This window comes from Oreochromis aureus, linkage group 23, assembly GCF_013358895.1.
Source record: "Oreochromis aureus strain Israel breed Guangdong linkage group 23, ZZ_aureus, whole genome shotgun sequence".
Taxonomy (NCBI): domain Eukaryota; kingdom Metazoa; phylum Chordata; class Actinopteri; order Cichliformes; family Cichlidae; genus Oreochromis; species Oreochromis aureus.
In genome coordinates, this window is record NC_052963.1 from 11,918,857 (window position 1) to 12,200,256 (window position 281,400).

At 41.9% G+C, this 281,400-nt stretch overlaps 19 protein-coding genes and 1 long non-coding RNA gene across 44 annotated transcripts in view; 15 read left to right on the top strand and 5 right to left on the bottom strand.

Annotated features, from left to right (window-relative positions):
- The first annotated feature begins 829 nt into the window (after positions 1–829).
- Positions 830–9,877, top strand: LOC116319189 (ATP-binding cassette sub-family B member 6, mitochondrial-like). Its single transcript, XM_031738440.2, has 21 exons — positions 830–1,018; positions 1,099–1,237; positions 1,598–2,121; positions 2,949–3,089; positions 3,194–3,383; positions 3,561–3,653; positions 3,761–3,953; positions 4,097–4,218; positions 4,372–4,481; positions 4,589–4,654; positions 5,252–5,377; positions 5,505–5,581; positions 5,681–5,744; positions 5,842–5,927; positions 6,020–6,077; positions 6,169–6,273; positions 6,493–6,667; positions 6,899–7,011; positions 7,089–7,183; positions 7,287–7,355; positions 8,196–9,877. Exons 3-21 carry the CDS (start codon positions 1,606–1,608, stop codon positions 8,353–8,355), a joined length of 2,559 nt encoding a protein of 852 aa, XP_031594300.2. The 5' UTR covers positions 830–1,018; positions 1,099–1,237; positions 1,598–1,605; the 3' UTR covers positions 8,356–9,877.
- Positions 9,878–11,902: 2,025 nt separating this feature from the next.
- Positions 11,903–22,196, top strand: LOC116319217 (ATP-binding cassette sub-family B member 6, mitochondrial-like). Its single transcript, XM_039606365.1, has 20 exons — positions 11,903–12,125; positions 12,440–12,963; positions 13,834–13,974; positions 14,087–14,276; positions 14,452–14,544; positions 15,487–15,679; positions 15,897–16,018; positions 16,193–16,302; positions 16,425–16,490; positions 17,414–17,539; positions 17,890–17,966; positions 18,142–18,205; positions 18,302–18,387; positions 18,482–18,539; positions 18,615–18,719; positions 19,223–19,397; positions 20,141–20,253; positions 20,330–20,424; positions 20,526–20,594; positions 20,813–22,196. The coding sequence occupies exons 2-20, from the start codon at positions 12,448–12,450 to the stop codon at positions 20,964–20,966; spliced, it is 2,553 nt and encodes an 850-aa protein (XP_039462299.1). The 5' UTR covers positions 11,903–12,125; positions 12,440–12,447; the 3' UTR covers positions 20,967–22,196.
- Positions 22,197–22,614: 418 nt separating this feature from the next.
- On the top strand, positions 22,615–28,736 carry cnppd1 (cyclin Pas1/PHO80 domain containing 1). Its single transcript, XM_031738437.2, has 8 exons — positions 22,615–22,839; positions 23,355–23,457; positions 23,712–23,793; positions 23,898–24,018; positions 24,142–24,270; positions 24,346–24,407; positions 24,531–24,648; positions 25,512–28,736. Exons 1-8 carry the CDS (start codon positions 22,777–22,779, stop codon positions 26,154–26,156), a joined length of 1,323 nt encoding a protein of 440 aa, XP_031594297.1. The 5' UTR covers positions 22,615–22,776; the 3' UTR covers positions 26,157–28,736.
- A 1,181-nt stretch (positions 28,737–29,917) lies between these two features.
- On the top strand, positions 29,918–34,057 carry prkag3a (protein kinase, AMP-activated, gamma 3a non-catalytic subunit). Of its 5 annotated transcripts, XM_039606436.1 has the most exons (13): positions 29,959–30,099; positions 30,203–30,242; positions 30,445–30,543; positions 30,661–30,742; positions 30,829–30,887; positions 31,210–31,270; positions 31,359–31,413; positions 31,497–31,623; positions 31,714–31,879; positions 33,080–33,117; positions 33,228–33,374; positions 33,462–33,654; positions 33,801–34,052. In XM_039606436.1, the coding sequence occupies exons 3-12, from the start codon at positions 30,463–30,465 to the stop codon at positions 33,576–33,578; spliced, it is 933 nt and encodes a 310-aa protein (XP_039462370.1). In that variant the 5' UTR covers positions 29,959–30,099; positions 30,203–30,242; positions 30,445–30,462; the 3' UTR covers positions 33,579–33,654; positions 33,801–34,052. The 5 variants fall into 5 exon arrangements, with proteins under 5 accessions (XP_039462371.1, XP_039462370.1, XP_039462367.1 ...); XM_039606433.1 differs by having other exon boundaries at positions 29,962–30,242; positions 33,801–34,057; XM_039606434.1 differs by having other exon boundaries at positions 29,962–30,242; positions 31,210–31,255; positions 33,801–34,057.
- Positions 34,058–34,947: 890 nt separating this feature from the next.
- Positions 34,948–43,960, top strand: retreg2 (reticulophagy regulator family member 2). Its single transcript, XM_031738436.2, has 9 exons — positions 34,948–35,277; positions 35,711–35,814; positions 36,424–36,454; positions 36,826–36,955; positions 38,488–38,572; positions 38,677–38,814; positions 39,110–39,198; positions 39,726–39,861; positions 41,138–43,960. Exons 1-9 carry the CDS (start codon positions 35,024–35,026, stop codon positions 41,902–41,904), a joined length of 1,734 nt encoding a protein of 577 aa, XP_031594296.1. The 5' UTR covers positions 34,948–35,023; the 3' UTR covers positions 41,905–43,960.
- Positions 43,961–45,326: 1,366 nt separating this feature from the next.
- Positions 45,327–48,052, bottom strand: mdh1b (malate dehydrogenase 1B, NAD (soluble)). Its single transcript, XM_031738491.2, has 10 exons — positions 47,840–48,052; positions 47,633–47,745; positions 47,416–47,550; positions 47,187–47,329; positions 46,937–47,105; positions 46,520–46,862; positions 46,284–46,425; positions 45,793–45,965; positions 45,542–45,681; positions 45,327–45,420 (listed from the first exon to the last, which is right to left on the bottom strand). Exons 1-10 carry the CDS (start codon positions 47,859–47,861, stop codon positions 45,385–45,387), a joined length of 1,416 nt encoding a protein of 471 aa, XP_031594351.1. The 5' UTR covers positions 47,862–48,052; the 3' UTR covers positions 45,327–45,384.
- Positions 48,053–48,282: 230 nt separating this feature from the next.
- On the top strand, positions 48,283–58,387 carry fastkd2 (FAST kinase domains 2). Of its 2 annotated transcripts, none has more exons than XM_039606334.1 (12): positions 48,283–48,457; positions 48,679–49,331; positions 49,429–49,532; positions 49,615–49,723; positions 49,942–50,065; positions 51,502–51,641; positions 51,762–51,934; positions 52,215–52,372; positions 52,447–52,683; positions 55,838–55,934; positions 57,432–57,546; positions 57,939–58,387. In XM_039606334.1, the coding sequence occupies exons 2-12, from the start codon at positions 48,711–48,713 to the stop codon at positions 58,062–58,064; spliced, it is 2,004 nt and encodes a 667-aa protein (XP_039462268.1). In that variant the 5' UTR covers positions 48,283–48,457; positions 48,679–48,710; the 3' UTR covers positions 58,065–58,387. The 2 variants fall into 2 exon arrangements, with proteins under 2 accessions (XP_039462268.1, XP_039462269.1); XM_039606335.1 differs by lacking the exon at positions 48,283–48,457 and having other exon boundaries at positions 48,693–48,831; positions 48,921–49,331.
- Positions 58,388–59,223: 836 nt separating this feature from the next.
- On the bottom strand, positions 59,224–62,154 carry LOC116319209. The gene is made up of 4 exons (XM_031738472.2): positions 61,854–62,154; positions 60,669–60,974; positions 60,436–60,584; positions 59,224–59,573 (listed from the first exon to the last, which is right to left on the bottom strand). Exons 1-4 carry the CDS (start codon positions 61,942–61,944, stop codon positions 59,463–59,465), a joined length of 657 nt encoding a protein of 218 aa, XP_031594332.1. The 5' UTR covers positions 61,945–62,154; the 3' UTR covers positions 59,224–59,462.
- A 1,547-nt stretch (positions 62,155–63,701) lies between these two features.
- On the top strand, positions 63,702–106,183 carry raph1b (Ras association (RalGDS/AF-6) and pleckstrin homology domains 1b). Of its 4 annotated transcripts, none has more exons than XM_039606895.1 (18): positions 63,702–63,980; positions 75,914–75,982; positions 89,032–89,151; positions 89,457–89,562; positions 89,667–89,861; positions 90,968–91,392; positions 91,886–91,972; positions 92,411–92,485; positions 96,409–96,486; positions 98,235–98,394; positions 98,601–98,722; positions 99,051–99,116; positions 99,223–99,366; positions 99,938–100,048; positions 100,671–100,769; positions 100,870–100,990; positions 101,498–101,634; positions 101,723–106,183. In XM_039606895.1, the coding sequence occupies exons 3-18, from the start codon at positions 89,032–89,034 to the stop codon at positions 104,321–104,323; spliced, it is 4,647 nt and encodes a 1,548-aa protein (XP_039462829.1). In that variant the 5' UTR covers positions 63,702–63,980; positions 75,914–75,982; the 3' UTR covers positions 104,324–106,183. The 4 variants fall into 4 exon arrangements, with proteins under 4 accessions (XP_039462829.1, XP_039462831.1, XP_039462832.1 ...); XM_039606896.1 differs by lacking the exon at positions 63,702–63,980 and adding an exon at positions 64,182–64,494; XM_039606897.1 differs by lacking the exon at positions 91,886–91,972.
- A 3,715-nt stretch (positions 106,184–109,898) lies between these two features.
- On the bottom strand, positions 109,899–111,311 carry spp2 (secreted phosphoprotein 2). The gene is made up of 6 exons (XM_031738484.2): positions 111,151–111,311; positions 110,941–111,068; positions 110,742–110,864; positions 110,326–110,439; positions 110,183–110,231; positions 109,899–110,068 (listed from the first exon to the last, which is right to left on the bottom strand). Exons 1-6 carry the CDS (start codon positions 111,200–111,202, stop codon positions 109,965–109,967), a joined length of 570 nt encoding a protein of 189 aa, XP_031594344.1. The 5' UTR covers positions 111,203–111,311; the 3' UTR covers positions 109,899–109,964.
- Positions 111,312–114,267: 2,956 nt separating this feature from the next.
- Positions 114,268–119,735, bottom strand: alg11 (ALG11 alpha-1,2-mannosyltransferase). The gene is made up of 5 exons (XM_031738427.2): positions 119,595–119,735; positions 116,521–116,742; positions 116,066–116,437; positions 115,401–115,966; positions 114,268–115,314 (listed from the first exon to the last, which is right to left on the bottom strand). Exons 1-5 carry the CDS (start codon positions 119,639–119,641, stop codon positions 115,031–115,033), a joined length of 1,491 nt encoding a protein of 496 aa, XP_031594287.1. The 5' UTR covers positions 119,642–119,735; the 3' UTR covers positions 114,268–115,030.
- A 262-nt stretch (positions 119,736–119,997) lies between these two features.
- Positions 119,998–124,626, top strand: cpb2 (carboxypeptidase B2 (plasma)). The gene is made up of 11 exons (XM_031738474.2): positions 119,998–120,132; positions 120,359–120,434; positions 120,519–120,643; positions 120,734–120,842; positions 121,994–122,095; positions 122,552–122,656; positions 123,280–123,390; positions 123,473–123,569; positions 123,673–123,875; positions 123,974–124,058; positions 124,143–124,626. Exons 1-11 carry the CDS (start codon positions 120,056–120,058, stop codon positions 124,352–124,354), a joined length of 1,302 nt encoding a protein of 433 aa, XP_031594334.1. The 5' UTR covers positions 119,998–120,055; the 3' UTR covers positions 124,355–124,626.
- Positions 124,627–128,854: 4,228 nt separating this feature from the next.
- Positions 128,855–131,971, top strand: LOC120436024. Its single transcript, XR_005610059.1, has 3 exons — positions 128,855–129,003; positions 130,241–130,357; positions 131,788–131,971. It is a non-coding gene; the product is annotated as an uncharacterized LOC120436024 (long non-coding RNA).
- A 621-nt stretch (positions 131,972–132,592) lies between these two features.
- Positions 132,593–143,829, top strand: zc3h13 (zinc finger CCCH-type containing 13). 5 transcript variants are annotated; one of them, XM_039606889.1, is made up of 21 exons: positions 132,600–132,777; positions 133,406–133,582; positions 133,718–133,821; positions 133,922–134,036; positions 134,166–134,277; positions 134,421–134,587; positions 134,735–134,883; positions 134,962–135,162; positions 135,310–135,477; positions 135,608–135,951; positions 136,089–136,547; positions 137,026–137,274; positions 137,356–137,851; positions 138,039–138,235; positions 138,561–139,796; positions 139,913–140,590; positions 140,688–140,831; positions 141,012–141,212; positions 141,815–141,978; positions 142,092–142,316; positions 142,786–143,829. In XM_039606889.1, exons 2-20 carry the CDS (start codon positions 133,415–133,417, stop codon positions 142,296–142,298), a joined length of 5,559 nt encoding a protein of 1,852 aa, XP_039462823.1. In that variant the 5' UTR covers positions 132,600–132,777; positions 133,406–133,414; the 3' UTR covers positions 142,299–142,316; positions 142,786–143,829. The 5 variants fall into 5 exon arrangements, with proteins under 5 accessions (XP_039462822.1, XP_039462825.1, XP_039462824.1 ...); XM_039606888.1 differs by having other exon boundaries at positions 132,593–132,748; positions 142,092–142,940; XM_039606891.1 differs by having other exon boundaries at positions 132,599–132,777; positions 135,316–135,477; positions 142,092–142,940.
- Positions 143,830–146,043: 2,214 nt separating this feature from the next.
- On the top strand, positions 146,044–149,002 carry rpl31 (ribosomal protein L31). Its single transcript, XM_031738492.2, has 5 exons — positions 146,044–146,099; positions 146,550–146,653; positions 147,875–148,000; positions 148,718–148,830; positions 148,915–149,002. The coding sequence occupies exons 2-5, from the start codon at positions 146,550–146,552 to the stop codon at positions 148,944–148,946; spliced, it is 375 nt and encodes a 124-aa protein (XP_031594352.1). The 5' UTR covers positions 146,044–146,099; the 3' UTR covers positions 148,947–149,002.
- A 1,060-nt stretch (positions 149,003–150,062) lies between these two features.
- On the top strand, positions 150,063–153,342 carry chst10 (carbohydrate sulfotransferase 10). The gene is made up of 6 exons (XM_031738425.2): positions 150,063–150,181; positions 150,553–150,696; positions 150,790–150,902; positions 150,993–151,218; positions 151,425–151,530; positions 151,744–153,342. The coding sequence occupies exons 2-6, from the start codon at positions 150,591–150,593 to the stop codon at positions 152,294–152,296; spliced, it is 1,104 nt and encodes a 367-aa protein (XP_031594285.1). The 5' UTR covers positions 150,063–150,181; positions 150,553–150,590; the 3' UTR covers positions 152,297–153,342.
- A 3,552-nt stretch (positions 153,343–156,894) lies between these two features.
- Positions 156,895–195,341, top strand: LOC116319199 (mitogen-activated protein kinase kinase kinase kinase 4-like). 4 transcript variants are annotated; one of them, XM_039606916.1, is made up of 32 exons: positions 156,895–157,169; positions 157,525–157,590; positions 172,161–172,217; positions 175,338–175,463; positions 175,623–175,733; positions 175,841–175,931; positions 176,512–176,642; positions 176,750–176,804; positions 176,893–176,971; positions 177,737–177,912; positions 178,001–178,073; positions 178,182–178,392; positions 178,494–178,649; positions 178,890–178,976; positions 180,161–180,370; positions 181,444–181,596; positions 183,249–183,518; positions 184,084–184,184; positions 184,559–184,686; positions 184,922–185,016; positions 186,504–186,682; positions 186,884–187,013; positions 187,297–187,608; positions 188,582–188,699; positions 188,803–188,973; positions 189,077–189,220; positions 189,318–189,452; positions 189,709–189,809; positions 189,895–190,044; positions 190,373–190,532; positions 191,493–191,632; positions 192,710–195,341. In XM_039606916.1, exons 1-32 carry the CDS (start codon positions 157,113–157,115, stop codon positions 192,791–192,793), a joined length of 4,257 nt encoding a protein of 1,418 aa, XP_039462850.1. In that variant the 5' UTR covers positions 156,895–157,112; the 3' UTR covers positions 192,794–195,341. The 4 variants fall into 4 exon arrangements, with proteins under 4 accessions (XP_039462850.1, XP_031594319.2, XP_031594320.2 ...); XM_031738459.2 differs by lacking the exon at positions 180,161–180,370; XM_031738460.2 differs by lacking the exon at positions 180,161–180,370 and having other exon boundaries at positions 186,905–187,013.
- A 1,233-nt stretch (positions 195,342–196,574) lies between these two features.
- LOC116319215 (probable ribonuclease ZC3H12C) lies at positions 196,575–216,125 on the top strand. Of its 4 annotated transcripts, XM_039607101.1 has the most exons (7): positions 196,575–196,632; positions 196,759–196,951; positions 208,707–209,578; positions 209,696–209,835; positions 210,021–210,255; positions 210,534–210,640; positions 211,077–216,125. In XM_039607101.1, exons 3-7 carry the CDS (start codon positions 208,776–208,778, stop codon positions 212,687–212,689), a joined length of 2,898 nt encoding a protein of 965 aa, XP_039463035.1. In that variant the 5' UTR covers positions 196,575–196,632; positions 196,759–196,951; positions 208,707–208,775; the 3' UTR covers positions 212,690–216,125. The 4 variants fall into 4 exon arrangements, with proteins under 4 accessions (XP_039463035.1, XP_039463036.1, XP_031594341.2 ...); XM_039607102.1 differs by having other exon boundaries at positions 196,592–197,007; XM_031738481.2 differs by having other exon boundaries at positions 196,592–196,951.
- Positions 216,126–216,397: 272 nt separating this feature from the next.
- LOC116319183 (radixin) lies at positions 216,398–241,741 on the bottom strand. The gene is made up of 15 exons (XM_031738431.2): positions 241,546–241,741; positions 238,978–239,070; positions 227,987–228,070; positions 227,512–227,607; positions 226,483–226,605; positions 226,154–226,305; positions 225,848–225,931; positions 225,256–225,402; positions 223,753–223,849; positions 223,493–223,656; positions 222,903–223,033; positions 222,322–222,482; positions 222,061–222,153; positions 220,270–220,506; positions 216,398–219,245 (listed from the first exon to the last, which is right to left on the bottom strand). Exons 2-15 carry the CDS (start codon positions 238,987–238,989, stop codon positions 219,081–219,083), a joined length of 1,746 nt encoding a protein of 581 aa, XP_031594291.1. The 5' UTR covers positions 238,990–239,070; positions 241,546–241,741; the 3' UTR covers positions 216,398–219,080.
- A 2,476-nt stretch (positions 241,742–244,217) lies between these two features.
- mcf2la (mcf.2 cell line derived transforming sequence-like a) overlaps positions 244,218–281,400 on the top strand; it is a 56,744-nt gene continuing 19,561 nt past the window's right edge. For 2 of the 7 annotated variants that reach the window (XM_039607094.1, XM_039607100.1), the window contains exons 1-4: positions 249,756–249,964; positions 273,491–273,574; positions 276,330–276,444; positions 278,654–278,744. In XM_039607094.1, coding sequence (XP_039463028.1) covers positions 249,832–249,964; positions 273,491–273,574; positions 276,330–276,444; positions 278,654–278,744 — 423 coding nt within the window. In that variant the 5' untranslated portion in view covers positions 249,756–249,831. The other 5 variants (XM_039607098.1, XM_039607097.1, XM_039607099.1 and 2 more) reach the window with 5 other exon arrangements.

Sequence of the window (281,400 nt, forward strand, 5' to 3'; positions counted from 1 at the left end):
TGCCTCCTGCTGTAACAGTACGTAAGCATTACAGAAATAAAAACAACTGAGATACAGTCATTCATATGTAGGGAAATATATGGTACAATTTGACTGCATTTCTTGTCAATTTTGATTTTATTTTAGTTCATAAGTCTTATACACAGTTTTTTTAATGTGGTTTATTTTTATTTCAGGTTACGTTTTGTTTAGTTTTGGTTAAAAATTGCATAATAGCTTTCTTTATTACATACATGTTGTGCATTTTGAAGAAGTACAACTGTACTGAAAAAAGGTTGTTCATTTTATTTTCACATTTTTAGACAGAACTTAGATTAGGGATCAAACTCATCTTAAATTGTGGATATGAGCCACATACAGTCCACTTTAATCTTAAATGGGCCAGACCCTGAGAAATTCCCCTATGTCACTGTACAGAAGATAAAAAATTAAAAAAAAAATGTAATTTAAAAAAATCAATCAATCAAAATAAAGAAAAAGTTCTAGTGGCTCACTGTCCAGACTGTCCTGTAATATTAAAACTGAAAGGTTTTTTTAATTAAAAGGAAATGTCCTTTTTTAAATTATTACTATTATTATGATTGACTCATTACACAGTGAAAAAACACTTTCATTTTTTTAGCATTTATTTGCTTATCTGTAACTTAATTGCGTTGATGTAGTATGAATGGTAGGAGAAGGCTGTATCAGTGGTAAATGTGTGAAACCTATGAAAATACTGGGCACAGTGCAAAATGTATGCCCTTCACATTTTACAGAGCAATCCAGTGTGACGTTTGACACACCTGCTGTACCCATTTAATACTTGCTAATTACTTGAATATCTCAAAATATCATTTTAAGCTACTTGATACGGGTTAAGCCTGTCGTTCTCCTGTTGGTCTACATGTTCCGTGGACGTCCTCTGGGGGGCGCTGAGGTTCCGGTAGAGCGAGCAGGTGCTGTTGTGTAACGTAATGCTGCCGAGTCATGGTAGCGGTTGTTTAACATGTGAACATATTACAAGGACAACCGCTTTGTAAGTATGACTACACACAGCTGGTGGTAGTAATGACAGACAGACTATGATTTATTGTGCACTGGGTGTCATTACTAAAGGTCGTTTGGACTACAGTTAGAGACGATAAGCAAGCTAATAACAGCTCGGAGGACTCGCTCGTCTCCCTGGAGTAGCCTCGGTTACTAACAAGTGGACTGTGTACAGTGTTTGGACTTGACAGCTGCCTGCCTGGGAAAGGTAATGTTAAAAACTAACAACAACTGCCTACTATTTTATGTCTAGACCCTCTGAAATGTAGTCTAATACTTATAAGTTTCCTTTTCTTGTAGCCACATTAGCTTCTTGTGCCACTGAGCTGGTACGCTAACCATGTACTTTGTTTTCCCGTGTGTTTGCGCACTTCTCTGCCTACAATATTTAGCGCAATAACAGGTACCGCGGTGATTTTTTTTTTTACTACTATCGGCTAAGTCAGTGCCTAATGTAGCAGATCCAAAGCAGTTCCTCTTTCTAAGTATACTATAAAATACCTCGTAAAGATGGGATGTCTTTGTTAGGATTTGCTGCTATGATTTTAAAATGATTTCTCTCTCCTAGCTGCAGTCATGGTGTTTGTGCAGAGCTACTGCGAAGCAAATTCCTCCATCTCCATAACCTGGGTGGATGAAGGCATCGCCCCCTGCTTCTACTTCACACTGGTCCCCACCATCCTGCTCTCCCTCTCCTTCCTCCTTGGCACCATCCACTGCATATGCTACCAAAAGTATGGCACGCAAATGGAACGCAAGTTCATTCCTCGCTCCTGCCTCTATGGTTTTCAGCAGGTCCTCCACGTCTTTCTGATCATCCAGTTTCTGGGTGGAATGATTTGGAGAGCCACGAGTGCAGATGAGCTTCCAGGGTATGTGGTACTGTATGGCTGCTTTTCCATCCTGGGATGGGCCTGGGCTATGGCTCTACTCAGGGTGGAGAGGCGCAGGGTCCTGGTGTCGGATCGGACAAGAGGACACAGTGCCGTCCTGCTGCTGTTCTGGGCTGTAGCTTTCTGTGCTGAGAACCTGGCTTTTATCTCCTGGTACAGCCCTCAGTGGTGGTGGGGCCTGGAGAACAAACCACAACAGGTGAACGCTCACATAAGATATTCTTTTTTTTAACCGTTGTGTTTCAGGAACCTAACAAAGAAGTGAAGACTACTTTCAAAATATGTGTGCTTACACTTGTATTTACCTTGTATTATGCAGTTTATTTCCATTCATACCCATTTAGGGTTAGGTTGATCTTAGATTGTAGGTAGAGTGCATTCCTGTATACAGCATTTTAACTGTTTAAACTTCAGTGTGTGTTTAAACAGTCTTTATGAGCCAAAGGTTAAAGATAAGTCTGCCTTTGGAGCCACTCCTCAGAGCAGTGCAGTCTGACTCATGTATCAAGTTTCCGCCCAGTAAACAAAGCAAAACAAATGGGCATTAAGCACGCTACAACCTTTTTTGCTAAGTCACTGCTCAGTCTGACTTTCAGTTCCTAAACCCTGCACTCTTAACCAATCAAATCAGAAGACAGGATCTTGCTCCTCCCACATGGGGAGGAGTTGAGTTAAAGTTTTTTGACTACATAATTGTTAAGCATGACTTGTAGTTTTTGTCCTTTGCAAAGTTTCTTTTTAATATAGTTGTTGATTTTTTCCTAAACTTAAAGTGCTTTTACTTTTACTTGCTTTGCAAAATGTTATTGTATTGCATCCTTCATCCCATAAAGTCAACATTATGAAAGTGCTATTTTAATAGTAAATTATATTGTAATAGTAAACTACCTAGATATATGGTAACTGTCCAATAAAACAGTCTTCAGCATATTCACATTACTGTGTTATTAGCATTTTGTTACCAATGTGTTAAACGCTGTTTTGTATCCATGCTGATGTGTGTTTAAATGTCTATGAAAACTTCAGGTGCAGTTGTTCCTGTGGATGATGCGCTACATTAGCACTGGGCTGCTCTTCTTCATTGGTCTCAAAGCTCCAGGCTTGCCAAGAAGACCTTACATGCTACTGATAAATGAAGATGAGCGTGACGTAGAAAATGGTAGACAGGTAGTGACAGAGCACTTCCACTATATATTGAAACACATGCGCAGCTTTGCTTTTATACTCGTATTAACGCTGTTTTAATGGTTTCATATCTTTTTCTGGGTCAGAGCCTGTTGGGAAGATCAGAACAGAACCAGTCCACCTGGAAGGATTTTTGGAAGAAGATCCGTCTGCTTGTTCCCTACATGTGGCCGCAAGGCAACAAGTTTCTCCAGCTGCTGGTCCTCTTCTGTTTGGGGCTGCTGGGAGTGGAGAGGGCTATTAACGTCTTTGTACCGATTTACTACAAGAATATTGGTGAGTGATGGGTCTTCTTCATCATGCACTATAGACTCAAATGTTCAGTCATTCACACTCATGGTTGCAGTCAGATTAAAATCTCATAATGCTTTTTATTTATTCATTGATTTTTTCATCACAGCTTGAAAGCCTCATTTTGTCTCATTCTCCTTGATGTCTGTGTCCTTTTTTCAGTGAATCAACTGACTGATGGCAGCAGCTGGCACACTGTAGCCATTACAGTGTGTATTTATGTCCTGCTTAAGTTCATGCAGGGCGGAGGAGCAGGTAGGACTTCATGAATGTCCAGTATAGACAATGAGCATCAGCCTCACATGCCACACTAGCATTAAGGCTACTCCATTATTTTGACCACCAACCTCTCTTCTTTTCAGGTTCCTCTGGATTTGTCAGTAACATGCGTTCTTTCTTCTGGATCCGCGTGCAGCAGTACACCAATCGACTGGTTCAAGTCAATCTGTTTGGCCACCTGCACTCCCTCTCTCTGCGCTGGCATCTGGGTCGCAAAACTGGTGAAGTACTGAGAAGTATTGATCGTGGCACAGCTTCCATTAATAGCTTGCTCAGGTAAGATGGCATCAAACAGGATCAAAATAATTATTAACAACTCAAAGAATGATTCTGTTAGGCCATTTTTTTTATCCTTAAATGTTACTCTCCTGTTAGAATCTGAAGAAAAATTAAACTCCGTTATCTGTGTTTTTCCACAGCTACATAGTGTTCAGCATCTTTCCAACCATTGCTGATATTGTCATTGCCATCATCTACTTCAGCACTCTTTTCAATGCCTGGTTTGGCCTTATTGTCTTCATCTGCATGACCCTCTACCTCAGTAAGTTATGCCTGTTGAACTTCACTTTGACCCAGTTTAATAATGAAAAATAAACTTCAAGTGTGCAAAACATTTATGTACTTCAGCATTGGCTAAGATAGATTTCAGATCCTCTTTGACTGTGTAGTAATTCCTTATTAAAATGTTTGCCAGCCTTGACGATCATCATCACTGAATGGAGAACCAAGTACAGACGAGAAATGAATCAGATGGATAACACTGCCAAGTCCAGGGCTGTGGACTCCTTGTTAAACTTTGAGACGGTACATTAAATAAGTTTGTGGTTCATAAAGAAGTTTACTTTTCTTTTTATTATTCTTTCATCTTAAAATACACTTTAAAATTCAATTTGTTTTTTCTGGTTCCATAGGTAAAATACTACAATGCAGAGAACTATGAGGTTGGCCGGTTTGAGGGTGCAATCTTAAAATATCAGGTAAGTGCATTTATCAGCTGGTTTTGGCATTCCACGGCTTGCCACACCTTCCCCTGCTGTTTTTTTTTCTTAAGCTTGTTTTTGTTTACTTTAACAGGAGTCAGAACAAACCTGCTCTGCTACTGTCTTTCTAGTTATTGCTACCTTTGAGATAGCTTTTAGCATTAAGATGCTGAGTGGAAGCAAATTTAGTAGGTTGCCTCACACCAGGTGGCCAACCCAGAAAATATGAGTATTTATGTCAGGTTTGATTTTGAAACAAAGACAAAATGGAATAACTGGATGTTGGAATTCAGTGTTTTTTGTGTGATTTTGCTGTTTTGATTTTCCTGGGACAATATTTACACAATCCATAATATTCTGCTGCTGAGGACTACCTCTAAATTCTTGGACAGAGTTGGGTGTTATGTCACTAAATCATGGCTCCAAAATAAGCAAAATAACTTGCTAAGAGACATTTAACCAAATATTATTGGGTTTGCATGTAGATATTTGTTCCTGTATTTCACCAAAACTAAAACTGAGACAACATTTTTAATTTAGTAGTCTCAGGAATGGAGTCATATATTTAATTGTTGTTTCCTTCTCCATTTGTAGGAATCAGAGTATAAAACCCAGGCATCTCTGGCCTTACTCAATCAAACACAGAACGCCATCATTGGAGCAGGACTGCTGGCTGGTTCCTTGCTCTGTGCATACTTTGTCACAGACGGAACGTTTCTGGTATTGACTTTGTAATAATGGTTTGCATTATGCCTCTCCACATTTCCAAAACTATGCAATTATGTTGTTAGATGTCTATAATAAATATAAATATATATAAGTTTCATAAAAACAACTCTAACCTCAGGTTGGAGATTATGTTCTCTTTGGTACCTACATCATCCAGCTGTACACCCCACTCAACTGGTTTGGGACATACTACAGGTAAATAAAATTAGGAGATTATGTATTGCTTTTAACCAAACCTCTGTTTGACTCCTGTTCCTTTTACCAACTGTTGGTTTCTCTCTTCTTTCCCTGCAGGATGATCCAGACTTCCTTTATTGACATGGAAAACATGTTCCAACTTTTCGAAGAAGATCAAGAGGTATGTTTATAAATGGGTAAATATTTGGAGCTTTGATATCAGTGTTTTTTTTATGTGTTTTGAGTTTTTTGTGGTCTTTATATGTTGCTTTATGCAGGTGAAGGATGAAGTAAATGCAGGAAGCCTTCTCTTTAAACTGGGGAAAGTGGAGTTTGAAAACGTTTACTTCAGCTACACAAATGGGTTGGCTTATTTTTGCGTTGATTTCTTTTATTAAATCTTCAGTCTCGATGTGTTCTTGCATAGCTCTTATAAATTTCTTTACTGTTTTACAGCAAGGAGATTCTCAGGGATGTGTCCTTCACAGTTCTTCCAGGACAGACGGTTGCACTGGTGAGTCTGAGACAAGATGTTTCCTGCTTTCCAGCATTGCATTGAGCCGTTATGGTGTTACTAACATTACGGACTATTAACATACTTTCAGGTTGGGCCGTCGGGATCTGGGAAAAGCACAATCATTCGACTGCTTTTCCGTTTCTATAATGTTCAGGGAGGCTGCATTCGCATTGATGGCCAGGATATATCAAAGGTAAGAAGTTTGGCATCAGAGCTACTGTGTGAGGAATATTTGAAACTTCCAGGCAACTTGTCGACAGCTGTATATGAAATCTACATTATAATGAAGTCATTAATCCAGTAAAACACAAATCAGCCAATTCTCTTATTGCAGAAGTCATAAAGTCTTTGTTATTACTATAATCGCACAGACTAGACTTCTTATTACTTTCTCTTCATCATCTTTCCTCAGGTGAAACAAACATCTCTGCGATCTCATATCGGCGTGGTTCCCCAGGATACCGTGCTGTTCAACGACACCATCCGGGATAACATTCGCTACGGTCGCACCACTGCTAGTGACCAGGAGGTGGAGGAGGCTGCTGTCGCTGCTGATATCCATGATAAAATCATGACCTTCCCTGATGGTAATGTGCACATTAATCCCTCAGTTTATTCAGCATTGTGACTTCAAGTTTTTTTTCCATACTTTTAATAAAATCGTGGGCATTTAAACTGAATATAAATTTAGATCTTTTAAATTTATATTTCTGAAGTTATCCATATTTTTAAAATCCTGTTAAGTGTAGTTGGTTGTGATCTCTATGTAACTGCAGTCTCTTCTATATTCAGCCTCTTCCTGTGTTTCTGTCGGGCAGGTTATGATACCCAGGTGGGGGAAAGAGGACTGAAGCTGAGTGGAGGAGAGAAGCAGAGGGTGGCTATCGCCAGAACTATCCTCAAAGCACCACAAATCATCCTGCTGGATGAGGTATCCGACTGAACTGTCATCTCAAGTGTAAACTTATTGTAAACTCGTTGCAGTTTTCTAATATTATCTCTCTGTAGGCCACATCTGCCCTGGACACACAGACAGAGCGCAACATCCAGGCCTCTCTGGCCAAAGTCTGTGCCAATCGTACTACAGTGGTTGTAGCTCACAGGTAAATAAATTCATGTACTGTCAGTATTTTTTTTTTTAAGTGAATTTATCTATCTTCATTTTTTTCACTGATGAGTTGTGGGTCCGTTATTGCACTGTAATAGGCTGTCCACCATCATCGGAGCAGACCAGATCCTGGTTGTCAATGAAGGGCGGATTGCTGAGCGAGGACGGTAAGTGTGCCTTATTGTTTTGAATGAAACTCCTGCCATAACACATACAGTTGTGAAAAATAAAGGGTTCATAGGAATCGGTGAAAAGTTTACGTAGGGTCATCATGAGCATTAGTGTCATGATAATTTGGGGGTAGCCATCAACAAGCTTCTGGCATTATTCTGGCTTGATTTTGGTACTGTTGGAACTGTTTAGTTTTGTTACAACTCTTAAGCATAGTCAGGGCTCTAGAGTGCGACCAATTCGGTTGCAACTACGACCAAATGTTTCAATGGTGCGACTAAATAAAATCCTTGGTTGCACCGGGAAAAAAAAATCCTTGGTCGCAATGGTGCGACCAGCTGTTCCAGTAAAAAAAACAAAAACAAAGTCCCAGCAACTGTGAAAGTCTCCGTGTGGTCAACAGCTGACACACATCATGCCCGTGTGTCCCAATCAGAGATAGTCAGGGGCGGGACCTCTATGATTGGCCGTGGTCCTGTAGTTGTCCCGTGGTCCTTTGTGTGTACATTTGAAAGTGCAAGTGGAAGAGGGAGGTGAGTAGCTTGAATAAAGCGATATCGATTCATTAAGTCCTGAATCGACTTTTAAATACAAATGTATTTTGCCAGAATCTCAGGTTAAAGCTCTCAAAACTATTTCAACAACCACCAAACAGCTAAAACAGTAAATGAGAGCAGGTAAACAGATTCCACACAAAGACGTAAACACAGAGCGGACCCGACGCATCAGATTTCTCTCTCGGCTTTCTCACCCGACGGCACGTACACGCCGTTGGGGCTGAAAGCCGACAGCTCACTGATTCTGATGCTTAAATATCAATCTTTTCTCCATCCTAGACACGATGAATTGCTACAAAAAGGAGGTTTGTATGCAGACATGTGGTTGAAGCAACAACAGGCTCAGGACTCAGATTCATCATCAGACACTGAAACCAAAGATCGCCAGTCTGAGAAACTGCAGCCACCATCGACGTCCTCAGGACACCACGGGCACTGAATTTATTTGCTTTAAGAAAAATCTTTTTGTATTCTTTGTTATGGTTGTAAAAAGGCAATGTGTGATTTTAAATGTTTTGAACACTCAGCAAGGGGAAAGTGTTATTTATTGCTAGATTTTCTAAAAGTGAATGTGCAATGACAGGTCAGGGCAAGGTGCCTAATGAAACTGAAGAGGTATTCACACCTTTTAGACTTTATATCCAATAGTTGAGATTCTAGCCAAGGTTTTGATGCCAGGAGTTAGCAAATGATCTAAAACTAAAAACAATTAGCACAGGAGAAGAGACAGATGATACTATGTGCCCACAAACTAAACATAATGGGGACCTGCTGTGCTTTTTCTCTCATAGATGTACTGTTACATTTGCTCATTTAAAGACCGCCAAAGATGCAAAAAGATCAGTTTATGTATAATTATTCCTGTGAGCCAGATGTTCAGGTTGCAGACTGCTCAAATTTGTGACTCTCTATGATGTCGAAGAGAGGGGATATCCCTAATTATCTCAGTCACACAACTCTCACAGTCAGCACTGAAACCCCACCCACCTGCTCCACCTGCTGGGCAGCCAGTCAGAGGAAAGTTAGACTAAAGAGTTGGACTATTGGAGCTATTAGAGTCTAAGAATACAAATATGGAGGTGCAAGAAAAGCATAATGGGTCCCCTTTGAATAAAATGTGGTGGTGGGGGGGTTTCCCGTCTTTCCTCCACCTCTCTACCAAGTTTCATGAAAAACCAGCTTATTCAGTTTTAATGTTAATGTCAAAGAAGCTATGGAGACTGTATATTTCTGCTTCTGCTGTGGAGCAATAATATGACCTGAGACACATGAAAAGTGAAATCAGTCTTGACACTGTATCTCTGTGACTGTTGATTCTGAATCCTGCTGAATACTATATGCTTAAGAATAGAATGGTGTTAATGTCATCAGGGATTTTGTTTTGTTATTTAAAGTTTTGTTAGCTGAATTTTGAGCTGTATGTATGTGTACATTCTTAAAGCAGGAGAGAGGAGCTGGTAGTGCATTAATGTATATCTCCATGTTTATGGTAGTAAAACAAAGGGCATTCATCATCGTTTTCTGTGTGACACTGACAAAAATATTTTATTTTTTTTTTCATTTTCTTTGATAATAGCATTGTTGTGTCAGGGTTTGTTGATTGTTTTTGATCATTCAGTTATCTTTAGACATACTGATTCATGCCTAAAGTTGTACAGTCCAGCCTTCCATTGGCAGAAAGACCACAGACATTTCTCATGGCGGATGTTTCCACTCGGTACGTGGATGTAATGGGGCCAAGTTATCGATCTGCGCTTGTGCTCAGTTAACAAGTCAAAATATCTGCATGAAAAAGAATGTCTAGAAATTAAACGTCCATAGATCTAAGTACAGCCATACAATTTTAAATAAGTTATTTGCTGTCTTATGTCTACCTCACGAAAGGTATTGTTCATAGTTACAGGTTTTGGAAATTCTGTTTTATCATGTAATCATGAGCAATAAATGACATTATTTCCATCCTTTTTCTGTCTTTACATTAAAACAACATCCTGTCCAGTTTAGACTTGTAGAAATGTTAATGTGACGGTATCTCACATGACTGATGCATTTAACAAACTATTATTTTACTTTGTTCAGCCCATGGATGCAAAACTGCATCATAATGAGTTTACAATCTGAATTGTTATATCTGTAGTAAGTCGTGTAATACCACATGAGTTTTTTTGGTAATAGGGATGGTCTGATGCTAATTAATTCTGTGCATGTTTCACTTACGGGACATTAAAGTGCCGACAGCTGAAGCCACGCAGCAGTAAAACTTTAGACCTGTTGTGTAATAGCAGCAGTCTGTGTCTGTAGATTGGACTAAAATATTCTTTGTTTTGAAAAGATTTGCTGAGACAGGAGATGATCATTTCACAACTCGGACCTGGATACACTGGATTTATTTAAAATAGTAAGACACCATACTGGAAACTGTGTCTGTGGTGGACATTGGTGAGTTTAGACCCTTTTCAGAGGTGCTCAAGCATCCCTAAATTTGATCTTAACACCCCTAAAAATAACTTTACTAATAGTCGTAACAATAACGTATTTTTGTAGTATTTTTCATGTTCCTCTAATGTTACATATTCAGGGAAACTGGCTATTGGAGATGATGTGCCAAAAACTGTCTTTTATATGTAATTTCTTTGCTTGTATTTGTAAAATTAATTATTATTATTATTATTATTAAGGGTTATATATAAAATAAAGAAAATACTTTGCAAGTATCTTCATGACTAAAGTTTTGCACCTACATTATAATCAACCCAGTCTTTTATGGCTACTTAAAATACCTTGATAAACCTGTGATGTTATATGTTGCAATTTCAGCTGCCTTCGTGGCCAGATCTCTCTTCAAAAAGACATAAATAATAATAAAAATGAATTTAAAAAGGTGAGAAAAAGTCAAAAGGACTGCTTATGTCGACCACCATCAGTAGAAGCCTGATACTCAGCTCGAATAATGCAATTGATATGGGTGGATAGGTGATATAGATAACTGAACCCTGCTTCAGTGTTACACTGACCTGTTGGATGACAGCACAAAGACTGAGAGAAGAGCCCAGCGAGAAAGAGAGACATCGGTGTGAAGATAGCAAAAAGAGAGAGGAAAAAGAAACCTGTAAGTGTGGATGTGTGACCAATGTCAAGCCGTTTGTTATAATACCAAGGTAGTTTCTGTTTTGCCAGCATTCACTGATGATGATTTCACATAAGTAAGCAGTGTTACGCTCATATCAAATGTGGATTCTCCCCAGCCTGCTTTTATAGTAACCTATGTCACAAATACTCATTTGCCTTATTTACTGATAGTGTAAATGAAAAATAATGACATGCATTTCATAGATGCTTCGTGTCCTTTTATAGCAGCACTCTTGAACTGGAATGCCTCTGTGTCTGTGCTGAGTTTTTACAATAAAATAAAGGTTTGTATGCATAAGCTTTAATGTAAAAAGGCAGCTTTGTTAGCGGTTTGTTCAGGTGTTTGGAGAAGCGGTGTGATTTCTTTTTCCGAGTGTCTGCACTGAATAATGCTGCCTCAGTTGCTTGATGCTGTGTTTAAGACTGGCCGTGTCCTTGTTTCTGCTCTTATGTCCTTGGCTGCACCTTAAAACAGGTGCGCTAATTGAAAGTAATATATTAACTATTCTTGCTTTTTAATGTATGAATTGCAGTGCACTGCAATGGCAAAGGTGTGAGGCTAAATTTGCTCCAGGCAGTGGAGAAGAAGAAACTACTGATCCTTATTAAGATGAAAATGATACTGGACCTGATTTAAAAGCTAGCGGCCCGTGTGCAATTTCTAATAAATTGTTTTTAAGACAAATTAATTTGATTTAAAAGGGTTTTTTTTTTGTTTGTTTTGCTTGTTTTTGTGTGTCTGTGTGTGTTCAGTGGCATGACCGTCCACACTCCGTGCCAGCTGGTAGCGTTACTCCACAGTTTCGCCAGGAAAAATTAACAAGAAGAAGAAGAACTGGGAGGACTCCGAACACCGGCTTCATCAGTGTGACACACAGCTGGCGGTAGTAATGACAGACACATAGCTGTGAGTTATTGTGCTCTCAGTGTCATGACTAAATGTCGTTTGGACTACAGTTAGAGACGATAAGCAAGCTAATAACAGCTCGGAGGACTCGCTCGTCTCCCTGGAGTAGCCTCGGTTACTAACAAGTGGACTGTGTACAGTGTTTGGACTTGACAGCTGCCTGCCTGGGGAAGGTAATGTTAAAAACTAACAACAACAGCCGACTATTTTATCTCTAGACCCTCTGAAATGTAGTCTAATAGTTATAAGTTTATAAGGTAATAATTATAACTGCTTACACTATTTGTTCTTTGTCTGCCTACAGTATTTATCACACATTTTAGCTGTATGTCGGTATTTTTTTTTACTACTATTGCCTGAATCAGTGCCTAATGTAGCAGATCCAAAGCAATTCCTCTTTCTAAGTATACTATAAAATACCTCGTAAAGATGGGATGTCTTTGTTAGGATTTGCTGCTATAATTTTAAAATGATTTCTCTCTCCTAGCTGCAGTCATGGTGTTTATGCAGAGCTACTGTGATGCAAATTCCTCCATCTCCATAACCTGGGTGGATGAAGGCATCGCCCCCTGCTTCTACTTCACACTGGTCCCCACCATCCTGCTCTCCCTCTCCTTCCTCCTTGGCACCATCCACTGCATATGCTACCAAAAGTATGGCACGCAAATGGAACGCAAGTTCATTCCTCGCGCCCGCCTCTATGGTTTTCAGCAGGTCCTCCACGTCTTTCTGATCATCCAGTTTCTGGGTGGAATCATTTGGAGAGCCGCGAGTGCAGATGAGCTTCCAGGGTATGTGGTGCTGTATGGCTGCTTTTCCATCCTGGGATGGGCCTGGGCTATGGCTCTACTCAGGGTGGAGAGGCGCAGGGTCCTGGTGTCGGATCGGACAAGAGGACACAGTGCCGTCCTGCTGCTGTTCTGGGCTGTAGCTTTCTGTGCTGAGAACCTGGCTTTTATCTCCTGGTACAGCCCTCAGTGGTGGTGGGGCCTGGAGAACAAACCACAACAGGTGAACGCTCACATAAGATATTCTTTTAACTATCGTGTTGCAGGAACCTAACAAAGAGTTGAAGACTACTTTCAAAATGTGCGTGCTTACACTTGTATTTACCTTGTATTATGCAGTTTGTCTCCATTCCTACCCATTTAGGGTTAACGGTACAGTGATTTAATACTATTTAATAGAAAAAAAATTGTATTTATAAATATACATTGATTATTGTGTAATTGAATTTTTTATTTAGCGTTAAGATAAGTTGATGGGACAGTGTGTTTGCAGCATATTAATAAAGCTCTTTGGTGTGTGATTAAATAGTCTTTATGAGCCAAAGGTTAGTTATATATTAAAAATGAGTCTGCTTTTAGCGCCACTCCTCAGAACAGTACAGTCAGGCTCATGTATCAAGTATCCGCTCAGTAAACAAAGGAAAACAAAGTGCCATGGAAGATAAGCATGCCTGAGCCTTTTCTGCTGAGTCACTGTTCAGTCTGACTTTCAGGTCCTAAGCCCTGAGCTGTTAACCAATCAAATCAGAAGACACTACTCCCACACTGAGTCACAAGTTTTAAGTGTAGCTTTAAGGTTGCGTAATTGTAAGCATGATTTAAATTAGTTTTTAATTTAAAGTGCTTTCACTGTCCCATATTGCTTTGCAAAATGTTATTGTATTGCATCCTTCATCCCATAAAGTCAACATTATGAAAGTGTAATTTTAATAGTAAATGATATTATAATAGTAAACTACCTAGATGTGTGGTAACTGTTCAATAAAACACTTAACAGTCTTCAGCATATTCACATTACTGTGTTATGAGCATTGTGTTAAACACTGTTTTGTATCCATGCTGATGTGTGTTTAAATGTCTATGAAAACTTCAGGTGCAGTTGTTCCTGTGGATGATGCGCTACATTAGCACTGGGCTGCTCTTCTTCATTGGTCTCAAAGCTCCAGGCTTGCCGAGAAGACCTTACATGCTACTGATAAATGAAGATGAGCGTGACGTAGAAAATGGTGGACAGGTAGTGACAGGGCACTTCCAGCACTTCCACTGTATATTGAAACGCATGCGCAGCTTTACTTATATACTCTATTAACGCTGTTTTAATGGTTTTGTATCATTTTCTGGGTCAGAGCCTGTTGGGAAGATCAGAGGAGAACCAGTCCACCTGGAAGGGTTTTTGGAAGAAGATCCGTCTGCTTGTTCCCTACATGTGGCCGCAAGGCAACAAGTTTCTCCAGCTGCTGGTCCTCTTCTGTTTGGGGCTGCTGGGAGTGGAGAGGGCTGTTAATATCTTTGTACCTATTTACTCCAAGTATATTGGTGAGTGATGTGTCTTCTTCATCGTGCACTATAGACTCAAATGTTCAGTCATACACACTGATGGTACTGCAGTGACATTGCTGCAGTCAGATTAAAATCTCATAATGCTTTTTATTTATTCATTGATTTTTTTCATCACAGCTTGAAAGCCTCATTTTTTCTCATCTGTTTTCAGTGGATGAACTGACTGATGGCAGCAGCTGGCACATTTTAGCCGTTACAGTGTGTATTTATGTCCTGCTCAAGCTCCTGCAGGGCGGCGGAGCAGGTAGGACTTCCTGGATGCACAGTATAGACAGTGAACATTGTAGTCCCACAGAGAGCTGCACAATGAATTTCTGCCTCACATGCCACATCAACTACAGTTAAGGTTAAAAAATTCAAGGAATTACAAGTAACCCAGCACTTCTGTACTGATACTGTACTATGAGGACTTAAAGATAAGATCAAATGAGGCCTGATAATTCAAGACCTTGTTTTTAAGGAGAAGGGTTTTAAATCTAATTCCTGATTTAGCAGGGAGCCAGTTAAGAGAAGCTAATATGGTAGAAATCTGCTCTCTCTTTCTAGTCCCTGTCACTTGTCTTGCTGCAGCATTTTGGATCAACTGAAGGCTTTTCAGGGAGTTTTAAGAACAACCAGCCTAGAAGTAATAAATGCACAAACTAGTTTTTCAGCATCACTGTGAGACAGGTTGTGTCTAATGTTAGAGATATTGTGCAAATGCAAGAAAGCAGTTCTACATATTTGCTGAATATGTGCATTGAGGGAAGTATCCTGGACAAAAATGATTCCAAGATTCCTCACAGTGGTTAGACACCATGTTTCTAAGGTTTTTTAGGGCCAAGTATAATAACGCCAGTTTTATCTGAATTTACAAACAGAAAAAATTGAGGTCATCCAGGTCTTTATGTCTTTTAGACATTCCTTTAGTATAACTAATTTGTGTGTCATCAGGCTTCATTAATAGATAAATCTGGGTGTTATCTGCATAGCAGTGAAAATGCATGTTATGTCTTCTAATAAAATAACCTAAGGGAAGCAAGTATAATGTAAACAGATTTGGTCCTAGCAAATAACCCTGTGGAGCGCCATAATTAACCTTAGTTTGTGAAGAAGACTTCCCCTTAACGTGAACAAATTGTAGTCTGTTAGGCAGATATGATTCAAATCCCTGCAGTACAATGCCGTCATCTTCTCTTCTTCTCAGGTTCCTCTGGATTTGTCAGTAACATACGCACTTTCGTCTGGATCCGCGTGCAGCAGTACACCAATCGACTGGTTCAAGTCAATCTGTTTGGCCACCTGCACTCCCTCTCTCTGCGCTGGCATCTGAGCCGCAAAACTGGTGAAGTACTGAGAAGTATCAACCGTGGCACGTCTTCCGTTAACAACTTGGTCAGGTGAGATAGTAACGGTCAGGATCATAATAGTTATAAACAAATGAGAAACTCATAAACAAACCTGCTGACAAAATATACCAACCAACATGGTTTTTAACATAAATGCCCAAAACATTTATTGCCAACATAAATGGGGTTTTTTTTTTTATCATGCAATGTTATCCTCATGTTAGAATCTGAAGAAAAATTAAACTCCGTTATCTGTGTTTTTCCACAGCTACATAGTGTTCAGCATCTTTCCAACCATTGCTGATATTGTCATCGCCATCATCTACTTCATCACTTATTTCAATGCCTGGCTTGGCCTTATTATCTTCATCTGCATGACCTTCTACCTCAGTAAGTTATGCCTGTTGAACCTTTTAAACCTCAGCTAGCTTCACTTTGACCCAGTTTAATAATGAAAAATAAACTTCAAGTGTGCAAATCTTCTGTGTAGTTCCGCATGGCCTGAGGTAGATTTTTCAGATCCTCTTTGACTGTGTAGTAATTTCACATTAATGTGTTTGCCAGCTATGACGATCATCATCACTGAATGGAGAACCAAGTACAGACGAGAAATGAATCGGATGGATAACGCTGCCAAGGCCAAGGCTGTGGACTCCTTGTTAAACTTTGAGACGGTACATTAAATAATTTTGTGGTTCATAAAGTTTTGTTGTTGTTGTTTTTTTTATTCTTTCATCCTAAAATGCACCTAAATTACAGTTCGTCACTGTTTGTGCTTTTTATTCCCGTTGAAAAGGTAAAATACTACAATGCAGAGAACTATGAGGTCGGCCGGTTTGAGGGTGCAATCTTAAATTATCAGGTAAGTCAGGTCAGGCAGGTAAAGCACTACAAGCTTGCCACGCCTCCCCCTGCAGTTTTTTCTTTAGCTGAACCACTAGAAAATGTCTTTGTTTACTTTAACAGGAGTCAGAACAAACCTGCTCTGCTACTGTCTTTCTAGTTATTGCTACCTTTGAGATAGCTTTTAGCGTTAAGATGCTGAGTGGAAGCAAATTTAGTAGGTTGCCTCACACCAGGTGGCCAACCTAGAAAATATGAGTATTTATGTCAGGTTTGATTTTGAAACAAAGACAAAATGGAATAACTGGATGTTGGAATTCAGTGTTTTTTGTGTGATTTTGCTGTTTTGATTTTCCTGGGACAATATTTACACAATCCATAATATTCTGCTGCTGTTTCGCCAGTAGAGCAAACTGTTAGCTCACTGGGAAATTCTGGGCCCATAAAGCTCAGTGTACATGGACAACAGCCTGTATGTGTGTGCATGTCTACACAAAAGCAGATAAACATGGACTTTCCTTTTGTCATATTCATAAAGCTGTGCATACACATGGGCCTTTCTTTATGGATCCCAGTCATTGTGAAATTGTATGCATGTGCAAAAGCCTGATATCCATATCATCCGTCTCTTACCACAGTTTATATACAATTTAATCCTTTGCATGTAATGTGCTGACATCAGGGGTCCTTGAACATACTGATAAAAATCAGCAAAGCAGCAGCATAATTTCACCAAAACCTAAACTGACACTTGTTGCCTGATGTGGACAAGAGTGTTTTATTTAGTGGTCTCAGTTCTGGAGTCGTGTATTTAATGGTTCTCGACTTTTGTTAGCATCAGAGAATAAGACATTTTTGCAAAGATACCAGTAGTTGTATATTGAAAGGGTATGTACTGTGCCCATTTTTGAAGTCTTGACTCATGTTTGTGATTGTTTGTAGGCTTCAGAGTGGAGGGCGCAGGCATCTCTGGCCTTGCTCAATCAAACCCAGAATGTCGTCATTGGATTAGGACTTCTAGCAGGCTCCTTGCTCTGTGCATACTTTGTCACAGAGGGAAAGTTTCAGGTATTGACTTTGTAATAATAACACTATGCTTTTCCACATTTCCATAAGCCATTAGGTTGTTAGACGTTCATAATGAACATGCCCAAACTTTCAAATACTAGGATCATCATCTGTGCAAGTAAATCCTTAATATATCACTAATATGGTTATCTCAGACAGCCCCATCCACTTATTTGGGAGGGGCAGCCAATTAAAAGAAAGTTGTTTTAAAAGGCGGGGCAGAGAGCTGATTTGCTTATTTCAGAAAGTGGATGAACTTTATGTTTAACTGATACTCAGAACATTAAGAAATACAATGCTAGTTGGAATTGTCCAATTCAGTTTGACCATAAAAACAACTCTAACCTCAGGTTGGAGATTATGTTCTCTTCGGTACCTACATCATCCAAATGTACATCCCACTCAACTGGTTTGGAACATACTACAGGTAAGAAAATACAGTTAAGTCATTAGATTATAAATAGTTTGCTTTTTTAAAGATATTGCTTTTTTATGTATTTTAAGGAGGATAACACATAATATACTGTAAGCTATTTAACCAAACCTCTGTTTGACTCCTGTTCCTTTTGCCAACTGTTGGTTTCTCTCTTCTTTCCCTGCAGGATGATCCAGACTTCCTTTATTGACATGGAAAACATGTTCCAACTTTTCGAAGAAGATCAAGAGGTATGTTTATAAATGGGTAAATATTTGGAGCTGTGATATCAGTGTTTTTTTATGTGTTTTGAGTTTTTTGTGGTCTTTATATGTTGCCTGATGCAGGTGAAGGATGAAGTAAATGCAGGAAATCTTCTCTTTAAACTGGGGAAAGTGGAGTTTGAAAACGTTTACTTTAGCTACATAAATGGGTTGGTTTATTTTTGCGTTGATTTCTTTTGATAAAACTTCAGTCTCGATGTGTTCTTGCATAGCTCATTCTTAGATTTCTTTACTGCTTTGCAGCATGGAGATTCTCAGGGCTGTGTCCTTCACAGTTCTTCCAGGACAGACGGTTGCACTGGTGAGTCTGAGACAAGATTTTTACATTGAGCTGTTAAGGTGTTACTAACATTACGGACTATTAACATACCTTCAGGTTGGGCCGTCGGGATCTGGGAAAAGCACAATCATTCGACTGCTTTTCCGTTTCTATGATGTTCAGGGAGGCTGCATTCGCATTGATGGCCAGGATGTATCAAAGGTAAGAAGTTTGGCATCAGAGCTACTGTGTGAGGAATATTTGGAACTTCAAGACATTAACAAACAACCAGTAAAAGTAATAAACAGTAAAAGTCAAAAAAAGTCTTCTTGGCACAGTTTTGTATTTGTTCCAACATGTGTACACGAAGCAGAAGACTGATGCATTAAGTTTGCGGTTAATTCCACCCTTATAAAGGTCATGGTGTTTGTAATTAGTCTCATCTGTATGTGAAATGATGTCACCAACCATTGTAAAGACATCTTACAATGCTCTTACTAAGCAATATAAGCAGAAGTCATAAAGTCTTGTCTTTAATATTACTGTAACTGCATGCTTATATATACATATGTATATGTGTGTATATATATATATATATATATATATATATATATATATATATATATATATATATATATATATATATATATATATATATATATATATATATACACATACACAGAGTCTAAACTGCTTATTACTTTCTCTTCATCATCTTTCCTCAGGTGAAACAGGCATCTCTGCGATCTCATATCGGCGTGGTTCCCCAGGATACCGTGCTGTTCAACGACACCATCCGGGATAACATTCGCTATGGTTGCACCACTGCTAGTGACCAGGAGGTGGAGGAGGCTGCTGTCGCTGCTGATATCCATGATAAAATCATGACCTTCCCTGATGGTAATGGGCACATTAATCCCTCAGTTTATTCAGCATTGTGACTTCAAAGATTTGTTTCATACTGTTGAAAACATTGTGGGTGTTTCTATGTATCTATGTTTATACCATTTACATGCATGTTTCTGAACAAAGCTGTATTTTTACAATGCCCTGAAGTTTAGTTGGGAAATGAAACAAAAATTATGACAATGATTATCACAGAGTACCAGCAGTGTCTTCTATATTGGAGTTCCTCAGAGTTCTGTGCTGAGACCATTTATATTTACATTATACATACATTATTCTCTCAAATACAAGGTCTTGAATAATCAGGCCCCATCTTATCTGAAAGTCCTCATAGTACCACATGTCCTCAGTAGAGCGCTTCACTCTCAGACTGCGGGCTTACTTGTGATTCTTATAGTAGTGGAAAGTAGAATGGGAGGCAGAGCCTTCAATTTTCAGGCCCCTCTTATGCTTCTTCTTTACTCACCTATTTTAACAGTGTGTCTTTTGTTCTGTCTCCCTCTCCTCACCCCCAACGGATTGCGGCCAATCCTGCCAGAAGTTTCTTATTTTTGAATAAGAAACTTCTGGCAGTTGCTAAGTCCATGCTTGTAGGGGATTTGATGTGATTGTTGGGGTTTTCTCACTGTCATTGTATGGTCTTTAGCCTACAATATAAAGTGCCTTTGAGGCGACTGTTGTGTTTTAATATATTGCAAGAAGTTTTTTCAGCCTCTTCCTGTGTTTCTGTCGGGCAGGTTATGATACCCAGGTGGGGGAAAGAGGACTGAAGCTGAGTGGAGGAGAGAAGCAGAGGGTGGCTATCGCCAGAACTATCCTCAAAGCACCACAAATCATCCTGCTGGATGAGGTATCCGACTGAACTGTCATCTCACGTGTAAACTTATTGCTGTTAGTTGCAGTTTTCTAATATTATCTCTCTGTAGGCCACATCTGCCCTGGACACACAGACAGAGCGCAACATCCAGGCCTCTCTGGCCAAAGTCTGTGCCAATCGTACTACAGTGGTTGTAGCTCACAGGTAAATAAATTCATGTACCTTCAGTTTTTTTTTTTCAATTCAGTTATCTCTTCTCATTTTTTTCACTGGTGAGTTGTGGGTCCGTTATTGCACTGTAATAGGCTGTCTACCATCATCGGAGCAGACCAGATCCTGGTTGTCAATGAAGGGCGGATTGCTGAGCGGGGACGGTAAGTGTGCCTTATTGTTTTGAATGAAACTCCTGTCAACAACATCCAGTAACATACAATCTTTCTCATAATGGACTTTACTTCCTGTTCAAACAGTCAAGGTGTGCTAGTTTTTCACAGGACTTAACACTGAGTCCTGAGTAATCTTTGTGTTTCACATTAGCACATCCCCATGTTCACTGAACAGTTAGTAAATAACAACATTTTCTCCATCCCAGACATGAAGAATTGCTACAAAAAGGAGGTTTATATGCAAACATGTGGACGAAGCAACAACAGGCTCAGGACTCAGATTCATCATCAGACACCGAAATCAAATATCGCAAGTCTGAGAAACTGCAGCCACCATCCTCAGGACACCACGGGCACTGAATGAATTTGCTTTAAGAAAAAAAACTGTTAGCACTTTTATTCTTTGTTGTGATTGTGAAAAGGTTATGTTTGATTTAAACATTCAGCAAGGTGGAAGTGATATTTTTGATAGATTTTGCAAAGTGAGGGACAAATGATTTGACATTTTAAAAACCAAATCAAACTGCTAAACAGGAGCTTGAATCATTCCTTGCTTTGAGATTGTTTTCTATTTAGTTTTTGTTTTGTTTTTTTAGTTTAATCCTCCTAAGCCTACAAATCACCTCCAATTACTTGACATTCCTCATATTTATTTTTATACTTACCTTCATTTATTTTATTTTATTTTACTTTACTTCGTATTTTCTTTTTTCTTTTTCACAGTTTTAAAAGAGGACCTATTGTGCTTTTTCTTTCATGGATATACTATTTGTGGATGCTCATGTAAAGACAGCCAAAGATTAACGTATACAGGAGACCAAAAGCACAGGCTTCAGACTGCTCAGCTCAGTTTGAGACTTTTTTTTTTACTCATGGCTCTATGATGCCAGTTTCATGAAAATCACCTTACTAATTTTTATTTATTTTTAATGAAAAACTACAGTGATCATATAGATCTGCCTCAACTCTGGAGCAACAATATGACCTGAGGCATAAGAAAGGGAACTCAGCCTTGACACTACATCTTAGTGCACTGAGATACTAATGAAACCTTGTGAATGATTTGTGGGTAAGAATAGATTTGTATGCATGCCATCAGGGATTTAGTTTTTTTTGTTATTTAAGTTTTTGTTTGCTGAATTTGTGTTGTTCTTTAAAGTGACACTAGTCTTTTAGAAAAGCGTATTTGCACATTGAGGCTTTAGGTCATCAGCTATGCAGAAGATAAAGCAGGATAGAAGAGCTGGTAATGCATTGATGTACATCTCCATTTATTAAGGAAATAAAACATCGGGCATTTATCGCCAGTGTTTCCTGTGACACTGATTAAAAATAAATATTTTATTTTCTTTAATGATGACATAGCAATAGCATTATTTATATGTGCCCGTGCTGAATTAACGAGTGAAAATATCTGAATGAAGACGTCTTAAAATCAAATGTCTATGCAGTAACAGATGTTTAATTATTAAGTAAGAACAGCCATACACTTCTAAGTAAGTTAATGTGCTGTCTTGTAGCTACCTCACGAAGTATGTTGTTCATAGTTATAGTTTTGTGGAAATATTTCATATTCATATTACATTTGTGTACACATGAGCAATAAATGATATGTTTTCCACTTTTTTGCTTTTCAATTAAAACAATTTCCTGTCCAGTTTAGATTCTTTAAAAAAAAAAAATTAAGGTGGTAGGATATCACATGACTGATAGATTCAGGAAATTATTATTTTACTTAGTTATGCTCTTGTGGACTGGACTGTGTGTTATAATGAATTAACTGAGTTTTATATCCTTGGTAAGTCATGCCATACCATGTGAATGTATTGCTATTAGTGATGGCTTGATGTCAGTGAATTCTGCTCAGTTACAACAACAACAATTCAGGTTTCTGAGGCTGTGGTTTCATCGAAGGGTTAAATAGGCCATATATACTAAAAAAAATACTTTTTGACCTGAATTTAACTTTCGTGTAACAGCGGCAGACTGCGCCCCCTGGAGTCCCAGCATCTGTATGTGCCCGGAAAGAGAGGGAAACAGCTGGAGGTTTCAGCTGTCACCGTCTGTGTCCCTCCGTCAGGGCGTCGCAAGCTTTACCAAACAGGAGGGAGCCAGGCCAAGTTGTCATTTTCTCATTATTTGGCGGACTAATGTTTAATCTGTCGTAGATATGGATTTCGACGCTTTATTTAACGAGAATACATTTCAGTTCTCGGATTTCCAAGAGTTCACGGTAAGTTGTTGAGCTAACACCACGCTAGCTAAGACTAGGCAATTTAGCTAGCATTAGCTGACTTATGCGAGTAAACTTTGAAGCTCCTGTCCCAAAATATTGGCCGAGTTGGTGGAGACAGATGCTTTACTCTCCTGTGTGATACGTGTTCATCTTTACAAATAGTCTTACCATGTGTAAATCTTAAAAACCTTAAGGTATGCAAACGTCCGTGGATAGCATAATGCTAGTGGTAGCTGTTATTTTAGACTTCCGCCGACGAGCTACGGGCCAGCCCAAGCCTAGCAGCAGTTGTGGTAAACAGGAGCTACTCTCTGCTGTTAGCATGTTAGCATTGGTTTAAATATGCTAAGCTTGTTTTTTGTTTTTTGCATTATTTTTAATTGTTTTGTGTTTTTGTTGGTATCGCCTACCTTAAGAAAAAAAATCGACTTTCAGCCCAACTTAAGTTCACCCAACAGTTTCCATAATAGTCAAACTAATATAGCTAATTTGGGATTTTGTGTTTCGTATAGTTTCTTCCTGGACACCAGAAATTGACCGAAAGAGTGAGAAAGCGATTATATTATGGCCTGGACAATGATGTTGCTTTAGATGCCCTTTCCTGCCCTGTTACAGGTAAGCAAAGCGTCAACTGTCACTTAAAGCTTTATATGTATAATTAATTTGGCTAAAGTTTTTGGCTCTGCTTCAGAAGTAATCTGCTCCGGATGAACTCTTCTTTCTGACTTGTTATAAGACAGTTTAATGTTGTTGTTAATAGAATTTTGTTTGTATATTGAGCAATGGCTTTTTTTTAATGATCAGAGCCACTGATAAAAGAGGGTTCGAAAAATCACACTTGGAGCCCACTTTCTTTTTTCTGCTTTCAGATATTGCTGTTGAAATCTTCCAAAAGTCTGCCCCAAGCCCAATACGAAAGCTTCAGAAGAAGTATGCTGCCCATGTTGCCAGGTTTGTGCTGTACTAAGTAAACGTAGACAGATATTATTCATTCTTACGGAGATGGGTTATTGCACTTTGAATCATGTGCCTAAAACAATTTGTTTTTGTTTCAGGGAGGCCTGCATTTCTCCGTGTGCCATGATGCTGGCTCTTGTTTACATAGAAAGGCTTAGACATAGAAACCCTGAATACCTCCAAAAGATCTCCTCCTCTGACCTCTTCCTGATCTCCATGGTATGTTTTTAGGGTTCAGACGTCATTCTAAGTGAGATTTTGTTATGATTTATTATTTGTTTTAAGCCAGCATAATGTCGAGATAGTGCCATGAAATACTGTAAATTTTTATTCATGATTTAGATGGTAGCCAGCAAGTACCTGTATGATGAAGGTGAAGAAGAGGAGGTTTTCAATGATGAATGGGGAGCAGCTGGGAAGTTGGATGTCAAGACTGTCAACAACCTGGAGATGAACTTCTTGAACGCCATTGTAAGTAATTGTGTGTGTGTAAATAAGGTGTACCTGCGTGAGCATTTGCTTCAAATGATGTGTCATATCTTCAAGGAGTGGAGCCTCTTCGCTGACCCGAATGACTTCTTTGATTTACTAAGTCAACTGGAGACCAGGTTTGTTGTAACTCAACACTAAAATGCAGCATTTACAAGAATTTACATTTAGCCCACAAAACACAACAGAATTGATTAAAGCCTTTCATTTCAAATATATCTGTGTGTGATGTGTATTTCCAGCATTGCGGAGCGGCAGGGGATGAAACGCGGCTGGTTCACCTACACTGACCTCTGCGTGCTGCTTGAGCACTCTGTGTGGAGTCAAGCCCTCACAGCCATCTACCAGCACTTTACTAAGGTAGGAAGAGGACACATATTTTTAGAACGTTAATATTTAGCCTTTATATTTAAACCTTTTTTTATTGATCCATTTTATACTTTTACAACCAACCAAAGTGCACAAAGTATTAAAGGAGACCTTTTATGCCCATTTCCAGTTCCATATTTTCTCCTCCTCGAAGGGAAGGAAGTACGTAATAGGATCAGTTTGTTTGTTTGTTTGTTTGTCTGTCCTAGTTGTTTTTTTCCCCCCAAGGTCAACTTTGATTTGGGGGAAAAAACAGCTCAGAGAAACCATATTGAGTAATGCATCATATTAAAGGGCATGGAGAGAGCTCTTTAACACACATTTTATTTTTTCAATACAACGCCCTGCGATGTCAAAATGATCCCATAACAGGCTGACGTATTACAATAAAAATGTCATAAAACATCAGCGTTTTAGTATAGCCCTTGCTCTTTAGAGGGCAAAAGCTATTCGGATATTTTTTACCTTCTTATGGGCCATCATGTGGGCACTCAGTCAATTTCCTGGTTGAAATAAGCCATCAGTTTGCTGTCCCTTAAATCCACCTTTTGTCTGATTGGCTGCGCCTCTCAAACATATGGTTTGAAGAAAAGGTTGGTGGGGCTTCGTTGAGCTGTGTGTCTGAGCTGACAAATATCTTTCTTTGCCATCGTAGACATCCAAGAGTACCGTCTCTTTTGGTTCATAGTGATTATTATACATAGGTTGACCTCATTATTTAAACTTTGAGCCTATATAATATCAGCGTTCTTCATTGTAGTAGTGTATATGTGACAGAAAACATAATGGGTTTCCCTTTAAGCCAATAATGCAGTTCTTCGTTTCATCATAAGACTTTTTCAATTCCTTTTCAGGTATCCTGTATGCTTGGCCTGGTCTATCTAACCAGTGTGGCTGGCCTTATTGCCACCAGTGCTGTGATTCACCAGCTCAGTCTCTCTAGAGGAGGCCAGTCTCTTCTTCCACCAGATGAGATCAGCCTGACCCACTTTTTGGCTTCCAACCTGAGTCCAGAAACCTCTTCCTCAGCCCGCCGCCTCCCTTGTTGTGTTCTGGCCAACAAGAGTGTTAACCGTCAGACTGGCTCACCTGGAAGCAGGCAACACCACAGTCAAAGGCCTCGATCGTCTTCCGCACAAACATCTGTATTGTGTCTCTGGGGTTCCCTGCTTGCCTCGATGGGTCATATACATCCTGAAACGAAACCTGATGTGGAAGCCTCCCAGACCTGGTCTCCTGTGTCCTTCATCTGTCCTGGCTGTCTCGCAACACTCCCTCCTCTTGCTTGCGGGCTTCGAAACACCTCATCAGTCCTCCCTCACGGCCCCTTTGAAAACCATCAGCCTCATTCATCGTGGTTCTCCTCCAGCCTCCTCGGTCCTGCCAAGCCAAGTGTGGACTCTCATCTAGATATTTTTCCTCCTGCACAGCTGAGACCTTGCCACCCAGAGTCTATGCTGCCAGTTGACAAAGTCCAAGCTTTGCTCATGCCTGGCTAGAAATGGCAGAGCTTTTCATCCTGTAGTAATGGAGTCTGGAAATGAAACCTGCATTGTTGCTGTCACTCATCTACTCTTTGTTTACATTTCCAGATCTAGAATACAGGAGAAAAGACGAGAGGAGTTGGGCACTTTTCCAAGAGGTTCACAGGGAGGAAATTTCTATATAGTTAAATACTGCAGAGGAAATTTGATTCAATTCAAATACCACAATGCTTGATTAATCACAAGCATTGTAAAGTTTAGTTCATTTAATTCTCTGCAGCAACTAAATTCACATTATCACCCTTCTGTTTTAAGAGTTCGCCACTGTCGCTTGCTGTTGTAGGGCTTTTGAATTGAATGTGTTCCGAGGTGCTGCGTCACAGCGGTAATTTTTAAAGTTGACATGAACCACTATATGTATAAAGGCTAATTTACACGATGGAGTCCTGCTCTCAAAAACCGACATAGATGTAATCCTGTCTGTTAAGCTGGATTTAAGAATTAAGTGAAGTTAAAAGTTTATAAAACATGTTTAGCACCATCTTGTGTCAATAAAGACCGTGACATCGCTGGGTTGGTTGGTTGGTTGGTTGGTTGCAGTAAAAAAGACTTAAATTAGTTTATGTTAGTTGACTAATAACTGAAGCAATAACTCAGGGGAAAACAGGGTCACTAAAACTAAAAATCAGTCTAGGGGGTTGCTTTTGTGCTGCCACTGGCTGCAACAATGAATTTTATGCTAACAAATCGACTTCTCTGTCACTCTCTGTCTCTTAAGCAGTAAGTGGTTTTAGGTAGTTTGGCTAGCTGCACTCAAACAGGAAACTCCACCTGTTAGCCGTTATGTTTCAGTTTCTGATGCATTTTATAAATGAGAACAGTGTGGAGGAGAGCCTGTTTGAATCACCAGACCGACAAGCTGGAGTCCAACACTACAGCTTTTTCTCACTATGCCGCCCAATCAGCTGACAAAGCAGATGTTTGCAAGATGTGATCAGCGCTGTTTTATCTAATAAAATATCCTGTCTTTTCCCAAGCACAACTAAACAGTTTATATCACAGGATACATCCACATTACAATCTCACTTACTTTTCCTCACTTGTAAGATTTTAAAAAATGTATAGAATAACGCTGATCACATCAGCTGATTGTGCCGCTCGGTACACACGACCAGACGAGGAAAAATCAGAGTTTCTGACTTCAGGTCGTCGGTCTGCTGAAACACCCTCCAACTGACTCAAACAGTCTGTCCACCACACAATTCTCGTTTATAAAGAGCTTTAAAAACCTGCCCTTACAGCTAACGGGTGGATTTTCCCATTCGGTGCAGCTAGCCAAACAACAAAGACCCATTTACTTCTTAAGAGATGGCGAGTTAAGTAGACAGTATATCCTCATTTCTAACATAAATCTCATTGTTGCAGCCAGGGGCAGCACAAAAGTGATCCCCTTAAACTGATTTTTAGTCTAAGTGTCCTTATTTTCCCCTGAGTTACTGTTTCTGTTACCAGTCAGCTTACATGAACTACAGTGACATAACGTTCTGTACTCACACAAGATGGCGCTAAACATATTCTAAAAACTTTAAATTTAGCCACTTTTTTTTTAAAGCCAGTTTCACAGACAGAGTCACATCTACATCAGTTTTTGAGAACAGGACTTAATGGTGTAAATTAGCCTTTATACATGTAGTGTTTCATGTCCACGTTAAGCTGTTCACATTTGGCAGGTTAATGAATGTGTGTGGTGGTTACCAAGCATATATGAAAGTTGAAAGTTTCACGGTAAGTTGTTTTATTTTTTTAATGAAGAAGGGACTTAAACCAGGCTAAATTTTCTTATTCATATTCGTTTTGTGTAACCATGTACCTTTCTTTGATGCAGCTTGAGGATTGCAATAGACATTGGTCATTCACATACACAATACTGTTGGCACTGATAGCTAGTTATAAAATCCAATTGTCTTCTAGGCTTGAGAGGGTTCCACATCATGGAAGAGAAATGGTTGGACACAGGAGACCAGACAGTTGAAACTGTCTTTATGTCTTGGCGTTATTGTCACATGCCACACCGTTTCCACATATTCTGGTAATGGTGGCTGATTTTTGTCGTTTTTTCTGTTTTACCAGATGTGATGTGGCAACAAAATATAATCCTTACGTCACTTTCCTATAACAGGGTCTTAGCCAGATGTTCCCCAGGTGGAACACCTGTGTAAAGGATGCGTTCCTGTGATTTCATGCAGTCTTTTTTTGTTGTTGTTTTTGCATGTAATGTCTTAAAGGAAAACATCAACCTTCCTTTGTTGCGGGAGATTTGCACTTTTTGGCTCCATTTTCATTGATGTAGAACATCATCTTGCATTGTTACTGCATTATTGTCATGTTTTCAGCACCAGAAGGGGAAATGGTTATTTTTATCTACACCGCTACAAATCTATATTTACTTTGTAATTGAACCTTTAACAAATTGATCTGAATTTTGAATTTGATACACTTTGGATCGTGAACCCCTTAAATTTTGTACATGGTATAAAATGCAAATATTGTAAAATGTGTAGCAAAAAAAAGAATAAAGACCGCATTTGTTTGAGATACTTTGTATATAATTCTGTGTCAACATACAATGAAGCCAAGCTGAATTTCAGTAAATGTGAAACAGTATGTTTGTTGTATGTTTGAATTTTTAACCTTTAAATGAGAGAAAACAGACTAAACCACTTCTGACTAATGTCCCAAGCATTAAATAAGGGCACCAAACTCAAGGATTTAACAAATGTTGTATCTAGACATAACAGACAACTTGAGGCACTTTGTTAGTAGCAGCCTACTGCAAAAACACATTATTTATTCCCATTTCTTCTTACAGGTATTAAATGGTATTTTGGGGTAATTCCCAAAGAGCTGTTACCGGAGATATCTTGGCATTGGGTGCAGTGTATCCTTAAAAACTTGAGGAAACTTGACAAGTGAAAGGGAACAAATTACCAAATTTGATTTTTCAATTATTTATTTAGTTATTTTTTGTTCAAATCATCCTCAGTATGTATGGAGGAGGTCAGGAAAGAGGTATAACAGTATCTATAGCTATGTGCAAAACACTCTGTCATGATTTGGGGCTGCGTTACAGCCAGTGGTGTTGGATATCTGGTCAAAATTGATGGATCATATTTTAATCCACCGTGCAATACCATCTGAAAAGTGTCTGATTGGCAGTGGGTTCATTTATCACAAACACACTGCCAATGCTGTAAAAGCGTGCCTCAGTAGGAAAACACACATGGATAAATTCGCCTACCCAGACCTCGGACCTCAACATTATTGAAGCAGTGTGGGATCATGTTGCCAGAGAAAAGGCAGAAACATCCAAAGAAGAGCTTTGAATGTCCTTCAAGAAGCCTGGTGAACTATTCCTGAAGAATACATAAAGACATGACAAGAAAGCTGCCTAAGAGAGTTCAGACTGTGATGAAGAATAAAGATGGTCAAAATATTGACCAAATATTGACTTTCAAGCTTGTTAGAATTGTACAAACTATTTTTGCCTTATATTCTGTATTTCCATATATATATGTATGTTTGTATATCACATTTTCCTGGCAAAATATGAAGAAATGAGGGAGAAATTATGGGATTGCACTAAGTGATCCCATAAGACTTGAAAAGCTAATGCATGTTTTTAAGGGCCATGACAAGCCTTATGTTTTGGATGAGCATTTTTACAGAGGGGGAAAACAGATGTCTGGTTTTGGTAGAATATGGGATGTCCCTCCCCCCTGACTCTATGCCAAGCTTCTCTTACCCCTCCCCTACACTCCTGGCTTGACACATACCATTTGAGAACTCCTAATATAGACCCAGCTGCTTTGTAGAAAAGGCTAACAAACGGTCTGAGTTTGCTGCTTTGAAAACCACTTTTTCATGGACACAAGACAGAGTTATGGAGCCTCGTTCACAGGTGAAATGTATATGATTGGGGGTGTCTGGGAGGTTGATAATATTGTTGAAACCAAGGAAATAAGTAGCCATGGGGATTTTGTTGACAGTGATATATGTTATAGGTGTCATTCCCAGAAAAGAAGCAGGAAATACAGAGTCAAGGTACAATGCCTGGCAGATGTCTGCATTTGGATCTGTGCCTGGAAATGTGCATATGTGTATTTGCATTTGTTGGCTTTGTGCTGTTAGCACTTTCCTTCGTTTTGTTGCTGTGTGTGTGTGTGCATGAATATGTCTTCGTCTATAACTGCTGAACCCTGTTCAAACAGTGTGTTGTGACCAGCTGGTGTATTTTCTCCTAGAGGCTGATGCCACAGTCTACATGAAATTCATGAAAAGTCACCGCTGTTATGATGCCATTCCAACCAGCTGTAAACTGGTCATATTTGATACCACACTACAAGTGAGCCTGAAGCTTTTCCATGAGTTGTTGCACATCTAGACTTTCATATTGAATTGTCACAGAGTAGTGTTATTTACCTGTAAAACATCACTGACTGAAAAATCTTTAACCCCTAAGGTGAAAAAAGCCTTTTATGCACTGGTGGCAAATGGCTTGAGGGCTGCACCACTATGGGACAGCAAGCTGCAGAGATTTGTGGGTAAGATGACGAATTAATGGGACAGATATGGTAGACTGGGCTCGCTTACTTGTAATAATGGGAATGCGAATCCTCCTCTACCACAGGTATGCTGACTATTACAGATTTCATCAACATCCTTCACTGCTATTACAAGTCCCCCATGGTGAGCACTAAATTCCCGCAGTTTGAAGCCACTCAGGTTGGACACCCCTACTGTAGAGTTAAACAAAGGACTGGGGGCCACAATCAGCCCAGGAAAAACCCCAATCCGGCCCACTCGACGTTTTAGAAACATGTGAAAGAAGGCATACATTTCTGACTTTTAACTTTCGTAAATTTTACAACTTGTCCTACTGATAAAGACCTCCCGCACAGCCATTCATACTACACCCATGTAACAGATAAACTATTAAATGACAGAAAAGTTCCTATTTTCTTGCTAGCAACTATAAAAATACCTGTCTTTTATTTTTTGTTTTTTTAAGGTTCAGATGTATGAGCTTGAGAGCCACAAGATAGAAACATGGAGAGGTGATTCCCTTCGAAGTAAATATGCAAGCAGGAATTAATGGCATTATCTGTGCCCAGAGGTCTATGAAATTCATCTGAGCCGTTTCTCTCCTCTTCTGTTTAGATGTTTATTTGCAGTATTCCAATAACTTCCTCATTAGTATCTCTCCAGAGGCCAGGTGAGTGGACACAACGCTCTGAGGCACCTCTGTTTCAAATTCCAGTTGGCACACATTCCTCTTCTTATCTCTTCTCCATCCAGCCTCTTCGAAGCCATCTATTCCTTACTCAGATACAAAATCCACAGGCTGCCCGTAATCGATCCAGAGTCTGGGAATGTCCTGCACATTCTGACCCACAAAAGAATCCTCAAGTTCCTCCATATATTTGTGAGCAAAAGCTTTAGTTATGATGTTTTTTGTAGCCTTGAGTACCATGATGCTCTTGTTTTTCAAATATGGGTGTTTGGATTCTTTTAGGGGAAAAAACTTCCCAAGCCTGCATTCACAAAGAGGCCGATCCAGGAACTTGGGATAGGAACTTTCAGGAACATCGCCACTGTCCAGCAAACAGCATCGCTTTATGATGCCCTCTCTATATTTGTGGAGAGGCGGGTGTCTGCGCTGCCAGTGGTGGATGAACAAGGTACATTATACGAGTAGCTCTGCACGATTCACTGGTCACAATAATGCTTATCTGCCTTATATTGAGATGGCGCCATTGTCATCAGTGCTGCCTCACAGCCAGAAGGTCTTGGGTTTGAAGTGAGCAGTCAGCCAGGGGCATTTCTGTGTGGAGTTTGCATGCTTTCCCTGTGCTTCCCACAATCCAAAGATAGATTGATGCTTCTGATTGCCTGCCCCTTGTAAACAATAGCTTGAACAGCAGGTGGGTAGGTCCTCAGGGATATCCACTGTATACAATGTCATACAGAGCCAAGTGAAGAAAAACCTACCGGAAAGAATAATTTACGCCAGTCTGAAGCCTGAGCTTTTGGCTCACAATGATCACTTGTATATATACTTGTCAAGGCTGGCTGTGTGTTGGACCCAAATGGAGGACTTGGAAACTAAGTTTACTCTAAGAGACAGCTTTATTGCAGAACTTAAATTGAGTACAAAATAATCCAGATCAAAACCAACCACTACAAACCTTCAAGGAAGTCTGCAAGGGAGGAGACAACGAACAGCAGCAGGAAACAGAGGACTTAAATACACACCAGGTAATTAGGGAGATGGGGAAACACCAGGGAAGACAGCCGCAACAAACCAGGATAACAAAGCAGGGGAATTAAAACAATACGAAGCACACAAAACACTATCAAAATAAACGCGCGCACACACACAGAGACCCATAGGAACTTGACAAAGAGACAGAAGATAAACAAACATGGAGATAAGGTAGAAGGAACAAAATGGAAATACAAAAGAGGAAATCCGAAAGCCAGGGAGACAGAACACAGAGTGACAAGGCAGACCCGGGGACATGCCGGAGAAACAGGAAGGGAGCACAAAGCATGATAACGAAACATTATGTAACCTAGAAGAACAAGAATATAAACAGAGACTAAATAGATGGTATAATAATTTCCAAAGGAAAATATTGACTATACCAATATACAAAACAGCTCAATTAAAACATAAGTGATCACAAGAACACAAAGCCCTGGATCCAAGACCCAGGGACCATGACACCTCACCTCTCACCTCCTCATCTGACACTTTGGCCATGCTTTAATGTGTATCCACCACTGAAACAGTATACACATGACAGAAAAAACATAAAAATAAAGACTGTTAGACCTGTAACACGGTTATTACATTGTCAAACTATTTGTTTTCCCAGGCAAAGTTGTGGCACTCTACTCAAGATTTGATGTCATTGTAAGTACAAATCGAACATGACTATATTTAATACTCAGCTTATTTTCCTTAAGTATCAAAGCACTGTTCACACACACACTTTCCCAGATACCGTCTTTGATCCATTGCAGAACCTGGCAGCCCAGAAGACCTACAACAATCTGGACATGACAATGCAGGAGGCTGTTGAAAAGCGGATATGTTGCGTTGAGGGAGTTATTAAGTGCTATCCATACGAAACCTTGGAAATCATTTTAGACCGTATAGTTAAAGCTGAGGTAGACTTTTTTCAGCCTCTTTAAGATTTATCATGAAATTATGAGGTCAAAGGATAATAAAAGATAAGTCCTTTGTGCTTATCCCAGGTCCATCGGCTGGTCCTGGTGGACAGAGCTGATGTGGTGAAAGGCATCATCTCTCTGTCTGACCTGCTGCAGGCAATGGTCTTAACCCCTGCAGGTATTGATGCCCTCTTGTCCTAGCACCAGGGGAAAGAGGGTCCCCCTCCCCTCCTTTAGCACCTGTGTAGGCTTGAGTCCTGGCAGTGCACCCAGGCAGGTAGGCTCATGACCCTCTTTTGTGTTTGTGCTGTTTGACTGATGCTTTGTTTCATTTTCTTGAAACAAAGCATCAGTCACCACCATAAAGACTCCCAAGTTCATTTCTAAGTAGTGTGATTGCAAATTTTCTTTTTTGTTTTTCAGAAATTGATATGTGACTGAAATGAGCGCTCATACCAGGAAGAAATAATCCCCAACGCTACTGCTGTTTATATGCTTTCTGAACCCTAATGCCCCAATGCATCTGCGCAGCTCCACAACACAAAGCAGCATTTGATCAGCTTGATTAGTAAATGTTTACTGATTTTGATAACATTTCTCAATTAAATTTGTATTTAAGCTTGTTGTGTTGTCTTTTCAGTGCTTTGCCTCATAAAAACGTAATTATTTGGCCTTCAGTTTACTTCACAGATTTTCAGTGGCATTCAAGTCATTCCAGTTCTTGATACTTGAAAAAGCTTTGATAACTTTGTATATCCATCTCCTGCTTTGTGAGCATCAAAAGCTCTTTTTCTCAAGTCTAATGTCCTTTGTTTTTTTCACAAGTGACAGCACTTATTTAGTGCAAATACAATTCATTTGTTTTCTAAAGAAAACTAATATTAAACGAAAAAAAGCACGTGCGTGAGGAAATCTTGATTTAAAAAAAAAAAAACCCGTTAAATTTAATAGTTTCAAGTTGTATAAAATGTTGCACACCCATCAGTATCTCTAACCACACGGTGGTACTCTTTGGCTTTCTTTAACCCCGTCTTTTCTACACAGTAAACAAGGAAACACGTGACTCTATTTTTTTCTGTTCTATGACGGGCCGTATGATCCGCCCGCCCATCTGTGCACCCGTCTTTGCGACAGACTGGGATCGGAAGGGGAGCTACCTTCAAAATAAAATACACTCGCAGGTCACAGCCTGCACAGTCTGTACCCATACACACACACACACATACACACACACACAACATAATCAAGTTTTTTCTGTAATCGTTATAGAAAATAGAAATGTATCTGTATAACTTCAGGTATAAGTTGGCGTTTATTTATGTATTTATTTTTGCAGTTTTGCATTTTTCTATTCCGTTTAGATTAATTTAGCTATCAGAGTTTCACGGCATGTTTCAGTATCAGCTTTATTTTAATTATGTTATTATTATTAAAATATCTTATGGAGGTCTTCTCAGAAGCAAGGTCACTTTTGCTTTTACCATAAACTTAACAGAAAGACGTGACTGTGCTCGCTGCGCTTTATCGACCTACTTTATTTTGAACGTTTCAACCGGAAGCTTCATCGGTTTCACTCTGTCCTGCTTGACCCTCATCTTTCCATATACCCCGTGATCTCCAAAACAACATAACAAAGTGGGGGAAACATGGCGAGCGGAGAGGAGGCCAGAAGACGCCCCTCGGTTACCTCCTCTTCGGTCGGCCTAGAGGCCCTGTTCCCTGCGGGGACGTCGGAGCAGGTGTGCGGGGACGGAAACCCGGAGCTCGTTCGCCTGCGGGAGCGTCTTCAGGGTTGGCTATCGCAGTATGAACTCCTGCTGCTGTGGGTGCAGAGGCTGCTGGTCTGGGAGAGGCCGTTGTACAGCATCTTTGTCGCCCTGACACTGAACACATTATTCTGGTAAACGTCGAGTCTGCGTTTAATCACGCTTGTCTCTCACACTGATAAGGCTGCTTTGGAGTGTATTGTTAGCTAGCTGGCTAACGTCAGCAAGGGTATTACGAGTGAATGTCAAGATAAGTTAGCTAATCCCACGTCTTTAGCCTAATGCTAACGAAGGTTGCAAGCCAGTTTAAACTTCCTTTTCGGCACGGCATATGTTCCCTGCTGACTATAAGGAATTATATTATATAGATAAAATTTATTTTAAGGTGTCACACCTGTTAATACCGCAATTTAAGAGAAGACGTAAAGATGAGTGGCTCAGGCCTGGTTGACAAGCTGTTAGTCTGCTGTCTGATTACTTTCCCTTGGCTCATATTCAACCAGAGCAATAAAGCTTTAATAGATTCCCCGTATTTCAGTTTATATACGTCTGTGTGTGTTTCTGCAGGATCCTGTCCTCCACCTCCTTGCGGCCTCTGTTTCTGATAAGCGTGTCCCTGCTGGGGCTCATGCTGCTGGAGAGATGGAAGCCTAAGTTGCCCATCATTACTGGTAAGGTCTCAAAGTAATCACAATGATGCCTTCCTCTAATAGTTCGCGTAATGTTGTCTATCAGGTATTGCTGACAAAGCTAAAATTTTGTTCAAGTTGAGGTTGTTCCTCCACTCACACACATCGTGCGATTTCTGGTATTATATTAACTGAGTAGTCAAACATCCACAAAATATGTTACAAGGCTGAAAAAAAAGCACTTTTCCGTTAATATTCAATGTGCGAATCATAAAAATCTGAAAAAGTTATGATGCTGTTTGAAAGTGCAAACCAAAACTGCATGCAGTGATTTGCAAATCTGATAAAGTCAAATTTAATTCACAGTAGAACGTAGAAAAAATATGTTTAAGAAAAATATGAGCTCCTTTTGAGTTTGATGGCAGCGACGCGTCTCACAACTGTTGGGACGGGAAGGAAAAGGCTTTAAAAGGAAGCGGTCCTTAAAAAGAAACAGCTGGAGGAACTTTTTGCAACTTGCTGCATTCTGTTTATATTTTACACAGCGGCCCAACTTTTTGTGGAACTGGGGTCATAGGAGAAAAAAAAAGATGTTTCGACAAATTCTGTGCTAATTGTGGATTGTTTTTTTTTTTTTTGTCTCTTCTACAGTTCAACATGTAGACGCTCCTCCTGCACAAAGGTTTGTAGTGTAATAAGTTGATTTTGTTTTCTTAAGCAGTGCTTTTTCCTGCGTTAAATTATTGTAAAAGTCATCCATTAAAGTCTGTCCATGTCGGCTGTTATGACCCGTTTGTCACACAACACTCTGTCATTATAATTAATTTCAGGCTCCCTGCCTCATTTAGTGTGTTGTGTTTGTGTTCACTTGTGTGCATCTGTCTCCCTAAATCGTCATTATGCAAACATGAAATCCTAACCTGCACCTTTGCTAACATAAGTACAGCCTGAACTGCTTCAAATACAGATCTGTGTCCGTCACAGGTGTTGAATTTTTTTTTTTCTTCCTGTGTGTGTGTGTGTGTGTGTGTGTGTGTTCTTGTTTGATCATAGTGAGACAATGAGCGTGGAGCAGCGTCTGCTCAGCATCCCCGAGCTCAGCCACCACCTGGCTGAGAGTTATCTGACCTGTTGCATGTATCTGCAGGAGATGCTGCAGTACAAACGACAGAACCATGGCAAGGTACAGTGCTTTGGTGTGACCATGGAAATGCATATGCACACATGTTATTGGGGTAACTCTCTAACAGTGCAAGTATAAGTGTTTATGTGACTGATGTCAGGTTGTGGTTTTTCTTTCTTTCTTTTTTTTTTTCTTTTTTTTTTTAAAAGAAGATAGCCAATTCTTCTAACGTCTAACGTCCCTCTGGGTTCTTGGCTAGCTTTGTGTTAACATGCTGTATGTGCAGACCTTGCAAAGAGACAATGTTGCATTAGCAGCATAATGCAATTGTTTCTGTCCTGGAGACAGTTTCCACTTCACCATCATGTTCTTTTGCTTTTGTGCATTAAAAATAAAAGTAACGTCCACATCTCCACTCCTCCCCTTCACCATTTTCCTCTCGCTAAATGAGTCTGATTGTAGTGCAAGACTACAGCAAGAAAAAAAAAACACATTACTTGGACTTGGGTATTGGACTTTGGGAATCTCAAACAAGTAATGTAGCCTTAACAACACATTAAACAACTCCTTAAATGTCCTTTTAAAGTGTTTTTGATAATATGACAGAATTAGAATATGTCTGCTTTATGTCTGAAAGTGCACCTTGGTTACTTTTTGGAAAACTCACAATGGCGGTCTTCCAAGGTAAATCTAGTCACATTTACACATCACTGTCAACATGGCACAATTCTTAAAGAATGCCATTGTGTCAGTTAATAGACACGCACTAGATTAGACTGTGATTGTTCCCCCTTCTTGAGCGAGTTCCTCAGCTAACTGAAAAACTGGATCCTTCTGGAGAAATAACTGAAAAAGCTTTCAGTTTCTTTCTCATTCTACTCTGCCCAGACCTGTCTCGTAGAATCAGTCCTTTGGGATAAACGGCTTTTTCCCCCCTGCAATGAGCATGACATCTGCAATATTAGGCTTTGGCCACATTTCACCCAGAACTTTACATGTATTAATGATGGAGGTCAGATTACAGAGAGATGTCTCTAATGAAAATGAGACCGTTACCCTGTGGTGAAGTTGGTTTGTTGCTTCCAGCTGTTTACAGAAGTCTTTCTCTTGAGTTTTGCGTTGTAGGTATTTGCACACGTGGCACAAAGTCGATAACCTCATTAATTACAGTGAATTATCTTCAGTTGTTACGACTTAATATCCACCATAAAGACTGAATTATAAATGGGATTGTGGGCGTTGTGTGAGGCGAGTGAAGTGACACACAGAGCCAGTGTTTTTGAGCTGCAGTTTAATAATCACCTGATTCTTTGCACAGCTTTACTAGTGTTTGGATGCATTTCCATAACTACATGTCGGATGCAGGACCTTTTAATCATCGGTTTAAAAAAACAAAACTTAGGAGTAGTGCTGTTATTCCTTTCAGCAGTGTTTTGGGGAAAAAGTCAACAGTACGAATAGCATCACACTAACCGTTTGGTGATGCCAGTGATATTAACTATCCCACTTTTAGAAAGGGCTATAGTAAAGTGTTCTCTATGACATAAATACAGCACACACTGATGATATCTCTCGCTTTCTCTTTTTTCCAGTTCTGTGTGATGATGTGCAGTGGCTGTTTTGTTCTGGCTGTGGTTGGACATTACGTACCAGGAATCATGATCTCCTATATTATAGGTGAGTCATAACAGAGGGTGTCTGGCAGTGAGTAATAATAGGAGTCAGTGCAGTAATTAAAACAACAAAAGAAACCCATGTGCTTTATTCATGCTGCTTTTCAGTGCTGAGCGTTCTGTTGTGGCCACTGGTGGTGTACCATGAGCTGATCCAGAGGATGTACACCGGTCTGGAACCGATCCTGATGAAACTGGACTACAGCATGAAGGGAGACACGGAGCACCGCAAACACGACAAGAGGAGTGAGTGAGAGAGCCACTTTCAGCCGCAACGTGCTTTCAAGTGAAGTCGGCGTTGTTGCGCAAGAATCGATGTAGCTCACCTTTCTTTGTCCTCTCAGCGATACCCAACATCTCGGGCTCTGCACACACAAACAAAAGGAGCCACTGTAAAGCCGCAGTTTCCTTTGGTTACCTAATTCTCATACCGCAGTCTTTGTCTTTGAAGCACTTCCTTTAGTGGTTTGTTGTTGTTGTTGTGGTGTCCTTCATGGCATGTTGAAAACACGTGTTTGTGTGTGTGGGGGGTTTTAAACAGAGATAAAGAAGGAGGTGGAGGAGGGGGACGAGCCCAGAGCTGAAACGGAGAGCGAGAGCGAGGAGGAGCTGTCCTGCTTTGCTCCAACGGTAAGGACACACACCTGCAACACAACCCACAATGCACAGAGAGTACGTATATGTAAGGGTGCCGCTTTAAAGTGTAAGACTAGCAGAGGAAGCTGCAGCAGCAGCACAGTGTGCTGAAGTCAGCACCGACCTTTATGAATGTGGTGACGTGTTGATGGGAATGGAGCTCTGCGCTGTGCCAAATGACCTGAAGGATTATCTTTCCAGTACAGCCGCATTCCATTAGCGCAACAGCAGAAAGTACACGGTTCAGTTCAGTAACTGACAGAGTCGGTGTCATGTCAGGTATTCAGTCGCTATGCTGTGAATGAACACCTGCAGGGCATGGTGCAAACGTAATAAAATAAACAAACTAGTATAACCTGGATTACTGCTACGAGCTATGAAGGTTATAGTCCTTGTAATAAATTCAAACTTGTTGCATGTGGAGTAACCAGAGGAGTCTGGTTTACCCTTATCTTTTTCAGGTTTTGAAACGTGGAAAATAATGCGTCATTATTTTATTTTATTTCGTTTTCTTCGGTCAGGTGGATGTGAAAACTACGGCTCTGGCTATGGCCATCACAGACTCTGAGCTGTCAGATGAAGAGGCATCCATCTTGGAGAGTGGAGGCTTCTCGGTGTCCAGAGCCACTACTCCTCAACTCACCGACGTCTCTGAAGGTAGTTGTCATGTGTCAGTGTTGAACTTTGATTAAAGTTGTTTAAAAAAATATTTTGTTTTTGATCCAAGTTGACAAGACAGCATCACACAGCTGCTACATCCATGATCTGAACTGAGTCTGATATGATTTCAACTTTGTGGCACTGGGTGTTATCGTGCTGGAAATGGCCATCAGAAGACGGGTACAGTGTCACACAGCAATGGACATTGCCAGCAACAGTACTCACATGTGGACGTGGTGTGTAAATGATGATCAGTTGATACTAAGGGGCACAAAGCGTGCTAATAAAATATTACCCACATCGTTACACCACCATCTTTGACCTGAACCACTGATAAAAGGCATGTGGGATCCATGCTTTCACATGAATTATGACCCTACCATTCGATTTGTGGCACTAGAAATCAAAACTAATTAGACTAGGGAACATTTTTCTAATCTTCTATATTCCAGTCAACCTGCCGAGGCACCTGACGAGGTCTTCTGCTGCTGTATCCCATCTGCTTCAAGGCTAAACGTGTTTGCTTTCAGAGATGCACTTCTGCATATCTTAGTTGTAATGAGAGGTCATTTGAGTTGCTGTTGCCTTACTTATCAGCTCAAAGGAATCTGTCCTCTGTATCTGGCATCAACAAGTTTCTTTTTTCACTCAGAACTGCCACTCACTGGATATTTTTTTTCATTTTCAGCCCACTCTCTGATTGTTTGGGAAAATCCCAGTAAATCAACAGTTTCTGAAATAGACCAGCCCGTCCGGCACCAACAGCCATGTTCAAAGTCACTTAAATCACCTTCTTTCCCCATTCTGCTTGGTTTGAACTCTAAGAGATCGTCTTGATCATGTCTGTACGCTTAAATTCATTGAGTTGATACTGTTGGACAGGCTGATTAGATAATTAGGTCAACAAGCAATTGAAGAGGTCTATATAAGAAAGAAATTTGGATAGTGAGTGTGTGCAGAGGTGTGTGTGCTGCTCTGTGCAATGTCATTCACCAGTATCAAATTTTTAGAGATGCAGACAAACTAAATTAGCAAAATAAAACAATAAAACTCTCTCTTGGCCAGACCTAGTGTCTTTCCTTTGCTCTTTTCAAAGAAAGTATGACAGTATGTGGGCAAGTGTTCCTTTTAGTTTGTCGTGCTTCTGTGCATCAGATTGTTATCATAAGTGGAATGTCACCTCATCCTCTCGTTGTTAAGATATCATTGTGAAAATTATATGTGCATGACTTGCATTTATTTATGGTTTTATACCGTCTCTTGCCTACTGCAGATTTGGACCAGCAGAGTTTACAAAGTGACCCAGAGGAGTCCTACCTGCGGGATCTCCCTGAGTTCCCCTCAGTGGAGGAGTTCCCCTCCATTGAGCACAGTCTGCTTCACTTTCCTCTGCGAGGCTCAGGCCAGGGAGAGGGAGCCCAGGCTGACACTCAGTCCGAAGGGGAACCGTTGAGCCCCGCCAGCCTCCTTATCCAGCACCTAGCATCCCCCCTCCATTTTGTGAACACACATTTCAACGGACACGGTCGACCACCTGGGGGTGAAGAGGGCACGCTGCCTGTGGCAGGTGTAGATGGGGGAGGAGAGAAGACGGAGCCTGCAGTCACCCAGGGTGCACAGCGTTCCTTGGAGGCCCTGAGCGAGGAGATAGTGAGCACTGCTATCTCCACTGTCGTGCAGAACACTCTGTCAGCCCTGCTGCGTTCCAGCGAGGCCAGCGAGGAGCCCTCTCTGGCTGAGTTTCTTCCCAGTGAAACCCCACCGGGCGCTCTGGAGACACCCACTGACACCACTGCTAACACTACAGTTACCACGGCAGAGGCGCTCGGTCCTGACGAGGAACCAGATGAGGCGATCACAACGGAAAGTGGCACCGGCGAGGAGTTCCCCGACGACACACTAGTTCCGACCGAGGAAGAGGACTTTGAGCTTTTGGACCAAAGTGAACTGGATGAGGGGCTGGACATCAGCCCTGAAGGACAGGTGGCGGGAGAAACTCCAGACACACCTCCATCCCCTCAGCATCAACCACAGTCATAGCTGCCCTGCTGCGCCCCTCCCCCAATGTTTTGCTTTTATTTGTATGTTAAAACTACATTATATTCATGCATACGGCTATACAAAATCCATTTATCAATGAGTTTGGAGTTAAAGAGTGTTGGTCGGTGATTGTGTGGCAGATGGTTGAGATACTTGGTGCGTTCTGCTTTTATAGCCTCACGTCAGAAGAGTCTGTTAAAGTCTCAGGAGTCGTGTCTACACCAGGACCATCATTAGCTTCTATTGGGCAGCGTTCATAATTACACAGCTTTACTTTACTATAAATGCACCATTTCATATTGCATTTATAGTAAAGGGGTTTTCTGTTATGCTGAATGCTGCCCTGACAGGAGTGTATTCAATGAAAAGCAGGTTCATGGCTTTAATTAAAAGTTTGGAAACTTTTTTTTTTTTTAAAGAACCTGTTTGATTTCAGTCTCTTTAGTACAACAGTGATGCCTTTATTTTGTACCACGGCTAAAAGCATCCACCTTGTTTTTTCATTCAGAGGCAGATGTCTATATCTATATAGGTGGCGTTAGGAAGAGTTGGAATGATGGATTAACTGTTAATATATGCTATAAATTATTTAATTTAATGGTCAGTTGATGAAACTTTATAACTAAAGCAGAGGGGGAATTTAAGAGTCTATTTTATCCCTTTGGTTACCCATATAAAGATTGTATGTAAATGTTTTAACGACAACACCAGGTTTGAATCGTAGTTGCACATTCCCACAGTTAGATGAGTAATACGACGCCAATCCGCACCCGCACCTTTAGGGTTCAAAGTTAGAAATTCCCATTCAGTCGTTGTTGGTTTTTTCACTCGTTGCCTGAAAACGGATTCTCTGACTTCAATGGATGTTGACGGCTAGTAGATCTTTACCCACACGCGAGTGACTTTAACGTGACACGATAAGAGAAGTGTTCCCAAGTTTCCTCTGTGTGATCAATGCCTCATTTTTATTTACATTTGTAAGTAGGATTTAATTTCGTACATCCACGTGTAATTGAATTTGTTATTTATCTACAGACCTGTTAGATATGCCCGTGTACTATTTGTACAGTGATTACTGGGATCTGTATATTTACCAAATAACCTCCTTTGTGCCATGACAAGTTCATGCATGCCATGCATCACGCATGTATTTAACATCAATATTTGAGGTTGATTTTCAAGAGTTTTACTAGAGCAGAATTTTTTCTGTTCTTGTAGGGAATAATACTGTCATTCTGCATCATATATCTGGGCCAATGTTTGGGATCTGTATTCAAAAACAAGATAAAAAAAAAAAGATCATCAAGAAATTTAGCACCTTGCTCGACTGTATGGAAAAGCCGATTTTGCTCTTGTGAACCACTCAGCATCCAAGTCTCAGGGTTGGGTTGTACAAAGTGAACATAACATTGCGCAAAATGTGTCTGTTTCCCCCAACTTGTCGTAGTGCACTGCATTTGTACTAACCTCCTCTTTTTCAGTCAGCGCCTCCTTGTGCATAGTGTAGAAATGCAAAAAGTGTACATTCTGCATGTAAAAACGGCACCCTGTTCAAGTTCTCCTTGTCGGCTGACAAAGTACTGCACAATTTGTGAAGAAAAAAAAAAATCAGTTTGAATGTTTCAGGTTTAAAGAGTGCATTAAATTCAGCTTGTTTAATATTTCATTATCAGTGAGGAGAGTAAACGTTTTGATGTGTCCTTACTTTTAAAAGGCCAACCATCTGTATGTGGAGATGGACGGCGAGCGGTGACATCGGCTTTAGAGAACGATATTAACTGACTAGTTTGTGTACGGTAGTACTGTGATTTATGTTTAAAATCCTGCTTAAACGTTTAAAAAAAAGTAACTTACCGAACTGTAAAAATTGAAAAAAAGGAATATATTTTCTAATTTCTCCTTTTTCCATAAAGTACTCAGTTTGATCTTTTATGTCTAAACATATAACCTCTCTGGACGAGTTTCACAAAGCGGAACAGGTTTAATGTCATCAGACTGTGATATAAAACTGCAACTGCACATGTGAAAATAAAAGAACAAACTGAAACAAACTTAATATGTTGCAATGACCTGTATCTGGATTACTACCTTTAATCATTAACCGGTCTTCAAATTCTGTTTTTAAGAGTGTCTGTTACAGTACTGTGCAAACATAAATGGAAATGCAGTATATAACAAGCCTGAATGTCAATATTTGGTATGACCACCATTATTCTTCTACACATCCTGAACTCTCTTAGGCAGCTTTCTTGTTATTTCTTTAAGTAGTCTTCATAAATAGTTCTCCAGGCTTGTTCCATTTGTCACCAAGATGATCCCATCCTGCTTCAGTAATGTTGAAGTCATTGCTCTGGGGAGGCCGATCCACGTTTGGGATCATGGTCACGCTGAAAAATGAAGTTGTTTTTGCTAATCGGATGCTTTCCAGATGGTATTGCATGGTGGATCAAAATCTCATGATAGTTTTCTGCGTTCATAACTCCAGAAATTTTAACCAGCTCTCCAACACCACTGGCTGAAATGCAGCCCAAACCATGACAGAGCCTCCACTGTGTTTTACAGATGAGTGTAAACACTCATTGTTGTGACCTTAAGTATATATTAATGACCATTTTTACCAAAATTCCACATTTGGATTCATCACTTTATCAGACCTGTTGCCACTGATTTTCAGTCCAGTTCTTGTGTAATGTTGCATACCTCATCCTTTTCCCCGGTTTCTCATTATTAAGAATGGCTTAATGAGGCCAGCCTTCCACTGAGACATTTCTGATGAGGCTTCAGTGAACAGTAGATGGCTTGGACTGAAGAGCCAGATGTATTTCTGCAGGTCATTGCTTGATTTCTCCTGTTTCTTAAGGTTATGGTACTGTTCATCTCCTGTAGATATTTTTTTTATGCCTGTCACTTCTTTTTGTCATTCACTTGTCCAGTTTCCTCAAATATTTTAAAGAAATTTTAAAATTTCCTCAAGTTATAGTGCTTTGGGAATCACATTGTTGGTGCAAAAATACTAGTGCTGAAGATACTCTGGCCCCTTTGGGGAAATAAATAATACATACATATATATTTTATAAAGAAATTTGGGTTGGCTCAAGACTTTTGCACAGTACTGTATATATGCAAGAGCTTGTTTTATGATTACATGAGAATCATATTCATATTAAACAACATAGTCAAAGCATATGTAAAAGGAGTTGCTTGAAGCCAAAGGCTGGGCTTCAGACTGAATTCATTTACTGTTGTGCCAAGATGATGTAAGCAGATTTCCCTATTTGGTGGTCAAAGTGGGCGGGGCTTACTAGCTAACTGATTTGCCAGAATATTTGAAGAAAATCAGCTTGTTTCAAAGAAAGAACCAAGGGCCAAGATCATGTAAACATGGATTTTAAAAAACATTTGAATCATGAAAAGTCCCGAGATAAAAAAACTAAAATATAGACATGGAAATGAGCATGCTTGCTTTAAACAACAGCTTTATTAGGTTGTGCCGCTGTCTGATCCAAACTGCTTTTCCTGAGAAAGAAAAGATAGTATGAATACATTTTTCTTAAATTACCTAAATTATGTCAAAATGTTAGCAACATTTTTAAGCAACAAGAATGTGCTACATCTAATATTAATGGTTTAAGTTTACCTGCTGCAGTTCACTTACTGAGAGCTCAAGCCTGTGCTTGAGCTCATTTTCAACGATCAACTCAGACACTACTGACCACTTGCCATCTGTGAAGGTAACTGGAACTGAGAAGACAATGCCATCTGGGAGACTGTAATGCCCTAAAATAACCCAAAAACAATCACATTTTGAAATAAGCTAGATCACACTGAATCAGAGAATCTGAATCGCATTTAAAAATCGTTCTGTCACACTGAAAATCAGTTCTCAACCTGGGCAAGCTACACCCGAAGACAGAACATCTGGACCACTAGCACCATTCCAAGCTTTCAAGACAGTGAGGATCCCATTGGCAGCTGATGGGGCGGCTACTTGGCCTGTCTTTGAAGTCACAGCTAGACGCCGCCTGCGTACCAAGTGGTGAAAGTCTGTTTCCAACCATTTCCTGGAAAGGAGAAGAAGATTATGTTGTGTGCCAACACAGGATGTTTTTTTCCATCAGAGCAAGCAGCTTTCTGGACAGATGTATTGTGCAATCAATATTTGCACAGACTGAAAGCACGCCAGTGGCTGGCCAGTGTCAGACCTTATCATATTATATTTGTTTACCCTGCCAAAGCCCCAGCTGGGTTGAGCTTACCAATGCGGTAAATCTAGGGCACCAGGAAATAACCACCTTCACGTTTGAACAAGGAGTCTGGAGAATTAAAAGTGCACTGAAAAAAATACAAATTAAGGTCTTTATGTTTCCGTGGTTACAGACCTGTCAGGAAAAATGCTTAGAAGTGGCTGGGAAAAGAAAGCTGGTCCTGTGATTGGCCCATTATGGTTGAAAACTTTTGCCCTCTGCAGGTCAATGTAGAAAGTACCGCTGATATTTCCCCACACTATTACATCTGTAATATCTGCAGAAGGAGAAGACATAAGAATTGATTCATCTTTTATTTCAGGGGCTGGTGCTAAAACGTGAACATGAGTCAACCGATTCACAGGAGATACCTGACGGCCTCATTCTCATCTTCTTCCCAAGTACAGCCTTGGCTTCGTTCTCCAGTTGAGCTGCAGCAGCCATAAACTGGTGGCTGTCGATGGAGCGCGCACTGTCCACAAGAAGCGAGCACCTCAGGTTGAGAAACGAGTCGCCGGACACGATCACCTTCACCGTCTCCTTGGCTGTTGCATCGATCAGTTGCCCGTATTCTTTGTAGCGCTCTGAGATCACATTTACCTTCTTCTTCTTTACTTCCTCACCCTCATTTTCTCCATCGTGCCCCCCATCATCTAAAAGGAGGATGACATCCGCCTTCCTGAAGGCTCGCTCCAGATCTGTGTCAGTAGTTACCTGTAAATAAATTTAATGACAAGGTTTTGCTTTCCTCTCGATGCGATCAAACAAATAATCGAGTCTTAGTGCACCTGGTGGAGCATGCTGATTGCCAGCTCCTCGATCTCCAACCTCAGGCTCTGTAACTGCTCCTCGTTTCCCTCCAGGTCCAGTAGGTGGAGGCTGATTGCAGAAACTTTGGGAAACACCTCGGGGGAGAGCAGACTGGGGATCAGGACTTGGCATGTTGGGTTGAGAGCACTATAAAGACACGCTAAAGTCCTTAAAAGTTTCCTAAAAGAGGAAATAGATTTTTCTCTTTAGCTTTTACGACAGACCCACCCAGTTATCCAAACATGAAGCGGTTGAATAAGACTGGCGCGATGCTGCTCTTCTTTGATGAGATTCATTTTGGCCTCCAGATTCTCTGCTGCAACACTCAGCATGACGTCTGTGGTCATGTCTGACGTGATGCCGTAGTAATCCTACGCAACCATTGTTCAATTGATGACATTTCCAGTTTTAAAAGTTTAAAAGTTATTGTAGTTGAGCAAATCTATTTTTTGCTTACCTGGCAGTGCTCTAGGAAGTCATTGAAGCCCCCCAAGAGCATCCCTTTGCCCCCTTGCTCCACCAGTTCCCTCCAAACCAAAGGGGAGCCCTCATGTTTCCATTTATTTTTTTCACACGTGGCCCCCAGCCATTCCTGCCCAGAGAGAGCTCATGCTGAGGTGACAATACATCCTTAAATTTATATGGCTAAAAACGATCACCTGAAAATATGATACCTTCCATTCATCTGGGAGGATGGAGATCTTATGGATCTTGAAGTCTGGCAAACACTGCTGGAGGGTGTCTGCTAAAAGCTCTGCTTTGGCATAATAAGGGCAGTCTGTTTTTCCTGTTCGAGTTCAAAATGCACAGATTAATGCACGTGTATGTACCGGAAATACAGGCAAATATTAGAGAGATTAAAATGAAATTTAAAGCTCTACCGGCGAGTACAAATTTTGCCATGCTGTGCGTCTGGGTGAAAAAGGTCTGTTGCTAGGAGACGGATGGATGGCGTTGCACTTATTTGAGTCCGTGTATGGCAAACCAAAGCCACTTTTTGTTACTCCTTTGTCATTAGAGATCACCACAGCGGGTTAAGTTTTACTTTGGATTACCTTCCCGATGCAAGCCCTAAGGGATTTGTGTCTTCAGATGGAATCGGACCAGCGACCTTTTGCTTGTCAAACGAATGTGAATACCGCCACACAAAATGCCATGACAATAAATAAATACATAAATAAAAGTGTTATATTTTTCGTTAAACCTATTTCAACTCCGCTCGTTTAAAATAGAAATAAATTAAAATTTGTATATTTGCGTTTTTATTTTTTTTTTCCTACTATCTTGACAGTACATGTTGACGGGGGGACGAATTATGGCGGTGCACACGGCGCCTACTAGCATGTGTGAGAAAACTTCAATGGACTGGCCTAGCACTGATGAACTCTATGGTGTCATGTAGCTGTTTATCTTTTTGCTGAACTACGTTTCTCTCCGATTTTTCCCGGTCTGGAAACTACAATGCGTCGCTTCGGTATACCTGTTTGTATGCGTCCAAGGTTAGCATCACTTAGCTAAAAGCAGCTAGTCAATGTTTTTATAACTTGAAGGAGGCAGTTTATTGACCTTGCTGACTATGTAATTAAGCAACATTGGTAGCCACGCATAATTTAAGAGAATTTGTGGCTATGAATGTAAAGTGTCAGGTCATTTAAACTGTAAGAGCAGTGGTATTATTTCTAATTTATTTGGCTCTGTCTCTATTTATTTTTTTCAATAGTTTTTAGCGCTTCTCTGTGTTATTAAAGAACCATGTCTGTATGGGTGTCAGAGGTGGTCATGAGACGGGGCCTGCGCTTTTGCAGCCGTAGGTCTCTTTGGCAACAGCGCAACTTCCTGTTGTCTGCGCCAATCAAGGACTCGTGTTCTCCAGGTAAACAGTTCTTCCACCTTTGGAGCTCAAGACAGAGTCAGACGTGGCTTTCTAGAAGTCCTGTCAGTTCAGTGAGGTTCTATTCACAGGGAGCCAATCATGGGGATGATCTGGAATATGGGGAGCATCTTCCCTCTCAACCTGCTGACTCAGCATCAGCTGAGAGAGAGAGGAAGCCTCCTTTCTTGGAGCTCCTGGAGAGCTGCGGCTCCCCGTCAGATGTGTTAGACCTCACCGGCAAGTACTCGCCCACAGCCCGACAGGTCAGCCACTGCCTGACCCACATGTGGGCCACCACTAAGAAGATGACAGATGAGCAGAGACGCTATGAGCTGCAGCTGATGTTTGAGCATCCCGCTTTTGACCAGCTGCTGCAGAGGGCCATGAAGACTGTGGTGCACATTCGCAATGAGGACGTGACTTACTCTCTCCTGAGTATGGTCAACCTGGGTGTTCCCCAACGTAGCCGAGTGGTCCAGACTTTTCTCCGAACCTGCCAGGTAGGCGGTCCACGAGCATGTGCACAAATTATTCTTCATCTTGGTGGTGTTTTTGTTTTTTCTGTGCACTCAAATGTGTCTTCTTGTTCATCAACAGGAGAAACTGAATGACTTTGATGAGAAGAGTCTGTCCATCTTGGCATCCAGCCTGGAGCAAATGGAGGACGGAGCCAATGTTCGTGCACTCAAGGAGGGCATGAGGTATGAGATCATGGAGAAAAAAAAAAAAGTCTAGCCTTAAAGTCACATGTTACATTGATTTTTATTTTTTTGTGCATCTTAGGCTGGTGGTGGAGGCCCGTCTTCCAGGCATAAAGAATGTAATGGCTCTCCAGACCATGATGCGTCTGCTGGGAAAAGATGCCCCAAAGGACCTCAAATGGAAACTAGAGGTTAGTTTTAATCTCATTTGAAATTCTGTCTCGCTGTTTTTAAATATTCTCCACATTTATGACTGAGCGCTTGTGTGCAGCTGCCCTCAGCTGTGCTTTTTGCATGGTATTTGCTTACCTGTGTAATGCATGGCTGAATTAACAGACAATCGTTCAAAAGTAGTTAATGTTTAAAAACTGCTGTTGCTGAATCTTTTCCGTGTCTGTGCTTCCTCCAGAAAAAGGCCTTATCTATGACAGACCACTTCAGCCTGCCCAACGCCCAATACATGATTTCCACAATGGCCACAATGGGCTTCTTCTCTAAGCCACTGCTGGATGTCTGCAGTAAAAAAATCACAGGTAAATCCTTCTCCACAAGAAAATAGTGTCCAGACAGTGTCACCCTGCCCCAGCGTCTAGATGTTGGTGGTGGGGATGAAGCAGATGGGGGCTTGGATGAGGTGTAGGTTACATTAGTGAGAGCCTGAAAGGTGAAGTGACAGAGGAGAGCAAACAATTAAAGCACAGGAAACAGGGCGACTGGCTTGCAGAAGGTGGACAAGAAAAACTGATGGACCAGAACGAAGGATAAAGAATAGATTAGACCGCCTAGGAAAGCAGGCAGATAATTGAATACAGATCTTCTTTATTCAACTTAGGTTTTAATTTTTATTTACCTGTAACCAAATTTTCATACATGTTCGAGTGAGACTGAGGCAGGTGGAAAGGTGAAAATGCAAGGAGCTGAGCTAGTGAAGGTAGATGAGTTTAAATAACTGGGGTAAGCCGTCTAAAACAACGGACAGCACATAAGAGAGGTGAAGAAGAGAGTGCAGTTAGGGTGGTGTGGGTGTAGCTGAGTGTCAGGGGTGTTTTGTGACAGAAGGATAGCAACAAGGGTGGAAAGGGGAGATTTATAAGACGGCAGTGAGACCTGCTATGATGTGTGGCTCGGACAAAAAGACAGAAAGCTGACCTGAAAATGCTAGTATTTTCATTTGGAGTGATCAGAATGGACAGGGTTAGAAGTGAGTACATCACAGGGACAGCTCAGGCTGAGCAGTTTGGAGACAAAGCTAGAGAGACAAGACTGCAGAGGAGAAACAAAGGATGTTGACGATGGAGCTGCCAGACAGGAGACCATTGGGAAGATTCATGTATGCAGTGAAGGAGGACACGCAGAGGGTTGGTGTGAGGGAGGAGGATGGTAGGGATAGGGTGAGATGGAGGCAGATTATCTGCTGCGGTGGACTCTAAAAGGAGCTGATGTGAAAAAAGAAGAGCTGTGATCTACAATAAGATACGCTGCTGTAGGTCACTTAAAAATAAAATGCTTAAATATGAGAGAAAGAAACCTGCACCAGTCCCTGGGCCAACTTTACAATACAGAAGATGACGATGATGGATAAACCATCCTGCTGGTTTAAAGAAACATCATAAGATAAATTTCTACTCTTGGCCATTAAAGTCAGTGTTTGGAAATGCTTATTAAACAAAACACAGCATACACTGTGAGGCGTTTCAGATTTTCGACACTGTGTTGTAATTTAGCACAAGAGTACTTCCGATACATGGGCAAAATTCTTGAAGTCAATATGTTTAAATAAAAAAATATATACCTTCACTTTCATTAAGTGATGTCAAATCGGTCTCCATTTGAACCTGCTAATAACCAGAAATAGCCTGTAAATAGGTGATGACTGTAGAAATTACAAGAATTATATTTATTGTGGATTAATTAAAATTAAAATTTAATTTAATGATTTTCCTTTTCCTACTCCTGACTTCTGTGTTAGAGAACATCCATGGTATCCCCTTCAACAGATTATTTAAATTGCTGCAGTCCTGTAGGGAGCTCCTCTACAGAGACGTTCATCTGCTCACCAGCATTTCGGACTATGTCGCTTCCTCACTGGACATTTGGACCAACAAACAGGTGACAACTATCTTCTGACCTGCTTTCTTGTCAAAATAGTAAATATGAGGTTTCAAGAGGAGGAACTTAAAATATCACACATGACATTTACTAATGCTCCACTTCTTTCTTTCTGTTTAGTTGCTTCTCTTTCTGTCTGTGTTCGAGAACCTCGTCTTCTGCCCCGCGGCCCTGATGGATGCTTATGCTGACAAAGTGATCGCCAACCCTGACGTCCTAACACTTAAAGACCTGCTCTGTGTCCTCAAGGTGTACTCCTCTCTGAGCTACGATCTGCAGGACAGAAGACAACAGTATGTAAACCATGTGACTCATCCAAACGTGTCCCTGTGGTTGTAGACATGGAGTAGAGGTTCAGGGAGAACAGTGTGCATGTTTATCCCACATCTGTCAACACCGAGGCCGATCGGCGAACACAGACAGCAGCAGAAGTAGAACGCTAATAGGCCGATCACAGTTGAAAACAGGCACAGCTGTTAGTTTGCTGGTTTTTGAACTGTAAAATAAACACATCTTCCTCGTCCGTGACTAAATTACTGTTGCTTGTCTTTGTTGGGTTTCTTGCTGCTGCAGGTTTCTCGATAGTCTGAGCCACGTCCTGAGCTCCTATTTGCCTAAAATAGCTGCGTTTGAGTTGTTGAAGGCCATTTACTGCCTCTGTCTGTTGGGCCACTTCCCTTACGCACCACTGGAGCAGCTTCTGCAGAGCAGTGTGCTGGAAAAGCTTGCAGGTAAAACAGTTCACTTTGACTGCTCTTGTCTTACACCTGGGTTTATGGTCTTCACCTGCTCCTTTTCTCCTCAGGTTTGAAGTTTCCGAAGAGCCAGGAGAGAATGTTTCAGATGGTGGACGTGTGCCTGCGTGTTGACCGTCCTCCTCTTCCTCAGCCCCTAACTGTCCCTGCATCAGTCCTGGGAGACACCACCCCCAGCACTCCATCGGTCAACCCTAGGCTCTTGCTGGACTTGCAGAGTCTGCTGGAGGATCAGGCGCATACGATGCTACAGGAGGGCGTGATGGTGGAGAATTTCTACTTCATAGGTAAGAAAAATTTGAGAAAAGGATAAAAAAATTAACATTTCAGCAGCATACTGGATACTTGAACTGTCTTGCTATAGAAAAGCTTTTCAAGTGAAGGCAATTTTATTATTATAACATATTGTATACATAAAGGAAACTCAAAGTATTTGACATACTGTATTAAAATGTTGCGAAACAGGTGGCAAGAAAAAGGCGAATGGAATTTGATGGTGCAAAAAAAATAAAACCAAAAAAAAAAAATTATAGGTAAGTCTAAAGTGGCAGTTTAATCTAAATGCAGACTTGCTTATTTTTCTTCTATACAGTTTAATCCTTCTAGAGCGGGATGTTAAACTCATTTTTCCATGTGGCATGTGGCCCACATGCCACATGGACTACTTTGATCTTTAGTAGTCCAGATGAGTGAAACTCGCCTTTTTGTTGTTTGAATGAAGTGTAACTACATTTAATCCCTAAAGAAGAAGTGCAATTTCAAATATACATGTCAGTTGTTATAAACAATAAAAAAGTGCTGCTGTAAAGAAAATCAGGCTTGAATTGTAATAAATAAATGTGTTTAAAAAATTATGAAAGTTTTTGTGAATTCAAGGCAGAGGGCATTTCAGGCCTGAGTGTTTTGGTATGAAGTGGTCACTTTTGGAGATATCCACTGTAGAAAAATCAGTTTTTTCTTGAATATAATGGAACTGATGGGCTCAAAGTGCCATTATAATAAAAGAAGGCCTAGTGTAATGGCTTGTACCCAGTTTGCTGTTCACTACATAAATTGGTTCCCATTTAAATTTAGATTCTGAATTAAGGCAACAATGTGTCTTTCCAGACAACATGACCCAATAATGCAAATAATTCTACAGCGCTAATTGTGAGCACTTTACATAGAAAATAGTTCTAACGTCTTCATCTGCCAGCCAGAAGAAACTTGCAGCTCAGCCAAGGAGGATGCTGTTAAAGCTGTTGTCTCGAACATTCTCCTGTTCGGCCAGCACATTTCTTGTTGCGCTTTTTTCAAGTTTCATTGTTTTTGGGGGTTTTTTCCCCTGTTTTCTGTAGTTTTTTTCCATACTTCCATTATTGTTTTTCACTATTTCCATTGTGTCTTTTTAACTTTTGTTCTGTTCTTTCTACTTATGTTGGGTTTTATTCAACCTCTTTTAGTTTTATTCAACGTATTTCTTCTTTATTTCAAATTATTTAGTCAATTTCTATTCTGTTTTTCTTACTTCCATTCTATTTTATTCTACTGTTTTTTATTGGTTTTTTTTATTTCTATTGTGTTTTTTTTCCCCCCAATTCCTTCATTTTATTCAACTTCCGTTTGATTTTTTTTTTTTAACTTCCATTGTGTTTTATTCAACTTCTGTTGTTTTGTTTTTTTATTGCCATAGTTTTTTTTTTTTTCTATTTCTGTCATGCCTTTTATACTTTTGCTGTTTCATTAAGCTTTAACTGTTTTGTTTTGTCTTTCTATGTCCATTAAATCCTGTTCTGTTTTTCTTATTTATACTTTGTTTTATTCAACTTTCATTGTATTTTTCTACTTACGTTAGGATTCCATTGTGGGGGTTTTCCCCCTATTTTCATTGTTTTTGTCAACTTGAGTTATATTGTTTTGGTATTTTGTGTTTCATTTAACTTCTGTTGTGTTTTTCTAATTGACATTCTGAATTTTTCAAATTCGCTTGTTTTTTCTTATTTATGTAGGTTTTTTTTCCATTTGTATTTGACTTATGTTTTTTTTCTTAATTCTGTTGTTTGTTTGTATGTTTTTCTATTTCTGTAGTGTTTTCTTGTTTCCAATCTGTTTTATTCAATTTTTCTTTGATTTTTTTTCTACATTTTTTTCTACTGTGTTATATTCAAAATCCATTGTTTTGTTTTTTTTGTTGTGTTTTTTTTGGGGGGGGGGCTTGTCACATTCCATTGTGTGGGTTTTTTTTTAGTTTTTTTTTTTAACTTCTGTTGTTTTTATTTCTGTTTCTGTTATGTGTTATTGAACTTTTGCTTTTTCCTGTTTCCATTGTGTTTTGTTCAACATTGTTTTTCAAGTTTTGTTTAAAGGAGGTTTGACCTCTCAGGGCCACCGCAGAGCTCAGCCGTGAACTATGTTAACATCTTATCAGAGAATAGAGTTTTGTTTTAAGACAAATTTTGACCTGAGCCATGTTTTTTCAATTTCTGTTGTGTTTTTTCTCCTTATGCTGTGTTTTATTAGTCTTTTACTGTTTTGTTTTTTACTTCAGTCAACTTTTTTTTATTGTTTTCAACCTCCATTCTTTTTTTCTTATTTCTTTGTAACTTCTATTGTTTTTATTTCTATTTCTGTTATGTTCTTTCATTGTTATGTTGAGCCATGATGGTTTCTCAGAAAGCTAAATGTTCAGAATGAGAGAGATCATACAGAAAAGAATTGCAACTTGAAAATGCTCGCAACAAGGTTAGGAGACATTTCTTCTTGAGGCATTACTGCTGTCACTTTAAATCAGATTTTACAGAGTAAGTGGCAGAAAGAAACGAGAACAGTCATAAAATCTTGAGTTTAAATGGGAGCTGATTTCAGTAGATGGCAGCATAATGGCAAAATCCCATTAGATCATGTCAAGTTTGATGTCAGGGCACCACCAGCTGAGCATTTCCTGCTGATCTAAGAGCCTCCGTAGGCTTTCATTTCATAAATGAGACATTTATAGACGAACAGAAGGCCTTAAATTAACTTCTATGTGTAAGTGGAAGCCAGTGAAACAAAAGAACTGGAGTAAGATTTGACAGAAAAAGGATCCAAACCTTTGAGCAGATGAAATTAAGCAAGACTGACAAAAACACTGGCTCTTAAAAACAACAGTATGTGGTCTCCTCAGGGCCCAAATTCTTGCAGGTTGTCATTAAAGAAGTGGTTGAAGCAAAACAGTGAGAAACATAGTTCTGTCCCAGACTTTGTAAATATGTGGCAGAATTCACAAAAATTCTCTTGAATTTAAAAAACAAAAATAAGAAAACTATACAATTTGAAAATTTCAGTATCTGACATGTTGGGTTTTTTTTCCATCAGACATAAAACCCTGACTTTTTTTTGTCACAAACAGCTACTCTATATTCTCGGTTTAACCTGCTTTTGAAACTGTGATGCCAGCAAACGTCTGTCTGTGCTGTCTCCCAGACGCTGCTGTAACCAAACCTACGCCAAACCAAACCTCTGTGTGTGAAGCAAGCATCGGTGGAGGGGAAGGGTGTTCTCCAGCAGAGAGCAGTGAGCGGTAAGATATCAGCATGAGCTTGCTGCTGACAGCATCAATGCATTCATGTCTCGAACACACGTAAAGTCGTGTTTAAGTTCCTCATATTGTTCTTGATTTAATTGTGCTTATGCAACATTTTTTGAAATGAAGGTAGGTGAAGAGGATGTTGGGACTTTTCTTTTCCTCCAGTGTCGGGCACTGACGTAATATGTTGCGTGATTGGTAATATCTGACTGAGCATGCAGCAAAGCACCATGAATCTCATTTTCAAACTAAGACAAGCATGTAAAGACCTCGTTCAGGCACAAAAGCAGTCTTTGAAAGCAAATACATCAAGCAGGAGTGCATGCTTTGTTTGCTCTCTTTGAACTCTGTTATGTATTACAGGCGATACTTTACCGCCTCTTTTAAACATATTTCTATTCTTGGCTTTCAGGCACTTCTTTGCAATAAGCAGCAGGATTGTAAACAGCTGAAACTGAAAAATATGTGTCCAGTTCTTAAATTGGACACATTATTGTTGGAAAAATGTGTGCAACTACTGTATTCAACATTTTTTACATGGAATACAGACTTTCCTAAAGTTGCATGTGTTTAATCATGTAGGATACATGTAGATTAATATTAATAATATATTTTTTTAACTTGAAGTTTAGCTTTGCATTGACATTTTTTGTGTTTTTGATATTTTTATGCCCATCTGAACTTGTTTTTTTAATGTCCACTTTCTTTATGGTGATGCATTTTTTTAATGTCTATTTTTGTTTAGCCCTAAAGGGAGGGGGGGGGGGGGTCTCCTGAGCTGTACTTTATATTCTACATATTATAGTAAAATAATGTGCAGAATAAGTTTTTTATCATTTTTTTTCACTGTGTTGCAGCAGCCAAAACCTAATCTGGTAAAACAGCACAGCTAAAAATAAATTTGTCAAAAGACAGACAAGCTCAATATTGTACAAAAATAGATAAATAGAAATAAATATAAAAATAAATATAATGAGGGGCTTTACAGGGAGAAGTCTAAAGAATGCATATAGGTCTTTTGGTACAAAGTAAAGGTTATGTGTGATCTGTTTCTGCTGACATAATCGATGTTACTGAAAGTATCAGAGCGTAATCAGAACTATCCATCTGTCATTTATTTCCATACAGCACAGGCGCGTTCATTTATTGGAACTGATTCAAACTATTGATTAAAACGGAATCAGCTCTTTTAAATTCTGCTTCGTTGAAATTTCTTGTCTCGACTTTACAGATGGTTTATTTAGTCAATAAAGTAATTAAAGGAAAAAATAGATGCCAGCGTCAATGAAAAGTAAAATCCTAATATCAGATTCATGCTGAGTAAAGCAGATAAAGTCAGAAAGAACACATTGATTTTCATCAGTGACAATAAACCCACAATCTTCTCCATCTGTCAGTTTTCAGATTTTTGTCTCCCAGTGATTTTATTCAAATTTTGACCTTTTTTTTTCTTTTTGGTAAAGCTGACAAATCATTCTCTTTATTTCCCAGAATTGCAGTAATTTATGCACCGCAAACTCGTTTTTGTTACGGCACGTCCAATCCCCGTGGTCCGCTGGCTGTGAAGATTCGCCATCTGAAGATCCTGGGATATAACTCTGTCCTGGTGAGACTTTGGCACCTTCAGAAAATAATGTCGCACTAACATTTTTGCACTATCTCTGCTTATTTTGCTTCTAAACCTTTTTGCAGCTCATGACTAACGCCTAAGTTTACATATCCAAATTTAACGTATCCGTTAGATTTGGGTTAAAAAGCAGAACATTGCTAATGTATGGCTGCACTACATTACCTGTTTATTAGAATTCAGGTCTCTTATTTCCTACACTTGTATCATATGTTTAAACTACTAAAATTAAGAAGAGAAACTCAAATATTATGTCTTCAGATTTGCTCCCTGTAGATTTTAATGGTAGGTTATTCTCTCTCGATTTTAGTGCAAGTAATGGAAGAAGTATCAGAGTGGATGATTTACATGATCCTAATCCTATTTTCCAGGTAACGGAGCAGGACCTGCAGTCTGTATCCAAGGAAACAAGGATAGATTTCCTCAGGGAACGGATTTTTCCACAACACCACAGACCCGAAACGCAGCCTGATGAAAAGGAGCACCTGCGATCTTAGTGCCAGATGTCAGCGTTAAATGGAAGGAAAGAGGCTAATCATCATGATGACTGACAGGTTTTGTGGTAGTATTTAAGAAGGAGAAAATATATGAAAGGTTTTAAAATGACTGTTTAGCTTTGGATGCATTTAGCTAAAGAAAGATGAGGGACACGTGAAGAGCAAATACACACTTTTCTCAAAGTACTGACAGAAAACAACTTTGAACGGCTCTTCGAAATTAAGAGTAATACTCTTTTGTTTCCATTAGTAGATTGTTTCATCTGTGCACACATAGTAGGACATCATTTTGTATATTTTTTTTAATTAAAAAGATGCTGAAAAGAGTTGAAAGTGATTCTCTGGTTGCATGAAAGTAACTTTGCAGATTTCAGATAAGTTTTTACTGAAAACCTGAACTTTTCTTTGCTTACGCCTCCAGTTTTTTTTTTTTTTTTTTTAAAGGGTGCCCTTCTTCATAGAAGAATTGAGTGTGTGGGAGGTAAAAAACAATCTTTTATAGTCAGCATTCGTTTTTAATCATTGCTTAAAGCCCCAGAAATTGTTTCGAGGCCTAGCAGAAACTATGTCTACCTCGCTCATGCTTGCGGTAGCTGTTGAGTAAAACCCTGCTACTGAATAAAACCAGTGAAACCCGGTGCGAGTGCCTGCAGTGACTGCACAGAAAGTGCAAGGTGAGCAAGGTAAAGGTGGCGTCCCTTTGAAGCTGCTACATCTGCAGAGTGCACGACGGGTAAAAAAAAAAAAAAAAAAGGAAAAACTAAGAGCGAGGAAGGCAGGAAACTGTGCGTGTTGTTATTGTTTCAAGTATCTGGCTCCCATCAGCCTCGGCGATATCAGCTCTTTGAGAAAGATGTTCTGCTTTTTTAAAAGTAAGAGCTCGCTGAAGTGAAAGAGAAGTCAAACACTTTGATAGCAGCTCGCATGACATTTAGATTCTTGATGCTGCGGTTTTGTGAGTTCTCTTTAACAGATTGAGCGTCCATAGTGTAGCACATTGATTTATGCTTCAAATGTGGTTAAGTCCCCTCTATCAGACACCACCTTCTGTTTCGACCACAAAGATAGGGGTTCCCAATTACATGTGTGTGTGTGTGTGTGAGAAAAAGAGAGAGACAGGCAGACTTAGTAAGTGAAACAGGAAGTGAGCAAAACCAGAAACCCAGGGTGTGTGTGTTTTTTTTTTTTTTTTTTTTTAAGTTTTAATACAGCCATTGCTTTAAAGAAAAATGCTACTTTTGCTGTGTAGGTACAGATTTACTACAGTGTTGACAACGAAATATGAAAACACAAAAAACAAACCTCACAATTATGTGTTTGACAAAAATAAGCTACAGCGAGGACAGCCTGAATGTTTAGGTCTAAACTAAAGCTGTGCAAAATGATCCGATGAAGTCATTAGAAGTGTCTTTGTATATTCTGAAGACCTTTTTTCTTCTTGCGGTCCCTCGGCGCTCTGGGTTTGGTGTTCATGTAGTCACTCTGGTTTTCTGTGTTCTTCAACTTGAGCTGCAAGACACGTGAAGACAGATGAGCAACCGTCTCGGAGAGGGAAAGGGAAACTAATGTCATACCATGTTAGTGGAGAACACCTTCAATTTGAAAATTTTAAACGAAAAACAAAAAAAAATCTTCGTACTATGCAGGGGGGGAGGGTTATGCCTTTTTTCCTAAAATCTGACAAACAATAGTAAATTCTAAAATGTACAAAAGGCTTAGGATTTGTCTATTGGCTGTATAGAAATGTGTAAAACTAACAAGAAAGCAACAAAATGTTTCTCTTACAGTTGATAAAAGATGATAAATGTTGAACATTAAATAAATATGCCAAGGTTAGCAGACAGTATCGGCCCTAACAAGGCGTTGCCACAGTGCAAAGCTCTGCGTATTTGATTTGGCAGAATTTTATGATTGATGTCCTTCCTGACCCAAATACCGAGGGATTTGGTTCTCCTCACAGTCTTTTGTATGTTAGGTGAATATAACACACATGTATTTTTTTTCTCTGACACAAAAAAATCTACTGGGTTTTGTCTCTTTAAAACAAACACTTATGAAATAGTCATTTAGAAATACTGTCACATGATAGTTCATCCACTGCAACACTTGCAGCGCTGTCTGCAGCACATGTAGCAGAGTAGCATCGGAGCAGATTCAAATGGGTCGTCAGTGTTTGTGCGTAGCAGACTGTAAACCTCAATGTTTCCTTGTTTTAGCGTTGCTGTTGTGTATATTTGCATGTAAAGAAAGTAAATTTTCGCTCATAAAATTGCAGTATTGGCCAGGGTTCAGTAAAAATTAAGATAATTTGCTACAAACGACCGTTTCGAGCTCTATTTTTTCTCTTCCGTGTGGATCAAGGATATCTTACCCAGTTAAACAGTGCAATGATGGTGACTGTTACACCGTAGATACTGACAATTGCAATCACCATTATCCAAATCCATAGAAATTCTTGGCATGTGTTTGGTGCGACTCCTGTGGGATTGCGTGTGGGGTTCAGGGGCGCGTGAGGGCATTCTGCAAGAAGCATATTCAGGAAGTGTTTAGTGTACTGCACTGTGAATTACAGACCGTTTAAAACCCTTTTTAGGACCCTTTTACCTTTTACAAGCAGAAACTTGCCACATCTTTTCATAAGTGGAGGAGGGTACGTCTTTGTGATGTTGCATCTGTACAGTCCTCTGATATTGTGTCCTGATTTGAGTGTGAAAAACCAATGTGATCCATTTGTGTGCAGTTCCACAGCATCCCATTTCATCCCAGTGCAATTCGTTTTCTGTTTGCATGTATGGTTGTGAATCACGTCTTCATCTTTAAGAAAGTAAAACGAAATTTCTTCGTCGTTGGGCTGTGTCAACGGGCACGTTACAGTCACGTTGTTATTTGCAGAGTCGTGAATCGTCAAACCTGGAGAGAGAGATGTGAGAATTTGCGTGATCATAAATGCCTGTTACACATGTGGCATGTTATACTTTTTTTTTTTTTTTTTTAATTTGTTTGTTTGCTTTTTTTTTGCTTTTTTTTCCCCCCCCCCCAAAAGTTAACTTGATGTAAGGCTTGGAAAAGGACCGCCATTAACCAGCACCAAACACTTGGCAGAGGAAACGGCTTCATAGAGCCAGAGCTCCTGCAAAGATTCAGACATTTGCATTTAATTCCCCTTACTGAAATTCAGGCTTTGAAACCAGTCATTTCAGAGCAGCTCCTCCCCCGCATGGAATTTGTTTGATATCAGCACATTTACCTCTTTCAGCCAAACTCACATTTCACATGAAAAACAAGATGTGTGATACAAATGGCAGACTTGAGTCAGACGCACATTTAGCACTGTAACACATGAACCACATGCAGTTTTGGTGACGTATCTATCTGTTGCATGGATATATGTTGAAACGCGCTTTCTGAACTACGGTATTTGTCGATTTAAGGACGATCTCGGGCGCCACGCGGATAAATGTGTGTGTTGTTTTTAAATTTAACCCCTACGTGTTTTATGTGTCTTAACCATAAAACAAAACAAACTCGAGAGCGGCTGAAATATCAAGCCAGGATATGTACTTACGCAACTGATGTAGTTCGTAATCTAAAGGCATTAAATACTCAAGTACTACTGCAGTACTCATTAGAATTTGAACCTCAGTGTTTACAAATGAAAACGAGCAGTTTTGTTGTCCCCACATATGCACGGATCTCTTGGATTATCAGGCACTGAAGTACCAAGCTAGAGTCTAGCCTGCAGTAATTCATAATAATGCTCATAGTGTAATCATAATAAAGTCTGCTTACCGCTCCAGTCACACTTGGAATCACTTTGATCCTGAGCACCATGAGATGACTTGCAAACCAGAAGGCACATGAACATCCATGAAATCCTCATTTTCTGCAGAAAGAGCGGGAATTTGCCTCCAGTAGAATGATGCCCCCAAGGCTTCCCCTCATCACCTAAAACCTCCGAGCTCCTCCAAGCGAACCTGCACAAAAAAAATCTGATCCGTTACTCCGATAACATCACGCACGTGTTCTTTTGACTGTAATGCCGTCTATCCTTGCTCTGCTTCTGACTAAAAACACTCCCACACAGTGCAGCAGTGACTGAGGCTCACAAACACACCCTCTCTTGACAGAAAACATCCTGTGGCGAAAAAAAAGAAAAAAACGCCTCCTCTACTGAAGTTTCATGCTGTTTCCCAGAGTTTGTGACCTTTTATGCCATCAGCGTGCTTAACGTTAGTGTTGTTGGTCGTGTAGAGCGAGCTAAACTCAGGTTTTGTGTTTTAAACAATAATATGGAACGGGTGTAAACATTAGTGTCTGATCTGTAGTAGGGTAATAAGACTTGTGCTGCTCCTCTTATAAAGGTGGAGCGTTCAATAGTGCGATGACCTTGTGTGTCACCTGAGAAAGTTTACGGAACACAATAAAAAAAAAAAAACATGCACTGGCAGGTACTGAAGTGTTTTGTGTGAGAGCCAAAGTGTGATTACAGGAAAGGCTGACTGGCAGAGAAGAAGGCACTTAGGAGAAGTCTGTACACTGTATGAGTCACAGTCGGTGTATGGCACAGTCAGTGACACAGTTACTGTATTAAGGAGGGAAAAAACATGTGTGAATGTGCTGTGTCCATACAGGTTTCTTGTCAGTACATTGTAACTGTTTCCCAAGAGGGATTACCAAGACCTGAGATTAAAATTTTTAAAAAGCTGCACATCCACAGAAACTGTAATTTAGGTGCAATGTATTTTCTTGTCCACTAGATGGCCACATAACATTTAAATCCGACCGCAGTCTTCTTGGAGCGTAACAGGTTATGGGAAATAGTTATTAAGTTGCTTTTCTTTTTGTATATGCAGATAAGCATAGCTTCTAGGCATTAATGGGCGTTAATGGCACGATGGTAACTATTTATTTTGTTTGCTGACACATTCACATGGGACTATATTCACATGAATTAGGAATTTTAACTCAGAAGATGGCTGAGAGGCTGGAAGGGTGGGCGGATTGGGAATGTAATACATCCATATGGATAAAAAATAATCCCCTAATCTGGAACATGCCCTCTATGTCTGATGGTGGTGGTCGTGGCGGCTTTGGGTGGGTACAATTAAATCGGTGCATTGTGGCCGCCTCAGACTTTTAGATGTTTCACCTGAATTTCTCTTCAGACACACTGAAAAGCGTAATTATCATTATTATTATTATTGTTATTATTATTATTGTTGTTGTTGTTGTTGTTGTTGTTGTTGTTATTATTTAATAGCTCTTGAATGCTGATGTTGCCTTTACAATCTGTAAACGCTATTGTGTACTTCACACACATGGAGAGATGCCAAACTGCCTTTCACTGTTCTTGTAACAGTGACAATAAAAAGCTATTCTATTCTATTCTATTCTAAATAATAATACTTTAGTGACCGACCCTGGAAAAGCAAAATTGTGTAGGCTGTCATTTTTATTTATTTATTTTTAATTTAGGGGCAAAGAATAACTTTACATTGAAGAATTAAGCATAAAACCGTGCTTATTGGCCAAACAGGGGATCTTATCGCTTCTCCTTTCATCTGCCTTTTAGCTATGTCATTCCTCGTCATCTCTAATCCACAATATTCCCGGCAGATCCTGAAGGCAACGCTGGATCCTGGGCTGGACAGGAAACGACGGAGACGCGCAGCGTGTCTCCAGCTCCGGGAGAGAAGAATGGAAAAAGGGGATAGGGTGGTGGACTCTGTGTGTGCGTGTAGACGAGGGCAACGCGTGGAAAAAAAGATGAGGATAATGGGCAGAATTTAAATAGATTTTATTTTAAATAGATAAATACACATATCAGGAGTTTCCCCTCTCGCTGTGGACGTTTTCTCCCATTGGAGCGCAGACCAGAGGAGAGGAGCGGAGCCTCTTTGTGAATCCTGTTTCACTGTAAGTGGATTTTTTTCCCACCTCACTACTCTGGCATTTTTAAAATTATATTCCCTCCCCTTCCTTCAATTCTAACTTATTAACTTATACAGAGAGAATGTCAACCATGGTAGGGACTAAAAAAGCTAAATGTCAGTTAATGTTTCCAGCCCATCCTAGACTGTATCCTCGGGGAAAGGGAACGGACACACTTCTTTAAAAGCTGAACCGCTAGATATTGGGAAAGAAGGCATTCAGTTGTGAATGCGTCGTTAGCTGTTTGTTAAAGTGTTTGTTGTGGTAGGGCGTTTGTTTGAATGGGAGGGGGGAGGTTTGTGTGCCCCCCCTTTATGCGGCCATTGAACGCTGCTTTTCTTGGGGAGGAAGGGTGTGTGGCGTTTGTGCCGACTGGGAAAAGAGCCGCATTTTTTTTTTTTTTTTTTTAATGGGAGTGCCAACTGAACACGAGCCCGTTACTGATGTGATGTTTTGTTGCCAAAACTGAACCCTGCGCCTCTGTCGTGGACGTCTACAGGTATTTCCAGCCCCATTTTCCTCCTCTGCCTTCAGCTGAACAGAAAGATGTATGGCTAGTCTCCACCCTGTTTAGCAGGGAGGAGGCTACAATGGCCGATGGTATTGTCGCGCTAATGTTTTTATCTTATTTTTTCCCTAATGAAATACGATAGTTTATATCCCTAAAACCAGGTAAAATGAGGGGGAGATGTGTGTTATTGTTGCTGGTTTCAGCCCATTGTCGCCTGCCTCCCCAACTGCAGCTCACGGGCACAGCTTTAATTCCCTTTGTTGGGTGACGCCGCCGGCAGCAGATTGGATAAAACATGCAGCCAGTTTGACCAGTGGCTATTGCCAGTTTTATGCTAGCATCCACCTTAGCTAGTGGACACCCTGGTGTGGGGGGGAGAGAAAAAAAAGCTAGCCAGTGTTCGTGGAGGCTTAGTGAAGTCTGTGGGAAAAGTTAAAGCTCAGACACATGTTGTGCTTACACTAATTTAGCTTCATAACAAGCCTTTTCGCATGGCTTTAAAATTTTACTCTTACAATTAGCTTGCAGCCAGATGCTAATAGTGCAAAGATAATGAACCGGCGTTGACTGGGTAGGTTCAAAGGTCATTGGCAGAGGCTGGCTGGCAGACGTATGCCTTTTTTTATTTCTTTTTTTTAAAAAGCCTGTTATTTATGCTACCAAGGCCAATTGAGGACAGCTTTTTTTCCCTTTCTTTTTTTCTGAACACACAACAAAAACAAGCAGCATTTTTGTTTTCCAAAATGAGCCACTGAAGCAGCCCCCCCCCCAAAAAAAACACAGTCTTTATTCCCCACAGTGGCCTTATAATAGACCGTTTGTGTCCTTAAGGCACGCCTGATTTGCATCCACAAAGCACTAGACTGGAAGTACTATTATTCCAGGCATTGAGACGGTGCAGCAACAGTGCAGGCCGTTTGCTTACAGTGCAGTCAATGAGTTGAAAATAAGTACTGGACTTCTGGTTTCTCGCTGTCAGGCACATGCCTTTAAGGATGGGGATTTTTGGCAGCAGACCAGAGTCAAATTTCACTCCCTTGTCATGTCAGTGAGACAAAAGCAGTCCTGAAATGAATGATGTCCAAAACACATCTGGAAAACCCAGCATATTCCTTTGGGCAGTTTAACTGAGGCAGTGTTTCCTGTTATGAATGTGCTTCTGGAGAACTTAATTATCAGCTGGTTATGTTAAATGGATGGCCCAAAAGATATTTGTTCTGTTGTTTTGGATGTTTTGCGTGGCCAGCCACATTTTTTATATACATATAGCTGCAGCAAAAACATACACAACCTGTTTAATTCAGTGTCATTATTCATGTCAAAGTCATAACTAAAAGCAAAAGGAAGTATTCTAACACAATGGCTTGTGTCAAGAGAAGAATAATGCAGACTTTCATGTTGTACTATGAGATGGTAAACTTGCTTCCAAAGCCACAGCGTATTGGCAGCATGGCATACTGCTTAGTAATAAAAAAAATAAAATAAAAAAAAACACCAGTTGTGGATTAAATTTCCAGCCATGTTTGAAGGTACTGTGTCATTTTACTATCCTTGTTTTAAAGCATTTTTTTTCTTTAACTGCAGTGCAGGCTTTCTTTTTGGAGAAAAACAGGACATAGTGAGAGAAGGTTATATTTTAGAAAAACCATCAGCTTCCAACAAAAATATAGAACATAAAACACGTTTTCTTATTGGTCCATGCTGTCTTGTTTTGCCAAAGATGAAGGGGAAAAAAACCCCTCTTATGTCTTCCCCTCCTGTCCCTCTGCTGCTTTCCAGCCTTTTTTTATGCTTGATTTCCCCAGGATATAGTTGATTAGATGGGAATAACAGTTGTCAAAGAAAATTCAGGCTTGAGGATTGATCTCCAGAGACGGGAAAGTTTTGAAAGCTATTCTTGGCGTGTGTGTGTGTGTTACCATCTCTTGGATGCTGGTCCATCTGTCTGTCAGCACTTTTCTGGCTCTGTCGTGCAAGCTGCGACTCATCCATCCATCCACCCGTGTCCCCGAGCAGGAAACTTCCCTGCACGAAAGCTCAAAGATGGTGTAAGTTTACCCAGGTTGTGTTACAGCCGCAGGTGTAAGTGGGTAATGGAGGGTCGGGCGGGGGGGATGCCACTTCAAACGTAGCTTTCAGCTGACCCTGATGGAGAGCTGGAGGGGAAGACTGTAACCCGATGAAACCACGCCAGTAAGAGGCACCACTGCTCGGGTTGGACAGCCCAGAGTAAACTTGAAAAGGCCACCAGCTGCATCGGAGACTTGCCCGATGATGCCAGCAGGATGCCTTGTTGTGGGTGTGTTGCGTTTGAGTGAATACGCAGAAGGAGAAAGTGTGTAGGTCTCATTCCACTTGGGTGTGTCCCCCCTCCTTGTTGCAGGCACGTGGGCTTAGCCTCTATAGGGCCTTGTTCTGGTAACATTTTGCTGACCTTTGGTGACAGCTGCCCCTTCCATTTGCAGACAAAGACAAATGGCTAGCCAGCCTGTCTGCAGCCTGCAAACACTCTGCTGTTCCAGATAGGAAGAGGCTGTGCCTGTTAGCCTTTATATAAATGCAGAGACTTGTGTCAGTGCTTTCTATGGCTGGAAATCAACTGAGATTCTGATCATCTTTTCTTTTGTGACGATTGTTTTTTATTCTCTTACATGGAAATTGATTACAAGGCTTTGCATGCTTTAAAACAAACATAGACTCTTACTACCTCAAACCTCAGCACTCAGCTGTTGTAACCTACCTGTGCTAAAGCAGCACATAGACAATGCAGCCTGCTCCCTGTATGCTGTACTACTGATTGGAGTAGGCAGAAGGAGGGCATCAGCCTCTCCTCCTGATCTCCTCTCGGGCTGTGCGTGGTCTTGGTCCTCGTTCGGCAGCTCAAGTGCACAGAAAAAATACACAGCTATAATTGACCTACAATCGTATCTCTTTGCCATGTTAGGTCTTATCTGTGCTAATGGGTGAGTGCAGTATCACGAGTATGCATTTTTAGTACGGGTCAGTTCTGGTGGGATTTCAGCTCTTAAAGGAAAAGCCCACTCTGAGGCGCTGAAACTCATGCCATATTCCATCAAAACAAAGCAACAGCTTGATTTATCTAAACCAAACTTGGTATTTGAACTGACAATGCCTTTTCTGAGGAAACACTTAGACCCCTTCACTTATTGAAGTGGGAGGGGGGCTTCAGTAAGTCATGATGTGTTTTGCTTTGTAACTGTCGATGTGTTTGGCAAGACTGTGGCTGTTGCTGAGGCCAAAGCATGTCAGCGTGTGATGTTGATGAGTTTGTTGTAAATCCTGCATCAGATCTTTTTTCTCAAATGTTTTTTTTAATCTATGTGGCAGATTTTAGATTTTTGAAACCATTGTTATTTATAGCCAAGCGGGCAAAAAGGGTAAGTTTCCTGGGTTTGTTAAAAACAAAAATTGCATTATTCGATAAGCGGGCAGATGCTTAATAATCAGATCAGGTTGCCACCTTTTGTTGTTTCAAAGGGCAAGTCACTGAGACCATGCTACTCTGGTTAGTCTATATAACTACTTAGTCTTTAAGGTCACAGAGCCTCTTTCCTGACCTATTTCCGATATTTCATCTGCTCTGCTATGATACATGTTTAGCCTTTTGTATCCTTCAGTCATTAATTGACTCTTTGTTGTTGCCTCTTTTACTGTACAATTTGTTTAAGCAGCTTATGCAGCTATTAATCACTATGACTTTGACAATGGCAGGTGGCTGATTCTCACAGCTGGGTGGCTGGTGACGACCCCCCCTCCCCTCTTAACTGTACTGCAGATGGTTTATTTTGCTGCTTTGTTAACTTTACATTGCATTGTGTAATGGAGGGGGAGGGGGAGGGGGTCATTTGGGGTGGAGATTGTTTGATATTTTTCACATTCTGCAACCGATTGCAACTTTTGGTGATTAAATGGTCGTCCAGAGCTTGAGGGTGTTGTACACATGTATTGCTGTATTATCAGAAACAAATTGCTTGTAATTGCCAACTTGACACCATTCAATGACAGACTGATATCAGATCCATCTTATGGCAACATTTATGGCAGGTTTTAGTGAGAGAAATTAATCTTATTGATTTAAACAGATATTGACAAAGTTTAACTTTGAGCACATGACTTGCAGTTTAAAAAAGATAATAAATCACAATATATCTTGCTGCAATACTCTATGCAAAATGCTATCACAAATATATTGTATCGGGAGTGAAGTAGTGGGATAATATCGTGTCGTATGGTGATTCCCACGGCCACAACAGTCACGGGACTGTTTGATAGATGAGATGGCTGGTCTGTGTGGATGGACGGCCTTTAGAAGTTCATAATGCCTCTTAGACAAGAAGCAACAACAAAGCGGGAGTAGTATGAATACTGAGCAAAGTGCAGACTTGGAGTGACGTATGATCTGTCTGCCCTAAAAATTACGTATGGAAGGAGAAGGTGGATTTATTTCCTACTCCGTGAATTGCTTTCACATGCACTATTTTGCAAGTGAATTAAATTAAACGGTCAAATCTTTTAGCAGCAGCCCCCGGCCATGATTTCTAGCCTGGGATAAACATCAGCAGAGCCATTCAGTGTTTCCTCTCTGCTCCCCATCTGATCAGAGTTCACTCGGTTCTCATGAAGCCGTGACAGCAGCGTGCGTGTCCTCGTGGTCACGTGCATGCAGGCTTGATGTGTTTGTTTGCATTCTGGCTGATAACTGTTCAGCATAGATGTGGTTTGAGAGGTTTGAAGCGTCGCACGCAAATGCAAACAAATTTCAGCTGCACTGTGTCCCTTCACCCAGCTGTGAAATGCCTTCCTTTTGGGCCTGAAATGTTTAGATTACCTCTGTTTGGAGGAGCGCATGCCTGCTTGTACAGTTGCTTTCTAAGCATCGACCTCCCGGTTACATACCAGGGAAATCCACTGAGGATCTGGGTTTATTTACCACTTGGAAAACACTAACAATAGTGGCATTATAAGACTGTCAGAGAAAACCAAGGATGTAGTTACAGCAGATACAGTGTTCTTTCTTGGAGTCTCCTTTGGGAGGTAAAGGATGGCATCGCATTGTGATGGAGTGTCAGATTTGTGTGTATGATTACAGTGGCAGTTGTGGTATGTCTGAAGCATTGGAATAAAACAAAGTCTTGCTGCAAATAGAAAATATATTCCAAACCCAGGCATGCACGCGATTTAATTTGTCATCCACTTGAGCTCCAAATAGTATTCTGCTTCAAACACACACTGTTAAAATCTGATAAGCTGGTTTCATATTAAAAGAACATGCAAACTCGTTGCCTCAAAATTATTAAATAACAGCAACACCGCACACACAAGGGAGAAGGGAGACAGACAGGCGGACAGTCGAGATCTTGTTGATAATGATATTTTAGCATAAAAGAATGTACTTTGCATTTACCAGGGGGCATGCACCAAATAACATTTAACTTTATTTAAATACAGCCCTGAATCCTTTAAATATCTTAATTGAATTGAAGTTTATTTATAGACCACTTTTCACAGACATGTACTCACAGAGTGCTGTAGAATTAAAATAATAATTTAGGAATAATAACATTAAAATGTAACAGAAAATCAGAATACAGTTGATAACAATAAAAAAAACTTAAACGCATATGGATTGATATCAGATGAGCAAGTAAAACAGTATCTGAGCTTTGTGACACTGCGTGTTATCCTGCTAGAAGCAGCTGTTAGAAGATGAATGCACTGTGGTAATAAAGGGATGGACTTGGTCAGCAGCAACACTCAGATAGGTTATGATGCTTAAATGATGGTCAGCTGCTATAGGCCCCCAAAATGTGTGAAAAAAATATCCCCTACACCAATATACTGTCACCTTCAGCCTGAACTGTTGATACAAGGCAGGATGGATCCGTTGTTTATGCCAAATTGTGACCCTATCGTCCAAGTGTCTCTGTAGAAATCAACTCATCATACCAGGCGACGTTTTATTTCATTGTCCAGTTTTGGTGAGCCTGTGTAAACTGTAGTCTCAGTTTCCTGCTCTTAGCTGACAGGAGTGGCACCCAGTGTGCTCTTCTGTTGCTCTTCTGCTTACCTTGGTTCTAGCAACTGGTTTTTTGGACCTCTGACATAAATTTTCAGCCAGAGAACTGGCACTCACTGGGTATTTGTTTTTGGTTTTTTTCTGACCATCCTTTGTGAATGCTAGAGATAGCTGTGTGGGGAAATTCCCAGTAGATCAGCAGCTTATGAAATATTCAGACTAGCCTGTCTGGCATCAACTACTATGGTCAAACCCAGTTAAATTACCTTTCTTCCTCATTCTGTTGCAGAGTTTTAACTTCAGCAGGCCATCTTCACCATGTCCACATGCCTAAATGCATTCAGCTGCTACCATGTGATTGGCTAATTAGCTATTTGCATTAACAAGCAGTTGAACAGGTTTACCTGACAAAGTGGCTGCGTAGACTTGGAAAGTATCACTATGAATAGCTTAATTAGTTTTTAGAAAGTTTTGCAATATTTACATTTGGTGTTAAGAGACCATGAACTCAGGTTTTCTTCTGTTCCTGTGAGCCATACACCGCACGAGTACAAGAACAATGGGTTTATAATAATTGTGAACATTTGGTGGCCTGTTGCTAAGCTGAACTCTCACAAACACTAAAACCGCAGTACAAATCCTGAGAAATCAAAGTCTAAACACAACATAAATAACATCATGATTACAACACTGCTAAATTATAATATTAAAGTTAAACATTAACAGACTCGCAACTCTCTGCCCTTGCAGAAGAGTTCTGTACAGTCAGGCAAAAGTTATTAAACAAAACATGTAGTTACAGCTAAGCTGCTCAGTTTGTGGGTAAAAAGTTCACATAGGCATAAGTTAAGTGGAACCCACTAGTTTATATTAAGTAAGGATATTGTTTGCATTTAGAGTGTACATACAGTAAAAGCAGAAACAGATGCACCCCTACATTATTGAAATGCTCCAACTCTTTCAAGTGTTTCTGTTCAAGCCGCAAACGAGCAGCGCAGCAAAAACTGGGGCTAAAAAGTCCTGCTTTACCATTAAATATGCACTGTAGCCTACTTTCCCTTCTCAGATGTTGTAGCTACACCCTCCTCCGTAATCATGAAAGTTACCCCAGCTCATGTCTTTTTAGAAAGTAACTACTTTCTGCAAGTGGTACTTACAAAAGGACTGGAAAGCAGCCTGTCCTTGTCTCATTGCCACAGGGCTCACCACACATCCCCGTGACACTTACTTCACAATTATACAGGCTGCCAAAAAGACTTTGGGAAGTCAAAGAAACACCTGCGAGGAAGAGAGTTGAAGGAGAGAAGTAGCATATGGAGGAAGAAGACAGATGAGAGGGGTTCATGAGAACCTATAAAATATTGTTCAGTGGAGCTGATGTCATATGAAATACAACAGCCTGGAAACACTGAGGTCAGTCTTCCTATCCTCGCGTCCTTTGCCAATGTCTGGAAGTCACTTTTTCACAACGCTTGGCTTCAGTTTCTGCATTACTGTACCGACTGATCTTGGCAGGCTGCTCCATTTTTTCCCCTCTTTTTTTGTGCGTGTTAACATCAGGGTTCATGTAGGACACTGAAGGAATCTAGAGTTTCAGTCAGTAACTGCAGTGACCTACAACTACAGCGCAGTGAGTGAAAACAGCCGTGCTCTGTGCGGCAGAAGTGGATTGACACATTTTTCTGAGAGAATCCCCGGACAGTTAGTCAAACCTACAGGCTTAATCTCACAAAATAACGTGTGTGTGTGTGGGTGCTTGTGTGACTGCCTCTTGCCAAATCTCATTGACTAATACCCCGGCAGCTCAGCAAGGGAGCGCAAGCTGCATCTCTGGGTTAAGTTTGTGGCTGAGTAGCTTGCTAATCTCTCTCTGCTTCGTTGATCTTCACTCTCTAGAGAGTCCTGATTATTTTGACCCACGTGCCACACAGTCAACCATACTCGGTGTATGAGTCGAGAGCTGCCCCTGAGATTGTCACCGCGACATGCATTTGGGGTGACAGGGAGGGTCACTGTCATGTTTGATTTGTCAGCTTCACCCCTCACTGCTTTTTGGTGATCCCCATCAAGAGATTATTCAGATGAAATGGTGTAAATAAGAAGTGAGATTTCAGGCTTTAAGCTGATCAGCTGTGATCAAGCTGTGCTAATGATGAAGTCTGAGAGCTCGACACACGGATTTGTTTGCACTTAAATGACAAGTGTGCAAAAACGCTTTGAAACAAAGGACTATTTTGATCCAGCTGTGCGCTAACACAAGAGGCATTTCATCATGTAATTCTGTATGTGTGTGTGTGTGTTACATTACATTTGCCAATAAACCCTGTCGGCAGCTAGCCAGCCGGTGGGACCTCCATCAGATCCCAGTGGCCATCGTGGGAACATTCCTGACGCAGCGTTATTCCATAATTCCCACCATGTGTGGTTTTTCCAGAGCCCAGTGCTCACTGCATGGGCCGTGGAGAATCCCACAGAGGAGAGGAGATCAGCTCCTTGTAATTGCAACCAGACTTGGCTGTGTGTGAGTGGGTATTGCTGAAGAAGCCTGTGAGTGATAGTAACCACTGGGAAACCTGCTAAGCAGGGCAGGTTGTGTTTCTAGCTTCAGTAGAGTCTTGGTGCCATAATTTGAATAAGGATTTAGCTGTTTAAATAGAAAAGGTAAAATTAGGGACCCACATGGGTAGTATTTTAATATTAGAAAGCAGTCTTCCCAGCGCCCTGTACTGAGAGTAAAAGGGTGATATGAATAGAGTTTTGAAGGTAGTAAGAAGGTAATTTGAGGGGTTTTTTTTTCTTTCCCAGCCTCAGCTGACATAAAAGTAGTAATTTTAGTCCTGACCCACTGAAGAGGTCATGCAAGAAGGAAAGCAGCTACTTCTCAGAATTGCACTTGACTTGGTATAAATGCAATGCATTGATCATTACTAATGCCTTCCCGGTGAGAATCAGCATTGGATCGAACCATAAAGGCAGCTGATTGATTGTTCATCTCCCTTACAAAAACACTCGGTGTCCTTATCTTGTTTTGAGAGCAGATGAAGGTGTGTATCTGTTCTGTGTCGCAACAGTTACATTTTATACAGTAAATCCATTTTCCAGAAAATAGCTTGTCATCCAACCCACACGAATGAGTCTAATGCTTTTTAAAAAAACAAAAAAAACCCCAATTAATTTCTAGTTTGTATTGTGTCACCTTGACATTTTGTTTGTGAAGCTGAGATTAGGTGAGCTGATAGGTCAGCGTGTGATTATATACCACTACAACCAGAGCAAGTGGGGCCTGACTAGTGAGACACGCAGCAAATTCTGGATACCAGTGCCATGTATTAATCTTATGTTAAAGTTATTGTTTGTAATGTTTTTACACTGGATAGGTTGCTGCTGTCAGTGTAATAGTGTTATTTTGTCAACACCATTCGGCTGTTTAAATATGACACAAGTTTGGATATAGTCCTCCAAAACTTTGAACAGCCTGCTTCAGTTGTCTTTGTGCGTCAAAGTTTGTGTGTCAGAGTCAGATTGTTGCTCATGCTGGAGTCACAGATTGTGGATTTGATATAGTTACCAAGAAGCGTAGTGCACATGTGTCATGCATTTACCCCTGCCCTCTAACTCATTCGCCCGCTTGCTCATTTCACCTACAACAATCCGAGTCTTTATTTCCTGCTGTGACATCATCACTCCATGCTCTCCAACTGCCCTGCCCTTCTTCCCACTTCCTGGCCCAACAGGAAATGAGCCGCCCCAGAGGAGTGCTGCTAATCGGGGAAGTGTGGGTGGACAAGGACACACCTGTGTCCACTACACTGGACTCTGTTTCCCCCCTCAGTCTGTTGTTGAATGGGGCACCAAAGTAAAGCACATAAAAAATAATGAAAGAAAAAAAATCTGCTGATGTTGTTGACAGCGAGACACAGAGCACCTTTTTTGGGGCAGTTGTGTGTTTTTGTAGTGCCTGGTTAACAACTTGAGTTTCCAGTCAAAGGAAGACAGTGTTGCTTGGTAGTTACTAGTATGTTTGTTAGGGGTTTCTTCGTTTGCTTTTTTTAATACACTGGCTCCATAAACGCACACTTAACTGACCATTTTATACCTCTCATAGCAACATCTGTTTAAATGCGTGGTTCAACTCTACTACAACACTGTCTGTTCACATCCAAAAGACCCTCCTCTTCCTCCTCCATACAGTGCCTCTCCATCATAACTCGGTCATGTTTGTCTGTGCATGTGACGCAGGCCTGCCTTTGTTTTCAGCCGTGGAGCAGCTGCCCCACCGGCCGCTGCGCTGTTGTGACTGAAACAACTGTGTGTCCCCCTGCAGCTGCACAGGCCCGTGTGTCACTGCTGCACCTGTTCAACAACAGTTGGTGCGTAGAAAAACGAAGGAACAGCTGAGACCAGCAAGAATAGCCATAACATCAGCTGCCAGCCTCTCTCTCTCTCTCTCTCACACACTCACACACTCTCACACACACACACACACACACACACACACACACACACACACACACACACACACACACACACACACACACACACACACACACACACACACACACACACACACACAGAGTAAATGCACACCAATATATAGCATTTATATTTCCTGTCTTGCTCAGCATGTTCTAACCTGATACTTCCATTATTTTTCATTGTCAGATTATGATTCAACATCTAGATTGATTTTTAGATCTTAAAAAAGCGGAAAAAATGGGCTGGTGTGACTCAGCGGTGTTGCGAATGAAATGGTTAAAGCCTAGTCAGCGTTATCGCCGGTGACTGGTGAGTCACAGTCGGTGCACACCTAAGAGTTTTGACAAGGTTTCTACTCTGACTCATGCTGTGAAATGATTAGCCTGTGGCGGTTAGACATGCTTATTAGGTTTTAGCTGCACGCGTGCGTTCATGCGTGTGCTGGCGGGAAATGCTTTGTAGTAAAATGAAGAAGGCCTCCACAGCTCAAATGTCACATTGTTAATCTCGCTGTAATGATGGAGAGAGTTTATAATGGAGAGCGAACCGGACTTGATTGCTTTCAGAGCTTTATGATAAGTGTCTCTCTGGCCACGCGCGTCGTTTAAGTCTGTGCTTGGTTAAATCGCTCTCTCTCGAGCACCCTCCGTAGTTAATCCCCTGCATTCTTGTGACAGTGAAATCAGCCTGCTCGCCTCCAGCTGCTGGCAGCCTTGCCTCTCGATCCTCCTGCAGCGCAGTGAGAGCAATAGGAGGCGATCCACAATTTGGGGTTTCACTGACTAATAGCTTTCGATGAGGTGACCAAAAGCGGGGATTGTATTTTGCCATCGCAACTTAAAATAGGCACTAAATCATATCTAATGGATTTTCTTCTTCTCTTTGTTTCCACAGCCCCAGAGTGAAGTGGCAGTGTCATCTGACCTTTAACCTCAATAGAAAGAAGGAAAAGCCACTTCAGAGGTAAGACTTCCTGTAAAGCAGAGTGACTACTTTTTGTGGGTTATAAACTCTTGAGTGTAGGAAAAAGGAAAAACTGTTATTGACGCTGCTGCCAGTAAGCTTTGCAAAACCTCTTTGCACACATCACACATGCAGATTGTTGTTTTTTGTGTTGGTGTAGCAGGCTCAAAGAGAAGTTCTATTTAAGGTGGTTTCAAATGCCTGTTTTATTGCAGAGCCCCTGACATGCATGTCTGGTGCACCATGTGCTCAAACCATCATATCGCCTGTCGTGTCACTGGTTTACAGTTTTTTCTAAGTTAACAGTGTGGATCCATGTTTATTTCGCAAAGCTGGAGCAAGTGGGGGTGCCCCTCCTCGAAGCCTTGATTCAGAGGACCTTGAAAATCAAAGCCAAATCAAAGAGAAGTAAAGCCTCGGAGGATCTTGTCAGGGGAGAGTCTTCCTCGCCGAAGGAGATAATTCCCGATTTAAGTGGAACCATGTGAGTCGAGCCGCGGCTGGGGTCTGTAGTAAGAGATGCTCCTCACAGTGAGCCTTTATTTCTCTCACTGTCGCAGAACTGTGTTGAATTTGCAATCTGTGGTCTCAAAAGTTTCCACTTTAATTTACACTGAGGATGTTGACTTTACTCTCCCACCCCCTACCCCCACAGATCAAGTACTGTACTTATTTTCTGAAAAGTTGCACGTATGCAAACTAATCTATTTTTAGCTATTGTGTTAGCCACACAGATGTTAGTAAATGCACAGATGACTACAGACATTCACACCTCTGATTTTTTTTTTCCATAACACACTGGAATAAAACAACAAGATCCAGGAAGTTTAAGAGCAGCTTTGTGAGGGGAAAAAAAAAGCCGCTCTGCAAATATTACGGCTTGCTGGCTGCTATTTTCCAGACTGGTTTTTATTATTTTTGTTTATTGAAGTGATTCACAAAAACAAGCTAATTCAAATCTTCTGGTCCCAGTCTGGTTGGGTTATTGTTGGTTGCGGATGATTTTTGCTAGAGTGGGACGCAGGACAGAAACAATCTCCTCTTTGTTGATGCTGTTATTTGTACAGTAATGCCCTTTATCCACTCATGGCACTGTCTATTACCTGAAGCCCTTCCAAATTTGGTACCTAATGTGTTTTCCATTTGTCCAAACGATTGCATACAGTGTTCCTATTCATGTTTTTTTTTTTAAGTCAGACCTGGCCTTGTAAGTTTGAAAAGAGAGGTCTGGTCAATGTATTTAAAAAATGAAAAAATGTCTAAACAAAAAAAGGGAGGAAAATGTGAAGAGAGAAAGAGCCAGACACACAAATGTATGTGTGTGTGTGAGGGAGCTGGAGCTGGATATTTAAGAGGGGCCCTTGCAGAGATGCAGCCTGGGGCCTAAAGAAGGAAGCGTCCTCGCCCTGGAATTAAACTGTTCCAGGAAGTAGGGATGCTTGTGTGTCTGTCAGGGAGTGGTGACACAGTGTGTGTCACTGTCTTGTGTTTAGAGTGGGGCTGCCTCTAAAGTTGACACTCAACTGTCAGTTTCCTTCCAACATGTCCATCACGCGCTTTGGGGGCACGGTTAACGAGTGATTGTTCTGGGTCACGGTTGTCTTGGCAACGCCTTCATGGAAGCACCGGATGTTCTTAAAAAGAAATGTCCTTGAAACAGTCTCTCCGACTTGTCCCAAAGACATGCAAGCTGCAGCCGCGGAGACCTCTGGGAAATGAAGAAAATACTTAAGCGTGTGCGCGTTAATGACACAGCAGGAATGCTGGAGCTGGCGTGCCAGGAAAAGGGGTCTGTCTCATGAGAGGCAAACGCACACCAGCTGCAGGGGTTATGGACAGAAGCAAAGACCAAGAAGCAAAGACCAAGGGAGACATGGGAAATGTAGTAACGGAGGAAGTCATTCCCAGCTGCCAGTGGAGTGTGGGCATGCATATGTAGTTTTTTCTCAGCCTTCGTGCAGGGTGCATCACACATGGCTGGTTTGTGTGTCTGTGTGTGTTTTAGCATGTGGTGTTCGTGCAATATGTTGCACCCACTGTGGGCTTTTTTTTTAATTTATTTTTTATTCCCTAACAGGTGGCAGATGTAAACATACTGTTCAGCTTGACTGAGTAACCAAATGATAATGAAGAGGGAAAAATGATTGGCACTATAATGATTTCATTTGTCTAAAGTGGATGATTTAATTATGGAAATATACTTAAATGAGGCTTTTGCATATATCCATTTTCATTTTGGAGCCTGGGGTTCTTTGGGGGGCATCTGCATCTATTTTCATCAAAAATGGTCTGTTGTAGACAGCAGGCAATATGTTTGGGTATTTTTTTCCCTTTACTTCACCATAATGCTAATTTCTGGCTTTGTATTTTTGTTTTTTCACTCTACTTGAATAGTAGAAGAGTAGAAGAAGCATCAGAAACCAAGTGTTTAGAGCATTTTGAAAGCTGACATTCTGGCATTGGCGGATAATCGGCCCATAATTAATTACATAAGTAAGAATTATTGATATATTCTGCTGGAAGGGCCTTAAAGAATACCTCTAGGATATAGTGTGGCATTAAAAAGTCCTAAATGTAACTGTGAGGAGCCCTCAGAAAGTTTGAAACGGTGCTACTCTTTATGAGTTCATGATGCAAACACACCCCTTTTTATTGAAATGACTTGCAGTAGGTTCATATTTGTGTCTGAGCACGCACAAAATAAGACTTTGCATGCAATGCCACACAGCAAGCATCAATTCAACCAAAAGAAAACAAGAGAAGGTAATCGGTGGCGTGTTTACGCCATGGCTTTGCTACCAGATCAATGGGTCTCATCTATTTTTTAAGCACTGCCTGTTTGTTTTTTGTTTTTTAATGTCTGGCTTATACTTCTCGACTCGTTGGCCTCTGCTGTCTGCTGCTGCAGTGCTGCATCATGTTTTACAAAGTTTGTGTGGGTGTGTATGAGCCCACTGCAGCAGACCACCTGAGCCCCTTCATCTGTGTGTGTGTGTGTGTGTGTGGTTGGAAGTGTTGGACGTAACCTGATCTCTTGAGGGAATGGACAAGACTATTGATTTCGCATTTGGGCCGATGCCCTGAAGGAAGCAGGGACGCTGACACATCCTTGCTGTGTTTCTGTGTAAGGGAGGGTGACACAGACAAATAAGAAGAGACTTGCCCATGTGCGTGCTCGCTGCTTCAAAGTGACGTCAGATTTTTCACCGAGCGCATAAATGACTATATTATGAAGTGCTGATAGACTGTATGCTTTGTGGTCATGGCTACAAACAGATGTTCAAACACTGTACTAACAATGTAGGTTGTTACAGTGTATGTGATGCCTGTCAGCACAGAGATGTGCGTGTGTGCTTGTGTGTTGCCATGGCAGTTTCTCTTTGAATAGATGCAGGGCAGCTGAAATTTGGCTTGCTCTGATGCTGGTGAGCTGTTGAGTCCTCGCACCTTACCGCCCACCAGTGTGACCGTGCATTTTCACACTCCCTCTCTTTTCTAGTCTCACTTTCTCCTGCTCTTCCTCTCTCCATCTGTCTGCTTCTGACATCCTCCCCATCATTCTCCTCTCTCTGTCCCCCATCTCTTTCTCTGCCCCTCCTTCCTAACTGGCTGCATAAGCCGGAGTGGTTGAGTGATCCTGAATGCACTCAAGTGTGTGTGTGTGTGTGTGTGTGTGTGTGTGTGTGTGTGTGTGTGTGTGTGTGTGTGTGTGTGTGTGTGTGTGTGTGTGTGTGTGTGTGTGTGTGTGTGTGTGTGTGTGTGTGTGTGTGTGTGTGTGTGTGTGTGTGTGTGTGTGTGTGTGTGTTTGTGTTTCTCCCCTGCTTACAAGCTGTTGTTCGTGCTTGACTAATGACATGGGAGCTGTTGTTTCGGCCAGCCCCCCCTCCACAATCTAATAGCTGGCTCCGTTCCTCCATTATTATTGTACCCATCCATCATTCCTTCTCTGCTCTCTCTGTAGCCTGTTAACTATCTCATATCAACCCCCCCGCAACCAAGTAGTCCGTCCTCTTGATGTGCTCGCTTTCATGTGACACATGCCACTTCTTATTCGTGTTCTGTTTTTGACTTATGTTTACAGGACTGTCTCAACATTTGAGACAATCCTGAGATTTCGGTGCACATTTCCATCAACGCTATCTTGTGTTTAGTGCAGCCATAGTCGTGTGTGAAAGAAGGCTGTAGCTACTATGATGCCACACCAGTTTTAAAGCCTAAAATTTACCATTATGTACACAGGCCATAGGTTTAACATACAAGCACAAGTTTCCTTTTTTTTTTTACATTTATTTTAGGAATTTACAGCTTGAATACAGGCGTTAGGATGTAAAATGACTCAGGGCAAACTATGAAAAAAATACTTCATTAAAAACAACAATATAGAACGTAATGATGTGGTAGTCTAACTTTACACATCTGGCAGTGCTGACGAATCAATCGACAGCAGGTGGTGGCAGTGTTAGTTTCATTTTCACGTGTTACTGTTGCTGCTGGTCATGACATCAGTATGTAAACACTCCTTGTGTAGCATAAAACAGAAACTATCACAAGTGAAGCTTATTTCTATTTTGGCATGGCTCTTACTTTAATGTATCTTCCTTGTGTAGTGTACAGCTTTGAGTGTTCCCCATGCCACAAATAAGGAATGAGCTCCACCCATACTGTATGTCCCCCGCCCCCTCTTAAATTAAACCTGTAATCATCTTGTCACAAGCTTTCTTCATTAACCTTTAGGGCTGCAGCCACCCTAAATTTTCCCATTCATCATGGGCAAACAAGCACAGTGTGTTATGTCGTTTTCTGAGTCAGACATCACAGGCTACTACAGGTCAGCCAAGGCTGACAAACCAGCCACACCTAGTTGGACTTTTGGTCCAACCACTCCCTTGTTCAAAGAGTTCTTTTACTGGCACTTAGAAGTTTCCTCTTTTCCTTCTTTTTACTTGCATAATGCCCACATGTTGACGTAGGGATGGCAGCTTCTGGCTTTCATTTCTTGTCTCCTGGTGTGACTTTGTATATAAAGGGAGGGGACCGGGGGGAAAAAAAGGCAAGGCAGGGACAGAAAGCCGGGATGGGAGTGGAAATGAGCAAATAATCACCATCTGCACGGCAAATGCAAGCCTGGAAATGACACGCGGTCGCACATTTACAAAGAGATCGTATCTATTTTTTTATATCTTAAAGGTAGTGAAACCAAGCATTTGTCTGCTCCAGGCTTTGTTCTTTGACAGAAGACCTTATTTTGACTGTCAAGCCACAAACAAGATTACAAGACGCGCTCGAAAGCGCCTATTGCCTTCAAACGGCTACAGGATGTCATTATATTTTGACACTTGGCTTTTCAGTGTGGTGTTTTTACTGTGATGACACAAACACATGCATGTGTGAAAGGTGAATCATAGTCTGACAGGCTAGAAGTGCAGCTTGCACCAGATGATGGTCTGACATGAGAAAAAGAAGAGATGAGGGTGAGAAGATCAGAGATGAATGCATTTGAGGTCACCGACTTTAGTGCATTAAAGCTGTTGTTTATTTTAAAGGAGTGGGTGATGTTCAGAAACATTCACTTAACGTGTAGTTTCCCTTTGTAAGTACCAAGAGTTTTCAAATGAGCTGTATTACACGGAACAGACAGGCCTTACAACTGCTGGGTTTTTAACAAGGAAGGCGATCACCAGAAAACCTGCATGAGGCTGTTTTTGTGTTTATAGATTTGCATGTTTTTATACACTACAGTGCTAGAATATACAGCACTTATTTTATAAATACATTGCTCAAAAAAAGGAACTTTTTTTTTTTTATCAGAGTGCAGCATCAAGTCAAACTTGTGGGACATTGATCTGGTCAGTTAAGTAGCAGAGAGGATTTGCTCCTCCGTTTCAGCTGCTTTGGTGTTAATGAAACTAACAGCAGGTGCACTAAAGGGACAACAATGGCACAACCCCTAAAACAGGAATGGTTTTACAGGTGGAGGTCACTGACATTTTTCCCCCTTCATCTTTTCTGACTGTTTTTTCACTAGCTTTACATTTGGCTACGGTCAGTGCCACTACAGGTAGCATGAGGCGATACCTGGACCCTACAGAGGCTGTACAGGTAGGCCAACTCCTCCAGGATGGTGCATCAATTTGTGCCATTGCCTGAAGGCTTGCAGTCTCTCCCAGCACAGGAGACAGAGATTCCAGGAGACAGGCATTTACTTTAGGAGAGCCTGACAGGGCCGTAGAAGACCCTTAACCGATCATCAGGACCGCTGTCTGCTCCTTAGTGCCAGGGGCGGATCTAGAAGAGTGGAATGGGGTGGCAAGTGCCACCCTAAAATGATCCCTTGCCACCCCAAGTGCCACCCTAGTTTTGCATATGACAGTGTTGTTTATTAAAATAAGATAGCATTAACACTTTGAGGCCAGCTACAGTGAACACTGAATATAAATGCTAAAACTGAATATACTGCATAGTGTTCCCCCCCTCCACCATTAACAAATGGTTCAGCCCATGGCAGGATCGGCTTTTTTCTTGTTTTCAGTAACAAGCAATGCCTATGATTGTGCCAGAGCACATTTTGAACAACACCATGGGAATTTCGGATTTTACACAGGTGGGTGGATGTTACACTCTGGAAATTGAAGGAAGGTGAGTATTATTAACCCTCCGTGGTCCACGGACACGCTGCACCTCCAAATCACATGACTATGTTAAGCTGACATAGCAACAAGCTGCAGCCACACTGAGTTTCTATTTCAGCACACATTGAAAGTTCGGACTTCAAAGTATTTAAATTTTAATTACAGGCCAGTAAATCCAGAGTTATTATAATATATATAAGCCACGCTTTTTTCTAAATACTGTCGTCACGTTTGTGTGTGTGTTTTAAGTGTTTTCTAAGGACAGCGCGAAAACGGTAAAGAAAGAAAAAAAAAAAAAAAAAGCCACCGCTTTCCTATCGGTGGAAAAAATGTACCATGTCGGCCAATTTAAAAAAAAAAAAAAAAAAAAGTCAACACGTGGGATTTGGTTGTTTAGGAAGAGGGGAGAGTTTTGTGAGTGACCAGTAACGAGTGAGAGAGAGTTTTTAGATGTGGGGGATTTGTGACGTTTAGTGTGGAGTGTATACTTAGTGTGTTGTGTTGTCTTGTGTAGTCGTTTTGTTTTGTGTGTCAGTGAGGGCACTAATGAATGTCACAAAAGCACATTTGCAATGTAAACACTGTCACTAAGTAGAAAACCAGCGGAGTGATACACCTGCTGTTGTCAGGCCTGCAGGTTTATCCCTGTGCTGTTCTCCTCTGTCTTTTGGTGGACAAACTTATTTTTTACTGTGACACATAATTTGTGGGGCATCTTATTGCGACACCTGATTGTTCTCTCATTTTAGTTTTAGTAATATTTTTAAATGGTTGTACAAAATGAAAAAAGGTGTATTGGCTGTATTTTTAGATAAATAGTTGTATATATTTACAAAAGTACAATTTATATTTGCATTTCAAGTTATAAAAATTTACTCAACATGTCTGTGGGTTTTTTTACAGTAAAAAAGTACTACTAGGATTTGAAGTTCTTTGTGTGATTTCAGATCAGTAACACTAATGCAGTATGTCAGTGAAAAAAAACCTAAATTCAGTTGAGCTGTAAAGAATGATACCAAACAAGGCAAGGGGGAAAAATAAAATGAAACAATTTGAGGGTGAAATACAAACGTAAACTCAAAAGGAGTCAAAAATTGCCGGTTGTATTTCAGACCTCAGTGGGTTAATCCAACAAATCATGAAAAGTTAGGTTTAAATTTTTGTTCATGACAGTGCAGATTTCTGACATTTCGTGTAATTTAAGCTGTAACAATGTGATTGTTTTCTAACAAAAAACAGTGTGAAACTTAAGTTAGACGTGTGTTTGTAAATGAACCGCCCCATGTTGTGTAGCTTTCTGGATTTTATACTTATTGGGCTCCATATTTATTTATTATACAGGCTATACAGTACATAAAATCAAAACTCACATGCTTTATGTAACTAAAGTATGTAATTATGTGGGCTACAGACAATAATTAAGTTATAGACTATATTCATATGAAAAACGTGTATACTTACGGCATTTGAATTATTTTAACCATATGTAACCACCTGCATATGTGTTTGAAAAAAAAAGGCTTTGATTTTGCCACCCCATTTGATTTCTTTGCCACCCTAAGAAAATTTCTCTAGATCAGCCCCTGCTTAGTGCAAGGAGGAACAGGATGAGCACTGCAAGAGCTACAAAATGACCTCCAGCAGGATGCTGGTGTGAATGTGTCTGACCAAACAATTAGTAGCAGGGCGGTCTGAGGGCCTGACTTTCTCTTATGGGCCCTGTGCTCACTGCCTGGCACCATGGGGCCCAATTGGTATTTGCCATACAATATCAAAATTAGCAGGTCCACATATGGCCTGCTTGGGCCATATTTTTTCAGTTTGATTTTTAGGATGTCTCTGAATTCAGCCCTTTGTAGGTTAATAATTTTAATTTCCATTAACTGATGTGGTATCCTTCCATTTCTAAGACATTACCCAATCCATATCATTGTAAATAAGGTGGATTTAAAAATGGCCTTTCACAGATGCACAATCACATGGTTTTGGGTTTTTTGTTTGTTTGTTTGTTTTTCCCTCTAGATTCCCTCACTTTTTTTCCAAACACTACATTCCCCAGAGGTAATCAGCAGCATTTACAGCACTGGGACATGCATTAATATTCCCAGTCCTGATGACCGACTGTGTTTGGCGCTATTCCTGTCTATGGGTGTTGTAGATGCTTTGCCTGCTTCCTCTGTTTCAGCTTTGTGTGCATCTGCCCTCAGAGACCTTTATCGGCATGAGCATTTTGTGTCCCATTAAACTCTCAAGAATTCCCACTCTCCATTTAGAGCCAAGAACCACAACAGTGTGGGCATCGCAGAAATTCAGAGTTTGGTATTGCCACGCTGTTTCTGGTTTTATTGCCTCATGTTTCTCATTTTAACGTATTTTGAAATGGTGATATAATGTGTTGAGAATATTTTTAGATGAGAGGTGTCAGACACTGACGTTAAGTTATTTTTGCAAAGATCCTTTGAGAGCAGAGAAAAATAGCTGTGAGGAATAGGTGGCTTTGGAAGTTTTCCGAGGTGGAGATGACCCCTACACTCCTCACTGCAACATTTCAGCACACATACAGTTGAGGCTTGGTGGAGTTTTTTGTCCAAAAATAGCATATTTAGAAGTACTTGGGGAAACATGCAGTCAGTGGAGTATCTGGTCACAACAATGTTTACACAGCTCGAGTCATTTTCCACCTCCCAGCCCTCTGACTTCCTGTGCGATGGAAATATGAAAGGATTTATTTGTAACTCAAATATTGAGAGTAGTTGATCATTTGAATGTCGACTGCAGGCAGAACAGGTGCTGCTGAAGCTGTCGGTGCATTACAGTCGGCACTTGTTTTCCCCTTCTCTCGTACTTTGAGATCATATGAATTCATAACTTTCACAAAATAACTCTTGTTCTTTATGTTGTAAATTCTCATCTGAATATTAAGAGAGTAAAGACCCAGGACAGACTGCAGCTATTCCTGCATATTTGTGCTTCCCTACAGGGTTTAATATTGGATCCCTTAACTTTTAGTAACAAAACATGCCTCTGTCACCTAGCCAAAGGCTTGTTTGAAGCCTGACATGTCATATTTGGTGTGAAAACAGGCCTTGGGCAGCATTAGTCACTCCAGTCAACGTGACTTAAAAACAAGAGATCAGCAAGTTCACGTTTTAGCCAGTCCAGCTTTGTTTTCTCACCTTAAGAGAGAGCTACTCTTTCTGAATTGTCACCCTATTTTCTGTATTGCGGTGAGGGTAGACTTGACACATCTGCAGCCAGTTGGATTAATAAAAAGTCCCAGTTAATCAGTTGCATACAAGGATGTTTTATTAAGAGTTGTATGTACGGAAACTTATTCGAGACACAATAATTAAACAACAGTTTAACATCGAGTCTTCATATTGCTCCCTTTCTAATCCTCTCGATACGCTCTGATCTGGATGACTTGGTCTAAAGATAGACACGTCTTTCTCTTCCTCCTCCTCCCACATACGCAACCTCCTCAGCACCGGATGCTTACTGCGCTTTCTTTAACAGTTTGAGATTTTTGTTCTTAGAAAACACCCTGCATAAAGAGATGAGCAGCTACTGCGAGTTTACATGAAAACAAAAAAAACAAAAAAGAGACTCCAGAAGGAGACTCCATGGGAAAAGGCCTTTGACCTTTATTCTTTCACCCCAGACCTCTGAGCTGCCCAGCAGTCACAGGAGACAGATGAATGGCGGTCATGCTCAGACAAAACAGACGGGACCATGCAGCATCAGCAGGGAAAAGGCCACGGCTGGTGTTTAGTTTGCGATGATGCCTGTAGGAGTGCATTTGCAGACTGCATACACACACATATATACACAAACACTACCTCCTATCCCCGTGTCTCTCTCAGGTCATGCTCCATAAGCTTAAAAGCAGGGCCTCAGGTGGTAATTCACTTAAACCTGCAGCAGCATCTGCTGTTAAGGCCGTGATTCCATTAGAATGACAGCAGCTATTTCCAAAGTGCTCTTTGTTTTCGGCTCTGCATCATTTTTGCTCTATTTTTACTCTTTCTGCATCTGGACTGAATACACACCTACAGCATATCTATATATATTTGTACTTGTTTGTAGACCTGACCACAAATCTGTGTGTGTGCGTGTGTGTGGGAGAGACTCTTATAAAGGACTCCAGGCCGTTTACACACAGCTGTTAAGTGTCCTGCAGTGCGACTCATTTCCTGTATGTGTATTTACATATGGAATAATGACAGTGCAGGCTCATTTGATTTTTAGTCATTTCCTCTCGCGCTCGTCTTGATGCCATAGCTTGAGATACTCACCTGATTTTACAAATCATGGCTGTGACCTAAGGGGTCCCATATGGAGCCACATTTCATGGTAGCCAAGGAGACAAACGATTCAAATTGTGTTACCATGTAACATGTGTGGGTATAAGGGTGGTGATGTCTGGATCTCACTTTCAACACCTCAAGTTTCTTCCCCCCCATTCCTACAAGTGCCACCCCCACTACCGCCACTATAAGTGGTATGGATAAGCTGGACGACAGCTGGAGCTTCCTGCCAAGAAACAAGCCATGGGGGAAATTAGGAATTTTGCACATCCTGGCTATTTCCTGTTCTGACTGCCACACACGTTCATGAGTGCATGGATGTAATTTTAAGCGCACACATACACACTGGGTTGTTTTTGTTTACATACTCATAGACTCCATTCTTTCCTCCACAAGATGACAAGTTCATGTTTCTCATGTGTTTTAATGAGTGCCAGAAGAAGGAAGCTATCCATCATCAACAGTATAATAAACACTCTGCAGTGACAGCTTTGGTCTGTAATACAAGCTTGTAGCACCAGCTTTGGGGTACGTTTTCTACATGCACCACATACAGTGATTTCTAGTAGTAAGCATGCTGGAATTTGTCTGAAATAAGCACCCCATAGCTGCTTAGCTTTTCATCTTTTATCTGGTTTGCTACCGACCTTCATCACATTCTCACAACAAAGCATAGCTTTCAGATCATCAGGTGTTCATTTTAGCCATAAAGGCAATGGCACAAAAATACTCACACATACAAGCAGACGTTTTGCTAGATCAAAAGAACAGGGGTCATCAGCGGGGTTAATCCCAGTTTGGTACAGTCCCCTCTAGTGACTGACACCACATAGCTGGGATAACATGGAATGACATCCTCTGAAAACATCAATGGGATTACTCTGGAATATTCCATCTGACTGGCCTGTTTTGGGGGCTCCGGACTATACCAAGACAGGGGTGCACACCAAGGGAAAAACAGGTTGAGCGTTCTGCTTTAGTTTGTTTAATATCCAGTGTTGAATATACAGTGGTGTAATATTTTTCTTTGTGTGTGCCGAGCTGAAAGTGTGCAGTAAGAAAATGTGTTTCTGCACTCGGCACTTCCTCTGGCATCTGACCTGGTATCAGAGCCATGACCCTCCCTGTGCTCAACTGTACTTTGCTTCCACTTTACAGGTCTATCACCAGATTAGTTCTTCCTCGGTGCACATCGGCATTTGGGTGAAGATATTTTTTTCACATGGACCGGAGACCATCGCATTAGAATAAGAAAGAAATGAGGATGAATGTAGGCACACATCAAGGCTGCAGATTGTTTTGCGTTGTCAGTTGGAGCCATTTTCTGTTGTGTTTGCCTCCTTTATATCATTCATTCAGTGTTTTGACTACTGTGGCGTCCTTGTGTGTATGAAAAGGATTGGGTTAGCTGGCTTTTGGAACTTGTATTAAGGACATTTCAGCTTTGACTCTAGAGCTTCAGATTTCCTCCTGATTTTATTCTGATTCTGTTTAATTGTTAGATATATGAGCTGTGAGACTCGAGTCGGCCTGGCAAACAGATGCATGCTGGTGTTGCACCACTTTCCATTTAACCCACTAGAGGGAGCTCTGCCATCACCTTTGACTAAAAACTGCTGGGCATTCTCACCAGCCAGATATGCTTTCCATCCTATTATCCTCCGGCCTTTAATAGCACATGCTATTGCTCCGTGTGGTCTGATTAATATCTTAATTCAACAGTGATCTGTGGGTCTCCAAAGAAAAGAGTTTTTTTTTCCACAGACATGAGGAAGATGCTCTGCTTCTCCCTTTGTGTTGGCTCTTGAACTGGTAGTAGAGGTGCTGGGCGTGTCAGTGATGCACAGCACACAAGACACCACAGGGTGATCGCACAGCACAGGGTGCCCGCTAGGGGTCTGTGAACGGTTGTCATGGTAACAGGCAGTGAGGTTGGCATGAGATTAAGTTGTTTTTGCGTTTTGTTTTTTGTTTTTTCCCTCTTTCCTCATTTAGATCATCCCTGCTATGTGGGTGTGACTTGTAATCATGTGAAATTGTCTATGTCTTATTTTTTTCCTTTCTGTTTCTTTTGCATTTTTGTGTGTGTGTGTGTGTGTGTGTGTGTGTGTAGATGGAGCAGGTATCTGATGATGAGTTGGACCATGGAGCAGAGGAAGACAGTGACAAGGAGGACCAGGACCTGGACAAGATGTTTGGAGCCTGGCTGGGAGAGCTGGACAAGCTCACACAGGTTAAAACACAAATACACTCACACACACTAAGAGGGTGGTTTGTTACACAGACGTAGACAGAGCACCGAGAAAGGATGGGGCTGTATCCATAGCAACCTTAACACTGCTAATCCTGTCTCCCTTTACTGTATCCTAGCAACTCCACTCCCACCACCACCACATTGTATTTGTGCAGGTCTGTGGGTAACTGAAGAGTCTGGCAGGCAGACGTGGTTGTTACGATGCGCTTTGACTGTAGTGTCAGAGTGGGAATGTGTGTTTTGCAAATGTGCATCTTTTTCGTGTGTGTGTGTGCACATTGCAGAGTCTGGATGATGGCAGGCCGCAGAAACCACTGCAGAAACCTCCTCTCAGGCAGGAGACGAACATGGCCAACTTTTCCTACCGCTTCTCAATGTATAACATAAATGGTAAGGCCTCACTTCAGAGTCCCCATCAGTATAACAACAGAACAGAGATGCACTTATTAGTATAACCCTCTCTTTGGCAATAACTCTTGCTTTGCTCCTTGCAGAGGCGTTGAACCAAGGCGACACAGTGGACCTGGATGCCCTGATGGCTGACCTGTGCTCCATCGAGCAGGAGCTGAATACCATTTCCAAACCAAACTCAACTTCTCGCAGCCAGAGCAAAGGCCAGCAGAGGGCAGCTGGAGGGCGCAGTGCTAGCACTAAGCACACAGGCACCAGTGGAGGAGGAAGCAGCGGAGGTAGTCCTGCTGAATTATGGGCTTTCAAAACAAAAAGTGCAGTTCCTAAACAGTTTGATAATCATTGTGAAGAAGTGAGACTGTTATCATTTGGTATCCTTTCAGATAGTAGTCAATTCTAAGGCATGATGTCTGAGTTTGTTGTACAGCAGTGGCTCCCAGCCTACACTCGAGCCATCACTTCCACCTCATCTTCATTTAACCTCATTTTAAACTTGATCGGGAATGTTTTCAGTCTACTTCATCTGTTATTTAACCATCACATTCAGCTTACCTGCTAGCCACATTTTACACAGTGGGTGGGCCATATAGAATATAAGAATAACCCTTCATTGTCATTGTCCATGTACAATCATATTATGGGTTCTCCACACCAACTGTGCAGGAATACAATATAAATAGTAAGACAGCAGGAATAAATAGCAATCAGGAGGAATATATACAATGCAGCCCACTTTGATCTTAGGTGGGCTAGACCTGTGGAACTCCCCTTTCTTTAACTACACATTTAAAATCCCTGAAATATCTTAATGTAAGAAAAAGTAGGCCAGTATAAGCTGTAAAACTAAAGTCTGAAATCTTCAAAAGCCATCGAGCGGGCCAGATTGGAGTCTTTGGGAGGGGAATTCTGTTCCCCTGGCCTTATATTGACACCCCTGCTCTACACTACTGGTTTCCAGCTTTTTATTCATGCTCTTAGCAGCTATATTTGTATTCCATGTACATACTGCATTTAGCAAACAAGTTCAATTACTTATCCACATTTTAGGCTACCTGTATCAACCATTTTTTCACATTTTGATCATGTTTAGGATTTTGAAATTGATACCATAGGTAATCTTTCCATGTCCCCCCTAGCTGCAGCACAAATATACCCCCTGTGGTTGGGAAACACTGCTGTGCATCAAAAAGAAGGAAGTCTTTGTGGGATGAAACAAAAGTGTAAAACGGGTTGAGAGAAACAAACACCTGCAAAGTTATAACAGAGAGAGAAAAGGTGAAGCTTTATAGAAAACAGTCAGTTTTGTTGTGATCTTTATTCTTGTGTCAATATTTAATTCAATCAAATATTAATTTCACTGTCAAATTGAAACCCGCCCCAACAGGAAGTGCGAGCAGCAGTACTCGAGCATCACCGGCCAACACGGTACGAGGTGGCAGCGCCACTGCTCGCCCCGCGGCCTCCAACATCTCCCTCGATGACATCACCTCTCAGCTAGAGAAGGCCTCCCTGAGCATGGATGAAGCAGCACGTCAGACGTCCTCCTCTTCCTCCTCCTCGTCCTCATTTTCCTCCAGCACCATCCGGCGGCCCTCGTCCGGATCGTCCGGCGGCGGAGGGCAGCATCGGAGGACTGGTTCGGTCGGTGCCGTCACCGAGCAGGACGCACCATCTCAGCGGTCAAGTGTGAACTCAGCATGTGCCTCAGCTTCGAGCATGGACTCCCTGGATACGGATAAAGTGACAGGAGGAGAGGTGGAGAGACAGGGCAGCCCAACCTCACAAGGACAAAACCAAACCAATACAGAGGTACGAGCCACACTGAAACACACATAGACGTATCAGATGGATTAAATGAGTCTTTCCAGATGTGACGGTAAGTGTAATGTACACAAGGACTGCGGTCAGTTCAGTTTGTAAGTCAGGAGAAGTGAGAAAGTACTAAGCATAGACCTTAATGAAGCCAAGCATGTTTATACACACGTACTGATTGGAAGGAACTGCATGCCTGAAGTCTATCCAAAGCAAATGCACAATGCAGCCTCTGTGTTGTGCATTTGATGCTGTCGGTGAATGCATTGCAATCTCAAGTGCGACTTGGATTACAATGTCAACACCTACCTATTGTTCACTAACAAAAGCATTGCCGTGGTCGGACGGCCATGACAGTCTCTCGCATGTCCCCCCTGTTTTCGCCTGCATGTGTTTACACTGTCTGTGTTTGCATCCTTTCTTATATCCACGGCCTCTGTCTTCACACACGCACACACCCCACCTGCCTGCACCCACCCGACTTTTCCAGCATGTCACGCTACGACGAGTCAACAGTAAGTCGGCCAGACGGCAGCTTGACTTCACCTCGCGAGAGGGTGAAGTGGATCGGGCCACCGTAAGTGCATGATGTGTGTGTGTGTGTGTGTGTGTGTGGGGGGGGGGGTGAGAATGATTGAGCAATTTCTCCAGTTAGCGTGCACAGTTAATCGTTTCAAGTGTAATGGACGTTAGGTGCAACAGAGTTTTAACAGTTGAGCTGATGTGTGTGTGCTGTGATAGCGTAGCTGTGGAGTCTAGGTTTCAGAGAATATACCATGTATTCACGCTTTTCTCTCTCATAATCATTGCCTCTTTTCCAACAGCTGTATCTAATGACAACCATCGCTGCCATGCGCATTAATGAAACCTTCTCTCGCTTCCACGCTTCTCTGTACAAAAACAGATCAAAACACCTGTGATTAATAAGCCTCACAGAATCACCTGGCACTGACTTCTCTATATTTTGTCTCTTCTTCTGCTCTTATCCTCCCCCCCGTCTTCTCCTCCACCCAAGCACTCCTATCTGGACCAAGAAACCTCGCTCATTCTGAAAAGCATAGCTGGAAAGCCTTCTCACCTCCTGACCAAGGTGACTTCCTCATACACTTTTTGCTTTCATTCCTCTCCTGTGCATTCGTGTTTGTGTCTGTGTGCATTGCTCTTGTCTTCTGCTCTGCTCGTCTTTGTGGAAAAGTCCATGCTGAGAGTGATTATAGAACAGAGGTTTGCAGAGTAAAAATCTAATAATCATGGATCATATATCTGGCGAATATTTCAGAATGGATTTCTCCTCGTGCTTTACTTTCACATAAACAGATTCATTTTTTCAAACATGCTTCCACATGTGCTGTTCTGTCTGTGGGCCTTCATTTTGTTCGATCCTTCTTTCTAACTTCATGTTGCTGGCTTTTGATTTGCATTCTGTCTTTTCTGAGCAATAAAAGCTTACAGTGGGAAAATTTATTAATGTATTAGCAGTTATTAAGCAGTATTAAATCATTACTTTTAATATTTTGAGTTGTTTAGAAGTCTGAAACACAAACCAGTATGTGCTTGCAGGGCTTTAAATGGCATGATTTGTTGCCTTTCTCTTATTTTGAAAGGTTCATCTGTGCTTTAGAAAAACTAGTTACACAAGAGGCAAAACAAATGTGAACAAAGTCTACTTGATAGATTTCTCTGTGGGTTTTGGTCACATGTCACAGTCTTCAGCAGATGGAGCTTGCTCACAATGAGTTTCTCGCATTATAGAGACTAAACCATTACTTGATTCACCCATAGCTAAGATAATAACCCTACGTGCCAGCCAAAAGTGGAATTTGTGTTTAACTGAAAAAACAAATCTAAGTTGTACTCCAGCTTAGTTTTGTTATTCAAATGTCTCTATAATCCAAGTCGTGTCTGACGCTCCCATCACCTCTTTTAACCTCACAGTAGATGCTTTGGCCGCTGCCTTTGGCTTCTTTGCAGAGTTTATGCTGAGCATATGTGTGCATATTTGTAGTTTGGAGCTCATTGCTTGTGAGTTATCCCACCTTTTAATACACAATGCATAGCAAGCCAGTACAAACCAGCTGATTCCAAGATGGTTGGATATTGAATCCTTAAATTCTACAATGCTGATCAACTAGAAGAGAATGTTACAGTGTGCGTCTTTAGAAGCTGAAAGTTTACAGTGCATTTTTCCACACAGACATCTCCATTAGTGGCTGTTGGCAGTAAATTGTGATCCCTTTCAGTGATGTCCTTTATTATTTGAATATAATGGGTGCCGGCAGCGACACTGTCAACTCATCTGCCCTCAAGTTTTAGAGCTGGATATAAGAATTGCAGTCACCTTATCTAAGAAGCTGGGAAAGAAAAGTGACTGGACTTCTTTAAGTTTCTTGATGATGTTTTACCTCTCACCCAAGATGCTTCTTCAGTTCTAAGACCAAATGGTGGAGAATCCCAGGTATTTAAAACCCTAGCACTACTGATCATGTGCATCGTCACATGAGCTAAGGTGAGAAAAACGGTTATTATCAGCAGAGGTTTTGGGTGGAACCGATGTGAGACCTTGCCTTACCCTATCATGTGAATTGTTGCGATCAACTGACGCAAGATATGAGTGGGCGTTAAGGCGTCTGGATTTTAGGTGTTAGACAGTTGGTGCTGTAAGCCACCCCCTCTGTTTGAGGATGGTCGTTCACATTGGACATAGATGGCTTCTTTCGCTCCTCTTCCATCTGTCTTCTCTGTCCAAAATGTGGACATTGGCATCCTTGAAAGAGTGACCTTTGTCCTTTAGATGCAGATGTACAGCTGAGGTGGCTCTTCTATGTCCCACTAGGGACATCCACTGGTCGCTTTTCTTTCCAAGCTCCTTAGAATACCAGGATGACTGAGATGCTACACGGACATAGTCACCAAATCTTTTGGATTGATTCAGTGGTTCAAAACGTTGGTGCCTGTTGCTGTAAACAGAGCACTCAGCTGTATATTATGGGGGTTTTTTTTAAAGGGGAGAGGAGTGATAGCCTGCTGCTTTACAGGCTGTGAGGGGGTTTATGTGTTAGTGTTACACTTTCCACCAGAGAACAGAAGAAGGCGAGCCGCGATCGCCTGGACTCACAAGTTTTCTCCCTCTCCTCGCTCGCGAATCAGAATACTGAATGAGCGCGGGATGCTTGGGAACAAGCGAGGCGGGAGAGAGTGGAAAGACATCAAAGGAAGTGGCTGCCAAGATTTTTTCTTTTTTTTCTTCTTTTTTTTTTTTTTACAGACTAGGCAGAAGAGCTTCTTTTCTTTTTTTTTAAATTGGCTGTGGTGTGGCTCAGTGTGAAAGTGGAAGGGAAAACGCCTGTGGAGTCGGTCTAATGTCTAATAAAAAGCAGGGAGTAGGTGTCGTGTAGAGAGGGAATAATAGATGAGAGAGCGAGGAGCGCCGTGGGGGGGGGGGCAGGTTGTCCACGCTGACATTTCTGGGGCTGAACCCACAGTGGGACTCAAATTGACTCCCGACTGTAATCTGTACAACTCGCGTGACCTCTTGATCACTGTTGCTCTTACTCAGTCTCACACACACACACACACACACACACACACACACACACACACACACACACACACACACACACACAGCCTGCCACTATGTGTTGGCCAAACACACTCTTGGTTTTAAAGATTTAATGTGTGTGTGCCCTAGAGTCGGTCATGTGGAAAAGGTAGTCTGGGTCAAGGAGCGGGCGGAGGCTTCTTGAGATAAGAGGCTTGGGGAGCACTTGTTAATACCCCTCACCCTCTCTCTTTGAACACACATGCCCGTGTGTGTGTGTGTATACACATGACTTCAAATATTCAGCACCTCAGCTTCTCATTCACCCACTCTCCGTCCTTGTCTCTGTGAGTTAGCTTCAGGGCCATAGTCGGTCATGGTCTTCCCCCGCCTCGTCCCGATTGGCTAAAGGGTTCAGGGTCCTTTAAACGGAGTTTGCTGGTTGGGCGGCCCTTCCTCCCGGTACCGTTTTTTGTGGGGATTATGCTCCCCTCGATTGGGTACGCTCCCAAACCCCTGCATCTGCTGTAAAGAGAGGGAAACGAGTGATGGAGAGGGGAGGAAGCAGGAAGGGGGAGGGGCATTTTCCTCCCTACTGTCTCACTTGGCGTTTTAGTCAAATTGTGCTCGTCTTGGCCACACATGTCTGCGTGTCAGTGAACCCATGCCGTCACTAAAGTCCTCGCTCAGCACCGTCTCAGCTAGCTCGACCGCTGTCATCTCTGGGTGACGGCAGATGTGGATGCAAGGCTGACTTTGATCGACTGGGAATCACGCTGGAATAACTTTTGTTTTTTAATCTTGGTGTGAAAGGTGGCGAACAGATTTTTGTTCATTTGAATAGAAGAAACTGCTTTTGTCATATTTTAAAATCAAGTTACGGACACATATTTCCCATTTTGAGCATTTTTTTTGTTTTTTTGGGGGGGGGGTTTCACATCTTTAAGTTGGCTGCATGGATGCTCTCTGAGCTGATTCTACATTCATCTGCAGCCTCTCGCCCTTTGGGGATCTTCTATTGTCTCCCCTTCTGCTGTATAGCATGATCAAAAGAAACCGCCGCAGCTCCACATGAATCCGGCATGAAACCATAAACGGCAAGCGGAGCACTATTTTTGAGGAGCCAATGCCGCCACGGCGTCTTTTAACATAACTGTGTCTATTTGTCTGATTGAAAAATCACGCTCAGGTAATAAAACACACGTGGAAGCTTACACAACCTGTAGGAATGGAGGTGATGGCATCTTGTTGGAGGGGGCAGGTAAGCAGCCTGGAGCATGGGGGAAATTTAGATTTCTGCCCATGACACAAGGCGCCATCATTCCAGATGCTTTTTTCATGAAATTGTGCATAGCTGCATGTGTTATTCCTGCCAAAGGAGTGACGGATGTGTGACGAGGATGAGGCTATAAAATCAAAAGGCTTTTTTTTTGTGTGTGTGTGCTGTATTAACACGCTCCTGTGTGTTCATCTAGGAGGAGCAAGCTGCCAAACTGAAGGCGGAGAAGATCAGAGTCGCCCTGGAGAAAATCAAGGAGGCACAAGTCAAAAAGGTAGGACCACCTCTTAACTCGCTGACTCTTAGAAAGTGCAGGGATATAAAGCCCTTCTGACTTCTAATAATTGCCGTCTTGTCATATTTCGTGCACGCCGCATTTCTTTGTGAACTTCATTCACAGCGAGGCGGTGAAGCATGCAGAAAATAGGTCATTGCAGTGTTTGATTATGTGTGTGCGTCTGCTGGAGGAGGGAGCAAGGAAGCGGAGACGGGCTTCAGAAAAATAACGCAGATCCACATAAGACATGTTATTTATCCCGCGTATCAGCTGAACAACAGGAGCGCTTTGCCGTACTGACAGTTTGCTTCCACTGCGAGGTCGATATGGGACTCCTCACACAGACAGGCCTTTTTTTTTCCCAGGCCGGTGAATGAACCGCCTCTGTGAATGAGACCAATGCCATTTAACAGAATGGTGTCCTTTTTTGCACGCAGTGAATGGTTGAAGCCCAACAGTGTTACAGCAAACAGGGCTAGAGTATGGCGAGATAAAGGGTACTGGTACAGACAGGACACGAGGAAAAAAAAAAAACCTCGGCTAACACAGGAGAGCGCTTTGATGTGCTAAATTATTCGTGCCCTGTTGTCGGCGTTTTACACGGCCAGCAATGATTTGAATTTCACGGAAGCAGTTTGAGTGCATCTGGATAAGAAATGGATCTTAAAGGATTTAGATGTTAGATTTAATTTAACTTTTTTCCCTCTGAGTGGTGGGAGGGGGGCTCTCCTGTGAGAAATGTAGGTCAGACTCCCCCCATGTCTGAGGCTCATCGCTGTTCCTGCATTCTCATTGGTCTGCGCTTCAGTTCAATCATCCGTACTGGTGCGCAATTGGACGTCAGGGTCGCAGTTGGAGGTGACATGCAGGAGGGTCAAGGAATCCGGGGCTTTATTTGGTTTCACACATCGAGGCTGCGATTGTGTGATCCAGGATTTGGCACGTGTGCGAGTGTGTCGTATTCAGATTAGTTTAAGCTTTCGTGTTCTGGTTGCTTAAAGATGCCCAAACTACAGCCATGTTCGTAGTCATGTTTAGTGGCCATATGTGGGACATGGAGATCCAGTAAATGTTTAAAATGATCCTCATGAACACATGATAAGATGTCATTCTTTCACTGAACTGAAGCTACAAATTGGAAAATGTTCAGCTTTCCCTCAAAAAAAATACTAAAAATCTCGTACGAGTTAGAATTTCAGTGACCTCGACCTAGAGGTTGATCAGTAGGTTGGCGGTTTAATCCCTATCTGCTCCATTCTGCATGCCAAATATCCTTGGGCAAGATACCAGCCGATGTATCCACTGGAGTATGAATGTGTGTGAATGTTGGATAGTAAGCACTTACAAGCTTTTAAGAATGGTAGTGTGAGTGATTGAATGAGGCATGTTGTATAAAGAGCTTTGAGTGCTCCGGGAGAGTAGAAGAGCGCCGTATAGGAATCAGCCTGTTTACCATTTAAAAATCTCAGAAGAGTTTGAATTCCAGTGACCTTGACATGAAGGTTAAAGGTCAAATTTCCTGAAGATCACCTAAGACTTCCAAATTCTTAGCATCAACTAGGAGGCTGAGGGATAGCGTTCCCTCCACATTTTCCAAAACTGTCCAGTGGGCCTTATTGGAGTATTTGCTGGGCTAATTCTGGCCCCCAAGACTTATGTTTGACACCCCCGATCTAACGCATGCATGACAATAAATCTTACATGTTGATGTCATGTTTTAACGTTTCCCTCTTGGCCTTCCTCAGCTGGTGATCAGGGTCCACATGTCCGACGAGAGCTCAAAGACCATGATGGTGGACGAGCGGCAGACAGTCAGGCAGGTGCTAGACAGCCTGCTGGATAAGTCCCACTGTGGCTACAGCCCTGACTGGTCTCTGGTGGAAACCATCACTGAGCTGCAGATGGGTAAGGGAGCAATCGCCTGAGTTGAATAAACATTGTTTATGGTTTTGCTTCAAGCTGCGCTTGTAGCATAGGGTTGAAGTTCAGGGGTTCTCGCAGCATAATACACAAAGTAATATGTAATAGTCACGGCCCCAGTTCCAGGTCAGCAAAAGAAACCTGTTCTCGTCTGTTCTTCATTACCCGTTCTCGCTCCTCCTTTTTCTCAGAGCGCATTTTTGAGGACCACGAGAACCTGGTGGAGAATCTGCTAAACTGGACCCGGGACAGCCACAACAAGCTCATGTTCATAGAGCGCATTGAGAAATATGCCCTCTTCAAGAACCCTCAGGTAACCGCCCGTTACTTTAAAGCTACACGCGTATGATGGCGTGTTCAACAGACCCAGGGCCAGATAACGTCCTCTCCTCTTTTAACTGCTCTGCGTTCGGTGTGCAAATGCCGACTGTGTATGTTATACGCGCAGAAGCATTGTTTATGCATGCTGAGTGCCTGCATAGAGCCAGAGCGTGAATAACAGAGTGTGTGTTTTTGTAGGAGTGTCAGAAGTAGGTCAAAGCAAGTGAAAGTGAATAATTTATTTACACATAAGATAAGGTGAGACTCTCTCCCCCTCCCATCCCTCCAATGACTTCACTGTTTTACTCAATTGCTTCCAGAACTATTTGCTGGGGCGGAAGGAGACATCAGAAATGGCCGACAGGAACAAAGAGGCTTTATTAGAGGTAAGATGGTGTTTTATAAAGCAAACCGCAGACGTTTGTATCATTCCTGTTAATCTGGAGCGTTGCTTAGATGACTTATTTAATGGGGTTTTGTGCAATCCTTCAGGAATGTTTCTGCGGTGGCTCAGTGTCTGTGCCAGAGATCGAGGGCATCTTGTGGCTCAAAGAAGATGGGAAAAAGTCATGGAAGAAGCGTTACTTCCTCCTCAGGGCTTCGGGGATCTACTACGTCCCCAAAGGCAAAGCCAAGGTCAGTGACGGCTGGTGTACAATCACGCTACTCGGACACAGAAATGAAGATTAGGAACAGAAATGTGGCATTTAGGGTTATGAGAAGCAGATCCACACCAGATTTGTGGCATTTCCTGTTTGGTTTTGATCACTTTGAAGAACAGCAGTTGCGTGCGTGGCGTTTGAGTGCACATGCTCCCTTTTTAACACCACCATCCTCCCAAGTAATTTTCAAATTTTAACACTGTAAGTTCACAGTGGCACCATGGAGACATTTATAAGTCCCATAGTACATTTCAGTCCCAGCTCTGGTACTGAATAGGGCCTTCTAGATGTAAGTTAGACCTTTAATAGCATATAAACACAAAACGTAGACTAATGAGGGACTTTGCATAATTATTTCAAGCCATTCTGCAGCTGCTTTACTCATGCACTAAAACAGCATGAAGTTTCTATACAATGACAGCACAAATGTGGTGGGTAAAATTCAGTTTCTTCACACAGAACAGCAGCAGCAGCCAACAGCGGTCTCTTTTAGGTCAACCACGCATCAGTACATGACACCGTCCCCTGCCTCTCTTTCTCCACAGGCATCCAGAGATCTCGTGTGCTTCCTGCAGTTGGACCATGTTAACGTGTATTACGGGCAGGACTACCGCAGCAAATACAAAGCTCCCACTGACTACTGCCTGGCCTTGAAGGTGAATCCCTGTAGCTGCATGGTGAAACGTTGCGTTGTCCTGATTGGCCTGCAAATAACAGCAGATCTTAATGTTCCTCCAGAGACCTAAACCGGCACAAATGAGCACTTAGCTAAGAAAGCTAAGGATTATGTCCAGTTCTGTGTGTGATACAGATCTTGTAAACACAACGTGCAAGTCAAATAATTAGATGTCTGCATATCTGAAGAAATCTATAACAAGAGAAATGAGGCATGATAACATGGATGGGATGTACACGTGTCCTCCTTTGCATCTGTTTAAAGTAGAGGTTTGAACACATCAAATGGTTCTTGTAGTCCCCAGAGATACGCAGTCTTAGCACTTCACTGTTACCCCCATGCACTTAGTACCATTAGTCTGCTATTAGAAAATGCCTCTGGAGATCTTTTCCAAAGAAGTTGATTGGATTAGTTTAATCTGAATAGAAAGTTTATTTACTGACTGCATTTAATGTAATGAATAAGCACTTGTCTAATAAATTGCAAGAGGATGCTTCGATGTCAATTCCACATCTTATTTGTTTAAAAATCCTTTTATCTTGAATCGTTTTGCAGTGTCTGTGCAGAGCACTTAATGATCATAATACTTGTTTTATTTGCAGCATCCACAAATCCAGAAGAAGTCCCAGTACATCAAGTATCTGTGCTGCGATGATGTGAGGACGCTGCACCAGTGGGTGAATGGAATCCGCATCGCAAAGGTTGGTTTGAAGCAGAGTTGCTGTTCAAGGCAAAGAAATAAGCAGATAAATGTTTTGTTTTAATTTGTGAAATGCATCTGTGTTCTTCGATCTCATACAGTATGGGAAGCAGCTGTATTTGAACTACCAGGAAGCCATGAAGAGGACAGAGGCAGCCTACGATTGGTCCTCTCTCTCTACGTCTAGCATCAGATCTGGCTCCAGCTCCGCCAGCATACCCGGTTAGCTCACAAGCTAGGCAAAGCACCACTAATGGCTCCTTTAAACGCATCATCATGTCCAGTGTAAAGTTCATTCAAAATGGAAGCAATTTAGCTTTAAAAACAAAAGCACTTCCATTTTTCTTACTAAGTCAGTGCCAAGTTATGCTAGTTATGCTACCAGATAGAAGTGGAGCGTATTGTAAAGGCTTTTTCAGACATGCTCACCTACCACTGTTGGAGGTCACTCTGAACACAGAACAAGTCTGAATGCAAACACACATATTAACAAACAGGCACTAGACAGGTCTCTTCTGTCCTTTTAACTTGCTTGATTCACTAAAAAGAAACACATTTATGTTGGAGAATGCTCAGAAACAGTAAAAAGATGTACATAATAAATATTCTATGTCAAATCTTTTAAATTTTTAAGAAGGATTTTTGGCTCATCTATGATGCATTTCCAATATTACTAATTGATAAGAGGCCTTTTACAAAAGGCTTACAGTTTTTCATTTGTTCTTTCAGAGTCCCAGTCGAATCATTCGGGCCATTCTGACAGCGGGGTGGACACGGGCTCCTCTCACGGGCGTTCCCAGAGCGTGGTGAGCTCCATATTTTCAGAGGCCTGGAAGAGGGGTACCCAGATTGAGGAAAGCTCAAAGGTATGAGTTTCAGCGTGTTAAAGTCGCATGTTTGCAGGAGGATGTGTGAGTCACGTGACCAAGCTAACACTGACTCTGTTCTCTGCAGATGAGAATGGAGGCGTCCAGAGGGGCCACGCTGCCGCACGGTTCCCACAGCCACCGGCATCACAGCCAGCATTCAGTTGACCACTCAGCCCTGACGCCGCCTCCACAGCAGCCTCAGGCGCAGCCTCTATCACGGCCTCAGTCTCAGCCCCACCCCCAGCAGCAGCAGCAGCAGCATCCCCCACAGCATCAGCACCCATTGGTGCAACCCCAGATGCCAATTCAGCTGCAGCAGCAGCAGCAGCACCCGCTTCCCCAGCATCCGTCTCCTCAGGAGGCAGTTCCGCCACCGCCACCACTGCAGGCAGCACCACCACCACCGCTACAACCACCACAGTCTGCTCAACTACATCAACAGCAGCTGCAGAAGCAGCAACAGTCACAGGCCTTCAGCAACTACAACCACATGCCCCCACAGGAGCAGCAGCAGCAACCAGCTCCCGCACCCCCTCCCCCTCCCCCTCCCCCACCTCCACCACCGCCTCCCCCACCCCCTCCACCAGTCCAGACGGTGTCATATCAGTCACCGGCTCTCACAATGTACAAGTACAGCACCATCACCAGGCTGCAGAACCAGAAAGGAGGCAAGATACCTTTTCACCTCCCTGCTACAGCCCAGCAGGTTCTGCCCACGACTCCACCACCTGCATTGCAGCCCATCAAACCAAACGTCAATCACATTGCCGCAAGGACTAATGTGCCCCCGCCTCCTCCACCACCACCTCCCCCTCCCCCGTCCATGCCAACCCCCGGGTCTGCCATGGCTGTGCTGAAACTGGGCCCACCCAGTCCGGCTACTCCACCGGCTTTCATCCCTCCACCCCCAGTTCCTCCGCCTGCTCCACAGACCAATGGAATTGCATTTCCTCCCCCGCCGCCGCCCCCACCACCACCAGCTATTGCAGCTGCTCCCGCGAGCCAGCCTGTATACCACAGTGGACTTAAGCAAGCGCTGAAGGAGCGGTTTCCCAGCCCGCCACGGGACCTCCCGTCTCCAAACGGCGGACTTGAGGATTCCCCACCACCTGCCCCCACGCCACCACCCCCGCCTCCTCCGCCTCCGCCACCACCGCCACCGCCTCCTCCTCCTCAACAGTTCCAAGTACCGGCCCAGTTTCCACCTCCTCCCGCACCCCTGGCAGCACCACTGAAAAACTTTAACCCAGGCTTTCTCCCTCATACTGCTCCCAAGCCCATGTCACCAGTCTCCCCTTTCCCTCCTGCCCCGCCTCCTGCCACAATGAGTTGCCCGACCCCAGCTCCACCACCACCCCCTCCTCTACCTGCACCCCTTAAGAAGCAGTTCAGCCTCCAGACAGGCCACACCTCCACCCAACCCCCTCCAACTCTGCCTAAGCAGCATAGTTTGTCCAAGCCAGCAACCATTTCCACAGGAGCCCCTCCCACCATGTCTCTGGTGAAACAGCTAGCCAGTCAGTTCCCAGGAGCTTCATCCCAAGCAGCCGAGCCTTCGAAAGCCCCACTCTCTCCACCTGCAGTTAAAACCAAACCAAAATGGCAGCCTGGGGGTGGCCAGCAGCTGCAGTCTCCCGAATTCCCTCCTCCTCCTCCAGACAGCAACACCGGCTTCCCTGCTCAACCACCACCTCCCCCACCTCCTCCTCCACCTCCCCCAGCACCAGTCACAGGTCCGACGCCACCTCCTCCTCCCCTTCCTTCTGGAAACATGGGCTCCCCCATAAAGAGGTCACCCTCTGGTTCCTCTAATTTTGGAGGCAAGAAACCTCCTCCCACCCCCCAGAGGAACTCCAGCATCAAGTCCAATGCCTCAAACTCCTACGAGGAATCCAGGAGAAATTTGCTCAGCAAGTTTGCTCCCCAAGGCAACACTGCCCCTCCCTCCTCATGTCCTCCCTCCAATGGCTCGCCTTCAAAGGAGCCCTCAAATGGACCCCCTGCTCCCCCAAAACCAGGAAAGCTCAACCTGGCTAACCTGCCCCTGGCACTGCAGGGCAAGGTAAGCCAGGCAAAGCAGTCTAGTGGCGACTTCCCTTCCCCACCTCCTGAGTGCTCCTACTTCCCACCTCCTCCACCTGCCTCCGAGCTCTTCCCCCCTCCACCACCTCCAGGTAATGACGCCCCTACGGGCGGACCTCCTCGAGTAGCAGTGGTGAATCCCCAGCCCCAGGCTCCTCCTCCTCCACCACCCATCTCCCTCGTCAGTAACTCAACATGGGGAAAGAGCTCACTGAAAAAGACTCCTCCGCCCACGCTCGGGCGGCGTAGTAACAACACCCCAGAACCACCTCCGCTCTCACCACCTCCACCCACTTCCCCAAAAGGTAGCTCAGGCCAGCCCAACTTCTTGGAGGATCTGAACAGGACACTGAGGCGAAAGTCAGTGGGACGCCAGGGCTCCGCCAACTCCGCCAGCCTCTCGGGCAAGTTAGACCCCGCGGGGACCATGGACGACATGGCGCTGCCCCCGCCGCCTCCTGAGCTGCTCCTGGACCAAGGAAAGCAAAGCAACGGAGGAAACGGTGGCTATATGTCCGGAAACATCTCAGGCTATGCAACACTACGACGAGGACCCCCTCCCGCCCCACCCAAAAGAGGGGATGGCACCAAGCTTACTGGATAGTAGTTGAACTTGTCTATAAGGACACAATGAAGACGAATGAATAGACAATGAAATAATATACTGAAGTAAAAATGCATTAGTGGAATACTCTTCTCTTCTCCTGGGGACACAATAATAAATGACTGTGTATATACTAAAAGCCAAACCAGACCATCTTCAATTAGTGTTTGCTAATTCTTCATTTTTTTATTGCTTGGCTTTCTGGACGAGTGAGGTTTACAATACTGGGACACTTTAGACTCAAACAGGTTAAGTTGGAGGTGTCTAAACTATCCAACCTCTCTGGAACATGAAGTTTTTGCCCCGTACGGTATAACCCCACTTGTCTGGTACACCAAGCAGCTCTGAGTAAACACTAATAATAAGACTTTGTGCAAATATTACTGGATCCAGGTCTGAGCCAAATCATGCATCTGCTTCTTTGCCACAAGTTTGTGCCACGTTACTGGAGACGCAACACAGAAAACAACAAAAACTCATCATGATCTCTCTGCTTTGGTACTGCATGGACAACATGTAAACAACAAGCTGTAAAACATGAAGCTGTGTGTGTGTGTGTGTGTGTGTGTGTGTGTGTGTGTGTGTGTGTGTGTGTGTGTGTGTGTGTGTGTGTGTGTGTGTGTGTGTGTGTGAGAGAAAGAAATGGACTGAACGTGCATCCATGCATTGAGTGCATGCATGCGTATGGTGGTAGTACTTAATCATCATTAGGGAAGGCCTTCATGGAACAGGGATTGTCAGGTTTGCTTTTATATAAAATTATTTAAAGATTGGTAAATGGAAGGATTTTTTTTTATATGTATAAGTGTCTTTTAAATAGATTAAAGCCTAGAGAGGAGGAGATCAACATTAGCGCACAATGGAATGTATCTGGAAGAAAAGAAAGGCAATGATTCAGTAAAGTCTTTTGTCTCAAGCATTTCTAGACTGTTTCACCACTTGACAAATGCAAATCAGAAGGAAGCCTTACTCTTAAAGTCTTGCACAGAGGTCAAAACAGAAAGGAAGTATCTTCCAAAGGTTTCCAAAAAAAAAAAAAGCATGGACTGTGCAGCTGGATTTAAATTAATGCAAAACTTGTACTGGACTTTGTAGAAAAGGAGAGAGGAGGAGGAGGAGGAGGAGGTCTGTGATGGTGTATCTTCGTGGACTGTGCGAGTTCCCTGTGTGCTGGCTTGATTTCGGACCTTATCCTTCAGTTTGTATCTGTACAGTTGCAGCTGCTGCTCCGTTACCGTTGGTTCCCCCACCGCCTTCTTAAGTTCACCGTCCAGAAGGTGGCGAGCACCGACTGGATTCAGCCACGTGAAGTATCGAAAGAGAGATGCATTTTATCCAGTTAATGTACAGAGCGTCGAATCATGTAGTTTATTATAACACGAATCATCTGAATGTTCAATTCAACTTTGTGTCTAGGGAATCTGGTTTCCTCGTGGTGCCATTGCTGCTCCATCTCTTGGTGCACAGGGTCAGAGGTTATCTAGGGGGTCGACTATGAAGGGTTTCCATTTCTAGCAGCGATGCCTTCGTTTTTAGGGTGCTAGTGCTGTCCTTTGACATGTCCGTGTGTGCCAGGATGACATATCATGAATATTTCAGATCATTTAGACTGGCTTTGGTGTGGGGTGGTGTTGATTCCATACAAGGCCTTGAAGACAGTGTATCTTTTTTTTTTTTTCTTATAACTGAACGTCATTGTCCTTACCGGGATGTTTGCTGCAGTACAGTATGTAAGTTATATCGATGTGCTGAGGCGAACACGTGGGGCCAGATGAAGAAAAATGTTTGCAGATGAGAGTAAATGTTTCCTCTTGCATATAAACTGAAAATCTCAATATAAATGTTTAAACCAGACCTCAACCCGTCTCTGTGTCGTTTGTTCAGTTAATTTAAAAATTATGTGTAGTTCAGTGCAAAAGTCTTGAGTCACCCCTCATTTCTTTTTATTTTGTTTCCAATGAGCCTTTCTTCAAAGTTTTTATTTGGATATTGGCTCCTTTTTCACTCATTTTCATTCCAGTTGTTGTATCTGAGCATTTTTCTGAGGAATATTTTTGTTAAGCCACCAACACTAACCTATGAGTCATTGAAGTATAAAAAAGCAACTAACTCATGGGATGAGCCGGTGTTTGTGTCTACGCAAAAGACAAATTGGAACCAGTGTTAAATTGTCTCTTTGTTGCTAGCAGCCTGTCAGAAAAACTCATCGTTTCCATTTCTTGAGTTGAATTTATGAAAAATGCCACAGATAACGCAGTTTAACAGACATTAAATATTTATGTATTGTTTAAGCTGAAAACCTTCCATGTCGCTACATGGTGTGGAGTGTGTCCTTTAAAAATTTGAGGAAAGTGGACAACTGGAGGGGGAAAAAAGAATATCTATGGCAGGTGAACAGTATCTGAAAGTCATCTCCTTAAGAAATAGGACAAAAGACCTGATACATGTATCTGGCCCCTCAGCTGATTCCTCAACTGTTCACTGAAGCCTCATCAGAAATGCTCTGAGTGGAAGGGTGGCTGCCAGGAAGCCATTATTATGGAAGGGAAAGTGGGAGAAAAGGGTGAAATATTCAATTTGGACTGAAAATGAGTGGCCACTGGTCTTATGGAGCAATTAACCCAAATTTAAATCTTTTGTTGAACTAATAGTCAGTATGGAGGTGGTCAGGCAAGAGGTACAACGGTGAGTATGGACAGCCACATGTAAAACACGATGACAGCTGTGTCATGGTTTGTATTTCAGCCACTGGTGTTGGAGTAAAAACTGATGAAATTATAAATATACAAAGCACCATAACACTTTGATCCATCTTGCAGTACCATCTGTAAAGCTTCTGATTGGCAGCGGCTTTATTGTCTTCAGCATGACAGTGATCCTAAACAACACAGTAGAACCATACCTGGATAATACAACATTATTAGTCATGGATTGGGCTCCCCAGAGCCTGCACCTCAACATTATTGAAACAGTGTTGGATCATCTTGACAGAGAAAAGAACAAAAGGCAGAAACATCCAAAGAAAGCTCTGAATGTCCTTCAAGAAGCCTGGAGAACTATTCCTGAAGACTACTTAAAGACATGACATGAAAGCTCCCTAAGAGGGTTCAGACTGTGTGGAAGAATAAAGGTGGTCATGCCAAATATTGACTTTAACCCTCGTTATAATTGTACAAACTCTGTTTTTGCCTTACACACTGTATTTCCCTGTATCTTTGCATACTTTTTAATAAATCATTGCACCTAGTTCCAATTTTTCTACCACAATATAAAGAAATGAGAGGTCACTTAAGACTTTTGCACATCTCTGTATGTTTATTTGGTTGATGTGCTGCATTCAAGTGCAATTTACAAGCGACTTGTTCGATTGGTAGGTCACACACCCCCTCTAGTGGCTTTATCCTACCCTACACTTGCACTCAGTAGCGGTTTTTGATCTGGGCCACATGGGCCGTTGCCCAGGGCGGCATCACGGGCATCGGAAAAAAAAAGTTGTTTGCATCCATGCTGCCCCGACATCATGACAGCGCATTTTTGGGATTGCATGGGCACCGGTCGGTTTTCTATCGCCCATTTAATGGGAGTAAGGGCGCCCTCGGTTTGCGACGTGCGCCTTCTGCTTGCGGCACAGGGAGGAGAGGGCGGGGTGGCCGCGGCAGGGGATTCTCTGGCTGGCTGAAGCGGCATCTAATAACCAGCTGGCAAAATAAAAACAAATCAACAAACACGAAAACAGCAGACATTATGATACAGACTTATAATTTGCACTGACTGTACCCCTGCATTTAATGTTTTTTCTTTCTAAATTCTATACGCGAAAAGTCAGCGCGAGAGCCCTCGGTGCGCCTGCTCGCTGCTGAAGTCAAAGTAAACTTTATTGTCATCTCCGCTACATACAGTCCAGTATATAGAGAGACGAGACGACGAGGCTCCAGTTACAGCATTGCAAGAAAACAATAAATATAAGAAGAGTAAGAAAATAAATATACGTTTTAGGACCAGGGGTAAAGGGATCAATAGCAATTTAAAATTTATAATTTACAGTTTGATGATTTAAAGTCTCACACACAACCTGTCAAAAAGCGAGAGGGGCCGGCTGCTTCCAAATAGAGCACATTTCATTCATAATGTTGTAAATCCAAGCCCATTATGTATTCCTGATTTGTTCCTGGGTTGTGCGAAATCCCACAAATAAACCAAAGCGAATCTGTGAACTAAGGTGTAGGTTTATTAGGTTATGTTGTGGTGATCCTCGGGCTGGGGGATGGGTATTCATACTGGAGTGCAAAATTAAAACCAATGGAAGATGGACAAGAAAAGTTAAAAACCATCAGGTGCTCAGTTTAGAAAAAAGAGAAAAGGAGGAAAAATTAGCAAAAGATACAGGTAAGCAGATGTGTCATTGGATAATGGCAGGTCATGTATCCTGAAACAATCATAATCAGAATACTTTATTAATCCTTAAGGAAATTATGTGGGTTACAGTTGCTCCAAGAAGAAATTGTAAAAAAAAATAGTAACAGTAATGCACTAAACTCCAAACAATACATGATGTTACAGATTTTAAAAAATAGCACTACTATATACAGCTCACTCAATTATAAATATCAAGGATTAAGAGAGGGGATTATAAACAAATATCAAGAAAAATGACAAGAACGTTACAGAGTAGAAAAGAGCGTGTGTAAAAAGAGTGTGTTAGATGGAGGAGTTGTACAGGGAGATGGCCACAGGCAGGAATGATTTCCTGTGTCGGTCAGTGGTGCTTTTTGGTAATCTCAGTCTTACTGAACGTGCTCCTGTGACTAGCCAGCACGTCATGGAGTGGGTGGGAGGTGTTATCCATGATTGTCCTTATCTTGGACAACATCCGCCTCTCAGACACCACCCTAACGGACTCCAGCTCTATCCCCACAACATTACTGGTCTTGTGGATAAGTTTATTTAGTCTGTTGGCATCTGTGACCCTCAACCTGCTGCCCCAGCATGCACCAGCATAGAGGATAGCACTGACCACAACAGAGATACAACAAGATAACATTAATTAGTAGGAATAGTGATGTTTGTTAGCCACGTGGCTATGATAGTAAACAGTAGACACCGATGTAGTTTATTGAATCTTTTGGACTGTGTTCAGCACAATATTAATTAGTCATTGTCGACTGTTGATTTGTCCTATTCTCATTGTATGATGAATTATAATGGCTGTTTGTTAGCCGTACTACTATGCATACTCTCTCTCTCCATATATATGTGTGTGCGTGTGTGTTTGTATGTTTATCTGGTTAAATTCAGTATGGCTCCGAAAACAGTTTTTACAATAAAATATGTTAATGTACAATCCTTAATATGTTTTATGTGTGGGTGTGGGGTCAGAGGGAGTGTTCGCCCAGGGCACCAAACAGGCTAGGACCGCCCCTGCTTACACTCTAAACATGTTGGTGCTCAATATAATGTTTGACGAATAGAAATTTAAAACATAAAAACAGGTCTATTTTCTTTGTGTTTCAATAATCATTCAGGAGCTCTGTAAATTAAATGAGAATTAAAGGGGGACAAAAAAAATTGCAAAATATCTTAATTCAGTTTTTTTTAATATATATGATCAGCACCTAAAAGAAAGTCATGGATAGCTGAACTTTCACACTACATAGTTGCTGAAAGTGTCTCCTCTGGGTCGGTCTTCTGCTAACTGGTTGAACCGGGAGCCACCAGGCTGGGCTGAAGGTGCAGCTGGAGCTGGGACTGCCAAAAGTTTTGGGGTTGTTAGTCCACTTATTTGCACTTAACATCCAAAAAAGTTTTAAATAAAGATCACTGTAAGAAAAAGACAAAAAAAAAATGTGAAAATGTGCCTACCTCTGTTTGCAAATGGGGCATTGAACTGGTGTCTCCTTCTCAAGAACACCTGTGGAAACAAAGCCTGGGTATTCATGTGCTGTGCAGTAAAGGGCAACAACTGTTTGGCTCTTGAATTTGTGCCACTCTGACTCTTGACTCACCTCCTCACTGCTCTCTGAGCTGGAGCTGGAGCTGCCATCGTGGCCGCACCTCAGAGAGACCACCTGGGGAGATGTGGCCATCATTCGTACCCGGGTGGAACAGGTGAAGGAGGGCTGAGGGTGGGTAAAAGAGAAAGAAAAAAGAAAAAAAAAACCCTGCTTTATTAGTCTGTGTGATATTTCTTTAAATACCTGGTGGCCGCCGTCCCGTCACACAGGGGCACATTCTGGCCAGTAAACTCGTGCCAATGTAAACAACAGGCTGTAGCACTGAGTCAACATGTGTCCACTCCAGGATACAGATATCAGCCCTTCACAGGGAACTATCCACATAATATTCCAGCTTCTGACTTGGCTAATTTATTTATTATCTCACTGAAGTATTTGGAAAGCATTGGTTGGTTTAAATGTCTCACCACAAAGTAGCCAGGCCTGAAGGCACAGGCCTGAGGGTCGTCTTGGGAAGTCTTTGCACACTGAGTCTCCTTAATCCGAAAAACCATCAGCAGGTCGACGGTGTCCAGGCCCGTGGGGATGACCTGTCACACGTGGGATATTCAGGACAAATCAGCTGTTGCCATACTGCTAAATGCATTAAGCGCACAACAGGCTCACCTTTGTGACAGAGCCTGTAGTGACCCGGTAAAGGTGGCTGGCAGCATACACAGAGTTGACCTCTGCCAAAGCTGCTCCCAGAGCGCTGTCTGCCGCAGACTGCAGCTCAGAGTTGTACAGTGGGATGCCTTCAAAGTCACAGACAAGGAGGGGGGAAAGGTGAAGTTACTGAATCTTATTTTGAAATGATCAGGACAGAAAGTTACTCACCTGTGCATCCAAGAGACAGCAGCAGGGCTGGGAGGAGCACGTATGACTTCATCTTGACGATGGACACCAAACCAAAATGCCTCAAAGGTTCATCTACTTCTCTCTAAATATACTCAGCACTGAACCTGTGCACCGCCTCTTAAACTCCATAACCCCTTTAAAAAAAAAAAAAAGCCTCCCTCTCTTGCACTGTACTGTCTGCCCAGCTTCCTTTTATGTCCTTTGGGTGCATTCCAGCACCCATACTACCATACGATGTCCTAATACACTGTATGTCAAATGCAATGTGACAAACAACCGGGATGTCCTGCTGCATGAAATATGCTAGGTCCATTCTGATCCTGAGTCCTCTACATGTATGGTAGGAGGTTCAAAGTTAAATGATATGATAAAGCAGTGTGTCCCAGTCACATGCCCTTTGTAAGGATGATAGAGATGTGTACTGAGTGCAAAAACCAAAAAAAGAAAGGAAAAAAAGGTGAGTCCAGGCTGATGTGCTAAATTAAATCAGTAAATATTTGTGTATCCTCTATATGAGACTTTCTTAAACGTAGAAGATAAATTCTGATGATTTAGAAGCTACTCGAGACCCTTTATAATATATATTTGCAGACTTATATTACAATTTAATGAAAACTGTCTCAATCCACCTTATATATCCACTTGTTCTGCAGCGATGACCTGACTGATGATAACAGCTCTGAGAAATGCTTTTGCATAAAGTGGTTTTTATCTCAGTCATGTTAATCTCCCCTCTGTTTTCTTCATCTTCACAGATCACTGACCTCATCTGTCACAGCACATTTCAACATCAGGTCAGGTTCGGGCATTTTGACAATTTATAGGCCCAATAAGAATAGTCCAGACTGTAGTTCTTAGCTGTTAGCAGTTTATATAGTGAGACACAATAGCAACAATCCCTCCCACTCATTGTATGTTTATTAAATTCATCCTTGATATCAAAAATACATTCTGGAAATGTGAGGAACTCTAACTCTTGTAAACAACGATTATGTTTCCTGTTATTTTGTTCCCTTTTCAGCATAGTTTAGCACACAACCCTCCCCTTCAGACACAGTTCACCCCAAAAATGACTTGATTCTAATCTAACACACACAAAGAATAAACGTTCAATCAGTCAAATTAATTTGGCTTTAATCATGTGACAAACTAGAGCGATTTCCACATCTGTTTTTTTAGGCTATGGGGCAGTATTGTTTTAAGTTTCAGAGCACTAATGTGCAGCTATCACATTAGAAATAAAAAGCAGCACTGAGAGTGCCCGCGGTGTTAAAATAACGAACTTTAATTAAAGTGTTTATTTTACCACTCGGTGTACTAAATCACCATATTAATGACTTTCCCCCTTGTAAAATTTTTAAATCATCATCTGATAACATCTCTGATTGGAGTACATGATGCTCATCCTCATTTTATGAGGGATTTAGGCTTCAGTCAGCCACTATAACACATCATAACACTGCTCTGTTGTGCTTTTATCCAGCCAGACTGTTTTGGAGGCCTCTTGAATATGAAAGAATATATTCTGAATATACAGGGTGGGCCATTTATATGGATACACCATAATAACATGGGAATGGTTGGTGATATTAAAGTCCAGTTTGTGGCACATTAGTATATGTGAGGGGGCAAACTCCTCAAGATGGGTGGTGACCATGGTGGCCATTTAGAAGTCGGCCATCTTGGATACAACTTTTGTTTTTTCAATAGGAAGAGGGCCATGTGACACATCAAACTTACTGGTAATGTCACAAGAAAAACAATGGTGTGCTTGGTTTCAGCGTAACTTTATTCTTTCATGAGTTATTTACAAGTTTCTCTTTGTTCACAGCCATTGACATGTTGAAGAGGTTAACACGTGAGGAGCGGATCGAAATTGTGTTGATATCTGGTGAACGCAGTAACCGGGTCATTGCAGCAGATTTCAATGCAAGACACCCTACGAGACCACCCATCCCCCATGCTACAGTTAGCAAACTGCTTGCTAAGTTTCGTGAAACTGGTTCAGTGTTGGATTTGCCAAAATGTGGACGCAAGAAAACTGTCACTAATGAAGAAACATCAGTGGCTGTCCTAGCTTCATTCAGCAAGAGCCCACAGCGTAGCACTCGCCGCATGTCACTGGAGAGTGGCATTAGTCGAACATACCTTCAGAGGTTATTAGCTACTCACAAATGGCACCCTTACAAACTCCAGCTACTGCAGCATCTCAACGAGGATGACCCAGATCAGCGCACAGAATTTGCAAAATGGGCAAACCAAAAATTGGAACAGGACCCTCAGTTCACGCAGAAGATTTTGTTCAGTGATGAGGCAAACTTTTATGTGAATGGTGAAGTTAACAAACAAAACCACCGCTATTGGTCTGACAATAACCCACATTGGATGGATCCCCCCAAGACTGTTGGAACAACAAAAGTGTTGGTTTGGTGTGGTATATGGGGTACAACGATAGTGGGTCCATTCTTCATCAGTGGAAACCTCAAGGCCACTGGATATTTGAAATTGCTACATGATGATGCGTTTCCCTCTTTATGCACTGAAGCTGGCACGTTCCCTGAGTTTTTCCAACAAGATGGTGCACCACCACATTACGGGTGCCAGGTCCAAGCATTCCTAGATGAACAGTTTCCTGGAAAGTGGATTGGTCGTCGTGGGCCAGTTGAATGGCCCCCAAGGTCTCCCGATCTGACCCCCTTAGACTTTTATCTTTGGGGTCATCTGAAGGCAATTGTCTATGGTGTGAAGATACGAGGTGTGCAGCACCTGAAACTACAGATACTGGATGCCTGTGCTGGCATTTCTCCTGCGGTGTTGCTATCAGTGTGTGAAGAGTGGGAGAAGAGGGTTGCATTGACAATCCAACACAATGGGCAGCACATTGAACACATTTTATAAGTGGTCAGAAACTTGTAAATAACTCATGAAAGAATAAAGTTACGTTGAAACCAAGCACACCATTGTTTTTCTTGTGACATTACCAATAAGTTTGATGTGTCACATGGCCCTCTTCCTATTGAAAAAACAAAAGTTGTACCCAAGATGGCCGACTTCTAAATGGCCACCATGGTCACCACCCATCTTGAGGAGTTTGCCCCCTCACATATACTAATGTGCCACAAACAGGACTTTAATATCACCAACCACTCCCATGTTATTACGGTGTATCCATATAAATGGCCCACCCTGTAGTTGCCACTGGCCTTGTGGTACTCAAAGGATCAAAATGCTGCTTTTCTTTAAAAAACAAAAAATTTTGATGATTCTCAAAGGACCATAAAGTTGTATTACTTCATTTCTACAGTCTATGGCAAACTTACCAAAACAATCCAGATGGATAAATGCCATCACAGTAGATTCCACTTTGGGGTGAAACATCCCTTTAACACACATCACTTTAACAAAACTGGAACAACAGACAACGTTTCAAACTCTTAAAAACTACAACCTCTAAACACAGGATTATGGATGCATTCACACCCACTACATGAAGAACATTTTCATTACTTACATTAAGATTTATTATCTGAGTCATATTCACGTTTTATGGGAATGATTTTGATCCTTGAGTTGAGCGGTGTGCTCAAAACATCACTTAGTTTTGTTCTGTTTTGTGGGCTTTTCACCCAAAATTAGAGCCTTCAGTTGTTCTGATTCAGACTTTATTCTCTCTCATTTCTACTTTTAGGAGAAATCCTGGAACTAACCTTTGACTACCTGTATTTGGGAGTCTTTTATCCACAGCTCTCTGCGTGAGCACATGGCTGATCTGCAGCCCTAAGTGCATCAGAGGAAAGGTGCTGCGAGTATCAAACATCACAACACGTGCACAAACACACATGTAGAATAATTCCTCCTCTCATCGCTCGAGCGTTCCTATGAGTGGCTCAATAGCGGCTAGAAAGCAGGCTTCAAACTCTTGATCTGAGAAGCGAGCCACAGACTGACGCGCGTTGCGCCTGATCTGCAGGCGGCTGGTTGGCGGCATAGCCAGAATCCTTTGGATGGCTTCTGCATAGCCGTCCTCGTCATCAGCAAGAAAGCCAGTCTGACCCCCCTCAAAAGGTACAACAATGTCCAACTTGGGGCCGCCAGACTTGTGAGCCAGAATCACCTTCCCTGCTGCCATACACTCGACGACACCTAGAAGGGGGGGAAAGAGAAAGAAGTTGGATATTTTCAAGAAAGTCCCACTTTAAAATAGACATTATGTCAAACGGATTGATTACCTATTCCAAAGTGTTCATTCCACATGGTATGAAGTCCAATTGTAGCTTCCCCCATCTCTCTCTTCAGCTCCTCAAAGGGTACATTCAGCTTAAACTCTACCCTGTCAGCCACGCCCAGCTCCTGGCACAGCCCCCTCAACATGAGCACTCTGTCTTCATCTTCCTGGTTCCTGCATCCACCAATCAGAACCAACTTCAGTGCTTCTCTTCCCCCTAACCCCTCCCTCCTCCTATCGAGCACCTTTTTAAAGGCTCGAATCTGCAGCCGGTGGTCTTTCTCTGGCCTGAACTGCCCAACAGAAATGATGGAGTGGCACTTCCTGTCCCCGTCCTCTTCGAGCAGGATGTCTGTGAAAGCGCTGACGTCACAGGGCGGGTAGACCACACAGGTGCGGTTGGGGGAGCGCCAAAGTGATAGGATATGATCGAGGGTCCAGGAGGAGTTGACCATGATCAGGTCACTGCAGGAGCCGGCCATGCCGTAGAGCAGGGCGAAGAGACAGTAGTAGACCACCTTAAAGGCACTGAGGAAGAGGCTGTTGGAGATGTAGTCTGGGTTGTTGAACCTGAGACATTAACAGTGTGACACGGTTAGAAAACAGCAGTTTAAAAAAAAAAAATTAAGAGCACAATCAGTTAACGTGCTCTTTGAACACAGCATATACCTGGGGTTTCTCTCTCTGATGACAGAGAGCATGTCAGTGCTGATAGTGGGGTAGTGAACATAGCTAGCCACGCTGCAGCCTCCCAGGTAGCGGAACAGAGGCAGAGTAAAGGCATAACCCATGGAGTCGATGTAAATGTCTGGGACAAACTCTGTCAGTGCCTCCCACCCCAGGAAGACAGATCCCACGCTCTGTCCCAGCAGGGTGAAGTGAGGAAACAGTCCGGGCTCCACGAGCAGCCGGTGCCTCAGGAACACAAACTGAACCGGGCGGGGGAGCACGATGTTGAAGCGACGTCGCGCTCCCTCCAGAATCTGCTGGCCTGTCACCCCCAGGTCCCCTGTGTACACCACAAAATTGATATCTGCGTACCTGTGGAGACATCGAGGTCTTTTATGACTTTTAAGACTCACCTTAAAATTGTGCAGGAAATGCAAAAAGACACCCAGCTCTACCTGTTCTGCAGCGCTCTGATAGCACACCAAAGCACCCTCTCTCCTCCTCCCCCAGCATTACAGTAAGGGTGAAAGAAGGCCACAGTGGGACGTCCGTCCCTTGCTCGCCGCACAGTCCTGTTGCTCTGCAGCCAGAAACGCACTGCCAGCACCAGCAGGACCAGGACAGCAACGAGCAGAACACAGAGGAACAGCAGGGGCAGCAACAACTTCCACAGTAAACTGAAACACAAGGGTAGAAAATGCTGAGTAGTTCTGTTAACCTGGGTTATAATTCATAAACACACTGAAGATGAAGCTTTAGAGAAAGAAGCAGAAAGGAAAATACATCCGGGAGATAGAGAAGACAATACATGGTAAAACCCACAAAGTAAAAGACACCAGAAAACAATGTATAAACCTTTGTGCAAGAGAAAGCTGAAACCCACACAGGGACATGGAGAGCATTCAAACCACACAGAAAGGCTCCAGCTGCAGGGCTCGCAAAATTTCAAAATCTCTGGTAGCCCTTCGGGCAGGCACTCTTCAGTTTTTGGCAGCCCAAAATAAATTTAAGTAGCCCGAATAAAAAAGAGAGCAATTTTTTAATGTTTTGTTTCCTTTACAATATTATACATTAAAGTATAATATTGTAACGGAAACAAAAATTAATCAGAAAGTTGTTAAAATACAAATCATAACAACTGTATAAAAATTACAATCATCAACTCAAATACTTGTTTCTAATTGAACAGAAATTTCTATGAACTTGTAAGAACTGTGTAGAACATGAATCAGTCTGTGTCAGATCCTGAATCTGAAATTTCCACTGAAGTCAAGGGGAACCAAGATCGAGGCCATTTGCTTTTTGAAGTTTGCAAAAACTGCTAAATTTGGCCAATGGTAGTTCACTCTTTGGAACATAGTACGCTTTTGAAAGATTTTTCAGGACTTCTTCTTGTGCTTGGTTTATTTTTAGTATGTTTTTTGCAATTGCTGTTTGTTCTGGGAAAGATATTGCAGACTGGGCAATAATGCATTTCTTGCGTTTCTCATGGGTTCTGATGGGGTCTTTCTTAAAATTACTGGTCCCAGTTACAAAGGCGCTTGTCGACTCAAACGAAATGAAACTCACAACACACCCGGCAGAACATCATGTTATTTAGCTCGTCATATTCCAGCCACGTAAATTCTTTTGTCCATGAAACCAAAAAAGCTGAGCTTTCTTTTTGCCTCATAGTCTGATTTGTCATAACTTTTCCGTTTTGTGGTAGGCTTTTATTTGGCTGCCCCTTCTTCACCCTGACCTGTCTTATTTGGCTCAGCAGAACTAAAATACCGGCGTAAATCCTGCTGCTTTTACAGGCACTCACATAACGGTCAGCGATTCTCTGTGCAATCAACCTCTCACATGTTTAAGCTTGCAGATTTCACTTGTCACGTTTGAATAGTAGCTAATGAGTGATAAGACGATGTCAGAGGAATTGGTGCGCAATTAATCGTCACTCACCAATCAGTGCTGCCGCTCTCTACACACCGTTCGCGCGATAGCAAAGTGAAAGTGAAAGCAAAAAACAAGCGCAAATTCAAACGTGATTTCAATATGTCGTATATTGACAGTGGCTCATCGATGCCAATAACATACTTACTCAACTACATTTGCGAAAGAAAATGCAAAAGCACTGACACATATTTTTCCTTCCTATGATAGCCCGACGGGCAGGGCTGAGATGGATTTTGGTAGCCCGACTGGAAAAATCGCTAGCCCCGGGACGTCGGGCTAGCGATTTTGCGAGCCTTGAGCTGTGACGTGACAGTGCGAACCCCTCCACCGCCATGCTCTCGTGTCCACGTCAAGGCACTCTGTGACCCCTGTATGACCTCTGTTTCTTTTATGCACCATGTATGATCACACCTGTATTATTTTACACTGTTTGAAGATTTCCCAATGAAAAGCAGGTTCTGCAGGAACCTGAGCAAATGTGAAACACAGGCAGTTCTCGCGATAGTGTCAAGATGTTTTGCCATAAAGTGATAAAGTCTTTCTACATGTAATATTTGTTTCCCTTTGGTTAGTCAACGGGCTAACCAAAGGTAAAATTTGGTTAGCCCATAAAATGAAAGAATAAATAAAAAAAGATTTGTTTGGCAAGTATCTTTATAACCCTGCATTATTGTAACTATATTATAATCAATCCAGTCCTTTTTAGACAACTTGATACAACTGTGAAAAACGCATTGTTTTTAATGTCAATGAGACTTGAGTTTGCAGGAAAAAAATGATTGCAGTATCTACCTTGTAACAGGAATGTTTTTTTCTGGCTCAAAAAGATTTGACATAATTCATGAGATATGTTTGGTTTACATTTTTTGACAGGCAATCACTTTTTAGAACAACAGGTTCCTCTCGACCTCTGTCACTATTAAACCGCTGGCGGGTCTAAAATCCAACAGATATGGGTCAAATTTAACCCGGAAGAGCCTCAGTATAGAAAAAAAATGTAGCACACGTACAATACTTTTTAATGCCTTTATTCTTTTTTTGTATTTTGGGGTTAGTTTAAGAAATATAATCAAATTTGAAGTTAAAGAAATGACGTTTAGGTTGTTTTTACTGCTATCAAATGTCAAAACAGGTCAAATTTGACGCGAACAGTTTTATGAGGGTTAAAGAAACCGTGTTACACATTTATAATGAGTGTTTAACTTGCATTACATTTTTAAATAAGGTTAATATAATATATTGTTAAAATTAAAGCTTATTAAAAAAATTTTTTATTGGATTAAATAACTGTCCACCAGTCCTCTGTTGGATTTTATAGAGACCTTATATTAACAAAGCGGAACCCCCCGGCCTGTGCACATACATTTCCCCCCGTGCAGGGAAATTAGCTCAACAGCTAAATAACCAGAGCTTTGTACAATATTTCACCGCTCTTAATCGTTTCTATCTTTGACCAAAGATCGTCTCTGCTACTACAGAACTAGCAGCAGCACCCGAAAAGAAAAGGACACAAGCTAACTCGGTTAACCACGCGACCGTTTACCCTGTTACCCCGGTTTGAGCGCGTGCTTTAAAAACAAATATATCCTACCTTGTTAACTCACACAGATAGTGAGCCAGCTGATCGTGGCCCGACATCTTGGCAATGGAAATTTAACAACACATCACAAAAATCGCTTCCACTTTCCCCCTATGCTGTTTTCTTCCCCTGTTTCCCCCTCAAACTCTATAGTGTTTCCCTTTTATCTGGCGCCACCCACAGGCGAGGAGGTGTTACGCCACTGGGGTTTTCTACTATTAAAAAGAAGAGGTGCAGAGCTGACGTTACGTTAGACTTTGCGATTTATACTACATAAGTTAATAAAGTTGTTTACAATGTAACAGTAGCAGTTAACTAAGCAGAGGGCTCTGCCTCAGCTGACCCGTGCCCTTGTTCTTCTCTAAAAGTAAAGTTCAACTTCTAAATAAACACAGTTTCAATCAATATCGTCTCCCTGCCCTCATACTTTGAGCGGATCTCTCCCCTTTCCAGTCCAGCTGGACCCTGACATCATGTCGACTCCTTTGATTTGGTTTGTTTTCATGAATTTGAGCATACTACTGAAGCCAGGACACTGCACAGAAACAGGGTGAGGCATTTTAGCAGAGAATTTTGTCTGTGGTTGTTTTGTTCTTTTTAGATTATAAGTCTTTACTCTCATTTTGAACCGTTTAAAAATGGTTATGACACTCTTGTGTAAACATCTGCAACCATATTGTGACACATGCAAATACACCCCCTATGGGTAACCGAGTGAGATCGGTACTATATGGCTGTATGCTAACTGCATGAGTATTTTTATTTTTTAAATTTAGTGACCAAGTTCTATCAATCACCCCACAAACACAAGAACAAGTGGACATCTTGAGGAATGTATCCACACACTATGAGGTAGGCATTAAAGTTAAGTGATCATACACCTGTAATGTTTTGTTTTTCCTTCTGTGATTCATTACATCAGATATTTTCTCACAGACAGTCCTGTGGCAGCCTGTTTCAAATGAGTACATCAGTACACAAGTGCAGGCCCACCTCTATGTCCCTGCAAACAGCTCTGTGACAGTCAAGGCTATACTGCAGAAACATGGCATAACACACAAGTACGCTGCTTAAGGCACGCACACCATTCACTAAGCATCGGGTCACATTCAATTCCAAGTGAATCATTTGTGTTTGCATGTTTATTTTAGGGTCTTACTGGCTAATCCTAATGAGCTGACCAAAATGCAGATGAAGAATGACTCCACTGACCCACGAAGCAGCTCAACTTTTTATGAGAGATATCACACCCTTGAGGAGGTATGCATTTCCTATTTAAAAGAATGAGGTTTAAAGGAGTCCTGATGTGCTTATTTCCAGCTCTGTAGTTTTGTTTTCAGCCTCTGCTAGTAGCTTTGCATTGTTCACAATTCGATATAATCCTTATCAGTCTTATTCTGGGCCTTGGTGCTCCCCATTGGTTCATCACTTAACTCCACCCCATCCATTTAAGCCAGCTGTCTTCTGGTTGGCTGTCCCATGTAAACAAAAGATTTGAACGACAGGTGGGTGGAGCTTCTGTGTTCACAGCCAGAGCTGTGACCATTAGTGGTGCGCGATACTGCAAATTTTGGTTTCGATCTGATACCAAGTAACTCAAGAGCAGTATTGCCGATACCAATACTGATACTTATACTTTTAACCTATAAAGGTTATGCAGGGGAGAGCAGTGTGTCATGATTTATGTGCTGAATCGTACATTTGCCAAATAGTTTAGTGGGATACAGTGAGGTTAGGTTAATTGGTGATTCTAAATTGCCCATAGGTGTAAATGTCAGTGTGAATGATCTCCTCATGGTAGCCCTGCGATAGACTGGCGAGCTGTCCAGAATGTACCCTGCCTCTTGGCCTAAGACAGCTGGGATAGACTTCAGCCCCCCACATACTAGACTTTGAGGGGAGAAACAAAGTATCTATCCAATTTTGTTAGTATCAGTCCGATACTGATACAAGTATTGGTATTGATATTATCAATATTTGGATTGATCTGCCCACCTCTAGTGACCATATCCTCCGGAGAACCACCCTATTCATTTACGTCCTCCGCAATGGACATTTGTTTTTGGTTCATCTTTGTTTTTTTGGTTCCCACCATAGTAAGAGCAAACATGTGAGAGAAAATCTGGAAGCGTGAAGCATGAGAGGTCTGCAGGGTGCACCCCATCTTTTAGCCAATGACAGTTGGGATTGGATGAATAATAAGTCCGCTTTAAGCATGTTTAGTGACGATGATGATGATGGTGGTCTGCCGATATTTTTTTTGACTCCACAGTAGTTTTATTAGGATATTCTAAACTTCACAGCCACCGTTTATCACAAAGCTGTTGTATTAGATTACATGGAAATGCACAGCTACCCTGTATGTTATAATATATTACAGCTTACAACCGCGTATGCTGTCGCCATTGTAGATTTATGACTGGATTAACAGAACTGCACAAGACAACCCCAGAACAGTCAAAGTCATCCTTATTGGTTCTTCATACGAGAAGCGGCCGCTATACGTTCTCAAGGTAAAGCTGCATCTGTCAACTTGAACTTGTAGGAATGATAAGACTGTCCTGTATTTACAAAACAGAAAGTTTTTGTTCATTCACAGAAAATATTCTTTTCTGAGATAGTTCTATAGCTCATAGTAAAAAAACAAAGACGAACATTTGTGTCATTTCATTGTTTATCTATTACTTAATTACTTTGGTGTCGTTATGAAAATGCAGTAAAAAGTCCCTCCATCACATTTTCCAAAGCCATCCAGGGGGCTGGGTTGGAGTCTTTTGCTGGGCTAATTCTGGCCCTCGAACCTTATGTTTAGCACTCCCTGATTATTTTTTTTTTTTGCTCTTTGTACACTTTTAGGGGTAAATGATCAACATTGTTTATCCCATTAGACATACTTTAAGTTTAAGTTAAAGTGTTCAGTGTTGACAGCTGAGCACAGATTCATGTGTATGGCCTCTTTTTTTTCTCAGCTGTCTTTTAATGACAGGCCTAATAGGAAAGCCATGTGGATTGACTGTGGGATCCACGCAAGAGAGTGGATCTCTCCGGCTTTCTGCATGTGGTTTGTGCACCATGTGAGTCCAACTGAGCTGCGGTGTCTGTGTTTGTTCTCTGTAATTGATTATATGTCTGTTTTTTTGTTAGCAGTTTCTAGTCACCACAGTTTTCAAGATTTCATTTTCAAAGTTTGTTTGATGGTAGATACCAGTAACAGCTCAAAATGATTTAATTTTGGTGCCAATCTGGTCAACCCCACAATCACACCAAATGTGAAAGTCATTCAAAACTGTATATTACCCACAGCTTCTTATGGATCACAACAATACATTATCTTATAGAAGCCAAAGTTCCAATCATATGGGTACAATACAATACACCATTTTAGTATGTACTGCGTCAAGGTCATAGGTCAAAGGTCAGGATCACATCAAATGAAGCTTTATGAAAAACGCTTTAGTTTCCACTGGATCATCTCCAAACTTAAAGCAACATATTAAGACGTATGACTTCACAATGACAGAAAAAGATTAATACACTACACTAGATTTCCATATTGACAATGCTGACATAAAACTTTATTTTAAACCCTTGCCTTTGATGGGGAGTTTAGCTCTCTAAATGCTCTTTGTTGTAAATGCAATGGAGTCTGTTCTCTCTCGGAGCAGTTTCGCTGAACGCTCTGCTGTCTGTCCGTCAGTCTTTGTCATTTTATCAGCAAAACTCAGAAATTACTCGCATCCTGGACAGCATGGATGTCTACGTCCTGCCTGTGATGAATCCTGATGGATACAAATACACGTGGACAACAGTAAGAACTCAGAAACATTTTTTCAATGTAAAAGAAGTCATTTTAAACAGATGTATGATTTTTCCTTATTTTTATTTTTCAGATTAAGAGAAGGTGGTGGAGGAAGAACCGTTCCATCAGTAAGTCGGGTTTTTGCGTTGGCGTTGACCTCAACAGAAACTTCGACGTTGATTGGGGCAGTAAGTTTTCCTTTCCCTTTTTTTTCTTACGTGTGGACACACTCGTTGATCATGCAAGCGTCTTTGTAGCTTCCACAAGGTCACGTGTCGCTGTTGTGCCCAGTTAAGGGATCCTCTCAAAATCCTTGTGAGGAAATCAACTGCGGGCCGTTTCCTGAGTCTGAGCCCGAGACGCAAGCTGTGGCCAACTTCCTGCGCAGACACAAGGACACAGTTCAACTCTACATCACCATCCACTCCTACTCCCAGATGCTGATCTTCCCATATTCCTACACCTTTGATCAAGCGGAGAACCACAATGATTTGGTGAGTAGTCTGGATGATCCACGAGTCTATCCATCAGCAGTGAAAGACTTATTCAACTGTTGTGTCTAAACCTCTGTGAACAAACATTGTTTCATAAGCTTGAGATGGTCCAAGAAGCTGCCCAGAGGATCAAACGATATTACAGAAACACCTACACATATGGTCCTGGAGCAGCCATATTATGTAAGACAGGCTTTTTTTTCTTTTCTTTTTTTAAGGCAAAGTCACTGTAACTTGAATGTGTGAGTGTTTCTGTTCTTTCTTCAGACCCATGTTCTGGCGGTTCTGACGACTGGGCGTACAAACTTGGCATCAAATACTCCTTTACGTTTGAGCTCCAGGACCGTGGGGAATACGGCTTCCTGTTACCACCTTCTCACATATCCGGGGCCTGCAACGAAGCGCTGCTCGCGGTCAAGACCGTTGCTGTCAAGGTTTTGGAGAAAACACAAGCTCCGGCAAACGATCACACGATCTAAGCAGTTTTGTGATTGTTATTAAAATCATTTTGTAGTTTCACTTGAGGATCAGCTAACCTGTAACCTGTGTTCAGCACAGCTGTTATTTGTGGTATTTCTGTTTCAGCATTCCTCTAACATAACGTCTGTCTTGCAGAGATTGAGTGGAACTGAAATGTATAGATCAAAAAATATTAGTTGACAGAAAAACTGTTTTAAAAGAACTAGAAAAAATAAGTAATGGTGTTAATGATGTACTTACTCTGAATAAAACATTATCCAAAGAAAATCAACTTCTCTGTAATGTAATTTCATAATATGAAAAATACTTTTTCTTACTATTAATACTAATATTAATTTTATACCAATGTTTTATTCTTTTAAAATGAATGTATTTGTCATGGCAACCATGCCATCATGCTGTAATGCCACAATTTTCAAATTTAAATGGATTAGTCCAACTAAATATGCTAAGGTTCTGTGACACCTCGGCTTATTTTAGACCTATTTCAAGATTCAAGATCTTTATTGTCAGTACAACAATATACACAGTGTACAGCGTATTGAAATGCTGTTTCACCCCAATCCCCCCATGGTGCATTTATAAGAATGTATAATAAACAAGGACAGGACAAAAGACAATACAAAGTGATCATGTGCAATTATAGTGAAGTAAGATGTTGTGCAGTTATTATTGAATACCAGGTTCAAGTTATGGTCAGGACAAGACAAAACAAAGACATGTGCAAGAAATAAAATGTGCAAATATAGCATCATGTAGAGAGGGGAGATGGGTGGGAGAGGGCCTCCAATGATCCTGTCTGCTGTCCTCACTATCCGCTGCAGATACTTCTTTTCAGTGAAAGTGCAGTTCCCGTTCCAGATAGTGATGTAGCAGCAGAGGACGCTCTCAAAGGTTCCCTGGTAAAAAGATGGGAGGGTGGGAGGAAGCAGACTGGCCTTCTTCAGCTTCTGAAGAAAGTGAAGACGTTGTTGGGCTTTCTTCATGATGGTGGTGGTGTTCAGGTTCCAGGAGAGGTCATCTGATAAGTGCACACCCAAGAAATTCTCATTGTTGACCATCTCAACAGCAGATCCGTTGATGTGCAGTGGGGTGTGGACCATTTATCTCTTCCTGAAGTAGCCTATTTGATCTCCTCCCAACTCCTTTTTTTGCATATTTGTCACACTGAAATATTTCAAATCATCAAACAAATTTTGATATTAAACAAAGATAGCCCTAGTGAATATTAACTGTCATTAACTACATTTTAATTAAAGCTGAATTCAGTTTCACTAGTCACACTCGGGCCAGACCTGTCGAATCAAGAAATCACTCACACAGAACATGTCTGACAAAGTGAAGTAGATCTCAAAAAGCAATGCATCATACCACAATCTAAAGAAACAGAGGAGTAAAGAAATCACTGACATCTAGAATGGATGGTGAAAACTACATGCATACAGGAATAAAGGCAGGGATTGAACCACCAACCTCCGGATCAGTAAATTATTTGCATGAAATACATGAATTACTTAGGGTTATTTGTGTTGTGTTTATTGTTTAAAATAATATTTTATCTTTAAAAAAGTTAAAGGAACTACAGTTTTATTGCTCATGCTACATGTCTAGTGTCTGTGACGGTGACTTCTCCCGCGTCTGCGGACACCGGGGACCTTGTGGGGTCTTCGGCGTCTACGAATGGGGGAAAAGACCTTGCATGTTACAGTTGCAGCAGGTACAGCCGTGATTATGAATATCCATTACAGTCGTCAGAAGCATTGGGTCTGGATCACTCCTACCTATGCAATTGCCCATTGTGTCATCTCCTTTTGTCCAAAACAGCGGTACCTGCTCCATGTCATGGGTTCTATTTATAAACTCACCTGGCAACTTTAGTGATGTCACTGATGTTGTTACTGTTGGTGTGACACTATACATCATTTATGCCATTATCTGCACTCGGGTGTAAATGAGGTCACAGAGGGATGTGATTTCATTCCCACAGTTAGGTGGGACAGGATCTCCCGCGCCCCAACTGATTCTCCCGGGGGCCTCCGACTCATCGATGGTGGCTGGGATCACGGCGCCGTGGCACTGCGGAAAAGGCCTGTGTTTTTAGCATCAGCGTGACATCCCCGTGCTGCTTTTGCAGTTTTAAGGCCCAGGGAAACAAGCCTGCCAGTGCTCTGTAGCGGCCGCGACCACTGGCGGTAAGGAAAAGCTGCTCTTAATAGAGGACTCACGCTCGAGGAGACGTTTTCTGGTTGAATCCGGCTCCCAGAAGAGCCTCGGGAACTCTCATGTTGTCTTTGCATACGTCCACAATGGTATATTAACTAATCTTAAAAGAAACTGGAGATTTCCCGCGTACCACTAGAGAGAGCCCAAGTGCCACTAGTGGTACGCGTACCACAGTTTGAGAACCACTGGTCTAATTAAAGTTGAATCAAATCATTTTTAAATAAAATATACCTCAGCTGTTAGTTCTGAGGCCAGACTAGATTCCTTTAAGATTTTAAAAGAGACATGGCATTTGAAAAAATCACAATGACAATTTAGTCATCACTACTGCCTTTAAAGCAGCAGCTGAACGGCTTCCTAAAAGCTTTTCCCACAGTGAAAAAAACCTGGCAAGTTTGGATTTCTTTGGAGGATTGCTGAAGTCATGAATATTAGTCGTTAGGTGCTCAACAGTCAGTGGCGGTCCTAGCCTGTTTGGTGCCCTGGGCGAACACTCCCTCTGACCCCACACCCACACATAAAACATATTAAGGATTGTACATTAACATATTTTATTGTAAAAACTGTTTTCGGAGCCATACTGAATTTAACCAGATAAACATACAAACACACACGCACACATATATATATGGAGAGAGAGAGTATGCATAGTAGTACGGCTAACAAACAGCCATTATAATTCATCATACAATGAGAATAGGACAAATCAACAGTTGACAATGACTAATTAATATTGTGCTGAACACAGTCCAAAAGATTCAATAAGCTGCATCGGTGTCTACTGTTTACTATCATAGCCACGTGGCTAACAAACATCATTATCCCTACTAATTAATGTTATCTTGTTGTATCTCTGTTGTGGTCAGTGCTATCCTCTATGCTGGTGCATGCTGGGGCAGCAGGTTGAGGGTCACAGACGCCAACAGACTAAATAAACTTATCCACAAGACCAGTAATGTTGTGGGGATAGAGCTGGACTCCGTCAGGGTGGTGTCTGAGAGGCGGATGTTGTCCAAGATAAGGACAATCATGGATAACACCTCCCACCCACTCCATGACGTGCTGGCTAGTCACAGGAGCACGTTCAGTAAAACTGAGATTACCAAAAAGCACCACTGACCGACACAGGAAATCATTCCTGCCTGTGGCCATCTCCCTGTACAACTCCTCCATCTAACACACTCTTTTTACACACGCTCTTTTCTACCCTGTAATATTCTTGTCATTTTTCTTGATATTTATTTATAATCACCCCTGTTAATCTTTGATATTTATAATTGAGTGATCTGTATATATTAGTGCTATTTCTTAAAATCTGTAACATCATGTATTGTTTGGAGTTTAGTGCATTACTGTTACTATTTTTTTTACAATTTCTTCTTGGAGCAACTGTAACCCACATAATTTCCTTAAGGATTAATAAAATATTCTGATTATGATTCTGATTGTTTCAGGATACATGACCTGCCATTATCCAATGACACATCTGCTTACCTGTATCTTTTGCTAATTTTTCCTCCTCTTCTTTTCTCTTTTTTCTAAACTGAGCACCTGATGGCTTTGAACTTTTCTTGTCCATCTTCCATTGGTTTTAATTTTGCACTCCAGTATGAACACCCATCCCCCAACCCGAGGATCGCCACAACATAACCTAATAAACCTACACCTTAGTTCACAGATTCGCTTTGGTTTATTTGTGGGATTTCGCACAACCCAGGAACAAATCAGGAATACATAATGGGCTTGGATTTACAACATTATGAATGAAATGTGCTCTATTTGGAAGCAGCCGGCCCCCCTCGCTTTTTGACAGGTTGTGTGAGACTTTAAATCATCAAACTGTAAATTATAAATTTTAAATTGTTATTGATCCCTTTACCCCTGGTCCTAAAACGCATATTTATTTTCTTACTCTTCTTATATTTATTTTTTGTTTTCTTGCACTGCTGTAACTGGAGCCTCGTCGTCTCGTCTCTCTACATACTGGACTGTATGTAGCGGAGATGACAATAAAGTTTACTTTGACTTCAGCAGCGAGCAGGCGCACCGAGGGCTCTCGCGCTCACTTAAAAAACATCAAATGCAGGGGTACATTAAGTGCAAATTATAAGTCTGTATCATAATGTCTGCTGTTTTCGTGTTTGTTGGTTTGTTTTTATTTTGTTTTATTTTGCGAGCTGGTTATTAGATGCCGCTTCAGCCAGCCAGAGAATCCCCCGCCGCGGCCGCCCCGCCCTCTCCTCCCTGTGCCGCAAGCAGAAGGCGCACGTCGCAAACCGAGGGCGCCCTTACTCCTCGCATATGGGTGATAGAAAACCGACCAGTGCCCATTTAATCCCCCAAATCGCTGGCATGATGTCGGGGCAGCATGGGTGCATGCAACTTTTTTTTGCCGATGCCCGTGATGCCGCCGCTACCGTCAACAGTAAGATAAGATAAGATAAAACTTTATTAATCCCTCGGGTGGGTTCCTCTGGGAAATTCGGTCTAGTAGTCTTGTAAACACATGAATATTCTGATAACATTACTGAAGAGAAGAAAATGTGTGGACTTCTATACGACTCAGTAAGGCTTTTAGCTGTGGCCTTGATTATTTTATCCATGTTATTTTTAAGAATTGTCAGACAGTGAGCGCATCTCACTTCAGAATACACAAAATCTGTCAGATGTTTGATAGCAGTGACTATTATGTTTCGATCCAAAAGTGTTTTGGTGCAATTGCTGCATTCGCTGAAGATTCTCGTTACTAGAAAAAAGCTAAATTCAATTTTCTTAGCATCAGGCGACACCAATGTTTCTGACTTTCTTTGACTTTCTTCCTCTGGGTTTTCAGAGGTTGGTTGTTGACTCTGACCTTCTGTGGGTATTAAAATAATGTATAAAATCACATTATTTAAATTATTAATTCATGCAATTTAAAAACATTTAGTTATTTCACTACTAAAGTGTATAATGGTTTAATATGACATGCCAAGAGTGCCAAAAGCCATTCATTAAATAATTAATTAAATGTGTCATTTATTAATCACAAATGGGAATTAAAGTAATAATTTTGTAATTAGATTGTTAATTAATTAAAACATAATTTCCTTTAAATTAAAAGCACATTTAATTATTTCAGTTAACTATGTCGTGTTTCCCATATGGGGCATCAAGAATGCCAAAACAAAACAACTAAGTACATTATTTATTAATTAATTATGTGTGTCAATAGATAATTCATTGGAAACGCATATATAAATAATTTATGCACTTACTATTTTTTTATTTTTTTTTTTTTTTTTTGCCAACAACATGTTTATTGAATAAATCCCCACTGACAGCATTAAAAGTCTTTATAAAATGAACAAGCTACCAAAAGCAAAATATTCGTAAGGCATTTCAGGACACCATTTGAAAATCATAGATTGCTATATATACACTGCCAGTCAGAAGTTTGTATTTATAGGCAATGTTCATTGTACCGAGGCTCAACGTGTTAATGCTAGCTTACTTTAATAAACAATACTGTCATATAAAAAGCTGGGGTGGCACTAGGGGTGGCAAGAGATTATAGATCCGCCCCTGTTTATGATCACTTTGAGAAACAGATGTTTAGCTGGTGCTACTGAACTTTCAGAACAGAGCAAACTCCAGAAACAAAAGCTGTATCTGATACACAGATGAGCATTATCACACCCAGGAAGATCAGAAGAATCAGGCGGCTGGTGGAGTGACTCGAACACATCTTCAGACGCTGAAAGGCACAAAATCTGAGTCTGGAGCTGAGCTCTGAGCAGGTTTGTTACCAGCTGATGAACAAATGACAAATCTTTAGTTTAATTCTCCCTGAAATGTAGAGAAAAGAGAGAGCAGGAAAGGTAAAGTTAGTTAGTTTATTACATCCAGAGAAGTATTTTAATATGTTTTATTGATAAATGTTCCCTGGGCCTGTGGAAAGGCTTTCCATTAGCTGAGCATGGGGACTCTCTGTGACGTGATCTTCCACCAGTTTCGTCCCTGTTAACGTGAGGGTGTTGATTGGGTGACCAATTCCAACAAGAGCCTGGGACGGTGGTATAATGCAGACCTCAGTGGTACCTGGCACCTTGAACAACTAAGGCAGAACATGGCTAATGACCTCAGGCTGATTAACAACACTGCACTCCCAGGGAAACTGAAGCTCTGGTGCTTCCAGTTTGGGTTGTTACCCAGACTACTGTGGCCGCGGACAATGTACGAGGTCTTGCTCAATCATGCCAATCGATTGTTCTTCACCACCCTAATTAATTTCCTCGTATGGCAAATTAATGACACATTGGGGGGATTTGTGTTTATGTACAATTGTTTGAACTTTTGACCCCACACTTTCTTATAAATGGCTCCACAAGTCATTTAGACTATTATAAACACACAATGAGTTCCTCAGATCTTCCTGTTGTTGTGAGATCAATCCAATGAGTAATGTCAAACGAATTCGTTTTATGCTGGCGTAGTAAGGACTTCTTTGTGGAAAATAGTACACTTGTGTGTATTGCTTGTGAATTCCACCAACTGTTCAGTGTCATTTGGCATGTTAAGTTCATCTTGGTCACAGACATGTTAATGTAATGAGTTAATGTATCTAGATTAGCTGTTGGATCACATTTGATGATTCCTTTTCTGCCTGGCAGCTGTCGACCGTGTTATTTTCCCTTGTAGTTCTTTGGCTGTTTAATGCTTAATGGTGGGAAGAAGGATTGTAGTAGGAGGTCTGTAGCACACTGCTTCAGAAGCACTGTGTCGAGACTTGATTCATTTGGCCAGAGTCACGTGATCAGTGACATCCAAAGCTTCATTTAGAAAGTCACTGCTTCGGTACCTGATTCCTAAGGAAGTGAATCATTTGCGGGATTTGTGGAGTGTTTTGATGGTGAGCGATAGCAAACTACTGATCATTCTATTGAGAGATATGGAGCCAGCGAGGAAGAGAGGAGGTTCTGTCATGTGGGAGCATTTTGAGTTGATTTTGGCCAATCGGGTCAGTTTGCCACCTTTCTGTTCTGGTTGTTTGCCTTTGTTTTGGGTTTACTTATTTTATTTGAAAATGTGAAAATCGTAAAATGTCTTAACAAAACATCTGCTTTTCATAATAAACATCATTACATAATTTTATTTTTTAAAATAATCTTAAAGTGCTATTCTACAAAATGTGGAGCAATTTAATTTGTTTATTCTTTTTTGGTGACAGTCTGTGGGACCCAGGAAGACCGCATACCTGCATCTCTACCAACTTCCATTGCAGTTTCTGTGCACTCCAGCCTCTTCTTCAGTCTGTTCCATGTGAGAAGATTTTCTCTAAAGCAGGAGAAATTATCTCCAAGAAAAGAAACAGACTCGGCCATCGCACAGTGGAACAAATTCTCTTCTTAAATAAAAACCAAACAGAATAACCTTAAATGCATCATGTTTTTACCTAACAAGTTCATAAACATTTTCCCTTTCCAGTTCACAAACAATTCTACTCCCAGGTCAAAAATATGTATAAGAAAAATGGCCTAATATAATATTATTTATAATACCACACCACGGTACATGCTTAAATAAGGAAAGTTTATTGATGAAATTAATCTATTAAACAAATAGACATCATTTTTTCACCCAAAAGATACATATTCAAAGCAACACAAGGTGGACCAATATCAGACAGAATTGTGAACTCCACTCTGTAGAGTAGGCAGTCATAATGAAGCAGTACACTTTAATTAATTTGTAAATTCAAGCTGTTCTTCATATTTTTGGCCACCAGATGTCACCAGAGATGACTGTGTTGAAAAGCTTCGACAGTATTGAAATATAATGTTTTTTCTGCTACATTTACAAAACAAGTTTCCCCGACAGCCGAGTTATAGTCTTAGCTAGCTAGGTCCAAAGGGGCCATCTTTCAAGATTTATATCTTGTGTGTATGTGTGTGAGCCACCGCAGATGACCTGGGGAAAATGTAATTAAAAGCTGTACACATGAACAGGCGGTGGCGGTAATGCATCGCCGTGGAGGTCGACTTCCTTCTTCACAAACCACAAAAGAAGAAGGACCTATGACGCGCACTCTCCGCCAATATGAAGGCACCCAGGGCAGTTTCTGCCTTTGCTTTTAAAGAATAAGCCTTGTAATTTTTTTTACAAGTGCTAAATCCGCCAGCCTGATTAAAGTAGGTGTGACACCGAAAAAATATCTTGGGTGAGACCGTGTTTTCATTTACAGATTAGCATGCAGGTTACTGGGGCAGGCTAAGATAGGCCCCGCGCTGAGATAAAACATGACACAGTTAACTTTAGCATTAGCCTGCATTCGCTTGTTTTATTCTAGTATGAGATATGCAGAATAATTACTGTTAACCTACGACGCTTTTTGAATATCAGATGCGTCCTGGTTAGTTAAAGATGGTAAACAGAACTCTGTTCTTGTAGTTAACGGGGAACTTCAGCTTACTTAAAGCTAGCATGCGTTATTGCTCGCTATAAGTTAGCACAGAGCAGCTGCACGGAAGGCAGATATTTGCATGTGTTTATGTTTTGGATGCTCGATTATGCAGAGGAGTACTAAAGCATCCGGGAAGGCCATGGGCTTATCAAACGGTTGCAACAGTAACAGTGAGAACTGGGTTTTCGGTTGCAGTTTAAGATCCGTTGTAAGTGAATGAATTAATTCAGGGAGTGTGAGGGAATCGCACTGCAGAGAAAGTTTCCTGACAGACTTGCTTTGTTTTTTGTTTTGCTTTTTTTAAGTCATTGCTTCTAAAGTGCCAAGTTGTAAACATGCAGATGATTAAAGACAGTTCATTGAGCGTTGTTTGTCATACTTGCAGTCCTGCAGAATGTCCAAGATCAGGCGGAAGGTAACAGTGGAAAATTCAAAAACCATATCTGACAGCAGCAGCAGCAGCAGCACCACAACCAGCAGCAGCACCAACCCCGCCGCTCCGTCCCGCAGGCCAAGTGTGTTTGAAAGACTTGGACCCAGCACTGGGAGTAATGCTGCTGATGTATGTATAACCCAGAGGTCAGATAGGGTGATCCAAGTCACTGTGTCTTTGAATGAATATGGCACAGTGCTTTGTTTCCCCTTTGGCCTGGCTCATCTGTGTTTTTTTGTTTGTTTGTTTGTTTGTTTTTTTTAGAGTCACTGTAGAAATTGGCTGAAGACTGGGAATTGCAGTTACGGCAACACTTGTCGCTACACACATGGAACTCAGCCACGAGGCAAAGGATTTAGCTTTAGCCGGTAAGATGACTGCGGTTAGTGAATTTGTATTGATTGTTGCTTTTAAAATCAAATCGACCTTTGTGCATGTGTTTTTCTAATGTCTGCGTTAATGAAACAGGTCAACCGAGAGGCCCACAGGTGATCTGCGGGAGAGGATGAAAAATAAAAGACAGGATGTTGAAGCAGAAAACCTGAAACGAGACCTAGATGAGCCCACGTCCCCCACAGTAAGAGTGAGTCCTCTGCTCTTTTGGTCTTTGATAATAACGCATTTCTGAATGAAGAATCTAGTTTCGATTTGAAATCATTTTGGAGATTTTAGTACATGATGCACAACGGTTTGTTTGTGTGTGGTGCTGTAGCAGAGAGAGTCCTCCAGAGGCCGACACAGAGAGAAGGAGGATATAAAGATAACGAAGGAGCGTACCCCAGGCAGTGAAGAAGAACCCACAGAGTGGGAAACCAATCGTGAAGGTTCGGTGTCTTGTTTTGATGAAGTTTAAAGGGAAAATGACACATTTATTTGTAAATACCATTTTGATGTTGTGGCTTGAAACGCTCTTCTCCATTTCAATTTTATTGTTTTGTTTTGTTTTGGTTTTTTGGTTGATTTTCAGACTCTGATATTGGTGATTACGACTATGAGCTTTCCCTAGAGATGAAGCGTCAGAAGATTCAGCGTGAACTAATGAAATTAGAGCAGGAAAACTTGGAGAAGAGAGAAGAAATTGTCATCAAGAAAGACGAGACTCCGACGAAATCCAGAACCACAGCCTTGCCAAAGGTAAGGGATGAGATGCTTTGATGATTTCAATACGTGACCTCTGGATTTCAAAAGTATTAGCACAGCTCACTTCCTCCGTTGAAGTAGCTGTCTGCAAGGGTGATTGTCATCTGAATTTTAGCTCGATCTGTCACATTTATCCTTCAGGCTTCCCCTGAGCAGTTAAGCTCCAAAGATTCACCCTCATCCAGAAAGTCCAGTGGCTCGCCAAAACATAAACGGGGAAACAAAGGGCTGGGCTCGGGGAAGAAAGAAAAGAAGGCATCAGTATCCTCACCTGTTTCAGAAACTACCAGGTAGGGAAGAAAAACAAAATATGAGACCTACAGATTTGATGAGGTTCTGATGCATATCTTCCATCATTCTTTAACCAGGTCTTCGAAAGGAAGCCACAGCAAGAAGAAAGGGCCCCGTACCCCCAGTCCCCTTCCACCGGTCCCTCTGGACCTGCCCGTGGTCGGGAAAAAACACAAAGGCAAGCACAAAAATAAGGAGAAGTCTGACGAGAAGCAGAAGGAGGGTAAAGATCGTGGACGAGATGCAGAAAAACACAAAGAGAAGAAGGAAAAACGCAGGTAAAGTGGGGACTTAGTGCATGTGCATCATGCAGCGTACGTATGTGCATATGTTTTTAATTTGTTGAGTCATATTCACAGTTATCCTGAGTTATCCTTTTCAACTTCCAGTGCTCGCTCTTTATAATGTCACCTTTTTGTTTGAAGGGATAGATCAGACAGTTCCCACAAGGCCAAGAGGTCTGTGACATCAGAGGAGCGTTCTGGTAGCGTGTCATCTCCCTCCAGGGGTGTGTCGCCCTCAGCCAGGAAGAAATCTACCTCTCCTAAAGCTTCCTCCCATAAGGCTTCTATCTTGGCATCCCCTCCTCACAGGTGAGCACACAGAGACCTTTTTTTCCAGGGCTGTAAACATTGCAGGATCACTCACCTGTACTTCTTTCTTCACAATTGGGTAAATATTTGGACATGACAGCCAAGAGGAAATAACGTTTTGTCACTGCAGGTCTCCTTCTCCTCCGCGCCACCAACGCAGCCCCACTCCTCCCCGTCACCGCTCGCCTTCGTCCCACTCCGGTTCCTCTGCCCACCGGCACTCTCCCTCTCCTCGACGCCGTCGTTCTTCTTCCCCCCTCTACCACAGAAGCGCCACCGCTCAGGCATCCGTCTCCTCACCTCAGAGTTCCCGGCGCTCTCGTTCGCCTCCTGCTTCTCATGACACATCGTCACCCCATCGGCGGTCTGACAGATTGAGCCCCAGCCGGCGCCACTCCAGGGGCCGCGAGAGGAGTCGTGGCGACAGAGAGAGGAGTCCTCCCATCCAGGACCGCAGACATGAGCGCAGAGATGGTATCTTCATCTTCCATTACTGGATTTCTATTTCTCAGTCTGTTGGCTGATTGGAGCCTTGCTTTAAAATATAGGCTGTCAATTTAAAAAAATGTACATTTATCTGTTATTAAGCTATGTGTCTTTTCTCCACACAGATAGTCACAGCAAACGAGAGAAGGACAGCATCCGTGACGACCGGGACTATGACTCTGAACAGATCTCCCGGGATGCCCGTGACGACAGGGACGCCCGAGATGCTCGTGACCGACGGGACGCTCGTGACCGAGGAAGGGAACCAACTCGAGATTCTCGTGATAGCAGGGATGTGAAGGACTTGAGAGAGAGTAGGGTGGAGACCCGCTCCAGTCGAGACCGCGAACGGGAGCGAGAGAAGGACCGGGAAAAGGAGAGGGAGCGAGAAAAGGAAAGAGACAGAGAGAGGGAGAGGATTGATGCACACAGGAAGGAGGACCTGATTCAGGATGACAGGAGCTACGGGAGAGGGCATGGACGTGACGATGGAGGCAGAGGAGAAGCAAGGACTGAGAGCAGGACGGACAGAGCTGATAGGAATGGACGAGGTAGAGGACGCGCTAATGACATACCTGAGAAAGGCAAGTAAATAAAAGCAAAGTGATTATTTTTTAAGTCTGTTTTTGTGTCTGAATTGAATTGCAAAGGGTCCAAAAACATCTTAAAATACTACTGTGAGTTTTGATAGTGTGTTTGCGGCAACAAAAGACGAGACATTTTGGTAATAAGCTGCTGGAACATCTCATATCTAATGAGGGAAATTAACAAAGTAATTGAGAGTGAAAAGATGATTGGCTGATTGTTCTGCTGGTAAAAAGACTGCGTGATAAATTGCTCAAAATTTTCAGAGTAAAAGACTGTGGGGATTTCTGCTTTCCATAATCAATAAAAGATTCAAAGGATCTAGAGAAATCTTTTTTACACAAGGGAAAAGCAGAAATGCTAGCTAAAATCTTCACTGCATCCCAGATTTGATGGTAATTGTTTTCCCTTTTAGTCTTTTTGGGTGACTGCCTTGAAATATATGTCAACCCATTTTCTCATTTTTCCTTCTGTTAGGCTCCAACAGAAACTCTCGGGGTTCCCAACTGGAAAGCAGCCATGACAACTGGGAATCGCGGAGCAGTGCCGTTCGTGAACGGAGTGTGGAGAGGAGCACAGATCGCAGTGCCAATGAAAGAAGCTCGGACAGGGTGTCAGACCGAGATCGCTACGAGTGTGAGAGAAGAGGGGAGCAGACCAGAGACCCCTCGTATGACAGGAGAGGAGGACATGGAGAGCGGGATCGCAGAGACAACCGAGAAAGAGGTGCGGATTAGAAGCTCACACATCATTTCCTTCGTTAAAGTAAGTGTGTAGTTATTCATGGCTGGTTTCTCTGTTTAACAGACCAAAGGGCAGCTTCTCCAAGCAGACACCAGGGGAGGCTGGAGGAGTCTGAGAGGGACGAGAGGAGGGACGAGCGCAGGACTGAGAGAGCTGAAGACAGGAGAGACGACAGGACCCGCGAGCGAGAGCGGGAACGGGACAGGGAGCGCGAGAGGGAACGGGAGAGAGAGAAAGAGAAGGAGAGAGAGCGGGAGAGAGAGAGGGAAAAGGAACGGGAGAAGGAGAGGGAGGCGGAGAGAGAGCGGGAGCGGGCCAGGGAGAGAGAACGAGAGCGAGAAAGGGAGAGGGAGAGAGAGCGAGAGAGGGAAAGGGAGCGCGAGGAGCGGGAGAGAGAGAGGGAGAGGAAAGAGAGAGAACGGGAGAGAGAACAGCGCGAGCGGGAGAGACTGCGGGAATGGGAGGTCCGAGAGAGGGGACGGGAGGAGAGGCGGGAGAGGAGAGACGACGTCAGGGATGAACGGCCGGTTCGAGACAGCCGGGACGATCGCAAGTTGAGGCATGTATCAGTTTTAATCCCTGTATTTGTGCGCCTTTCTACATGAAATAAATAGTCATCCGCACATAATCCAGTAATTATTTACAAAGTAAAGTTTCCTAAATGTTAGGATTTAGTTTTATTTAGCCTTTAACGTGCTAATCTCCAAATACTGATCTGCGTTTATTATAATGTCCTCTCCTTCTAGTCGTAAGAGGCCCAGGATGGATAGCAGCCAGAGTCCCCGATCCTCTCCTAAGCGAACGACACTGGACCTCAGTCCAGCAGACAGCGACGACTACAATAGTGCCGAAGACAAAAGTGAGCGCCCGATTGGCCGAGGGCAGGCCAAGCTCCACCCTCAGCCCCTCCTCCCCAGCCCAGTGTGTCTGCCTCCATCTGACAGTAGGGAAAATCTTTTTGAAAGGACACACTTATATTTTAATGGGGGTTGCACTTTTCTCATAATACACATCCTTTTGTAAACATGTGTGCTCTCTTTAAACACTTTTAAGTTTCATTTCTCTTTGTAAAATGTGCTGGTACTTTGGTGTCATTGGCTGTCACTCCAAATTGGCTAAGTGAAAAGAAAATGGAAGCTTTCATGTCAAAGGGCTCCTTTAGGTTAGATTTTCCTTTCACTGCATTTTCAGCCGATACCTCCAAGGAAAAACTTCTGTACTTGACTCCAGTGCTTTAAAAGTGCTGAACGTGTTTATGTGACACACAGATGGGGACAAGCATCGTCTGCTGAGCCAGGTGGTACGGCCCCAGGAGCCGCTGTTACGATCGCCGCCGAGGACTGCTGCATCCGATGAAAAGCCCACTCACTGGAAGGATGAGGACCGCAGGGCAGTCGGGGACAAAAGGGAAGCACGCGGTCGCCATGAGGACCTGGAGCCTCGTGGGGAACGAAGCAGAGGGGGCGACAGGCGTGGAGAGCACCTCTCAGACGCGCCTTCTGACTTGCGTAGCAGAGGCAGAGATCCTACACCACCTCCACCTCCACCCCTTGCCGCTGCCAGTGAAGACAGAGAGACCGGTGGTTCTCAGCTGCATGAGGAAGGGAAAAAGAAGACAAAGTCACAGAGGAAGGGCTTGAAGAAGGGTCGCAAAGACGAAGAGACTGTCGCTGCCAGCGCCCTGGCTGCTGCAGGGGACCGATTCAACCCCGAGCCCCCATCTGGGGCTTCTGCAGACGTGCCTCCACCCTTACATTCTCCCAGGAAAGGGGCAAAGAAGAAAGCTCTAGAGCGAAAGAGGAAGCGATCGCGAGGGGGGGAGTCTGAAGCATCCGAGGAGGAAACTTCAACCTACCTGCCACACAGTAAGAGGAAGAGGGGTCCTCGGACACCGCCGCCTTCAATGAGACCTGATCAGCGAGGTGCTGGAGGGAATACAGAGCGCTCTCCTCTTTCGAAAATGGACAATTTCAGTGACTGGTCAGATGAGGAGGTGACAGACCGGGGAGGCTCGCTGGAAACACTTGCTCCTTTGGTTTCTGCTGAGAGGGCTCCTCCTGAACCTCTCAGGAGAGGTGGAGGCCCCAGGATGGGCCGGGGTAATCCACCACCCATTGCACCTTTGCTCTCCCAGGATCCTCCAATGCTGCTGCAGACTTTGCCTCTGCAGCCTCTCATGTCCCAACCGCTGCTCCGCAAACCCCCACCAGAGCAGACGCGCAGCAGCAGCATGGGGAGCAACCAGAGTCGGACATCATCTCGACGCCTACGATCACCCTCTAACGAGTCAGCCCACAGAGAAGATCCCCAGGGCCCACGATCGCGCCGGGGCAGACTTCAAGGCACCAACTCTCGGGACCGGGAAAGAGAGCGGGAGCGAGAGAGAGAACGGGAGAGGGAGCGAGACCGCGAGAGGCCGGCAGCGAATGACCCTCCATGCTCTGAGAGGAAGTCCCGGATTGATCAGCTGAGGAGAGGAGAGCCCAGCCGTAGCACCTCATCAGGTAAAATCCTCACCTGAATCCTGAACGTGACACAGAATTGCACACATCCTGTACCACCAGGATCACTCTGAATTTGACCTATGTTGATTTATTTATTTATTTATTTTCGAATTTAGACCGGCAGGATTCTCGCAGCCACAGCTCCCGACGCAGCTCTCCTGATTCTGAGAGGCAGGCCAGGTCCAGGTCCCGTGCCGGCTCCTACGACAGTCGAGAACGAGAGAGAGAAAGGGAGCCATTTGAACGGGAGAGGGAAAGAGAGAGGGAGAGAGAACGCAAGGACATCCGACCTCAGCAGCAACAGCAGCAGCCTCTGCTTCTCCAACAGCAACTACAACAACCACCATCAAGAGAATGGGAGGCTGAATGGCCAAGCCGGGGGCGGGAGCCCCTGCTGATGCGTCCTGGTCGCGAACCTCTCCTTAGGGAGCGGGACATCCGGGACAGGGAACGCTTACTCCCCGAAGGACTCATCCAGCAGCATGAACGGGAGCGGGAAAGGGAGAGAGAACGGGAGAGAGACATTCGAGGTGACCGAGGTGTTGACCGAGAGAGGGAGAGGTTGATGATGATGGATATCACGCCCCACGGGGATCCCAGGGCTCCAGTACGAGGGGACATCAGAGGAGACCTGCGAGGAGACCTGCGAGGAGACATGATGAGACAAGACAGGATGGATTACGAGCCTATGCTGCCCAGAGAAGCTTTCAGTCCTCCAGAGCCCGAGAAACCGAGCAACAGTCCCCATCTAACTGGAGATCAACGGGAGGTGGAGAAGGCAGACAGCATCGATGGTAAGAAGATAAAAACGTGCATAAATTTTTTTTAATTTTTTTTTTCATTTCTTGTTTTTCCTACACGGATTTTAAGAAAACTGTGTGGTGGTTTTAGGAGACGATGATGGGAAGGAAGATGATGGCCAGTCTGTGGCATCTGTTGGCGAGGAGTACGAACCGATCAGCGATGATGAGCTGGATGAAATTCTGGCTGACAGCCAGAAAAAAGAAGATCAGCAAGAAGAAGAGAAAATCACAGGTACAATAAAGACGTTCTGTGGATAATATATACACAAATGGAAATGTGTCATCAGTTTGTCTCCCATCTTTATTTCAGCATAATGTCTTTTATTTGATTGTCTTGAATTCTGACTGGCGTGAAGTTCATCAACTCTACAATTAATTAACAATTGAAGTCTCTGCCTTTGTCGTGTGTCAGGTCCTCTGGATGTGATAGATGTGGACTGGTCCAGCCTGATGCCCAAACAGAAACAGGAACCGCGGGCAGCGGGGGCAGCCTTGCTCCGCTTCACCCCAGGGGCAGTGCTTCTTAGGGCAGGCATATCCAAGAGACTTGCTGGCCCAGAACTCCTGGAACAAGTCAAAGAAGTGTGCAAGTCTGAGCTGGACGATCCTAAAGGTGAGTTGGGGACATAAAAACTGGATGTATTGAGTCAACAGTCAAATCTTATTAAAGGAAAAATAAAAAATTTCTGCAGAATACGTATGTGGTTGGAGACCGGCCAGAGAAGAGAAGTCGTAGGCTTTTGGATACTGTGGAGGGGACATTTAAATTCATGTCTGTACCTCTAGACTCAAAATATGAAGCGGCATGCCTATGTTTATCATTAAGAGAAGGGGTTCCCGTCACCAAATAAACCAAAACAAAGAGGAAATGGATAACAACACCGGCAACTTAATAAATTGTCATTCCCTGCCTCATCTCCCGAACTGAAACCGGGGTCCAACACATGAAAACGTGATTAGATGTGCATATTTGTTCCAGATATTGTTGCAGTTATTGTCAGCAGATTAGACATGGGACCCTCTCCATCTGGACAGCTGATATAAGCTGGCTAAATAACAAGAACATTGTGGCAGCTAATGTTAGGTTCGAGTGGCCTAAAATTCACACTTCTCCTTTGATAAACAGTTTGGTTACATTTTCACATTGTATGAGAGTTTATTCACTAACTGTAACAAAGTTACATCCACAAACCTCTGTTGTTGTCATCTTGGTAGATGCTGACAAGCTCTTTGAGCATGACCTGGGAGCCTTGAATATGGCAGCTCTGAACAGGCGGGTGGAGAGGGCGGGTTTATTGAGAAATCTGGGGCCGTGCTGCAAGGCCCTGTGTGCTCGCAGGGACTTCGCCATCCGCCGGCAACTGTTGAAAAACGAAAAGGTATGTGCTCTCCAGTTGCAGACCTAAATTAATAAAAGATATGTTGATCTCAATCTTAAATGAATGTGCTTAAATCTCTTAAATTTTAGCTCCTCTAAACGATTTTTTCTCAGGGTCTATCCAAGCATGACCCCACCACACCCGTGGTAGACAATGAGCTCCTGCAGATGAGCATGCGTCTCTTCAGAAGGACCGTGGCCGGCCAGGCATCGGCCCCGGAAAGGTCGGACAGTGGGTCGGCACCAGCAGCTGAAGTTACTGAAGCTGGTAGTGGTAGTAGTAAGCTCAGCGCAGCACAGCCTGAGGTCTGTGTGTCCTGAGAGTAAAACACATCAGAGGTGAATGCTTCTAGGCCTTTACTTCCTCTCACTCCTAACTCTGTTTCTACCTGTCTCATTTCATTACATTCATAGCCTTTTTAGTCATGAGAGGCAATGTTGTGACTCTTTCAGTTATTTGTTTTTCATGATGTGTTCCATAGACTACTGATAACTAGCCTATGGAGGGGTGCAACTATCCATGTATGAGAAATCTAAAACGCCTAAAATGACTTCATGTTTTTGTGGATTTACAGTGTTTTAGAGCAGATTTTTAACGATCAGTTTCACCTGCCTGACAAAGATTTGTTTCCTATGTTGTGCGTTGGTTAGTACAACTGTGCATTAAAATGATTAGATGTTGATTATTTTTTAATAATTCTTTTTGTAACTGGTCTTTTGGTTTGTATGAAACGACTGTTCAGCCATGACATAATGGGACACTTAATATTGTTCTGTTTTTTTTTTTGTTTGTTTGTTTACACCACAGTACATGATCCGAGTCTATAGCATTGGCCGCAGAGTTTATCGACTCACAACAGTGAAACATCCTGCAGGAACTTGAAAGAACATTTCTCACTAAAAAGCACTGCCAAGCTATTCCTTCACTGAATGTAATTAGTTAAAGCTTTTAGTCTGTGGAAACACGTTTTATTTTTTGTGTTTCTTTTAAATGGTTTGGCAGCGTCTTTCTGACAGGAACTGAAGGGAGTGCAGATCACCTGATCACGAACATGAACGAGTGGAATTCCTCTTCTCACAAGCCCACATCATCCATGATGGAGCCAAAGCGCTCCCAGTAGGAAAAGACAGTGTACTGCTTAGGAAATAATGACTGAAAACAAACCATTAATCTGAACTTTCTATCTGTCATGCAGTCGGCCAAACAAGGTCACGGTAGTCTTGCACAGATGGATAAGGTGCACCTTTAAAATGTGGTTGTATCAGGAGACAGTTGTTTAACAAAAAATGCAAGATTTGCATTATGTGTGTGCTGGGATAATTTTAAAGGACTGAAAAGATTAGGAAGGAGCAAAGTACTTCTGTCCTAAAGCTCTGGATTCAACACGATCCACCACCCAATCCAGCTCCGTGACATCAAATCTGATTCCTCTTCTCCATCCATTCGGGGTCAGCGCCTGTCCTACACCCAGTTTTCACATTTTGACTTCCACTGAAAATTTCTGCCAAAACAAAATTGGCAATAACACAATACCGAAAATAAATAAAAAGTTTCCAAAATTGGGACCACTTAGTAAGGAAAGGACTACCTCATGAAATCCTGTCCCACTGAGGAAATAATTCACCATCTGCTACATAATGTGTGCTTCATGATGTGGGTCGGTTTCCAGAACTAACAGGAGTGGCGGAAAAGCAGTATGTGTAATTTTATCACATCGAACAGAGACGTCGAACTCTGTTTCCCATTATATTTCAGTTTGACCATGACTCTGGTTTTACAAAAAACATTTTTACAAACTTTTTTTTCCTTTTCTCTAATATTCAAGGTCATTTTTGAGATATTCGAGTAATGATATCTGGTTCAATGCTGTAATTTTTTTTTTACTGTAAAATAAATATTGACATTTTCACAAATAAGGACAAACGTGATGAAATCTTCAAGCAAACAAAATTTTGAGGTAAGTTCTGGAGTTTAGCATATAACTACCACCACTTCATGGGTGATAGGTTTATGAGTTTGTCTATATGTGTCTACAGAGGAACTGTTATGACTACCCTTTTTTTCATGCATCAGCATTTTATCAGTATCATACTAAAACGTAGATAAGCCTTTATATTGGGAAAATATGAAAAAAATTTAAAAAACTAAACTGTCTTAGAAAAAACAGTATACACTACTCAAGACTTAATTACCTGAAAATATTTTTATACTACAAACAATGTACGATACTATTAAAGTTTATTTGAACTTACTTTCTGGTTACGATTGTCCTGTTTACAAGGACAACGTTGTAGTTGATGTTCACAGAGGTAGGAGTAGGATATGGCTTTTAAAATTGTAATCGGCATGAATGAGTAGTAGTGATTTTGTCATTTGTAATGATTTTTGTAAAAATTTGATAGTGTTAAATTACATATTACATGTAGACATGACATTTTCTGTATTTACACACATCTTTAAATTATAAGCACAGCAATTCCTTTAGTAGAAAAAAAATGATTACAGCCATTCTTAATTCAATTATGTGGAAAAATTTGTTTCATTTCACATTTCTTTACATGTGTAAAATAACACCATGTTTGGTGTAGTATATACTTAAAATATGTATACTGAAAACAAAGATATACATTTTTTTAAAGTTTGAAATTTAATTAGGACTTGTCATACAAGGACGTGTAAAATATATATTTGTCAGTACAAATATGATTTTAATAATTAACTTTACCTTTCTGGTATATCTGTTTGCATTATTATGAGTTAGAAGTAGACATCAGTAGTTAACTAAAGTTTCAATTGGGTTGCCTGAAATGTTAGAACAGTTGTAGGTAGCTACAGCAGTTCAACTGCTGATAGTAATTATTAATAACAATCAAACTTTGACTAATAAAAACTGGATTCTAGATGCTAAAATTGCATTTTAGCTTTGTCAACGTGGAGTTATAAGATAAGCCATAAGATCTTTGTTCATACAGAGGAAAATTCTGATGCCACTCTGCTTGGTGCAATGAAAACAGAAACTAGGTGTAAAGTCACAAACATCAAAAATTATATAAAAGGTATACACTTAAAACAGCAGTTATCAACATACAAGGAATATATAAAGAAACAAACAGTTGGAGTATGATTACAAACAAATATTAATGGTAACGCAACTGATACTTGCACGTTTCTACTAAACACTGAAAGGACTTAACACAGTGTGTCATAGTTATCCACGTACATATTTTCTACACCTGTGCTTTCAGTGTTAAATTCACACTTCAGTTTTGAAGAACCCGGGATTCAATGCCCAAGGACACTTAAGCATGCAGACTGGAGCAGCCAGGGATCAAACCACCAACCTTCTGATTAGGAGATGACCTGCTCTACTTCCTGAGCCACCTCGGGAATACTATATGGTAGCTAATACATACGTGAACAGTAGTGCAAATAGGTTGAGAGCGAAATAATAATTTACCGGCAAAAGTGACGACAGAGGAAAAAGTATTACAGTAAGTAAGTAAGTAAGTAAAACTTTATTTTTTTACTTACTTTATTTATATAGCACCTTTCAAGATAAAAATCACAAAGTGCTTCACAGAAGCTAAAACCTAAAAATTTTCTTATTTAAGCTACATATAGATGATCCTATAATCCTGTGTGGTAAGGAACAGTGTTATAAGAACATCGTGTTGTGCGTTTGTTTTCAAATGTATTGAAAAAAACATAACATGTATTAAAAATTTCTTAAAATGTATTCAAAACACGACCGATTGAAATGTAGAAACGTTTTAATAGAAACGTATGGTAATAATAGCTGACAAAGTTACAGGACTCAATGGAGTTTCCAGTGATAAGTAAGGAGCTATTCATATCGATGATTAATACTTTTTGCTAATATGATGTGAATCGTAGATATCTTTAATAAGAACTGTTAGTCATTACTCGACAGAAGACAAATGTTACAGCCAACAATTTCCATAAAAGCTACTTCTTTAAAGTTATACGGATTTGGCATGCTAGGAACCATTAGCTCTACGTTTGTTGTTAACGGGCCTCATTCGAAACGGACCGGCTTCCTTTACCCACAACCCTCCACCTTAGCTCAGTCCTTCCGACTTCCGCCTCAGCTCAGAGCCGAGGTGAGTAATTTTTTCAGAAACTATTATTCTACAATCCATTACCATCCTGTGGTATTAAAGCCACAGAAACTTTCATCCATCGTGTAATAATGTTTATTAGTACTGTATCTGCTGTTATGTGACCATTTTGATGTTGCTGAATGTTTGTAAAGACACTTTAAAGCGACGAAGGAGAAGCACCGCAGCGGTTTCTAGCTGCATGGCTGTCCATGTTCTACACACACTGCTGGAGTGTTTGTCACGCAGAGCACAAACATAATACCAGCACTACAGTTATTCTTTTAACGTTTATGTCATTTATTTTCTTATTTAAGCTACATGTTGGCTTGAGTAAGTAACGCTAGCGCGAGCTGTATGCTAACGTCAGGCTTTTCTTCGGGTGTCGAGCGTAAGTTGTGTTGAAAGCGGACTTAAACTTAAGTATGCGTGTCTTTTTTCCCTTCTTTCTAGATGGCCCCAACAAAGAAAGGAGAGAAAAAGAAGGGGCGTTCAGCCATCAACGAGGTGGTGACCAGAGAGTACACCATCAATGTCCACAAGCGCATCCATGGAGTGTAAGTACTGCTGGTGTTATGCCAAAAAACGATTTCCGATATATCTGTTTGTATGTTTAAAATATTTGCTTATGTTGGTAGGGCTGTATAAAGCTGCATTAAAGAAGAGGGTCATACAATAAATAAAGAAGTTACCTTTCTCTTTTATGAAGCCAGGCCTTTTGGGCCACTGAAAACAACTTTATAGATCTGTTATGATGTATTTGTTGCAGTTTCTGCAGCCCTCTTGGTCACATCTGTTGAAAAAGACACTTTTAATCTCAATGAGAGTTATTACCCAGATCAAGAAAGGATATCTAAAAGTCACTTTGCCAAAAAGCTTGATCTGCTTCTACCTTGTGACAGGAATATTGTTCCTGGCTCAAAATGACTTTTATCGTTAATGATATAATGTTTGAAAGGTCAGTAAGTTATTAACAACAGTTTAAATACTGATTGAAGATTTGATTAAAATATATTAAAGTGACTGCAGTGTGGCTCTGTTGTGTGGGACGGCTGTGCACATGAGCACATTTTGTTTGGATGCACTAAAAGCAATCAGTCCTTTATCTTATTATACATAAATCTGAGCATTTTAGTAATTCATGAAACGTATTATATAAGAGAAGACAGAAGAATCAACGATAGAAATTAAGATTAGATTAGGTCGCCTTGTTTTCCTGAGCACACAATAAAGCAGCGCACATATAAAAACTAATAATGCCTCTCTTTAAAAAACAATGACATAAAAGCTATAGACAAAGGTAGTTGAGAGAATAGACAGTGCTTCTAAGTGCTAATCTACAGTGAAAGGGAGAAAATGATCAATGAAAGTTTCATTTTTCAAAAAAACTTCCACACACCAAAATACCCTTTACCTGTTAATCTTGTCTGAGAAATGACAGATCTTTCAGCCACAAAGAAAAAGGGGACATGAGGATTGGGTGAATTTGAGTATTTTGTGCTGTAGAGAAGATAACATCAGGGGAACGGACAGATCTTCAAATACCAAATTAAAGTGTCTGATTTGCTAAAACCCTAACACTTGGACAGTCTGGGTCATTTTTAGATTATTTTACCTAGAATGGGTCTAATAGGAATCAGTCACATGCATTTAATTTGTCAGTGACTGTTATTTGTCGCCCGGTGCTGCTGTTCACCCAGTGTTGGCATGCAGAGAAATACTAATCGGGCTCTTTTCTGTTGTATTCATATTAAAGTTGTCCCTTTTTTCATTTGCAGGAGCTTCAAGAAGCGAGCTCCCCGCGCCATCAAGGAGATCCGCAAGTTCGCAGTGAAGGAAATGGGAACTCCTGATGTCCGCATTGACACTCGCCTCAACAAGGCAGTGTGGAGTAAGGGTGTGAGGTGAGCTGATGCGCTCTTCAGATTTCAGTAGCTTCCCCCTGTTTGCTTTTATGGGTGGTTTGCACTGCGTCCGTGTTTATTCTTACCTCAAAGCCATTTTTTACTTTCCTGCGTATTTCTCTGAAGGGTTAAAGTGAGCAATGCTGGCTGTCAGTAAGCTCCTGTCACCAGAGTGACTTTAGGAACTGCTATATGTCAGCATGTGCTTTAACAAGTTAGGTTTATACAAAAAAGAAGATGGAAAGCTGTAACAAACATTCAATTAAAATTCGATGGCCAGGTGTGCTGTTGCCATGTTTCAGTCATTCGTTTTTTTTACAGGTTAGTTGAACTAGTGGAGGTGTTGGTCAGCCTTCTGTGTGCACACAACTGAGATTTATTGGACATAGAGCAAAAGTTGTGCTTAGAAATACAAGATTGTCGGAGAACTTGTTGATGGCGCCATTGCTTTCAGCTATCTGTGATTCACTTATGTCTATCTGAAGTTTTTCTAGTCTGTTTCTCAGCATATGAACAGAAGAAGAGAGGGGAGGTGTTTTTCAGTGTTGTTTTTTGCTGCTGTCATTATTTAATATCTCGATGCATTGCTTAAGATTACACAGGAATTAAAACTGCTTGAAATAAGAGTGGCAACATCTTGTGATTGTAGCAGTTAGTAATGTCCCAGCTAATCATTTAGCTTCCTGGTGTTCTGATGTGTGCGTGTGTGTGTCACAGGAACGTCCCGTACAGGATACGCGTACGGCTGTCCAGGAAGCGTAACGAGGACGAGGATTCCCCCAACAAACTCTACACCCTGGTCACATACGTTCCTGTCACCACATGCAAAGGTAAGCATGTTTCTCACTCATTCTCAGGTACCCGTGGAAGTAATGATGACATTTTCTTAATCGTGTCCTCTCTTTTCCCCACAGGTCTGCAGACAGTCAATGTTGATGAAAACTAAAAGTTGTCTCCAAGTCAAATAAATAGAAATAAAAGGACATCTTGTGTTTCCTCTTGCATTTCTTTCTTTCTTTCTTTTGTTTTTGTTTTTTTGCTCATAACTGAAGGTTTGATTTGAGATTTGTTATGGATTAAGGATGATAATTTTAGGCTAGCAAAACAGTCAAAGTTTGTAGAAATTAAATGAATCTTTACCCCGTTAATATAACTATTTATAATTTGATGTTTTTAAGTGAACTGTCTTTGGGATTTCTTGCCCTCTGTTTTCAAGCAAAGCAAAATTACTTTACTATTATTTGTTTTTTGTTTTTTTAGATAGTAAAGCTCCTGATTGGTCATTGAACACTACCACTATGACAATACAGTGCTAATAGTTTATAGGGGAAAAAACAACTGGATTTATTGGCGTTTGCTGGGTGGTGTTTATTAAGAATATTGTTATGGTATTTAAATGGAAAATTAATTAGGTGTTCAATTTCTTTGAATAATGGAGTCCACCCGCTTGATGGACTGGAATATATATGATATATCTGTTAATCCAAATGCAGAGATATCAGCAAAGTAAACCAAGTCGTCTCTTGAGGATGGTTCTTTTGACAGCTCCCTTTGGAGTTCACAACAGCAGATTATCTGCCTCCATCTCGCCTTATCTCCATGTCCTTCATTACATCCCTGAACCCCTGTGCACTTCCTCTTTTCCTCCTGCATGGCAGCTCCACATTCAACATCCTTTGTTTGGACACATGCACAGAAGGGATCGTGGATAGATTGGACAATCTCAGTCTTGTCTCTCTAACTTTGTCTCCAAACTGCTCAGTCTGAGCTTTGTCTCTGATATAGTCATTTCTGATTCTGGTCATTACCAATGAAAACTGTAGCCTTTTCATCTCTGCTATCTCCAGGGACCTGTTCCTCTATATTTGATATAACAGGTTGTTCTGAAACTATGGAACATGGACAACCTGGGGAAAAATAATGTAATTAACCTAAAAAATATATATTAATAAGAGTTTATGCTCTTGCGTCATTATATAAATTAAAATGTGGTGTTTCGGGTGTGCTCACGTCAGATCGTCATGGCAGTGCTGCCATGCTGCCGCTAGGGGAGCTCCATTAATTTGTAAGCAGTTGGATGTTGAGAGGAGTGGACCCATCAGCGGAGACGTTTCTATGGGATCGTCTAACGGTTTCTCTGGAGTTTGTACAGCTGCGAAGTGACTACAACTCATCAAAAAGGTAAAGCTACGAGGCTGCTTTCGATTTTGGGCCGTGTGTGTCTGTGCGGTGAGATTTAAACTGGTCTAGCCGAGAAAAAAAAACGAGCACGATTTAAGTTGTCTGTTTCATGTCTGGGAGGGACAGGTGTGGCTAGCTGGCTAGCTAGCTGCTTGAAAGCACCACTATTTAAATGAGCGGACACAGAGGCTGAGAGCATTGCCGTCAGTTTTTCTCCATACACGGTCGCTAGCCCTGAGCTGTGTAGCTATCACTTGTCTTGAATCGTTATGTAGGATAGCTGACCGTTAAGACATATGATTTAACAGGTTAGTTTTAGCGTCAGTCAGGTGCTATCTCCATTACCTCTGTGTGTGTGCTCGTGTGCTCAGGTGGGAGCGCCACTCGCTGTTTCCATGGCCGTCGGCTGATGTGCGAAGCGATGCGGCACTACTGGCTGCTCATCGGGGCTTGCGGCTGGGTGCTGCTAATCGTGATGTTTCTCAGCAAGTTCATCAGCTTCAGAGCTGTTGATGGTAAGCCACTGGACCTGTTATGGTGATAGCTATAGGCGGAAAATCCCAGGAGGGGGGATTGTGATCAGTCCCATTTGATTTGTGTTTTTTTAGATTACGGAGAGAGAGCTGGAAGTCCGAGTGGGACAGTACCAGGCACTAAGGTGGTGGTCAAATCCATTCGGATGTCCAGCCCTGAAAAGCAAGCTCCAAAGTCATCAGATCAGGTGACTATTTACAGATTACTAATTATAACGGATCCATGCCATTTGCCTTTTCTCTCCTCTACATAACTCTAAGTTGTGTATGTTTCTCAGCCTACAGCAGTACCCACACTGGCAGATTGGCAGTCAGTCGCCCAGAAGCGAATCGAGCTGCTCTCGACAGTGTGTAAGAACAGCAGCCTGAGAAATCTGACACACGTCTCCATCAGCAAATTTGTCCTCGACCGGATCTTTGTCTGTGACAAACACAAGATCCTTTTCTGCCAGACGCCTAAAGTGGGTAATACACAGTGGAAGAAGGTCCTCATTGTGCTCAATGGTAAGTATGGACAGGACAGTGGCAAAAGCAGTGCTCTGTTTACTATAAACACACGATATTGTTATTTATTTATTTTATTTTTTTACACACATGTGGGTAAACAGTGCTGTTCTTTTTAATTTCATGCCTATTTGTTGAAGTAGTTAATTTAGATGAGTAGTTACTATTATTATTATCATTATTATTATTATTATCATTATTTGCAGGGGCATTCCAGACTGTGGAGGAAATCCCAGAAAACCTTGTTCATGACCATGAGAAAAATGGCCTCCCTCGCTTGTCGTCCCTCACCCATCAGGAAATAAATCACAGGTGGGCTTGTAGTTACAGTGATAAATGTGGACTTATCTGGTTAAAGTAGTCGAACGTACTTCCTTAAATCAAAAAGCAAAAATGAAGCGGCGCTGCTGCTTTTGAAAGATGCTGGCACATAGATTTCAATAGATTTCTGTCTTGATTGTAAGGAATGCAAGTTCAAGTGTTTTGTGGCTTATGCTAACGTTTATCTGCCTCGTACCTCAACAGATTAAACACCTATTTCAAGTTCTTAATTGTGAGGGATCCCTTCGAGCGCCTGATCTCTGCATTCAAGGACAAGTTTGTGAAGAACCCCCGCTTCGAGCCGTGGTACAAGCACGACATAGCTCCAGCCATTATATGGAAATATCGCAAGAGTCACCGTAACAACGACCTCGACGCCTCCGGCCTCCACTTCGAAGACTTTGTTCGCTACCTCGGCGATGTGGAAGGCCACCGGCGTATGGACCGGCAGTTTGGCGAGCACATCATCCACTGGGTGACATACACAGAGCTGTGCGCGCCGTGCACAATAAACTACAGCGTGGTCGGCCACCACGAGACGCTGGAAAAGGATGCCCCGTACATCCTTAAAGCAGCAGGCATCGACGCACTGGTGACCTACCCTGCCATTCCTCCAGGCATCACACGCTATAACAGGACCAAGGTGGAGCACTACTTCTCAGGCATCAGCAAGCGAGACGTCAGGCGTCTCTACGCACGCTATCAGGGTGATTTCCATCTGTTCGGCTACCCAAGCCCAGACTTTCTACTGAACTAAGGCAATTAACACTGACTAAAAGACATGTTTGTTTTTTAAATATATAAACCATCTTTGATTTGCTGGGAGTGAGTTGGACTGTAATTAACAGAGTCAGTTCTTTTGTGGGAATACATGTATGCAAACTGCTGCCTAATATTAGGACGTTTAACAGCGTGTTTGTGCAGATAGAAAATGTAACCGATGAGCAAACGTAGGTGCAGGATGGGGTGTGAGAAGTCGCCATAATGACACTGACCAGTGAATAACCACAGATTTTATTAGGTTTTTGTTGGTGATGCTGAGGGGGAGCGTCAGCATTAAGGTCAAATGTATGGTACAAATCAAGTGGAGAACACATTTGTAATATTTATGATTAATTTGTTCTCTGTAATTTTTTTATATGTAATGCCAGGGATGCAGGACGGTAAACCCTGTAATGTAGCTGTTATTTTGCACTGTACGGATCGCCTGTTTCATTAATGGATGTTGCTATATGCTTCAGACAGCGTCCTTTTCGGTACCTCTTCCTGTAATGCCAGATAGACTGCGTGTGTCTGGGAGCACAAAGATGTGAATATAAATCAAATGAGAATTTCAGAATTTCCTTTTTTTACATTTTGAAACCTTTTTTGTTTTAATGCTGGGCGTATTCAGTCTCGTTAAGAGATAAACGCTTGGTTTTTCACATATCATAACGTGGGATCAAAATGAAGCCCTGGTGTGTTGTGCCAACTACCGCAGTTTTTCAGCCTTTACTACACCTGATGTATATTTAGCTTTTAATGCTTTTGGGTCCTTGAAGGAAACTGACACTAGATTTTTTAAAAGGCTCTTTTTTTCAATTAGAAATGTACTGTGTAAATGTTCTTGTCTTGGAATTCAACATTTCTATTACGTGTTGCTATTTATAATATTATTAACCCGCCGAGTGGTGGCACAAGAGGCGTCCCAGGTGTAAAAAAAACAAACACTGCTGCGTCTCTGCAACCTCTGGGTAACCTTTTGGACAGGTGGTTGTGGTACAAAGACGACATGGCTTGTAATAAACTTGCTGGTCAGTTGTGTGTTTCTGTGTTTGTTTTCTTAAATATTGCCCAGGTGTGCATTTTACTATTACCACAAGCTGATCCACTGCCTTCATCTCACCAACCCTCTGCATGTCCTCCTTCGCTACATCCCTGAATCTTCTCTGCTGCTCTGAAGCTGGTGTCGCTGCAATAATGTCAAACATCCACAGGGGGGGCAGCAGTGTATTTAAAAAGTGAGTGCTTGGTGAAAAAGCCACAAACCACCTTGAACCCTTTGAACTTAAATGTCAGCACACCAGTCTGTTGAATTGACATTTAAGCAGAGGGCTTTAAGGGCAAAACAAATACTTCATAGCTGTATGCAAGCATCAAAGAGGCTCAGGGCAAGGACAGGATTTTGCATCATCAGTGTCAAATATCCAAGCTCACACTGTGCAAGGTGCATTTAAGTTGATTTACACAGAGCATAAGCTTCAGTTAAGTGTATTAACCCCGAGTGCCTCAAAGCTTTGTGGCTCGCGTGTTTGTTATACGTTTGTCTGCCAGGTTATCTCTCCCTCGTGCTGTCCGACTGGTTGGTCCTGTCCTGTCGTTCCACCATGGAGATAAAGTTTGTTTGAGCAACAGATGAACCCTCCATTGTGCAGCTGTGACAAGTAACAGCAGCTGCTGGTGTTCACACAGAGATCCAGGGTTGTAAATGTCCTCAGGAGTGCCAGTGTGTGTGTGTGTGTTTTTTTAATATGATCTGTTTATTTAGCACTGCTGCAGTTTAAGTGTGGACCATATAAATCACATTCGTCCATATGGATAGCAGACGTTAACCTAAATCAGTGAAGTGACTGCAGGTTTGCTTACACTCCTTCGACCAACGAGTAGCCTGTTGGTTGATCTTCATTATTTGGCTGTACAGTATATCATTATTTCACCTTAAAAGCCAGTGTTGTGCATGCAGGCTCCAGTCATGGTGAAATTAAGCTGTTTTATTACAGGCTGCTCCCTGGAGTGCACTTAGGTGCTGCACACACACACGCACACAGCAGTAGCATCACTCCCGAGATTGCTCACTTGCCACACCCATGATTACCAATATTGACACTGAAGTCTCAGGCGCGCATGTCCATATGGATGCTGTGGTGGGGGCTCTGCTCCCCTGCCTGTCTCTGTTTATACCACCTGTCCTTCTGCTCCTGCGGCAGAGCTTGCATAAACACCGGGCCTGCAGGCTGATGGCGGTTAGCTGGAGAGGGGGGGGGGAAAGTTCATTTAATATCACCTCGGTGGTCACGCTTGATGCACCGAGAGCCCAGCCCTGTTTGTCTAAGTGCAGCCGACCGGCTTCCTGTGTCTGTGCGGCTCTCCGGCAAAGCTGGGGAGAGCAGCGAGCAGGAGAGCAGCGGAAGTGTGGGTGACTGACTTTCAAGTTAAAGTGTAGCATTACACCCTTGGAAAGCAGGTCGATATGCGATCATTCATCACGTGTTTACTTCTAGGAACCAGTTTAAGAGGTTTTATTCTGAGTAGATATTAATGAGCATTGCCTTAGCAAACATTACACAACTGTGCGAAAGTCTTGAGCCAGCTCTCATTTCCTCATGTTTTGCTAGAAAAATTAAAAACTAGATGCAGTTATCTATTAAAACATGCGCAAGCATACTGGTAAAACTGGTAAAACTTCTGCAAGTGCAAACGTTTAACTATGCGTTTAATCAATTAAAAATCTTATTATAAGACAAAGAAGAGCAACTCTAACTCTATTTCTCAGTTTTTTACAGCATGTCTCTTTGGGTGTAAATTGAGACAAGAAATGTGTAAAATTATAGAAATTTGTCATTTAATGAAGTTAGTAGATTGTGAATGGCAATGAGGGAGGTTTTTACAGGTAGGAAAAGCAGCAAAAGTCCTAAATGCCCACAATTTTCAAAAGAAATCCAATGGGCCAAATTGGGGTCTTTGCCTGACTGATTCTGGCCCCTGGGCCTTATGTTAGAAATCCCTGCAGTAGATGGATCAAGGAGGGCCAGATGCACCCAGTGTCAGGTCTTTGCTGAATTTTTCTCCTCCATTTCTTAATGACACAACTTTCAGATACTGATCATCTGCTGTAGATATATAAATATATATATTTTAACCCTGCCACGTTTTCTGTCGCCCTCCACTTTGTCCAGTTTCCTCCAAGTTTTAATAACATACTTCACACTGTGCAGAGATATGCCAACTTTTTGGCTAATAGCTCATACTGTGCTATCTATCATTGGTATTTTGTCATGATTCAAAAAAAAAAAAGGAATAAATGATGTGTTTTTGTGACAGGCTGCTAGCAACAAAGTGCCTAAAGATACAATTTAAAATGTGTGCTTTGCCATTTGTCTGTTGTGTGTAGACACAACACTGGTTTATTCCCTGAGTTAGGTCAGTGTTAAGTTGCTAACATAACAACAAACATATTCTTCCTCTGAAAATGTTTCAGTACAAGGACTGGGTTGAAAGTGAGTGAGAAAAGCAGCTAATGTCCAAAGAAACACCTTGAAGACCTTCAGGAAACCCAGAGAACTGTTGCTTAAGACCACTTTTAAAAATTATAAGATCGCCCGGCTCTTTGGAAGCACAATGTTCTTCAAATAAGTGATGAGTCAAGACTTTTGCACAGTACTATCTCGATAAAGTAAAAAGGCTTAGCAAGTTAAAAGGGTCATAAAAGAAGGGGTTAATACCCTTTTTTCTAACTCTAAAACAGAAAAAAGTGAAATAAAATAAAATGAAAGTTTTAAATTAACAAAAATATACAAACAAAATATAACAATAAAAAGTAATATAATAAATAAATGTGAGTTACTGGTTTACTGAATATTATTGCAACTTTTTTGCATTTAATTGAAAAATACAGACGTCTCAGATTAAAGACAAATGAGTTATGAACCATTATCAAAGATCATGCTATTAAATATCTCAGTTACTTGAAAAATGAAACCATGAAACCATAATTACGTGATGACGAGGCTCTGCTCACTCAGCACTTTTTCCTTTGATACTGTGCACTCATTTTTTTTACACAGTATGTTTACACTGTGGTATCACTGCGTCCACCTACACTAAAATCCTCAATATTTCCTCCTCCAGTGGTTATGGTCTTATGGGAATTCATAAGCCATAAGGTCATGTGAAAGAAGAAAAATAACAATTTGCTTCCTTTCTCACTGTAATGTGTGATTTCCTGTCTTTATCTAAGCCACTGTGTTTTGAATTATTATAGTTTTGGTTTTTAGCGTACACAAATGCTCTCAGTGGCACCTACAAGGTAAGATAAGTAAGGGTTAATGATTATTTGGCTGTTTATTTACACTTTCTGATCATGCACGTTATTTTCTTTCAATGAAAGAGCGTTTTTTTATTCTGAATTTATTTTATTCAGAAATATATACTACAGCATAATGTCCACCATTGTGTCTTAATATTTGTATCTGCATTCCAAATTTTATTTTAAATATTTTTCAAAAACAAAAAAAACTAGAACGCTTTCTTCTCAAAACGATTTTAAAAGCTGTTTTATTTTTGAAAGCGCTCGCCGGAAGTAAGAGTTACCAGTCAAATTTGACTCCTGTGGCAGTAACTGAGAGAGGAGAGCGAGCAGGAGTCCGCTGCTGCCACCTCAACATGGAGTAACGAGAGCCCAGCGCTTACTGCTAAGGAGCGGATCCCAGAGAGAGGAGTACCCGGCGGCCTCTGCTGTAATTTATCCCCCGAAGTCCCCGCAAATGATTCAGCGGACACTTTTTGCGAAGGAAAGCTCGGCTTTTATTTGAAAGATGGCGAACGACTCTCCAGCTAAAAGTCTAGTAGACATAGACTTGGCTTCATTGCGGGTGAGTGCTGCTGATCCGAGCCGTTGTTTCTTTTAAATTTATCTATATATTTTCCTCTTTAGTTTGCTTTAATTTTTATTCAACCCTCCGTCGTTCTGTGTGACTTGTAGTAGCAGCAAGTTTGAGCCTGCTCTCCTTGTTAGAGATGAAGTATTGAAAATGACCGCTGAGCCATAGCGAGGTGTTGCCAGTGTCTGCTTTTCCTTTGTTCGAGATGCATTTGGCATGTAGGGGAGACCAGGACGCAACAGCTGGCTCACAGTGCACAATGTTGCTTGGACGATTTTTTTTTTTTTTTTTAAAAATGACATTACTTTAAATTTAAACACCTTTCTGCCTTTTCCCCTCTTTCCAGGATCCAGCTGGGATATTTGAGCTGGTGGAGGTAGTTGGAAATGGCACCTATGGACAAGTATACAAGGTTGGTTGGAGGCGCAGTGCATGGCCTGTCCTGTTTTCACAGTGGAGGCTCGGCACTGTGCTTTTTTTTTTTTTTTTTTTTTTCCCCCCCTTTCTTATCAAACCAGGGAACAAAGAAAGTGGCATTAAGCACGCATGGGTTCGAGATGCTATTGCACCACATTGTGGACAGTTAATATGGTAGAAAGACATTCTAGTTCATTAGTGTGATTAGAATCTGGTGTTATTGTTAACTGTTCAGCTGGGAAGTAGGGGTGTGAGTGAGTGAGTCAATCTGCTCTGATGCATCACCTGCCTTGCTAAAAAGTAGGTGGGGGAGAGGCATGCGTGGAGAGTGTCACAATCCTCATGGCCTCACTCTAGTCTGCAGCACCTTCATTTTTTTCTCTTCTTCTCATTAACAAAACCAAATTCCATATCCCGTTCAAATCCGGACTTTCTTCCAGTTCAGTGGATGGGAATCCCTCTCTGTGGACCATCTGCTCTGGTGTCGCATTTCCCTGCTGAAAATTAACATTGCTGCTGTTGACAGACATCGCCAAGGAGGGACAGCGAGACTCAAAGACACAAATGTGTGTTGTTGTTTTTTTTAGTGGCCCGTGCTGCAGCACAGCACCCTTCATGTGCTGTTGTAGTTGCAGCTGGTTAATCAGATCCATTAGCATTACGCAGACTACCCCCCCGCCCCCCAAAAAAATCACTTTCCTCATGCACTAAGCTGAGTATTTCATTCTGACAGCCCACAGTGCTCCACTGACCTGCATTCAATCTCCTAGCACGCTCCACTCCCAGGATCGCCCCCGCCTCAGCTCGCAGAGCAGATCCATCTGTGTGCATGTGAAGCCACACCTGAAAGCACCCCTGTGCAGTGTAAAAGGAAGTGTGATGCATGTGTGCTGTCTTCCCACCAGACTGCTTCGAGCTTGACCTATGAGATGGAGAATTTGTGCGTCTCCCTCTCCCTTTATTATTTTTTTGGGTCCTCTTTAATCTCTTGCTCCATTCAGTGTCCAGTACTAATTCTATTTGCGAGAGCTGCTCTGTAGGGGAATGGAGAGCGTGTACAAGAGAGGGCTGTCAGATTAGCTCGCGGTCGACACACAGACGCCGGGGCCTGCACAAGATAAGCCAAACTGCCTATTAGCGAAAGCATGGCTAATGCTGGAGCTCTACCGCTGCAGCTTCCTGTTGATCAGCTGTCGATCAGCGGCCTGGCTGTCATGTTAAAACGACACGAGCATGTGGCCTGTGAGCATGTGCAGTGGGACTGAGGCGCTAGAGGAGGAGGTGGAGGGTGTAACTGGTAGAAGAGCAGCTGTCCAATTCCAGACAGAACCTGCTCACCGCTCTCACAAAGCTTAGCTTGTCCCCTCGCTCTTTTTGGGTCTCCCAGTCAGTCAGATCCACAGAAAGGAGGTGTTTGTCTGTAGGGTTTCAAAGTCGGACCCAGTGAATAATCACAGCAGCCCCCCAAGTGAAAACGGGGTGGAGATTCTTCTCCCTCTGAGGCCTTTGCTGCTTTGTCCAGCACTTGGTCACAGTGTGCAAGCCCCCCCCCCTTTTTTTTTCTTTGTGTTATCTTATGAAAAAAAAAATAATGTGACTAAGCTCTTTACTCTGATTTTTTTGGTGACTTTTAATTCCTTTGAGAGCTTTGCTTTTGTGGTTTTTGTTCCTTTTTAGGCAGATTATTGGGAGTAGAATGTCTGCTCTCCATTAGAAGTTGGTGTCAAGCGAATCATTGCGTGTTTTGCATTCATATCAGTCTTCTGACATCCTTACAATAAAGTGATCGTGACAGTTTCCACTCTAATCACAGAGTCCTGTCTGATATTTGGCATTGTCATTTTAGAGCACAGAAAGGAGGAGGAGGGACTAAAATTCCTCCATCTACTGGATTACAAAGGTTTACAAGTTTTTGCCAGGTTTTCTAGTCCTCTTTTTACCAATTTTAAATTTTTCAGGCTAGTGCTTGTGTTAAACGGGACATTTGTTTGGAGTAATGTAGAAAGATTTTCATCACTGGAAGGCATAAAATAAGCTATACGAGTGTGGTACTGATACAAAGTCTTGTTTTGACCAAAAGTATTTAAAATGTATGCATGGCACTTGTGCTGTGTCCTCCTACTTTCAGCTTTACGCTTTATCCTCAAAGATTAATGGAGCACGCTTTTTCTCTAAGACCCAAATTGCCATGTCAGGGTTCATGTGGCCATGCTGCGTTGCAGTACTCTTTGCCAAGAGGGCATCCGTTGCCACTGGAGAGATGCCAGATTACAGTTGCTTCTGAAAAACACAGCACAACAGTTTTTGACTGAAAGCCATAATGAAAATGACTTCATAGCTAAAAAAAAAAAAGAAACCTCTTTAATATTGCTTTGACCAACAAACTGATTGGAATGAAAGCCTGGATCTCCAAACAGATTGAATGCACTTAATCTAACTTGATTCATAGATTTTATAAATAATATGGTTGTGTACTTTAGTTGAAAGGCCAGCATATAAATATTAGTCCAACTTGTTTGGTTTTATTTGGAGTTTAGGAGTTACAGAAAAATAAACTGTATAAAAAGATGGACCATCTGTTACATCACCCCATTAGTTTTTGAAATTCAGTTTTAAAGCCTTTTGCTTAGCATTATTGCCTTTGTGTTTTGGTGCCAGAAATCACCATATTTGAATGTGTTTAGTGCTAAGGGGCTGTGCAGCTGATGGCTCACTTTTTCTGTGGACCTTTTATACAATCAACTGCACAGTGTTGTTTTTTGGGGGGGGTTTTTGTCAGACTATAGCAATACAAACGCATACAAAATAAATAAATTTATGTATTATTTTGCTGTTTTGCTGTACTGTATGCATGAGTAAAGCATGTAAAATGTATGTATGCTAGTCTGCTGAAACCAAGGCGCTGCTCCAGTTTCACTGTATGATGCCCAAGTATAGCGACAATAAAGGAATCTTAATGTTATCTTATATCAGATGAAAATTCCCCAAAAGGCACCAACTCTACAGATAAACTAACTTAATTAACTTCTTCATACAATTCAAATGGTGAGTTGAAGTTAAATGTCTATATAGCTTTTTTAAATTATTATTATTATTATTATTATTATTATTTTAATAAGAAAGCTGTTAACGTGTTGAGTTTCACAATGGTCATTTGTTAAGTTGTTTTTTCCCTACGAGGAACTTTGGTCTTTTAGAGACAGCCTCAAGTGGTCATTTAAGGTACTGCAGTTTTGTCACTTGAGTGCTGGATGTTGTAGCTTGTTCAGAAACCTTAAAATGAAGTCCTTGCTTTTGTTTAAATTCCCAACAAAAATTAGCTTAAAACTGTGCTATCAGCCAGTTAAGGCATGTCTAAAGAGTGCTCTATGTCGGTCATGACCCATCGTATAAAGTTTGTAGTGAATATCCAGTCATTGTGAAGGCAGTGTAGGTCTGTCACACCCAATTTATCATTAGTTATGTTAAAACAATGCACACTGCTTTTTGCAGTGCATGAAGAGAGTCTCACTGAGCTTTTCTCCATCTTTATCAGTTGGCCCTGGACCAGCTGGCTTAGCAGACCTGCTTCTGGATATAAGTATTTAAAAAAAGGGTGAAAAAAAGGGAGAGATAGTAGAGAAACTGAGGAAAAAGACATGATTCCTCATATTGTGCACGGTATGTGGGGAAGATTCTCTCTGCTCTACAGAATGGCCATATATAGTCAGGTCTGAGGCAAGGGGCCCCTGCTGACTTGCCTGATGTGCATCCATGGGATGTGCCAAGGCTGTGCCACCAGTATTTTCACACCACCATGTTCCTATGTTTCATGTGGGCAAAATCCATGTTGGATGTGGTGCAGCAACATCACTTGGTGACATCATCATGATGGTCACGTGGCTGAATACTGGGGAAAAAAAAAAAAATCAAAGAACTTCAGGGGTGATTTCATACTTGCATATGCACTGCATGAAACAGTCATTTCTAGTCCCCCACATTTCATTTAAGGGTATCATATACCGAGGGCTGATTTTTGTCCAGGAAGCTAATAAAAGACGTTAAGATTTTTGAGCCTCAGTAGTGCTGTCCTTTGTTTTCTCCCCTGACCTCTGGGGCAGCCTCACCCCCTTCCCTCAGAATAAGAATAAGAAGCAGTCCTCAGGGGGCTAGCTATGTGTGAAGGGTTGGAGCTGCTGCTGAGGAAGGAGGAGAACCTCTCATGGAGTCTTTAATTGCCTACCAGCCACATATGGTTAGGGCGAGACTGATGTTTACCTCAGGGCTAACCTGACTGGTTATTAGCAATTAGTTTAAAGAAATGATGAAGTGAAAGATTGGATTTGGTTACACTTGAGATGATTGAAGCAGTGACTATCAGGTCACCGTAGATGGATTACCCTGATGCCAGATGAGCTCTCGTTTGACTTCAGGGTAATCCTCGTCAACCCCTGTACCGCTGCCTTTAGGGTAACCAGATTCACTAAGAGAGCAAGGCATTTTCTAGCAGTTTGTCCAGCCTTATCATGACGAGTTCCCAGTGGTAATCCAGTATTAGTCCACCCAGTATCAGCAATATCAGTTTAATCTTTAAGACCTGGAAAATTGAATAAAAATTGTTTATTTGGCAAGATATTACACAATTCTAAGTCAAATTCCAAGGATTTGGAGAAGCTATAAAATTTGAATATTTATTATGTATTGAGCAGCTCGTAAATTTTTATGAAAAATTGAAATTTCTTATGAAGAGATAAATTATAAGACTGGTTAGCCCTTAAGTCCCGATTGTCATTTCAGGAAAATCCTTGTGATTATAATTTAGTATGTAGGAATGCGGGCCTGCGGCTATTCTGCCAGTCACATTGAGTTAATGAATGTAGGACAAGTGATGGCTGGTTTTCTTGCAGGCCTGTGGGTTAGATGCCATAGCTGGGCCTTGTGACAGTGTCTAATTGATAAGTGCCATATAGGGCTCTGTGGTAAAGGTCCCGGGAGCTCGGCTGCTGATTGGCCGTGCAGCTGTTGGGTCAGAATCGGTGGGTGCTGAAGGCCCTGCGTGATGAGTGAAACATTTCAAACCCGTGTTAAAGTGGTGAATATGAGATCCAACACACTCCTCTACTCTGCATCCTCTCTATCTGACGCTGTGTATCCCTTATTGTCCCCATCTCCCCCACAGTGACCCTCTCTCTAATGGGTGTCACAAGACTTACAGTGTCCCCTGACTGGCCACGCTGCCCGAACAAAACTTTCAGTGTCTGTCTGTGTGTATGCGCGTACATGAGTGTGTGTTGCTGTCTGTGTGCAGCTCATTGAAGCGCCTCATTACTTGAGTGGTGTTGAGATGAGACACAAAGGCGCTGGCAGACGAGACAGCCTCTTGCCTGTCTTCCTCCAGCGCCTTTACATGATAGCTCTTTCTCTTCAAGATCTCTTGTTTTAATGCTCTAAATCTTTTTCTTTTTAAAAAAAAAAGAAAACCTTCTTAATGGCTCCCAGTCATACCACATTCAGTTGACGCCTATATAAAACCTTCACTAGGACAGAAGATATGTTTTCTGTGTGAAAACTGCATATTGGCAGGTGAAGAGAAACGGAGCTGTCATTTGCAGCCTTAGTCTTCGGTGCTTTCACATCCTTAGTGTTGTCGAAATGTACAGGCAATGCGTTTTTAAGCCTTTGCAGCAGCAGTGATCAATACTTGTCCTGTCACGTCAACTGGCCTCATGTTTCAGACCATTACTCAGCTTTCTGTGTTTTTGCTCCTCTTCTCTGCGCATTCCTTTTCACCTTTTTCATCTCCCGGCTTCCCTCCTCATCCCTTCGCTCGCTCGCTCCTCTTTCTGTGCCACTTCTATCCGTGCTTCTCTGGGGAGAGCCGGGCTCGAAGGCAGCAGGGCCGAGGCTTTGTGTGTCTCTGTGTGAGAATTGGGTCAGTGTGCTGGTATGCAGCAGCAGAGCCCAGAGAAGCACAGGCAGCTCACAGCCTTAGATGTCATGTGCTGCTTCTAACGGCTGATGGATCATTTCTTTTCCCTGGAATTGATCTGCAGGCAGAAGTCTTAATATACAGTTAAGCCCAAAATTATTCATACCCCTGGCAAATTTTGACTTAAAGTTACTTTTATTCAACTAGCAAGTTATTTTTTGACTGGAAATGACACAGGCGTCTCACAAAAGATAATAAGATGATGTACAAGACGCATCATTGTGGAAAAAAAATATTTCTCAGCTTTTATTTACATTTGAGCAAAAAGTATCATGTCCAGAATTATTCATACCCTTTACAAACTGTCACAGTCTCTGGGAAAATCCAAAGTTCCATACCATTCCAAATAGTCAAAGCTGTTCTAAAGCATCCTAATTACCCTGATTAATTGGAAATAGCTGTTTTGATCAACTCAACAGGTGAAAAACAGCAGCTCTCTGCAGGTGGTCTGTGGACAGTCATGGCTAAGACAAAGGAACTCAGTGAGGACCTGCAGCTGTGCATTGTGGCTGCTCACAAGTGAGGAATGGGCTACAAGGCCATATCCAAATGTTTTCAAGTTCCAGTGGCTACAGTGCAAAGTATTATTAAAAAATACAAGATGTTCCGCACTGTGGAAAATCTCAGAGGACGTTGTCGGAAGCCAAAAGTGAAACCTGTGCTGGCCAGGAGGATAGTGAGAGAGGTGAAAAAGAATCCAAGGATCACCACCAAGGCCATTCTGGTGAATCTGGGCTCTGCTGGTGGCAATGTCTCAAGCCAGACAGTCCAACGGACACTGTTGGGTTCCACGGATGCAGACCAAGGAAAACACCACTTCTCCAGGCACTTCTAAGGCATGCAAAAGCTCATTTGGCCTTTGCAAATGCTCATCTGGACAAAGAAGAAGATTTCTGGTCTTTAGTGTTATGGTCAGATGAAACAAAAATTGAATTATTTGGTCACAATGATGTTGGCATCATTGTGATCATTTGGCATAAAATGGAGAAGCCTTCAACCCAAAGAACACCATCCCCACTGTCAAACATGGTGGTGGGAACCTAATGCTTTGGGGTGTTTTTAGCCAATGGACCAGGGAACCTAATCACAGTAAACAGCACCATGAAAAAGAGCAATACATGAAGATTCTCAACATCAGGCAGTCTGCAGAAAAACTTGGCCTTGGGAACCAGTGGACATTTTAGCACGACAATGACCCAAAACATACAGCAAACGTGGTGAAGAAATGGTTAGCAGACAACACCAGTAACGTTTTGCAGTGGCCTAGCCAGAGTCCTGACTTGAATCCAATTGAGAATCTGTGGAGGGAGCTAAAGATCAGGGTGATGGCAAGAAGACCCTCCAACCTGAAAGATTTGGAGCTCATTGCTAAAGATGAATGGGCAAAAGTGCCTGTGGAGACATGCAGAAAGCTGGTCTGCAATTATAGGAAGCGTTTGATTGCTGTAATAGCCAATAAAGGCTTTTTTCTATTGATTATTGAGAAGGGTATGAATAATTCTGGACATGATACTTTTGCTAAAATATAAATAAAACCTGAGAAATATTTTTTCCACAATGATGCCTCTTGTACATCGTCTTATTATCTTTAGGGAGACACCTGTGTCATTTCTGCTCAAAAAAGAACTTGCATATTGAACAAAAGTAACTTTAAGTCAATATTTGGCAGGGGTATGAATAATTATGGGCTTAACTGTATGTGTGAAAGCTCCCTAAGGTAGATGGAGGCTCTGACTTTTGTCTGCCCACCTGCTCACTCTGCTTGTTCAGATGTCACCTCAGAGCTTCACGTGACCCGAGCAAAGACGGAGGTCATCCATCTCCTCGGTCTTAACATGGGTAACCTTTTAAAAGCACTAAACTTCGACTGCAAGCGGTTCTCTCGCTTCCCTCACTGTGTGAACTAATAATGTGAAACCAAGTTTGTTTTGCACCCACATGGCTAATTAGAGAGCATGTCGCTCAATTTCAGCACTAGGTTGTGCAATGGAAGGTGGAGCCATTTTTATCTTTTTGGCAAGTAGCAGAAGTTTGACCTGGTTATAAAGCCAGCCTGTGTGAAACTAATTGCTTTGCTTGATCAGAATAAACAGATTCTAGATATGAATATGTAGGATTTGTAGGAAAGATGCACTATTTTTGGCAGCAGAAGCTTTCTGGCTTCCATTTGTAGTCTAATAACGATCAGCCAGGGCATCAACGAGCAGGCTGTGGCTACATTCAAGTACCAGCGATGTTGTTTGCTGAAATGCATCAGACAACCAATGACTGCTCACAATTTAAAAATGGATCTGCATTCGTAAACAATTACTGGCAGAAGAGGAAATCTGAGAACAGGCAGCTTCTAATGGAAGGCCTGAAAATTGGCTGGTACTCCCAGTGCAAGTGGACAATCCAGGCGGACGCTGTACCGATCTGTTCTGGTGAAGAGAGAGCTGAGCGTAAAAGCGACGCTGTCGATTTACCATTCAAACTATGATCATGGGCTCTGGGTAGTGACTGAAAGAATGAGGTTGTGGATACATGCACCAGAAATGACTTTCCTACAAAGTGTGGCTGAGCTTTACCTTAGAGGCAGGATGAGGAGGTGGGTCAGGGACTTGGAGTAGACCTGCTGCTCCTCCACATTGAAAGGAGCCAGTTGAGGTAGTTCGGGCATCTGACTACGATGCTTCCTGGGTGAGGTGTTTGTGGGTATCTCATACTAGGAGGATGCACCGGGGCAAACCATCTCTCAGCCGGCTTTGGACTTGGTGTGCCCTCCTGGATGAGCTGGAAGATGTGGCTGGGGAGAGGGAAGTCTGAGCTTCTACCTGTGTGACCCGAACCTGGATAAGGAGTACGAATGGATGAATGGACATTCAAAGCTTTGGATTCAGAAGGAGCCCCCTAACCCCCCCCTTCAAGGTACTACCAATGGGAATGGGGAATACTGTTAGTATACATAGGTCAGGGTGAGAAAGGCAGTACTGTCCAAAGATTTTGAGTTGAGAGAGAGGGCCTCAAGAGAGAGGTACAACAGTGACTGTCTGCCACGATTTTGACAGAGAACAGAACAAAAGACAAAATAAGTACTGCTTTTTCCACCCCGTCATATGCAAATGAACTTACTCTCATTGGTAGTCACTTGAATTGCTTACTTCAATGTTAATTTTAACTTGAGACCCGCCTACTTTGCACTTTGCATCGCTAATGATTATTTTCTGTCTTCGCTGGATATCATTCACATCTCAAGGTCTGGTCAGCGGGCTAGCTGATGGATTCCCAGGTCGATCTTACTTTAATGTGAAATATGCAGGGAGGCAGAGGTTCAGGTCAGTCAGGTTACAGAGTCTTGTGGAAAGCAGTACTCCCCCTTTGTCCACACTGGCTCTGTAGGCGGACCGCTAACAACACTGCTGAGCATTGCCGCTCATTTCTGTCAAGCGAAAATCCACCCAAAAAAACATGAATCACTGCTTTCCCAACACTGATGTTCAGCTGGATTTATTCATCTCCAAAACAAACGGAGCCGTACCTGTAATTGTGAAACATCGCAGACACTATGACAGCGCGTGAAGTGTGTGTGTTCTTCACATGGCTTGTGAAATAACGGGAAAGCCCATTATGGCAGCTCTAAAGCAGCTTTCCTTATCGGGTTTCTTGTGTTGAGTGAGATTTCTCCACAGCGTTGTTAATGGAAGCCCTTATAGTGGAGCATATTTAGTTTTAGGGTAGATTTTTAAGTTAATGTCTTTGGCTCTGAAGGCAGTAAGTCATTCAGTGGTTTTAGTGCTGAGCTGGAGGGATGCCAGGAACACATCTGGCCATGGTTAAGAGGAGCTGTGATGGAGGAGTAGAGATGGAGGCCAGGGAGGGCTGAGTGATAGCTTAGTGCCTCAGATAACCCCTCTACAGCCACACCTAGCTGACTGCTTCAACGGGCCCTTTAGTGCCTAGCTGCAGGCCTCCTCTGATCAACCCAAGTCTATTTCCATCCCCAGCTTTGTACCATGGGCTCTACTGCATGACTGATTGGAAACGATCAGCTGAATATTGATTTATTCAATAAAATAAAATAAAAACTTGAGCCTCACTGGCTGTCTGATTAGTTAGGAGTTACTTAATATATTTAATTACTATAAATTTATAAACAAGACATGTTTAAAGACTAGTTCCAAGCCTATGTAGGAGCTTTGGGATATTAAAAAATAGTGGAAGTTGTCATGTGGTCAGTGAGTTCTGACGTGAAGACATGAGGCAAACTGTCACATAGCGCGTTAGAGACCAGACAGCATGTAACAGTTTATGATCTCTGTTGCTAAAATTGGGTTTAAATTAAGCAGAAGTGTCTCTGTTGCCTTCTTTTTGGAACCCCATGACAAATTTTTAAAGCGAGTGATACTTCTATACATATTTTATCAGATGATTGTGCATTTGCACAAGTTTGCAGCACTTACTCACTCCCAACTCATCCCATACTCCTTAACGGTTTACCCCTTGAAAGACTGCTGGGAGTAATCTTTGTAGCGCTTTCTGTACAGAGTGGTTTCTGTCATATTTCGGGCTTGCTTATAGACCAAAATGACTGGGTATGGATCAGAAGTTGGTGAGGGTGGTCTCTGCCTATGCAGCTACCCTTGGGAATACCCGGAAATGGTTCTAATGGTCTTCAAACCACGTCTTTGATATACGCCGAGGTGTCAAAACTTGTCTTTAAGGGTACAGGCGACGTCATCAGATGTCGTCTTTAGGAGGAAAAAGAGTTAAAAAAAACAAAACAAAAAAACTTTTATTGCCAAGTAAGTCTAAATAACAGCGGATCAAAGTCAGCATTAGCAGTTAGGAAACTCGCTGATGGCATTAATCACTCAACTCAAAACAAAAAGATGTCCTGCCTGGTAATTTTATTTAATTTATTTTTTTTAAATCTTTGTGGGATATCTTTCACTCTTTCACAGTAGAAAAATACACTTCAGACTTCTGGCAAAATCTCATATGTAGCAAACCTTTGCAGGATGTTCTTTGCTCCCATCCACTGAAAGTGACAATACCCTAGCAGACCTTATTTACCGCTGCATTTAGGGACCTATTAACGTCTAATGGACTAACATGCATGTTGAAAAATGGTGCTAAAAGGGTACCCAGCGCTTTAAATCTTGACACGTAAGGATCCTGACGAAGCGTCGCCATGTGATGAGTTGACTCAGAACAGGTTGGAGTTTGAACATGTCTACAAACTGCATTTGGTATGGCTAAGTGGCTGCTAAGCTCTTGCTAGACCAGTTCTTAGAGCTTATTTTTTGACAGTGCTTGTAAGAATACCCCAGATTAAGAATAGTAGTTTTAGGATCTGTTGCATAGATTTGGTGACATCTTTTTTTTTTTTTTTTTTTTTTTTTTTTTTTTTCTGAAAGCCTGGTTATTTTCATATGCGCTGATTCATTTCTGTTTACTTGTGCAACATAGTGTTTAACCCCAAAGTGTTTTCACAATAAGTGCATGTTGTAAGAGGATAAAGTCAAAACTTGGAGCTTGACTGTAAACCAGGCACTCCTCTCATTGCTCATGTGCTAATGATGTGTAACCCAGTTGTGTTGTGGTATCAAAATGCAATAACCTTGTGGCTTAGATAACCCTCCCAGAAGCTGGAAAAAAAAAACTTGGATTTATACGACTAGGAACGCTTTTAGGCTAACAGAAAGGGAATCGTAGGGAGGGGGGAAGGGAAATTTGCACCTCTGGTATCTACTCCAAACTACATGACTTTAAATCATCCATGTAAGCAGACATTTAGCTTGGCTGTCATAGATTTGTACACATTCATCAAGGCACTGTCAACTGTAAAACAGTACGAATTAACAGCTTTAATTTATTAACAGCCAAGGAGGGAGATTAACTGCGTTGTTATTGAGTTGAATGTATCCCACAATTATGCGGATGGTCTTTGTGGAAAATCCAAATCGCATCAGAATATGTTTTTTCCTCCCCTGGATCAAAGCGTCACAGCGTTGGATCCAACAAGTTTTCTTTGAGCGTGAGCTCTAGTGCTAATGGGAGAGGGGCTGCAGAAGAGCCAAAACACAAAGACGGTCTTGATTATTTTTCTCCTGTCTGCTCCTTTTCAGTGTTGACCTTGTTTGTGGTCGGTAGTTAGAAACAAAGTTCATGACTCACGCAGTGAAATCCTCATTTCCTGTAGACATCCAGAGACCCGGTGCATGTTTGGCTCATTTCTCAATTAGCTGACTAATATGTTACTGAAGTCATAGGATGCATACATTTTTTTTTTTTTTATTGTTTCCATTATAATAAGGCGGTACACTGATTAATCTCCCAGTCATTTCTCAATGAACCAATTAGTCATTTGGTCTGAAAATGGAGAAAAATGCCTGTCAGGTTTTCCCAGAAACTGTCTTTGTTTTTGTTTTTTGTTTTTAACAAGCTTTAAACAAGTATTAGCTACTTAAAGATTTAGCAATAATGCAATCTAAAATTCAATTAATTATGTTTGGCTCAAAAATCATAATCATTTGTCTGAATGTCGACTTTCTCAGTGCACATGAGACATGAGGATGACTGCAGAGTTCCTCGGCTGCACCTGTAACCTAGCAAAACAGACTGCATGTGCAGGAGGAGGTGACGGCTGCAATGTCAGCCTCTGTTGTTTTTGCAGAGGGAACCCCTGGGATCAAAGTGGAGAGGATTAAAGTCATTGTAAAGTGTCCCTCTCATCGCCCCCACCTCTCCTGCCCAGTGAAAACAGAGGCCCCCAAAGCCTGCATAGCTTTTATTGTCATAATCCATACAGTTTCAATTGACTATGGAATGCACTGGCTAAGATGACGACGGTAGTGTCGGCGGGGAGGCTGTACATATGTGTGTGAGAAGCAGTTTTCTCTGTAGCCATGCACAAAGACTATACAGTGAACTGACACGTGTGTCCGGTACATTGCAGCAGTGGTAGGCAGAGAGACAGAGTATCACTGCAGTGGAGAAGGGGAATACCCATGTGGGTCAGCTCCCAAAAATGTCCCATGTTTTATCTCGTCTCGGGGTTGCGGGGGAGGGAGGGGGATGTAGGGAGGCCACTATTTTGGTCCCTTTGTTTATGTAAGGAGTGGCAGTAGGGTGTTAGGAGAGCAGAGAAGTCTGGGAATGTCGGGGCTTCATGGCTTGGGAATCGCATGCTCCTGTTTGGTCCTATGTATATCATAGTTTTACATGGGCTGTGAGATACAAAGGACTTGAAACTGCTTTCTTTAATAGGAACAATCCAACTCTTGATCTCAGTTCCTGTGTGAAATGTATGGTAAAAATGGCAGTCAAACGTTTAATTAGATAAAGTAATTGAAGTGCTTGTATTGGGGTTGCAACTCAGGAATTTTTTTTATTTTATATATTTAAAAAAAAAATAAGTCGTGTTATGTATGAAAATGGCAAAGACTGTGTATAACGGAGGACATGCAGTGGGTTGTGGACTAGTCCTTTGATAGCTTTAAAGTTACAGTGTGTAAAATATCTCCACTAGATATCAGTAGACTGCAGATTGCAGTTAACTTCGTTACTTTTTTTTTTTAGCCCTCCCAATTCAAGCGCATAATCCTGGCTATGGTGGCAGCTGTAGGATTAATAACTCTGGCCACCGTTCATCTGTAGTGAGTGTAGGCTGTCAGGCTGCTGTTTAGCTCGTGTCTATGCTTGTTTACTCCGGAGGAACCTGTGAAACTTAAAGAAACGAGTCTGATACAAGTCAAACAAGCTGGCTCTGACAGCGATCCTGAGGTGAGTTGTTGAGGATATCCTGTCAGTAAGACCTGCTGTTGTTTATGCTGTTGGCTGGCGTTAGTGTTTATTAGAGAGAAACTGATATTTTTAGGATACTTGAATCTAACATTAGCTAGCATAATGTTAACTTATAACCAGCTGCTGCTGACTTCAGTTCAGGAGATGATGTCTGAGGTTGGCATTGAGACCTCTTCTTGAATGATAAAACTAAGTTATGATTGTTCATACAGAGAGTTTGGAGATGCAAACGTGAATTAAAATTTGCCTCCATGCTACACAAATGCCAAGAAGCTCTCTTCACTTCCACCTTTGGCGTGCTGCTGTCTCTAGCCACATAACTAAAATGAGATTATGTGGCACGATGTCCATCTCGGCCTCTGTATTCAAGATGACATTACAACACAGTGACTTCCATAAACTGATGCCTGCTCCAATATATTTTCAATACACTGGAGCAGACAAATTTTTTGTGAGAATGCATCAGTTTGTTCAGTTACACACTTATACCATTAGTATGTTTATCTGTTTTTTTTCCCCTATCAAATAACCTAATAAATGGACTGACTTTACCTTTGTATCCTTTGTGTTTTGGAAAATGGATGTGACCATATTTGGACAACAAAGAGCCACCTGTCACCAAATGTGGATACACCAGTTAATTTATAAACCAGTTCACCACCTGTTTTGAATGAGTATATTGGCTATAACTAAAGCTTTTTTCCCTTCTTTTAAAAAAATTTAAATAGCAGTGTACAACATACTTGATAAGACCACAGTGACCTTTGCCATGTGCTTGAATGCTCATATGCTTTTGTTTGTCGTCTTTGCAGGGACGACATGTCAAGACTGGACAGCTGGCTGCCATCAAGGTCATGGACGTCACAGAGGTAAGCCTTAAATGTCACGCTACATATACTTTTATATCAAAAAGATAGATTTGGCGCAACATATTAGATTATCATTGGTGTACTAAAAATGTTCTTGTGGTCAAATGTAATTATACTAGAGTCTGGTTAACATAAAAATCTGCACACATTCCTCTGGAACTTGCGTCTGAATATTTAGAGGTTGCAGAGGAGAAAAAGCCCCGCTCTGTAATGAGTTGTCCTCACTAATAAACAGCAGCAGGGAAGGCGCAGAGGCAACAGGATACTGCTTATTTTTATTTATTTATTTATTTTTTGAGTTAGCTTTGTCATTTAGCAGCAAGCGTGCTGCCCTCAGCTGTGGGAGGTCCCATCTGCAGATGAGAAACAACCACATATACACACATGCAGAAACACAAGGCAGAAGGTTTGAGAGGAGCAGCGAAGACCAGCAGGGCTAACCACCCACACCGTGTTGGTTATGATGAAAGCAACATGGGCGTAAAAATGCCGGACCCATCCTGGAGCCCAGTTTGAACGTGTCGCGCATCATCTTCCTCAGAGGGCATCACAGCCGACAGCCGCGAGCTGAATTTTCACCGGTGTGAGGACACATTTACTGCTTTGTGGATGCAACATGTTTCTATCCTACCATCACACAGTCCTCATCAGAAGCTCAACAGGAACTGGTGATGCAGCTCGTGTGCCCTGACATGCCTTTTTGCCACCCCTCACGCGCGCTTACGTCACAATGAGTCAGAGTTACACTCTCGACTGACTTGTTATCGTGTGGGAGAGAATGGACCAGCTGTTTCCTGATGTGTGTGAAACACTAGGTGTGCCTTTTCAGACGTCTAGTCACTCACTGAGAACATGGAGTCACTTGTCACGAGAAGCAGGTGTCCACTTCACCTAAAACCTGCTTGGCTGTATTTTTGTGTTTTGTTTTTCACTGGTGGCCCTTTTAAAGTCTGTCTTCAGTCTGTTTATGTGAGACTTTGGCTGTATTTAGTGCATTACAGTGACTGTTATTAGGTTTAGCCTGCTCTGCTATCTTCCCTCGCAGCTATCATGACATAAATCATTCTGAGATTAAGCTGGGTTTTTATTACCTGCACACAAACGAATGACTGTGCACTGCCATTGCTATTAAAGTGCCAAAGCTCACTAACTGGTGGACCTCACACAGTGATTTTTAAGTCAGTTTGAAGCCTACTAATTAACTCAGTCAAACGGTGCTCAAATAATGACTCACAGTTTGATCTGTTATGACCGTACGCCTGAAATATTCAATTACGGAGCTTCAGTTAGATCTGTCAGCTATTTTTCTGGTTGTTATGTTTCAGCTGGCCCGTGTCGCGCTCGCCGTCCTGGCCGTTGAGCTCATCCGCAGGCACAGAGGTTCTGTGCAGGTTCACTGTGACCCACATTCTCAAATCCAAACAAGTCCTCTTTTCTGCAGCTATACAGGCCACAAGCTTAAAAAAACATAGATGCCTTTCCATTTTGACATGCTATTTTCTGTTAAATTAAAAGGATTTCTACGCCTTGAGTGTGCAGCGCTTCCTGACACAAGGCCAAGGATGTTTCTGCAATTTGGGATCCAACAGTTACACTTTAGTAAACACTGTATTGGATTTTAATTTGTGAAAATGTATTACCAAGCTATCAAAGACAAAGAACATGGCTAACTGTTTTGTTTTGTTTTTTTTCACCCCTGGAGATTTAAAGATCCGTTTATGTTGTTTTAAGACATGAGAGGAAACTCGGCTGGAGTTTTCTCTTTGTTAAATCTTTGAGTTACACTTTCTAAAGATCTTATCTTCAAGCCTAAATTGGGAATACTGGGTGTGGCCTAGTGCCACAGATTAATAGCATCTTATGTGTGTGCGTCGTGCGCTGACATATTGCTCGCCTTTGCCTCTCTCTCCGACACCCATCACCATATGATTGTCTCTCCCTCGCCATGTGACTCGTGGCAGAGAGGCTTTCGCAGTCGGGAGTGTGATAATCCAACAGCTGCGCAGCAGAGAGGGGGTACACGGGGAAGGGAGGGTCGGAGGAGGATGGGGTGGTGGAGGGGGATGCGCACAACAGAAAGGCTTACGTCAACTCAAACGAGTCATGCAGCAGCAGCGTGGCTGCCTGTAAAGACGGCCAACTGCCATTTTGCTGTGTGCGATGCACTCACACCATCCAGCGTAGTAACATGCACACACAGCATCACCTTTAAATCAGCTGTAACACATTTTGGTGCAGAATGCTAATAATGGAACTGACAGGATATACAAATATCTGAAGCGTGCACACACTGTATTATGCAGTGGTAATTTTGTGCAGCCACCCCCACCCTTGTACTCTTGTCCCTCCCACTGTACTTCGTAAATAATAGGCCATGTAACCATAAAGCAAACCACTTGCAGGCTGATCTATGTATGTGTTCAATTAGTGCATCGCTGTTAATCTGTGTCAAGTTGCTACAGGGTGCAAGTGGGGAGTTTGCACTGCAGCTAGTTCTGACCTTTTTGTGAAGAAGCGATGGTGGGCAGGTTTGCTCCCGCTATCTGCAACTAAAGGTCATTTGCAGCAGAGATTAAACGCTGCGTGATCACTACATCTGCTAGTTTGATTGAGCTCTTTCGCGTTAATCCCTCAGAGTTCCCTTTAGGTTGCATTTAAATTTTAAACGCGCCCATTTCCTGTTCCTGCTCTTCCCTTAAGTAATCCTACACCCATTAAGTAATAATTTTTTTTTTTTTTCCAGGTGAAGGTTCATGGCAGAGCTTTCTTTCCAGCTCTGTGGATAATAGCAGCTGGTTGTTATTGTAGGTTTATCTGATGTGTCTAACGTACAATGCAAATCATTCATGCAACAGTAATCCATAAACAAAGGACTCATTCCTCGCTCGTGCTGAATGAAAAGGCCGGGCTGCAGCCATGTTGCACCAGGGAGCTGTTGTGCTTCTCGACACTTGCTGTGACACAAAGTGTGGAAGTGAATTGATTTATTTGTGAAATGAAACGTTACTTGAGGTCAGGTTATAATTAAAAGGAGCCTACACGCCTCATCATAAAGATTTTTCGGGGCAAGGCCAAACGCCCTCTTTTAATGTGCACCTGTGTTTGTGTTTACTTGTCTAGGATGAAGAAGAGGAAATTAAACTGGAGATCAATATGCTGAAGAAGTATTCCCACCACAGAAACATAGCCACCTACTATGGTGCTTTCATTAAGAAGAGCCCTCCGGGACACGATGACCAGCTATGGGTAAGCCCCTCAAATCCAGTGAGGACATTTTAAAAAATGTAAAGACTGTAGCACTGATGCTCACTTCTTTTTCTAGCAGTCCCTTTTTATTAACTTCCCAGAACTAGGCCTATTTTAATATATATTTTTTTTTTTCCATTGACTTTGTCTGTTTTGCAGCTGGTGATGGAGTTCTGTGGTGCTGGTTCGATCACAGACCTAGTGAAGAACACAAAGGGGAACCAGCTGAAGGAAGACTGGATTGCCTACATCTCCAGAGAGATCCTCAGAGTGAGCACATCCCCCCCCCCCCCCCTTTTTTTTTCTCTCTCTTCTCCTCATTTCTCTTCTCTCCTCTACCTTCTTTCACTAATATTGCTCTCCTCTACCCTCCTCAGGGTCTCGCCCACTTACACGCCCACCACGTCATCCACCGTGACATCAAAGGCCAGAACGTCTTATTGACGGAGAATGCTGAAGTTAAACTAGGTGAGTGACTGAGTTTTCATGTCTTTGATACCTTTTGGGCCAATAAATGTCAGTGTCAACACAGGACTCTAAAACATCTATAAAGCGCCCACCTCCACAGTTTCGGACGAACTGTAGTTTCTCAGGTGGCCACTTGAGGCAGGCAAAAGAATCAATTTTTATAAACGGGCATGTTGAAATGCCAAACTTTATAGTAGTCATAAACATGTGTACTGAATGGTACCAAAGACAATTTTAGCCAGTGGTATAGATTTTAATATAGCTCAATATCATGAATTCCATTAAGATTTAAATTTATGTATAGTTAATGGTTCCCATTCAGTGGTACTTAACTTGACAACTTAAAGTGTTTTTACACATTTTGTTTTAAGTCTAGATTTTGCCAGCTATGGTGAATTACAGATGCAGCTTGCCAACCAAGCTAGCCAGTAATAGCTACACCTACCAGTGAAAAGATTATGCTTGTGTGTAAGAAGGTTAAAAGCTATTTTCTAGCGGCCCATTACTCATGCTTGAAATTGAGTCTTTGAAGATGATCGTACAGCGTTTAACTGACTGTCTTCGCTCCTTATCTCTTCAGTGGATTTTGGCGTGAGTGCTCAGCTGGATCGGACAGTTGGAAGGAGAAACACCTTCATTGGAACACCTTACTGGATGGCCCCAGAAGTCATCGCTTGTGACGAGAACCCAGATGCAACATATGATTACCGAGTAAGGTTCTCCAGCGTGTCGAGCATTCAAAACCTGACTTCCTGTAACTGCAAAGGTGAATTATTCTTGTGAATGGCTTTCTTATTGGGGGTTTTCTTCTCTCGCAGAGTGATCTGTGGTCCTGCGGTATCACGGCTATTGAAATGGCTGAAGGAGCTCCCCGTGAGTGCCTGTTTCTCTTATCATTTATGTTTTTTCTTCATCTTTTAATCCTCTTGAATCTTTAACCGTTTTGCAACGCTTCTTTCAGCTCTTTGCGACATGCACCCCATGCGTGCACTCTTCCTCATTCCAAGAAATCCTCCTCCTCGGCTGAAATCTAAAAAATGGTGAGCACCACCCGGAAAGGACGTTTTTACTGTTTACGTGTCTGTCCTATATAGTCGCCTCACTACCCTGCAAAATCCTGACACATATACTCTGAGATATTTTATGCACAGATTTCCTTCTGTCCTTTTTATGTGCATTTTGTTTTATGTCAGACTTCAGCCCAGGCAGCTACAGAGACTTAAATCTAAGAGCTCAGCTTTGCCTTAGTGCTTTGCTGCTGACTCGAACATCTGTGGTACACCTGCTCTGGCAGGCTCAGGCTCTCCTGGCACTCGCACAAACACACTGGATCGCTGCTCTGGACTGCACTGCAGAAACATCTCAGAGCTCGAACGCTCTAATGAACTGGCTCTCGTTTTACATTTGTCTTCAAACAGAAATTGCTGTTTTAGTTTATACTCCAACCCTGTTTCGTAAAATACCGGTTTGATTTGCTGCTGTCGCAAGTGAATCTGACGGTGCTCGGCAGCAGGTGCAGTTGTGATAATAATTTCACTCCAGCGTGTCCCATATTTCAGTTTTCCTGGAGTATATGTAATAAAAGGTTCGACACTGCTTCTCTGTGTGCATAAACCTCAGTTTTTGTTGCGCTGGCGAGTGTCTGGTGAAGGGGAGGGAGCGCTGTTAGGACTCGTGAGGCGTTTGGAGTCAGAGCCTGTTTTCAGAAATGTCTGTTTCACTTTCTCGTTGCATGGCTGAAATACTTCTGTTTTTGATTCGCTCTCTCAGCCTTGTGTTGTTTCTCTCCCCCAACTCGCTCACAGGTCCAAAAAGTTCTTCAGTTTCATCGAGAGCTGCCTCGTGAAGAATTACACGCAGCGCCCACCAACAGAGCAGCTGCTGAAGCACCCCTTCATCCGAGACCAGCCCAACGAGCGGCAGGTCCGCATACAGCTCAAAGACCACATCGACCGGACGAAGAAAAAGAGGGGCGAGAAAGGTGCGCGTGCTTCTGGTTTATCGTGAAAGGCTGGAAAAGTGTAGGATGCGTAAGCTGTGAGTGACTCCTGGTTTTTGTCCATGTGCAGATGAGACGGAGTATGAGTACAGTGGCAGTGAGGAGGAGGAAGAGGATCCTCCTGAGCAAGAAGGAGAGCCCAGGTATGTTCTACACCTGTAGCATTTCCCTGAAAGGAAACAAGTGCACCTGCTCAGGTGGAGGCATTTCACAAAGCTCCAACCTTCTGTCTCTTTCTTACACCGATACAGCTCAATTGTCAACGTGCCAGGTGAATCGACTCTACGGCGTGACTTCATCCGCCTGCAGCAGGAGAACAAGGAGAGGTCGGAGGCGCTCCGTCACCAGCAGCTCCTCCAGGAGCAGCAACTCCGGGAGCAAGAGGAGTACAAGCGGCAACTATTGGCAGAGAGGCAGAAACGTATCGAGCAACAGAAGGAGCAGAGAAGGCGGTTAGAGGAGGTGGGGTTTCGTTTCGACTCGTTGTGTCGTTTGTTGTGCTGTTTTTCGGGCAGTTTTTACCCTCTTTTTAATTTATTTGCCCTCCACAAATACCCCCACAGCAACAGCGACGCGAACGGGAGATGAGGAGGCAACAGGAGCGCGAGCAGCGTCGTCGCGAGCAAGAAGAAAAGAGGCGCATGGAGGAGATGGATCGTAGACGTAAAGAGGAGGAGGAACGCCGGCAGGACGAGAAGAGGAGGAACGATCGTGAGCAGGTCTGTTTCTGAAATGACTTTTACTGAAATTAAAGCCAGCGAAACACGAAGTGAAATGGTGTGTTGGTTCTGTAAAATGAAGACATGAAGCTCAGGGGTTACTTTATGTATTTATCGTAGTGCAGCAAAGCCAAAACATCCCTCTATCTGTTTTAAGATGGATTTTTAGGGTTGTACTTGGTGCTTATTTAAAGAGACACGACATGTGCAGCCTTGATGGGTTTTCTTTCCTGCTGACAGGAGTACATCAGGCGCCAGCTGGAAGAGGAGCAGAGACATCTCGAGATGCTGCAGGAGCAGCTGCTCCGTGAACAGGCCATGCTGCTGGTCAGTCGCACACAAACACTCAGCCTTCTTATTATATCACGATGTCCTTTCACCTCCATAACCTCCAAATTTTAAATGTATCTACAAGTCATTTGCATATCTCAGGATTACAGCTTTTGATTTGATGTGTTTTACTGACTTTTTTTTTTTTTTTTTTTTGTTAATGCATGAAATTCTCAGGAGTTAGGCATTGAGTTGCTTGGATATTATATGTACTGAAGTTTGATCAGGACAGTAAGGCGGAGCCAAAGGTGAATAGGGTCGGGATTTTTTTATTTTTTTTTCCTCTCCTTTCTTCATTTCATTTAAAGGTGCTGTTGAGTCATTTTAGCCCACTTACACCAGGAATCAACCCTGATCCCTTTCACATTTGGTGATGGTGATGTCTTCTTGGACTGTAGTGTTTGCAGATGTGATGATGTAGTGAGAGTAGGGACCAGGTGGAGGTATGCATTGGAGATGGGTGAAACTGAGGCAGATGATCCACTGTGGTGACCTGTAAAGAGAGCAGCTGAAAGAAGTTGTTATTCTAGCCCACTATGATAAAAAAGGTTAAAAAAACAAACAAAAACAGGAAAAATATTTTAGATTTTAACTTTTACAGTATTTGCATACGATTGTTTATCATTTATCAATAAAAAATGTGACTTCAACTTTATAAGGATATTTTGTTTTAAATTGGAAGACATTCTAAGCTTTTTGCAAATCTGTCCTCTGCACATCGTGAATGGGTGATGTAAAATGGCCATGGGTCAGTGGTATAGCTAAATATGTCAAAGCGTATGAGTGTCTCCAGGTAGGGAGTGGGGTTTTGCTCTTTTGCCCAACCCACCCCGCCCTTCTCCACCCTTGAAACACACTGGCAATGCATGATAGACGGACATAAATGGATGTCATCAGGAAATGCTCCACAGCGCGGCTTTATTTTTAATAGGTGTTTGAGTCGTTTACACTGCAGAGTAATGTGAAGAAATTGTTCTTTCACGTGTTTAATAGTAATTATGATTTGGAGAGACAACTTTGTTTTGTGTGCACAGCACAAGTCAAACATGACTAAGAGTCAAAAGAAAGATTAAAGAGACGAAGATCACATCATAGTCTGCCTCTGTAAAGACTTGTTGTTGGGCCAAACATGGCCGCTGCCTCTTCTCTCCACCCTGAACCAACCCTACGCTCTGCGACAGGAGTTCAAGTGGCGGGAGCTCGAGGAGCAGCGCAAAGCCGAGCGTCTCCACAAGCGCCTGCAGCAGGAGCAGGCGTACCTGCTGTCCCTGCAGCACGACTCCAAGCAGCAACCTGGCGACAAAACAAAACTCCCATCAGACCATAGTAAGCCTCCACAGGCTGCCACTCTACCCCCTGACAGAGCCCTCGCCACACTCCCACAAGCTCAGGTCCTCAACTCTGCCGTCTCTGTAGCGAGGGGCGCCTGCGAATCCTCCAGAGCCCCTCAGACGATCCCTGCAGACAGCAGTAAATCCCAGGCAGCAGGGCAGGAGAGGACTGATGAGAGTTTGAGCCGGGTCTCAAACTCCCCCAGCTCCCTTCAGACTGAAACCCCCTCTGACTCTAACCCTCCCCAGACAGAAAGCTCGGAGCCCGACAGCGAGCCTGTCAGTCAACCTCCTCAGCCTATCAGAGAGGTGAACCTCCTCCTCGGCTCTGCCTGTTCTTTCCACCTTCTTCTTCTTGCTTGCTTTCACACAGCCTCAGTGGTTATGATGATAAAGGATTGTTTTCCTCCCCACATACTTGCCTGTTGTGGGTGTTCTGGTCCAAAGCACTAACTAACATGTTACAGTGCAGGCGCTCTCAGACAGTCATCCTTTTGAAGGAAAGAAGCAGGGGGTCCAGGGAGAACCACAGGCAGACCTTTTTTGTGTCCTGAATAAAACAGACCTGCTCTCCTCCGCTGTCTCTTTGGCTCTTCCTCTCACTTCCACTGTTGCTCGTCATCCATCGGGACATTGTCATCTTAATTTAAATTTCGAGCTGGCTGAACGAGAGAGAAATATATTTAAGGTCTAGGAGAGTTAGAATAAAGAAGCTTTCAGGGATTCCTCTTTGTCTTTTGACATCCAGTCTGATAAATTCTTCAGTGTGGCTGTGTCGACTCTGTGTGTGTGGACTGGGCCACTGCATGTGGATGACTGAGGCCCAAACTAACACGCAGGGGCACCAAGCAGTGTCTCCGGCCTGCGTCATTAACAGCGATCTTTTTCCCCCACTGCATACTTAAATCCTGGGATGTGTGTTTGAAAGAGTCCCTCTGTTACGTCTGCACATGTATCTGTGTCTGTATGGCTGCCCACAGTTGGCTTCAAGCATGTTTAATATCGTTGTCACCGGATGTCTGTTGTTCCTGATCGTTGTCGGTTATATGTAAAAGTTTCCCAAGAGACCACAAGAACGATTTTCCCTGATACTCATCCCTTTTTTTCCACCCTCTACAATTCCTTCATCTCAGGCCGACGAGCGCTACCGTAAGAACATTCAGGGCTCCCCTCAGGCCGCCCCTCCTCCCAAGCAGCCCCCTCTGCCTCCTCGTTCCTCTGAACCGTTCTCCAACGGCGGCTCCTCCTCCGAAGCATCTGCCATGCACCGACCCATGGAGCCTCAGGTAACTCCTTCCTCCGCTGCTCCCTAGCCTTTTCCTTCTCCTCCTCCTTCATTCTGTCAATGCACTGGATTTGTGTACTCAGTTTTCTCAGACATTTAGCCCACTTTGAATAATAAAAATAAAATAAAAAAATAGGAGAAGGCGAGGCTGGGCAGAATGTGTTTGAGTGAACTGTGGCTTTAGACTGTTCACCTTTTTCGATTTCCCTGGGTACTATTTTGGTTTGTTGAGACTCACAGTAAGTCATAAGCACTTCAGTCAGCAGTCTGAGTAGTTTAAAAAAAAAAAGACAGGCTCCTGATATAGTGAATGAGTTCATCAATCACTGCCTCCGCCAGTGCTAAAAAGCCGATAATTTTATTTCTCGCCTTTGTTTTATGTTTTTCTTTCAAATGAGCAAATAGAGTTATAATTTACCCCCCTGAAATCCTTTTTGCACGCTCAGCGCAGCCTTTTTGCTGAATATACTGAACATAATCATGATTTCTCTTGGGCCGCTCTGTGGCGTCATCTTTTTGCTACAAGAATGCCCATACAGAGTTAGGTGTAGTGGTATTTGTGGGGGAATACGCGCCTTTTACAGAGTAAGCTCTCAATCACAGAACAATTCAAGAACAGATCTACCCAGAAATGGGACAGTTTTGCCACTTAACCTCCTGGACTGTTGTTTGAGATTTCCGCTTGAGAAGAGTGGGGGGAACTCCAATTTATCATAACAGCTGCAAAACTGCATGACCATCGTAGACAACCTCGGGCTCTGTGGCTAAGACACTCGGGAGTGAGACACTTAGCCTCATCACCTTTTCAGAGTGAGGGTTTAAAAAACTCCAGCACACACTGACAGTTCCATTTCTGTCGAATCAACACTAAATTAGAGGAGAATAACAGCCATATAGCAGCCGTAACCTTTTCAGTAAATCTGCTGCACTTTGCAATCTCTGTGGGGGGGGGGAGAGACATGGCACCAGATGTGTGGGTTTTTTGTTTGTAAGATGAGCTATGCAGAATTCAGCTTAACTTACCTTAAACTCATGTTTGTGTGTCTGAGGAGTAAAAATTTGTTACCTTTGTTTTTTTATTTTTAATACATTTGAGAGAATTTGAAATAAGCTTTTCTTCACTTTGAGGATTTTTGTGAAGTTTTTTTTTGTTTGTTTTTTTTCATTCTTCTTCTTACACATTAAAAAAAATCTAATTGTGGGTTCACAACATGAATATAAAACAATACTGATGGCAGTGGCTTATTGCAAAAGCAATTAGATGCTCTGCTTGCAGCAGACTTCTGCAAAATGTACTACTTGTGTGTGTTACTCAGCAGAAAAGCTGGGATAGGCTGATTGCAACATAATCTGCCTTTGAACCTTTTTAAAGCTCAGAAATTGTAATATGTAATTTGGAATGACACTTTTGAAACAGAAGCTTCGTATTTATCGTACCGACACAGGCTCCTCTTTCTTCAAATGGTTTATTCCTGTAAAAAAACAAAACGCAGACTGTAAGAGTGAAAAAGTCATTGTTTCGTGTTGTGCTGTCTGCCGTGTGCATGTGTACATTATGTAAAAAGCCACACGCATCTTCCCTCATGTCTCACTGTGTTGTCTGCTTGTTTCACCCCCTCCCCCCTGCTCTTCCTCTTCCTGACTCCCGAAAAGGTCCAGTGGTCTCACCTGGCTGCTCTAAAGAGCAGCAACAGCGCTGCCCCCTCTCCTCCTCCTCCGCCCGTGGTTGCCCGCTCTCAGTCCTTCAGCGAGTCCGGCGGCGTGGCCTCTAGTTTTGCACAACTCCACCTGCGCTCCCAGGACCCCCACCATCACCACCACCACCCATCGCCTGCACGCATAGATCCCCAACCCCAACCTCCCCTCCACCACCCTCAGGCTAGGCTTGAACATCAGGCCAGCAGCGAGGAGGTCCCTCCCAAGGTAAGGTGCCGGGGGACGGCTGCCTTCCCTCCCCCTCCTCCCACACCCAGCCTTCAAATCTCTCCTCCATCGCTCACTTCCTCTCATCCACTTTTACGTGGCATGCTGTTCAGCCTCCTCCTGGCTGTGTGCGTCTGCCTTGCTGCGTCTAGTCTCACTTGTTAACACTTAAAACTGCTGTGAGGGCGTATTCAAATGAATCAGCACAACTTTGCATTTCTGGGCCAACAGATTACACCATCGCTCATATTCAAAATCATAAATGAGAAATAAAACTGCACATTCCTCCAATCTAAATTGCTCTGTGTGTTGTGGGGGTGTTCTCGGCTCTGCTGTGTTCAGCTACGCCCTAAGATTATCTCCTGTTTCAGTGGTCAAACTAGGGGAGTTTTAAATTCTTGGATGATTTCCACTTCAGCTTCAAATTCCAATATATGCTCACTGATTAGCATGAGCCTGAACCAGAGGATAAGCCTCCTTGTTTGATGACACTGTTGTCCTATTAGATGATTGTTTTTAGGAACATATTGATTTGTGATGATCGTCAAATACTCGTGTCTCCCAGGTACCGGTGAGGACAACATCCAGGTCTCCTGTGCTGTCACGTAGAGAGTCCCCTCTGCCTTCACAGCCCAGCAACCAGGGCGGACAGAGGAACGTGGGCAGGTGGGTAAAGAGACCTCAGGCGTGTCTCGCTTTTGGATTATGTGGATGTGGTCTATCTAAGAGAGCTGCTCACATGGGACACTGTTAAAAGTTGTAAAAGCCAAAACAGTAACCCCTCCCCTACATAGGGGTACCTCTCAGAATAGAGCGTTTCAGAAAATAAAAATAAATGGTAGAAAAGACGGATTATTAAGACAGAAATATTAATCTGCAATATTATAAGCAGTCATAATATTCTAAGTTGGTTATGTTTGCATATAAAATGCAAAAGATTGTGCTTTAATTTTGCAGTGATGTAAACTCCCACTAATCCACGTTTGGCTTGACAGTGGAGTTGCATTTCTTTCCACTGAGATTGTTCTTCCTTGTCACAGTAACGTGGAGCAGCGTCCGCTGTGGGATCGAGTGGAGAAGCTGCAGTCCCGGCCAGGCAGCGGCAGCTCGTCTGGCTCCTCCAACTCCAGCTCCCAGGCCAGTCCTGGGGACCGTTTCAGGCCACGCTGTGAGTCCCCTGGTACTGCACTCGGCTACATATCACTAACCCTACCGACTGCTTATTAGCGGATTAGGATTATTACCATAATTATACAAATCTGGCTCAAATACCATCGTCTGAGCTTGTGCTCAAAGAAGGTTTTTTTTTTTTGTTTTGTTTTTTTGGCAATTAAAGCTCCTTTGCACATCCAGCTCTCTTCTGTCTCCCCTCACTAACGCCATTTCCTTTCATTTCCACAAAGCTTCGTCCAAATCTGAAGGATCGCCTCTCCAGCGGCCTGAAAACGTTTCCAAGAAACAGGATGAAAAGAACGTCGCCAGGCCCACTCGACCAGCTGTAAGTCCACTGTTACTCGAGTGCTGGTTAAACTTGAAAATGAATAGGTGAAAACAGTTTTTCCCACTTTGCTCTATTTTCTACTGCTCCAATTATCCAACCACCTGGTGTGGGAACCTCACGTGAATCCAATGCTTCCTGATTGTTTGGGTGGGGTGCCTTGCTTAGGGTGATGTGGTAAGCCTATTAACTGAGATTACATAATCTCACCTCTGCTATGGCTGCACCATTGCTCATGCATTGCTCATGGCATTACACGATAAAGGTTTCAGATAAAAGACATTTGCTCCTTTTGTGGAGATTGGTTCACTATTTTATTTCTGCCTTTACCGTCCCCTGGCACCTTTCCATACGCCTCCACAGCCCTTTTTTTTTTTTTTTTTTTTTTTTTTTTTTTTTGCTTGCTCTCAAGAAAAATGCACAAGACAAAAGGAGGGTTAACCCTGCGCCGCAGCTTCCTGCTCCTAGATTTGAATGCAACCACATTTGAATGCAAACATGCCCCTCCTGTGTTCCCTTGTACTTGTCAGAATGGCTCGCGATCACACCTGGTTGTGTTTGTGGATAAACTGTGGCTTGGAAGCACGGAAGTATCCCACCTTCTTTTCTTGCTCTTTTTACAAGCTTATGCAACTATATTATGACAAAGGGGCGAGGGGAAAATGAAGAGGACAAGCATGTTAAGGAGGACGAGGTGAAACACTAATTTAGGCCACAGAAAGGGGCTCTTTAGTAATCTGACATTCCCCCATACAACATGCTACTTACTTCACTGCTTCCTAGAGGTCAGACTAAATGAAGGTTGTTTAAAAGATGGAAAAAGACGGTACAGGTTTGTACCCATAAGTGAAAGAGACGAAGTAGCAACATAAACAGTTCCTTGAACCGACGAGGGATTCAGATTTCAGACTTTCTACAGCACGATAGCCTGTTGTGCCTTTTTATTTAAAGTGGACCTAGTCTGCTCATTTCAGACTCAATATTTGTAGTCATGAAGTCTGCCAGTGTAGCTTTGTACGTTTAGCTGTTCTCCCTTTTAAAGCCAGCTTTCTTCCGATTGGCTGCTCCTCCCTAAGCAGGATGTTTGAACAGCAGGTGGGTGGAGCTTCTGTGTGCCTTACATGAAGATAATGGGTGGGGGGTATCTGTGCACCCTATGACATCATTCAGCCAAAAGGCACAATAGGTCCACTTTGTGTGCTCAGTCTATCATATTGATGCGTTGTCTGGGCAACCTCTGTTATGGAGGGAGTTTTTAAACTTGAAGTGTTTGTCCTCTTTGGTGCAGTTTCTTTTTGTGCTGAAAAATCTAAGCCAACTAAAATTCATTAGTATGAACCAAACAGGACCACCCAGAAATGGGACCACCTCAGTGGTCTTAGCGCCGTTGCTTCAGACCGAATGCAACTTGCACCAAAGCGGAGAAATGGACCTGAGCTCGCAGGTTGACCTGTCAGCACGTCTAAAACTTTCGCTGCTGCTTTCAGGACCTGACAGCGCTCGCCAAGGAGCTGCGTGCAGTCGACGATGTGCGGCCTCCTCACAAGGTCACAGATTACTCCTCCTCAAGTGACGAGTCGGGCACAACCGACGAGGAGGACGAGGAAGAGGTGGATCAGGAGGCAGGAGAAGAGTCCACCTCAGGGGCAGAGGACTCCAAAGCTGGGTAATTCACCTGCCGCCTCTTTTATTAATTTAGTATTTTGTGTTGAAGTATAAAGCACTGCGTGGATTTTTTTTTTTTTTTTTTTTTTTTTTTGGTCTGATAATTTTCAAACATGTTGAGCTGCAGTTAAATACCAATCAGTGCTGCATGGCTTATCTGCATGACTGCTGGTTTAACTCTGGTCTGGTTATGGGACATCAGATATCCCCATGGCTTCCGCAGGAGAGTGAGTAACGGAGAGACGGAGTCTGCTAAAACCATGCTGGTCGAAGACTCTGAAAGCGAACAGGCAACCACACCCTCCAAGGATGGCACACTGGTCATCAGACAGGTAAGAGGGACGGGCCGGCGGTGCCTGATTTTGACCGATTGGTGGTGCTGATTAGAAATGTAGTTTAAAATTTTCTGTTCAGCGTCAGTGTTTTAACTACTCATTCTCCATTTCTTTGTTCCTGCATATGATCATGCCATTTCATAGGCTTTCACGTTTAAAGATGAATAATCTTAATATGTCTGGTTGCTACACCAAGCAGCAGACTAGCAGACAGACACATAGCTCCACCTTCTTTCCCACCTGCTTGCTTGAGCCCAAGTGTGCCTGTTCTTGCTTCCAGAGCACAGCTGACATAAAGCGGTTGGTCACTCTCTCATCTTCCTCCCCTTCCTCGGCTGGCCACGGCCAACCCCAGCCCCCCGGTCGCGGCCCGCTAGAGAAAAACGGCTTTCCGGGCCGCATACATCACCTACCAGACCTTATCCAGCAGAGCCATCACTCCACTTCCTCTTCCACAACCATCCCTTCCTTCTCCTCCTCCTCCTCCTCCTCTTCCACAACCACTACCTCTTCCTCCTTACCCTCATCATCTAGCCATGCCAGTCCTGCAGTATCCCCACAGATCTCTTTGGACGAGCTCACTGCCATAGAGGTATGTCGCCATCACACCACTAAGGGCACACAGCTGAGGAGTGGGCAGTTGAAAAATGTGCAGACTTTATGAATAGCTTAAAAAAAAAATGGTATCAGGTTAATTGTGACGGCTATAAAATGCAAACCTCCATCTCAGTCTGTACACGTCAGCTGTCCATTCCTGGGTTGCCTGCCCTGCATCCTCTCCTCCTCCATGTCCTGCTGGCTTCACACTTCCTCTTCTCTGCTCACTCTTCACTCGGCTGGTTTGAATCTTCTGAGCTGCTGCAACCTCCTTTCCCCTCCCGCACCTCACTGCATTACACTGTGCTAACACTGGCACCTCCTTGTGGCACAACGTGCTCATAACACGCAGGAAACTAAAGCCGGAGCTTCTTGGGATTTGATGGAATATTTCAAGATAAATGTCCCATTTATAGAGCAGCGCAGCGCTACCTTGCAAACAACATGCATCTTGGGTGGTGGAGTATCCTTGTGTGTCTGTGCTTCATTAAGAGCAGCTTTTTTCTTCTCCTCTCTAACAGTTCACAGCAGCCTGTGTTTGGATCACTTCATGTTTCCTTCAACACATTTTTTTTTCTCCTTGTTGCACATGTTGTTTTTCCTCTCTGACATATTTTATGCCTTCACTAACATCAAAACAATTAACATAACTGCACTTAATCTTTTTCGTTTGCTTTTTTTTTTTGTGGGGGGTGGGGGGGACTTTGTTCCCAGTTGTGCTGTAAAAATGTGGTTTTGAAGGCATTTAAGCTGAATGTTGTTTAATGAGACCCCAGAGGTAGAGCTATAACTCATAAGCTCAAACCTGAGGGGCCTCTGCTGCCGTTTAAATAAACAGTCGTTCTTAGGAATTACAAATCACTGCAACAAATCAAGTTTGATTCATGTTTCAGCTCGGTGCATTTTAAGTTATTTTATTGGGAATGTTTTGAGCTCTAGGTTTTCTAAATATCCGATATCTCCACCAGTCGCAGTCGGAGAGCAACTCCATGTCCAAACACAAGTCTTCCTCCTCGTTCACTCCCTTCATCGACCCGCGTCTGCTGCAGATATCTCCATCCAGCGGGAGCTCCCTCAACAACATGGGTAAGTCTGGATATACAGCCCACTGCAAAAATGCATCTTCAACACTAATTCTTCTTGGTTATCTGCAAAGTTAATGTGCACTGCCTCTGCTTTCCCTTTCCAGCTGGATTTGGGCAAGACGGGCGCCTGTCAGATCAGCTGCGGTCCGACCCGTCCCGTAAAGGCTCAGTGGTTAACGTCAACCCGGTCAACACTCGTCCACCGAGCGACACTCCGGAGATTCGCAAGTACAAGAAGAGGTTCAACTCTGAGATCCTGTGCGCGGCACTCTGGGGTGAGTGAACTTCAAAAATATGCAGATACTGTGATGCCCCACAGCTGGATGAAAACCTATCAGCAGTGACGTACGTTTCTGTGACTGCCTGTCACTCTTCCAGGAGTAAATCTACTGGTGGGAACAGAGAGTGGTCTGATGCTGCTGGACCGAAGCGGTCAGGGTAAGGTCTACCCTCTGATCAACCGGCGACGCATCCAGCAGATGGATGTCCTAGAGGGACTCAACGTCCTGGTGACCATATCAGGTAGAGCACACGTTCCAACCAGAAAGTCTCGATTCAGATTCATTTTCAGTCAGTAAAGTTTTGGATAGATGGATTTTTTGTTTCCTCCCTCCTGCAGGCAAAAAGAACAAGCTGCGAGTGTATTACCTGTCATGGCTTCGAAACAAGATTTTGCACAATGACCCTGAGGTGGAGAAGAAGCAGGGGTGGGTCAATGTGGGCGACCTGGAGGGCTGTGTCCACTACAAAGTTGGTACGTTTCCTAAAGCTCAGATGTACAGGAAAAAGGAAATGGTGACTTGAAGGGAGACGGGGCATAAAAGGGCTTAAAGCTAAACAGCTTAGAGCTCAGAGGTTGCTCTAAGGCCCACTATAAGATAAATAAGGCTTATTTTGAATTTTGAATCATGCAAAGCTGCTCTAGCAGAGTCCAAGAATTAAAAAAAAAAAAAAAAATAACCATAGGAGCCATCACCCACGATTAACTCGCCACCTACTTGTTATTCCAGTGAAGTACGAGAGAATTAAATTCTTGGTGCTGGCTTTGAAGAACTCTGTGGAGGTCTACGCATGGGCGCCCAAACCTTATCACAAGTTCATGGCCTTTAAGGTGAGCATGTTCTCTAACAGGTGTCATTCTACCTGCAGGTGGCTGACTGCTTTCAGGCTGACTGTCTTTTGACTTTTTTCTTTAGTCTTTTGGTGACCTGGTGCACAAACCTCTGCTGGTTGACTTGACGGTGGAGGAAGGTCAGAGGTTAAAGGTCATCTACGGTTCCTGTTCAGGCTTCCATGCTGTGGATGTGGACTCTGGTGCCGTCTACGACATCTACCTGCCCACACATGTATGTGCGAACTGATGCAGACTGATTATGTCTTGTTTTGCATTTTCTAAATTTGAATTCTGTTTTATTTCTACAATGCCGAATCATAACAGTCGCCTCAAAGCACTTTATATTATAAAGTAAAGACCTACAATAATAGAGAGAGAACTCCACAATTAAACGACCCCCTATGAGCAAGCCCTTGGTGACAGTGCAAAGGGAAAAACTCCCTTTTTAACAGGAAGAAACCTCCAGCAGAGCCAGGCTCAGTGAGGGGCGGCTATCTGCTGCAACTGGCGGTGAAGGGACTTTTTAAAATCTCTTACCTTTTCCTCCATTTCATCCTCAGATCCAAACCAATATTCAGTGCCACGCCATCATCATCTTGCCCAACACTGATGGGATTGAGCTGCTGGTGTGTTACGAGGACGAAGGCGTCTACGTCAACACCTACGGACGCATCACCAAGGATGTGGTGCTGCAGTGGGGAGAAATGCCAACTTCAGTGGGTAAGTGAAAAGCAGATATTTCTCATCATGATGCCGGAGGTCAGAAAAATCTGAACTGCACTCTGATATGCACAAAAACAACCAAGACCCTTTGCAGGAGGTGGTCTCGGTGTGGTTCCAAACAAACTATATTTATGGTGTGAATGTGATACAAACCCAATCAGAACAAACTACCAGGTGTTATGTTACAAGAGCTAAAAAATATCCCATAGCAACTTATGCTTTGTATTCTCAGTGCAGGTAGCTACTATAGATGCGCAAAGGTCTATACGGGCTAGCAACTAGCCAAGAAATGATTGTAAACTTGGTTTTCTCACACAGCACCTTCTTCCTGTATTTACTTTTCTTGCTCCCACCCCAGATACATCTGGCCAATGAGCGGACAGAACATTCTCATGTGGCTTGCAGTGAAACATTTTGGTTTGCTTGGATTTTTTCTGTGTGAAAACAAACCAAACCACAGGAAAAAGCTACAAGTTTACCAACTTATCAGCTGATTTGGACCAGAGTAAAAAAATCTATAGGTGTGAAAACGCCCTGAGTGAAGAGTGTCTGCAGTACTGAAAAGTCCTGTGTTCAGAGACTTCTGATTATTTTACTGGGAGAAATGATCTCCCAACTGTAAAAGCAATGGTGCAAATGATGCTGGCAACTTCAGTGTGCGGCAGAGTGAAGGTTCAACCTTCAGAATAAAATAATCAGATGTGAAAAGTTCTTTTTGACCAAAGAAAAAGCCCAGCAGCAGCTTCACTTGATGCATTCGATTACACTCCAACAGCAGTCGAGGTTTCAGTTCATTTTAGACACTTTTGTTTAGTAGCTTCTTTTTTTAATCAATATATAAAAGTATTACATTTATCATTAGAAGTATTCACAAGTAAAATGACATGTTGTTTGAATTTTTACAGCTTTTTTTAAACAGCTACTTACCCTCCTTTTCCCCTTTCTGTGCTTGTGCAGCCTACATTAGGTCAAACCAGATCATGGGCTGGGGTGAGAAGGCTATAGAGATCCGCTCAGTGGAGACGGGCCACCTTGACGGAGTCTTCATGCACAAGAGAGCCCAGAGACTCAAGTTCCTTTGTGAGAGGAATGACAAGGTGAAAACATCCTTCCTTTCTTCATCCCTCCTGTTTCTCTCTATACAGTGGAGATAAATGTGAACACACCCCTGTTAATATGTCAGGTTTTTGTTGTTGAAAACACAATACTGCAATAAATCATTTCAAAATTTTTCCACCTTTGATGTCACCAATAACCTTCAAATGAAAATTCAACTGAAAAACAAATCTGTTTTGCTGGTTGCATAAGTGCACACCCTTTAACTGATACTGCTGAAGAACTTTTAATCACAGCATTCAGTCTTAACTTGGTAATATTTGCCCTCTCTCCCATGCAAAAGTGCTCGAAATTCAGTTTTATTTTTAAGCACCAAATCACAACAACAGTCCCCTCAAGGCGCTTAATATTGTAAGGTAATAACCCTACAATAATACAGAGGAACCCCAACAATCAGGTGATCCCCCTGTGAGCAAACACTTGGTGACAGTGGGAAGGAAAAACACTCTTAACAGTTCCAGTCTCAGGGAGGGGGGGCCATCTGCCACGACCAGTTGGGGATGAGGGGAGGGAAATGGTGAGGGAATATCTTGTTCATCGCCCTCTTCAGGTCACCTCATAGATTTTTTTTTTTTTACTTTTATTTTTTATAATTCCCTCCACTTTGACAAAAGCCCCTGAAGAAAAACGACCCAAACCCACGATACTGCCACCACCGTCCTCACTGTGGGTGTGGTGTTCTTTTGGTGGTGCAAAGTGTCGCTTTTGGGCCAAATGTAAATCGGACCATAACACATTATCCTACGTGCCTTTGGGAGACTCGGTGTAATTTTCTTTTGGCAATTGTCCGAGAGCTTGGATATTTTTTGTTGTTGCCAGGAAAGGCTTCTGTCTCATAGCGCTACTCTGTAATCCAGATATATGGAGAATATAGGAGGTTGTCACATGTAGTACAAACCAGTACTTTATTACTTGGGTTCACATTCAAAGTAGGGGAAAGTTTTGATAGGACTTATCTTAGTCTTTTATAACATCTACACTACTATTACTAATCTACTGTTGGTAGCCTGGCACGACCACCAAACACCATTTCACTCAGTGTAGTCTTTCATTTTCAGGTCTTCTTTGCCTCTGTGCGCCCCGGAGGTGCCAGCCAAGTATATTTCATGACCCTGGGACGCACATCCCTCATGAGCTGGTAGAGACGTGCCGCGCCGTCAGCCGATATGACAACCATTACCTAAGCAGCGACCAACAGATGACTATTGCAACTACGACCGACGAAGACGTTTTAAAGCCCAAGCTGGAGAAGCATTTTCTGAGGAGGCGGCTTCCATTTCTCATGTCCTCGGGCAGCCAAACAACGGATTAGACTGTAATCATGAACAGAAGCTAGGGATGGATATGTATTTAGAGGGGCCTGCAGGTTTTTCCTCCCCCCGCCAACCCCGGCCTTGTTGCCTGACCTTCGAGCCGATCCCCATTCTCCTCCTCTCCCTCTGAGGGACGTGGGATCTGTTGCCTGTTGACGGTATATCTTTATGTCATAGTAAAACTTTGCATCTTGTAAGTGTATGACAAAATGTGTTTGTCTAGGGGGAGGGGGCAGAACGACAGAACGCTAAACACAGCTGTCACCGTATCAGAGAAGACTGTGTGTTTGTGTGTGTGTGTGTGTTGCCACAGCTTGAAGTGTAGCTGTGTTTAATCCCGGTCCTGTCAGGTGTGTGACTACAACACTACGACTACACTTAGTTCCACAGATTGAACGGTGCTTGACATGTAAATCTTCTTTGTCTTCACTTTTTTTTTTTTCTCTCCCTTAACCTCCTGAAAGTGAAGATTTTTTTTTTTTTTTTTTTTTTAAGGGACCTCCTTGACGCATCCATTAAATACAGGGTACTGGATATGTTGGAGTTTGTGCATACTAACGTCAGACTCGCGCAGGTTTTTCAAGAACAGCTTTATCACACCTCTTGTGCTGTAGCTCATGTTGGACAAAAGTAGCCCTTTTTTTTATGACAGCATGTTGCTTTGGTGTTATTAACTAAGGTAGTCCCAGTTTTTGTTTTTAAACACACTGTATATTTTATATGTGACTTGCTGCGCATAAATAAAGAATGCAGAAATACACACAAAAATGAGTTTTAAAGGAAGAATCCACTATTTATCATCAAGAGCCTGACATTTTTTTTTTTTTTTTTTTTTTTTTTTTTTTTTTTTTTCTTCAGGGGCTTTTATTTTGTAATGAAATCTTGGCTTTTCCTTTTAATCTGTGTCTCCTTTGCAGAACCTGTCGTTCTACTGGAAATATAGAAACACACACACACCGACAAAATAGACCCAGAAATGTGAGGTTCAATACAAATAGTTGTTTTGTTTGTGTTTTTTAAGGTGGATTTTTCCTTTAAGATCAGTTTTAAGTAGGGCTAGCATAAACTGTGAATTAGCAGGTTGCCATTAAGGTAGCATGGAGGCCAGTGGGCAGAATGAGGGCAGCATGTATAGATCTCACTTAGAGGAAAGGGAGGAGGGTCAGCTGATTGTCCTCCACCTGCACTGTTGTGACATTTTCACATCTACAATCATCTGCGTTCTGAAGGAGACTTCAACTTAATGTTGCCTTAGAGGAGTTTCCAGCAATTTAAACAAAAAAACTAAACAAAAAAAAACTAAAATCCACTACTTCATAAGTGAAGACATTTAGATTTTAGGGTAGGAACACTTTAGTCTGAAGCAGCCGTGTGACTCAATGTTGGACCTCCTTTATTTTTATGTTCCTTCTTTTTTTCTTGATGCCTTCAGACATGCCACATCCAATCTGGATTAAAGAGACGCGCTACTTTAACAGAGCTCCCTTAAAATAATTTTTATTTCGTGCTCTTTCTTCCCGTGTCATCCTCGGAAACCCGAATGACAAGGCGAGACTCGTTTGTCACTTCACATGAGACAGTCTCATCCCGCCGCTGAGTGTAGAGTCCATCCTGCAGCTGTGCTTCTGTGTGAATGACAGAGCTTCATAATAGGACTCTTTAAAGGGCGGTGCCTTCGCTGTCTTTAGGGGGAAGACCCGCTGTGAGGCGCAGAAGTCGCTTTCACAGTCTTGTCGTTTGTGTAGAAAGAAAGAAGGCAAAAACATGAATGAATCACATGTTCTGATAGCAGTGTCACAAAACCGCTCCAGACAGCCAAAACCATGTGGCATACTTTTGTGTTTTTAAACTCTGTCTTAGTTTTTATTAGTGTTGTTTCCAATCATGTGTAACCCTTCAGATAAATATGCAGTGGTTTTATTTTAAATGCACACCTTTATGTTCAAAATGTTTACAGAAGCAGTTGTTTTGTTAAACCAATGTGCATCGATATGAATATTTATGGTTTCTCCCCCTCCACCGCTCCTCTTTTGTATTTTGTATTATCCCTTTTTTTTGTACTTTCATTTAGATGTTTGTGTACAGGATTAATCAACTTTTGCTCACTTTATGAATAACCCAAGCCCAGAGTGTCAATTTCACTGATTTCCTTTACATCCTCCTTAGTGCACTGTGTGTGAGTGTGCACGCTCCTGGCTGTGTGGCAGCACGGATCTAATGTTTTCTACCTGCCAGGTGACATGTCCCCCCTCGGATGTCTCTCTACCATGCCTCTAATTTATGTCCTCTGTGTGTACTATGGGAATTACTGTATTTTCTTGAAGGTCTTTTTTTTTTTTTTTTTTCTTTCATTGAATAAAATCAAAAGGAATTTACAGTGCTGCGTCATTCTTTGTAACAATCTGTAAATATTATTTACTGCTGCGTCAACAAATCGAAAATAAAATAAAAAGGAGACAAGTTTAAGAAATGCTGCTGCTCTTTCTGGGCCTGCGCTTCTTTAAAGTGGGACTAAATGGGGGGGGGAATTAGAAATGACACTCCACATTTCAAGCTACAGAGGAGGCTTGCCTGGCTTATCTGCATCAGTTGATTTTTAAGGTGGTGCATGTGTGACTATGTCAGAAGCCACATAACTGAATGATACAAAAAAAGTTATTGCATGTAAAGCTTTATATAAGACTTCATCAGACTCTCACATTGTTGTGGATGAATTTTGACTGCCTGTCACTGAGGTCCTGCTACAGCTTTTCAGTCAGGCTGAGGTCTGGACTTTGGACCACTGCAATAGCTTGATTCTTTTGTTTTTCAGTTGTTCTGTTGTAGCATTACTGCTGTGCTCGGGGATCATTGTCCTGTTGCATGGCTACAGTTTGGACATGCTCTGTTAGATAGCTGTCAGATAAATGCCCACATTTTGGTACACAGAAGTTCATAGTCAACTCAGTGACTGCAAGGTGCCCAGGTCGTGTGGCTGTAAAACAAGCCCAAATCATCACCCCTCCACCACCGTTCTGAGGAATTTATGCTGGTATGTTTTGTTTTTTTTTTAATAGCCAAATATCTCTACTTTGGTCTCATATTTCCAGTGCTTTCTCCTCACAGAACTTCCAAAAAACCCTCTTTTTTAATGATGTATGCTTCAAACAGTCAAGCAAATATACACTAAAAGAAATTATCCTAAAGTTGATTTTCTTTTTATCCACATTTCACACAGCCCGATAACTTTTTGGAACTGGGGTTCCAGATTTACTCGAGTACTTTACTAAAGTGCTTGCACCCTATTATTTTCTAATTAAAACGCTACGCTTTGCACTTCGCAGAATTTTTTTAAAAGTTTAAGTACATGTTCTCAAGCAGATTTTAAACGCATGTTAATGTTTGAACGGAGGAAAACAGGACTTGCTAATAATACACATTGACCGCAAGATGGCGCCGGTGTACACCTCACCGCCCATCGATGATCCCGCCGCACACAGGTACCACAAGCGCAATAATTTTAGTAAAGCGAGCCTCAACACTTCTGGTACAGTTTCCTCTTTAGCCTAAAATTATTATAATTATTGTTTTTATTAATTGTATGCTTTTATTTTACGTTAAGAGAGGTTAAAATCTTAAAACGCGGCTGGTTTTCAGTTTGAAACGTATGCTATTTTGAGGGTCTTGAGGTAAGTTAGTTGCTAACAAACCGTAGGGTTTGTTGTTATATCTTACACCAGACAAACATAAGACAGAAGAAAAGTACACAAGTGTTGGTATAAGAAATTCTTCTTGTCTTTCTTCCTCTTGAACAGGCGGTTAGTTGGTTTGCTTTTATTTTGAAAGAGCGGCAGAGCGGAAGGCGCCTCGTCGCTCTCTTCAGCCTGACGCAGTTTGGCTGGGTCACGCTGCAGTCCGGCCGGATGTTTTGCGTCGCCAGTATGTGATGAAGATGGGAGCGTTTTAACGCCAAGCTTGTCGTGCGGCTCCAGCGGCGGCTCTGACCAGGTGAGAACCCGCCAACAGCGTCCTCAGGGCGGACTCGTTAGCCGGAGGAGCCGCAGGTTGGTGTGGGTGAGAGCTGCAGGGAGGTCGTGACGGTGTTGGTTTGCGGTGACCGTGCACGCCCCATGCGCGCTCACAAACATCCATAATATAGTTTGTTGACTGTAGCCTCTTCAACAGGCAGACAGCGGGATGGGTGCTGCTGTGGGGTTTCGCGCCTTTTAGGCTGAAAATGGAGCTGATGCGTGTTTTTGAAATGAGCATTAAGGCAGTTTTGGGGTGAAGAAGGCCTGAGTGAAGCACAAGTCTGCTCTCTGGGGAATTCAGGAGGGAGAAGAGGCGCTCTTGTCTCTTCCTCCCACCTGTCTCCGCGTTCTCTAACTGACAGCTGTGCTGAACACTGGTTATAGTGGTTCCCCGAGGGGGTCGGACCAGTAGCAGTCCAGGCTTTGAGCTTTTGGATGGGGATGGGGAAGGGTGGGGGGCGTGGTGTAGGCACGAGCCCAACAGCTGTCTGTCCACACCCCGTGGGGCTTTTATTTAGTGACCCCACTTTGCTTTCTTCTGACCATCACCCCTGTTTCCAAACTCAAAGTGTGTCCCTGTCACGTTTAAAGGCTATTCTGTATCAAATAACATCCACTTACGCATGCGTGCTACACATGTCACAGTTAAAGAGGAAAGGTAATTAGCTGCTTCTTGGAAAATACTGCAGCTTCAGCAGTGATGTTTGGCCCTCTGACTCCACAAAGACTTCCTCTGTTCACTTTTCTGTGGTATTCATTTGAATCACGCACACACACACACAGAGGTGATGACTTTTGCCATGATATCCTGAACTTACTCTGTACTGCTGGTGGTGTTGGCAGTGCTGAGTGGATGTGCAGAGGTCAGAAAGAGGTTACAGAGAGCAAAAGGTCTCCTTCTGTTGCCTGGACCTCGGTTGGATAGGAAAAGTGGACTACAGTGATGCACTGCACTTTCTTTCCCCCCCATTTGTCATTTTTCCAAGCAGAATAGAAGGTTAATCTGTAACTTTTTATTGTTTTTAATTGACAGTGAATTGAACATCGCTGGATTTCTGCTTGTTTTGAGAACTGTGTTTATTGCACCTCAGTCAAATGTGTGATGTGTCACATCAAATTTGACATGCAAAGCCAGAGGCATTTTACTTTTTCATGATTAAAGTGGTTATTAAAATAGTCCCTGACTCGTCGCCCGATAGTTTGCAAGTCTTATCGATAAGGAAGTAAGACTAGAGCAGGTTGGACCAAACCCAGCAAGAATTAATTTCAGGCACAGGAAGAAGCCTCCTGCTGCAGCTCAGCTCTGTTGTGCTGGGTTCTCAGCGTTCGTCCTGCTGCTGCTGCTGCAGTTGTTGGGAGCAGTGCACACCTGTTTGTAAGGACAGATGGCCCCCACAGAGAGCTCCTCCTGTCTCTGTTAGAGCGTTTGGGAGCTGTGCAGTCGGTCAGCTGTTGTATGCATCTCTCCTCAGCACCCTCGTCTGACTCTGAGAGCTGACTAGGAGCACATTCTTATTTAATCAGGCATTTGTTTTCTTGTTGAGCCCGTTAAAGCCGGGGGAACACTTATTTTAGTTGGCAAACTGGCTGAGCACACACACCGACACCACACTGTTTTCTGTTGCCTCTAAATACATGCTGCTACTTGTTGCTGCCAAGATAAATGCAGCTGGATATTTCAGCCTTATCTCTCTAAATTAATTTTTCCGTTGGCAGATGCGTTGTCCTCTGGATCGTACTCAGATTCCACGGGTGTGGCTGCTGCAGCTTGGCTGCTCATTAGCCAGAGTGTTGTGTTGGCCCCTACGAAGAACCCAAAGCGAACACTGCAAATAATTCAATTAAACCTGCAATGATTAGGTATTAATTTTATAGCCAATTATACAACTACTTTGATCGTAAAGTGCAGTTGATTTTGTTATTTTTGATGCAAAAGTTTGAAATATTTGCTGCTTTGTAGCATTTGATGCTCTGTAATGAAACAGATCTTGAATAAAACCAGGCAGGTTTTTGTAAGTTCCTATTAAGCTAGAAAAACAATTCTTAACCACTAAGACAGTATTTTTTTTCTTTCAGTCACATAAATCACAACCGTATTTTCATTTCATATTTAACATTTGTCTCGTGCAGTAATTTATTTAATCATTTATGCTCTGCTCTGATCAGTTGCTTGGTGGACAAACTGTGACACATTAACATTCATAAAACGGTTGAAGGGTGTCTTTAACATCTCTATTTGAATTTTTTCGTTTTTCATTTATTGGTTGTTATAAATAGAGAGATATTGGCAAATAGCTAATATTGACAGATTGACCCACTGATAAATTGGTCTGATTCTAGTGATGAAATGCAATTATTTTTTTTTAGTAAAATAAAAAAAGGGAGCGATAAATAACAAAATAAAAGAAAACCTCTGTATCACCTTGAACCCAGATTTTCACTTTTTATCTTTGCATTTTTAACATTTTTCACTTTTATTTGTATTTTTCTATGTTTTTCCTCTTTTTTTCCTTAATGTTGTTGCTTATTAGAGTACCCCAACTAACATTGCAGTTCTGTTTTTTATGGAAACATCAGTCCATACAACAAATCTGGTGTCATGAAACAGTTGCTTAGATATGATCTCAATTTCAGTTTGAATTAGAGATTCTATGAAACCCAAACCACTGGCTGTCTCTATTAGGTTGACATGACTAGTGGACATGCCCCGGCCTTGTCACCTCCCACGGTATTACATATCGACAGTGTTATATTTTTTTTTTGCTGTTGGTACTCTGTGTTGGTGACCAGAGGGGACAAAAAAAAAAAAAAAAAAAGATCAATAGTGACACTGAGACGTTTGATTTTTTTCTTCTTTCCCCTGGCTTGCTTTGGTGCCATGCAGCACTCATGTTACAGCAGCACCTGATTATGTGCAGTTAGACAATGTCAGAGTCCCTCAGGAGCAACAAAAACATGCAGTTGATGTACAGTCTGCAAAAAATGGAGACAAAAGCTTCGGATTTGGAGGTGTAGGAGCAACTGTGTGTGTCCACCTTACTTTTATTTCATCATTTTAACACACAGGGATCAGCTGTGGGATTTGAGTTGCGCCACTTGGCTCGGATGAAGAGTCATTTGTTTCAATTTTAAAAAAAAAAGTGTCCTAGATAAACAGCTCGCATATTAAGCTGCACCATATTCATCTTTGGCATATTTGGCATATTAATTTGCACTGCTGTTATAAGCATCTGCTCTTTAACCTCTGTCCAGTCTGTGTGTCACTTTGGTCAGCTGGGTATCCATATTCAAGTAGTCTGCATGGTACTAGACTACAGTGTATTGTTCTCTGCTCTTCATTCTGGCTGTTTGGTAGAGGTGGGACTCATCAGACACTGATACAATATTATTGGGATTTTTTGCGATATTGATCAGCTTTATTGGGATTCATCACTTTTTCTCAACTCCAAATTTTGTCCTCAAAGTTAAACTTTGTCATTACAGGGAGTGCAGAATTATTAGGCAAGTTGTATTTTTGAGGAATAATTTTATTATTGAACAACAACCATGTTCTCAATGAACCCAAAAAACTCATTAATATCAAAGCTGAATGTTTTTGGAAGTAGTTTTTAGTTTGTTTTTAGTTTTAGCTATTTTAGGGGGATATCTGTGTGTGCAGGTGACTATTACTGTGCATAATTATTAGGCAACTTAACAAAAAACAAATATATACCCATTTCAATTATTTATTTGTACCAGTGAAACCAATATAACATCTCCACATTCACAAATATACATTTCTGACATTCAAAAACAAAACAAAACAAATCAGCGACCAATATAGCCACCTTTCTTTGCAAGGACACTCAAAAGCCTGCCATCCATGGATTCTGTCAGTGTTTTGATCTGTTCACCATCAACATTGCGTGCAGCAGCAACCACAGCCTCCCAGACACTGTTCAGAGAGGTGTACCGTTTTCCCTCCTTGTAAATCTCACATTTGATGATGGACCACAGGTTCTCAATGGGGTTCAGATCAGGTGAACAAGGAGGCCATGTCATTAGTTTTTCTTCTTTTATACCCTTTCTTGCCAGCCACGCTGTGGAGTACTTGGACGCGTGTGATGGAGCATTGTCCTGCATGAAAATCATGTTTTTCTTGAAGGATGCAGACTTCTTCCTGTACCACTGCTTGAAGAAGGTGTCTTCCAGAAACTGGCAGTAGGACTGGGAGTTGAGCTTGACTCCATCCTCAACCCGAAAAGGCCCCACAAGCTCATCTTTGATGATACCAGCCCAAACCAGTACTCCACCTCCACCTTGCTGGCGTCTGAGTCGGACTGGAGCTCTCTGCCCTTTACCAATCCAGCCACGGGCCCATCCATCTGGCCCATCAAGACTCACTCTCATTTCATCAGTCCATAAAACCTTAGAAAAATCAGTCTTGAGATATTTCTTGGCCCAGTCTTGACGTTTCAGCTGTGTGTCTTGTTCAGTGGTGGTCGTCTTTCAGCCTTTCTTACCTTGGCCATGTCTCTGAGTATTGCACACCTTGTGCTTTTGGGCACTCAGTGATGTTGCAGCTCTGAAATATGGCCAAACTGGTGGCAAGTGGCATCTTGGCAGCTGCACGCTTGACTTTTCTCAGTTCATGGGCAGTTAATTTGCGCCTTGGTTTTCCACACGCTTCTTGCGACCCTGTTGACTATTTTGAATGAAGCGCTTGATTGTTCGATGATCACGCTTCAGAAGCTTTGCAATTTTAAGACTGCTGCATCCCTCTGCAAGATATCTCACTATTTTTGACTTTTCTGAGCCTGTCAAGTCCTTCTTTTGACCCATTTTGCCAAAGGAAAGGAAGTTGCCTAATAATTATGCACACCTGATATAGGGTGTTGATGTCATTAGACCACACCCCTTCTCATTACAGAGATGCACATCACCTAATATGCTTAATTGGTAGTAGGCTTTCGAGCCTATACAGCTTGGAGTAAGACAACATGCATGAAGAGGATGATGTGGACAAAATACTCATTTGCCTAATAATTCTGCACTCCCTGTATTTTCTTTTTTAAAATTTAAAACAATCAAAGGTAGCCATTGATTTTGTTTTAAACAATTATTTAATTCATTAATTTATGATTTGTAGATACATGGAGGTTTCTGTCTTATTTACTCCTACTAGTGTGTATTAAGTGGCAGCTTTTTCAAGTTAAGTGTATCCAGCGTTGGATGGGTTATCGGTTGAGTTTGTTTGGCTAACGTTATTTTGGAATGGTCGTGTATGAAATTAGCTTTTTTTGTTGTTCAGTATTTAAATGTAGGGTCTTTACCTTACAATATAAAGTGGCTTGAAGCAACTGTTGATTGAATTGTTGAATTTGATGCTATATAACTGGAATTAAAATAACTTTATACCAGTGTACAAGAAAACGTAGGCAAGTTTTTTGTGTCATTTTGGGTATTGAAGTGTGGGGTTTTTTTTTTTTCTTTAACAAATGGGATCCGCTACACGTGCTACATAATCATATAAAAGACAAAAAGGCAAAGATTTGTGTTTCTGAGTCATCGGCCCTAAGTGTGCCACAACAATGCTGAGCAGGTCCCCTCCTCATACTCACTGGGACATAAAACTTTTGATGTCTCTCGCCCCCCACGCACTTGTCTTTTTTCTCTTTCAGCGCAGCCACACTCTTCTCTTTCCTCTTGCACTCTCTTAAAGGCCACAGCAGTCTTTCAGCCAGCCTTCAGCTTTTCTTTCAGTCGAAACCCCGTCACCACCACCGCCACCCTCCCCACAGCTCGAGACAAAGAGAGGAGAGTGACTGTGGCGCTCTGTAGCCAGGTGTTCTCCATTGCTGCCTGGGGCCGTAATAGCACCAGCCCTCACACTGCAGCTGCCCTCCCCAGCCTCCCATTGTGTAGCTCCATTGTTCAGCCACCCACCCCTCGTTGATTCATCGGCCACACAGGGGAAGCCCTTTCAGGCCGTGGAGTGTGTGCGTTAGCGTGCGTGCGTGTGTGCCGGTGCACGTTGAGTACGCGTGCCTTGGGGAAACTGGGTGTTGCAGGCATCTGCCCACAGCCACTCCCCTCCTCCCCCGCCTCTTGCCTCTGCACCTCATTGTAGGGCTGCTGCTGCTCCGATTGGTTAGAAGCAGCCACTCTAAACGAGGGAAGGCTGACATTGTTGGGTCCATCTGTTCTGCCACTCATTGTCCAACTTGCCTGCTTCTGCAGAGGGGGAAAAAGACACACACACAGCTCTGGAAGACAGTCGGACAGTGAGGACAGAGGCGTGAGGCTGGAGTTGGATGCTCTAAAAGAAAGAAAAAATCGATCTTGGACGTTGTTGCTGTGGGAACTTTGGGATTGGTTCTTTTCTTTCACCTGCAGCGTTTTTTAATCGGCTTTTCAAGGATTTAAAGATGTTGAAATGAGCTAGTCACATTTCCTCTCTTCATTGTTTGTTGCACTTTTTGGTCTGGTGAGTGTGATGGAGTCCCCTCCTCTCTATTATAACCTGACTTTTATACTGAAATTCATCTTCTGCTTGCTATAAAATAGAAATACTGACTTTTTAGGAGTACTTACATGGCAGGTTGCTCCTCTCGAGCCTCACTAGGCTTCCGCTGCGCTGCAGGATCATCAAAAAAACTGATGCTGGCATACGAGTAACTTAGACTCCTGTAAGTTTTCAGAAAGGTTAGAGTCATTTATAATTCACAAGGGCAAATTCAGATTAAAGAGGAAAAGATGGAGCCCACTTTCTTTGTTGCATGTGAAATATCGCTGAAAATGAATGCAACATGCAGAACCCATTAGTGACTTTTAACCACAAGAGTATTTTAAAAAAAATTCTCGGTGTGCAGGATAAGAATTTATAGCGCTGTAGCACCTGGCTACACTTTGCTCAAGTCTGCCGTCACTGCAGTTGTTCAGATTTGTGTGATATGTGTTGATATGAAACTTGATGCAGGAGGGATGGGCTTCCTGTGATGCTGTTTAAAAAATATATATTAGTGTCACATTAGTGGATAAAACAAAAAAGTTTTCTTTAAGGTGCTGCCCTTAGAGTGTGTGTGTGTGTGTGTGTGTGTGTCTGCGTGCGTGCATGCATGCAACTTTCTGACTGTGTGTCAGTGCTCCCCGTCTGTCCTGCTGAGTTTTCCCTCTAAACTCATTGGCAGTATGGAGACAGGGGTGTGTGTGTGTTTTGTGCAATGGGTGGGGGATACCTATTGCACATACCGCGCTCAGCAGACATCTGTTGCCTTGTTGCTGGTGGGTAAAGTCTAGTGCGCCACCTAGATGCACTAATGCATGCACACACTTTTTACAGTAACTTTTGCACTGTGCTGGAGACACAGGGGTCTACCCCCCCGACCCCCACCCCCCGTAGTCCTGTGCCCCCTCCCAGACCGCCTTTCAAAATGGAACCCCCCACCCCCATCCACTGCACACACTTGCACAAAGCGCTGTAAGGACTGTGTTACATATTCATTACTGGTTCCATCAAAGCCAGCAGTGGTGTGTGTGTGTGTGTGTGTGTGTGTGTGTGTGTGTGTGTGTGTGTGTGTGTGTGTGTGTGTGTGTGTGTGTGTGTGTGTGTGTGTGTGTGTGTGTGTGTGTGTGTGTGTGTGTGTGTGTGTGTGTAAGCTGATGTTTGAAAGATGCACCCGCTCAACCTGGAGGTCTGGAGATGCCGCGATGTCTTTGGGCCGTTAAAGCTGGACCCGATTTCACATGCATTCGTCTGCAGAGCTCTGCCACACAGGAAGACTTTTAAAGCCCTAGCTGTGAAAAGACTTACAGGCTTTCATTGTGACTGTTCAGGTTTTTTGATGTTAAGCAGCTCAAACTACGGGATTATGATTAGATTTATCCAGATTGCGAAAAAGATCAAATGAGGGTAAAGAAGTTGTGAAAGCAAAGGAACTAAAAGATCCAGAGCCTGCCACATTTTTACAGTCACCCCCAGTGTTTTATGTAAATATGTGCTTACTTTAAGTTATCTCAGCAGTTAATATCTTAGGGCTTTGGACTGCTTTTTCATACAAAATGTTTTAAATATGTAATCTTAGACTGTGACAAAGTAGTTTTTTCAGACTTTATTCGCCACGGTTTTCTTTCAACCTGTAGGCAAATAGCTCAATTGATTAATCATAGATATAATCACAGTAAATACTAATAAAGATTATTTGCAGATCCAAACCAACATGTCAGTCAGTTGATATTAACAGGCAGTGTTGACTGGCCTCAGATGTGTCAGCATTTGATTACATATTCTATTTAATTTTATATATATGGTGTCAAACCTCAACAACAGTTGCCTCAAGGCCCTGAGTTAAAGACCCTACAGTAATAAAGAGAAAACGCCAGCAGTCAGATGACTGCCTATGAGCAAGCACTCAGCAACAGTGGGAAGGAAGAACTCCCTTTTAACAGGAAGAAACCTCCATCAAAACCAGGCTCAAGTAGGAAAACAGGAAAGTGTTATCCCATATGCACTGATATAGTTGTTTTTTTTCCTGAAATATAATTTTGAAATAGTTCAGAAATTCTGTCATCACATAGTTTGTCCAACAGAGCGGCGCTGTCTCTACCTCAGATCTGTCTGCAGTGCATGTAGCAGAATATCATGACCGCTGAGTAAATCTCCTGAGTTACTGGCTTTTCTGGAAAATTAATATCCAATAATGCCATAATTTTTCCTTTTTACGTGTAATTACTGCAGCTGTGTATATTAAAAAATATCAGCAGATAGATCTGTATTGACCTGATATCGGTCAGCAAACCCATCACAAGCTAGTGTACTGGTAGTGTGCCGGTCCCAAGCACGGATAGGTGCAAGGGCATCCGGTGTCAAATCTTTGCCAAATCAAACACGTGGATCCAACCATTCGGTGTGATGACGGCTTGGTAAATAAGGGAACAGCTGAAACTACCAGGTGGAGCTTTATTTATTAGCTGGCAAACTATATGCAGTCTGGGAGCCCATCAGCTGGCCTGCTGACTTATCCTCTGGGGATAAGAGCCAGTGATTCAGGGCTACTGGTGTAGGTGGTGGATATCTGTTTCAGCACTCTGTGTTCTGATCACTGGTCATTGTTTCCAAATGGCCACAAGAACTACCAGATGTGATTGTTTAGTAGAACTTGGATTGCAGTCGAGCAGAAACCAGAAAGCTTTCAGTACGGAGAATATTGTCTGGTACCTGCAAACTGTATAAAATCAGATGGTATTTATCTGTTGTGTCATATCAGTTTTACACTGAGGCAAACACTACTTTGCACAATAGTATGACGAAGACCAGGAGACCTTTTAAAGCTGTTCAGTTGTTTATTAGAACTAAGAATTATTTGTTTCCCTGATCCAGAATGGTGAAAGAAATTAAGCTGCAACAAGAAAATGAACAAATAGTGTAAAACATCAGCTATCCGCTAAACTATTATTATCTGTATGGGCTGAGGATTTCCTAACCTCTACAGATATCTGTAGATAGACTATTAAATAAATTGATTGCTCTTGATTACCCTCTTTAAGGCTATGAATGATTTGTCAGCTTTTGATTCATGTGGAGATATAATAGTGGTAAATATTGAAAAAAAGAGATTGCACTTCAACAGTAAAAACTTAGGTGGACTGCTAAAGCCCAAGCCCAATAAATCTATTCTAAATGCCTTTATCGACCCCAAACTGCCCGCTGTGAGATCTTTTTAGAGCGTACTCACATTTTTCTTGTAGCAACACAGTCAAATGTTTAATATTTTCTAACATTGATGTTATTCTGCTGCCGTCATTCACAGTTTCGCTTTATCTGGATCTGTTAGTGTTGGCGTGCCTGACCAGACTGTCTGAGGTTATGCAGTGCTGATGCGATGCTCGCGCTTTAGATTAGCTGATTGTTAAGCCTGAGAGAAGATCATCAGTCTAGTTGATGTGCTGCAAACTCGGTCCCACTCTCTCCACAGCAGTATGAGTCACCTTGGGTCGTTAGTGTGTTTGTGTGTGCATCACAGGGCACCATCAACACCCACAGCACTTAATGCCAAGGTCCCAGTCCTAATCAGTGCTGCGGGTCTATTGTTGTCTTGGTGGGTTACCAGTGAGGCACACTTAAGCCCCTCTGCCCCCTCCCGCAGCAGACCTTTTTGTAACATGTGTGAATTAAGGCGGGTCGCCGGCTGAACGCCGCAGCCTCTGTCTTGGCATTTGGATGGGAGAATGCTTTCAACAGCTGTAGCTTAGCAACAGTAGCTCAGCCACGTTGCTAGGCAGCCCTTTTTCATAAAATGCACACTCACTCCACCCCTTGTCTAACCGATCCTCCCCGTTCTCCCAACAGCTTTAAGTCACTTCCCCATTTTCATCATTTGCTCTGCCCTGCTTGTCGTCAGGATTGTGTTCTGGCTTGGAAAAATTTTTAATTTTGTAGGTGCGAAGATTTTAAACTTCAAAGTAGAGTCCAGTCAAAATACATCAAGCTGCATATTTAGAGTCAAATCTAATAAAATAATTTAAAAAGCCAACTTTGTCCCAAATAAACCTTTAAAAAGTTCATTTTTCACTTCTAAAAGCATTTTTGCTGTTGTGGAATTTTCCCACAGATTTCACCTCAGGATTAGTCGAATGTCTCTAATTTCATGTTCTCAGATTAACTTTTCCTTTATCACAAACCTCTAAACCTTTATTAAACCTTTATTACAGATCAGACTAGTCTAACCTCACACCTGATGCTCGAATACAATGCCCCAATTGACTTCATAGCCTTCAGTGTTTTAACGAGTGACCTCGGTGGGAAGAAGCATATGGGCCTTAATTATCAGGTAGAATGAGGAGGGAGAAAGGTCCAACCGCCCTAGTTCACCCTCTGCCCCCCCATAGATTAATGTGCTGTGGTGTGGTGCTATTAAAAAAAAAAACACACACACACACAAAACGCGGGAGTCCATTAATTAGGGATAGAGGCCCCATCAGCTCTTTGTGTCTGCCAGCCTGTGCCTGACCGGATTCCCCCAACTGCTCTGCGCAGCCAGTCAGAGCTTTTTTTTGTTTTGTTGGCAGAACAGATGGATCCAACGCTGTTAGCCGAAAATTCTAGGTGTAAAATCAGATTTCCCTAAAATGACAGTCGGTGTTGACTTTAGATTATCGTTTTCACACAGCCTGAATGCAAATTCTCTTTTTTGCAAATGATTTCTCCCTGGAATTTCATTGGAACTGCTGTGGTAGCAAATGCTACACTCTTTTAAGCCAAGGTTTTCACCCATATATAAGTTTAAGTAGGGATTTACCCAATTTCCCTGTTTGCCTTTGTGCCTTTGCATCATTTATATATGTAATATAAATGACACATTTGCATTTGAGTACCACTGTGTGTATCATTAGCAGAGAAGAAAGTTACGTTTTCTTCTGTTTCCAGTCTTTAAATGCTTCTTCTAACTGGTCTCAGAGTTATTAGACGTTAATATCATTATTATTTTTTTATTTACTTTGTCTTCATTTTTTTTAATTCCCTTAGTTTCAGTCAGCTTCCAAAGTGGGTTTGCTCATGTTAGTTTATCTTAGCTACATGGCTTAGCTACTGTCGTCTGACAGTCATGCAGAATATAAAATTAAAAATATGAACCGACGCCAGTCAAATGTAGTCAAATCATGGAGCCAGGATTTGACTACATTGGGCACGGCTTGACAGCTAAATCCATCTTTTATCTACAGTTTACTCACTCGCTCCACCTTTCTTCCTTTAGGCACCAATGAGTCAAGTTTTGTGAGTGGGCAGCAGTCAGCCCAGTGTGCTGGATGTCTGTGACAGACACATGGGTCAGAAGGACCATGTGGAGGCAGGTGCAGGCCATATCCTCGACCTGGGGCTGGATTTGGAGTATCTACACGTAGCGGGGGGTGACCGGCAGGCTGGCGGCGCTGACGGGCCCCCTGCTATGGAGGAGCAGGGGGAGAGCACCGCTGGCTCCCCTCCACTGACCGTCCTAGAGGAAAACAGTGGGTCCGACGCAGAGGGCGAGTCAGCGTTGACCTCCAGCTCCACCCTCGCTCCAGGTACCGACTCGGATGGAGGAGACGGAGGGTTGACTCACAGTAAGAACACCCACCAGCCGCTCTGCCGGACCCAGTGTGTGGACTTAGGCACCGAAGGCCCTCCCGAGCCCCCATCTGAACTTCTAGCAGAGCTTGAATGTGACGCCCATGCCCAGTCCACGCTCGACTCCCCGTGCGAGCACCTGCCTGAACCTCCACCCAGTCTGTCTGCTTCAGAGCCTGGCTATGAGGCTGGTGGGAAAGAGTACCAGGCTAAGCTAGAGTTTGCCCTCAAACTCGGCTACTCTGAGGAGACGGTGCGACTGGTGCTGTCTAAGCTCGGCCCTGACACCCTAATCAATGACATACTGGGAGAGCTGGTCAAGCTGGGCACCAAGTCAGACAGTGAGCAGCCGGCTGGATTATTAGCCTCTACCTCATCCTCTTCATCTTCCTCATCCTCCTGTGGTTGTTCTGATTTGCTGGAAGGCCAGAGGTCAGACTCACCCTGTCATTCAGACTCTTTGTGTGACCAGGACAACCTGCGGCCAGTCGTGATAGATGGCAGCAATGTAGCCATGAGGTGAGCTCTATTATTATATATGTATATATGTTTGTCAGTGGAAACTGCTGTAAAGAAACACATTCAAATCATAAATGTTTATTTACGCTGTCTTTTACCTTTGCACCGTTTTCACAGCCATGGGAACAAGGAAGTGTTTTCCTGTCAGGGCATCCAGCTGGCTGTAGATTGGTTCCTCGAGCGCGGCCATCAAGACATCACAGTTTTTGTGCCTGCGTGGCGGAAAGAGCAGTCCCGACCCGATGCCCCTATAACAGGTCAGTAGAAGACGCGGTTTAACTAAAATCCATTTTCTTAACTGCTTATGCACCTTAGGGTCGTGGGGTGAAAGGCCCCAAACACATCAGCAGTAACTCACAGGGCTAAAGCTCCAAAATAGGTAATAATGGTTTTCTAGCACCGCATTTCCCCCCCAGCCTTACTATAATCCTTTCCTTCACAGATCAGGAGATCTTACGTCGCCTAGAGAAGGAAAAAATCCTGGTGTTCACGCCTTCACGGCGTGTCCAAGGTCGACGTGTGGTCTGCTATGACGACCGTTTCATTGTCAAGCTGGCCTATGAGTCAGATGGCATCATCGTCTCCAACGACAACTACAGAGACCTGGCTAACGAGAAGCCCGAGTGGAAGAAGTTCATAGATGAGCGGCTTCTCATGTATTCCTTTGTCAATGATAAGTGAGTAGGGAAGGATGTTATGAGGTCATTCATGACTCTTATCTTTGAATCAGAGTGATGTTTAAAATAATGAATAAAGTTGATTTACAAATAAAATCTCACACTCTGATATAAGGAAGGCATTTTTCACTTTGCTATATGTGGGGAATCAATTATTCTGTGCCTCCTTTAAAGCTTCCACACTTGAAGCTGGTGAAGCAGCTTTAAAGAATGTGTATGGACACCATCGTATTTCCTCTAATAGCGAATTAATGCTCTCATCCTTTCTAATCTTGCAGATTCATGCCGCCAGATGACCCTCTTGGTCGTCACGGCCCCAGCTTAGACAACTTCCTGAGAAAAAGGCCCGTCATGCCTGAGCAGAAGAAGCAGCCTTGTCCATACGGTGAGAAGAAAGTCATGAAATACACGTCGAAATAACGCACATGAAACATTTTGTACTTTTCAAGAACAACGTAATAATTTATATTGAATTAGAGTCTCTCTCACAGTGTGTGGTGACATTGGACCTCATATGCAGATGCGTTAGTGGAGACTTTCTTATTCTGCACAAAGTTATCATCAGATTTATGACGTGTGCACCAGCCCATTTTTTTCTCACCTCTGTGCGTATGCTGCTAAATCAGACTCATTCTAAATCTGTCGGCATACAGCCACACCCCCATTTCTCTATATATTTCTCTGCATCTGTATATTTACCAGGAGGTGAAGTGGACAGAGCGGTGATGATGTCGTGCAGTTAGTAAATGAGCTCCCCTTTCTCTGCCCACTCTGTGTGTTTACTTGTTTACTGAAGCGCACGTTGTGTCTCTTTGCTTCAGGAAAGAAGTGTACTTACGGTCACAAATGTAAGTACTACCACCCGGAGCGAGGCGCCCAACCTCAGCGTGCCGTGGCTGATGAGCTGCGTGCCAGCGCCAAGACCTGCGTCGTCTCAAAGAACCAGGGCGACGCCGGGCTGGTGAAGAGCCACAGCGTGCCAGCTGGCAGCATCGACGCCAAGAAAGGCGCACCGAAAAGGCAGTCGGACCCCAGCATCCGAGCTCTGTCATACAGCGACGCCGAAGAGAAGCTGCTGGCCAAAGGGAGGGTGGAGGTGCAGAAGAATACTGTGTGTGGCAGCAGCACCAGCAGTAGCAGCTCCACTAGCGGTAGCTGCGGTGGGAGTATAAGCATGTCCCCGGCCCCAGGAGGCCCACCATCCACTCTTGGCCTCCCACAAGAGCAGCAAGCGAGAGCAGTGATGCCTCACGGTCACTTACCAGCCCCCAGCCATGACCTTTACCCTCACTGTGAGTCTCCAGACTTAAGCTACTATTCAGTAACACGTGCTTACTCAGGCCTGAGCCTCTCCTCCAGACGGAGCCCAGACTGTCGCTTCCCCAACGACACAGACCTGCGGCTGGGCTCAGCCGGCTCTGAGTGCAGCAGCGAAAGCAGCGTCAGTTGCGGCAGCAGCTGCGACTCGTACGGCGAGAGGCAGTGTCCCGGATGCCCCCCGGACCCCTTACTGGAAGACGCTGTCCATTTTCCTAATCCCCACGGCCGACTGTACTCCCATCATGCCACATCTAGCCATGAACTTTGTGGCCTGCATCCTGCCGAATACACAAACATTCAGCACAGCCACACGCCCAGCACAGGACTACACCCTTACCACCTGAGCGCCGCACGCGGGCAGAGCTGCGCTCATGATCCGCCCCCACTAGAGGCTCCCCCAAAGCGGCCCCTCTACCCCCTGCCCCCTCATCTCCAGCACCAACCGCTGACTGCGCGGTCCAGCTGCCCAGGCGACTACCACTCTCTGCCGCAGTCCAACCCCGCACCCCCTGGCTCACCCCTTGGCCGCTGCCTGGCCCCAACGCGAGCAGAAAGTGTGTCCGACTCACACCTGTACGAACACCTCTCCACATCACACCATCACCACCGACCAAAAGCCCTGCCCAGCTGGGACAAGTACTACAGGCAGCCGCCGCTGCCGCCATCCAGATACGAGCCGCCTACCTACCAAAGCCTGCCAGACACACGGCAGTCGTCCTGGCACACTCCTCCATGGGCGCAAGACGGCTACGGCCAGCATCACTCCTCTCACCCAGCTCTCCACCCATCCCCAACTCATTACCTCAGCCACCCACCGCCCCCAGCCCACTCTCCTTGCCCGCCTCATCCATCCAGCACGCCTCTCCCGCCATACCCACCTCACAGCTCTCACCTTACCGTGCCCTCCCATGCCTCTCCCTCCTACATGTCACAGCACCCAGAATCCCCCGCGCACAGTCGCTACGGCGATGCGAGGGAGAAAGTGTACATAAACCTGTGCAACATCTTCCCCTCAGACCTGGTAAGCCGGGTTATGGCCAGAAGCCCCCACATCACAGACCCCCAGCAGCTGGCAGCTGCCATCCTTGCAGAAAAAGCCCAAACAGGCTACTGAGGAGGGAAGGCAAAGACGAGCTAAGTAACTGCTTCGCATAGCAACACTGGTAAATGGACTGGTACTTGCAGCGCGCCTTTCTACTCAATTTAAGCACTCAAAGTGCTTTCTCACTCCCTCAGACTTCTGATTGGTAGACTACCTGCTCTACCACCTGAAACACAGCCGTCCCTACACTGCTGGGATTACACTTTCAGATTGTCTGTGAGGAGAGCCGTTTCTTTTCTTATATTAATAATCAAACAATGCAAAAGTCTCCAGGACATAAAAAGCTGAAGATAATCCAAATCCAGGTCTGGTCACTGTGCAGCAACAACTTTTACCAGGTGTGGAAAGAGAGCGAGACACTGGACGAAGTCTGAGATTTTGACTTAACCTGCGACAAATGGAGATTTGTTCTAGACCCCGCCGCCCTGCTGTTGTTTTTAATTTGTACTGTAGCTTTGCATACAGGACGTTTATACAAGGGCACCTTTGGTTTTACACCCAAACCATAATCTGGTGAGTTGGTTTCACAAAAATACATCAAAAATGTGACTGAATTTAAGAGTTATTTATACATAAACACACATTTATGTGTATTGTACACTGAGTCAAATGGAGCCACCACATGGACCGGGTCTTGTCCCGTGTCAGCCGTCATCAGGTACTCAGTTATCACTCAGTGGTTTCAAACCTCTGTTTGTCCCAGGTGTGTTCCATGAATTTCTGTGTGTGTGTGTGTGTGTGTGTGTGTGTGTGTGTGTGTGTGTGTGTGTGTGTGTGTGTGTGTGTATGGGGCGTTTGTGGATTTTTTTTCCCATGTTGGTAAACATAGGTGTCGAGAAGATGGTCATCTTATTTGAGATGACGTCAGTTTTTTGGTCAGAGTTGTAGCTGCAGAGATGGGTGACCCTGTCGTGTGTACCTTAGTTTTAGTAAGGGACATCTCTCTCGCTCTTTCTCTCTGGCCCTTTCTTTTGGGTCGACTCTGGTATCTGCTACAGACAGAACATCCGGCCACCGGTAAATAAACCATGTATGTATTGTAAATATATTTATCAGATTCCCTCTGCTGTGCTTTTGGCTAACAGCGTGTACTGTCGTCTGTAGCAGATCCCAGCTGAATCCATGCTTGACAGAGAAAAACCTTGTTTGATACAAATTGTATCATTAACTAAGTCGCTGATGTTATATACAGTACATGGACTCGATGATCCGTATCTATCAAACACTCTTGATGTATTGCTGTATGATAAAAGTGCAGTGACAAAACTTTTGTTCCAATCGAGATGTTCCAACTTTTAATCTTGTGGAAATAGCTTTGAGACAATTATTTCAAATATATTTTAAACAAAAGGAGTTGGGTGCCTACTATGTTTAGGCGCCGCAGCTTCGTTACCTTTTGGGTTTAAAGCTGGCTTATTGTTATTTTATTTTTTTTATACAGGAGCTCTGGTTAACAAATACTTGCTAGGTACTCATCGGAAATAAGAAAAGGTTTAGGTTTCAGTATGAGGTTTGGGCCAGTCCATGTTAGGATTTTTTAGCCTCTTCTTAAAGTCAGGAAATAATGTTCAATTATGCTTTAAATAACATAAAATTGATGTTTTTTCAGAAATCAATTTATTGTCTCTATTAAAAGGGACCTTTTATGTGAATTTCCAGTAATGTATTTTTATTCTGGGAGTCCACTAGAGTAGCTTTGCATGATTTGTAGTTCTTAAAAAACAACAACAATAAAAAAACCTATCCATACAGTTCATTCTGGATCTTAGACATTTTCGCTCCCAGCTCTTTGAGGCTCCTCCTCCCTAAAAGGCTACTTTGTTCTGATTGGCTAGCTCTCATCAGACTTCGGGAAACAGAACCCAGTGCTTGACCATATTAGGAAATCGAGTTGATGTCAGCTCAGCAGAAAAGTTAAAAAAAAAATAAAAAAAAATCAAGCATCAGGACTCAGGAGCAGCCTGAGGCCTGGAGTTTATGCTAGCAGACAAGTGCGTACAGTGACCTCAGTAAAAACTTTGATCACGTTTAATTGCAGTCAACATTGTAGCATTGTTTATGTATGGCAGAATATAAGGAAAAGCATAAAAAGGTCGCCTTTTTTTCCTGGGTTGAGTGCACAGACCCCAGCCATGTTTGTAAAGGGGACTTATATATTTAAAATCCTATGGCGGCCATTTTGAATGTATCTAAAGTTCTACTGAAGCTCTACTCAGAGTGTCTGCCATAGCAAACAGATGTGGTCTTCATGTAACACTAATTCATCACCTCACTATTGAATTATTTGGAATAACGACAATATAAATCTAGCAAAGGTTAGCGAGCTAAGCTGCTAGCTGCTTTCTAGTAGTCAAATGTTGAAAACTTCTGTCCGATATTTAAATACAAAATATTAAAACTCCTTTAGCCTTAGTGGATTACTGCCTGGTAGCTCAACAAATGAAGACAATATTTCAGTTTCAGCATTTAGAGGTTAAATTACAGCTGCCTTGGCAACCCAAGCACTTCCTTAGAGAGAAATGTTAGCATTAGCTATGCGTTCAAGATGCTACCTGCCTGTGGGACTATTGAGGAAGACATACTTCTAATAGCAGGATGCAGCATTAAGTAAAATGTTCACCAACTTTATATTTTTTATTTTCCTTTCAATGTTAATGTTGCTGGAGTTCTTCAGAACACAAGTTTGGCTGTTTTCGATCGACTGGAGGCCCTAAACTGTAAAGTTCAAAATGGCCACCGAGGAAGTAAAAGTCTAGCACTTGAGCTCATCGTACCATTAATCACAAGCCAGCTACATATAGCCCACTGGTTTCTTTCCTGTCCAACACATGCTGTTGATGAGAGAGAACCTTTGTGTGTATTGAAGAAGCGCCTTCTCTCTGGCCTCCTGGCACTGTGTGTCAGCGTGGCACCTGAGGGTGGGCCCAAAGTAATGCCTCTTCGTGGCATTGTGCTTATGACACATCCAATAATCTGAACTATGTTCAGCAAACTGTTATGCATGTTTTTGATTTGTTTAGTTTCTGCATGTGTTCTTGTTTAATTTATGTACATATCCGTGTTCCTGGAAGCATGTCTTGCCGTTATTGTGACGTGATGCTAGTTGTTGTTTAAGTGTTGTTTTTAGGTTTAACTGTACACATAACAAACTTTTTTCCTTTTTGGTGTGTGAATTTTTCACTTATTGTCCGGTCTTGATTTCTACAACACTGGATATTTACTTCTTGGGATTAAGAAGCCTGTGATGGATGACGTCCCATTTTTCTCCAGCTGTTTCCTTTGGAAGTGCACTCAGCCATATATAGCAATATGCTGACTTGCGGATATTATAACATATAAAAACCTATTATTTCACGTAGTATTTACATTTAGAACACTGTAAGTACTTCAATATTATAACACTTTCTGCTGTAACTGTGATTATTCATTAAAGAGTACTGCTATAAAAGATGGTGAGTCACAGAGGGTCGTTTTAAGTGTCTGTTTTATAGAACCATTGTTGGGGTCGTTACTCAGAAAAAGTGTTGTATTACACAGTAGTTATTACTTTTAAAAAAAAGTTCAGAGTACATTACTTAATTACTCCCTTGAGAAAGTAATTATAGTACTTTGTATTTCAAATCATGTTAATGTCACACCATTGCAAGTAAAAATAACTGATCTGATCCAAGTGTGTCACTGTATATAATCACAAGTATGCAAAGTGACCAAAACACGTGCTGAAAATTTAAAACTTTTATTTGTGAACCAATGAAATTGACCAAAATCCACTTGTGCCTTCTATCTTACGGAGTACTAACATGAACATAAGGATGGGGGGGGGGGGACTCCAAAACAAAAGCAAAGGAAAACGTGACAGCTGGTGCCAGAGCAGGCGTCATCATAGACACTGGCTTCATTGGAGGGGACAGATGCGCCAATAACTGCTGCTGTGAAGAAAAACAGTCAAACTGAAGCCTTGCAGCATCGATGTGGGGGGAGAGAGATGTCAGCAAGAGTTTTCCCCTCCAGTGAAGCTGGCCAATACAGCAATGCGTGCTGCTGCTTTACGGTCTTTGAACACATTACAAAAAAAATATGGGCTGGAAGCACAGGATCATTTCTTTCACCTGCTATGGCAAACACAATAGTAACAACGGACACTGAAGTTAAACACAAAAGACAGGCTTATGTCATACAAATGTGTTACCGTCAAAACTCCAGGGCATTTTAAAAAAAAAAAAACCCAACAATAAACGAAAAACTACCTACACCAGCTGTCAAGTATAGCAATAACGTACTATAAACATATTCATCATATTGTTAATAAAAAGAGAACAAAAACAAAATAAAATTAATGTTTACTCATTTCATAAATGCACCCTGGAACATGTTTCCCACACCACCAAAGGTGGACTCCATTTGTCGTCTTATGTTGGATATGAATTGAAAGATTTCAGGGAATTTTTGACCTACCCTCTACTTGATTTCCATGAGTCATGATAGCGAGGTCTGTTTGTATTAAGAGCTTCCAGTAAATCATCTCAGTCCCATTATTCTGCTACACATCCTGAAACTGTCTCCTTGAAGTCAACATTTTGGGCTACTTTAACTCAGAGTTGTTCTGTGGACCGAGCCCACCGCTTCTAAGAAGACCCTGAATGCTTCAATGGACCCCGGCAGACTGACCTACGCTCTGCACAGAGTACACCTTTATCAGCAGCATTTGTTCACTCATCTTCCTCATTTTTTGGGAGTTTTTTTGGGGGGGAAAACAAAAAGCAATAAAAAAAACAAACAACAACAACATCTGAGCAAGGCCAGGAGAAACTGCTGTGTAAATCTAGCTTGATATGTAAAAAATAACACTTTTCTAACCAGATTTCACATAAATCCTAAATATTTTCAAGCAATCGTAACCAAAATACAGCCAGAAAGTAACTGACAACACGTAGCCTGCCCGGGAGCAATGCCCCAAAATGTAACAGTAACCAAGTAAAATCATTTTTGTTCATTTTTTTCTAATTTTATTTTGGGAGGGAGGGAGCACCCTGAGTGTTTGACTGTCAGTCACCACTGCTATTATTACTGAGGTAGAGATTTGTCCCGAACTGAGACAGATGTTTTCATAAGCTCCCCAGCCAGAGAGGTGCCAGGCCTTAGCTTCCATACCCACACAGACACACACAGACACACACAGACACGGACAGACACGGACAGACAGAGAAAAGGCTCGGATGCAGTGCGGTTCCTCTGCCTGTCCTTAATTTCAGTCCCTGGGCTCCTCTGTGAGCTGGCAGGCAGAGAAAACCATCTATGGTGACTGGGAATGAAACACTGGGATGCAACGCCTACACTACCAATTAGCTTATCTTCACAATACTTTTAAGCTTGAGGGCGAGAGCTCAAAGTGGCACAAGTTGATATCCTATGACTTCTGTAAATTTAAAGAAAAACATTTTGTTTTTCCCTTTGTTACCTTTGCTACATTCGTTCGTCAAAACCTGCCATGTGACAAGTTGGGTGGCTCTTTCCCCTACGAGGGTCAGTTCAATTTTATTCACAGAAATATCTTATATCAAAAATTGCAATTATTGATTTTAGCCTGTAATGACACTTAAAATACTGCAGTGTTATCTTTTTTTTTGTATAAACCTATAAATGTCATGTTTAAACTATAGTTTGACTTTAGTAAGTAGAGTTAAATTCTCTCTAACGACTTAGAGATGGTGAGAGTGTTAGCACATTTACCAGGTGATATGTTTCGACATGCTAATATAGAAGTGCTTTGACTTCGAATGAAAACAATGACCTAATTTGTCCCTAAACTCCAGTCCTTATTTGTAAACCTGGGGTTAAACCCGGCCTCAATGTGTTTGACAGACAACTAAAAAGACGGGCATCATCAATAAAACAAGTCAAACGAAAGCAGAGGGAAGAAACGTAAAAACAAGAAGAGGACAAAAAAATCTTTTAACTGAAAACATAGAATCATACTAAAGCTTTGCATACAAAGTTTTCAAGCGAAAGAAGAAAAAACAACAACAAAAATCGCTCTATGGCCATGTTTACCCAAAATTAACAAAAAAAAAAATCCAATTGCTTCCATTTTTGGTTTTTACAGTTTCACTTCCCCCATCCGTGTAAGAGGTACAGATGATCTCTCCAACACGATAATTTGCTTGTTCAGAGTGGCGTGTATGCAGCTCCACATCAGGGAGAAATCCAAACTCAGATAAGGAAGTGGAGCAGGACTTTGGCAAAATTGGATAAGATGATTTCTCGAGACAGCCTGGGTGTTGGGGGGGGTGTTGAGGGAGACTTGATAGGTTACGAGGACGGCAGCGTCAGTTGTCCATGAAGAAAAAAATAATAATAATCAAGCAGCCGTTAAGGAGAGCGGGGTAACCCTGAGGTGCTGTTCTCACATAGACTCGAACTCGTCGATGCGCTGCTTCGTGTTGCCCTGTCGGATCTGGCGCAGAGTTTTGTATTTGTCTCGGCCTGCTTTCACGTTCTCAGCGTGCAGCACGTCGTTCTGGGTCTTCTTGGTGTCATCTCTGGCTTCAGCCAACTCTGAACTCAACGTCTGTGAGAAGAGAAGAGAGGATAACAGGTTGAGGAGGGTGAAAGAACAGGAGGTGAAGACATGACCAAAAAAATAATAATTAAAGCCAAGAGGAGAGAAAATTGTCTGATGATGATCAGGGCGGCACAGACGTTGCAGACAAGACAAACGAAACAGGATGTGCGCGGAACAGAAAACGGGATCACGCTCCATTTCAAAACTAAACATCTAATTGACGCAAAGCCACTTATCTTTAGCTTTTGGCTCCCTGTGTGCGATCTTTAGTCTTCACTGACAACTAAATCAAAAGTGTGTTTGTCTCTGCTTTATTGAAAACAACACACAAGCAGGGATCAGCAATGGTTGGACCAAAGTCTGTTCCTTCAGCAGTCATCTTTGGAGGAAGCCGATACAAAATGCAGGCCTAGGTGTGAGGTTCCTGCCTTTCTTTATGTAAAACTACTCTAATTCTTCTTGCATTAGCTTCAGTACTAGTCCTGGCCTATGCAGTAGCCAGGCTTCATAGCAGTCTTTGGAATTTACTTAACGATATAAAAAATATGATTAGGTTGGATGTTATCTGTCTGATCACTTAATTTCTAGAAAGTCTGTTTTAAAGCCAGGCTGCAGTATAAGCCAGCACATCTCCTCCTGTGACAAGCAGGAGTTTAAAGAAGAACGGACACAGAAGTATGCCTCATCTTACCCTTATCTGCCATTTCTTGGCCCGTGTTTCTTCTTTGCAACAAAACTGCTGTTAGAAAATAATATCATCTCATTGTTATTTATGTTTGTGTATCGCAAACCTCCTTTGGTTACATGAAACTAAAGCTTATTTTGTATATATAAATTTTTTCTAAAATTAATTTGCCAATTTTGGCTTTAGACTTCATTTCAACGCAAGATGCACACCAGAGTGGTGGAACTTCTTTATATAGGACTAGTTTTGATAAAGAGTAATTTCAGGCTTCTTATGGAGGCTTAATCTGAACCACGGGTTGTCATTTTTAACACTGCCCTAAAGGTTTTCATTTCTTGCTCCTACCTGCAGCTGCTGCTTGACCCTCTCATTCTTCTGTGCTTCAGTGACGCGAGCCTCTTCGCTGCGGAGGTCAACATGGCTGACGCCCTCATTGGAGAGCTCTGCGCTGGCCTCTGCGTGGTTCTCATCGTGTTCATCGTGCTCATTCTCAGCATGACCGCCTGGAGGCGCTGGCACCACGGTCATGGCGGTCTTCAGCTCCTCCTTGGTTTTCTCCAGGTCCTCCTGGGCTGACAGAGCCTGCAGGTGGAGGCACGAGGAAGGAGAGATTAAGACAGCTCACGGAGTCACACTAGACAGGTGAGAGCAAAGGATGCCACAGAGAAAAGCTGTGGTTAAAGATCTAGGCTATCAGACCAAAAATAATCACAGTGGCATTAAGCATAATCTGCATCCATCATGAACTGACCCATCTATGCAAAACTGCATGATCATTTGGGAAAGAAACTCATTACAAGAAGGAGTTGGGGAAAGATTTAGATTATTTAAATTAATTAAAAACATGTTTTTTAATGTAAATATTAACCGTTTAAGACCTACCATAGAACCAAGTCCGCCAGAGCTTACATTATATTTTTACATGCTGCAGTGCCAATTTTGGGAGCATTTCAAGTTGATATACATCAATACAACCATTATAGCCCACATTTTAATAATATGTATGCATTAAGTGCATAGTAATTACATAAATTGCAAAAAGTGCAATAAACTACCAAAAAAAATTGAAAATCGTTTTTGTTTTTTTAACATATATTTCTAGTTAGAGAAATTTAAGAGGCTTATCCCTCAAAACTGTAAATACAAAAAAGTTGCACAAAATAGTTTCCCACCACAGGAAATTTATTTTGAGTGTCTTCATAGTTTTATTTTTGAAATACACCAATTTTCATATACTGCAGGAAAAACGAAAATAAATATTATAATGCAAATTTGCAAAAAAGCTGCTTTTTTGCAAATTTGCATTCTAATATTTATTTTCAAAATAAACTATTTCCAGCAGTGCAATTTGAGTTCTAAGCATCCCAGAAACGACACAGAAAGTCATAAAGTCAAAGATAAGTTTTAAAAACACCAGTATAGGCTCATGAGGCCCCGATAGTAAAAAACACTACATTTCCGCGAAAATGACGTCACTTCCGGTTTCGGGCAGGTAATGGCGGACATCCGAAAGTTCGCGCTGACGTCTATTCCAGCGTAGGAAGTGTTTTACGAACAGCTGATCGGATCGGCAAAGCGTGTTTCTGGAATATTATGTTTTTGTTGCTGCAAGCGCCTTTTATGCAGTTTTTGCAAAGCTATATGTGGAAGGAAACCGTGACCTAGGACAAGCTGATGGCATAAGATGTAAGTACAACTCCTCCACTTTCATATGCAAAAAAAATTATTGCTCTAGCTTACGTGGTTGGAGAGCTACCGGGATTTAAAAATAGTTACGCAAAACGGAGCGTGCCGCTCTGACCGGTTTTAAAGGGTTAACTAATGTTTAATGAAGCCAATCAAAATGTAGACACCACCTCATTATGAGTGATGTGGAAGACAAGTGATGGGTATGCTGTATGGATCTACATAAAATAGGATTCCTGATCACTCTAATCCTCAGTCACAGTGGGTGTAGTAGTCCATAACATTTGATTTACAAATATTATGAAGAGAAATATTAAAAATTAACCAATTTAATTCTTGTTTCAGTGCCCACTGCTGGACAAAATTCAGTCGCATCATGCACAAGCTGGAAAGTTTTCCACATGTTTATCTCATCTGGTGAATGAAGTCCATCGATGAAGACTGCATTACCTTGTGCTGCCACTCTGTGGCCTCATCCTCTTTCTTCCTCTTGGCTTCTTCTAGGAGAGAGATCTTTGCTGTGAATTCGGCCAGTTCAGAAGCCTGCAATGAAAGCAGTCCCTGCTATTACTCATACAGAAGAATCTATGGCTTCAAACAATCATCCAAAATAATCAGACAGACACCAGAGCCTTGTAAGTGCAGGACCATAAAACATATAAACATATGACAGTCTGGCACTGCTCCCAGCATCAGTCAAACAACACACACCAGTTGCTCTTGAGTCTTCTGCTGGTCTGCAGCCTGTCTGGCCAGCTCCGCCTTGGCCTCCTCGGCTGCTTGCCTCTCTCGCTCCAGCCGCTCAGCCTCCTCTCTCGCTTTCTTTCTTTCTTGCTCGAGCTCCATGGCGCGGCGAGTCTGTTCCTCAAGCTCTGTGGAAGAGCAGACGCGAACGTGTCATAAATAAGCTCCGATTTATGTTGTAAACATTCAGACTCCAACCTCAGAATGAACTCTGGTGGTGGCAACTGAAGACTTTAATGTAAAACAGAAGCTGCAAGAGCGCAACTTATGATTAATTAATTGTGTTTTGAAAGTTTCCCCTTATTTGAACTATTTAAAAATGGGTTTCTATATAAGTTTTCGTCTTTTTAATTTGAAAGAAAAGAAAATGAAAAATGAAAGCACAAAAGCTTCGCTCAATCTTTATATATTCTGGTCACACTAACATAATGAAAGATGTAATTGGTCTTGATCTAAAGCCCTAGAGAGATTTGACAGACAGGAGGAAAGGAGGAAGTAGGAGCTACAGTAAGAAAACAGATGAGAGAATGAAAAAGAAAACAGGATACCTCTCTGAGCTTTCATCGTCTGCTCTTCAATCTGTTTCAGCCTCTCCATGAGCTCTTCTTTCTCACGCTCTATCCTTTCCTTCTCTTTCTCTGCATGCTCTCGCTTCTTCTTTTCATTCTCCAGCTGGGCCCTGAGAAGGTTGCAGATTACATGTTTCAGATCACTTTTTGTGTATATTTTAACTATGAAGAATCTATGTTAATATAACTGTACACACACACACACACACACACACACACACACACACACACATATATAGATGAAGTACTCTCACCATGATCTAAAGTTAAATGAAGCTTCAGAATGAATACATGAACATGCCTCATTTTTGTGTAGCAGAGGAGACACTGCCCTCTAATGGAAATGCTCTGCTGTAGCAGTGACTCGTCATCAGCTGCCTTTTTTCATGGATAAAACTAAACCAGTGTAAGCCTTGGTCTGATACAATTTTTTTGCATGTGTTTTAATGGGAAAGTGACAATCAAATGTTATCAAGTCCTGGCACACTCAACATGCATAGCTTTGTATAATGACATGGAACAAAAAAAAAAATGTATGTGTATGTGGCCAAGTCATCCCTCTGCAGTACCTCTCCATCTGTTTGTGGTGCTTCTCCTCCCGGGCTTGAGCTTTCATCTGCTGCACCTCGATGGTGTCAGGCTTTCTTCTCCTCATGTACAACTCATGGTTACCCATACACAATGCCAAAATGCGTTTGTTGATGCGCAGACGTGGGGCATAAAACACAAAGTCCTAAAGGCATGGATAAAAGACAGCGAAACAGAAGCATGTGAAGCATTTATACAAAAGCTGAAGGATGAATATTTGTGGACTGAGTGCGACACTCACAGGTGCTTTCTTGTCGATGGGTTTGATGACAAACTTCTTGTCATTGAAAGAGATGTTTCGAATCTCACTCCAGGGGAATCCAATCTTTGGTGTCAATCTGGATGAAATATCAAAAAACTGGTTAATTGTGCACACTTTTAACAGCCTGTTAAAAGTAACCCTATCCCACGTGGTATAAAATTCAGCCAGCAGATGGTGCCCAGTATAAACAGACCAGCTTACAGGAAATTATGACACTGAAGCATCTTTCAGGTCTGTGTGAGAATAGCGACTGTATCAGGTGTCACGCTCACTGGCTGACACTAATTAGAGTAGAAGAAGGTGCTTTGTGAACAAGAGGTAATAATATTAAAAAAGAAAAAAGAAAACAAAACAGAGAAAGTGAAGGACAGTGAGGAAGCTGCAGCCAACAGAGAGAAAAAACTATGCTGTTATCTCGCAATCGTCATTTTTTTTCCCTTCCCCCCGTTACCTGGACGAGAGAAGAAGGATGGCAGCTGTCGTGACCTCAGATAACATAAACAAAGGTAACGCAGAGAGTGAGAGGAAATGCTACAGGAGTAGTGATTAAATCTATCCTTCCACAAAGAGGGGAAATAAATCTGACCAGAAGGGAACAGGAAAGACTACTACAATGGAGAGACAGAGACTTTCTCCACCTCTCACTTATCTAAAAATATCTTTGCTTCCTCTAAGCTTTTTGGACATTGTGCATGTCCTATTACCATTTATGTCACACAGCTAGATAAACTTGTGATGTATTTTTCCCCCATAAAATACATCACAACTCGAACAACATCAGAGCTAAACAACCACTTGTTTACAGGAGTCTGTCTGATTAAATCAAATTGATTTGAGTTTAAAAGTATGTGCTCTGTGGGCCCATGAACCAAAATCCACTGGGTATATGAACCCTTTGTCAGTGAGTTTGGATTATTAAAGTTGTTGAAAATCTCTTAAATATATTAAATGCCACACTCAAGATTCAAACATTATACATTATATTACAAATATTATAATAATAAATATTAATAATATATATATATATTTTTTAAAAAGCACCCCACTAAATGTTTCCAGAGTGGGTTGCACAGTTGTTCCTGTCAGCTAAGCTTCTAGAAAATCTGACTTTTTTTTTCCATTTCATATTTAGTTCAATACGAGTTTTTGATCTTGTGATGAGGCTGTGTAACACAGCAGGTATAACAGGCGCATCGACACACATCTATCAGTTGTTATGATTGTGACACACTGTGTAGTAAAGCCTCCAACTGCTCACTGTTCAAGGCTGTTGCTGTTTAGCAACCAACTGCAAACCGCAGCTCTGAGGCTTTTGTCTGTGTGAGGAGATTCATGCAAAAACTTCCACTTGGTAACACTAAAATGCTGGCCTCATACTGAGATTAAAAAAAACATTTTGGAATTAGTATCAGCACTACCAGGCTAATAGCTGTAGAATTAGTCAGAAAAGTAGTTTTTCCAAGGATTATGTGTATTCCTTACTTGTCCTCGTGTTCATAGATGTTGAGTCCAAGAGCATCCACGCCCAGCCATAGCTGTGTGCCCTTCTTGTTTTTAATCTCAAAGTAATTGACTCCATACATCTCCAAGTCCTGGGCAATTTTAAGATACTCCATCATTGAGTCCTCTCTAGAGTAGAGAAAAAGAGGAATTATATTATATATTTTTTTTTTTATTATATATATATATATATATATATATATATATATATATATATATATATATATATATATATATATATATATATATAAAAACATAAACTATTTCAGCATTTCTTCTCCCATTTGCTACATGACTACCTCCTAATTTCTTGCTGTCTTCAGCCTGTTATTATTTTTTTTTTTATATCTGTATCTATCTATATATAAAACATTATATTATGTTTATAAATTTAACACAATCACATGTTCAAAACAATAGCATTCAGTTTGCGTACGTTTTCTTCTAGAAGAAGAAAAGAAAGCACACATTTGAATTTAAGTTAAGTGAGTTTAAATCTTTGGTACTTTATGGCAAATCCAAACATGTCTACTGTATACAAAGGGTTTCATCGTGATAAAGGTCTGACACACACCTGAGCATTCCTCTGTGTTCTTCGTGCCAGGTCTGTATCCTGTCTTCCCATTGCTCCTTAGTCAGCTTGTGCTGCTCCAGGACTCTACACACACACACGCACGCACACACACACACAAAATGACGTTCATCTGAAGGAATGTCAAACAGCACAGAATTGCTTCCTCAAAGAGGAAATCACAAATACTCCAGCAGTCAAAGATATACATTTTGAAAAATGAAAGTCAAAATCCAGTTACTCTGGCTGACACCAGAATCATACATATGTAAAAAAAAAAAAATACTAAACTTTGTGTGAAATGCCTACCTCTGAGGGAGCAGTCTGTCATGAGTAAGGTACCCAGCCTTGTGCACCTCTTTGTTGTAGTCTCCATACTTGGCCTGGACAGCGTATGAAGCCAGCAACACAGCTGTTTCTGGGGGACAGTAGTTCTCATCATTCAGGATGGCCTCTTTCACCTGGCAGAAAAGGTGTGAGCGACTTTAAATTTACTCAACACTGTAAGATTTAGTTAGCACTTATTCCGAGAACAGAGCAAGCTAAATGATAGTAACATAAAAATATGATATTTTGAAGTTTTGAAAATAACTGAAAAACTAATTATTTGCTAAAAGTGTTGATGTGTGTGGCGTTACCTGCAGGAAGAAGAGTCTCTGGGTGATCTCCTGGATTAGTTCCTCTGAGACATCTTCAGGGAAGAACTTGGCTCTGAACTTAAACTGCAGAGGACTCTCTTTCTTTACATCTTGCTGGGTCACCTGGATTCAACAAATAATAATAGCTCCATTAAGTACTGGAATTTTTCATTACCATTTTTCTGTAGCCTCTGCCTTTTGTCTCTGTCTTGCTCACATGCTTGTTAAGGATGAGAATATTTTTTTTTTGTAATGCACACTTGGAAATGTAGACACACACTGTAATAGCGGGGGTGCTAGGACTGGGGATTGTTTCGGGGTGAGTGAGAGAAGAAGCCTGTTGAAAGACCACATCTGAGGCTTCAGTACCACAGTACTGCTTCTAGGCAAATACCAGACAAACAATAGACACAGACACTGGAGGAAACATGAAAGTGAGAGCTAAAGAGAAAGACCCCGACAAACAATTTAAGAAAATCAGTTGACGTCCACGTGCTTAAATTAATAATAATATTAATAATGGAATTTTTGTTTTAAGCTTCTCCATCAATCCATTTTCCTTCTCTTATCTGGGGCCAGGTCCCGGGGGCAGCAGCCTAAGCAGAGAAGCCCAGACCCCCATCTCCCAGCCACCTTCTCTAGCCATTCTGTGGGAACACCAAAGGGCTCCCAGGCCAGCTGAGAGATATAATCTCTCCAGCATGTTCTGGTTCTGCCGCGGGGTCTCCTCCCGGTGGGACATGCCCAGAACACCTCACCCAGGAGGCATCCTAGTCAGATGCCCGAACCACCTCAACTGACTCCTTTCAATTATGAGGAGCAGCGGCTCTACTCTGAGCCCTTTCCGGATGGCCGTACTCCTCACCCTATCCTTAAGGAAGAGGCCAGCCATTCTTCAGAGAAAGATCATTGCCGACACTTGTATCTGCGATCTTGTTCTTTCGGTCACTACCCAAAGCTCGTGATGATAGGTGAGGGTAGGGACATAGACCAAGCTTCTGCTTTCCCACAAAACAAAGTGATTCTTACCTTTTTATTGAGTTTCAGCCATGTGATGTAGCCTTTACTGTCCACATATTGTAGTCCAAAGAACCACACCTCTCGCAGGCCCACAGTCTTTACCACCTAAAAGCAGAAAAAAAGAAAAATGGATTTTCACAGTTTATCCTTCCTTTAGATAGCTTTTTTTCTTTGATGTCTGAGAAGTACAAATCTCTGATGTGGTAAGTGACAAAGACATTTAAGAGAGAAGGGAGCCGACTGTTAGAACTTAAAGAAATCATATTTATCTTCTGCCTGTTTAACAAACTGTTTTAGGAAGCGTTTTTGATTTCAGTTCTTATTATTCTGGCACTGACTAAACTCTTTCTGAAGGCACCAAAAATTCCTGTACTGGGAGGCGGGGACTGACAGTATAAGAACACAGGAAACAAAGTGTCAACTTCTCAAGCACCCACACTCCTACATGCCCGGTTTCTGTCATCAAAATACTTTTTTTGCTCACCTGGTCAAACAGCTGTTTTCCTGTGGTATTTGGCTGGATTGCAAACTCCAGCTCTGCATCCATGGTGGTCACACGGACATTGATCTATTGAAGAAAAAAAAAGAAAAAAAAGGGAGGAAGTTCACTTTGCTTGCAAAATATTACACAAGTGAAGACATCACAGATTGAAAATAAGTTGCAATTATTCATGTGTGCATGTTATTCCCTTTTTTCTGCTCCTGTTTTAGGCAGTTAAATACCACTTAAACCTATATGTTTGAATATGTTTTAACTGCAAGAACAGGCCAAGAAATCCCTAAAGAACAATTTTTTTTAAGAGTGTTATGGACAGATGAGATTCAGAGGAACTCATGAAGCACCAGGGAGGTGGGAACAAAAAGCATATCTATCTATTTTTATCCAATCAACCAGTCTTCTGAAAGACAGCTTCTTCAAACTGTTGTACAAAATAAAGTGTGCAGCATTCAAAGAATTTATGCACTTTATGCACACGCTTCATCTCATGTGCCTGATTATGCCACTAGTCTAACTAGTCAGCAAAGCAATCGAATGATAACTTGATCCACTTGCGCACATGATTTAAATCCTACTGAAAACTTGTGCTACCATCTTAAGTGAGAGATTCACACTAAGGGAAAACTGTACACTACTTTAAACAGATGGAAGTTGAATACTGGTTGTGATAAAGTGAGGTGGCACACAAAACACTGAGGCGAAAAGGCAAAAAGTATTTTTTTATACAACCTTTACTTTTCACACAATAGTTATAGTTCTCTTAGAATACAGGATGTGGTGCACTGCATGTATGCACCAGTACTACTGACAGCTCATGTCAAGTGCTGCTGTCCAACTCTTCCTCAGTTGAGCAAAAATATTCCAGGAGATTGCAGAATTTCTACAGAGGACAATAGAAGAACATTTTCCCCCATATGTGGGCAATGTGTCAGATCCTTTCAATCCTACCCTCTCAGCACTCTGCCAGTGAGTGAAGCCACACTTTTTCAAGGCAAAGACCTCTGTTGGGGTGGAGCAGAGGATAAAACTCAGTCATTGGCTGTCCCTCTTTAAGCAGCACTGGCAGTAGGCCTAGAAGCAGCTGATGGCACAGAACAGAGCGGGGCTGACCTCTGTGGCATCTGACATCCTTCCTCCCACACCTACTCATACACTGAGCCGTGCATTGCCTCAGTGGTAGTTAACAGGACGAGAAGAGAGACGGAGGAAAACACAGAGTAGAGAGGAAGACGAGAAGCAAGCTGAGAGGCGGGGTGCAAAAGCAAAGTTTAGCAAGAGCGTGAAGGGAGGAGAGAAAAAAGGAAAAAAAAGAGCGGGGCTATAAAGCGCAACAGGAAGTATGAGAGATGATCTGGGGTATACTCCCTTTGAGATTAAATTACAGCGTTGTTGCTGTAGATGAGAAGAAGAAGAAACTGAGGGAATGAACCATCCTTTTCCTCTCAGTAATTATATATAAAACCTCAGGAATGCTTACTTTGCATTCCTTTTTCTCCCCTCTTGTTTTTGACACACTCTCCTGCCTTCATGTTTTTCACTCAATATCCCTGCAATGAATAATCCATGAAACTTGTGGCTATACAGCACATAACTGGACCCCCACATGGAACTCAGCCCCATAATGCATCTTGCTGGATCTCCTCATTAATTACCCATTAAATACTACAGAACATGCCCACAATATAGATAATTTGCATGATGTTTTTTCTTTGTTTTTGTTGCACTAAAACACAAATTTAGTCTGCTTTGCACTGAAATTTTACTTGGTTGTTGCTAAAGATGCATTCAATGAGGATTTTGCATATGTATGCAGAATTCTCTGGCTTCTACTGCCACAATTAGGCGATAACGTATCTACAAGCTGCTTGACAACCACAATTAAACAACAAAAACTAAAGGAGCATGTGCTACCAACTTCCAGGGGTCAGACCAGTAAAACATGCAAATCACAATGAGATTAGTTGGTGCAGTACAAACAGGTAAAATTTCAAATCCAGCCTTCATAAATTCTTGTGTGGAGTGAAAACTCTTTACCACTACTATCCGAGACTACAGATGAAACATGAAGAGAAGCTCTGAATGGGTCTTGACTACCTTTAGTGACTGAAATACGGAGATTCAATTAAGATTGTAAGTTCACAAATCACATCCATCCTTTTCTTCTTTTGTGGTTGTGGCTTGAAATTTATGGAACGTGAAATGTTTGTGCTGCAGTTCATTGAGTTTTCTATCGACGCCAGGGGAAAAGTGTTTGCAGTCCAAAATAGTTCAGTTCAATTTCATTTATATAACACTAAATCACAACAACAGTCACCTCGACTTCCTTGAGGCGACTGTTGCCGAGTCTCTCAGCTGGCTTGGGAAGCCAGACTACACTGATGACTATTTACATATTAAGGCACAGGAGGGTAACAATAAGACAAGGAAGGAAGACACCAGAAACACATGTTTACCAGAATAAAGCACAAAATGACCCAAAACATGAGTTAAGAGAGGGGATAACACAGGAAAAGACTGAAGGGACGAGCAGAATTCTAAAATTCCAATTAGTAGCTAGAACTAAACAACAACCAGGCAAAAATAATAAAGGTGAAATCTATTGAAATCTACACAGAGCACTTAAGAATATCAAACTAAAAGATCAGTATTTTAATAGGAGAATATGGAGGGATTTAGGGATGCTTTATGAATGGGGTCACTATGGGAACTTGACACCAATGGCTGGGATCCAATAACATAAGCTACTTATGACACCACAACCCTGTCAACATTTCAATGTAGACACTAAGGATAATATTACATGAAACAGGGGCTACTGATATCCAGCTCTTTAACTTGCTTGGCTTTGCTTAGATGCAGATACTTCAAACAATAGTCGGTGTTGGGAAGGTTACTTCTAAAATGTATTCCACTACAGATTACAGAATCCATGCCCCAAAATGTATTTTGTAACGTATTCCGTTACGTTACTCAATGAGAGTAACGTATTCTGAGTACTTTGGATTACTTGATATATTATCAAGCTTTTTACAACTACATGAATGTACTATGGCTGTGTGATTTATTACTATTACTGAAGGTTACTCACCATACCAATACCAACTAGATTTTTAAATTATAATATAAAATGAGTAACAGTAGGGTGGACATTAGGTAAGGCTGAGCTTTTTGCAGCGATCTGGTATAGAAAACTATTCCGCACTTATATAAAACAGGTCCGAGGCTCCGAACCGTAGTAAAGGGACCTCTGACTAATACGTCGGTTTCCGTGTCGGGGTCGTAGCTGAAAACTAGCTTTACTTTGTTGTCTGGGTCAACTTTTCTAGCGAGAGACAGAGAGAGGCGTTGAAAGGCTGCTCCAACGGAACTTATTGTTTCGGAGGAAAACACGAACACAGTGTACAGTCGAGTCTTAATAGCTTACTTACAACTGGGCTACACTGCCCATGAGGCTACATTCTTTTGGGCTATGCCTGTAACACTCTGCCTATTGCCTTCATATTAAATAATTTTTTGAACAATAATTAAAAAAAAAAAATAATAAAATTTCTTCACGTCATTATGCGGGCTGCAAGTAGAGGTGACATGGGCTGCAAGATTGAGACACAGGCATTAGAGCCTCTTAATGCGTGTTTTGTTTGGGTTTCCACCGGCGTGGAATTACCGAAAATAGAGAGGGGACAGCCTAACATATGAAACAGGAGAAGACCGCCGTGTAATCCCTTTATTTCAACAAAGTAACTGTATTTTGAATACCACATTTTTAAACGGTAACTGTAACAGAATACAGTTACTCATATTTTACGAGTAACTGTCGTTACACATTTTAAATACGTAACGCCGGTACATGTATTCCGTTACTCCCCAACACTGACAATAGTAACAGACTGAAGATAACTCAATTTTAAAACAAACTAATGTGGACATACTGAGGTTAAGAGTTTTAAAAGATGAAAAACAAACAAGAACACTCACTGATTTTTTTGATGTACTGTTTACTTCTGTGTGCCTGTTGATCTGATGTCCCTTATAAAATAACCTTTGTATAACAATAACCTTCTCTTCCCGTTACTGAACATCAAGTGCCTTTGGATAACTGTAACTAACTAGTTAGGTAACATTTGGATCTACTCTTGCAGGTGCACAGATCTAGCCACAAACAAGGCAACCACAGCAACATAATCTATTCATGGTTCACTGAATATAGACTTTGTGTTGATTTCACTGCCTTGGTGAAGAAAAGTTATACAGAATGTAGTGCTAAGTTTGAGCTTCCAAGGGACTGGACTAGACTGTGACTTCCCCTCGGTTTGTGTGGGGCCCGCCATCAGCCACGATAGAGCCAACCTTTGTGCTACGTGTGTGTGTGTGTGTGTGTGTGTGTGTGTGTGTGTGTGTGTGTGTGTGTGTGTGTGTGTGTGTCAAAACATAGCAAACCCACAGGGCAGAAAGAGGTGGAATCCTTTCTGGACCAGACGGTTAGTTAATCCTGTCTCTCGTACAGAGCGGGGGGAGGAGAAGAGGGACAGCAACGTGCCAAAGCACTGACACAGCTAATCAGACACTGACAACTGACATGCCTTGAAGGAGTGACTTTTGCAAGCCTGTCCTTAAACAGCACTATTTGGTGACACAAGACACGCTGACTGGGCAACCTGACAGTCCTTAAAAGGACCAAATTGCTCTCCTTAAAAGGACAAAGTTAGCCATTTGAGGAAAGACCTGGAATGGGAATACATTCCAAACAAAGACATATTTAAAAGATTAGCAGGTTTATCCAACTTTAACAGGAACCCCCCCATCAATACAACAATCCAGGTACTTAATTCCATCACACTGCCATAAGAGGATGCCTTGCAAGCATGTGAACTGACAGGCCTTGAAAGTTCCTAAAAGCACAACATAAACACTAAAATTAGTATGACACTGGATATCCACTTGATGAGTCAAGTTCCAGTTGGATCACTGGCCTGACATGTCTCAGAAGCAGTTCCAACATCTAGCGGAAAGATTTTAGAAGCTCCCAGTAAATTTTATACTGGAAGTACTAATACGCTCTTCATTCCTTCTTTTCACTTCTCTTTCTTACTACTGACCTAAAAATATTAACTACTAGTTTTACTTGTGTTAAGAGGAGCCAATAATGAAATAAATGATAAACTGGTACACTGACACTAACTTTTAACTTTTAACCTCACACAGTGCACAGCCTCCTTCTGCACAGATGGACAGAAAGATCTGCCTGAGGTTGGACAGCAAAATCTTGTGGAGCAATGTTGGCTAAAGATTTTCTTATTCAGGAAGAAAGGGGAAAAAAAAAAAAAAAAAAAAAAAAAAAAGGGGGGGCTTAAGTGGTCTACAAATTTGCAAAATTTATATAATTGGAAGTAAAGTGTGGTGATCACTGTTGTGATTTCCCCATTTAAAAAAACAAAACAAACAAAAAAATCCAAAAACAATCTGTAATCCAATCATGAATACTGAATACCTTTCCAGATATCAGAACAGGCAAATATACAAGTCAAGCAATCAGCTGGGAGCAACCAGCTGATTGTGGTGGACTGCAGTTTGCCATCTTCTTTACTTTCCCTCAGACCTGATCAGTTGTGTCAAAAAAAAGTCACAATGCTTATGGGTCCACACTTAGACCAAGATTATTTGACAGAATAATTCAGCACAAATATTTAACTTGACTCATATTTATTGAAAGTTGCCTGAACATGACAACCTCACAACCTGGTGGGGAATCAATTTGGAAAGGTGTGCACTCAAAGACAAGCAGGAGCATGAGCTGTGAAACAGACCGCATCACAATAATAATTTTACTTCGATTGATATGATTTAGTCATAACTGAAAGTGTAATAATTTTATCAACTGCACTGTGCTGCTTTTGCTCTCATCTATAAAAACTAATGAGCACACATGATTAGGGATGGGTATCGAAAACCGGTTCTCTGTTTCAATTCCTTGGAATTGTTTGCCATTTTTGCAAACGATTCCCTTATCGATTCCAGTCGCCCAGAAAGACGTCACCACGTTGCGGAGCGTCATTTACCTGGCAGGGCGCCTAAGCGGCTCAAACGCTCAAAAGTTTGGTTATACTTTACGAGAACGGATGACAACGGGGCAACTTGAAATACTTCCAAAGTAGATATTTCATTTAAGGGAGGAAACACTACGAATATGCAAAAGCATTTGCTCACAAAACACACGATAAATGAATGTTGTGTTTTTAATTCTGCTCCGGACTCGTGAATCTCAACCCAGTAGCAGCGGTAACGTTTGCACGTCCTCTCCCGTTAATACGGCAGGTAAATAATCAGCTAACAGTGCATATTATGTTAGCGCGATCTGCCTACAAAACCTGCCATTACTGTGCGTTGCATTTAGGTGACCATGATGAGACAGAGAGTCTGGCTGGCAGTTCTCGCTGCAGTCTACCGGTAGCGTCTCCTTTCAGGCCAGGATAGTCGAATGTCACCGAGCAGTGACTAAGTTTGTGGTCAAAGGCTTGCACCCATTTGCCACAGCAGATGCCCCGATTTTCGGTAAGTGAATGTGTTTAATTGTAGGCAGGGACATTACTGGATATTCTTGTGTAATTGCTACAGAATAATTTATGTTATACTTTGTTATTGCTACAGAAGAATATTTATTTTATTATTTTACATTTACAATTTTTTTTCCTGACACCCCATTGAAGAGCCGTAGGCTGTGGATCTCTTAAGATCTCACTGTTGGGTTTGTAAGGCCATGTTACTCCTAAATTTCTATCTTGTTCAAAGAGAAGATATAAAACAAAGTTCTAAGCTAATCGACCTTAGTGTTCTCTTTAAAAAAAAAAAAAAAAAAAAAAGAATCGATAAGAGAATCGATAAAGAATCGGATCGTTAAACAGAATTGAAAATGGAATCGGAATCGTGAAAATCTTATCAATACCCATCCCTACACATGATCAGACTAGCTGCTCAATACAGAGCAGAGGCGCTCAAATTACAGCACACATACAGAGAGTGTGATTTAACTAACTGCTGAGGACATGCTATTAATAAGCACACCTGAGTGCTGCTATAATATAATACAGACACCAATATTTACCACTGTATTGTAGCACAACAGGTGAAGCAAAATCCTAACAAGTATCTTGTTAAGTTTACAAGTTGTGAAGAATCCAAGAGCTCTATCATTAGTGTTTTGTTTAAAGGGAGATGCCATTTTGGGATGTTTCTAAATCCTCCTCTCAATTTCAATTGCAAAGACAAGTTCTCACTCAAATGGGCCCCTTGTTAAATGTGCAGCTGTTTAGTAACTGTAAGCTGTTTAGAGGAGCTTTGCTGAGAGGCCTTAAGACACACACATCAATCAGTAGAGCCGCTAATCTGGCCTGCTGGGCTCCGAGCAACTGTCTGTCCCTCTGATTAACCTCCCCTGCAGAGTGAGGCAGTCCTCAACAGAGGAGTGGAAGGAGGCGTGAGAGCAGATAAGGAATCACAACTACCTGCAAACAACATTATTGCTTTGGGGGAAGAGAAGGTGAATGTTGTGTTGGAAGTATTATTTATTCATTCATTGTACGAAAGAGTGAGAAACTTGAGAAAATACAATAGATGGAAAATAAAAGCTGGACCTTACCCTACTTATTATTGACCTAGCACAGTTTCAGAAATAACTGCCATCTGTACCAAACGTGCCTGAAAACACATTAGTAAAAATGAAAGACTCCTTTGCTGCTTCTGCTCATCCTAATTTGATTGTAATACTGGGATTTCTAATTGAAATAGGGTCAGCATCAATTTCAAAAGTCTCAATTAAGCCAACCAATTAAAGTCCAAAAGTTTCAAAGTGCTGTTATCACAGTTTTTCCAGCACCAACTCCAGGGTTTACAATACTCCAGTGTATGTGGCCTAGCCGCCAGTCAGGCATACGCTAAGCCCTTGCGGGGCTGGTGTTAGTGTTATTGGTGTCTTCATGAAAAGTGGTTCACTAGTTTGTGAAATACATTCCAGGCAATTTAACACAAGAGTCTATTAGGACTGACTTATTTTTCCAGCTAGCCTCAAACTGGCTACACACCATGAACTACAGCTTTTGGTACTTACATATATATTTATATATATCCTTGTCATAACCCCCCTTGCTTTCCAACCTCTTAAAATTCCTAAAGAGTATCTCATGAGGACCACAAATTCCTACTTCCTACATTTACAAATTATTCCCCATCCTTCTGACTGCTTCCTCTCCTGACAGCCCCTTAGCAGTCTGATTCTATTTTTCTCTTAAATCTCTGCTCCTCACTGTGACAGAGCCAGGATGTTGACGTGGACTGGGCCCCCCAAAGTATATAGCAGGCCACCTCTTCAGCAAACAGGAAAACAGCTACAAGCTAGGAAACCAGCAAGGGCCCTCTTCCTTTCCCCTCATGATTACCCTGCCCCCAGCACAAAGAGTACACCAGGCGGAGAGAGTAGGATATAGGTGTCATTGGAACTAGGAGTGGGCGATATATCAAATATACTCGATGTATTTCGAGTTTTTTCCACATACAACGGTTAAAATGGCTTTATCGTAACCACTGAGTATAAATTGCCACCGCAATATTCCCCAAACCATAATATTTTCTATTATCTTCTGGCATATAAGCATGCATGTTTAGATACTACCAGATAGGGAAAAAAAATATGACGCCAGCGGGAGTTTCAGATGAACGACGGAATGAGACTCACTTTCGTTTGGATTTCACAAGGATGTTGAACAAAATGCAATAATATGCAAAACATGTTGTAAAACTATTGCAGCAAAAGGTAGCAGTACCATGAATTTTTTCCACCAGCTGAAAAGTCATTCACTGCAAAATTAAGACTGTTTTAAACTCGGCATGTCAACGTCTCCCCACACACCAAAGAAAACGTTAAATAAACCAGCTGTGATACCCGTGACTGTTCTTGGTCAGTCGTTTTTATAATCACCGTCTAGACTTGTGTTTCTGTCATTTGAGGTTATCGCATTTTTTATTTTACAATTTTTATATGTTATGATATTTCAATTCATTCGAAATTTTTCTATTTAAAGTAGAGAAAATATTGAATGAATGATTTGAATACCAGTGCAATTTTGGGAACTATATAGTGAAAAATAACATTTGTTTTTGGAGGCTATTTAAACATACCGTCATATATATCATGTATTCTGATATAACCAGAAAATATTGTGATATTAGATGTTCCTCATATCGCCCAATTAGGGCTGAGTATAAGGATACTTAACCCGTTTCATGATCAGTTCATCACTATCTATTTAAAAATAGCTATATTAACCAATCAATGATTCTTCAATTACCATAAACCTCACTTGCAGCCTTGGTGCATTTTCTTAAAAACATTGTGTCAACTTTATCGCTAAAAGTAACTTAATGGGGCATCCACATGGGTGACTGTAAAAGCCTTACTGTGAACAAAAACATTTGTTTCTGTTTTAAAATAAACTTTGAAAATCTGCAGAGTCCTGTAAATGAAAAAAATTACTGAAAATGTACTCTCTCCAAGTCAGCCAACGCTGTCACTGACCCCTGCAAATATTTTCAAGCTTGCGTATGAATACTGGCATTCAGATATAAGAGACTGTTCCAAAAGGTTTTTATGTCATACACTAGTCCCAGAGGAGGTCATGTCTGATGGACCCTGCTCTTGTTTCCTCTCTTTATTATGTCAGCGCTTCCCTGCGACAAGCTGCACTTTCTCTGTCAGATATTGTCTTTGACACAAACGTCACTCTCAGCAAAGTTGGCATGCTGTCCCAGAAGCCGTTTTTGGGATTTTGCCCTGGTGACTCAGGGGACGAGAGGGGGAAGTGAAGGATGACATCAGTGCCTGGCTGTCTTTCTTTTGTATCTTCCTAACTCACCCAAGGACACACACAAACACCCACTGCCTGAAGAGCCAGACAAGAGATGTGTTTCACTTGTGGGACGGCCTGGAACTCGTTGCCATTTCCTTGGAAAGTTTCTGATGCAATCTTCAGCAACTGGATTTTGATTTTTGTCCAAGCAAGACACAGAATGCAAATTTAGTATCAAATTAAGTCGAATTAGGCAACTAAAAATACAAATTACACAGTATAGCTGCCATAAATCCCTTACTGTGCAGGGAAGACCACAGGGTTGGACACCGATTGGATACCAAAACGCTGGCTAAATAAATACACTGATAGAGATTATTAAAAATGCCACGGAAAAAGAAGTGAAACTGAAAGTCAACTTTTATCTGACAGTTACTACATGAATAGTTTGACAACACTTAGAAGAAAGGTGATGGCTATTCCATGACTTGGTCCCGTGTTGAGTACACCTGCATCATTGGTGGGTGGACTACCTAAAAGTGGCATAACTCGGCATCGTTTAATATCCCCAGACTACTTCCTGCTCTTGCCAAGTCTGTTCATGATGGAAAAGCAGCAACAGTGGGAAGCAGACAGCCATGAAGGGACTGCATCAAATTGGTTTTGTTTTGGCGTTGTTCACATCCTAGGAGTTTGGCATTCTCTCCACCCTTTAAGCAACAATGGCAGCAGTGTTGCAGTTGTGAGGCCTGTGGGCCAGGCAGTTCACTTCACACTCTGGCTGTTGTTTACTTGAAAGAGGCGTATGAGGAGTGGGAGCAGTCGTGGGGATGAAACTGCCACTTTCCAGATTGTTCAAAATGAGGATTTCGGTACCAGTGCACGCCGACTGTTATGACAACTCAAGAGCAGCTCTAAAGAGTCGGTTTATATGAGCAGAACTACCAGGGAAGAAAAACAAGCCACTTTCACGTGCCTGATTCATATCATACTTCCTGAACCAGCCACATTATGTCCATCAAACAATCAGATTTAACTGGCAAAAAAAATAAGCAGATTTTCTGGCTTCTTCCCCTAACGCTGCATTACTGTAATAATCTGTAGACAAAAGCAGCTTGAAGTTTGCTGTTAGTTCCTTACCGGCTTAGGCATCTTTGCTTCCTCTCCTTCTAAACCCAACAGCTGAGAGGAAAAACCCGTCACAGGACGGCAGAAAGACCTTTACCACAGGACCTGAAAAAAAGAAAACATTTTGTAACATAAGCCCCCAGTGTTCATGGGTGAAGCCAGAGACATTATTATAAAGAGCTATTGATTCCAGTCACAGAAGACCAAATCTAGAACAAGGAAGCATGTAGACCTATTTGCAATGACGCATGAAGTTATCACCCCAGTCTAGCTGTAGGTATGTGCGCTTATTGATTTTTTTGGTTAACCATATACATAACGTAAAGTAGCCTGGGTTTTGCCCAGTGATCTCACAGGATGAGCCAGAGACCTATGCAGCACTAGATGGTTAAACAGGCCTTTGTAAGTGGTGGCCAGACTGTATATAATGTCACATAAAGTCAAGGTAAGGGTCTTAAGCATTTTCCTCGCATTTGTTGGCCATTTGATAACAATGGCAACAATGGTTAAAAATACTGCAATCACATTCCTGGTGGTTTCCCTTTGTTTAAAAAAAAGGCCCAAATCTCTTTAAGCAGCACCAAAATTAATATGGATGAAAAACCCTAGTTTTGTCCCAATGAACACTCAAATAAAAGTTATGGCCTTCTCACTATTCATTTATACAACAGTTTCAGCTTGACTGGAGGGGTTGCAAAAATAGGTTCAGTGTAACAAGCCTGATTTCTACAAAAAGTCAAAACTTCTAAGCAACTGCTGTCCAAGCACAGTATTTATTTTATTGTTTTTTGGTATTCTGTAACTCAACAATCTGACAAGAAACACTACCATTTAATTTCAGCAAACATTTGTTACATTTAGCCAACAATATTTCCTAAATGTGACAAATAACTATAATGAGAACAAGATTATTCTGTCAAGCTCTAAATTTAGGCCTGTGGATGACAAATCTGTACATCAGGAAAAGCAGAAATAACAACCAAAGGAAAGCACTGAAAAACACTGAAAGGAATCGTATTGCTAAATCTGTTAATGACAACAAGCCACAAAACCCCCACAACAGCCAAAGGCACAGTGATGCGGTTTTGCATTCAATCACAACATGCAAAACCACTTTTCTTAAGTGTACATACGTTAACTATTGCAGAAGTGCACTGAGAACACTACTTTAAACAATTCTGCAGGAGAGAAGGCTGTAAGACAATCGAGGCTTTATCCTGCGACACATAAAATAAAAAAAGTTTACATGACAAAGACCATGCACTCTCATGGCAAAAGAACTGATAGGACACAGAAATATGCCAATCAACAGTTTTCTTGCTGACATCCAAGAGCGATCATTTTCAGATGATGAACTACAGAGGACTCCATCCATTCATAACCAGATTGCTTTACTTTTTTTCTACTATGGACTGCAGAAAACAAAGCAGGGGAGGCACAATGTAAAACAATGTGTCACAGCACCATGTACACTTTACTAGAAACACAAGCCTGAAATAGTATGGTAATGACCCATGATGAACTTAAATAGGATAGTGAAAACATCCAACTCAAGAGTTTCTCTCGTGTGAATCACACGTAGGAGTTTCAGTATGGTTTAATGGTATGAAACTAAACTTCGTAAAGTGTAATAATACACCCCACCCTGACTGAATGGAGAACTGTGCATCACGCCTGATATAAGCTTGCTAAAGGCCATTTTAATACAAACGTAGAGCAGCCAGGTGTCTGGCATGGGTTTAAAAATACTTTTAGCAGCCATTACATTTTAGTCTCAGCTATTTTGTGGTGCCAGTTCAGGACAAATATTGACTAGTACCACCACTCTTCTCTGTTTTGGAAATTAAAGAAATGATAAGGAACAATGATAGTTTCCATATACGACTGTAATCGTGCGATACGTCTGCTTTACATAATGTGCAATATAAAAATAAGAATTTGTAAAGCCCACTGAACATCGGAGCTGTGGCGTTTGTAGTCCTGATAAAGTGAAACCCACTTGTAGCTTGTGAGCAATTAGCTTTACCCGCCGAGAGTTGCTGGCTTCCGTTACGTTGAACTATAACCAAAATTTAACAACTAAAATATTGGCTACACAAGCATTGCACAACGGAAAAAAATCAGTCAGAGGCGTCAAATCCCAATTTTAAAAATTTAGCTCAAATGAACACTAACGTTAGTCACTATATCCCCCCCAAAAATGGTCTTCATGAAGTCCAAAGTTTGCTCGTTGAAAGGCTGACATTATCAAGCTAGTGGGTGTAGTCCCGTATAACGGGACGAGCCTAGCCGACGGTTGCCTCGCTCGCGCTCGTGAAGTTTTAACGCCTTAAAAAATGTTACCCCTCATTTATTCGCCACACTTGCCACTAAAACGAATAAATATAAAATAAATATCTTAACAAATTCCGACTTAAGACCACGTAAAGCAGAGTGGGGTCCGTTTACACACAGTTTAAGGGGCACAACTTGACAGAAGTCGGCCCTTCTGTGACACATGAATCGGTCAAACACGAGGAAATCCGCTACGGCATCAAAGTTGAAGAGAAGCTCCTCTCTTTTTGGGGAGAGGCAACTCACCAGGGGACGATGTCTGTCTTTAATTTGATAGAAGAGCTTCGTATCTTCAACTGTAGCAAAATATTCACGATGAAAAACGCCTTTTTACTCCGGTTGCTTGTCTCTCAGTGCGTCTGCCGTTATAAATTCCCGCAGACATGGAAAAACCCTTCAAGTCTAAACCATAAGGCGATTTGGGGGGGAGTCGGTGTAGAGCCAGCCAGAATAAAGTAACACAACTTCCGGTCTTAACTGTAAAAATAAAAGCATCGAGCGGTTCACTACATAGTTAACTAACTGGGCAATATTATCATAAGGCGGTTTACATCTGTCGATATAGACCCTTTACAGTTTGTAAACATACTCTTAGATTTGATATCTTCCCTACCTTTGCATATAAAACAGCCAACATCTTTCACATTGCAATAATCCTGAATATTTAATACTTATTTTAAACTTAGGTTTTATTGTTTTTTGTATTATTTTTACTCTATTGTTCGATCAGGGTTTGTTTGTTTTTTTTTGTTTTTTTAAAAGCATGAGTCTATACATTATTTTTTTCTAAACATAATGTGCTTTCCCTTTTTTGTTTCTGTAGTATCCTGTCATATAGCTAAATTTAGCTGACAAAAACAAGGGAAAAACCACAACAAAATTAATGAGGAAAACATGACTAAAAACAGAAGCAGTAATTAATAGTTAATAGCGGGACTAAATCAACCCCCCACAGTCATTTTCCCTAATGTATCCACACAAGTGTTTCCAGAAAATTTAAATATGTAAGAGAATTAGGTAGCCTGCAGACCACTTTCAGACCTTCAGCTCGAACTTTATTTTGAAGAGAAAACACAGATATCCGCCCATGTCTGCAGTTTTCCTCGCAAACCTGACACAACTAACTGTAGAGATGTACAATATGGCTGTCAGTGGCCGAGGCTCGGATGGAAGAAATGTATGCACCGTGCGATGAGATGCATTAGCGATGATTTATGCCAGGGTAAGCCTGCTCCTGTAGGTTGTTCCGATGGGAATCCAAATGGCACTTAAAGATAGGCTTTTGTCCTGTTTTATCTAAATGGCCTGCTCGTCTTCTGCAGTTTGAAACCTACTAGATTAGTGGTAGAGCTCCCCACTCTGGAAGTATGCATCAGTACATTCGTTTCAAAGTTTTGTCTGTACTGCAGAGATAGTCCCAAACACACCCAGTCTGCAGCCACAGTCTGAGCTGTTCGCAGAACTGACTCAACCATCAAGGACGTGTCCTTTTTATCTTGACTAAAAGAGCTATGAACTGCTTTTTAGTCCATACAAGTGGATATGAACGGATATCTAAGCCTTCCAAACAATTGTGATGTCAAGCCCAGCTGATAACCTTTGTCACTTAAAACTGTTTCCATCTTTCTGTCCTGACACCTATCTTTGTAAAAAGATGACAAAAAAAAGTATAAAATGCATCTTGATCATTAATTATCACTGAAAAGTTTGGGCTCAGAATTGTTGTTATGTTGCGAAGGAAAATGAAGTTTTTGATTTTAAACAATCACACATTGACGACAAATGCTGTAAGTCACAGCTAAACTGGGATCAATAACCAAATATAATTAATAATCTTTAATAGAATAGCTGCTAAGTGGCTACATAGTAGTGCTACAGCAAATTATGTTAACAATCTGATATCAAGTAAATACAGGGCCAGTATTGCCGATACCATTAATTTTTAATTATAAAGACAGCTTTTATAGAGAGCAGTGTGTCCGGATTTATGAGATGAATCACCATCAATTTGCAAATTCTGAACACATTTTAATGACCACTAAATCATTGTGATCTTTACTTTCCACAATCCACCAACTTATAGCTAGTCTTCTACATCCTGATCAGTCCCAGTGGAAATCTTAACTTCAGCTCAGCCTCCCGTCTTTCTGTCAGTCTCACTGCCTCCAAACCACACAGCATACATCATAGCAGGTCTCACCATCTTCTAAAACCTTCCCTTTCACTCTTGCTGCTATCCTTCTGTCACAAATCAACCCTGACACTCATCTGCACCCATTGCTTCCACTCTCTTCTTTACCTCTCTTGTGCAGTGTCTGTTGCTTTGGATGATACAATATTCAATGTAGACATTATAATCTATGGAATGAACAGTATGTTATAAATTGTGCATAATTATTTTGTATTTTTTGAGTAGTGAGGAGTTTGAGGCATAGGTGTGTTTTAATTTTTATCCCCATCTTTCATATTTTCTGCACAGAACAGAAATAATACAGTGTGTCAAAAATATACAATATTTGTAGTGTTCTTTGTATTTTTGTATATTCTGAACACTTATTTACAATATCATTTTTTTTTTTTTAATGTGATGTGTGTCTTCTGCACTGAATTATTCCGCCACTAGATGCCATTGTGTCCCTTTTGTTGGTGATCTACGGGGTAGGACACTTGAGCAAATCCTGCAAAATCAGCTGGTAGAGTAAATGAATCGAAATATTTCATACGCATGTAGTCCCACACCAGGAGGTGCATCCTTCGAGGCCGACTCACAAAGACTAAAAAATAGACACAGTTGCTAAAAGTGAGGAATACTTTGGACAACACAATTAAAATCTCAGTTCGCCCAGTCACCTTGGAATTTATTACTGGAATAATGTCAACAAACATAATCCAGGGGACAGGGGTGTGTAGAGTTTAATCTGCTGCAGGATGAAGAAGGAAAAATGAGAGGAAGAGGAGGTAGCTCTGGCACTTGGCTGGGTCCTGTCAATTGGCTTGGAGTGGGCGGAGCTGCTGGTTTGCAAACTTGCAGGTAGGACGTAACTTTCATCACAGGCATGCCCGATATCGTCAGCTTACTGTGTATTTTATTTCAGAAGTGTCAGTATTGCTGTATATCAGCGAGTTTCCTTTCCGGACGCTCGGAGGCAGCTCATCTGTCGGTAGGACAAATTCAGTTATTCTGCGAAAGTTTGTCATGCCTTCATCCAAAAAGTTTGACTTCTTGGACCCTCTTAGTCACCACCTGTTCTGACAATTCGGCTCACACTGAGTCACTCATTTATGCACGAGTGTGAGTAAAACACGAATAAAATGTAAGTAGGTAAAATGTAAGTAATTGCAAAGTGCTGTGCAAAAGTCTTGAACCACTTCTCAATTGCTTCCGTTTTGTCTCCAATGGGCCAGAATTATTATTTTTTAAGTGCTCTTGAGCAATAGTTCAAGACTTTCTGAAGGTCTTTCAAAGTTTTTCTTTGGACATTGGCTACTTTTTCACTCATTTTCAGTCCAGTCCTTGTACCTGTCCATTTGCAGAGGAATGTTTTTTTTTTTCTTGTAGTTTTTTTGTTAAACCACTTAGCACTGACCTGTGAATCATTCAAGCATAAAAAAGCCACCTAACTTAAGGCGTGCGCCAGTGTTTTGAGGAAACGGGAGAAGTGGAAGACAAAAGAAGCAGAAAGGTATCTGAAAGTCATGTCGTTAAGCAATAGGAAGATATACAGAAGAACTGACACAGGACCTGACAGATGCATATTGTCCTTCAACACATCCATCTACTGTTCCTTGAAGCTTCGTCAGAAATGTTGTCAGTGGAAGAATGGCTGTCAAAAAAAGGCTAAGGTATGATAAATTACAAAAGAAGTGCCATGAAAATCAGTGGCAACAGGTCTTATGGAGTGTTGAATCCAAATGTGGTTCAAATCAGATTGTAGATTGCAGTTTAATCTACAGCCATCTGTAAAACACGGTGGAGGCTGTATCATGTTTGGGGCTTAGTTTCATCCAGTGGGGGACCTTGTCAAAACTGAGAGATCCCCAACATCACAAAACACAGAAAAGTACTAGCAGTAGTCCCACACCAGCTATAGACTGAGCTATAGACTGGAGCGGTGGACTGGTTTACATGGTGGATCATGGTGGATTTTGATCCACCATGCTATATCATCTGTTGTCTGACTGACAACAGTTTCATTTTTCTGATTGGACTGCCAGTGCAGTAAAACCATTTCTGGATAGAAAAACACAAAATGAACCATTATCAGTCATGGATTGGCCTCCCCATAGCCCGGACCTCATCATTATTGAAACAGTGTGGGATAATCTTGACAGAGAACACAATAAAAGGCAGAAACATCCAAAGAATGGCTTTGAATGTCCTCCAAGAAGCCTGGAGAACTATTCCTGAGTACTCAAAGAAATGATAAGAAAGCTTGCCTATTTTTCTTGAAAAATATTTGGAGAACCCTAAAAAGAATTCATTTTGGGACTCCATTCATGTGTGTTGTGATCTGATTTATTTCACTATTATCCCCTACTTTTTTTCTTTGCATTCAGGTGTACAGTTTGTTAAACCCTGGCAAAGTCCAGTCTGCCTGGCTTCCCTCCTTTTGGTCCGAAGACCAATATTAACCATGGTGGGAAAGTGAAATTGAAAGTGTGTTTTCTTGAGAAAACACATACGCTTAAAAACTGCCGATGCCTTTATTTCCACAAGCTCTGGACATCCCCACCCCCCACCCCAGGTCATGTCTGTGAACCTGGTTGTTAAAAGTGTCACATTGTATTGCATGTGGAACTCGCCTTGTCTTTATTTAGCTTGGCTTATTACCACGTCACAAGATCTCAGTCCATATGACTAAGAGCATGCTGTTCTATTGTCAAAGCAATGAAAGGAGCCTCTGTCAGGGGGGACTGGTAATTGGAGAGGGAATTGACCAAATTTGCTTTGATTGTTCTACCAGAAGTCATCAGAGCTCTGTGTGTGTGGGGGGGGGGGAGGAGAGGAGTCTGTGTTGCTGTAATATAGATCTCACCTGCCAGAAAACAGCCTGAAATTCTGACATTGACACTGTTTGATCTCACTTGATATCATAACTGAAACCAACCACTTCAGCTGAAGCAAGTGCTGACTTGTGCTTTTAACTTGAATCGGTCAGCAGATCCTGACATGGATCACTGGATGTGTTGGTTTAAGGAAGACAGTTGTTAGGCTGGGCTTTCCACAGAATCGTGCGATCAGTTCTAGACAATAACAACAGCATGCCGTGCCGAAAAGCCCCCAAAATCGAGTCTGTCATAAATAAACAGGACGACCTAAGTTGAACACAAAATGCAAAAATAAACTGCTCACTGTACAGCACAGCTTAATGACAAGATAAAATTAGCAGTGGTAATGTGATTAACACTGCTGAGGGCAGAAGTGTGTGTTTGCTACACGGAGGGATGGATGGTTTAAAATTGTGTTACGCAATTTCAAAACTGCCTTGTGGCCTGGGTGTCTCTTCCTTCCTTCCCCTCCCTCTCTGCTGACCAAATTAAATGGATAGTGCATCAGCTGGTTTCTGTTCTCACCATTTCTCCTCCGTTGTTTCACCTAAACTGCTGCCGAAGTATGCCCATGGTTTATTATTGTTGCTGTTTTCCTTTTTAAAAAGAATTTTTATTTAAGCTGCAGATCTACTTGTTGCTCTTTTCTTTTTGGTAACGTTCAGCATCTGTGCCCCTTTTTAGGAGCAGTCACGTACATGTGAGGAGGACAGTCTGCTAAGGTTTTGGTGTCCAGGATAAGGATGGGGCAGGGGACGTCTGTTCCAGAAGACGTAGAGCAAGCCGTGGAGGTGCTGTCGACGATCAGCGGTAAGGAGAGCCTCGCGTTATTGGACGCTCCGTCGCACCACATTACTGCTTATCACGTCTCACGTCATCTCATCTGTGGTTCTGTTAAAAGCAAAACATACAAGAGAAAAGCTACATTAACACATCTTTATAGTCTTCTCCAGGTATCCAAGTTAGCTTTTTCAGTCCTTTACATATGATATTTTTTAGAGAAGTCAATCTGTGCTTATTTATATTGTTCACAAATATGCACGTAGTGCTCGAAGCCAGTTGCTTGAGAGGTTAGTCAACGCATTTATGAATTCTAAACAGCAGGTGTTGGAGTTAGTCAGCTGGGGCCAGTTTCACAAAAGCAATTTGCCAGCATCTGCAATTGATGCCACTGTCCTGTCTCACAAATCATTGTCATTCGCAAATTACAGATACCGAGTTCACATGTTCGCACAGGTGAGCATTTCACTGGAGCAGTCAAATTGAGCTAATTATTTATTAATACAAATCGCAGCTTATGTGTGAAGCAAATCTCGTGGTTTATTAAAAAAATAAATGATTTAGGAGCTTCTAGAAAAAGTAGGAGAACTGCAATTCTGCCCAGATATACTATATTTAATGAGTTTACACCCAATCACAGAGCAGACAGTTTGGCAGGATTTGCAGCAGATGAGCAGAAATACTAGAATCTATTGACATAATTTGCTCATATGATATTTTAAGACAAGATAACTGCGAAGAAGACTTTATTTAGTATGCCTAATGCAAGATTTTGTTTTGGTAAAAGGAGCTCTTTTTTTGAATACTCGTGCTCACGATTCACAGTTCAAAGTGATATTCATTTATCATGTACACTGGGTGTTGGTGCAGTGCCTCAGTTCATCTATAGACAAATGAGGTGTGAATGACAACAAAACCAAAAGAACAACAAAAAAATACTATTAGGCTACAAGAATTTGCCACAAAGGAGACATCAGTTTCTGTGCCACCATAGTGTAGTTTATAGTCTCAGCATGGCTCCTCATATGAAGATTGTCTAGCTTTGCTACTGGTTATTAACCCTGAAATGCCAAATGTATCATATTTGATACATAGATTTTGAGACCTCTACATCAGCAGTGTGATGAGATTTATTTATTACTTTTTTAGTCCTAACCGACCTACATGTTTATGTTATATGTTTTAATTTATTTAAGATAAACTGTGAGCACAAATTGCACAGAAATGCTGGATGTAGCACAAATGATTCAAATTCAAACTCATATATGCAGTTAGATTTTATTTTTGATCAGACTATTCAGTAAACACTCTGGTTTCACAAGAAAAATAAATAAATTATATTTTTTTGGCAATTATTTCACCGTTCAGGATTTACAGGGTTAGGTTCTCTGAGTTTACCCAGTTGGACTAAACTACCTGAGCTAGATACACCAATTTATTTTAGTTTACACAATTGTAATATGAGTTGAATATGCAAATTTAAAATAATTACTTCACTACCTTTTTAAATTTTATATTTATTTTAATTAAATATTTTTTTTAATTTATTTAAATTATTTTTTTCAATTTAAATTGTCATCTTCAAATGACTTCCGCTATCGACTTGGTAATGGTCTTTAATACAAGCACTGTACCTCGTGCTAGACATAATGTTGTCTAATGTGTTGAGCCTGCAGCCTTTCTTTGCGTATTTAACTCTGCTTTTGCTTCAGCTTAAAAACTGTGCTCCTCTTATTTAGAAACGTAACGGTTACACAATAAGGACATGAAAGGTTGTAACATTGCTAAATATTACACCAAGTAATTGTCCCAAAGTTTCCAGGAGCACTTAATTTGGACAATGGGCTTTACCAGGAATAAGGCGGGATAATTCAGTTTGTTGTCAGTGTGATTACGTCTGCAGACAGCTTCAGTTGGAGGGAATAGGTTTTTGATCTTTTGGATTGCTACTTGATTCATTAATAAATCTAATTGTGCAGAATGCCACATAATGAAAAGTGCATGACCACCTTTTGCTTGCGCCCTTTGTACTTTTTAAATTGGGAAATGCTTGTGCGATTGTGTGATGATGATTTAAGTGAAATAAAGCTAATGCGATACTCTAAAGGCGGTGGAGATCTTTGCAGATGGCACCAGTGTAATTTTAGTTTCCTTCCCTATCACCGGTACCCACTAGTGCCACAGTCAGAAGCTCCCATTGTCTGAGCTGCATGCTTATTAGAGCTTTTTGACTCCTCACGATCTATAAATGAATAATAATAATTTTAAAAAAGCATGTGAGGAATTTGGTTAAGAAAATGAAACTATATGAGAGTTAAGTCCTTGTGTTGGATAGAAGTGGTGAAAAACACTGGGGTATGCTCATAAACCGCTTGCTACTACTTAAAGTAAATAAATAGTTTGAGTTTACTTTTATCTCCAAACGGCAGGCCCAGAGTCAGTCTCAGCCTGTGATATATGACACCCGTGCACGTATTGCCGAGCCAGTTGCAATTAGCTGGAGTGGGATTTATGTTTTAGCCCACCCTCCGCCCCTCTTTTCCTGCGATAAACGCAGCCCAGACATGAAGTGAGATAAATAATCACACACTCTGCAGTCTAATCGAGGAGAGGAAGAGGAAGGCAGCTTAAAAGAGGCCTCACGAAAAAAAAGAAAAGAAAGAAAGCTCAAAGAGATGGTATGAACTCCACTCTAAAGGAAAGATGTCTCTTTTTGAGATGGTTCAGGAGAGCCAAGAGGTGTTCAATAAACTGCTCCACAGTCTGTCTGTATCCATCAGCGTGTTGACCCGACAAACACACCACAGTCTGAGCCATCAGCCGACCTGGAGGAGAGGTTAGTGTTAGAGTGTGTGTACTGATTTAAAGTGTGTATTTGATTCTCCTTTTATTAATTAGAGTTTTTTCAGTCTCAAGCTAACTGGACGTGCTGTGTATGTATGATGTTCAGTGGTTCAGTCTCTGCTACTTACACCAGTGTGACAGGATGATAGGACAGGATTTCCTACCGCTAACGGGGAGATTCCCTCTTCTGTTTTTCCCTCCTTCTTATTCAAGCATAATAAAAGAACCTGCCTGTTTAGTTTCCTGCTGAGGTCACAGTTGTCTGAGGGACTCGAAATTTGACCAAATGAGCTACAGAGGGAAACAAACATGACATGCTTTACAAATGATGCATGGTGTAGCTCGGTCCATAACTTTTTCCGTGCTGTTTACAATAAGTCAGGGTTATTGGGAACCTGGTTTACATTAATTTAAATATCAATTTAACCCAGAAAAAACAAATTTTGGTTTTGCTTTAGTTAGAGGCTAAAAGATAAATGACTTGACACCAGGTTTCTAAATAAATACATCAGATTTCATTGCCAGAGGTTTCTTCTTGTTAAAAGGGAGTTTTTCCTTTCTACTTGCTTACAAGGGGTCGACTGATTGTTGGGGTTTCTTTCTATTTTTGTAGGGTCTTTATAGTCTAAAGCTTATTGAGGTAACTGTAGCTATGATTTGGTGCTGTTTAAGTAAAATTTAATCAATACTACAGAAAATATATGAATATCTGACTGGAAAGTTCTCAGTTAACATATGTAGTTGAGATTGTAAATTTGTTCTGCAGATATAATTCTTGATAAATTGCTAAAATCTCTTCTTTTTTTTTCTCATGACCCGTGACACTGTGACTTTATCTCTGCTGGGTTTGCATTCAGCATTTGTTGTATATTTTCTCAGTGCATTACACCAAAATAACTTTTTCTTTTTTAAAAACCATCACTATCTCAGTCAGAGTAAAACAGTAAACCAAAGCGCTAATCACTTAGTTTTCTTTTAACCTTGGCGGACCAGCTGCCACTTTAATGTGTGCTCTTGAACGCAACGCTCTTTGGTGTTTTGACCTTGGTAACTGATTAGCTGATAAGGCTGTGAGTCGCTAATCGACCTTAGGTCGTAACACACCGACGGTAGAAATGTGTGTAGTTTAAAAGGAGAAGCCAAAGTCAAGGGAACAGAGTAGAGCTGCTACATTCATCATGGCTACTAGTCTTTGCTGTGGCCGCCAAACAGTGGAAAGAAAACGGAATCATAAGTCCACACAGACAGGTGAGTGCTGCCTGAGTGGAAAAATTAGCTTCTTTAAAGTTTGGAACATTTTCTTGGGTCATAATTTGGTTAAGAGGTCACTTCAGGGTCAGAGTTAAGGAAAAACCAGATCAGAAACAGTAATGTTTCTCAGAGAATTAGTTTTGTTGTCTTGCAGATTAATTTAGAGGTTTATCTTTTAACCCCTTCACTCTTCATGTGTTATGAAGATGTGTGACTTGGAAATGCTGTGGATCCGTTTCTGCTGTAGGGATACTGGGAGTTCGTCTCTGCCTCAGACTTTATAGTGCAGGCTAAAGTAGCATATTCTTCGATAATAATCCATGTGGTAAAATCCAAGCTGAACAATGCTGACAACATAAAAATTAGTGTTTGTGAAGTTGTGATAATGCAGTTTTTAAAACAAAGGTCGGCAGCCTTAACATGAAATTTCCCCTTGTGGGACTAATAAAGGTATATCAATCAATCAATCAATCAATCAATCAATCAATCAAATGACGCACTTCAGTGAATCAAGTCGCATCTGTGCTGAAGGAGCCAGGCTGACCAATCAAGCTCCGGCTGGACTGTGACGGTGACTTCTATTTAAATTTTGGTTAGCATTCATGAGGTTGTGTTTTTTTCTCTTAGTTTTTAGTCTCAGTTTTATCCCAAAGAGTGTGACTCTGTAGATTTACGTCATGTTGACTTTTTCTAACACTGAACGGTGAGAGCAAATTGTCAGAATAGTTTTTTATTCAGATATTCAATCATGAATGTTTCAACCTTGATTCTTTTGTTTTTCAGCCGTCCTGTTGTAAATTTGCTGCTGTGCTTGGGATCGTTGTCCTGTTGTATCATCCAGTTAGAGCCAGACTTTAGCTGTTGGATAGATGGCCCCTAAAATATTTTGGTATACAGAGGAGTGCTTCTCGACTCAGTGACTGCAAAACAAGCCCATATCATAACCCGCCACCGTGCTTGACAGCTGGTATGATGTGTTTGTGCTAAAATGCCATTTGGTTTTCACCAACATGACGCTGTGCATTACGGTGAAACATTTCTACTTTCATCAGTCCAAAGGACATTGTTCCAGAAGTCTTGTGGTTTGTTCAGATGTAACTTTGCAAACCTAAAATGTGCTGCCACATTTTAGAAAGAAGATATTTTCTCCTGGAAATTCTTCCAAGCAAGCCATACTTCTGTCTTATTTTTTTATTTTTGCCACCATGACCTTTAACATTCAAGATATTGAGTGACGCCTGTGAAGTCTGGGATATAGCTCTTGGGGTTTTTTTGCAGTTTTTCTGAGCATTGCACGTTCTGGCCTTTGGGGTGAATTTGCCGGGACATCCACTCCTGGGAAGACTCACCCACTTTTTTCCACTTGTGATTAATCTTTCTAGCTGCAGACTTCACATTGTTTGGAAATGGCGTTTTAACTCTATCCAGACTGATGGGCAGCAACAGTTGCATCTTTAAGATTATTGCTGTTGTCTTTCCTCCTTAGTGTTGTGTTAACACACACCTGAAAGCTTCAGACCAGCAAATGTCCAAGGCTTGCTTTTGTATTTGTCCAGCTGCCCTTGGCTAATACTTGCCCTCTATTCCTATGAAAGCAGTAAATGTGTACTTAAGTTTTCACACAGTGCTTCTGCATTTCAACACCGTGTAATATGTCATGCTGTTTTTCATCTGAGGTTGTATTTACCTAATTTTAAGACCTGTTAAGGATCTGATTGTTTTTTTATTATATCCAAATAAGCAAACCATAGAAATTAAAGAGGGTGCGCTTTCTTTTTACCATGTCTGTTTGTACAGAGACTTTCTCAGTAGAAGGGAGGGGCCGAAGAAACGAGACTAGCGTAATCACTCAAGAAATGTTGACCGGTGTGCATATGAAAGAAATAGGGAGGGTCTAGAAATACAGTAGAGCAGGATTAGGGAAGTGATATTCTGCTCCGTACCTGTGGAGATGAAGACGTTAAGTGAGGAAGAGGAGAATGGACAGAGAGTCAGGATGAAAGAATGCGCAGGAGAGAGGTTTGTCTGTATTTCGCTGGAGGAGATGGAGAGCTACTACAGATACAGCCGCTGCTGTCAACGGCTGCACAGTGAGTTTCGCAGAGGTGTTTCTGTAAGATTTAAGGTGTTCTGCTTCATGTCACTGAGCTAATGTAAGACAGGAACCTGAAGTTGTAATGTCACAGATGACACCTTTGAGCTACAATTGGATTTTTCGTGTCTTTGCAATTCTGCGGACTTATAAATAATGCTGTATTAATCTGTTAAAGTCTATTTTGGACATCAGAAATTCACTTACTGCAGCACACAGGTATAGGCCATTGTTTGTGCAGTGCAGGTAAACTGCAAGAAATGTAAAATAAGAAGCAACAGAAATGTGCCCCTTTTTGCCTCTAAATGCTAAATCGTCTCTTATGGAATAAGTTCCTACTATTTTTAATGCCTTACGTTAGCATTAAATAGCCTAACCATCCATCAGGGTTTAGAATGGCTTTTGTAAAGGTTTCAAGGATTTCTTATAATATTCACAAGAGCACGATGTTTAGTTTCTGCAGCGCTCTCAGGGTGCTCTGGAGAAAATCGGAACACATGACAAAATGAAACTAACCTTGCGCTCACAAAGTTAGTGGGTTAATTATAGATTGACTTGGCTAAATCTTGGCTTCCCCCTCTTCACAATTTATTTTATAAAAATAATAATGATAGAAGATTTTCTCTGCAGTCTTGATGGCCAAGCTTATAATTCACCCATAGCTGACGAGTTCATCTTTATTCATTCGTCATACTTATAATCTGAAGATTGGTTTTATGGAAACTGTGTGAAGAAGGGGAATGAAGATGCACAAGAAAGCATGGCAACACTGTCAAATGGCTCTTGTGACTTCTTGTTAGAGGAAGTACATGTGGCAGAAAGCATTACAGTATCTGCTAGATCCTTATTTACACAAGGTGGTTCAGTAAGTTGGCATTAGTACCCGAAAGTGTACGAGGTTAACAGAGAAAGGAGAGGTGTGTCTGTGTGTGTGTCTCCATCCAGCATGTATGCATGTGGGAAGCGTGCAGCTTTTTATATTTGTTTTTTGTGTGTGTCTGTGTGTGTTTTAGATCTTTGCCTTTCAGTGATATTTCAAGTCTATTTTGGGCCATTTTGATATGTGTATTTTTAGTACAAGCTATTCTCGAAATACTGTATCACAAAGCTGGTGCTGTGTTTTGTTTTTTTCCTTCTTGATCCTGTTTTCCACATTATTGTAGCTTTATCAAGTCATATTTCTATCCCCTGTCAAGATGGAGTCTTGGGGCCATTCATCCAATGTCAGGATTGCTAAAGTTCTCTAAGATACAAAATCACAGCAGATATTCAAAGGTAGTAAGTGCTTGAAACACATTTGCCAAAATTGATAATCAGCTGTTTTCCTTATTACTTTATGTGGGAATTTCTTGAATCATTTCTTGTAATTTCTTGAATCCTCATGACAGAGATCAGTCTTCCCCTTAAGTACCAAGTCTTCCTCTTTCATGGGTAGTCTCATGCAGCCCATTTCCCATTTTCTCCCCCCAATAACTGATAAACAACTGAGATCATCTGTCATCATTGGGCGTTGTTTTTGTTTCGATTCATACTCATTTTCAAGTTCTCATTTGTAATAACATTCCTTACATTTTTCCAAAGCTTTTAAAGGGACTCCAGGTGGCCATATTTCTGGACTACGAATAATCCAAAATTTAAAAAAATACAGTAAATATGATTGGCCAGAAGCTGATTTTGTAGTTTGAAAATCACAAATAAAATCTCATTTATCCATTCAGTTCAGTTCAGTTTAATCCAGTTTTATTTATGTAGTATTAAATCACAGCAGTAGTCACTTCACTTTATATTGTAAAATAAAGAACCCACAATAATAGAGACAGACCCCAACAATCAGACGACCTCTTATGAGCAAGCACTTGGCGACAGTGGGAGGGAAAAACTCCCTTTTAACAGGAAGAAACTTCCAGCAGAAGAGGGGAGGCCATGTGCCGCGACCGGTTGGGGGCAAGGGGAGAGAGACAGGACAAAAGACACTGTAGAAGTGAGCCAGAGATTAATAATAACAGTGAAAAAAAGTGAGTAAAGAAGAAACACTCTGTGCGTCATGGGAAGCCCCTAACAGCCTAGGCCTGTAGCAGAGTAACTAAGGGAGGGTTCAGGTTCACCTGATCCAGCCCTAACCATAAGCTTTGTCAAGTTTTAAACCTAATCTTAAAAGTAGAGAGGGTGTCTGTCTCTTGAAACTGGAAGCTGTTTCCACAGAAGAGGGGCCTGAAAGCTGAAGGCTTTGCCTCCCATTCTACTTTTAAATACTCTAGGAACAACAAGTAACCCTGCAGTGCAAGAGCGAAGAGCACTAATGGGGTGATGTGGTACTATGAGCTCTTTAAGATAAGATGGAGCCTGATAATTCAAGACCATGTATGTAAGGAGAAGGATTTTTAATTAGATTATTGATTTACCAGGAAGCCAATGAAAATAATTTAATATGAGAGAAATGTAATCCCTGTCAGTGTATTGAACCAAACAGTCCAGTTGGAAAATGTAAAAACTTCCTGTTATGCGGTAATGCTGAGTTATAATGTGAACAATGTGAGTCTTCAATTATCGAAGTCTTCAAAGCAGTAAAAGATGGCAGCAGTTTAAATGCGGTCTGTTTGATCAGCTGTAATGTTTTATTGATGTCTGAGTAAAATATTTTAAACTTGTTAGGTAGAGAATATAGTTGGCTTGCTTCACTCAGTCACTGGTTGTGATGCTGCTCTGCAGACAGCTCAGAGATTATGATAAACGATGCATCTGGAGCTCTGAAACAGTGGGATGATACCATGTTTATGTCCTCTGTGATAGGCTGACTGATATATCAGTTGGATGCCATAAAATACAATCATATGAATAACTAATTGATTAAATGAACCTGGCAGCAATACGGCACATCACGTTTGACATAAATGATCTAATATATATAAACAGTGTAATGAGATAAGATAAGCCCCTCTTGATTGAAAGAGTGGAAATCCAGGTGCTGCAGCAACTGGCCCACTTAGGCGGTGATTTCTGCAGCATGAAAGAATTCCAGGGTGATGCTGAACTTAACAGGAAACAAAAGGTAGCTTTAGCTTGCTGATGTTATTACTTTGTTCATAAACAAAGAAAAAAAATGTTGTGATGACTTTTAGGGGGATTTTAAATCTGAGTAACATTTTCAAATTGCTTCATCTAGAACTGCTCGAGTGATATTGAAATTTGCTTGAAAACGTGATGGTATGGCCTGCACTGCCATAGAAAGGCCTTAGAAAGAATAGCTTCAGAGATGGGGGCTGAACTGTAACACAGATTGCCAATTATGGGGTGTACTCGGGGCCAGGTAACTACATAAATTAGATGAATAGCCTTGAAAATATTAAGAATAAGAATAAGAATAACTTTATTTATCCCGAGGGAAATTCTTTTGTCATGTACATGCTCAAAGCAGCAGGAGAGACAGAGGAACAGATGAATAAGATATAAGATATCTTATTCATCTGTTCCTATTAGAGCTTGAAAATGGAGGGAAAAGTGTATTTTCATTGTGATATTCAAACAATGGCATCCTCTAACAACTTCAGTTTGACTTTTCTAGAACGATTTAGCTTCTGATACAGCCCAAATTTGCACTGGTGTTCATTTGACATGGAATGACCCTGTAGTGAATTAGTTTTGCCTTAAATATTTAGATCAGGTCAGCCTTTATCAATGATATGCACAGCTGTTTTTATCAAAGTTCCTTAAATCTCTTGAGATGTCGCTGATGAATACTGATCATCACAGAACTCACAGGTCAAACTAAGGGCTTGATATGCGTGCATTTTTTTTTCCTGTAGAGAAATGCACGCATAGCGCGGTGATAATTTTTGCTTTGTGCAGGGATAAGTGATGACATTTATCACCATCTACAGATAAAAGTGACACGTTCCTTTTAGCCTTCAGCCTTTAACCGAGCCACACGGCCTGCTTTCTGTCAAGTTTCGGTTGATGTTGAGTAAATACTGTCCACCATATGGAGAAGAGGCGACAGAAAACAGCGATGTGGAAAGTGAAGGAAGGAAGAGGAGTCCAGTGGACATGTGAATGTCTTTGTTTTTCAAACTGAATTTGTTAGCTTTGTTTTCTGTGCTTTCACACTGCAGACATTTGTATTTCAGAGATTGATAAATACTGGGCTGTTTATTTAAGAAGCAAACTATAGAGATGTTCACACCTTTTTATTTCCTTACTCTGCCTCCGCTGCTTTTTTGGGCCTATGAGTCATTTCACAATTGCCGTCTTCCTGTTTATGCTGTAGCCGGCCTATAGTGTTTGATCTCAAAGCGGAAGGATTCAATACTGTTCTCTTTGTAGGCACGGATGCTGGGGAGGAAAGTCTCAAAAAAATAATCAAGCTGTAAGTTATTCTAGCTGTAGTCTGCACTGCTTCCCTAATGCACACATATACAGGTACAACTATTCTTCCTCTACAACCGTATGCACACACTGATGTCTGCTCTGCATCCCATGTGCACAGATGCACATTTCCACAATTCAAAGTCGACCCATTTTCTGCTTTATGGCCGCCATATTTTGCAGGCTGTTTTTCTTTCTAAGCCATAACTTCAAAGAGGAAGTCCTGGAAATAACCTGATTTAAATTTGATTTGGCTGCTGCTTCTTTATGATGATATGACATTTTCAAAAAGAGAAGCATGTGATGAAATTCATCATGTGCTGATTTCAGAAGTTGGGAGTGTTTAGTCGGGCGACTGAGGTTATCAGCGGTTTTGGCAAGTTAACAAATTACATTACCGGGATCAAATACACAAAGACCAGCATTTTCAATAAAATGAGCTTATTAGACGTCTAATATAATCATATTTTATTTATATAGATATTGATTAATAGATTGATAGAGCTGTGCATAGAAGCACACCTTCTAGCACAGAACAGAGGTGATACATATATGCAGCACTCACAGTCTGAACTCTCTTAGCCAGCTTTCCTGTAATTTCTTTAAGTAGTCTTCAGGAATAGTTCTGCAGGCTTCTTGAAGGACATTCAAAGCTCTTCTGTGGATGTTTCTGCCTTTTGTTCTGTTCTCTGTCAATAGGATCCCACACGGCTTCAATAATGATGAGGTCTGGACTCTGGGGAGGCCAATCCATGACTGATAATGCTTCACTGTGTGTTTTTCTATCCAGGTTTGCTTTTACTGCATTAGGATCACTGTCATGCTGGAAGATGTATCCCCAAACCATGACACAGCCTCCATCGGTTTTTACAAATGGTTGCAGGCACCCACTGTTGTGCCTCTCTGCTAACGACCTCCATGCATATTGTTAAAGATGTGAACCAGAAATTTATCATTTAGATTCAGAGCTCCATAAGACCTGTTGTCACTGATTAGCTTTTATGCTTGAATGATTCATTAGTGTCATAAGAAACAAAAAGCATTCCTCTGAAAATGGTTAGATTCAGGGACTGTGTGTGTGTGTGTGTGTGTGTGTGTGTGTGTGTGTGTGTGTGTGTGTGTTGCCTAGCAAAGTTATAATCAGAGTAAAAACAGAGTGAGTGTTTGAGGCGTTACAGGAGCCACCAGTCACATCTCACAGTGAAAAAAACTGAAATGAAAAGTAATCAATATACATAAAGGAAGTCTGAAGGCAGCTCACAGTGCTGGTGATAACTTTGCTGCGGACTTCTCATATAAAATGTAAATGTTTAGGGGTGGGGGTGTAAACTGATGATGAGTGGGTGAAACTGCATGCATGATAAAGTGGTAGAGACAGGAAGTGAGCTATTAAAAATCATCTGCCTTTTCCTGTGCAACAGCCAACGTGCTCTATCTTCTAAATCTGACATGATGTAAATGCACACGTACGCCCACAGGGCTCCATCCTGACACAGCTTCCTTCATGTATGCCAGCTCTTGAAGGACCTTCGGCCATTATTACATGAACATGTTTTAAAAAGGCTCCAGCCTTTCATTTATTGATAATCTGATTTCAGACGAGACTGAGATTCGTGTTTAATTTAATATTATTGTCAACCTTACACAACCATCATTTATGTCTATTTCTTTGGAACTTTCACCACTCTCTCTATGATTTCTACCTGCTGAAATATTTTAATATTTGGCCTAAAAAACTTGTATTATTATATGTCTGGCCTGGTGTAGTAGTTGCGTGCGCCAGGAAAGTGATAGCATGGCGTCCCCATTCCATTCATATGACGTTATGACACTTTTTATGTAACATAAAGATCTTTTTACTGGTATAATCACCAACAATCTGATGTGGCACAGCCCTAGTGTGGACTTTAGCCTTTGTAACTTTGCCACCTTTTATGTGCAGAGAAGACTTTATAATAGTCTAAAGCAGGAATGTTGAACTCCTTCTACGTCACAGGCCACATGCAGCCCACTTTGATCTTAAGTGGTCGGGCTCCTCTTTCTGTCAGTGTAAAGAAGTTTAACTACATATTTAAAATACCTGGCATACCCTAATGTGAGAAATATAATTAGTTTCAGCAGAAGGTCTCGGTCTTTCTATGTGATGGCAACAGCATGAATACATAAGTTAGTAAAATGAAAGAAAACTTTCTCCTGTCATTAGAAAACTGTACTGTTAATTCACAAAAGTTGTCCTTCTGTTTATTTTAATTTTGGGCCAATTACCAAAAAAACACAACTTTTCTGCCATTCAATGTATTACTTAATTACTTTAGTGTGGGATGAACGACTATTGTGGACGTCTTTACCAGTAGGAAAAGCTCTAAAAAGTGCAAGATCTATGCCCTCTGGAGAACTTCAAGACATGTTGAGGAGGTAATTTAGCCATTTGAATCAGCTGTGTTGGATCAAGGACACGTCTAAAGCCTGCAGGACACCGGCCCTTGAGGCCTGGAGTTCGACACCTGTGCTCTAAAGGAAATGAGATAAATGTACAGTCACTTTCCGGCAGAGCAGCACGTATTTCACTTTGAAAGAAGATAATGTTTTAAGGATGCTTAGGAGCATGTTTGTGTTCAGTTAATGAGTGTTTTTATCAGAAATTTGAACTGATTAAATTTTTTTTCTCAGATTTTTTTTTTATATAAAAATAAAGAGTAAAGTAGCAGTAGTAGTAAAATAAGCCCTTAAAGGGCTGCTAAAGCACGTTGAAACCCACTAAATCTGAGACTGTTCAGCGGACGACCTTTTTGAAAACTGTACATGCTTGCCATCGTCTGGTTGTGCTGTTGTGTTTGCCTCAGCAAGGCTGCCTTTACATGAATTAAACTCCTCAGAGCCAAATTTTCAGTTTGTGTGTAAGAGTGAAGCAGGGGGTCCCCCTGCTGACCCCAGTGGCGTTATGTGTGTCTTTTGTGCCAGTACGATGGTGCGAGAGAAGCGGAAGAAAACAGAGGCTTCCATTTCAAAGCGTATTTGTTTTATTTGCTTACATTTGAGTACATACTCTGCTCTTGTTTTAAAGGAACCAGGTGCCAAAATCTCAAATTACATTCAAGCTAATTTATGTCTGTTTGGTTACAAGAAGAGGCTGAATCAGGAAGACATCCAGAAGGGGGGGTAAACGGACTCCTAAAAGCTGATTAGCATTGGCCAAGAGGTCCTTTGTTTACAGTGAATTTAGATCATATTACATACTGCCTGATATTCAAGACAAATATTACTGAAAGCAAATTGTACATTTAGTACAATTAAAAAGTGAAAGTATAGTAATTTGATAATAATAATATTAATAATAATAATGGACTTCCATGTTCTCTCATGTTGTTTTCCATGTTCTCAGCCAGCCAGGGGGCGGGCTGGATGCTCTGGAAGCTCCGCCCCCTGGCTGGCACAGACAGAGAGGGTGTGTGTGAGTGTGTGTGTGCGGGGGCTGTGCTGAGCAGTGACAGCTCAGTCAGCGGCTGGAGCAGAATGGACTGCCTTAACTTCCACCGAGATGTTCTCTGACAGAATATGCGGCCGTGCGTGAGCGTGTTTTAACTCTGTGTGTGTGTGTGTGTGTGTGTGTGTGTGTGTGTTAGAGGCGGGGGAGGTGCACACACACACATGCACTGCCTAAAAAAACAATGGCATTGAACAGAGTGTCTCAACTCTGCCACGAAATCACCAGGCTATGGCTGCAGCTGAAGATGATGACAGGTAGAGTGTGTCTGTATAAATGTGTGTGATTGTCTGGTTTGGGGCAAAGATAAGATTGTGGGAATTCTGCAGGTGTGTTTCTCTGTATTTTTCTCTTTGTATGCATTTAGTTCTTGCTCTGTTGACTCAGTGCAGTTGTTACCTGTGCACTTTGGTATCAGAGGTAAACCTGGTGAGAAAGGAGAGCCATCTGTCCACTTAAGATCTTAGAAGCTGCAAAAAAAACAAAACAACAACAACAAAAAACAGACTAACCAGGGTAATAACTGACTGAGTTAGCCAATCAGACTTGATCATCATCTAGTGAAGACTGTAGCAGCACTGAAACTGAGCCAAAGCACGTGCAAGATTGCTGAAAATATGTCTAGAGTAACCTGGTGTAGACCTAATGTGTAGTAGATCCTATCCTCTGCACACAGCTGATTTCAACATGTTGTTGCTATGGTAAATGGCAACACATTGTCTTAAAAAATGTTGCTTTTTTTCCTGAAAAGGTCATATTGATGAAACTAATGCAGAGATCAGCAGGGAAGTGAACTTTCAGAAAATAAAGGCTGCTGTTGTGGTAGAATAGCTAGACAAACCTTTTTGACACATAAACCCATCGAAGTTAAGGCTGTGTGAGAGATCACTCATGTCATGAGGAGCTCTACTGATGAGGGTAACCCAATTTATGAATGAAGGAGATGAGTGAGCATGGTCTGACATTGATTTTTGTCTCACTGCACAAAGATGCTCTTCCTGCTGAAGGCACTACCATCCATCACACGGTTACATAATCAAATCTGAAGTGGACAGTGCATTTTGTCCCAAGGTCCTGTTTGTGTGAGGTGAGGTGTGTGTGTGTGTGTGTGTTTATACAAGGTCTGTTTACCCGCAGTTACAGTACTCAGTGGGGCACGCTGACAGCATGTTAATCACTTTCGTCCCATTAACTAACACAGTGCGTTTCCTCTTGTCAGTTGGAAGCAGCGTTGGGACAAAACGCTTTTGAGACTTTGAATGTCAACATCTCCTCCCCCTTATTTCCACCCTCTGTGTGTGATTGCGCGCACGTCATTTGACTCCATCTCATCTATTTGGCCTTTTTTTTTTGTTTGCTCTGTTGTGGAATAATGAAAAACGTAAAAAGCCGCGGAGTCGATATGAATCCATAGAGATTTTGGTCGAGCCTTTCACGGCCCTCAGGTGTGTGTGCAAAGTAGTGTTTGTTTTGTGAGCCTGTTTCGTGTTGCTGTGCAGAGAGTGAGCGTGTGTGATCTGCTGGCAGATGGGCTAAAGTTATCTTATGAGCTTAGCCCGTTCATGCAAAGGCAAACACATCACTGAGGTATCAACCTTTCCTTTCTTACTTTTGCCAAGTCGAGATTAGAAATCGACAAGTCGTGACTGTGTCCCCAGAGGGCCACTGATGTACGTGTGTATGTCAGTGCCTTATGATCTCAGAAACAGGAAGCATTAACATAGAGTTAAAATCCATTGTTTGTGCTGGATTTAGCAGCAGTAGCTGCTTTTTTTAAAGTTGTTTGATCCTAGAGTGACACACACACACACACACACACACACACACACACACACACACACACACACACACACACACACACACACACTAAGCAAAACATATTCAGTACAGTCAAAAAGCTAAATTAATCTTTCATGATCTCAATGAGCAGGAGTTTGGGTTAATAATAAAATACAACATATTAAGTGTATTGAATACAAGTGACACATTTGTCAGGCTAATACAGTTTCAGTCAGCCGTAGGGACCTCTTGCTGTATAATATTGCTTAGAAGATGCACCTTGAAATCCCAAAGTGTGTGTGTGTGTGTGTGTGTGTGTGTGTGTGTGTGTGTGGTCTCATTTTAATGTGACGTTTTGGTGAATTGACAGGCTTCTGTGTGTCTTTGAATGCAGCTTTCTATCTAAGCTTGCAAGCATTAGCTCATAACTTAGCACTCATTTCCATATCATTCAAATATGATCGCTTCTTACTTCAATAAAACGCCATGGTGATGGCCCGAATGCCAGACTTCAGCCTTCAACCGTAAAATGGGAGCCCATTAACAAACTGTTGATGTTATTGTGGCTATGACCATCTGTTATATACAGTCTATGACTTTTTGGTAAGCATTTCCCATTCATGTCAAAAAAAGTGCAACTTTGCATTTGTTATATTTATGTTACAAGTGCTAGAAGGGACAGGTAGATGGTGCATTTTAATGCGATAACAAAAAAAAAGGAACACAACACTGACACAAAGGCTCAGTCTGGATCCTGGACTTCCCGTGCTGTTTTGGTAGAGCCATTACTGCCTGGCAAATGGCCAGCTCTTTTACATACTACACTGCAGAGCTTGTAGCCTCTTCTGACACTGCTGAAAAATACATTCTGTGTCATACGTGTAGTGCAAACTCACTGTCCTGGGTCAGGAAGAAGCAGAAATAAATTTAAACTTGAAACTCAATGAAAATCTATATTTCCATCCACACGGCTGCTGAGTGCAGCCGATCGGGCCTTGCTTTTCAGCAGGCTCTACTAAGCTTTAAAAAGCATTCTAACTTCCTCTGAAGTATCGCTGACCTTTTAATCGTGACCCACTCGGCTTCAGATCAGATTTCTTTGCTAGCCAATATCACGGCACTGGATTACTCTTCAAAGTTGACTTTCCTCTGTGAATATCAGAGTTGAAGGGCTTTCGTCAAAAGTGGAGCATTAGACACCTATAATCACATGTGAATTATACTAAAGCATTCTGCAGAGTCATACAACCTTGACTACATGGAGAAACTACACCAGAGAGGGGAAAAAATATCTGGAATCTGTGATGACTTAATGATGCTAAATCCATCTTAAAGTGAATCTGGCCCAGTGTTAGTGACTTTTAAGACTATTCTAAGAAATAAGGCTTACTTCCAGGGCATGATGTCATTATATTTTAAGAAAAAAACAACCATAAAAAAACCCCAACAAAAAGTCTTGTTAGTTTTTCTCTGCAACTGGAGGGTCCTTTTCAGGCAAGTAAAAACACAGGGCTGTTGGATTCCTTCCTTACTGGCTGCCTCCTTCTTTTTCTCTCCTAGTATGTAATTTTCCCCCCTTTTTTTCCTTCCTCCCCACTGTCTTTCACTTCTCATGTTCTTTGTTCTGTGTAGTGTAATGACTGGTAGCTATGGCCAGAGGCAACTAAAAAAAGGGCTGCTGTTATATCTGCTGGTTTTGCACTCAGCTTGCGCTATTACTGTATGTTTTCTTTTTTCCTCTCTAGTGGTGGAGAGAGGGGGAGAGGAAGGGAGGAGGACCTGGATTTTAAAGCCACAAAATTGCGAGTACATGCTTTGTAGTTTAGTGAGGTGCACCACAGATTTACCGACGGCTCCCAGCCCGTTTGGGAGTTTCTAGATTCTGAAATTCCCACGAGGGAGCTCAAGTCTGTAGCCAAGATCAGGTAATGTTTGTCACCTGGTGGAGTTCAGGAGGGTCACATCAATTACTAAGCCACCTAGATGGCTCAATTATTCACAAATTACCTTATGGAATGGCGGGTCTGGTTCATGCTGACGCACTCAGACACTCGAGTCATTTCCCACTGTTGCACTTGCTGCAAAAATAAAGGAAAGACATGGTCTGGTTGTTTTAACAGCGTGTGTGAGCGTAAATAGACTGAAATTACCTATAACTAATAGGTGAATTCCTTTTCTTGTACTTGAAGGTGGTGCGTAAACCCATTTGAAGCCTCAGCATTTTTGTATTTTGTATTTTTTGGAGCCAGACGTGACCATATGTGGATGAGAAGGTGGTGTGCTAATGTTAGCAGCTGGAACTAGAATACTTCCATGCTTGATTGGAAAGGAGCATCAGTGGGCCACATGGGTGCAGTTCAGTCACACACATGCTAATTAGTGCTAAGTTAACAGACTGATAAAAATAAGAGTTTCACTTGTCAAAGCTGATGTGCATGTCCTCGATGCACGGTGCTTGGAGCTTCCTGTTTTGGGCGCTTGCACTGAACAGCAGAAGCACATTTGCTGAATAAAGAACGATTCAGCACAAACTTGTCTTGACGTCAGCAGGCAATAAAGAGCTGCATTCACTTGTGCAGCACAAATCAATATTATTATTGTTTCTTTAAAAAGCTTAATGCTGCCTGAAAGGGTACGTGTGTGTATTCATTTGCAGATTTTTGCGAGTGCCTTGAACGCACTTTGCTTCGGCGCAGAGTGGGAACCATGCCTGAGAGGGATTGTGTGTCCGTGTGTGTGTTGTGATGGCAGCGCAGACTGTAGACAGAGGGACAGTAGTGTGTTGTTTTGCTGAGATGATGATGCCACCATCTATTCAGTAGATTGGGGCTCACTGCCAGTGACCGAGTAAAGCCCGAAGCCATTGTTCTGGATTTCTAACTGCAGTGAACTGGACTCAGAGGACATCGCTTTCGTCTTCTTGGCCTTTTTAAGTGAAAGCTTTCATCTTAAAAGGATTTTGCCAAGAAAAAGCTTGTAAAATGTACATTTGGTGATTTAAGGTGGCTGCAAGCGATTGGTTTGGAGAGTAGGTAAAAAATACATCCAGAAATTTATATATTATTTTTTCACCACCAGTGAAACTATTTTTTCTTTACACTTCTAAATATAAATAACTTGTATACAAATCCAGTCGTGATAACCATTTACAGCCAAATGAAACAGTTGCAAACCTGAAACATGATATATCGGACTACCTGTGTTTGTAGGGTCTACTTGGCAGGGCGTGGAGGTCCTGGAAAACACACTTGGATAGACATGTTGTTCAGCATTGGGAAATGTAAATAATAAGTAATAATTCACCTGGACTCTATTCAGTGAAACCTAGGTGCTCCCGCTGACTGAACACTTACAGCTGTAGCTTCAGACATCAAATAAGAACATGTTTTTCGACCTGCTAATCTTTCTTGAGCCCTGGTAGTTGAAGCTTTGGGTGTGGGGATGGGCACCAAATTCACATGCATTCCAGATCACTGTTGGCCCTGTGACCCAGTTGTTTGCCACGGTGTGTGCATGCCAGCCCTTATCCTGTGTTGGTGTGTGTGTGTGGTAGAAGCACCACAGCAGTGACAGATGGAGCCTTGGTAAACCCGGACTATAATGCCAGATAATAAAGCTTGGATTCCCTCACATGCACACAAACACACAAACACAGATGCAGAATGGTTGTGTTGCTTCTCAACATGTAACTCACACAAATATGCACACAACTGGCCATCTCTCTGAGCTGGTATTTAACACCAGTGCAACAACTTTTAGCCCTGCATGCCACGCCCTCACCGCATTCCCCTACCTAGTGCCTTCGAGTCTACATTCCAAGTCGGTCCTTTTCCATTTGGTGCATACCATAGCAGCAGATGCAGAGCTTAAGGTCTCAGTGATGCGCCTGAGTGCTGGTGGACATGTGTCTCAGTGAAATTCATCCTGTCTGCTTCAGGTTTTCCATCAATTTGATCCTTTTACAATCTAAATGATTAATTTTGTGTTAAGAATCTAAATCAAGTATCACTGGTCCATGGTTGAGTTCTTTCTCTTGTTGCAACCATAAACACATAATCTAAAATGTACTAAAAGTTATAAACTGCATACTAGAAGAGGGTTAAAATGGCGTTAACAACATCTATAGATTGCAGCATCAACAAGCAATCATTTACCAGTTTATCTGTAATGATGAGGGCAGCACAGAATTGGCGCAGGCTGAGATTTGAGCCCTAACAAATCCCAGGCACACATTAGGGGGAACAAAAGGTTTAAATGTTGCATTTTAAGCGGGAGCTATGGCCATCAGTGGACCGTAATAATACTTCTCCATTTGCTCATGTCTTGTTGTGTCTATCTAAGGTCCTCTCTGTATGTTGTGCACCTCTGTGTCCAACCACATCCTGGCTGTTTTTGTTTGCGCGGTCCTCAGTGAGGGTCTATGCACTTGTGTGTATAGTCACGTGTGTTTGACTGCACACCAGTCAGCTATCTGGCTTCCTGCGGCTTTGAGCTTTGACCAGCCGTCGATGCTGGCAGCCGTCAACAAGCAGAGAACAGCTGGCTGCCGTCTTTGAACCGACAATGTGTGTTTAGTGATGAAAACCTGTAGGAGCATGACTGCAGAACAAAGGAACAGGATGTGTGTGTCCATCTGGGTAATGGTAATACAATGTATTGGCGACAGCAGTCTGGCTTTCATAGGACTTGTTTGGGCTGCTGCCTTTCCTTCTCCTCAGAGTTGGGGTGACACGGGTGACATGTTATTAATCCTGAGAATCATTTCTCATATGACAGACAAATAAACTTTTATCTTAATATGACATTGTGAACTTCCCCACACAGTAAATACAGTAAGCATAAAAGGAAGCTAAAGTTTAGACTCATGTTACAGTCTTCTTACTCGCATGTACTCTCTTCCTTTTTTAAAATATACTCCAATATATTTAGACTTTAAACTGCTGCCAACGGTGTCTGCTTTTTTGCTTTTGCTTTTTTGGTGGACCTATGAACTGGCACATCTGCAATAACCCCAATAACTCTATAGCAACAGCAACATTAATTCGTATAACAACAACAGTTTTACGGTTTTCATTGTGAGGTAAATGCTCTACAATAATACAGAGAACTCCAACAGTCATCACCTACGGGCATGCATCTAGTGACTGGGCGAAGAAACAAAAACCCCCTTTTGGTTGGGGCTCAATAACCTCAGTTTTATCTGAATTTAGGAGCAAGAGTTCAGGGGTCATGTAGGTCTTTATGTCTTTAAGGCAGTCTTGCAGTTTATCTAATCGTTGCGTGTCATCTAGCTTCATTGAAAGATAAAATTGGGTGTCATCTGCATAGCACTGAAAATGCATGATGCCTTGTAATAATATTGCCTAAGGGAAGCATGTATAATATAAATAGAACTGGTCCCAGGACAGAACCCTGTGGAACCGACAGAGTTGCCATCAAGGAGAACAAAACTATATGAACAAATGTAAAAGAAAGTTAATAGTTGTGATTTGAAAACACAAGCAGCATCACTATGAATTAGAAATTTGGTAATCAAGCCAGCAGTTTTACCAGATTATTTAAAGCATCCTATGTACAGGAGTGTCAGCATTAATCCCTCATTGCAGAGGAAGCCGTGTCTGAACTGCGGCATGTGCAGCAGGTCAGTGCTGAAGCCGCAACTATGCAGAATGTTTGACGTTTGAATAATATTCACGTCAGTGTCCTCCTCCCAACACTGGACTGTTTACAACCTTTCACATCACATGACTCCACATCATCTGTAGTGTGACGGTGATGCTGTGAGAACATGCTCAACATCACATAATGTTGGATGGTGTGTATTTTAACTGTGGCGCTCCTCCTGATCCTCTGCCACAGAGAGATCACATCCACGGTATCGGCTAGCACCAGGCCAACACATTAAATATGTAGGCATGTGTAAAGAAACCCTGTCCTCCATTTCATCTTATTGAGACGAGAGCACCTCTACAGTTTGTTTTTTCCTAACTGCTTCCCCTTCCCTCTTTTCACCCCTTTAAATCCAGGTCTTTTCCTCCCTCATATATCCAACCAGGAATACAGCTGGAGACATTTAGGAGTGTGAAATGATCCGATTTAGTAGACCGCAACTGCAGCTGCATATTAATCCTGAAATGATGCGTTCATGCAGCACATATGTCTTCAACAAGTCAGTCATGCCGAGTTGTACTTAACGTTAACTTAAAAGTTATTTTAACTGCTGAATAGAGCCCTTTAGAAATACAATACACTTGATAAAAGTTAATAATGGTGTAATATTTTCCTAATGCATAAGATTGCTGGGATATTTGTCCTTCAGATAAGCCCCTGAGAAAAGGATGAATGAATTTGGGAAGGGGTGTCAGAGGCCTGGGGGGAAGGGTACAAGGAGGCGAGGGGGGGACATTCTTTCGAGGCCCCCCATAATCACTATTTGTGTTTGGCTGCCTTGTCCCACTTCCAGTGTGCGTGTTGTTTGGTGGGTAAAAGGGTTTCGCTCGCAGCCTCGCCACTATAGTTTAATTTCATTCATTCCACTGAGGACAAAGTGGGCAGTTTGAGAGTTTCAGCAGCAGTGAAAAGCTGCCCGACGCCTGAATGTCTGATATATCTGCACCATTCACCCATATAGTTCACAAACCATGAGCACGGTGCAGGATATTTCAGCTAAATGAAATTGTTCTCTACAAATTTTCTTACATTTTCATAAAAACATGACGCTCAATTGGGGGAGAAACAAAATGGCTTGCAAAGTAGATTTTTGCATGCAGCAGGAAACTATTTCAAGCATTTAAAAAGGCATCTTCTTAGTTGGACGATCACTTACTGATGCTTTCACAGCTACTTTACTGACTTGTATTTAACACTAACAGCTGCAAGTACTCATCCTAAGGCATGGCTAATGTAGGAAATGACCGACTAAAGGAGCTTTAACTCCATCTGGTTGAAATGGCAAATCCGTCCATAAACTGGACACACTATGACATGAAGTATTGCAAATCGCATGATCGCATCGCTTGAGATTTAGTCTGAGAGTTGGTTTTATTTTGAAATGTCTTTAGGTTTAAGCTAGTAGTTTGTACAGAGGCTGGCTTGCTGTAAGGTCAAAGATCCGGACACTTGCACGCTTAAAGTATATTCAGAGAGTCAGAGCGCGCTGCACATGTCTTGCTGTTAGTCAGAGCTTGGGCCTTAGCCAGAGCTTTACTGCCTGACACATTGAACTGACAGCTGGCCCAGTGATCCCACAACACTCAAACACACACACTGACATATGACAACACACTTGCTCACACACAGTCTGCCTCCTATACTGTATATCATATACAAATAAAACATTTCCTTTTGGATCCCCACCTCATTATCTCCTTTGTCCTTCCAGAAAACAAATTGTTCTTCATTCAGCACTCATTGCTTTGCTCAAAGGCACTATGAACTCAGATTTTAAAGCATGTCCTCTTCCTCTTTGTCTCTGCTGTAGTAGAAGCTAATTATATACAGTTGCTGTTTTTTTGTGTTAAATTACAGAGTGGTTGATTTTTGCTGGAAGCTCTGTGGTCTGTTTGAGTCTAATAAGTGGACCTGGATTAGTGCCAAGTCAACCATCTCTCTTTTTCAACTCTTAGACCGTTTACTTTTATCTTCCTTGGTCCTTCCTTAAACCCGTTTCTTCTTCTGTCTTGACCCAGTCTCTGCTCCGATTCTCCTCTTCTTTTTTTCTTTTTTCTGCAATAGTCACTGCTTTTTTTTGGATAATCTCCTTAAATCTGTGAAGCTTTACCTCTGACTTTACCAAAGTGTGTATGAGTTATTGCTGTACACCCCTAGGACACCATGTTTCTTCCTGACCAGAGCTACTTACAGTATACTTAGTGTTGTACTTCTTTAATCATTTTTTAAAGTAAGTTTCAAGAGCATCTCAAACATCCTGTGAACAGCTGCTCATACTGTAACATATGTTGACTTCACATAAAACATGACACATACAATCTGTAGTATGAGTCACTGTCTAGCCAATGGTATGCTGACACAATGTATGTAGCATTACTGAAGCTTTAAGCTCTTAATCCCAGGGGGTTGCTGCATCATATGGAGCTGTTGCATAGACCGACGGTGCCACAGATTAAAGAAAGAAATGACCAACAAACATCAGCATGCGCGCAGTTTTTACAGGTAGTCTGAGGATATTTGTGACGAAGAATGCCAATTATGTGATCACCTGCAGTGCTTTAGTCTGGTATGAGTGGATTGCTTTGTTCTCCGGTGTGGTCATTCTGTCTTATTTTCCCACAGACTAAAGAAGGTTTCATGCTGTTACAGACTGGTTTTAGGTGTTTGGGTCAAGTGACTCACAAGTCCTGGTTTATGACCGCCTGATAACATCGCCTCAGCCTCAGCTGCACTTTGTGTTTACCGTAAAATGATGCATTCACACTTGGGTAATTAACAATAGACTCGCTGAACATAGTTTTGTGTGTTAACATCTTTAATAGCTACAGGATTAGATTTAAAGAGGGAGCAAGTAAGGCATGTCTCAGAGAAATAAAGTCTAAGAAGAGAGAGTTTTAGTTTGTATAAGTCTGCGTCCAGTCCACATGTCTGACACATATCTGATTAGCTGACAGTGTTACAGTTAGGTTAGCTAGCCCTTAATAGCTTTTTGGACTGCCTATTGACATTTCTAATGTGACATCATACTCACATTGCTTAAGAGTTGTCTGCCATATTGGATGTGATAGAACCACTGGTTGCCTTGGGGGCTGGCGAGTGGTTCCTGCAGTTTGCCGACTCTTGCTGGGTGAAATCAGTTGCAGAGAAGGTGCTTAACCAAAAACCTACTAGTAATTGCTTTGATAGCTAGCACATTGTTACGGTGGCCTGTAGTTTGTTAGTTTTTTTTTCTTTCTTTCATGTTTCATGCTGCAAACAACTCGCTAACTATTAAATAAGTAGTAGTAAAACTTGAAGTTGAAGTTGTGCTTCCAGTGTTTCGAAAGGGCAGCTTTTACCTTCAGAGAGAGCAGCAGGCCAGTGTTTGTAGACAAGCCCGTCACTTCCATTTAAACTATGACCGCAGCAGCATGCTAGCAACCACAGCGATTACAAGGAGGTTTTTGCCATTTGGTTTGGAAATGCACATTTTTCCCTACTGACTGATGGCGATTAGGCAGTCACCGACTGGTCTCGAGGTTTGTGTGACAGGGGCCTTATTCACGTCATCCTACATTGCCATCATGATTGTCACATGTCCAAAATGTTAATGCCACATGTTTAGCAGTCACATGTGTCCAAAACCTCAAAAAATGGGCATTGCACATATGAAAGTGCCTTAAAGCGCCAATCATTCTAATACCCAGCCAGGGGTTTTTGAAGACAACTGTATAGAAGTCTATGAGAGCATGACCTCACTTCGCACTAGTAGTCTGCTACACTGCAAATTTTGGTGTAACCAAGTAAATGCAGTGCTAGTATTGCTGTATGCCAATACAGACGTCAATAGATTTAACCTATAAAGGCTGCTTAGTAGAAATATTGTGCCATGAATTATGAAGAAAAATATGCTCACTATGTCATGGTCATGGTAAATTATGGTCACCTTTGGTGTAAAATAGAAAATAAAACGGAGTGTGCTGTTGTCTATGGTTATCTTGTGATTGTGAGTTGGAGACATCCAAAATGTTAACCTCACGGTGGCCTATTTCCATCTTTTATATGCAGTTTGTTATCAGAGAGAAAAGTGGAGCTTTTAAACCTGCTCATCCATCAGGACACTTTCACCCCAAAGCTTATCCTAGATGAGATTAAAACAGTGACTCTTCTAAAGATCCTAGTCTGGTGTTGCAATGTTTGGGTCGATGGTCCCTTTATAAAAATGTGAACAGTTTGTTTGGGTTGCACTTGGATGGTAATTAATGCATCTCACTGCCAGTCCACACCATACTGCTAGTAAACCTTGCCACACTTTGCTCACACCAGCCGCAGTGCCAGCCTTTGTCTGCGCACACTCGGAGACACACACACACGTAGCGATGCTCCATCATACACACTTAGATGACATTATAAATTCTCAGTTTTCGTTCACAGATGCACACATGATCGGACACAGTTAACAATCCAATCCCTGTTTTTGGCATACATGGGTCACACATGGCAACCAAATCAGGGGGGGGAGAGTGCTTTTTCTCTATCTCTCTGTCTCTACATGTCTCAAAGAGCTAAATGAGATTACTGTAATCCAGCCTGACCACAGAACAGAGGAAATCCAAATGGTGTTTACTTCATCTCCAGTCTACCTTACTTTTACCCTTTACCTCTTTCTCCTTTTTGGATTTTCTCATTTTACTCCCTCCTTTTTTCATGTACCCTGCCCTCTTTATTTCGCCCTACTTCCCATGCTCCTCCCCTTGTTACACCTTCCACATATATATATATTTATATATAAACACACTTCTAAAAAAATTCAGCTGTTGATTATATTGGCAAGAGTCGAAACTGGATTTTGGTTTGGAGACTTTGTTTTCTAACATACTGTTTTCTGTTTCTTTGTCTAGATGACATCGTGCAAAAAGATGATACTCCTATGTATGCAGCACAAATCGGCTCTGAACTCCAGAAACAGTTTGCCATCCTGCCAGGTTGGTTTGATATTATACACGCAGTGGGTGTTGTATAGTGCACAAAGCGGCAGTTAATTATTTCAAGACATACATAACTTTCTCCTCCTTTTGATATGTAAAGAACATGTGAGTAGACCGGGCACTTTGAATCAGCTTATACATGTCAGTGACTAAGTGGTGAAACTCATGATGAACAAGTGACCCCAGAGAGATCTCGGTGTCTTTCCAAATGTGCAGCATGGATTAGATTAAACTGGACAATTGAGTTGCTAACAAACACATTCATGTGTGTGAACAGGGGAATTTATGTCAGGGCAGAGCTAATGGGGGTTATAAACATAGCGCAATTGGCCTAACTCTTAGAGTCTAATTATATCTTTGTGTCTGTGTAGCTCAGTGAAACGCACTCCTCTGTCTGCTTGCGCTCTTCTATGTAACAAAACTGTTGGTGCAATTGAAAAAATATATAAATGTCTCTGGCAGCAGAAACACTTCCAGGACATGTAGACGGATATGTCCAGCAGATTCCAAAAATAGTTCCACTCATACTTACATGACAGCCAAAGCAACACTTTGTAAAAGGTGTTAAACCTTTTGATAGTTTATTTGCTTCTGTTTGTGTAGGTACCAATATTTTAACTCATAAAATAAAAAAATAAAAGTTTAAATAAATTTGATTTAATTTATACGTAATACCTTAAGGGTTTTGCTTTGTGCTGCAGATATATTTGGACCTTTCTGTGTCTGCAAAGCTATAAACTATACGTGGGACCAATTTACCATCCTTCATACTCGGGGAAAATGGTGATGCAGCACTAACAAAATTATTGTGACCGTGTGCAATGAACTATATTATTGTCTTTGAAATTGGGACAATAATTGGGCTTCGAAGATGGGAACAAGGTCTGTGTCTACTTGCAGTCAGTTGCCATGTTGAAAGGGACTTTGTTCCATCAAGTCGATGATAAAACAGCAATAAGACGGAGTCAGATAGAATGGGGTCTGTGACAATATGGCATTAACTGTGATTGATTTGCAGAAATTGCAAGTCTGTGGCTACAGAAATCCAGAAATTCTTCCACAAATAGTGACATAGTTCCTGCAAAATAGTTGTTTAACTACAAAATGACCCAGGCGCTCTGCAACCTTGCTTTTATACCAGAATACAACCAGCTGAGTTGAGTCTTCTGTTGCAAAGACACATGACACTAGCAGCATGTTGACTTTTTTTGTTTATAAATTAGATGGCAGTTATGTACAAACCTTGATCTGTCTGTCTGAGAGTGATTGCAGTGTTTCTAAATCAGACTGCAATTGCTTGGAGACAAGTTGCCTTCCACCAGGGAACCTGTGTAATCAAGCTCAACTTTGAGTTTACAAAGTAAAGAAATTCAATGAAATTTTTTCTTGTTATTTTTTTCCCTGGTTGCAAGGAGGTTGTTGTCATATTTTTACTCTAGTATGGAGGAGGTGTTTACTAAAAAAAACAAAAAACAAAAAAACAAAGCAGGCATGGCAGGAAAGAACTGCCAAGAAAAGGAAAAAAAGGGGAAAAAAGAAAAATATTCTCATTCATTACAAATCAGACTCATGAAAAACACAAAAATAGCCAGGAGCTGGGGGAGAGAGAGAGAGAGCGCGACGGCCCACAAAAACGAATGCATCACATGGTACCTGCCTCAAAAAAAGGAAAAACAAAAAATCCCAACATGACCAAAAAAAACTCATTTGAGGCAACATGATGGAGTAGTGCACAAATCCACATGAAAATGCAGTGAAACTCTAGGGCAGGGGTGGGCAATCTCAGTCCACGAGGGCTGGTGTCCCTGCAGGGACAGATTTTAACTGTCTAAAGATCTCACCTTGGGTCAACACACCTGAATCACATGATTAGTTCGTTACCAGGCCTCTGGAGAACTTCAGGACATGTTGAGGAGCTAATTTAGCCATTTGAATCAGTTGTGTTGGTTCGAGGACACATCTAAAACCTGCAGGGACACCGGCCCTCGTGGACTGAGATTGCCCACCCCTGCTCTAGGGGCAGATTCAACCAGAATAAAGAAAAAGAGTTCTGATCCCAGCTGGTCCTGGATCCCTCTGTGGGAAAAACTTGTCAGTTACTGATGATAGGTTGACCCAGATAGAAGCCATGCAGGCAATCATAACCAGCCACTCACACAAAATGCACACAAAGCAGCATGAAACAAACATGTCAGCACAGAAACGTACTCTTAGAGCTCTGTATTGGGTTACCATGACGATACTGCCTGACCAGTGACAGCATGTGAATAATTCATCGCCCCAATGTTCTGCTTTGAAACTTGACCTGCCAACCAAAGAGAAGTGTGTGTGTGTGTGTGTGTGTGTGTGTGTGTGTGTGTGTGTGTGAGGTCCTGTTTATTTTTATAAATGTGATCTTTTTGCTCTGTCTCTCCTCAGCCAGAGGGGTGGTAAACAATCACATTAAGGCTCCTCTTAATGCCTTTCTTTCATTCTGAATTAGATCCAAAATGAATTTGCATGACTTTCCAATTATGGAAACAGGACTGTATGTAATTTGTGATTTTTACCCTGCTGCACTTTATCAAGCAAGAAGTGGGTTTATTTGTGTCTGAGTGTATTTATATAAAGGAGGAAAAGTAAGCCAAAAATGAACCTCTACAACATCATTTTCAAGTTTTCAATCCAGCTGTCATCAAATCAATTAAAAGCATTGACAACACCAGGTCGACACCATGCCTGACATTTCTGTGATTCCTGTCTGTGTCCCCAGGGGGGCGAGGGATGAATGGAAGCCCCGTCATCGTCTTCCCAGAATTCCCAACTTTCAGCGAGCTAGAAGAGGAGGAGCTCCAAAATGTCCTCAGCTACCTCACGAGTATCCCCAGGTGATTGTCTCTTACCCCTCCCTATGCCCCCTCCCCTCACACATATGCTGTGCTAACAGAGCTTGAGGTGTAATACCAGGCGGAGCCAACAGATGCCAGCACAACACCAAAGGCCTGACTCGAGGAGAAGTCACACAAAAGACACAAAGGTTTAGAGAAGAATGGAAGACTAAAGAATAAGTCACTGATAACTGGCAAATCAAAAATTGAAACTGTACTCTTTGATGTGGATATACGAATAGAATTTTTGTTACAATGTTAAAACATTGCTCATATGAACTCATATAGTAGAACTTAGGCCTGAAGAAAGGTTTTGTATGTATAGTTTTTGTATATTTCTACAGTATAGGTTTGTTTTCCTAAGCAGAATAATTTTTTTTATTTATCTGTTCTCATCACTCCTCTGTCCTCCTTCTTTATGCTCTCTCTGCCCCTCCACCCTCTCACCTTCCCTCCCTTCCTTTCACCTTTCCTTCAGTGCTGAGCGCAGCACTCCCATCAAGCACAGACATGCTCTCACACACATAATTAAAGAGAGGAGAAAGGAAGATGCAGCTGTATATCTATCTGTGTGTGTGTGTGTGTGTGTGTGTGTGTGTGTGTGCGTGTGTTTGTGTGTGTGTCATGGCGGCCATTCAGTGTATCATCACCTTTCATATAACAGACACACACTCACACCCCTCCCTCTCTGCCCACCAGCTATTTTGCACCCTGCTGCCAATCGGCTGAGCTCCCGGGTTTCCGATTGGCTGTGAGCGGCAGAGCTCGGCTTTAATTGGCTGAGGGTGGGACGCGGGTGGTGGAGGAGCAGAGAGAGAGGCAAAAGGAGGAGGGAGATGCTCTGTGAGGATGTGAACGGTCACCTCGTTCCATCCGCGAGCTGCAAGCAGATGATTGTGGATGCACCAACTGGACATTGACATCTGCCGAATAGGGGAGAACTGAGGAAGGCTGGACTATATTTGGATGATGACAGTGGATTATTGAGGATTTTTGTTAGATTTCTTTTTCTTCGGGCTCTGGAATATCAAAGATTTTCTTCGCCCGGCTTTTGTGGATTGAATCTATTTAGCAGTAGAGATGGACTGAGGATTTGCCGCTTGCGGCGTCCACTGGGTAGTGTAACGCATTGCTTTTCTTAACATCTCTGTGTGTGATGATGAAAATTGGCTAATAATGACATCCAGATGGACCGACTCAGCAGTATTTGTATGGTTGGCCTCACAGTCGGCGTGTGTGTGTGTGTATGTGTGTGTCAGGCTTAAATATTCATCCTTCCTGCTTGTGTGTTTAGGTGTCAGGATACACGTCAGCTTATCCAGCGGGGACCTTTGCCGGAAAAAGCCATGTACACACATGCACACACACAAACTAGCTTAATGAGGCTGCTACATATGGCACTGCCTGTGGAATGAATGGCAAGATTTTTCACATGCACACACGCTAATGCAGAGCCAAGGTTGCCATGGTAATCACAAGGGTCGCTCTCTAATCACCACTGAAGGCAAATGATGAAGAGGCAGTAGGTAGCAAGGTTTGAACCAGGGATACTTGACTTGCTTTGGCCAGGAGCCACTTGTGGAAAATGACCTGAGGCTAGTGGGGAGTAAAAATAAAAATCTATACCCTTTTTTTCAACTAAGTGAAGGACTGACAAAAGGCCCATTCAGCAGCTGCAACTGCATTTTAACTGTAAATTTTACATTTTAAAAAGGTTATATAGCACTAAACAAAAAAAAACTGCAACCTCTTCAGTTTTTTTCCTTAAGATAATACAAAATTATTGATTAGCTATGTCTACAGTGACCTACAGTGGGCCTGATTTGTCTGTAAGTTTCTTAAACCTCCTAGATAATAGACATAACTTATGCCATAATCTATCAGCCAACAGTGAAACTGCCAGACGTATTCTTAATGCAAGCTGATTTTGAATTATTTTTTATAAAATAACTCAATTATTGCTTTGGCTAGAGCTCAAGGGCCGTCTCAATAATGTACAAGCCACCGCTATGGAGGGCAAATTCTAGTTAAGGCCCCCTTTTTTTGGATATTCTGGTAACAAATTCAGTAGTTTGCCTTGTTATCGAGGCCTTGACTTAAACATACACACCCTCTTTTTCTTTCCTGCACACACAGGAAAAGCAAAGGTGTTTTTCTGTGGGGATTAACAGTGTGTGTGTGTGTGTATGCGTGTGTTTCTCTCCTGTAGTGTGGAAGCATCAGGAGTGGGTTTCATTCTGGTCATTGACAGACGGCTGGACCGATGGGCTGCCGTCAGGGCCACCCTGCTCCGCATCGCAGTAAGAACCTATTTGTTTGGTTATTTATTTCATTTTTGTGTGTGTGTTTCTATGTGTGTGAGTGTCGGAGGAAGATGGGAGAGACTGTCCTAGGACTTTACCGAACCAATTTGTCTGCATGCATCATTTGCTGACGAAATCCCTCTGATGACTCCAAATAGCTGTTTTGGAGTGTGTGCATTACTCTGCATGTGCTAATGCTTGTTTTAGTCCAGATCTGTGGGTGTAGTTGCTGGTGTCAGCTGTCCGTGTGTATAATTTTCAGCTTAGCAGCATTTAGAATAATAGATGTTTTGGAGTTTTTAGTGTTTGTGAAATTGCGCATGCAGTAAGTGGTTGTTTTACCTCATTAACTTCATATGCACTGGGAGTTTGGATATTTTCCTTTTTCTGCATGTTGAAATGCGGCAGGATGAGGTTAAAAATAGCTTATTATGTTAGAGTGGGTGGTGGAATCTCTGAAAGTGCACTCATAGCCTTTGTGTACGCTGAGACTTACTCAAAAAGCAGAAATAGAAGATCCACGCAGTGCTGGCCATGAGTCTCATTCTGTAATTGTTTTTTAACCATCAGTCTTGTACATGTATGCTCCATTAGCCTACTAGCCTACTTACTTCTTGGTAACTTTCACAACTTTATAAGATGATAAACTGAAGACAGAGTGTGACATTAAAGAGGAAGGCAAGAGAGGGGGAACTAGTAGTAGAAGAGAAGGGTTATATATCTTATTATTATTATTATTATTATTATAATACTTAATAAGCATGTAAATTGGGCAGACTTGGTAATAATAATCAATGGTCATAAAACTGAAGTGTCCGTACTCATTGTCATTTCTGACAATTAAAATTAAATGCCATTAATACCATTATAAACTATTTGTATTAAATTCAAGTGAAACTCAATTCAATTCAATTTTATTTTTTCAGCATCAAATTATAACAAGTCACCTCAAGGCTCTTTAAATAGTAAGGAAAAGGCCCAGAGAAAAGCCCAACAATCAGAGGATCCACTCTGAGCAAGCGATTGGCGACAGTGGGAAGGAAAAACTCCCTTTTAACAGGAAGGAATCTCCAGCAGAACCAGGGAGCAGGGAGGGAGGCGGGCCAAAATAAGTAAATAAATCGCTCCTCAGTAAAATCCAGCATGTTGTGCCTGATTTTATACTCTCTGGAAGCAATCCCCAAGATATTGGCCAATAGCGGTGTTTTCTATTTGGCTTTTCTTTGAGACAGAACTATTGCTTGGGCACAGACTTTAATTTTTCGTACTATACCATGTTTCACTTTGGTTTTCCCTTACTTTATTTTTTTTGTAAGCGTCATCTGTAATCAGTACTCTATCGTTGGCCAAAACGAAGCTTCGCCACCCCCTTCACATCTGTTGTCAGGATGCTCTTCCTGTATTGCACCTTTTACCATGTCCAATGTATGCAAATTTATGCAAATGTATGCTAATTGGGAACTGGTTTATCAGCAGGCTTAGCGGTTTTTCCATGGTATCTCTAGAAAACTATCCCCACTGTGGAAATAAGTCATTATGAGGCTGCTGGCTTTGGTAACTGAACACATAGTCATGTTAACCTACACACAGAAAATATCCAGTACTAATAATGGTAATAATGAACCATTATTCCAGTCCATTGGCTCATTCAGTGTCCTGAAACGGGATGTTGATGAACTGTGGAATTCCATGAACCAACAATCAATCTGCTTTATCAGGTGTAAAGCCACTTCAAGGTGCAAGCAAAGCCACAGAGAGGTCCATCGAAACAAAAATGTTTTTTGAGGGAAAAGTGTGAATGTAATCATTGAGTATGCACTAAGCGCTGAAATCATATTATCTAAAAATAATATTTTGTTTTTATCAGTAACGTCTTACTGACAAGATATTAACATTTTAAAAATATCCAGAAGACGGGCACTTGCTCTAGGAGAGCTGGGCAGAGCCGTTGGAGGCCTTAACCCATCAGCAGGACTGATATCTGCTCTTTTATGTGAGGAGGAACAGAACGAGCGCTGCCAGAGCTATAAAATTAACAGGCAGGTCACTGGTGTGAATGTCTGTGACCAAACAGTTGGAAACAGAATTCATGAGGATGGCCTGAGGACCTGAGATCCTTTAGTGGGCCCTGTGCTCAGTGCCCAGCACCACATAGTGCCATAGAATACCACAACTGACAGGTCCACACTGGCACCCTGTGCTTTTCATAGATGAGAGCAGGTCCACCCTGTCCACTTGTGACAGACATGAAAGGGTCTGGAGAAGCCATGGAGAAAGCCTGTAACATCGTTCATTATGTCTTTGAATTCAGCCCTCTGAGGGTTCATGATTTTCTTTTCCATCAAACAATGTGGCATCCTCTCATTTCTAACACATTAACCAGTCCATGCGGGTGTAGATATTCAGCAGATCTGATGTATTTTCAAACTGTTCCTTTAATTTTTTGTGCAGTGTGTAATTCTTTTGCCATTTTAGTCTTTATTTTAGGGCCATTAAATAGTGTTTGGCAAATGATACTTCGGTCCTAGTAAATTGTACATGTATGCTTTATGTATGCACCTATAGTAGTAGGTTAGGTATTCTGGAAATGACAGTCATTTAACCTAACACCACCATCTGCTTAGTTTCACTTCTACTCTCATGTATGAGCTTC

Bases quoted from the DNA above. Each gene is read 5' to 3' on its own strand.
- mdh1b (XM_031738491.2), bottom strand. From the start codon at position 47,861: ATGGCAAAATTTGTACTCGCCG. The intron at 46,426-46,519 runs GTATCTCCTGTG...CTCCTTCTGCAG, and splicing joins GATGAGAATGAGGCCGTCAG to ATATTACAGATGTAATAGTG. The intron at 45,421-45,541 runs GTAAACTTAAAC...TTTCTTTCTCAG, and splicing joins CAGTAAGTGAACTGCAGCAG to GAAAAGCAGTTTGGATCAGA.
- cnppd1 (XM_031738437.2), top strand. From the start codon at position 22,777: ATGGATTTCGACGCTTTATTTAACGAGAATACATTTCAGTTCTCGGAT. The intron at 23,794-23,897 runs GTTTGTGCTGTA...TTTTTGTTTCAG, and splicing joins TATGCTGCCCATGTTGCCAG to GGAGGCCTGCATTTCTCCGT. The intron at 24,408-24,530 runs GTTTGTTGTAAC...GTGTATTTCCAG, and splicing joins CTAAGTCAACTGGAGACCAG to CATTGCGGAGCGGCAGGGGA.
- LOC116319183 (XM_031738431.2), bottom strand. The intron at 223,657-223,752 runs GTGAGTGTCGCA...CCATGCCTTTAG, and splicing joins CCATCGACAAGAAAGCACCT to GACTTTGTGTTTTATGCCCC. The intron at 222,483-222,902 runs GTATCCTGTTTT...GCTCTTCCACAG, and splicing joins GACGATGAAAGCTCAGAGAG to AGCTTGAGGAACAGACTCGC.
- retreg2 (XM_031738436.2), top strand. From the start codon at position 35,024: ATGGCGAGCGGAGAGGAGGCCAGAAGACGCCCCTCGGTTACCTCCTCT. The intron at 36,956-38,487 runs GTACAGTGCTTT...TCTTTTTTCCAG, and splicing joins AACGACAGAACCATGGCAAG to TTCTGTGTGATGATGTGCAG. The intron at 39,199-39,725 runs GTAAGGACACAC...TTCTTCGGTCAG, and splicing joins TGTCCTGCTTTGCTCCAACG to GTGGATGTGAAAACTACGGC.
- raph1b (XM_039606895.1), top strand. From the start codon at position 89,032: ATGGAGCAGGTATCTGATGATGAGTTGGACCATGGAGCAGAGGAAGAC. The intron at 98,723-99,050 runs GTAACCGCCCGT...AATTGCTTCCAG, and splicing joins CCCTCTTCAAGAACCCTCAG to AACTATTTGCTGGGGCGGAA. The intron at 100,770-100,869 runs GTTGGTTTGAAG...GATCTCATACAG, and splicing joins ATGGAATCCGCATCGCAAAG to TATGGGAAGCAGCTGTATTT.
- LOC116319199 (XM_039606916.1), top strand. From the start codon at position 157,113: ATGGCGAACGACTCTCCAGCTAAAAGTCTAGTAGACATAGACTTGGCT. The intron at 157,591-172,160 runs GTTGGTTGGAGG...TCGTCTTTGCAG, and splicing joins CCTATGGACAAGTATACAAG to GGACGACATGTCAAGACTGG. The intron at 191,633-192,709 runs GTGAAAACATCC...TTTCATTTTCAG, and splicing joins TTTGTGAGAGGAATGACAAG to GTCTTCTTTGCCTCTGTGCG.
- fastkd2 (XM_039606334.1), top strand. From the start codon at position 48,711: ATGTCTGTATGGGTGTCAGAGGTGGTCATGAGACGGGGCCTGCGCTTT. The intron at 50,066-51,501 runs GTAAATCCTTCT...CTTCTGTGTTAG, and splicing joins CTGCAGTAAAAAAATCACAG to AGAACATCCATGGTATCCCC. The intron at 55,935-57,431 runs GTAAGATATCAG...TTTATTTCCCAG, and splicing joins CCAGCAGAGAGCAGTGAGCG to AATTGCAGTAATTTATGCAC.
- prkag3a (XM_039606433.1), top strand. From the start codon at position 30,063: ATGGACACAAGACAGAGTTATGGAGCCTCGTTCACAGGTGAAATGTAT. The intron at 30,888-31,209 runs GTGAGCACTAAA...TGTTTTTTTAAG, and splicing joins GCTATTACAAGTCCCCCATG to GTTCAGATGTATGAGCTTGA. The intron at 31,624-31,713 runs GTGAGCAAAAGC...GGATTCTTTTAG, and splicing joins TCAAGTTCCTCCATATATTT to GGGAAAAAACTTCCCAAGCC.
- LOC116319189 (XM_031738440.2), top strand. From the start codon at position 1,606: ATGGTGTTTGTGCAGAGCTACTGCGAAGCAAATTCCTCCATCTCCATA. The intron at 7,012-7,088 runs GTATCCGACTGA...ATCTCTCTGTAG, and splicing joins AAATCATCCTGCTGGATGAG to GCCACATCTGCCCTGGACAC. The intron at 7,356-8,195 runs GTAAGTGTGCCT...TCTCCATCCTAG, and splicing joins CGGATTGCTGAGCGAGGACG to ACACGATGAATTGCTACAAA.
- LOC116319217 (XM_039606365.1), top strand. From the start codon at position 12,448: ATGGTGTTTATGCAGAGCTACTGTGATGCAAATTCCTCCATCTCCATA. The intron at 16,491-17,413 runs GTAAGTCAGGTC...GATTGTTTGTAG, and splicing joins GTGCAATCTTAAATTATCAG to GCTTCAGAGTGGAGGGCGCA. The intron at 17,967-18,141 runs GTAAGAAAATAC...CTTTCCCTGCAG, and splicing joins TGGTTTGGAACATACTACAG to GATGATCCAGACTTCCTTTA.
- alg11 (XM_031738427.2), bottom strand. From the start codon at position 119,641: ATGTCGGGCCACGATCAGCTGGCTCACTATCTGTGTGAGTTAACAAG. The intron at 116,438-116,520 runs GTAGAGCTGGGT...ATGTCTCCACAG, and splicing joins ATCAGAGCGCTGCAGAACAG to GTACGCAGATATCAATTTTG. The intron at 115,315-115,400 runs GTAATCAATCCG...CCCCCCTTCTAG, and splicing joins GAATGAACACTTTGGAATAG to GTGTCGTCGAGTGTATGGCA.
- LOC116319209 (XM_031738472.2), bottom strand. From the start codon at position 61,944: ATGAGGATTTCATGGATGTTCATGTGCCTTCTGGTTTGCAAGTCATCT. The intron at 60,975-61,853 runs GTAAGCAGACTT...CTCTCTCTCCAG, and splicing joins TTCCAAGTGTGACTGGAGCG to GTTTGACGATTCACGACTCT. The intron at 60,585-60,668 runs GTAAAAGGGTCC...TGCTTCTTGCAG, and splicing joins CAAGTTTCTGCTTGTAAAAG to AATGCCCTCACGCGCCCCTG.
- cpb2 (XM_031738474.2), top strand. From the start codon at position 120,056: ATGTCGACTCCTTTGATTTGGTTTGTTTTCATGAATTTGAGCATACTA. The intron at 123,570-123,672 runs GTAAGTTTTCCT...TGTTGTGCCCAG, and splicing joins CTTCGACGTTGATTGGGGCA to TTAAGGGATCCTCTCAAAAT. The intron at 124,059-124,142 runs GTAAGACAGGCT...TTCTTTCTTCAG, and splicing joins TCCTGGAGCAGCCATATTAT to ACCCATGTTCTGGCGGTTCT.
- chst10 (XM_031738425.2), top strand. From the start codon at position 150,591: ATGTGCGAAGCGATGCGGCACTACTGGCTGCTCATCGGGGCTTGCGGC. The intron at 150,697-150,789 runs GTAAGCCACTGG...GTGTTTTTTTAG, and splicing joins CAGCTTCAGAGCTGTTGATG to ATTACGGAGAGAGAGCTGGA. The intron at 151,531-151,743 runs GTGGGCTTGTAG...GTACCTCAACAG, and splicing joins CATCAGGAAATAAATCACAG to ATTAAACACCTATTTCAAGT.
- zc3h13 (XM_039606888.1), top strand. From the start codon at position 133,415: ATGTCCAAGATCAGGCGGAAGGTAACAGTGGAAAATTCAAAAACCATA. The intron at 135,952-136,088 runs GTATCTTCATCT...TTCTCCACACAG, and splicing joins CAGACATGAGCGCAGAGATG to ATAGTCACAGCAAACGAGAG. The intron at 137,275-137,355 runs GTGCGGATTAGA...TCTGTTTAACAG, and splicing joins CAGAGACAACCGAGAAAGAG to ACCAAAGGGCAGCTTCTCCA.
- rpl31 (XM_031738492.2), top strand. From the start codon at position 146,550: ATGGCCCCAACAAAGAAAGGAGAGAAAAAGAAGGGGCGTTCAGCCATC. The intron at 148,001-148,717 runs GTGAGCTGATGC...TGTGTGTCACAG, and splicing joins GTGTGGAGTAAGGGTGTGAG to GAACGTCCCGTACAGGATAC. The intron at 148,831-148,914 runs GTAAGCATGTTT...TTTTCCCCACAG, and splicing joins TCCTGTCACCACATGCAAAG to GTCTGCAGACAGTCAATGTT.
- spp2 (XM_031738484.2), bottom strand. From the start codon at position 111,202: ATGAAGTCATACGTGCTCCTCCCAGCCCTGCTGCTGTCTCTTGGATGC. The intron at 111,069-111,150 runs GTGAGTAACTTT...GTGACTTTGAAG, and splicing joins GCTGTCTCTTGGATGCACAG to GCATCCCACTGTACAACTCT. The intron at 110,440-110,741 runs GTGAGACATTTA...ACCCACCCTCAG, and splicing joins TCAGGCCTGGCTACTTTGTG to CCCTCCTTCACCTGTTCCAC.
- LOC116319215 (XM_039607101.1), top strand. From the start codon at position 208,776: ATGGGTCAGAAGGACCATGTGGAGGCAGGTGCAGGCCATATCCTCGAC. The intron at 209,836-210,020 runs GTCAGTAGAAGA...TTTCCTTCACAG, and splicing joins ACCCGATGCCCCTATAACAG to ATCAGGAGATCTTACGTCGC. The intron at 210,641-211,076 runs GTGAGAAGAAAG...TCTTTGCTTCAG, and splicing joins GAAGCAGCCTTGTCCATACG to GAAAGAAGTGTACTTACGGT.